Source organism: Zootoca vivipara, chromosome 3, assembly GCF_963506605.1.
Source record: "Zootoca vivipara chromosome 3, rZooViv1.1, whole genome shotgun sequence".
NCBI lineage: Eukaryota > Metazoa > Chordata > Lepidosauria > Squamata > Lacertidae > Zootoca > Zootoca vivipara.
In genome coordinates, this window is record NC_083278.1 from 96,825,175 (window position 1) to 97,113,532 (window position 288,358).

The 288,358-nt window shown below is 42.9% G+C and overlaps 4 protein-coding genes across 8 annotated transcripts; 2 read left to right on the forward strand and 2 right to left on the reverse strand.

Annotated features, from left to right (window-relative positions):
- The first annotated feature begins 11,141 nt into the window (after positions 1-11,141).
- On the forward strand, positions 11,142-72,251 carry UBR2 (ubiquitin protein ligase E3 component n-recognin 2). Of its 2 annotated transcripts, none has more exons than XM_060273037.1 (47): positions 11,142-11,433; positions 15,667-15,926; positions 17,247-17,325; positions 20,597-20,710; positions 21,502-21,632; positions 23,463-23,601; positions 26,024-26,086; positions 27,270-27,390; positions 27,976-28,080; positions 29,326-29,414; positions 30,798-30,896; positions 32,446-32,609; positions 32,697-32,796; positions 33,689-33,817; positions 35,720-35,903; positions 37,224-37,285; positions 38,556-38,666; positions 39,710-39,775; positions 40,505-40,627; positions 41,137-41,200; positions 42,313-42,437; positions 43,053-43,105; positions 44,084-44,186; positions 45,392-45,440; positions 46,125-46,279; positions 46,396-46,498; positions 48,479-48,588; positions 48,681-48,761; positions 52,600-52,781; positions 53,279-53,478; positions 53,966-54,059; positions 55,139-55,300; positions 57,846-57,943; positions 58,167-58,245; positions 59,182-59,330; positions 59,449-59,504; positions 59,797-59,893; positions 61,265-61,332; positions 61,707-61,842; positions 62,131-62,218; positions 63,190-63,320; positions 64,343-64,451; positions 65,161-65,217; positions 66,137-66,214; positions 66,940-67,110; positions 68,569-68,670; positions 69,959-72,251. In XM_060273037.1, the coding sequence occupies exons 1-47, from the start codon at positions 11,317-11,319 to the stop codon at positions 70,098-70,100; spliced, it is 5,298 nt and encodes a 1,765-aa protein (XP_060129020.1). In that variant the 5' UTR covers positions 11,142-11,316; the 3' UTR covers positions 70,101-72,251. The 2 variants fall into 2 exon arrangements, with proteins under 2 accessions (XP_060129020.1, XP_060129019.1); XM_060273036.1 differs by lacking the exon at positions 30,798-30,896 and adding an exon at positions 30,966-31,064 and having other exon boundaries at positions 11,143-11,433.
- Positions 72,252-81,053: 8,802 nt separating this feature from the next.
- On the reverse strand, positions 81,054-96,898 carry PRPH2 (peripherin 2). Its single transcript, XM_035110696.2, has 3 exons — positions 93,991-96,898; positions 86,827-87,073; positions 81,054-81,690 (listed from the first exon to the last, which is right to left on the reverse strand). Exons 1-3 carry the CDS (start codon positions 94,569-94,571, stop codon positions 81,457-81,459), a joined length of 1,062 nt encoding a protein of 353 aa, XP_034966587.1. The 5' UTR covers positions 94,572-96,898; the 3' UTR covers positions 81,054-81,456.
- Positions 96,899-97,657: 759 nt separating this feature from the next.
- TBCC (tubulin folding cofactor C) lies at positions 97,658-101,361 on the reverse strand. The gene has a single exon (XM_035111236.2). The coding sequence runs from the start codon at positions 101,311-101,313 to the stop codon at positions 100,309-100,311; it is 1,005 nt and encodes a 334-aa protein (XP_034967127.1). The 5' UTR covers positions 101,314-101,361; the 3' UTR covers positions 97,658-100,308.
- A 16,029-nt stretch (positions 101,362-117,390) lies between these two features.
- Positions 117,391-145,159, forward strand: BICRAL (BICRA like chromatin remodeling complex associated protein). Of its 4 annotated transcripts, none has more exons than XM_035111233.2 (12): positions 117,391-117,499; positions 128,379-128,427; positions 130,131-130,179; positions 130,268-130,336; positions 131,274-132,968; positions 134,502-134,592; positions 136,433-136,533; positions 137,426-137,487; positions 137,621-137,766; positions 137,925-138,019; positions 139,650-139,752; positions 141,182-145,159. In XM_035111233.2, exons 2-12 carry the CDS (start codon positions 128,384-128,386, stop codon positions 141,985-141,987), a joined length of 3,261 nt encoding a protein of 1,086 aa, XP_034967124.1. In that variant the 5' UTR covers positions 117,391-117,499; positions 128,379-128,383; the 3' UTR covers positions 141,988-145,159. The 4 variants fall into 4 exon arrangements, with proteins under 4 accessions (XP_034967124.1, XP_060129022.1, XP_034967126.1 ...); XM_060273039.1 differs by lacking the exon at positions 117,391-117,499 and adding an exon at positions 118,118-123,599; XM_035111235.2 differs by lacking the exon at positions 117,391-117,499 and adding an exon at positions 118,118-119,234.
- Positions 145,160-288,358: the final 143,199 nt, after the last annotated feature.

The window sequence follows — 288,358 nt, forward strand, 5'->3', positions numbered from 1 at the left end:
AGTGCCCAAAGTGGGCACATGTACCAATTCTGATGTAACTATTTGCAGTTAAAACCCACAAGGGAAGTGGTTGCATAAACAGGGTAAGGTATTTCTGGATGGCTGTGCGGTTCAGTGTTCTGTCTTGGAGGTTTGGTTTTCTAAAGTGAGTCTTTGTACTGTTAGTAGATTGACTCACAAAACCACCTCTTCTACATCTATCCAAGATAATATCGGCAAGCTTTGATGGCAATTTTGAATCATCAGTGTCCTAGCGGCCTCACAGGACTAAGAACTCACAAAGGCAACTGCAAGCTGGAAGAAAAATGGTCCAATGAGTCATCATTGAGTATGGCCAAATGGTCACAACGGTGTCTGATGCTCTTTGAGACTGGCAGGGCAGACAGCAGGAAGACCAAAAGTAGGTGGACCCAGAGCCAATGACAAGCAGAGCCAACGAATTCTAATTTTGTCCTCTCTGGTGACTTCCACAAGGAGCAACATTGAGAACATGGATGAGGATGCTAACAGGTAATGCTACCCTCTGGCTGCTCTCCCCGCCCCCCAAGTAGATGGGCATTGCCATTCAAATGATGTGGGTGTGCAGTGTCATGTGATCAATTATGTGGGGCGGGGCTTACCTCCTCCCCTATATATATTATTCGTCGTCGTCGTCCCCCCCCCCCCGCCTTGGAGATTTATGGACACAAAAATCACCACTGATTGTTGCCATATGCTGAAGTCACACCTCTTTACCTTGGTCTTTGACACTTGAGATATACATCTTAGGACCCACTCTAACAGTGACTGTAATTTGTTTTAAGCTGTTTTAAATACAGTCATACCTCGGTTTAAGTACGCCTCGGTTTGAGTATTTTCAGTTTAAGTACTCCGCGGACCCATCTGGAACGGATTAATCCACTTTCCATTACTTTCAGTGGGAAAGTTCGCTTCAGGTTAAGTACACTTCAGGTTAATTACAGACTTCCGGAACCAATTGTGTTTGTAAACCGAGGTACTGCAAGTTGTATTGCTGTAACCCTCCATGGGAACTTCTGGTGAAGGACGAGTAATGTTGTTGTTGTTGTTGTTGTTGTTGTTGTTGTTGTTGTTGTTGTTGACAATAATCTATTACAGGTATGTGCTTTTCAGTGACCAAAGCAGCAGTAAACCTATAAGGAATTTGTTGCAATTTATTTAGCTCAAGGTCAGTGGGACTATTGTCGACCTAAATCCGCTGAGAGAAAAGCTAAGTCCCTGACATCGGAACAAAACAACATAATAATCTTCCATCCCATTATTGGAATTCTTATCGGCTTTGCTGCTTATTGTCTTGTATTATGGCTGTTTTTACTGCAGTTTACTGTGATTTCTTTCAGTACTTGGTGGGCCTCGTAGTCTAAGGCAAACCATTATTGCTCAGCCATAAATGCCCATCTGCAATACAAAGGTGATAATATAAGTCTCTGCCATACAAGGCTATTATGACAAACTTTTATAGAAAAGAGCTACAAAATAGAGATAATAAATATGCTCACCCTACTCTGAACAGGAGAATTATAAAATTACAGTACTAAATGCTATCACTGTCCAGGATAATATGCAGCAGAGACGTTAGCAAACGTCGTTAGCATCTTAAATAACTGTGTTTTCTTGATTGGTATTATGGAACACCATTTCAGCTAAGCCTGCAATACAGTACTTTGGTTATTGTAGGGTTGCCGTATTTCAAACAGTAAAAATCCGGACAGAAAAGTTGTTGAGCTTTTTTTTGGCAAATCCACAATTAAAAAGAAAGGAAAAAACTACTATTTTGACTATTTTTAAGGAAAATCACAATTTTCGTCCAGACAGTGCTTCCGACAGCAGTATTCCAGATGTGTCCAGGAAATGGTATTATTATTATTATTATTATTATTATTATTATTATTATTATTATTATTATCATTGCCATTTCATGTAAGACAGACTACTTTCCATAGATTGCATTGCTTTCTAAGTTGCACATTCCACAAAAACCAGGTCTGGCATCCTTCCGTTGACACCTGCCCTGGGCTCCCTTTTAAAAACTCCATCACAGATCTCAGGAAGAAGAAGAAGAAGAGTTTGGATTTGATATCCCACTTTATCACTATCTGAAGGAGTCTCAAAGCGGCTAACAATCTCCTTTCCCCTCCTCCCCCACAACAGACACCCTGTGAGGTGGGTGGGGCTGAGAGACTTCAGAGAAGTGTGACTAGCCCAAGGTCACCCAGCAGCTGCATGTGGAGGAGCGGAGACACAAACCTGGTTCCCCAGATTACGAGTCTACTGCTCTTAACCACGCACCCAGCACCTGGATCTAGCCCCTATTTTAATTTCTGGCAATGCCCCTACATAATATTGATTGGGGCATTGTGGAAAATTAACATGGAAGTTACACCTATCCTCCTGGTGCTGTTCTGGAGAATTTCTGCTTCTGGTCATCTCCAGCAGGGCCAACCAATGGAAGAGAAAACTCAGCAGAACGCACTTTGCCCAGAACCCAGCCTTGCATGGAAACAGAAGTAGTTGCAGTGAAAACTGATTTTTAAAATGCTAGACGTAAGCATAAGTGCCATTGTGGTGGAGTGCTAGGCTTAGATACAGTAAGTCTAAGTTTAGGGGGCAATCCTCAGCCCACTTACTGTGTTTCTCCGAAAATAAGACACCGTGTTATATTTATTTTTCCTCAAAAAAAACAACACTAAGGCTTATTTTCAGGGGATGTCTTATTTTTTTCCTCCTCCTCCTGCCGCGGCCGGCATTGCTGCTGCGCCTATCACTATGTCTTATTTTCGGGGTATGGCTTATATTCCTTGAATGCTTAAAAATCCTGCTACATCTTATTTTATGCCTACGTCTTATTTTCGGAGAAACAGGGTACCTAGGAGTAAGCCCTATTGAATTCAAGAGGACTTACTTCAGAGTAGACATATTTAGGATTGCACGTTTTCCTATGAAGCTCACTGGGGTGGCTATGGGTGAGCTTCCTCAAACGTCGGTTGGGTTCCTAAAGTTTTGTGATGAAAAATAATGGTTGTCTCTGATCTAGGCAAGCACAATAGCAGGCATAGGGACTCTCTGGCCATTGGACTCCTCATCCCAGCTTCCAACAGCCCCAGCCAAAGGTCATTGGCGAGAGATGATGGGAGTTACAGTTTAGCAACATTTGGATGGTCAAAGCTCTGCGCTATAGGATGAAAATCCTAATTAAATTATTTTAACACTTGGGTAACTTTTGTTATTTATTGCTTATTCGTTTTAATTGATAGAAAGAAGTAATGGAACTGATGGGCAAGAACTTTTTGGAGCAGAGGGTTAATAAACATGATAATTCTGCACTTAGAGAAAGCCAGTCGAGTCCAGGTGTTGGACTCGAGTAGAAAGACCCAGAATCAAATCTCCGCTTGGCCATGAAGCTCAGTCGGTGAGCTTGACCTGGTAAGGTCAAGTATGTCCAAATTCAAATGGTTATGAGGCTATAGCAGGGCAGGAAGAGAGCCATATACAGGGCTGTGTATCTACAAGGAGGGATGGCATAAACATGTGAACTAAACAGAATTAGGAAATAAGTCTCATAAGAACAATGTGCTGCATGGCATGCCCAACTGCTCAGAAAGCAAACGGTTACATAGGTATCTTTAGCTGCGTTTCCCAACTGAAAGTAAGGCTTTGTGCACCCAATGAAGTGGGGAGTAGCTCATGAAAGTTTATGCCATAACAAATCTGTTACAGTGCGATCCTACACAGGTCTACGCAGAACAGGGTTGGGCTGGGATGTTTTGCTGTTTGAGGCAGAACACCCTGGCACCCTCTGAGGTGATTGCCTCACCTCACCTCACGTATGGGCTGGCCCTGACTTAGAAGTAAGTCCCTGGTAAGTGCGGTGCATATAGCAGGCATCCCCAAACTCGGCCCTCCGGATGTTTTGGGACTACAACTCCCATCATCCCTGGCTAACAGGACCAGTGGTCAGGGATGGTGGGAATTGTAGTCCCAAAACAGCTGGAGGGTTGAGTTTGGGGATGCCTGGCATATAGGATTTAAGCCCTAAGGACTCGGCTACGTTGGCAAAGGAAAAACGCTTTATATGAGTTGTTTATGCATTCTAACACTGTGACACCAGACGGCGCTGTGGAGTTCAGTTTTTGCTTACCCAATTTCTCATACAAAGTTTGTAACATGTTTAACTGAAACACATTTTTGATGTGTCTTTTTCCAGCCCTAGTCTGAATCGTGCCACAATGCACTGGCTTGTTGTTGTTGTTTTTGTTGAAGTAGTTGCTGATTAACACAGCAACCGCCTTGGAATTTGTGGCCATGAAATACAACCATGTTTTGTCTCCTTTAGATATATATATATATTGTTTTTTGTTTACCACAGTTTATACCACTGCCGGAACGAAAAAGCAGATAGGAAAGGGTAAAGCAGTTCTTTGATGGTATCAGTAAGCAGGAAAGAGACTAGATTTTTTTAGTTGCTGTTTACAGCAACTATTTTGACTGACATCTGGTATAATAAATCAGCTTCTATTTGCGCTTTATTTGGAAACCTAAAATAGATTATTGTGAGTGCATTCCTTACATTCATAACAATAATACATTTTGAATGCGTTATAAACATGCAACACCAGATGGCGCCAGAGAGGAAAAAGGAGTTTATAAGGATTTTTACACAGGCTTTATTTCTTGTACCGATTTCATTTCTGACTTATTTATAGCGTTTTTTACCTGTGTCTAGATTCACCCACAGACCGTTTGTATTCAAACTATTGACTGTCTAGATTTTGGAATCAATTCCAGTCTGAAGGCATTAAGTAAATGAGTCTTTTAAAAAAACAACCAACAACATGAGAACATCTCAGAATTATTAAATAATTTGAACTAAGTACAGTATGCCACAGATTAACATTGTTACAGTAAACATAGGGGATTGGCTCCAGAGTGCTCCAGCTAGCAGAATAAAGGGAGACAATTTTTACCACTTTCTCCCACAGTCCTTCGAGACCCTCTGAAAATCTGCTTTGGAGGGTTGGGGAACCTTCTGGAACAATGTGGGGTAGGATGTGACATGGCAGGATATAACTGGAGGAAAAGGGAATTGTCTGAAATCCTCTCTTTAATTGTGTTATCAAATTATGTTGAGTATTGGTTTAAGGTAAAAGGTAAAGGACCCCTGGACAGTTAAGTCCAGACATAGGCGACTATGGGGTTGTGGCGCTCATCTCGCTTTCAGGCTGAGGGAGCCGGTGTTTGTCCACAAACAGCTTTCCGGGTCATGTGACCAGCATGACTAAGCCGCTTCTGGCGCAACGGAAACCAGAGCGCACGGAAACGTCGTTTACCTTCCCACCGGAGTGGTACCTATTGATCTACTTGCATTTTGACGTGCTGTCTAATTGCTAGGTTGGCAGGAGCAGGGACCGAACAACGAGAGCTCACCCCGTCATGGGGATTCGAACTGCCGACCTTCTGATCGGCAGTGGTTTAGACCACAGTGCCACCCGCACACCCAATTGGTTTAAATAGTGGGTCACATTGTAGGTTGGTAGAATCACATCATTTGAAAAGCGAAGTACGCAGTATGCCTCTGAATGCTGGGAATTCTAGGAGGAGAGAATGACGCTCTGCTCAGATCCTATTTGAAGGCTTCCTATAGTTATCTGGTTGGCCATTATGAGAGCAGGATACTGCACTAGATGGGCCATTCACCCAAACCTCCAGGCTCTTCTTATATTCAATTCAGCGTCCTCCAGATATCTTGACATTTGTATCCAATCCACCTGTAATATGATTTGTAAACATGTGTTTTTTAAAAATTCTCCCCAACAGGATTTGACTTCTCAGAAATGTAGCATTGTCATACATGTATTTTCAAATTGGTATACTGATTACCTTAAAAATAAATAAATGGGGAAATTCATCTTATATAATCACCTATCTAGAAAACAAATAACCAGCAGCCTGAAGGGAACTGCAGCTGAGGTCCTTCGCTTGACTTTGCAGTTTACAAACTGAAATGTTTGGAGCGAATGAAGTCTTCCAGCTAGCATAATTGTTTTAGACCAGGCATTCCAAAACTGCGGCCCTCCAGATGTTTTGGCCTACAACTCCCATGATCCCTAGCTAATAGGACCAGTGGTCAGGGATCATGGGAATTGTAGTCCAAAACATCTGGAGGGCCGAAGTTTGGGGGTGCCTGTTTTAGACAAAGATTCTGACCCTTTTTCGTAATAACTGTGTGAGTTAGTTTACAATATTTCACTGCAGTCTCTGAAGGCACAGGGATGATGGAATGCATGTTTGCCGCTGGCCTTAAACGTGAAGGAAACGAGAGTCGTGTTCATACGACTCACAGGTCCGAATCCATGGTGCAGGGTCCTACCAGCCAGTGTGACTCTGCTGTGTCTGTGCTCAGCCAAAGATCCGAATGTGTCGATACATGCAATCAGCACAACCATCATAACTCTTGGTTAACTTGGGAACCCTGCAAAATGCATCATCCCAAATGCTTGGGCATGCATAGACCTTTTTCAGATCTTTGGCAAAATGTGCACAGGCCATAAGACAGGGCAAATGGGTGTGATCCCACTCTCTCCATGTAGTCATACCGGCAATTATGTTCTGGGAACAGCCCAGTTTCTTCTTCTCCTTCTTCTCACTTAATAATAAATAATGGTACAGTATTTATCATGATGTAGCAGTATGGTCAAAGGTGACTGATCATTACTTATATATAAAAAAGAAGCATGTGGGTTTGAATACAGATCATTTTTTATTTTTAAATTTGCTTTTGCCTTTCCAAATAATGATGAGTTTACCTTAAGTAGCTCTTTAATTACCTCTAATCACTTTGGATTAGAGGGTGGGATAATTACGGAATGTTTAAAGTCAATTTTACTTTAAAAAAAAATAGCAATCCATTGATAATGGTAACAAGGCAGGGTACAGAAGATAAATTAAATAAACCAAGCATATAATAAAATAAGCACTTATGTGCTATAACCCCTTCATGGATCAATGCCTTGTCGTGGCGAAGGGGCTTGAATAACTCGGAGAAGCTATGAGCTATGCCATGCAGGGCCACCCAAGATGGACAGGTCATAGTGGAGAGTTTTGACTAAACGTGATCCACCTGGAGAAGGAACTGGCAAGCCACTCCAGTATCCCTGCCAAGAAAACTCCATGGACAAAGACAACAGGCATATAAAAGTTATGACGCTGGAAGATGAGCCCCTCAGGTCGGAAGGCGTCCAACATGCTACTGATTCCTTGAGCCAGACATCTTGGAGAGTGAAGTCAAATGGGCCTTAGAAAGCACTGCTAATAACAAGGCCAGTGGAAGTGATGATATTCCAGCTGAACTATTTAAAATTTTAAAAGATGATGCTGTTAAGGTGCTACACCCAATATGCCAGCAAGTTTGGAAAACTCAGCAATGGCCAGAGGATTGGAGAAGATCAGTCTACATCCCAATTCCAAAGAAGGGCAGTGCCAAAGAATGCTCCAACTACCGCACAATTGCGCTCATTTCACACGCTAGCAAGGTTATGCTTAAAATTCTACAAGGCAGGCTTAGGCAGTATGTGGACCGAGAACTCCCAGAAGTGCAAGCTGGATTTCGAAAGGGCAGAGGAACCAGAGACCAAATAGCAAACATGCGCTGGATTATGGAGAAAGCTAGAGAGTTCCAGAAAAACGTCTACTTCTGCTTCATTGACTATGCAAAAGCCTTCGGCTGTGTCGACCACAGCAAACTATGGCAAGTTCTTAAAGAAATGGGAGTGCCTGATCACCTCATCTGTCTCCTGAGAAATCTCTATGTGGGACAAGAAGCTACAGTTAGAACTGGATATGGAACAACTGATTGGTTCAAAATTGGGAAAGGAGTACGACAAGGTTGTATATTGTCTCCCTGCTTATTTAACTTATATGCAGAATTCATCATGCGAAAGGCTGGACTAGATGAATCCCAAGCCGGAATTAAGATTGCCGGAAGAAATATCAACAACCTCAGATATGCAGATGACACAACCTTGATGGCAGAAAGCGAGGAGGAATTAAAGAACCTTTTAATGAGGGTGAAAGAGGAGAGCGCAAAATATGGTCTGAAGCTCAACATCAAAAAAACCAAGATCATGGCCACTGGTCCCATCACCTCCTGGCAAATAGAAGGGGAAGAAATGGAGGCAGTGAGAGATTTTACTTTCTTGGGCTCCTTGATCACTGCAGATGGTGACAGCAGTCACGAAATTAAAAGACGCCTGCTTCTTGGGAGAAAAGCAATGACAAACCTAGACAGCATCTTAAAAAGCAGAGACATCACTTTGCTGACAAAGGTCCGTATAGTTAAAGCTATGGTTTTCCCAGTAGTGATGTATGGAAGTGAGAGCTGGACCATCAAGAAGGCTGATCGCCGAAGAATTGATGCTTTTGAATTCTGGTGCTGGAGGAGACTCTTGAGAGTCCCATGGACTGCAAGAAGATCAAACCTATCCATTCTTAAGGAAATCAGCCCTGAGTGCTCCCTGGAAGGACAGATCGTGAAGCTGAGGCTCCAATACTTTGGCCACCTCATGAGAAGAGAAGAATCCTTGGAAAAGACCCTGATGTTGGGAAAGATGGAGGGCACTAGGAGAAGGGGACGACAGAGGACGAGATGGTTGGACAGTGTTCTCGAAGCTACGAACATGAGTTTGACCAAACTGCGGGAGGCAGTGCAAGACAGGAGTGCCTGGTGTGCTATGGTCCATGGGGTCACGAAGAGTCGGACACGACTAAACGACTAAACAACAACAATGTGCTATAAATAAATAATTAATATTAACCAAATGAGGCAGCTAAAAACAGCCGTCGATTAAACATAATACAGGAACTCAACACCATGAAACCATAAGATTCTGCCACAAAACAAAATCTCATCCAAGTTGTCCATTTGAAACTCTTTAAGTTGACACAGAACGAAATAAGACAATTGGGCTGTGTGGTTAAAACAGAGGCAGGAACAAATTTTTTAAAGGGCCATATTCTCCTGAATGAATGGCTAAAATACACAACTCCCAGATCCAGTGATATTTTGGGGGAGCTTTCAGTTTTCTAGTTAAGCAAAAGTCATGAGAAAGCACCTCTATATTGTTCAGCAGATACTGGAGATCACGTCTGTGCATGTCCAGATGCCGAAAATCGCTTCTGCGCAGGCACGGTTTTTGGCATCTGGGCACACGCAGAAGCAATTTGTTATGTTGCAAGTGCCACAGCAGCGTCTGGGAGCCCCAGAAGTCGAGTCAGAGGCCCCACAAGGCCTTGGATGCAACTTCTGGGGCTTTGCGAGGCCCCGGAAATTGTATTGGAGGCTCCACAATGCAAGTGCTGGGCACCCGCAACAATTTTTTGTGGGTGCCTGGGCCCTCAAGGCCCCCTATAGTTGGCACCAGTGGGCATATTCATTCTCTTCATTCTCTTCTAGAGAATAATTTCAAAGCCTGCCCTGCCCGCATTAGCCTCTGTAGTATACTTCCATACCACATAGATATTTGAAATCCCACAAGCACCTCTGCCCCGTCAGTTAAAATAAAACAATAATGCAACTCAGTTGATTTTGAGTGCCATAAGAGAAAGGTAAATTGCAGCAATTTACTGCCCTTTTGTGGCACTCAAAATCAGCTATCCAAGTTGGCTTTTTCACTCTGCCCAATGGTAGAGCTGGCCTGGGGTACAGAAAGTAATGTGTTATTCTCACTGATTTGTTTGGCTGTCTCCATTTGTTATTCTGCTAGCTGTGTGTGTGTTTCTTTACTGCTTATTTTTATTGGTTTTTTTTTAAGGTATATTGTTAGCCAACTTGAGGCCATTCAACAGAAAGGCAGGATAGAAATGTTTTAGTAAATCAATCAATAGACACCCCATTGATTTGGATGGAGTTGTTCCAACATTGTGCTTAGAAACAGACCTTTAGACGTTTCTGACAGAAATAAAAAATGTTTCAGACTGTCCCAGACATGTCTTTCCTTTCTTTACAAAAGACAGATAACTCTATCAGTCACTGCAAGTTTAAATTGCTTCCGGTATTGATATATTGTGCATGCATATGCATGCAGTTTCAGAGACAAAAAACTTTCAGTGTGGTGTGTATATGTAATAAAAAGGGTAAAGGGACCCCTGACCATTAGGTCCAGTCGTGACCGACTCTGGGGTTGCGCGCTCATCTCGCATTATTGGCCGAGGGAGCTGGCGTATAGCTTCCAGGTCATGTGGCCAGCATGACAAAGCCGCTTCTGGCAAACCAGAGCAGCACATGGAAACACCGTTTACCTTCCCGCTGTAGCGGTTCCTATTTATCTACTTGCATTTTGACGTGCTTTCGAACTGCTAGGTTGGCAGGAGCTGGGACCGAGCAACGGGAGCTCACCCCATCACAGGGATTCGAACCGCCGACCTTCTGATCAGCAAGCCCTAGGCTCAGTGGTTTAACCACAGCGCCACCTAAAAACATACATATTGGTACACTGCTGCTCCCTACAGGACAAAGTGTTAAACAAGCCTCTCCCGTCCTCATCCATTAAAGATTTTTATTTTATTTTATAATTACTAGAAATACCAAACTGGGTAAGCTTAAGGGTGTGATACAAGCTAAGTCTTGCAAAATGACTGGAGCTTCATTTATAGTTGTCTGTGTTCAATTCTAGCAGATAAATATTGGAAACAAGAACAAGTACGGTACTAACGCTGGATGAACGGATAGTTTTAATAATCCTATTTTTATCTAGACGAGCAAATTCCGCTGCGGTACCTTCCATGCACCGCGCTGAAATCCCAGCGATGTGCACGCTAAAGAGCGCTCAAACCCACTCTGTACATGCTCAAATATTTTCTACTATTCACGCTCGGGCTGAGCCACCAAAGCCCTTGGGGAGCGTAAACTTTGCACAAATTAAGCCAAATTAAGCCGCCTTCCTTGTTTATTGCCCAATAGCAAGCTGGGCAGCTGCGCCCACAACAAACAGGCTCGGTAGATCACAAGCGGTGGGGACGCTTCGCCTCTCCGAAAGGCTCCCCCCACCACACCTCTGCTTCAGAACTACAACTCCCAGGATGCCTCGCGAGACCCTGAAATGTAGTCTCTTCCGCCCGGGAAGGGAAGGCAGAACAGGGTCCGGGCCGCCTGGGGAGAGGCGGGGTTGGCTTCGGAACGGAAGCGGGTTCCCCTGGCTGGCTGCCAGGCAGGCAGGCAGGCAGGCAGGCAGGCACGCACTACAGGTCAGGCCGGCCGGCCGAGCCCGGTTCCGGGTGCCACTGACTTGGCGACGGAGGAGGCGGATGAGGAGGAGGAGGAGCAGCAGCGCGGGAGGAGAGAAGATGGCGGCGGACCGGGAGACGGAGGTCCCGGCTATTGACAGGAGCTTGCTGGAGTGCTCCGCCGAGGAGACTGCCCTGGTGAGAGGCCTCGCGGGGAAGGGACGCCGAGGGAGGGCAGACCGAGGCGTCTGGCCGGCCGGCCCGGGGGTGGGCGTCCGACCTGGGCATTATTAGGCCCGGCAAGGCTGTCAGGTGTGTGGGTTGGGACGAGGATAGGAGGAGGGAGGCTGTGAGGGGATGGATGCTCAGGGCTGCGGGCGGAGAAAGAGGCGAGGGGCCGGAGAGGGTGGGATAGGTTTTTTGGGGGTGGGTGGGTGGGTGGGGGTTTAGAGTTGGGCGGGTAGCCACTCGCTCCCCAGCGATGGGGTGGGTGGGTGTGGGAAGCCACGTCCAGCGAAGGGGAGGGTGCCGGCCTCTTGTTGACACGCAAAAAAAGAAGAAGGGAGTTGAGAAGACAAAGCTCGGTGAGACAAAAACAAAAAAAGAGGGGGGGGTGCGCGTGCCAAAAGGCATTATTGCCTAGCGGGGAAGGCGGGTGGGTCTTCGCTGCTTGGCGTCGGAGAAACGGGGAGGGGGGAGGGAAAGCAAGTTTCCTAAACAAATAAAAATGGTCTGCGAAGTTAGGCAAGGAGTTGTGCCGCAGTGCTACTGAGCACGAATCGAGAGAGCCCTGGGGTTGGTTTTTTTCCTTGATGCCTCTGTGCTGCTGCAGAGAGCAACGCTTCGAGGGGGGGGAGGGGTCGTGTGAAAGACCCTGACAGGTTGTCGCGGCGAAAGAAACGAGTCCGTGGTAAGTTCCGGACTTCATTCGAGGGAACACAAGTCAACGGGGTTAATTGAAATGCACTCCTTTTTCTTTCTTTCTTTTTTTTGGGGGGGGGGTGCTTTATCTTCTCCAAGGCTATTGGGAATGGATCTCTTCGACTTGTATTTAATTTGTAAACAGAGCTTCTGGTACCAGTCATAAATAGCTTTGGTGGTTGACATTAAAATACTGCATATTCGGTGGCTTCACACTTTCCCTTCTCCTCTCTAAGTTTAAAGTCATCTTGGGAAAATGGCAGGTGTTCTCGCATCTAAACCTCTTCGTCGAAGCTTCTGTGTCTGTAAGTCACTGCTAGTGAGCGTTGCTGAGGGTATAACTGAAGTCTTAAGGGCAGGTCACTTCTGTCTCTTTGGGAATATTCTTTCTAGTTACCCCTTAAACAGAACTCGTGTTTTTTTTAAAAAATACTGTAGTTCTGAAATTGTTCATCTGACCCATCTTTGAGTTCATATGAACAGCTCTGGGAAGCAGAGAACAATTCCTTCCAGTGAAATAAGTTGCCAGACTTTAAAACATTTAACACTCCAGTAATACATAAGCAGCCTGGTAAAAATTTGCAGTTCGCTGCAAGGTTGGAGAATGTATAGTTTGATGGAGTGTCATGGTGTAACTTTGCATAGATGGATATGGAGTTATGTTTTGACATCATTCTGTTCCTTTTGTGTGTTTTGTAAAATATAAGATGAATTAGATGTCATAAGTCAAAAATGTTCTAACAGCCTGTTCATTTTAGCACCTCATATAACCAGAATTCTCTTATAACATGTTAATATTTATAATTTTATAACTGAGCTCCTGACTTCTCTTACCAAGTAAAATACTTTCCCCCCAGGACTGAATTTTACCTTTTTTTGTTGAAGTCTTGATACTTTTTCATAGTATTCTCTTGATTCCCAGAAATGTATTATCATAATTGTATTTATGATGAATGTATTATCATATATATTTTTATTTTGTTTCGACTATGTCAGACCAACACGGCTACCTACCTGTAACTAGAACTATGGAAGGCATCATAATTGTTGTTACTTTATGTTTATATGTTAAGCTCAATAAATTCACAATTGATCTCAGTAGCATCCTGTGGTTAATTGATAATCTGTATATTTAGACATTTTGAATCTAGTGCTTGCAGATTTGGTTCTTCCCATACCCACAATCATTTGCAGGATTGGCACATAGAATTGTGGAATTGGAATCTGTTGCCCATTGTGGGGCTTTTAGCAATATGGAGTGTTTTATAGTCCTCATAGTAGCTATCAGTAACATGTTAAATGAAAGTTTTTAAATATTTAATAGATTGGTATAGAAAATTGAAAAATCTTGTTTGTATGTGAAGCTCTCTTTTTCTCCTGTGGAGATTTGAATTTTTGTAGGGAACTTGTGGTAACTTACAGTTGCCTTTTCATTTAATGTGAACAAACAGTATGTTCTTATCTTTTGTATCTTGCACCCTTTTGTCAAAACAAAGGAAAGTATATCTTGTACAGTAGAAGGCAAACTTGTAGCCGAGGCACTCCTGTGTAGTCACCAAAGATGTCTAATATTAAGTTGTGTTTAACTTTCCTAATGTTATCACAAACTATGCTTATGGAATTGTTAAAATTAAATGCTTTATATCTTTTAAAATATATATTTTATGTGACTAGTTTATTATGATTAAATGTTCTCTGAGTATACTGTACATACTCAGTATACTGTACATAGAATTAAAACCTAGAAAGAATATAATTAAAATGTGGCTTTAATTTTAATTTGAAATTATAAATGATTTGCACTTGAAAAATGCAAGTGTTTTATCTTTGTGTAAAAAGTAGCATATTTGAATCTGTAAGCATGGTTATAGGATTTTTGCAGGTACAGTATGTTTAAATATCATAGATATCAGGTTCTGCATTCTGAATAAGTTATCAAGTCAAAATATTTCCAGAAAATAACAAGTATTGGATGGAGCTGTGAAAACCCATGTTCTTTATTATTAATTATATTTGTTAGTTGCTTTATGCAAAAAAGTCTCAAAGCTAGATACAATACAAACAGATAAAATCAAATAGAAACCAGAATGTTTAAAATGACATACAATAAAAAATTCCTAAAATGCTCATCCAGCTTCACAGTAAAAAGGATGAGTCCGACACCCTTCCATTGCCAAAAATGAGCCCCAAAGAGGAAGCTAGTTTTGCTACCAGCATGTCCAAATATTAGGTTAAATTTTGGAAATTGCAAGGTTCACTCTGTATATGTTTGGTAATTCCAGGATGAAAGTAATAGGAATTGCTCATCACCTTCGTGCCCTGGGCTTGTGAAGTTTGATTTGAGAAGAATTTGGATGGTTTCTGTTAAGAAAGAGATGCTAGACTAGCTGGATCTTGTCTTGATCCAGCAAAGCAATTCTTACTCTCAGTGGTGGGTGTACCAAATTATTTCATTCCTTTACTGCTGAAAAATACCTGAGCTAATCAGGAAGAGCTTTCAGAATAACTTTCATGCATTTCTGTCATGAGACAGTTGGATCCTTCCTGCACTGGTATGGTTGCTTGTTGGGGAATACTCTCTTGAACCTCCTCCCCTATTTCAGGTTGAGCACAGTTGTGCGGTGCTATTTAACATTTTCTCTCTCTCATGCAGGCACAGCATAAATGTCAAGCGTGGCAAGTGAGGTTACTTCAGGCCAGGCATACTGAAGTTGAATCACTTTGTGTTCCTGGCATGCCTTGAAAACCCACTTGCTTATTCTGTGTTTTTTAATGACGATAGTTTTAAAAGAAAAGCAGTGATATAATGGGCTTTGAGGCCATGTCTTCTGATTAACACTTTTTAAAAAAAAAATCTTTCAAAGGCTTCCATTCCTTCACCTTGGCTCTCTCCCACCCCACCCCATACTAAATGTAACACTGTCAGCAGAATTCCATTGAATAAAACTTTAAAAGCAGTAAAACTTCATTGACGTCTTGTGGCTGTTGCCAAATGCAGGTGTTTATGGGTTTATTTGTATGTAGTTGCACCTTTCTTTAAAAGCTTTTTGAAACTACCAATTTTGAGGCAACAGCCACTTTTCAAAGGGTCCTCCAGCTAGTTGTGCAGTTTGACTTTAGACTTGTATTTATTGTACATCTCTGTGTACGCATTGCCACATGGTAAACTGCTTTGAAACTTGCAGCTTTTAAAAGGCAAGGAAAAAAGTTGACAAAGCTGATTGGTCATGGATATGCTCTTGGATATGCTCAGAGTATCTCTCTGGACTGTAGACATTAAAATTGACTAAATTTTATATTGATAGTTGTAGAGATGTTATACTGCCTAGGAAAGTTCTACCACCACTGTAGTATTTTCATAAAGAAATATGCTGGAAATATTTTTTAATTTGAGACGTTTGCTGGTGACCCGAATGGGTTGCATATTGTCTCTTGTCATGGGGCAGAAGCAGGAGAGCAAAGAACTCTGGGAGGCAGTGCTAATGTGTGTTAACTTTTTCCCCCTCAAAGAAATGGCTGCAAACATCTGATCTTCCGGAAGAAATATACAAGCACCTTGCCTACTATGTACCCAAAATTTACTGTAGGGGTCCTAATCCAGCCCCACAAAGCGAAGATTTGCTTGCGCAACAGGTTTTGCTGGGACCAATGGAATGGTACCTATGTGGTGAAGACCCTGCATTTGGCTTTCAGAAACTTGAGCAATCCAACAAACCTTCACATCTTTGTGGCCGGGTGTTTAAAGTTGGCGAACCTACATACTCTTGCAGGTAACTAGTCACTTCTTTTAAACTGTCAAGTCCCTTAACAGTTGAATTATTTGAGCTCTATTTATTGATTCAAAACATTTTTAATACCACCGCTCATTAAAAAAATTGAGGGCAGTTTACAATAAAAGCAATCCATTAAAATCCAGTGAATACAGTGAAAGCAAGTTCCCTGCCCAGGTATTGTTGTAGTTGGCATACCAGTTAAAGTTGAAGAAAGGCAGCTACATGCTGCAGATGGTTGGGCTGTGTGGAAGGTGGTGTGGAAGTTGTAACTGGATGCAGGATTTTGGCAAAAAATGCCTCCTCCCCTTTTTTCGTTAGGTCCCAACTAGATCAGGCTACATACTCATGAGGGCACAATTTGATTCCATTCTTATACCTGAGCTCTGGTTCCAAAGAACAGCAAAAACCCAACCTGTTTGGGTTATTTGTGGCTGCCATTTAGTACTTTTTAATTCTTTGCTTTCTGGGCAGGTAGTGGTTTTGAACTGCAGTTTTTGTTTCTCCGTAGTTTAGTCCTCATAGTTTCAAGTGTCACGAATCTTTGGAATTTCAGCAGCTTTCTCAAAATTGGGTGTCAGGATTGCAGAAGTTGTGGTGGGTTGTCCATACTTAAATGCTATTTCCCCTCTCTCCCTCTCACATAAATGTGTATGCTTGGGTCCCAACATACATACAGAACTTCCAGATTTAGCAACTTGTCAGCCACCCCAGAGAAATATAGGGTTGCATTCAACTAAATTTTACTGAAGAGTAGACTCATGTAAGTTAATGAACATGACTAAGTTGGGGCCATTAATTTGAATGGGTCTACTGTGGGGGGAATTCAACATAGCACTATGGGAGTTGTTCCATCAGTGCAAACATTTCAGTTTGTCAGAAGGAACAATCTCCCCTCTCCTCCCAATCACACACTTTTATAGCAGTTCTCCTCTAAGCCATCCATAATGAGCACCATTATAAAATTTAATCCTAATTTCTGTAGTTTTAAAAAAGCAATTGGAAAGAGACACCCACATGCAAAAACATGACTTTTTACCATGGGTATAGGGTGGTATATGAATTCAATAAATAACGATATTGATAACAACAATAACATATAATATTTCCATCTGGATAGAAGGTTCTAGGTTATGTCCAATATACATTACAGGCTTTTTCTCAAGCAGTTGGCAGTGCAATCCTATACAGATCTTCTCAGAAGTGTCGTATTGAATTCAGTGGAGCTTGTTTTTAGTTAAATATGTATAGAAGTTCATCCTAAATATTGTGTAGTTGGCCCTTTTATTACATGTTTTTCTACTCTCTCTTTTTTGTCAGAGATTGTGCAGTTGATCCAACTTGCGTGCTTTGCATGGAATGTTTCCTGGGAAGTGTTCACAGAGAGCATCGATACAGGGTTAGTAAGCCTATATGTGATTTTAGTGATGTCTCATTCAGTATCAAATTTGTGACTTGGTCAAATCAAATGAGTGTACATTTTATCACACTTCCCCCCCCCCTATTGCCTTTTCCTCTCCTCCCTCTCTCTTCCTCTGCTCCCCAATGCAAAAGTAGCATTACAAAAGCTATGAAATTCAGTATATAGGAAGTACTCCCACTTGCCCAGGCAGCCCTGATGTTTCACACAGATCAGTACTTTGAGTAACATTAAATGTTGTGGCTTTCGGAACCAAAAGTTTGACTTTGAAGTTCATTTCCTTAGATTAGGTGTAAGTGTAGGTAGATGGGCTTAATGACAATAAAATCACAGAAAATAAATGAATGTGTCAACAGTTATGACACAGCAGCTACCTTACGCTCACAAATAACTCAGCACTGTAATTTAAAAGATGAAAACAGCATCTCTAGTATATCCCTTTATCACTAAACATATGATGCACTAAAGGCTGAAATTAACAAATAAATAGGTATTTTGGCTGCAATCCTATGGTCCCAGACAGTGCATCCTAGGGACCATAGGGTGTTTCAGTTCCCCCTGTGAGGGTGGAGGCAGTGGTCCAAACTCATGGGAGATCTGACCCAGTTTGCCCCCCTCCAAGTTGTCACAGGAACCTCTGCAGCCCTATCTTACCAACTTTGAGCTCTGAAACCAGTAGATGCTACAGAGATGGGTCAGTGTTCCCACTCCCTTGACACCCCTTCCACACACACGTACCCCAAAAGCAGAGGGAATTAATATGACAACCCTGGAGCTGGATCGTGTTCCTTCCTATTGGAAACAATAGCATAGCTGCCAAGTATCCCGTATCTGCCGGGAAAACCCCTTTTTTCTTACCATTTCCCGGCGGTCTCCCGTTTAGGTTTAAATCCCGGTATTGTCCCTTAAATCGGCTTCGGCCCGGCGGCCATTTTTCTGGTGCCACTTTGCCCTTCTATGGGCACCAGAAAATGGCGGCGCCGGAAGTCGCTTCCGCGCATGACCGGAAGTTGCGTGACGCGACTTCCGGTTGCGCTCTGCCCTTCTATGTTTCCGGTCATGCACGGAAGCGACTTCCGGCGCTGGCGCCGCCATTTTCTGGTGCCCATAGAAGGGCGAAGCGCCACCGGAAGTTGCGTCACGCAACTTCCGGTCATGCGCGCGCTGCCAATCCCGGATCTTTACGTCCGGAACTTGGCAGCTATGCAATAGGAGAGAAATCATTTTTGAAAAAAAACAGAAAGGGGACAGGTAAAATGCTGCTTCTCCCTCTCAGCCTGAGGCCATGTGCCCAGTGGAGCTCTGGATTTGGTGGTCTGTTGATCTTCAGTCCTCCCACACCCTGGCCCAACTTTTGGATTTATTTCCCCTTTGCAGAAATTATCAGGGGTCTGCAAATGTTAATTCCTACTAATCAGCTGTGATAATCCAGTTTTGATGGCACAACAATGCAGATACGTTATGTATGTTATCATGTTTGTTTTTCTAAGGATGCTTTATGCTCTTTGCCCATGCCCCAGGGCAGCTTACAACAAAGTCAAATGAGGTAAAAAAAAAATCTATGAAACAACACAAGTCCTTAAAACACCACACCACTTATAGTCTGAAGTTATATAGCTCAGTCTTTGTATACTGTAGGTTGAATTATTATTATTTACTTTGAACCTGAGATTAACTCCATAGCTTTCATCAGGCATTTTACCCCTTTCAGATTTTGTTTCTCTATACTGCTACCCCATAATATGCTTCATACAAGTTGGCATATTAAACATAATAAATTGCAGACTTAAAAGGGAAAGGCTTCACTCTCCATTCCCCTGGCCTTATCTTTAAGTTGGATCTGTTTTTGCTCTGATTGCTTAACATAGATTATAGACTCATAGAATTAGCATTGGAAGGGATCCCAAGGGTCATCTAGTCCAACCCGCTGCAATGCAGGAATCCTGCCCACAGCCGACCCTGGGCGGGCTTGAACTACCAACCTTCTGGTTAACAGCCAGATGCACTGTCTCATTAGAATAGCTACTACGGTAACTGAAGAAGAATAAGATAAGATAGTCCTTATATTGTTATCACCTAATTCACTTGCTGTAGCAAGGAGAAACTTCCTGTAATTTCTTTGGGAAGTGCATTTCTTGAAGTATGCAAGTTGGCAGAACTAATAATCATAAGGCCAACCAGTCAGTATTTTCCATAATCTAACCTAAAATTGGAACTGGTATAAGTGAGTCATGCAATAAACTCAAGTGATTCTTGTTCTTTTATTCTATACAATAATTCCTATAATGTATGATTCCAAGATCATGTCTGCTAATTTGTCTGTATGACTTCATATTTTAGTACAATAGTAGGCATTTTATCGGGATGCGGGTGGCGCTGTGGGTTAAACCACAGAGCCTAGGGCTTGCCGATCAGAAGGTCGGCGGTTCAAATCCCCGCGACAGGGTGAGCTCCCGTTGCTCAGTCCCTGCTCCTGCCAACCTAGCAGTTCGAAAGCACGTCAAAGTGCAAGTAGATAAATAGGTACTGCTACAGCGGGAAGTTAAACGGCCTTTCTGTGTGCTGCTCTGGTTCGCCAGAAGCGGCTTTGTCATGCTGGCCATATGACCTGGAAGCCGTACGCCGGCTCCCTTGGCCAATAATGCGAGATGAGCGCTGCAACCCTAGAGTCGGTCATGACTGGACCTAATGGTCAGGGGTCCCTTTACCTTTACCTTTAGGCATTTTATCATGAGTAGAGGCTTGAGCTGGAACAGAATCTATTGAATCCTTGTTCATAAAATCCTTGTTCATAAAAAAGCAGGCAGGACAGACCTGGAGAATATGCCCTGCTTAGCTCTAAAAGCAAGGAGAATTCTGCTTGCTATAGCTCATATCGTTGATTTACCCTTAGTTTGAAAGGTAATAATGACTTTCCTTCCCCTCTGCCCTTTCATAAGACTTGCTGATCCTTTGGCACTGGGATCAGCCAGCTGTCAGGGCTATTACTGGAAGATGGAGCCTTATTCTGGTGGTGAGCCCAAAGGACATTCCTGTAGTCTCTGCTCCATTGAGTATAAGATTTGTTATACAAAACCTTAAAGCAGCCATTTAACGTAACATCACAAGGATCGAAAAGCCACCACAAATCTCTAAATTGTCACTCAAGTCTTCTTCACTGTTTCCCAGATTGCCAATCAGTTTTGGATAGAAAGTTTACCAGCCTGGGTTTTCATTTATGAAGCATACTTTCTTGTTCATAATGTTGTAGATGACAACATCTGGTGGAGGAGGTTTCTGTGACTGTGGCGATACTGAAGCTTGGAAAGAAGGTCCCTACTGCCAGAAGCATGAACATAACACTTCAGAAACAGAAGAAGAGGAGGTAAGGATACACAGGTTTTGAAAATTATTTTGTGCTGTTGTTCAGGTAACTCTGGTTTGGACAGAGAGCAAAATTTGAGAGCCCACTCTCTGGCCTAACTCTAGGCCCAGCCACGCTACCCACATGACATCTTTGCGTCCTCCTGTACAAAGCAGGAGGGAATACATCAAGATTGTTATTTCAGTCAGGTGTGCGTCGTTATGTTTTCTGTATTTAAGTGTCTTGTTCTTCACTTCAGGAGCTTTTTAACACTAAAATGACTTTTTCTAGTCTTTCTAGCAACCAGATCCCATAGACTAGGGCAGGCATAGGCAAACTCGGCCCTCCAGATGTTTTGAGACTACAATTCCTATCATCCCTGACCACTGGTCCTGTTAGCTAGGGGTGATGGGAGTTGTAGTCCCAAAACAACTGGAGGAACAAGTTTGCCTATGCCTGGACTAGGGTACAGTGGTACCTCGGATTATAGACGCTTCAGGTTACAGGCGCTTCAGGTAACAGACTCCGCTAACCCAGAAATAGTAGCTCGGGTTAAGAACTTTGCTTCAGGATGAGAACAGAAATTGTATGGTGGCAGCGGGAGGCCCCATTAGCTAAAGTGGTACCTCAGGTTAAGAACAGTTTCAGGTTAAGAACGGACCTCCAGAATGAATTACGTTCTTAACCCGATGTACCACTGTATAATAATTTTCAAATAATTAACTTTGGTGTGTTAAACTTTTTTTAGCTGTAGGGGAAACGTTAGAAATTATTATCTCGATGTTAACACTTCCCTCCTTTTTTCATTTTAGGATCCTCTTGTGCATTTGGCAGAAGATATGATAGCAAAAGCTTACAATATTTTTGCTATCGTGTTTCAGTATGCTGTAGATATTTTAACATGGGAAAAAGAAAATGATTTACCACCTGGTTTAGAGACAGTGTAAGTAAAATTACTGTTTGAACTTCCAAGACTGGCACAGTTTTTAATGGGAAAATGTTATCTGCATCTTAATTCATAAATGACATTGTGTGCAGCCTAAAAAGAGTTGCCAGTGCTTTTAGTCCCATTGAAATAAGTGTGACACACATTTACATCACATTTGTTTCAGCGGTTCTTCAATGTAATCAGTTTTCTCTGGATTGCACTCAGTGGATACATCTTACTTGAGAGTAAATGCTATTGCACTCAGTGGGACATAACTTTGACTAAACATACTTAAAATAGCTGTTCCTAGAGGCTAAAAGGGAAATGTTTTGCATACTCTTCTCTAAAGAATTATATTGACTTTTTCTTACTGAAAAGTCTGTTCTCTCTCCCTCTCGTCTTTTATTTACTGAAGAAATTAGGGGTTGTTGTTGTTGTTGTTGTAGAATAGAGCTTCTTGGCAAAAGTATCTAATGCAATTTGGCACTGCTACAGTAAGCTAATGTCATTGAAAATAGTAATAGGATCCAGCATATCCCGTAGGATAATGACCGTTCCCCACATCAAATGCCTTTTGCGTGTTGGCGCGCAGCCCCCTGGATCCCAGTGCGGCTTCTGGTGGTTTGGGCTGGCTTTATCCTCCCCAGGCTAGATACCTGGAGGTCTCCTCCTACCTCAGCCAATCACCCAATCCCGCCTGGGGAGGTGTTGCCAGGGGATCGGATAGGTAAGGGGAGGGACCACCCTGCCCACACAACAGAGGGTGAACCTTACCTGCGAAGCAGCAGTTGGCTGCTGAGCTTCTCCCACCCTGCCTTCCCTCAGTTAAGTCTTCTTTTGCAGGTTAACCTCCTCTCCACAGGTACACAGGCGCTGCTACGTCAGGGTCGCTGTTGAAGGGCCGGAAAGGAATTTCCCTGCATTGGCAGGTTTTGCCTTTCCCATAGCAAAACGTCACAACTTTGGCAGTTTCAGGCCTTGGGCGGAATCCTTTAGTCTATCTTCCTAAATGGGGGGGGGGGCGCTGAAGCGGTGACCCACGCCACCCTTGCGTCAGTGATCCCAGGGTTCCCCGTTAAAGGGGTCTTGAGGGGAGGCATTGGCCACACGCTGAGAGGTTGTCATTGCTCTCCCCTCCAACAGCGGCGAAACGGGGGGGCGGGCTCTCTGCTTGAACATATGTTCTCCAGAGCCAGCCCAATCCCCACACATTCTGGATAACCCTGATGTCTCCCAGATCCCCGGCTGGGGACTGGGAAGGATAAATGCCCAATATAAAGTTGTGGCCAATTTTAATCACATAGCACGTTGTCTTGAGTCATTATTCCATTCAGGGGTTGCCTGGGGTTGGGGGGACTCCGTCTGTCCACGCAACATAGTAACTTGGATCCAGAGAACATAAAACAGAACTCCACCTGTACAGTAGGATGTTCCTCACTACAATCCCCTCTGCCCCTCCCCAAGTTGCTCCTGAAGCTCTGTAGTCCCTGCGGGATGGTCCACAGAGGGTCAGTTGGATTGGGAAATTAGAGGAATTTGGCGAGGCTGTCGTGAACAAGCAGAAGTAGCTTTCCACTCATGCAAGGCACGGTAGTAAAATTAATTACAAGAGCCCCCCGTCTTCCTATTGTCATAGCTGCCAAGTTTTCCCTTTTCTTGCGAGGAAGCCTATTCAGCATAAGGGAAAATCCCTTTAAAAAAGGGATAACTTGGCAGCTATGTATTGTTGATTGAGTATGTTTCCTTAATAGAGATTCCAGTAAATAGAAGTATTGAAATGCCAGAGAAAATACCTTGATTGATTTAAATTAATTATATTCCTTATTCGTAATATTGTCTTTACAGTGAGAAGACGGATACTTACTTCTGCATGCTTTTTAATGATGAAGTTCACACATATGAACAGGTTATTTACACTCTTCAAAAGGCTGTCAATTGCACACAAAAGGAAGCCATTGGTTTTGCAACAACTGTAGACAGAGATGTAAGTAAGCTCTTTAGATTTCCATTGAAATATTGGATAAAAATGATTAAGCTTGGTCAGTTTAAGAGGATTTAGTCCTGTAGTTCCTTCCATTCTTCCTTCCTGCTAGCTGATCAACTATTTACCTTATTTGAAGGAATAGAAGGAACTAGGCAATTTCCAAAGCAACACTGGAGCATAGTTCATTAGTTCTTTCCTTGATTATACTTGCTCCACCACCTCCACTTCGCAAATCATGCTGTGAAAGTTGGGACACTTCCTTCCTGGATGCCTTCCCAGCCTGAGATTCTTTGGCAATGCTTTAGCAAGTTAACTTCACAGTGAGTCTCTGGGAAAGCACTTTTTAAAATTGGAAAAAACCTCCTCTCTTCTTACACCATCCACCAAGAAAATATATTTTAGCCAGTCTTTTCCAATGTAACATACAGTAGAGGCCAAACCTGTAAAAACGAAGTGAGGCTCTCTCCAATCTTTGCAGCACTGAATATTTTACAAGCAACATGCTCACTCTGAGGCTGAAAGTTAATTGTGGAGGGTGTGTGGCTGCTGCTGAAATCCGAAAAAAATAAAAATAAAAAAAGACTGGCCAGAGGGAAAGCACTAGCACAGGACACAAAAAAGAGCAAATCTCAAAATTATGCACAAGAATCAGTGAGTTTTTTGCTCAACAATGTGTTTTGAATCAATAAACTCTTAAGGGTTATTCAACCATTTCCGTCTCATGCAACAATCAGACTGCATGTAAGATGGCTTAATCAGTTTTTTGAAGGGTGGGGGGAAACACACCCTATGGTTATATCTGAATTATGTCCCTGCATTCACAGAGGCTCGGCTCCGATGAAAACCTCCTCTCTCCCCCTTCCAGTTATGGAAGCCTCTGCTGGAGTGTAATTTAGGATAAGTATTTAACACATGAAACTCAACTAAAACCAAAATGGGCCTCAGTCTAATTCAGGGGCAGGAAACTGAATTTGCCTGCCTATAGCCCTGGTTAGCCTTAACCACCCAGAGTGATGTGATATCATAGTGTGTATGTTTCTCTCTCTCTCTCTCTTTAAAAAAAAACCCTTTCATTTGTTTGTTTGTTTAAATAAATCCCAGCTCAAAAGGTATATATTTATCATAAGATTGTGGATCTTTCAGAATTGCTGAGGAATTTAATAGTTTTGTTTGCTTTTTCATATGTGATATTCGCTATATCAGTAATAAATGCAATTTACATGATAAACATATGTGAAGCATACACACCGTGTTTCCCCTATTTTAATACGTAGTCATAAAATAAGACGTAGCAGTATTTTTAAGGATTTGTGAAATATAAGACATACCCCGAAAATAAGAGATACCTCCGCGTCATGCAGAGCGAGACTGCCGAGTGTCCCAGCCAGCCAGCAGGTCCCAGCACACAAGCCGTGGCAGCAGGAGGAGGCGGCCTGCTGGGTCAGCGCATGGAGCGCCGGATCAAGGAGCCAGTCTGCAGAGTCAGCCCAGAGTCAGCGAGGCGTGGCGCTGCTGAATTGAGGAGGCGGTACTTCGTGCGGCGCTGTTGGGCACCGACACTGCAGGCCACTTCCTCGATCCGGTACTCCGCGCCATGCTGATTGGTGCCGACCTGGCAGGCCGCCAGATCGAGGAGGCAGCCTGCCAGGTCGGTGCTGATCAGCGCCATACGGAGCACTGGATCAAGGAAGCGGCCTGCAGGGTCGGCGCCCAGCAGCGCTGCGCTGGATTGAGGAGGCGGTGCACCGTGCGCCACTGCTGGCTGCTAACCCTTCAGACCGCTTCCTTGATCCGGTGCTCCGCGCGGCACTGATTGGCGCCGTTCCAGCAGGCTGGTCTGCAGAGTCAGCGCCCAGCAGTGCCGCATGGAGCACCGCCTCCTCCATCCAGCGTGGAGCTGCTGGGCGCTGACTGCAGACCGGCTCCTCCATCCAGCACTCCGCGTGGCGCTGATCAGCACCAACCTGGCAGGCTGCCTCAAACCGGTGTTCCGTGTGGCGCTGCTTGGCACCCACCCAGCAGGCCGCCTCCGGGATCCAGCAGCAGCAACGTGACAGCCAGCAACGCTGGCTGTGGTAAGGATGTACCGTACTTGCAGTAATAATAATAAAAAGACACCCCCCCCCGAAAATAAGCCAAGTAAAATAAATATAAGATGGTGTCTTAAAATATGGGAAACACGGTACATACTTAAACTGAACATATGACATTTTAACTTATGTTAAATATATTTAACACAAGCTTAATTGTGTTAATATGTGCTATTAGCAGAAGTCATTGTTGGTATAGGGTTGAATTAATTCAAGCAGTCTAATTCAAGGGTAAGAAACGTAGGTGACTTCAATGGGCAATCAAAACATATTATTTAAAGTTTTAGTTATATCTTTAATTAGCCGTTAATAGCCATGTAACTGTTTAACAGGGACGCAGGTCAGTTCGCTATGGAGACTTTCAGTACTGTGACCAAGCCAAATCGGTGATAGTGGTAAGTGACATTGCTTCATTTCCCTTAACTGAATGGTACGGTATATATCCTTAGTTCATTATAATCAATTCACTTATAGCATATCTGCCCATTAACATTTTAAAACTGTATGTGACATTTTAAGAATGTTAAGGAAATGTTAAATGTGTCTGATGGAAGTGGCAGCATGCCTTGTAAGTCACTTGCCTGATGCTTCTATCGTTCTTCAAAAACTAAAAATTGGCACATTCTACTTTAAAATTGTGGTAACCTCCAGATTAGATTACTGCAATGTATTGTACATGGAGTTGCCTTTGAAGACTGAAAACTAAATATAATTCAGAGTATAATTGCTGGACTGTTAAATGGGAATCGGGTATTGGGATGACAACTCACCAGTGCTTAAAGTGTTGAATTGGCTCGCAGTCTTATTTCCAGGCAAAGTTCAAAGGACTGGTGTTTTCCTTCAAATTGCTATAGTGTTTGTGAGTAAAGGTGCATAGGATTGGAATGGAAAATGTATACTGTATTTTCAGCTCAAGTCTTCCCTAAGATTCTAGGGGTCTAATGAAGAAACCCCCAGTCCAACATGTATGACTCATGCTAAGAAGCAAAGTTCAGCAGATACATCTACTGGATCAAATATTGTGTATTCAAAAGAGTGTAGCCATAATGTTTCTCTGCAGTCATCACTGAATTACATGCACAATGTCCAAAACTAGACTGTGACCTGCATTGTGGTGAATAGATTCTTTGCACTTTTGGCCTTGACTGTGTCATTTAATTGCATGATGGGATTGAAGACTGAAATCTTTTGTTGGGAAAGAAGCCTTGAACTCATGGCCCCCCATGCCTCTCAGACAAGTAATGTGCTCTCCATTGGAAGCCCTTTGCTGTAGTCATATCTGTCAGAGCCAGAAAGGGTAAGGGAAGTTGAACCTAAATGTGGTGATGGACTAATTTCAATTGTTCCTAAGGCTGTTCACCTTCAGTACAGTATTAGAAACAGAATTCAAGTTTTACAATTCTTGCATTATAAAGTGTAGACATATAGTACTAGATATTGGAAAACCATGAAAATACAGTTGCCTGGGATTGTTCTGTGTCTTAACTGTACAAACTTGAAAAGAAAAGTGCTGTGTTTGGGGCAAAACCTGTTAATGGCTTCTCTTTCCCCTGCTCTTTCCCCTTTCCTTTTCTTAAGAGAAGTACCAGTCGCCAGACTAAGCCGCTGAAGGTTCAAGTTATGCATTCATCTATTGTTGCCCATCAGAGTTTTGGTTTGAAGCTTCTAACTTGGCTTGGCAATATTATTGGATATTCAGGTACTGAAATTTGAAACAATTATGATATAGTTGAAAGAGAAAAGTCATGATTGAAAAGCAGAACATTCCCCTTTCTAGGGACAGAATGATAGACGGATAAGGTCTTGTGAACATGGTACAAACATAACAAAAATATGTGTTCAGGCTTATTGGTCCATTTTACTTAAAGCATGAGGACGAAGCTACTTGTGATGTGGAAAGTCCCTGAAAGAATCTTCCAACATTCTTTTCGTTTCCTAAAATCAGCCGCAAGGGCACCTGAAGTAGGGAGAGTTCTATATTTCTCCCATGCCATTTCCTGACTGCAAATCATCCCTATCCCTGAGCAATTTCAGGTCCCACCTGTCTGCTTTCTAAATATGATTCTCCTCTAATGACCTTACATCACTTAAGCTTTCTATGTTGGAGACAGCCTGTTCTGCAAGATCATGCATATCTGTAGTAAATACGAAATAAAGATGAATGCCTTCTATTTTAAGAATGTTCATGTTGGAGATTTAATTGTCTTACGTACAACTGAGTTTTATGCACAAAACGGATGATTAAAGCAAACCAGTTCATGTATTACTGTTTCTCCTTAATTAGATGGCCTTCGAAGGATATTGTGTCAAGTTGGCTTACAGGAGGTACCTGGAGAAAACTCTTCTCTTGTGGATGAACTTATGCTGTCCGATTCTAAACTCTGGAAAGGTAGGCTATTCCTTGTTTTAAGAATCTACCTGCACCACAGTTCGATTGCTGGAACTCATCTTCTTTCAGACAGCTAGAGCAGCCTAGATAAATCAGAGCAAAAAGCAGCTGTGATGAGAGCGATGGGTAGCGGCATAGCTAAGCTGCCTGGCTGCCCGGGGCGGCAAACTCGAAGGCACCCCGCCACGGGGCGGGGTGTTCATCGTGCGCATGCGTCGCGCATCACGACGCACAACGCATGCGCGCACAGGAGGGATATGACGCGCAGCGGTGGCGACACAGCAGGCAGCAGCGGGCGGCATCCGGCAGGCCACCCCCTCTCCCTCTGGCCCTCCCTCCGCCCGTCCTTACTGCGCTTGAGGCGGTTCTCCTCACAGCCAGTTTGCGCTGGCTCCACAGGGGCTAGTCCTGCTCGCCTGCTGCCTGGGTTTCTTCAGAGTCATCGTGGAGGCAGGCGAAGGCTGTGCTGCCGGCGGAGGGCGACTCCTCCGGCAGGGAGGAGACGTCGTGGAGGGGCCGGGCTCGGAAGCCGCCAGAGCTCTTTCCGCAACTCATCCTGGCAGCGGCGGCCGTTGGAGGTGATTACCCCTGTCCAGCCTGCTGCTCCCCGCCCCCCATTACTACGCCACTGGGGATGGGCACAGACTTCATATAGCTTAGTTTACTCCTGGTTTACTGCAGTCTTGGTGGAAGGCATCGTCAAGAGGAAAGTGCTGCTCAGGATATCATAAGAAGCAAGGCTGCCAAGCTCAGAACTAAGCCAAACAAGCATCTACACCTCTAAATTTCTGGAGAAGCAGAGCTATAGACTGTGGGTGGTTCTTAATGCTGTGCCACGTCTTGCTATGCTTCCTGTGCTATACTGTGCAAGGCTTACCCTTGACATCTGAAGGGAGGGCATTCCACAGGGCAGTTGCCACTACCGAGAAGGCCCTCTGCCTGGTTCCCTGTAACCTCACTTCTCACAGTGAGGGAACCACCAGAAGGCCCTCGGAGTTGCTTTTTTGGTAAAACAAGTCTTTTAAGGCTGCAATCCTAAACACACTTAATAGGGAGTGAGCCCCACTCAAGTTGTTAGGACACCTTATCTTCATGACAACTTAAAATGATTTTTTAACTATTTCAGTCTCTACATCAGCACATTGTCAAAACTTGATGATGGCTCTAAAGTTATTTGGATGATGCTGTCATATAATAATCCTCCACATTGATATGTATCTTTCTTTTTTTAAACAACAACAACAGGAGCTAGAAGTGTGTACCATCAGTTATTCATGAGCAGCCTACTTATGGATTTGAAGTACAAGAAGCTCTTTGCTATCCGATTTGCAAGGGTGAGTAACTTTCTTAATGAACAATACTTTAAAATGCAGTCTTATTATTTATACCCTGCCCACCTGGCTGGGTTTCCCAACAGCTCCCTACAGAAAATTAAAAGCACAATAACACGTCAAACATTAAAAACTTGCCTAAACAGGGCTGCCTTCAGATGTCTTCTAAAAGTCAGATAGTTGTTTATTTCCTTGACATCTGATGGGACGGCGTTCCACAGGGCAGGAGCCACTACCGAGAAGGCCCTCTGCCTGGTTCCCTGTAACTGCATTTCTTGCAGTGAGGGAACCGCCAGAAGACCCTCGTAGCTGGATCTCAGTGTCCGGGCTGAATGATGGGGGTGGAGACGCTCCTTCAGGTATACTGGGCTGAGGCTGTTTAGGGTTTTAAAGGTCAGCACCACATAGTGGAACACATAGATTGTTACACTAAATCAGGCATGGCCAAACTTGGCCCTCCAGGTGTTTTGGGACTACAACTTTCATCATTCCTAGCTAACAGGATCAGTGGTCAGGGGTGATGGGAACTGTAGTCCCAAAACAGCTGGGGGGGGGGGGAGTTTGGCCATGCCTGCACTAAATAGTAACAACCTGTTGCCTAAGGCTCCTTATACCTTTTGGAGTTCTGGGTTGTACATGGTATTCCTGCACGTAAAAGGACTGCCTGATGACTTGATGTTTGGGCAGATCTGCATGTACTGTTTAGATGCGTGCACAAAGCCGGCCTCAATATTAAAGTCAATGTGGAAGCTTTGGGTCAGAGCCTAAATGTGGAAATGTATATTCCTATGTGATTTGGATGGCACATGTTACCACTTTTGTTGGATGTGCCTAACAATCCAAATAAAAAAGCAGTTAACCAAGGTTAAACCAGGCGTAATGGTGAACTCTGGCTTAATACAAGCCAGAATCTTTGTGCTGAAACTGGCACATGGCTTGGGGAGGGGGGGGGGAGGAGCTCTCATTCCTAGCTAACTGTGGTTTACGAAGCCTGAAAGATCGTCTGAAGAGGGCTGTTGTGTTGTGGAATGAAGTCAGGCGTCATTTTCGAATAACTTGGAGTAGTCAACCATGTAATCTTAAAAAATAAAAAATTATTCTTATATATTGCCCTGCTTCCCAAATATGACCTCTAAATATTGGCTAAACCCAATAGCATTTCTTTATGGCAACTTCTAACTGACTTCCTTTTGCTTGACACAAGTAACTGTTGCTATAACTGTGCTTGTTAATGGTCTAGTGAATGGTGATGATGCTGCAAGTTTGTTTGCACTGTTTCTGCACAAATGCAGTTTTTAGTAGAAAATCATCCCATTGCCAGCTTTAAACTTAGTTAGACCATCTGGTCAGTGCAGATTAGAGGTGAATTTCCCCCTTGTTGTTTAGAATTATCGGCAGTTGCAGAGAGATTTTATGGAGGATGATCACGAGCGGCCAGTGTCGGTGACTGCTCTCTCTGTTCAGCTCTTCACTGTGCCTACTCTGGTGAGTAGTGGCTCCTTTTTTAAACTGATAGTTGGCACCCTTTGCCTTTTTTGCCTCCTTCTTTAATAGAATTATGAGCGATTGCAGAATGATTATGTGAAAGATGACCACGACAGAGAGTACTCAATTGCTGACCTTTCGGTACAGATATTCACAGTGCCTTCACTTGTAAGTACTTAAATGCTGACTGAAACTCTCTTTGCCTCAACTCCCGCTCAGATCTGACATTAATAATTTGTTATTGTTTTATACACAGGTAATCAGTGTTGCATAGTTTCATGGATAAAATAGAGATCTCTGCTCACAAGGAGATTACAGTCCAAAATAGGCAATGGCGGAAAGAACAGAGGGGAGGGGAAAGAGATTCCCTACTAGTACTTCTGTGATAGTATTAGACCACAAGACTCATTTATGTTAAATTAGTAGCTCGAGTATAATAGTTTCATAGATGAATTCCTGTCCCCAGAGGACCCGTGCTTTAAGGAATGAGCAAGACATTAGGTTGGTGCTTTAGTATACTTGTAATTCATACAAATATTTTCGGTTGAGAACTTCAGTGACAGGTATGGCTGCAACAGTTTCTCCTTTTAGTAATGTACCGAGCAATCAGAGATATTAACGTAATAATGAATATACATGAAACATGCTTGTGTTGGAGGCATTTGGCAATAATAGGGAATATGATCTGACACTCTTTGAGACATATGTTAATGTCCTTTTTATATTTCAACTCTGTATCTCAGTCCAGTGAGGAGGTGGAACTGAATGAGACAAAATTAGTCGTGCAAAGATCTCTGTATACCTGTAGGGCTCCAGTGCTATGCTTTTGAAATTGGATTAGGGTTACAGTGCCATAATAGAAATAACATAATTATGGGTGTAGCTATTTAAGGTGACTGCTTGAAAATTTCTAGTGAAGATTATAAAGTGCTGAACATAGTATGAAGAAAATGTACTCCTTTTAATGAGAAAAGTACCAAATTATGGCTGTTAACTGATTCAGATATGTTAGACTGAATAAATATGGGTAATGTTTTCACGTAAGGTTAAAGCCAACAGTTTATTTTCCCTCAGTTACTGAAACATTTTTTTTCTCAGGAAAGATCCTGTGTACATCTTGGTTGAGATGTAAATAGATTGTTATATTGCCCAAATTGGGTACCTTTTTATAGATCTGATTAAAACGAAGTGATGAAAAGTGGGTTATAGGGCTTTAGAACAAAAAAATCATGCCAATTAGTACTTTTATGACTCTTTTGTTTTCATATGAGCGATAGATAAAGCCCTGTCAGCCATTAAAAGTACAATTCCTAGCTATAGACATGGAGTTGTAACTTTTATTTTATCCTTCAAGGATCAGAGGATTCTCAGGTGATCTCCCACCTAGTAACTGGCTTTCCTGTCCAGACTGCTTTTGCTACAGAAATAGGGCTACCTTATATACACATAAAAACCATATACATGAGCCGCCTTCTGTTAGTTGAGTCTCTTATCTCTGTCATTAGCAGACATGATAGAAACAAACCTTTAAATATCTATTTTGACATAGGCTCGAATGTTAATAGTAGAGGAGAACCTCATGACTACTATCATCTCAACATTTATGGACCACTTAAGACATCGAGATATACAGGGCAGATTTCAGTTCGAACGGTACACCGCGCTACAGGCTTTCAAATTCAGACGAGTCCAAAGCCTGATTCTGGATTTAAAGTGAGTCTTTTATACCTAATCAGACAAAAATGTTTTTACATGGATAGCCCAAAATCAGATTGAAAACATTTTTCTGCTGTACTTCAGGTACGTTCTGATAAGCAAACCAGTTGAGTGGTCTGATGATCTGAGGCAAAAATTTCTAGATGGCTTTGACGTCTTCTTGGAGTTACTGAAGTGTATGCAGGTAGGTGATTTCTTCTTCTTCTTAAGCTACCTATATTTATCAAGGAGTAACAAATGAGATGGTATAGGTGACTCTTCATGTTACTGAGCCAGTGTGGTGTAGTTGTTAGGAGCAGCAGACTCGTAATCTGGTGAACCGGGTTCGCGTCCCTGCTGCTCCACATGTAGCTGCTGGGTGACCTTGGGCTAGTCACACTTCTTTCAAGTCTCTCAGCCTCACTCACCTCACAGTTACAGGTAGGTAGCCGTGTTGGTCTGAGTCGAAGCAAAATAAAAAAATTCCTTCAGTGGCACCTTAAAGACCAACTAAGTTTATATTTTGGTATGAGCTTTCGTGTGCATGCACACTTCTTCAGATACACTAGAAACAGAAGTGTCAGACCCTATATATATACAGAGGGTGGTGGGGGTGGGTGGGAATGGGTGATGGGCTGATGTTACCCACCCCCACCACCCTCTGTATATATATAGGGTCTGACACTTCTGTTTCTAGTGTATCTGAAGAAGTGTGCATGCACACGAAAGCTCATACCAAAATATAAACTTAGTTGGTCTTTAAGGTGCTACTGAAGGAATTTTTTTATTTTGCTTCACCTCACAGTGTTTGTTGTGGGGGAGGAAGGGAAAGGAGAATTTTACCCGCTTTGAGTCTCCTTCAGATAAAGCGGGATATCAAATCCAAACTCTTCTTCTACTACTACTACTGTTAAAATATTGCTAGGCTTTGGAAATCTATTTTTTACAGTTGCCCCAATTTCAGTAGAGCTAAATATTTCTACAGTTCCCTCTGTAGGCAATCACTAGGCAAGATTTGCTGAGTCTCAGCAGTGACCCTGCCCTGTTGCTTTGATGCTTCTCTTCTAAATGATTTGGCTTTTTTCCTATTTCTGTAGGGCATGGATCCAATAACCCGCCAAGTTGGGCAGCATATCGAAATGGAACCAGAGTGGGAAGCAGCGTTCACGTTGCAGATGAAATTGACCCATGTCATCTCAATGATGCAGGACTGGTGTGCTTTAGATGTAAGTTGTATCTACTTCAGATGTGTTCGGATTAATATGAATGAATAAAATAGCTACATTTTCTTAAGGTTCTTGTATATAAATAAACAATATGGTGTGCATCAGTGAAACCAAACTGCTTTAAAAATTGGGATCTCCAGCACTGTGCACATTTTTCAGGTAATGATTATTGGAATGGACTAGATTGTAGACTTCATGTTGCAAAAAGAACTAAGACTTGGACTAGTACTTTATATCTCAAGGGGCAGAAGGAAGGGGGAAGAGGGATATATATAAATGGGAGAAGAATTATCTGTTGCCTTCTTGGTTTGAACCATTTTTCCCTGTCCTTAATCTAAAAAGGGGGACCCAGGTGGCGCTGTGGGTTAAACCACAGAGTCTAGGGCTTGCTGATCAGAATGTCAGCGGTTCGAATCCCTGCAACAGGGTGAGCTCCCGTTGTTCGGTCCCAGCTCCTGCCCACCTAGCAGTTCGAAAGCACATCAAAGTGCAAGTAGATAAATAGGGACCGCTCCGGCGGGAAAGTAAACGGCATTTCCGTGCGCTGCTCTGGTTCGCCAGAAGCAGCTTTGTCATGCTGGCCACATGACCCGGAAGCTGTCTGTGGACAAACGCTGGCTCCCTCGGCCTATAGAGCGAGATGAGCGCCGCAACCCCAGAGTCGGACACGACTGGACCTGATGGTCAGGGGCCCCTTTACCTTTACCCTTTAATCTAAAAAGGAGGACTGATCATAACATGCCCATAATTTTGCAGCTTCTCCCGTGAATAAGAAATGATAAAATACTTTTAATCTAGTTGCCTATTTCTTTTTTAGCTGTTTGACAATGAAAGCTCACCTAGTTAAATTATATAGTTTAGTGATCCATGTAGCTGGCAAAGTTTTATTGATGCTTCATTAGCAGCGGGTTGATCAACAACCTTATTTATGGCCCACAATTACTGTTCTGAACCACAGGCCCAAAGGAGGGCCCATGGGAGTGGTTGGGTGCAGGGGTACCAAAGAAGGATGTCAAAAACATCAGGGTTATCCGTTCTAGTGCTTTATTAAAGAAGGTTGTAGACTTGCAGCAAAGCAGCCTGTCAGGTCTCCTAGCCTTTGCAGAAGTGGGATGGACATCACAGCAAGGATATGGCTTTTCTGCACCCAAGCAAATATTCATACATTCCTTATCACAAAGCAGCATACATCTCTTTGGCCAGGACTTTCCAGCACTCCACCTGACAAGATGAGGGCATAGATGGCAAATACCCATATCTTGCAGATAGTTCCCCTTTTGGGGCTCAGAGCCCAGCACTTCAAGGATAACATTAAAGCAAGCCAATTACATCAAAGCAAGTGAATATAAACGTATTCTGTCTTGGGTTGCCACCTTCCTTAGCTCCTGAGGGTAGGGAACATGAAGAAGGGCTTCTGAGGAGGATCTTAATATCAATTGCCCTAGTCCAAAGCCATTTAGGGTGCCTCTTAAATTGGTGGTATGGAAAGAAAAATGGACAGAATACAAGATTCTGCAAGCAAAACGCCTCTTTCACATGTGGAAAGGATGTTTTAAACTTAGTGGAAGAGCATTTTATGCATGAAATGAACTGAAATACACAGATATTTTTCTGCTTGCAATGGTTTACAAAATTTCTAGCTATACACCCCATGTTTGAAATGTAGTTCCATAATCCCTTTGCTTACTATTACACAGCTCCAGATACCTTTTCATGTAACGTCTTCACAGAATTATTCTGAGTAAACTCATTCCACTCATCATACTTTTTTGTATTCAACCAAATAAGCTGGGGCTAGCTTTTATCTTGGTACATCCTTAACGTGTTATTTTAATAATAGATAATGCTGTAACTTTATGTAGAGCCATGCTTTTCTTTGAATAAATTCGATCTTTTTTCTAGGAGAAAGTGCTTATTGAAGCATATAAGAAAAGTTTGACCACATTGATGCAATGCCACAGTGGTTTTACTGATGGAGAGCAACCAATTGACCTCAACATGTGTGGACACTCAGTTGAGACTATCAGATACTGTGTTTCTCAGGAAAAAGTTAGCATTCATCTCCCTGTTTCTCGTTTACTTGCTGGTAAGGAATACAGATTTGATGGGTTTTGTGCTGGATTGTTTTAAAGCAGTTTATACAAGCTCACTCGAAGATTAGATATTTTCCTAAACTTTTCTTTGTTTGGTGATTCCTGTCATCTTGATTTCTCCATAGTCATATGAACTCTAGACCCCTGCTTTATTTATTTTTTATATGCACTACAAGATTATGATATAAACCTGCAATCTGCATGAAACAATTTAATGATTGTGGATATTGTCAAACTCTGCTATCACTAATATCTGCACAAGGTTACTTTTCATTTGGTGCATATTATCTTTGGAAATGAACCAGATCATGACAAATAAGTTAACTTGCATTATACCATTGGATTTGTTTGTTTGTTTGTTTCATTAATTAACATGACTTATATACTGCTCAACAATCAAAGCCTTTAACAAGTTTATACAACATATAAAATATAGATTAAAGGTACTGATAAAACCAGGTGTTAGATATAAACTGACCTTAAAAATTCAATAATATAATGACACACAAATACAGTTACATATTAAAAGACATGTCAAATGAAAAATGTCAAAAGTTTTTAGCATAGGGTTGCCATTCATCTGAAATTTCCCAGACATAGCTGGAATACAGCAATTGGAAGCAGTGTCCGGGCGCAAATTGCTGAAATGCCCTGGGAAATCCGGACGTATGGCAACCCATCTCGAAAGTCTAGATTTTTGCAAATTTCCTTTACAATATCTCAAAAACATCATTTTTGTCTGCATTTCCGCTTTTTGGAATATGGCAACCCTATTTTAGCAGGTAGGAAAAACAGAACAATGAAGTTGTCTGTCATATCAATGGGGAGGAGGCTCCAGAATGTAGGTGCTGCCACACTGAGATTGATTTCTTTCATGTGTGGAATAAACATTATATGACACATGTAAGAGACTGTTAAGTTTATGCCCCAACAGGTTCTATTGGTCTCCAAAGGTGGACAATCCAAATGGGCTCACTAACAATAGCCTGACCATGACAAGGGGTTACCCCCGCATTAAATATTATTATCTAAAGTATAGCACAAAGACTTCCATTTGAGCAACAGTGCTTTCCCTCTCCCCCTTTTGGCTTTGTGGGGCTTCAGAGACCCTCCAAAACAACTTGTGGTAGGAAGAGGGTGGGGTGACCACTCCAGAGCGTGACTTTGAAGTCCCAGATGTCAGATTTAGAAACTGCATTTCCTAGTAAATCTCTAGTTCTTTTCAGCTTTGTTTGACAACCTCAATAGGTCCCAGAGTGGCAGAAATTGCAAAAATGTTCTTCCCTTTTTTTTTTTGTCTTTTGTCAATATAGGTTTGCATGTGCTTCTGAGCAAAAGTGAAGTGGCATACAAATTTCCAGAACAGCTTCCAATGGTGAGTAATATTTAGATAAATGTATCTCTAAGGTTCAGATTTTAAAAACAAATAAAATTGCTTTGAGTACAAAAAAGAAGTGTTGCTGCTAATGGTGGAGAAATGGAGCAGTGTTTGAGAAAAGGTGCTTTAGCTGTTGGTTAAATACTTACTTCCAGAACCACAACTGCCAGAATGCCTTTGGAGTAGCCTAGCATTCAGTGCACTGGTGGAGGGTTATATGGAGATCAGAATTGTTATTTGGGAGACTGGAGTGATCTACTGCAAACGGTAGGTAAGGCCTGGTGAAACGAGATAGTGTTAAAGCATGTTTTGTTGCCTTAAATCTGGTTAAGATCCCAAGGATACAGTGAATATATGGTGCTGAGTTCTGCCTCTGGAGCAGTTTATAGGGTGAAATAAAAAAATTCCTTCAGTAGGAATTCTTCAGTGTTCATGCACACGAAAGCTCATACCAAAATAAAAACTTAGTTGGTCTTTAAGGTGCTACTGAAGGAATTTTTTTATTTTACTTCGACCCAGACCAACACGGCTACCTACCTGTAACCAGTTTATAGGGTGGTTATCAGTGAGTGATAACCCTCCAGAGAGCTGGAGGGGATGACTATGACTGTGTTTGCACATAACACAAAACTAGGGGTAGTCAACATGGTTCTTTCCCAATGTTGCTGAATTCCTCTTCCTGTCAACTCTCATCATCGGCCATATTAGCTGTTGCTGAACAGCTTGTGGAAGTCCACAGGTTTAGTGCTATATGCCTGAGCTGGTATAAGCTCAAGCAAGGCTTGTACTCTCACACTCCCGCTTCCATTTGCATGACTGGGAGGATAAATTCTGCAGCGTTCAGTTTCTTCTAAGCTCTGCTTGTGATTGGGTGTGACCCAGAGATTGCAGTTCATAACCAACTTTGAATTTGGCTTGTTGGGAAAATAATTGGGAAAATAATTTGTCACAATATCTGGTTCACTTGAAATGACAAGCCATCCTTGCATGGGGGGGGGGGGGGAGAGAGAGTTGCACTAGATGAGCCTTGAGGTCCCTTCCAACTCCTCAATTCTATGATTCTAAGATTAGGGAGAAATGAAGCTAAATGCTGCAAATGGTGCCCTCCTGGCCATTAGTTTCGTACAAACTGGTTGAGAACGCCTGCAGTTTTTTCCAAGAGGTAGAATGGGCTTTCTTTCCATTTATAAATATATTTCAGTGCCCTCACCAAACATGACGAATGTCTAAAGCTTTTTCTCTTGTGTTTTATGTTCACTTAATGCAGAGTGAACTTAGTCCACCTATGCTAATAGAACATCCCCTGCGATGTCTCGTTCTGTGTGCTCAAGTACATGCTGGGATGTGGAGGCGGAATGGGTTCTCACTTGTTAACCAGGTAAGTATCGAACATTTATTTGCCCCTCTTTCTGTATATATCTGAGAGTCACAGGCAATCTGAGATACTACAGCATAAGGAGTTAATTGTCCTAGATCAGTAGCTCACAGCATAGCTGTGTGTTAGGCTTCCTAGAGAGATAAAGACATGGAGGGGACTATGTGCTCCCATTTTTTTTTCTGGGTCTTCAAATATTTCTGTCCTCATATGGTTGCTAAACATGTTTACCAAGAAGCAAGTCAAGTTGAACTCTAATTTCTTGTTCCACCCTGACAGTGAACAAGAAAGGTAAAGTTCTATGTTTCTGTAAACTATCATGCAAGATCTGTTTACGTATATAAACATTGTAAATAGATATAATCATTTTTCATCTAAAGGGATTTTTAAAAAAATAGTAGGAAAATACTAACTAAGCTGCAGCCAACTTATGCTACAACCCACAAGTTCCTGATCAATGAGTTGGGAATGCAGCAACCATTAGCTTTTCATTATATTAATTTTTATTCTCAGACTAGGTCAGAAGTACAAAACATTCCATGTTCCTGTCAATTTAGATTAGCGGATTAAGAATCCACCATTTAACAATGCTGATCTGCATGTAATGCCAAACCATGAATTAGGACTACATGCGCAAGCTAGAATGAGTCGAAGTGAGGTCTCAGGCTTGTGCATTCCTCCTCGGATGGTTGAGAGAAGGACTTTTGCTGTGCTTACTTTCAGTTTTCACAAGCCCTGTGTTGCCATTATGTACAAACCAGAGACAATGGCATTAAACAAGCTAGCTTCAACAATGGGTTATGAAAGTGGCTTGTTGAAAGTAGCAAGAGCTTGCTTTAAACCATGGCTTGTATGTAATTACAAGACGAGATTTACGAAAATCGAAAGTAAACCCAGCAGAAGTTGTTCTCCCAGCTGTGTGGCAGAAGGAGAGGGTAGGTGGGGTGAGCATGAAAGGCTTTATTCAGGATCATTCTGATCTGTATCTTGTATTTCATATGAATTACCTATTCAATTATGAAAAACTTATCTTTGTTCCCCCTCAGATATACTACTATCATAATGTGAAATGCAGAAGAGAGATGTTTGACAAAGATATAGTAATGCTTCAGGTAACATTAATGTCATTTTGATGTATGTGTTATCTTTCCTATTGCCTGAATATGGTTGTTTAAAGGACCCTGAGATGTTACTACTATGATTGCTTTGTTTAGAAAAGTGGTTTCTTGGGCTGCTTTCTCACATTTTCGTATTTGTTTTGAGATGTTTAGAAAATAATTTATTATTTAGGTTCTGTTTAGGAACCTAAACAGGTTCCAGTATCATAGTGTTTTATGCCTAGATGCATATTTTGCTTCTCTACTTGGTTTCAAACTCAGCGTGTCCTGAACCTGAGGCATGATGCTTCAGTAAAAATCCTCACATACCTGTATGTAAGAGGTGTATGGTTTTCTGTGACTTGTCTTCTTACATCTAAAATCCATGTGCACACTTTGGAGAAGTCTCTCATTGTATTTTCAGCTAAGGGAGCTGCCATGTTTGGGTTATGAACATGTTGTATATGAAAATTTTTGAAACAGAACCAGTAATAAGCAAAACTACAAACCTTTGAAAAGGCATCTGTCAGTGTTGCTACTTATTCTTAAAATGGACAAAAATTAAAAGGGCTGTTTTTTTTAAGTCCTGTGTTGCTTCCTAGGCAAAGTCTAATGAAGATTTGTGTTCATAAATTAAGAAATATTTCCATGTTTCCAAACAAGCAGGGAAAGCTTATTTTTAAAAGGCAGAGACATGTCTTATTTTCACCTAGTCTATAATAAATACATTTAAAATTTCTTTAGACAGGTGCATCCATGATGGATCCAAATCACTTCCTGATGATAATGCTGAGTCGCTTTGAACTTTATCAGATATTTAGTACTCCAGATTATGGCAAACGATTCAGTTCTGAAAATTCCAATAAGGTAAGCTATGAGTTGTTGAAAGTTGTGTATCATTTTTTTTAAAAAAAATGCTGCTAATGGATTACTGTACATTAGACTTATTTTATAATAAGAAATCTATAGCATATTTGTAAAAAAATTCCTCATACAATGGTTACATTCACACATAATGCTATACTGTGGTTTGTTAAACAAACCACAAGTTCTGCCATAGACAAGCAAACCAGCTGTGGCTGGTTTCTCCAGAGCTTGGTTTGTTTTCCATCTCTTCTTGCTTCGTGCCTCTATAGCTTGACACATGTCTGGAGTGGTATAACCAAGTGAAGTTTGGTTAAGCAAGACTGTTCCGTTCAGACATAGAGTCAAACCATAGTTCGTATGGTTTTGTGTCATGCTTACCAGAAAATGAACCATGGTTAGTCTGCTGGGCTGGGTTTGGATGTTCACACAAACCATACTTCGCCTATACAATCACGGCTGAATGTTCTGTGTAAACCAGGCCACTGAATATATATTTCCTTTTCTTTCAGGATGTGGTTCAACAAAATAATACACTTATTGAAGAAATGTTGTACCTAATTATAATTCTTGTTGGTAAGTTTGTAGTCTATTTCAGTTTATGTGTTATGGATTGGATGGGTTTGGAAACTAGGAGTGTGCACTGACCACAAAATAATGGTTTGGATCCCAATTCAGCACTTCAGAAATCAGTTTGCCTTGACCTGAAGCAATTTGTAGCTTGCCAATTCAGCCAAGTTCCACCTGAGACATGCTCCATTCCTCTGCTGTTCACTAGTTGGAAATGAAAAAATGGCTTTCACTTCTTTCTTTTTGACAGAACTAGGTGAAATATACAGGCCCCCTCCAGAGAACATGATACCCACTGAATTACAGAAAATTGGTTTAGGAGCTTTTGTGTTGGGTACTATAAAAAAATATATGAAAATGTCTTAACTGTTACTCGATGGAATTGAATGAAATTTGTTGGCACATCACCCATTTAGAAGGCAAATATTGTGCCAAACTTCAGAAGCTCAGCTGAAGAAGTTTTCTTGCAGGGGTAGCCATTACAGTTTTATGGTGTGCAAAAAAACAACAAAAAACCCACACCCCTAACTTAACCTTCCCTATTGGTTTGTGGGCAATTGCTCTAAAAATTGAATGTCAAATTGGAGACAATAAAAGTTGATTTGGCAATGGGAAGAACTAAAGGGATTTGCTTTCTGGGTAAATAATTCATTCTGATTACAAGCCTGACCTGTCAGTCACAATGGAGCACTCCCTTGGTGTTCTACACCACTCTGGTGTTTGCTCTCTCACCAGCCCACCCTGTCAGTATGGTAAGCTTAGATCAGGCATAGGCAACCTCGGCCTGCCAGATGTTTTGGGACTACAACTCCCATGATCCCTAGCTAACAGGACTAGTGGTCAGGGATGATGGGAATTGTAGTCCCAAAACATCTGGCAGGCTGAGGTTGCCTATGCCTGGCTTAGATACATTGCCTTTGCTTTCAACAAGCCCTTGTTTGCAGCATTTTTCAATGCCTGGATCGTCATGGCACACCAGCTGTGCTTTCTTTTCTTCTGTGCATAATCTGCATAGTGTCTTAATGTGTCTTTATCCAGCCAGGCAGAAAGCATAATATATGAATGGTTAATAAAAGGAATTGATCCCTGTTTGCTGTAATTATGGATTTATTTTGCAGGAGAGAGATTTATCCCTGGCGTTGGACAAGTCACTGCTACAGATGAAATCAAGAGGGAGATCATCCATCAACTGAGCATCAGACCCATGGCACACAGTGAATTAGTAAAAGCATTGCCTGAAGATGTGAGAATCACTAAAAAATACATTCAATGCAGTGGATGAAATAACTTTTCAAATTGTGATTGGCTTCTGTGGAGACGGGAGGAGAGGTTCAGTTTTCATGGCAGGCGTAGAGAAAATTGTTCTTATGGGACACAATGTCTTTCCAGCCAATAGGCTTCTGTGTTCTTCTTTGGCTCTTTCCTACAATTTAATGCTGCCTAGAAATCTGTCAATACCGTATGTTAAACATTTTTAGCAACTTGAAGTCATTTTGCTGTTGTAATGGATGTTTGGTGAGGGGTCTGTGCATAAACATGGATAGAGCTAGTCGTCAAATTGTTTTGTATCTGCATTGCTGCATCCTAACAGGATAATATATATAGCTGTGAGCTATGGCCGCTGTGGAAGGTCAAACAACAGAAAAGTGGGCAGGCAGAGCAGAAATTGTGGTACCCCACCACATTTGCAAGTTAGGGTAGAGAGCATGATCCTGAGATAGGACCAAAGTATCCTTTCAGATTGGTAAATTTTGATGGTGGTTATAGATATACCAGTGTTCTAGGGGAAATATTTGGGAAGTAGTTGCTAGTCATAAGCATATCCAGTGATTTTCTGTTCCTTTTTTAAATTATTCAGGAGAACAAGGAGACTGGAATGGAAAGTGTGATCGAAGCAGTTGCCTGTTTCAAGTAATGTCCTTTCTGCAATCGTCTTTCTAAATGTGCGAAATAACAACAAACTTCTTGTTGTTGTTTTTTTCAATTTCTTCATAATGAGTTACCAGGATGGGTTACACAATTTAAAGATACATCATCATGCAACAGAATGCTGTTCTTAACTGCATTCATAAGACAGTAAATGCTTTGAATGAACTGTTCTCAACATACATAATCACTGGCAAATCTGACAGATGTATAGGAACCTGTTAACAGACTTCATCAAAAGTCTTCTTTTTTGTGGGAACACTGTTTGCCAAAAGTAGTTGTTGACAAACAAACCCTTCTGGTTTTTAAAAAAATGTATACTGTATACAAATTTGTGAAAGAAGGGTGGCATCCAACATAGCCACAGATCCTATCTGCTCCCACCTCAGGGTTTCTCCTTCTGGCAGGTTTCCCTTGAACATATTTTGGGGGTGAATGAGGGCTGGGGAAGGGAGAGGAGAAACCAACTGCAGAAGCAGATTTTAATCATACAAGCAGGAATTATACAAGCCTTTTGCAGGAAAAAATAGATAAAAGCTAACCAATTAATTATGTTCTAAACTTTTGTGGATTAAAATCCATGTCATCAGATGCAATATTCTTCTGATGAAGTGGACCTCTAATCCTCAAAGGTTTTCGCCATAATAAGTTTGTTCATTTTTAAGATGCTACAGGATTCTTTGTTATATAGAAGGAAATCAAAAGCAAGAAGGAAGGAAGGAGTACTGTAAAGGGAAGCAATAGCTGTCTCTCTTCCTGCCTGCACACCTACCAGAAAGAAACTGTATATGAATCCCTTAAGAGAGTACTACTGGTGCTTCTAGTGCAGTAGTTAAAAGGCTAGTATCCCTCATTCTTGAGTTTTCAAAGGGCTTGCTATTTCCTATACTGTATATGGAACCTTTTTAGAAGCAATGTTCAGTTATTAAGGTGTGAATTCTAAGTGTTCTGTTTGTGTTTTAGGAAACCAGGACTAACAGGCAGAGGATTGTATGAGCTGAAACCAGAATGTGCTAAATACTTCAATTTATATTTCTATCATTTTTCAAGGGCAGAGCAATCCAAGGTAACAATGAAATATAAATAAATTGTAACATTCTCTGCCTGAGCTTTTCAACCAGCTGTATTGCCCTCTTTCTCATTCAGTTCCTCCTAGCGTGCCAAGAATTTCTGCCTTTACCTAACTCCTTAATGAAATCACCTGTACAACTCTTACTTTCCCTAAACTTTTGCTCAAACCCAGAGTGATCTTTCTTTGTCCTTCACGAAAGCTATAATATTGGGTTGCATTCTAGTGTTGCAATGGTCAACCTGAACTCAAGATGCTAACACTCTGTCCTAACTGCGCTGTTCGTACAGTAAAGGCAGTGTTCTCTGCAGCCACTCAGGAAGAAACACACTAAAATTCTGCAGAGACTTCTCTGCTGTTAAGTACAGCCTCATGTCCTTTCATTTTGCATTAAATTCCAAAAGATAAGTTTACAGCAATAAATCAAACTTAATGAAATTCCTAACTTGTAACACTCACTGGAAGGTCTCGTTTTCAGAACTAGAGATCTTCCGTCAAAGGTTTGAATGGGTTGCTCAAATCAATATGCAGAATTCAGCTTCGTTTCCCGCTTAAGTCTCTGGCCTCAAGCCTTTGAAGGTTCCTCATTTGTCTACCCGTTACTTGCCATCAGCACACAACAGTTCCTTTGCCTATGTGATGCTTTTGACCAGGCCTCCTTTGTTTTTCTTATTACCCCTTCTATCCCATTTCCTTCAGACTTCTGCATTTAACTGGAAAAGGGAATTGAAAAAATAAGGTGTGAGTTGGAAAACCTAGCCCATACAAGCACTTTTGGATTCCTGCTGATCCATCTGATATGACCAAATAATCTGATATTGTTTGATCTGCCAGTGGCCTGGCATTGGGTTTTAGCTGAACCACATTTCTATTATCAGGAAAGCCTCGAAAGTAATACTGGGAAATATCAAAAGATAAAGCTTCTTGCATTACCTACCACTACTTCTTGGAATTCGTGCTGGGCAACAAAATGTAAAAACCCATATGTAAACAAGCCTGCTACAAAAATAAAACTGCTAACAAATCAGTCTTTTATAACACTGAAGCCTGAGTCAGAGCTGCAGGATCATTGTAGCACTCAATGTAATGCTGAAAAATAGAAAAGGAAAGTAAATGGCAGTGTCTGTTAATTTTGCAGAAATAATATTGTTGCCTTCAGCATTTGGACAATTAAAAATATACATATTTCTTTTTTTTATAAGGCGGAGGAAGCCCAGAGGAAAATAAGGCGACAAAACCGGGAAGATACAGGTACTTGTCTTGCTAGTGTATGAGGGTATCCTCAGTTGTCTCTGCTTTTTAAAATGTCATCAAAAATCAAGTTGGCACTGAGCTTGATTCAAGATATAAGAAATTTGCAACAATGTGAGCATTCTTGCAAAATATGTTTGAAATTTTCTTCCTGCTTGTAGTGGATTATAGAAAATGAAGGCTATGTAAAGACTGCCTTTGAGATTTGCAAAAACAAATACTGCACATCAGAATGGTGTGGCTGTTCCTTCATACTTGGATCCTTTGCTGTCCAGTATTTTTTTGATAGTTGAAATCCCATGAAGTTCCTGTGTGTTAGTTCCACCAGCCCTTATAAGAAGTGGAGAGGTGACATGGAAACATTGCATATGATCTGTGCCACATGATTTCATTCATCGGCAGTTCCTAGGAACAGCATAGGATCCAGATATGGGGGTCTTATGGGGGCCCAACAGAACTGCTTTGATTCTCTAAGATCAGGAAATAGGCTACAGTCTTATACCCACATACCTGAGAGTAAACCCCACTAAACTCAGTTAGTAGATGTGCTTGAAAGAACAAAATCTCCCAATGTCTTTTGGTCATTTGAAAGGTTCCATGACATATTCTTAAATATTTCATATATATTTCAAAGTTTGCTGCAGCAGGGCTACACAATATTTCATTAATTTATTTCTGTTCCAGCTCTCCCACCTCCTGTTCTACCTCCATTCTGCCCTCTGTTTGAAAGCCTGATCAATATTCTGCAGTGTGACGTCATGTTGTGCATTATGAGGACGATACTGCAATGGGCAGTAGAGCATAATGGCTATGCCTGGTCAGAGTCCATGCTTCAAAGGGTGTGTTTCAGCTTTAAACTCCAGCTATTGTTAATTCACTTATAAATATTAGCAAATTGTATAGAAAACTTTTTCTAGAAATATAAACTCTATAAGCATGTTAATTTTTTGCTTAGGTTCTGCACTTGACTGGAATGGCCCTGCAAGAAGAAAAACAACACATTGAGAATGCTGATGAAGATAATGTAATAACATTTACTTTCAGTCAGAAGATCTCAAGTAGGTTGATATGCATTGCAAACTTTGATTTTTCCCATAGTACCTCTAAAATAATTCTAAACAATTCTAAAATATTTGCATCTGAAAAGCTATTTATTAAACATGATACTGGAACTAACTTTAATGCTGCAGTTCTTTAAGAAAATGCATACTTACTATTTCACTAGTACAAAAGTGTACAAGAATAATATGTCTGTTTTTCATGTGTTGTGACAGAAGCATTGGCTGTGTTTCTATGTAACAATAAGCCAGACCTTCTGGCTTATCATGGTTTTCTGTACATGAGCAGTGGGCTCCTGTGGACTGCTTCACTTGTTCCCTGATGTGAGCAGGGTAAACAAACCAGGGTTTTCCATTTCATCCAAACTGGGATGTAATGCTGCTCCCTAACAAGCCACCAGACAAACTTGAATCATGGTATGTTGGCGTGCTGATTGTAGTTTGCTAGGGAGCAACAAACCATTATTTCCTCTGGCATAATGGGAAGCCAGTGAGAGCTGGACCATAAAGAAGGCTGATCGCCGAAGAATTGATGCTTTTGAATTATGGTGCTGGAGGAGACTCTTGAGAGTCCCATGGACTGCTAGAAGATCAAACCTATCCATTCTTAAGGAAATCAGCCCTGAGTGCTCCCTGGAAGGACAGATCGTGAAGCTGAGGCTCCAATACTTTGGCCACCTCATGAGAAGAGAAGAATCCTTGGAAAAGACCCTGATGTTGGGAAAGATTGAGGGCACAAGGAGAAGGGGACGACAGAGGACGAGATGGTTGGATAGTGTTCTCGAAGCTACGAACATGAGTTTGACCAAACTGCGGGAGGCAGTGCAAGACTATGGTCCATGGGGTCACGAAGAGTCGGACATGACTAAACAACAACAACAACAATGGGAAGCCAAGGCTTCCGGGTTTGTTTATCTTGCTCTTATAGGAAGGAAATGAAGCAGGAATAATCAGGCCATAGGCACCAACAAGCTACTCATTGACAGCAAACCACAATATTATGCAAATAGGGCCCTTATGTTTATTAGCATCCTTAATTGCCCTTCTGACAGTTTGACATCAAAGGCAACTTGCAGGTACCAGACCTGTAAAACTAAAACACAAGAATAAAATTATACAAAGCACAGCATCTTATTGTATACAGTGGTACCTTGGTTTACGAACTTAATCCATTCCGGAAGTCCGTTTTTAAACCAAAACCGTTCTTAAACCGAGGCCCGCTTTCCCTAATGCGGCCTCCTGCCACCGGTGCCCTTCCACCGTTCAGATTCTGTTCTTAGACCAAGGTAAAGTTCTCAAACCAATACACTATTTCCGGTTTTGCAGAGTTTGTAAACCAAATCGTTCTTAAACTGGACTGTTCTTAAACCGAGGTACCACTGTATATGAATTCTTATTTCCTTTTGGATGAAATTTAGTGTAACGTGAGCAGAAAATCTGTTTCGGAGGGATCCCTATCCTTCCAGAACAAATTTTGAGGGCACATGTGAGGCGAAGGAAGGTGAAGTCCCATTGTGTAAGAGGAGAGGAAATCCATTCTGCTCACAGATGGAGAAATTTGGATACACCCCTTTGTCTTTTTGCCCAAGGGGTGCTTTACACACTGTTGATTTTTAATAAGGAAAACTATTTTTTGTTTGCTTGTGATAAATATGTCACAATATTTGACTCAGGCACATAAATCAGGGAACAGATTGTCTGTGGCTCCCTGTGTAAAAGGTACATTTGCCTCTGTGTAATGTTTGAAATGGTCTAATAATAATTTAAACTATTGATACATTTTGCAATTCAGTGGGGGGGGGAGCTTGAATGAAGGTGAAATGCACCACTTTCCTGGCATAGAATTTTAAAGCAACATGTATCTTGTAAGTAAATACAGTTCTGCTATACTGATTTTAAGCTAACACGATGGATCCAAACAAATAGAGCCAATGTGTATAGTAAGTTGTTGTTGTTTCCTCTTACCCTTGTTTGAAACAGGGCCTGGTGAGACACCCCGCAATTCGCCAAGTATATTAGCAATGCTAGAAACTTTGCAAAATGCACCACATCTGGAAGTCCACAAGGATATGATCAGATGGATACTAAAGGTAAATTGTGCTCCATTTTTTCTACATCTTTATGGTAGCAGAGGGATGTTACAGTATTTAAATAGCCAACAATATAAACTTCCTTGTTCCAGACTTTTAATGCTGTTAAGAAGCTCAGAGAGAGATCTTCTGCAAGTCCTGTATCGGAGACAGAGGGAAATATTATGGAAGAGGTAAAAACAAAACCATTGAGTACTTAACCTAGTAGTGAGCATTCATTATATACACTTATATCTTAATGGCAGATTTAGGGGATTTTTTTGGGGGGGGGGGAGTTTGTTACTCATGTTGATGGGGAACCTGTGCTCTAAGGGCCTAATTGGCAGTAGTAGTCAGTGGGGCCCCTTCATGGATCAATGCCTTGTCGTGGCGAAGGGGCTTGAATAACTCAGAGAAGCTATGAGCTATGCCATGCAGGGCCACCCAAGATGGACAGGTCATAGTGGAGAGTTTTGACTAAACGTGATCCATCTGGAGAAGGAACTGGCAAGCCACTCCAGTATCCCTGCCAAGAAAACTCCATGGACAAAGACAACAGGCATATAAAAGTTATGACGCTGGAAGATGAGCCCCTCAGGTCGGAAGGCGTCCAACATGCTACTGAGGAAGAGCGGAGGACAAGTACAAGTAGATTCAGAGCTGATGAAGCGGCTGGGCCAAAGCCGAAAGGACGCTCAGTTGCGGATATGCCTGGAAGCGAAAGGAAAGTCCGATGCTGTAAAGAAAAATATTGCATAGGAACCTGGAATGTAAGAACCATGAATGGAGGTAAGCTGGATGTGGTCAAAAATGAGATGACAAGAATAAATATCGACATCCTGGGCATCAGTGAACTAAAATGGAAGGGAATGGGCAAATTCAGTTCGGGTGACTATCATATCTACTACTGTGGGCAAGAATCCTGTAGTAGAAATGGAGTGGCCCTCATAGTCAACAAAAGAGTGGCAAAAGCTGTAATGGGATGCAGTCTCAAAAATGACAGAATGATCTCGATACGAATCCAAGGCAGACCTTTTAACATCACAGTAATCCAAGTTTATGCACCAACTACCGGAGCTGAAGAAAGTGAAATTGACCAATTCTATGAAGACCTACAACACCTTCTAGAAATGACACCAAAGAAGGATGTTCTTCTCATTACAGGGGATTGGAATGCTAAAGTAGGGAATCAAGAGATAAAAGGAACAACTGGCAAGTTTGGCCTTGGAGTTCAAAATGAAGCAGGGCAAAGGCTAATAGAGTTCTGTCAAGAGAACAAGCTGGTCATCACAAACACTCTCTTCCAACAACACAAGAGACGACTCTACACATGGATATCACCAAATGGGCAGCATCGAAATCAGATTGATTATATTCTCTGCAGCCAAAGATGGAGAAGCTCTATACAATCAGCAAAAACAAGACCTGGAGCTGACTGTAACTCAGATCATCAGCTTCTTATAGCAAAATTCCAGCTTAAACTGAAGAGAGTAGGAAAAACCACTGGGCCAGTAAGATACAATCTGAATCAAATCCCTTATGAATACACAGTGGAAGTGAGGAACAGGTTTAAGGATTTAGATTTGGTGGACAGAGTGCCTGAAGAACTATGGATGGAGGCTCGTAACATTATACAGGAGGCAGCAACGAAAACCATCCCAAGGAAAAGGAAATGCAAGAAAGCAAAATGGCTGTCCAACGAGGCCTTACAAATAGTGGAGGAGAGGAGGCAAGCAAAATGCAAGGGAGATAGGGAAAGATACAGGAAACTGAATGCAGATTTCCAAAAAACAGCAAGGAGAGACAAGAGGGTCTTCTTAAATGAGCAATGCAAAGAAATAGAGGAAAACAATAGAATGGGGAAAACCAGAGATCTGTTCAAGAAAATTGGAGATATGAAAGGAACATTTCGTACAAAGATTACCATAATCAAGGACAAAAGTGGTAAGGACCTAACAGAAGCAGAAGACATCAAGAAGAGGTGGCAAGAATACACAGAGGAATTATACCAGAAAGACATGGAGGTTTCGTACACCCCAGGTAGTGTGGTTGCTGACCTTGAGCCAGACATCTTGGAGAGTGAAGTCAAATGGGCCTTAGAAAGCACTGCTAATAACAAGGCCAGTGGAAGTGATGATATTCCAGCTGAACTATTTAAAATTTTAAAAGATGATGCTGTTAAGGTGCTACACCCAATATGCCAGCAAGTTTGGAAAACTCAGCAATGGCCAGAGGATTGGAGAAGATCAGTCTACATCCCAATTCCAAAGAAGGGCAGTGCCAAAGAATGCTCCAACTACCGCACAATTGCGCTCATTTCACACGCTAGCAAGGTTATGCTTAAAATTCTACAAGGCAGGCTTAGGCAGTATGTGGACCAAGAACTCCCAGAAGTGCAAGCTGGATTTCGAAAGGGCAGAGGAACCAGAGACCAAATAGCAAACATGCGCTGGATTATGGAGAAAGCTAGAGAGTTCCAGAAAAACGTCTACTTCTGCTTCATTGACTATGCAAAAGCCTTTGACTGTGTCGACCACAGCAAACTATGGCAAGTTCTTAAAGAAATGGGAGTGCCTGATCACCTCATCTGTCTCCTGAGAAATCTCTATGTGGGACAAGAAGCTACAGTTAGAACTGGATATGGAACAACTGAGTGGTTCAAAATTGGGAAAGGAGTACGACAAGGTTGTATATTGTCTCCCTGCTTATTTAACTTATATGCAGAATTCATCATGCGAAAGGCTGGACTAGATGAATCCCAAGCCGGAATTAAGATTGCCGGAAGAAATATCAACAACCTCAGATATGCAGATGACACAACCTTGATGGCAGAAAGCGAGGAGGAATTAAAGAACCTTTTAATGAGGGTGAAAGAGGAGAGCGCAAAATATGGTCTGAAGCTCAACATCAAAAAAACCAAGATCATGGCCACTGGTCCCATCACCTCCTGGCAAATAGAAGGGGAAGAAATGGAGGCAGTGAGAGATTTTACCTTCTTGGGCTCCTTGATCACTGCAGATGGTGACAGCAGTCACGAAATTAAAAGACGCCTGCTTCTTGGGAGAAAAGCAATGACAAACCTAGACAGCATCTTAAAAAGCAGAGACATCACCTTGCCGACAAAGGTCCGTATAGTTAAAGCTATGGTTTTCCCAGTAGTGATGTATGGAAGTGAGAGCTGGACCATAAAGAAGGCTGATCGCCGAAGAATTGATGCTTTTGAATTATGGTGCTGGAGGAGACTCTTGAGAGTCCCATGGACTGCAAGAAGATCAAACCTATCCATTCTTAAGGAAATCAGCCCTGAGTGCTCCCTGGAAGGACAGATCGTGAAGCTGAGGCTCCAATACTTTGGCCACCTCATGAGAAGAGAAGAATCCTTGGAAAAGACCCTGATGTTGGGAAAGATTGAGGGCACTAGGAGAAGGGGACGTCAGAGGACAAGATGGTTGGACAGTGTTCTCGAAGCTACCAACAGGAGTTTGACCAAACTGCGGGAGGCAGCGCAAGACAGGAGTGCCTGGCGTGCTATGGTCCATGGGGTCACGAAGAGTCGGACACGACTAAACGACTAAACAACAACAACAGTCAGTGGGGCAGCTGTTGCCTAGCAGAAGGGAAAGAGGGAGAGAAAGGTCAGCTTGGTGTATACGCACCAGTGGAGCCATTCCGATGCTCCTGGTGCATTAGCACCACACCAACCTTGCCACTGCCTTGGCCCTACACCTCCTGATAAGCAGAAGCAACACACGCAATGGGGTCAGATGAACACCACCACCCTGGCAACTGTAACTGCTAGTTAGGCCTGGCACAGATACATGTTTGGCTCATGGGGCCATTTCTCATAAACCACATCCACGTATCCCACAGCTGGCATAATATTTGACGTCAGGTGTGGGGCAAGTACAGAAAATTTGGTTTATTTTGTGTGGGGTTTTTTTTTTACGTCAAGACACTCGTAAATTGTGCAATCCATGCATAAACGAAGATCAGTTAAAATCAGCTGTGTTTGTTAACGCAACAACTTTGTAGAGCACACGAGATAAAGAAAAGGCTGAGAGAAAGAGAAAAGCTGAGATTGCCAGGCTGCGAAGAGAGAAGATCATGGCACAGATGTCTGAGATGCAGCGACACTTCATTGATGAGAACAAAGAGCTCTTCCAGCAGACTTTGGATGAACTTGAAACTTCTACCTCCAGAGTGCATGATAATAGGTAAGATGAAAGTGACAAGCAGTGTCTCTCCCTTTGTAATAGACACTTCACTTTACCATTGTGCAACGGCATTTTCACTCAAGCCTGTGTTTATAATTTCTTAAGCTTGGATCCTAAGAGTGTCATTGTGCAAACAGAAGAGTTTCCAATCCTGTGGAGGATGCTGCTGGGAGAAGGACAGGAGAGGAGGGAGCCCTTAAACATCCGCAATGACTTCTACCAAAATAATATGGGATGCGCTTGTGTATGCTTTGTGCTTTGAATTCTGGCACATCTAAACACTTTCAAAAGTGCTGCTTTTAACTGTGATGCTATGGGGAGCTCCTTAGATTTATTTATTTTAAAAATAGGACTCTTCTTAAAGTTTTCTTAAGGCATATGCTGCACCATATCCAAATTAAAATGTTTGCATTGGTAGCTGCATAAGATGAACTGAACTATTGCCTTAGTTTGGAAAACATTCCAGTGAAATACTTACTAATATCATTTGATTCTAGTCCTTCAGTTTCAGATACCAAGCTTACAGCTTTGGGTCCTGAGCAAACTAAAGTGACTGCACAGAGGCAAGTTGTTACCTGCATCTTATGCCAAGAAGAACAGGAGGTTAAGGTGGATAACAGAGCCATGGTGCTGGCAGCATTTGTTCAAAGATCGGCAGTCTTGTCTAAAAACAGAAGTAAAGTGATTCCAGATCCTGGTAAGTAGAGGCAATATGAATAGCCATCTTTGTCGTTGTGTGCGATTTCGGTAGGTCTCCTAGATTTGAATAATAACTAGGAAGATTCTGTTCCCCGTATGTATTTATATAGTTTTAATTCTATTAATGTTTAATTGTTTTTAATGGATGTTTTTTCTATGCTTTTAGTGATTCTTGCTTTTATCTGTAAGCCACCTTGAGCCACATCAGGGGAAAAGGCAGGGTGTAAATAAATATCACCATCATCAAATATTTAAAATTACCCTGGTTCTAGCTTAATACATAGGCCTTGGGCTACCAGGATTTTCCCAGTGGCTGAGACTAGTTCATGTATATTAGTCATGAGCTACATGGGAAGTAAATTGTAAATAATTATTTGATTTAAGATGTTAATTCCTTAATAATTTAAAAGTATTTTCAAAATCGATGTGAGTAAAATTTGCAGTTTTTCCTTCTAATGTTTTTCTTAAAATGTCTTTACACGCAGAAAAATATGATCCATTGTTCATGCACCCGGACCTGTCATGTGGAACATACACTGGTAGCTGTGGACACATTATGCATGCCCACTGCTGGCAAAGGTAACTTTCATTTAAACATTTAAGAGATGTCAATTTAGCACCCAGTTTTTCTCTGTGGTCTGATGCAGTTGGCTAAGTATTCATGTACAGCCACTCAAGTAATTCATTATGTCCCTGCCTGAGAAGTGATCCCCCTTTTGATCATCTTCCAGAGTCCGTGGCTGCATGTTACAGGCCTTGTAATGTTTTGGCTCTACATATAGTGCATATCTGCAGACTGATCAGAAGGTCAGGTGAAGATTAGGGTCACTTTGGGCAGCAGACTGCCTACCTGTTAATGGGGCAGAGAAGAATTTTGAGGCAGTGGTTTTACTTTGTAGCAAATCTCTAACAGGAACGAAGCTTAGGAGCAAGAATTGGATGAAGGGAAGAAAAGGACAGTGACTGGCCAATCCTAGAGCAAATAAAAGCATTTTACCTATAACCACCCCTACACCAGAAGAATGTTTAAACTTCCTTCTTACAAAACGTTTCTGTAATAAATTATATTTTGTCTCTTTCTGTATATTTTAACATTTTGAAGACAAATGTAAACTATGGCTGAGAGAACACTACATCTTTTTTTAAAAAAAATGCTGCAACATTAGCCCGAAATAAATTGAACTGCTGCAGTCTTGCCTAAGAAAAATTAAATTAGGTAAAGAACATTTGCACTCCGTGTCTCACTATTTCCTTTATTCCTCTAACCTTGGTGAAAGGAAACTCATGTGTTTTATCATCATTCTTCCCAAGTATGCATGCACGCCCCAAGCATATACTAATGTTAGGTTATGTATGCCCAGTTGTTTTTGACCTTGGCCATTGAGCTTATTTCTAAAGACGTGCCCAAATGGAAATGTTTCTTCACAGTGAATTCCCATTTTGAGACATGCTTACTGCAGGTGATACTATTCTTGTATTGAAGTGTCCCATAATTGAGAGGTTCTGTATGCTGCATTTGACTGGCCAGTACTGCAAACCTTTTAACAAGCACTTCACACACTGGAGAAGATGTCTTTTGTGTTGATGAAGGCAGCAAAGTTCAGTAGCATCTTGTGGAATTCATTCTGCAAAGCTTTAACTTATGCTGCTCTCCAAAGGTATTTTGACGCCGTACAAGCAAAAGAGCAAAGGCGACAACAAAGATTACGTGTGCACACAAGTTACGATGTAGAAAATGGTGAATTCCTTTGTCCCCTTTGTGAATGTTTAAGCAACACGGTCATCCCTCTACTTCCTCCCCCAAGGAGTTTATTTAACAGGTCAGTTACCCTTTCTTAGCTACACCGTTGGTTTGATGGGGGAAAAAACACTAGTACTTCTTTCCTGAAGGATGGGGGGGGCACCCAGAACTTATTTGGAGGATCGGTCCCAAGAGCTGCAGGAAACGGGGGGGGGCGCCGTAATAGAGGCAAAAATCACCTCTGTTAGTGGATGCTGCTTGTTTGTTCAAAAGATCTGGTGCAAGGGCACAAATTGGATGCAACTCCAGAGAGTGATAGATGCTGGGTGTGTGCTGTGTTCTCTTTAATGTTGGGAAAACGCCAGGTATTCTCAATTTGACATCACAGCCTATTAAAGATTTTTGTGTGGTTATGAAATGCTTAGTAGTCTTGAAATCATTCAGGGTGTCTTAACAATCCTAGGCCAATCATCCTGGCAATCTTACTCTCCTTTGAGGAGTATAGTTACAAGGGAATTTGCAGATAGGTATAGAAATGTATGTGTATTAATGTATATGCATATGTATACACAGGTATAAAGATACAGTAATATGTAAACAGCAAAGCCATTTGGTGTTGGTGCCTGTTTTATTATTTTTGTCTATGTTGTAGTAGCCTTGTATTTTTAACTTGTTGCCTTCTGGGCTGTGTTACATTTTAACATGTGTAGTGGGAGAAAACAGACTGCATTGATTGCAGACTAGATGGGTAGACTGAAGCCTGCTGACAAATTCCAGTTCAAGAGTTTTATGATGAAGTGCTGCTACAATTGTCAGAACTATTAAGCCATGAAGTTGTATCGGTGGTGCCAGCAGAATACTTCTGCTCCCACAACTGGACTTCCCCTTCCTTTCCTCTCCCCAGGATTCCCCACCCCATGCACTCCTAAAACCTGCCCCAGAGGGTTGGGGAAGGCTGTGAAGCAGATCCTGGCAACACACAGGGACTGCAGCAGGGAGGAGAGGGAGAAGTCCGATTGCATTAGCACAACTCCCTTCACACAGCATTGGGATACAACCATATATATTTAGAAGCCTATTTTATTTTAAAAGCATTTTATCTTCATGTTTTAAAAATGTTGTACATTAAGGGCAACATTAATGCTTCATGTTGTCACAGCTTACTGGGATATCTCTTAACATACGTAGTCCTAACGTATCACTGGTGCTCTGTTGTAAAAGTTGTGCTTTCAGCTTGTTTTGGTTTGCCCTAGCAACAGCTGGAAAAGATTGGCAAAGCAAAGTCGCACGTGGCAAAACCTTAGTGCTGATAGGTAAACATCAGTAATCATATGCTTAATAGGTCAGAGAGCTGCATTAAAAGATTTGCTGTGCCAGAGTAGAATCCGTCACACTCGAACCTCTAATCCTCGTGACATAGTTGTTTTTCTTCTTCTGTTGAATGCTGGCTTCTGCATTATGGCCACAGGAAATGTCAAATACTTTTGGAGAAATTGAGACTAAGTCTCCTGAGGAAACAGTTCTTAACATAATCCATTTGATTTCTGATAGTAATCCATTGTGTTTGCTGCCTCCAAGTCTGAGCTACAACCTGTTTAACAACTAGTAGTGGTGGTTCAGAGAAAAAACAAAATGGATTGGATTCAGACCTGCTGTGACTTGGATCTAGCAGATACACCCACTGGAGAAAGGAGAGAAGCATTCTATTTTATTTTTGCTATTCCCTTTCCTACACCACTTTCCATCTTGTTCCATAGTATGGGACACATCTGCAGGAAGCATGGGGGTCTTCAGGGCAAAGGGGGAATTGGCAAAAATCAACCTCTCTCTGTCTTCTGTCCATGGAAGCATCCATTTAGCAGAGTTCTGCTCCATGCGACTATAGATCCAACCCAAGATATTTATAAATGCTAGTATTAATTTATACTGGTATATGAAAGCCTTGAGTGTCTTTGGTCATTTCACAGAATCGTAGTTGGAAGGGACCCGAAGGGTCTTCTTGTCCAACCCTCTCCAATGCAGGAATGTCAGCTAAAGCACCCATGGCTGATGGCCAGCCAACCTGTGCTTAAAAACCTCCAAGGAAGGAAAGTCCACAACTTCCCGAGGGAGTCTGTTGCACTGCCAAGCAGCTCTTACCATCAGAAAGTTCTTCCTGATGTTTAGTCCGAATCTCATTTCTTGTAACTTAATTCCTCCACTGGCTCAGGTCCTACCCTCCGGAGCAAGAGAAAAGAAGCTTGCTCAATCTCTTCTCCAGGCTAAAAAAATACCCAATTCCATCAACTGTTCCTCATAGTGCTTGGTTTCAGACCATTGATTTCCTACCACTGGTTGCATTGCTGGGTCTTAGCATTCTGTCTCTTGTTCATCCTCTAGAAGAGTTATGCAAGAGCATGATAGAAAAACAATTCAGGAAACTGGCTTTGGGAAGCAATGGAATGGAAGTGCATTGCCTCTCCCTGTCCCAGAGTTCTTGAATTGGTGAAGAAATCACCCGTGGGAATGCTCTGCTCGTATAGGAATACTGCACAAGGCCTGCATTCCTGATGTCGAACTTGGGGGACTGTTGTATTGTTTATGTAAAAATATGACTTTAAAAATGTATATTTTGTTCTTGACAGGTTAGATTTTTCAAGTCAACAAAATCTTGCTCAGTGGATAAGAACAATATCTCAGCAAATCAAAGCATTGTGTATGCTTCGAGATCAGGAAAGTGCTAGTAAGTGAATTCTGCTTACACTATCACACTTCTCAGGAAAAGGTGGTGAGAAATAGTGTGTTTGCTGTTCAGATTCAGGGGATTTTTCCTTTTGGGTATCTAATTGGCAATGAGACTGTTCTGATGTTAAGAGTGCTTTTTTCTACAGTTTGTAGATTGCAGACATCATGAACAATAGTATTAACATGCCAGAAAAATAATGTATCATTTGCTTACCTTTCAGGTAAACCCTCTTGTAGTAGCTCAGAAAAAATGGATGAACTGCAACTACCTGAAGGGTTTAGACCAGAGTTCCAACCAAAGTATGTATCTGTTTATTAATAATGAACTTCAAATTGTCCTGCTACCAATTTAAATACAGTTTGTTCAGCACTTGCAGGCCAGGGGCATGTAATAACTCTCTTATAAACTACAAGACAAAATATACACATTTTGGCCTTTTTAATTATAAAATGCATGTGGTCATAACATTTACAGAAGCCAAATGGATATGATGTGAGTTTCTTGACTTGTCTTTTATTTCAGGATGAGCAACTGTGGTTAAAAAAAAGGCAAAACATCCAGACACTGGGTGATATCCAGTGTTAGTCATACTCGGAGTAGATTATTTTATTTTCAGTGGGTATATTCTGGGTATGACTGACATGGGATATCACCCAATGTTGTGTGTATGCAGAAGGAGACTCAGTTCAAAATCCTGATTCTTAGATTTGCAATAAATCTAAATATTGTGCAGTGGAGAGTGATAAAAGCACTCTAGAATACTTTGCAAAGGATTTCAGGTAGTTAGAAACCTAGGTCCAACAACTGAGGATAAGTTACCATTAAGGATGTTTAGTTTTACTTTACATAAATCAATAAAATTGCCACCTAACAACAAGAACCTAAATTAGCAAAAAGAGCATAGCCAAGATTACTCCAGATTATAAAGTAATTATCCTCATCCCTTTCGGCACAACAGTATCACCAAATCAATGGACTTTTGCAGTATTTACTCACAGAAGTGAATACAGTGAGCAAGAGGTGTTCTGAAAAATATGGTTTAAAACCTTCCTAAACTATGAAATCCAAATAAACAAGGATGGCAGATAATCTAAAGGGCACATTAGCTGGGACAGACTCTGTGTCTGGGGCATGCTTGGCCTTTTAGACTAGGAATGTATTCCAGCCAACGTGTAGCTTCTCAAAATCATGCTTTAAACCTGTAGTTAATAGTATGTGTTCTTCACTTATTTAAGGAATCCGTATTCTGAAAGCATCAAGGAAATGCTGAAAACATTTGGCACTGCAACATACAAAGTGGGCCTGAAGGTTCACCCCAATGAAGACGATCTACGTGTGCCTATAATGTGCTGGGGCAGTTGTGCATATACAATACAAACAATAGGTAACAAATTTACTATTTGCTAAAATGTAAAATGCTAAAATGTAAAATGCTCATGGGAGCAAGATCCAGTTAGGTGTTCTGCTACTCTCACTTAATTTACTATTTTTGCCCTCCACAGAACGGATTTTAGCAGATGAAGAGAAACCATTATTTGGACACTTATCTTGCAGACAGGTACGATGCCCCGACCAGCTAAGGCTGAAGCACTGAGGGATAAGTAGAGATAGTGAAGTGATAACTTTAACTCTTATTTTGGGTCCCCTGTACTTTTGGAAAAATAGCCATCTATTACAAAATAACCCCCTATTATAGATTATTAATAGGTTTCACCTCCACAAATTCAGCAAAGCAAGGAATTTTCCAAGGGGCTTAATTTTCATTAAACAGCATGAAGGAATGAGGTTTGCTTTTGTCTGCTCGTTTGTTTGCCGTACTTGCTTGCAACTGTGGTTATGTCCTCTTCCAGGATGACTGCCTTACTTCGTTGACTAGATTTGCAGCTGCACACTGGGCAGTTTCTTCACTCTCGGCAGTACAGGGTCACTTTGGCAGGCTTTTATCATGTAAGTTCAAGATCACGGTAATTCTTCTCAATTTCAGAATTATGACAGAACAACCAAACTTGAAGAAAAGCTTGTGCGTTCTTAAATAACATTTTGGATCCATAGTTATGTCATGAAATTCTACTCAATATTGATCCAGAGCAGATTCCAGTGTATAGTTAGCAGAGTAAAAACTTAAACTCGTTGCAAGAGTCCCCCAAAATAGACCAGAGGCAATTATATTTCATCCAGCAGAGCTTTACTGCTACTGAAGGCAAATGAGCTTAATGGTCACAAATCCAATACATTCAGGATTGGCACTGTCCATAAGAAGTCCAGTTGCAGCAGACTTAACTTAAACTTACAATAACTTATAAGAAGTCTAAAGCTTAACACTATACAGTGGTACCTCGACTTACGAAAGACTCGACAACCGAATTTTTCGACTTACGAATTTTTCAATTTACGAAGGTGCCTTTGGAACGGATTAAATTCGTAAGTTGAGGCACGACTGTATACAGAACGCCACACCAGAAGAGAGAGAGATAGAAAGAGAAAGTGAAACCCAGGCTCCTTTTGGCCCTACTTTTATAGTCAGCATGACCTTGATAGAAGAGATAACAAAATCAATTTAAGCCAGCTGTACTCGGCTTCTCTGAAGGAATAACCCAAACATCATGAACCTTCTGCTTATTTCTTTCACACAGAGAAGCTTCCAGAACCCTCTTGAATGAATTAGAATAGGAAAGATCTCTACACACCAGATCAATACAGTGGTACCTCTGTTTGCGACCACAATTGGTTCCGGGGAGCTGGCGCTCCCCGAGGCACGCTTCTGCGCGTGCGCGAAGCACCAATAGAGCGCTTCTGCCCATGCGCGTGCTGAACCCGGATGTAAACACTTCCGGGTCCGCTGTGGTCGGAAACCGAAGCAGTCACAAACCGAGGTATGACTGTACTTTCTGCACTAAGAAATGCAAACTGACAAGTTAGGCTTCCTCTCAATTAGCATGTTGCTGATTTAAATTGCATCAGACCGTCAGTCCACCTAGCCAAGTACAGTGTCTAACTCACCTGGCTGACAGTCTTCCAAGTAGAGGTGCTAAGTGTCTTCCTGAGACAAAGCACTATTGTCCATAGCCAAGTGTTTCTTTGTGGTAACCGTGGTCCATATTTTGAAAGTTTCATCCACCGAAGGTAATACTGGGGACTTGAGTAATAGCCATTGATTTCTGAGTATTATCACCCACTAAATCTACTTCAAACTCAGCGATACTACTCTGAAGCTCAGGTGCCATCAGATAGGTTAGCAAACAGTCTACAGTTTCAGAAATTAAATGTCAAATAATAAAATTCTGACATCAGTAACCATTTTGTATTTTCAATATCCAGCGCTGGTGCCTAATGAAAAAAGTGGGAATCTTGCTTGCATTCTTGATATCGACATGTTTCATTTATTGGTAAGTACCTTTATAAATTCTGCCGGTGCTGCAATCCCATATGCCATATATCATTAGCTTAACATTTGGAAAGAAAGTCCGGTGCACTGGAAATATGTCTAGCAAAATATTTTTTATGAACTATAGCAGAAAAGAAATGTTGCAGGTCAGAGTCTCGCAACAGGAAGTAAATACTTGACTTGTATGACTGACTTTTCCATTGGTTTACTGAAGTAGTGGGTCAGTAGTTAACATTCAAAGTCAGCCCTGTTTGTTGCTTTATGTAAGGATGCTGAAAAGATGGCTTTGCAGGATTGGGCTAAGCAGACGTAAATGGGAAATGGATGAGAAAATTCAATCGTTCTGTCTCTTATACATTTTCTCCTTTTCTACAGGTGTGCTTGGTGCTCTCTTTCCCTGCTGTACACAGTCAGGATTTTTCAGGAGTTAGTCTTGGTACTGGAGATATTCATATCTTCCACCTTGTTACTATGGCACATATTGTACAAATAATGCTTACCTCATCCACAGGTAATGTGTTCTGTTTAAAGTTATGCTGATTTGTGCATGAAGGGAAACTAAATAATTATGGCTTCTTGGACAAAATAATGGTTAACCGTGACGCAGGTGTATATTGTGATAGTTGCAGTCATGCTTTATGAAACGAAAAGCATTGCTCCAGTGCAACGTTTTGTTAATGCTACTATGTTCTCGGTATATAGATTTAGCAAGTTTTCAAATTGCACAAAGTTCTCTGGTGAAGCATCCACAACTGTGGTCACTACAATTAAGTTTAGACTTACTTTGTTCACTTTTCAGAAGAAAATGGCATGGACCAAGAAAATCCTACGGGTGAAGAAGAAGCAGTTCTTGCTTTGCATAAATGTCTTGGCCGGTATGCAGGAAGGTAAAATCATAGTTTTTGGTGCAGCCTTTCCACACATTGTTCTACAGTACTTGCCTTCTCCAAGCTTAATATATGTGGAAGCTCATTTCTTACTCTCCAGAGGTGGAGCCACATAGAGAAAACTCTCTGCTGACTATTTCAGATAAGCTCTGATGAGCAGGCAGTCTTTCAGGTGTTCTGGTTTAGGGCTTGAAAGAACCCAATGTGGAGCTCAAACCCACGACCCCGAGATTAAGAGTATCATGTTCTACCAAATGAGCTCAGGGCTAGCTCAGTGACATGATACTGCTTTACATGTAGATGGGGCCTTAGTTACTGTGGGGTTATTAAAGATGTGGGGTTAGCCCTGGGACTGAATAGGCAATAGTGTTTTGACTTTGAATCTACAGTCATACCTCGGTTTAAGTAAGCTTCGGTTTGAGTACTTTCAGTTTAAGTTCTCTGCGGACCCGTCTGGAATGGATTAATCCACTTTCCATTACTTTCAATGGGAAAGTTCGCTTCAGGTTAAGTACGCTTCAGGTTAAGTACAGACTTCTGGAACCAATTGTGAACTTAAACTGAGGTACCACTGTACTTTAAAAAACAATGAAGTCAAAAGATTTGGGGTGGAATCCAATTGGTGCCCTTGCACTCTTTTCACCCAGTGAAAGATTTCACTAATGGAAGATACAGGAAAATCAGCAAAATAATAATAATATTCCTTTATCGCCTCGACCCCACAGCACCCCTAAAACAGCTCCACAGAATTTGGAGACATTCCAGAACAGGGCCCTCCTCACCCATTAGCAAAGGCATCCGCTGGATAAATAGTCATTCTGTGAGCACAAGGGCACCAGTTGGATCACACCCTTTATTTCCCTGCCTGGGGACTTAATTGATGAAATACAAAATCAATTAAATGTTTGTGGCATTTTGTGTAACTTTTAAGATTGATTTCACAAAAGTACTATATCTGTTTTTATTCTTAGTGCCTTCAAAGAAATGTCCTCTGGATGGCATCTATGGAGAGGTATAAAATCTGGGATCATGCCTTTTCTGAGGTGCTCTGCTATGTTCTTCCACTATTTAAATGGTGTTCCAGTACCACCAGAATTGCAAGGTATTTAATTAGTTAGCCACATTGAAGCAATAATGTGAATGACTGGTGAAGTGTAATTTTAAACACTAAAGAATGAATTGCAGCTTTGTATATTCAATATTATAACTAATTTGTCTTGAAAATGAAAGTGAGGTGCAATGTGATTTTATAGAAAATGCAGTAGTGGATAATTAAATTTTGGATAGCTTACGCTTGTAAACAAAATATGCATTAAATAAGGAACAAAAATGAAAAACAATAACCTTGCAGAATTACCATACCATGTGTAAAGAGCTAAATATAAACTAAAGTGGCCCAAATCCAGAGAACATTAATTGTGCTTAAGTCCCATTAAAATAAATAGCTTGTCATGACTAATTTTATGTCCCATTAATTTCAAGGAGACTTTAGTTGGGCTTTGCATATGGGCCTATTAGTTTTCCCTTGGTCGTTGCTATATTTCACTAATTCGGTTAATCTTATTGGAAATATGGGTTCTTTCACCTGCACATCTTACAATGTGATACATATCCTCTACCAAGAATCCCCTTGCACATTCTGCGTAGGACAGACAGGTGAGCTTCTGCACAGAGACTCTACACAAATCACTGGAGGGAATTTTCAACACCACAGAATAGTCTCTAACCAATCTTAAGGTGATAATGCTGGAAAAGGGGAACTTCAAAAGGAAACTGCAATATGAAACCGCTGAATCACAACAATGTATATACCTGTGACTCAGGATGCCATTTAATGCATCTCTTTGAAGTCCCCCCCCCAAGCAGTATATAAGTTTTATGACATAAATAAATAAAAGCATCTAGCGAAGCAAACTAGTCCATGAAAGTTTATTCCCTCTTAAATGTTAGTGTATTGCAGCACAAAACATAACTATTTTTGTGGAACCTTAAAGACTGCAAAATGGCTACTTCTCTGGAAATTATACACATGCGTACATGTGTGTTTGGGGAGTTCCTTACAGGTGATTGATTCATCTAACCATCATCATGATATATCTTCCTTTTTTCTCTCTCTCGTTGCAGTCAGCGGGGCAAACCAGTTTGAACATTTATGTAGCTATCTCTCTTTGCCAAACAACCTCGTTTGCCTTTTTCAAGAAAACAGCAAAATTACAGATACGCTGGTTGAAAGGTAGGAACGATATTTATTATTTCAATTTAAATACTGGTAAATATACAGTGGAAAAACGCTTCCCTTTTTTTGTAGAGCGTTTATATCAGATGACAGAGAGAACTAGCAGTGTGTGCATTTGGAGACAACCTGATAGTTAAACATTATAAATCACTGTGCCAGCAGACACATGCTTATTTAAAATAGTGCAGGGCAGCAATTGCACCCATGCAGTACACATTTGCATTGTTCTGTGCTGTTACAGGCAAATATGAGTATTTTGTATCACACAGCTATAAGGATTAGTACTACCTCATTGCATTGGGGTATAGTTCCCAAATGCAAGATCCTGGAGTGGAGATAGCTATTATTCTAATGGTGGCATACAGCAAGATTTTGTGATGGGATTGCAATAGACAGCCTATACCACAGTAGATCCCCCCCCCAAAAAAAACCACATGTGAAATCTGCTGCTGCTGTTGGAATGCTGAAAGCTGTTTTTGAGAAATTTCACAGCATTGTTGTTGTTTAGTTGTTTAGTCGTGTTCAACTCTTCGTGACCCCATGGACCAGAGCACTCCAGCATTCACAGCATTAAGAGTATTTAAATTACAACGGGTTTGAACCAGAGATGCCCTTTTGCAAATGGAATTTCTGGATGCAGGATGCACTTCTCAGTTGGCTCCTACAAGAATGAACCCTAACCTTTCTCCCCACTTTCCATTAATAGCTGGTGTAATAATGATGAAGTAAAAAGATACCTGCAAGGTCAGAGACAAGCCATAAGGTAAGTAAGAGAAAACAAGCAGGAGGGAAAGATTCAGGCGCGTGTAAGACACGCTGCTCACCCCTGTTTTATCTGTGAATGGGGCAGACTTGCAAACGATGGCTCCATCACATCCCTTTTGGCCTTTAGTTGGAGTTTGTTCAGAGGCTGTGTGGATACCCCATCCCCCCCCTGCCCTGCTTCTTACATTGTAGGTCCATTTAGCCTAGTTAGCTGTTTTCTTAAAAGGGAGTGTATAAATCCATGATGGAGTTTCTCGTGCTAGAATAAGGGGATTGCATACAGTGATGCTGTCCTTGCAAGAACACTACCAATGTGGGAACATGGTCAGAAAAGTTCATCAGCTGAATGAGCAGACAAGTATAAATCCCATTGCTGCTTCCCTCTTCCTCATAGTTACCATACCTTCCTATTGCTCTTTTCTACTGCCTACCTCACCCCAGCCTGCATGCCTCTGTTTGCTATCTCATCAACATCTTTCCAGTGTTTTTGTTGCCTGTCCTGATGCAGGTAATGACAGATTTAAATTGAAGCCCGGTTGAAATAAGGCCAGGTCATTCATTTCTGCCAAGCATTTTTGAATGTGGGCAGCCACCACCTTCTCAAGCCCCTTGCCCAGGAAGGAGATTGTCTTATACCCTTGTTGTCTTATACCCTTGGGTCTAGGGAAGATAGTCTTCAGGCGTAGCTGTATCACTGCCCCCTCCCACATTAAAGCATTTACCACCCACCCACTAGACACAAGGGTCACCCAAACTGATCTCACTAAGCTTGTAGTTAAAGGTCTTTCTATAATTAAAAAAGTCAATATTACATTATAGCTTAACAGTGAATCCAAATGTTAATAGATCAAACTGTTTACATACTGAAGCAAAGTTTGAAATGTATTAATGTGTATTATTGGTTCGTTTCATTTTAGCTACCCGCGAGAATCTAACAAATTAATAGACCTTCCCGATGATTACAGTAGCCTCATCAATCAAGCTTCTAACTTTTCGTAAGTCTTATGCAATTCCTTATGACCACCTTGATTTTTATTGAAATAATTCTGAAAGCGGGCTGCAGCTCAGTAACCTTTGCAGTCCTTGGCATCTTCAGTTGAAGGGGATCTTAAAGTTTTGGAAAAAGTTGAAAGGTTTATTAAAATTTTCATGAATGCTTTGTTCAACTCCTCACTTTCTGTATCCTTAAAAATACTAAACACATTTTTAAAGTTTTTAAACTTTCAAAATATAGGCTTGGGCCCAAATGTGCTCTCTATCGGCAAAAGGGGTTTCTCGATTTGGTGTGAAAGAGGTATCAAATAGTGCTTTATCTTCTTCTCTTGCCCAGGAAAAGCAGGGTTTATGTGAGGTGCATTGCTGCTTAGCTTCTCCCCTCTCCATGAGCAGAAAGGCATTTCTGCTCACAAAAGGCATCTCCCTGTGCCCCAACTCCAGTCTTTTCCCATTCTCCCTCCCTGCTGCATCCTGTCCTGCTTCAGAGGCTCTTCCATACTCAAGGGTCAGCTTTGTGTGTGGGGGGGGGGGAGTGATTACAGCAGGAAGCAGGAGAAGGAAGTCAGAAACTCTCATTGCATGAGTGAAGTTCCACTCACCCTTCTTTGGATCCAAGACATAAACTAAATAGAGTATATTATAATAGCCACAGTGAAACTTACCCAAGTAGATACGATAACATGATATTAAATATAAATGTCACATCTTTTTGTTTCTTACAAAGGTGTCCAAAGTCAGGCGGTGATAAAAGTAGAGCACCAACGTTGTGCCTTGTATGTGGGACCATGCTGTGTTCTCAGAGCTACTGTTGTCAAACAGAGTTGGAAGGAGAAGACGTAGGAGCCTGTACTGCACATACGTTTATCTGTGGCTCTGGAGTAGGAATTTTTCTCAGGTAAGAGGGTGGTTGCACTTGAATAGTTCCAATGCACAGTCACACCTCTAAGTTGTAGGATTTGTTTTTAATAATAATAAGATAATATATTAATTATATCCCACCCATCTGCCTGGGTTTCCCCAGCCACTCTGGGTGGCTCCCAACAGAATATTACAATTAATAATAATAAAAGCATTGAAATATCAAACATTAAAAACTTCCCTAAATAGGGCTGCCTTCAGGTGTCTTCTAAAAGTCAGATAGTTGTTTATTTCCTTGACATCTGGTGGGAGGGCGTTCCACAGGGTGGGTGTCACTACCAAGAAGGCCCTCTGCCTGGTTCCCTGTAACTTGGCTTCTCACAGTGAGGGAACTGCCAGAAGGCCCTCTGCGCTGGACCTCAGTGTCCAGGCAGAACGATGGGGGTGGAGACACTCCTTCAGGTATACTTGGCCAAGGGCTTTAAAGGACAGCACCAACACTTTGAATTGTGCTCAGAAATGTACTGGGAGCCAATGTAGGTCTTTCAGGACCGGTGTAATAATAATAATAATAATAATATTAATACCAAATTTTTATTTGTATCCCGCTCTCCCCTGCCGAGGCCGGGCTCAGAGCAGCTAACATCATCAAGACAACACAATATGCATAAAAACAGACATCAGTTAATTAAAATACATCTTAAAATTAATTCAGACAAGTTAAAATCTAGGCATGTGGCAATTATCAGGTTGGAATTGAGAATGGTTGGCCCTGTGGAAACAGGGCCAACTGTTTCCACTGATCATACAAGGACCTGTGAGCAGGTTGGGGGCCTCCTTCGGGCTTGTTTTATACAAAGGAAAGTAAATCAAACTGTGTCCTGCCCAAAGGCCTGGCAGAGCAGCTCCGTCTTGCAGGCCCTGTGGAAAGATGTCAAGTCCCGCAGGGCCCTGGTCTCTTGGGGGAGAGCGTTCCACCGGGCTGGGGCTACGGCCGAAAAGGCCCTGGCTCTAGTCGAAGCTAGTCTAATTTCCCTGGGGCCAGGAATCTTCAAGGTGTTGTTGCTAGCAGTTGTTATGTGGTCTTGGTGGCCGCTCCCAGTCACCAGTCTAGCTGCCGCATTCTGGATTAGTTGCAGTTTCCATGTCACCTTGAAAGGTAGCCCCATGTAGATCGCATTGTAGTAGTCCAAGCAGGAGATAACCAGAGCATGCACCACTCTGGCGAGACAGTGCGCAGGCAGATAGGATCTCAGTTGGTATACAGATGGAGCTGGTAGGCAGCTGCCCTGGACACAGAATTGACCTGCGCCTTCACTCTGCACTCATCTCACGCAGTTGCCCATTGAGGAGGCACAGGCTGTGGTTCTGTGAAAATGGCTCAGTTCTTCTGCTTGTGATGAACTTTATCCTCTAATTGCTGGTGGGATTATTGATTTAAGAGACATTCGGAGTTCCATTAACCAGGACGTCATCTTTTGTGTGATCTTTTCAGAGTACGGGAGTGTCAAGTGCTATTCTTAGCTGGAAAAACAAAGGGCTGCTTCTATGCTCCTCCTTACCTTGATGACTATGGAGAAACGGATCAGGGACTCAGGTAGCTTTCCGTATTCTGTGTTGTATTTGTTTTGTTTGTTTGCAAAAAAAAAAGAAAACAAACAACCTATGTTGCCAGAACTAAGGAAAAACACCGTGATGGTGAACCGCATGAAACCATCAATAAAGTTATATTATTTTTCAAAGTTAATCGCAGTTCTGTGAAATAGACCCATTTCACAAAAATGGACTTCCATGAGGTCATTTAAATTGTTACTAGTTAATAAGGATGGACACTGTTGCCATGGCTTCTAGATGTCAGATGCATATGGAAATATAATTTATAGAGTTGAATCCGGTAGTGGGAAGTCATGGCAAGTTTTGAACAAAAAGTTAAGCATCCAGTCAGTGAATCCTGTTGCAGGATGCCCTTCAAACTGGAGCTTGAGGGCACTGCTTAATGTGCAGATGTTGTTAATATAATGTGGGAGCATCATGGAAACCCTACGCTGGCTAAACTCCATTATTATTATTATTATATGTACCAGAACCTTTTGTTTTATGGTACCAGCCTCATGGAAACTGGGCAAGTCTTATTTGGTGTTTGGCCCGCAAAATGTGTAGTTTGGGGAATAACGAAAGTCTGGGGAAGCATAGATTTCACCAAGGATTAAGTACCAGTTGCATATAGGAAGCTAATTGGAATCAGGAAAAAAGCATCCATCTCTGCCTGCCTCATCTAGTTAGGATAAAGAAGACTTAACATTCTATATACCACAACTCCGAGTATTCAGACTGCTTCACGTACATTATCTAATTAAGGTGTGGGCAGACTTTTGGCTTGTGGTATCTACTTTGGGGTTTGTTTGTTTTTTGCAACCCCAAGATCCACCAGCCAGAGCCAAGTGCAAAAGACATACACTTAAATATTTCTGGGCCCTTCTGATCACAGGGGTTTTGCTGACCCCTGAACTAAGTAATCTCTACAAACAGCCTTGTAAGGTCGAGCAATACTTCAAATGGGCATGGGCATATGAGGGAATAGACAATACCCCAAGGTGTCAGCGAGGTGATGTTTAATGGATGTGGATATTATGAGGAATGCCTCATAAAGTGCTGCTGCTGGTTTTCATTATTATTATTATTATTATTATTATTATTTTAAAAAATATGTTTATTTTTATTGGATTTATTGTTTGCCTAATTGTTTCAGCCCTGAGACCAGGGCATGCTTATAAATGTTGCAAACAAATGGTTTTATTTATTTATTTTTACATGCAAGATAGCATCTGGAACTTGGAATATTTCATGTTCTTACAGTTGCTTTTTCATGGACTTTTCTATCCTAGACGAGGGAATCCTTTACATCTGTGCAGAGAGCGATTTAAAAAGATCCAAAAACTCTGGCAGCAACACAGCATTACGGAGGAAATAGGACACGCACAAGAAGCAAATCAAACGTTAGTAGGCATCGACTGGCAACATTTATAACTAATTTCTTTCCGAAGACTGGAACTTCATGATCATCCTTTTATAATCCAGCAAAATATGTCAGCCGGAAGGAGGATTAGGAAACAAAGGATTGAAGTAATAAAGAGAAGAGTCTAGTTCTTTTATTGACTTTTCCATGTTTGTATATTTCCTGGTTTCCATAACCATGTAAACTTTTCTGTTTAGCAGATTTGATCAATAGTATTATTTGCACTGCTTCTTTCATACACAACCTGTTGATTTCTATAACTTGGACTATTGAATTTAACATTTCTAATACAAAAGTAGCCATCTCCTTGGGGTATGAAATGTTTTTGGATAAGAGGAGGAAATCTCTGCTGAAATGGCAACTTAGCACAATGTTGAAGTGGTGTGTTCACCCTTTTGTAGTAAATCTGAGCCATTTTGCATTTTAGTACTTAAAACTTGTAATGGAATGAAATAGAGGTGCAAAAAAAATATGTAGCAATGGGTTTATCTATAGGAGTGCAGAAGAACACTCATTGTATCTAAAACGACTTTGTAATCTGAAGCCTTGCAGGGCTATTTTGCCTTTGTCTTTCTTCTTATTAAAAGAAAACACTATAATAAGGAAAACTAACTTAAAGATCTTTTTTTTGAAATATTGCACTCTTTAGAATTATTGTGTGGATTGTGATATTGACATAGTGGGCAAAAACAGAATGCCCTTGTCCATGCTGTGATTGATAACCTTCTGTGTTTAGAAGGTTGACATTCTGCTTAGTTGATTTGAGATATTGAGTAACATCACCCATCAGAGAAGTCATGCGAAAATTAATTTGGTGTCAGATTGAAGAGGGAGAGAATAAGATTTTCATTTCATTTAAATTTGTTGATTAGCAGCCTTCAAGGTTCAGGATCCAGTCCCCTTTTGAAAGTTTCAAGATAAAAAGTGAGATAAAAAGGACACTTCCCCTACCACCACATTAATTTCCTTTAATTTGCACCGCCATCTACATCCATTTGTACTTGGCTGGCGTTCTGTAAAGAAGTTTGTCTATAGTATATTTTGTAAGTATATTGAAATAACTGCACAGATTTTGCACATGGGTGCCTGAAGGCAGTGAATTTTCTAAATATACATCGGGGCCTCCAATAAAACCACATGAAATAACATTATACTTTCCTTAGAGGTTTCATGCTCTCTGTCCCTTCCAAATAGCATCCTTTTAAAAATAAATAGCTATAATCTGTAATCTTAGTTAGTTCTGATAACTCTTGGGATTTTTCCTGGCTTTCACCTTCAGTTCAGAGATGCCATCCCACGAACAGCCAGTATACTTGCAATTAGTCTAAGTTTGGGGTTTTTTTCAGTGATCTAACACATCAAGTAGTGTTTACAGCAGTCTTCTATAGGCTCAGAATAGTTGCAGTGAATACATAAGACACAAATTCAAAGCTATACCAGTTCAGCTTCCTTTTCTTAGGGAGAATAACTTTTGATAGGACAGACTTGTCCATCTGATCAGTCTTCCTACATGTGTTTGCTAGTAGTTCCTGAGCCTCTCCTTCTTTGCTGAGTGTTGTGTAACTAGCAAGAAAATATTCAGTCTTCATTTTCCCTTTGATTAGGTTGTGTGTAAAGCTATTTGCTGTGCATGTTACACTTAATGTACTAGTTCTGCTCTAATACTGTTTCTTTGGGATTTTTTTGGGGGGAAACTTGCTTTAAGAGGCATTTAGTAACAATGCATTTAGATTCTCAGTCTCCTCTGCTCCTCTTTTTATGGGTGCATAAAACAGAAAAATAGGATCTGCTGCCATTTAACTGACAAGTTTCTATGTAAAGTAAATATTGAGAGAATAAGGTCTTTTCCCCTCAGGTACACTTGTCCAAGATGGCAGTCAAATGGGTTGATGGAATTATGACTATATGACATAGGAAAGTGTATAAATTTATCCTGGTTTTTTTGTAGGATTGCTCATTCTTCAACAACCCATTTTCTTCTCTGACTTTTTTTCCTTTTGCATGTATTTATGTTCATTGTAGAAATGTTTATATAACAAGCTTTCAGTATCGGGGAATTAATACCTGTAATAACTTTCATATCTGTGGACAACTTGTAAAAATTCAAATGTATCATATGTATAAAAAGTATAAAAATAAATGCTTTAGGTGTTGACATTCGATTGATGTGTGAACCTGTTGATTTATTTTTTTTTAAAGGAGAAAAGTGTGCCGAATGTTTTGTGCTACTACGGTAGCTTTTGTGTTTTTTAGAGTAATAGCCTGGATCAACATCTCTGTCTACATTCAGACATCTGAGTTCAAGCATCTTGTCAGCATTTTAGCAAATTAGTATTACACAGCAGAGCACAGAAGATTGATTTTCACATTGCAAAGGTAAAGGTTTAGAGCGGGGATGAGGAACCTGTGGTTGTCCTAGACCAGGCACCCCCAAACTTCGGCCCTCCAGATGTTTTGGACTACAATTCCCATCTTGCCCGACCACTGGTCCTGTTAGCTAGGGATCATGGGAGTTGTAGGCCAAAACATCTGGAGGGCCGCAGTTTGGGGATGCCTGTCCTAGACACTGTTTGGCTACCAGCAGCCCTCATTGGCTATACTGACTGGCCAGTTGGGAGTTAGAGTCCAGCAACATCTAACCAGGCGTAGCTTCCTCCCTTCTCCAGGTCAAATGCAGTGGTGGCCATTAGCAATTACCACATGCTGAACTGAGAAGCATTGCTTAAGGGCACCACTTTGCCCTACCTTCCAGAATTTGTCCTCAACTAAAGTATTACTCCCAAGTGCACACTACTGCCAGAGCCTCATGTGTTTCCCTGAAAGGGATGGTCACAACTTTCCCCTCCCTAGTTTACAGAGACATTTGATCCATTTTTGCTAACTTTGCGTGATGGTTTATGAGTCCATGAAAATAAATGAGGGGGTGGGTGGGAAGTATTGGTGATTACACATAAAATATTTATTTATTGTTAAATTGATATCCTGCCCTTTTCCCCAAAGGAGCACAGAATATCATTTAACAATTCATTTTTAAGTAGTTCTTGCAGGATGTGTACCTTCAGTTTGCTACATATTAAGGCAGAGGTTTTCAACTTTTTTGAGTCCACGATTCCCTTGACCAACTACATTCTTTCTGCAGCACCTCTGTGGGGCTCAGGAGCCCAGTTATGTCACCCCATGCCTGCGGAGCTGGCAGCCCCTCGCCCTTTTTCAAACACCCTCCCTTGGGGAGTGTTCCCTCAGCCTCCTCTCCTCTCCCCTCTCTGGGCATCTGCAGCTGCCGTCCCTGGTCTCTGAGTGCCCGCCCCCCCCCCGGCCCCAAAGAGAGGTGGCTCCTCACAGTGCCCCACAGGGGCCTGGGAAGAAGATGCCCCCAGCCTTAGTGGCCCAATGGAGGCTGGCCAAAGGTGAACGTGAGGCCAGCACCTTACCTTGAGAGGCAGCAGTGGCAACAGCAGGTGCTGCCAGGCCTGCATGGCGGAAAGGCTCCCCTTCAGTGCCAGGCACTCGGCTCCCAGACCGTCCTTGCACACAGCAAGCGCAAGAAAGACCAGCGCAGTGCCTGCCTGCCTGCCTGCCCTCCCACTTGTCTGTCCATTCCCAACAGCAAGTGGCTGGGCTCCCCACTTGCTTGCTTACTCCAGGGCCGCCTCAGCTCCTGGCAACCAGCAACCCCTGGCCAGCTCCAGAGGCACCATTTGCCTGCGGAGCTTGCAACCAGGGCTGCTGCAACAAACAGCTATGCAAGCCTTTGGGAGGCAGAGATGCAAGAGGGCATAGGAGGAGGGAGAGAAGGAAAGAGGGACAGAGGCCAGTATTGCCCGTGGCACCCCTGACCATCAGTCAAGGCAAGAAGAGCCCACAAGTCATGTTGGGTTAGTGCTGTTCGAGGTTCACACCACATTCTTTGTTTTCTGACTCCTTTTTTTATTGGGGTTTAGTCCCCATTCCCTCCCTCCTGCTGACCCCCTTTAGGTAGAGAAGGGGAGGTTCTTCCACTTTCGAAATGGAATCTATCATCTTCCTAGTGAGGGACCTGATTTCCCACTTTTTAAGGCACTGAGGGGGTTGCAGCAGCATGAGAAAGCCTCTGCACAATGCAAGACTACTTGGGAGAAGTGAAGACTCCTTTCCCAAGATCAAGCCTTATGAGGAATGCTTGAAGGAGCTGGGTATGTTTAACCTCGTTGCAAGCAGTGTTAAAAATTAGTCATGACTTAGTTCCCAGTTCAACAGGGCAAGTGCACATGAATGTGCATTGTTTTAAGTACATCCCATTGTTTTAAGTACATCTTGCTTATCACGCTGGGAAGGGGGTGGGGTTAGGAAAAGAAGCAAAAACAAAACAAAACCCCACAAGGTACGAAAAAGAGAATTTTATCCAAAGTCCTTCATGCTGGCAATTCAGATGTATAGAAGTTCATTATTGTTTTTTTTTTATCATCTTCTTAAAACAGGACTTGTTTCAACAAAACATTGAACTTCTACCTATCTACTTCTGTATATCTGAATTTCCCTGATGGAAGACTGCAGTTTTCCACAAAAATAAATTATTCGCTTTTCCCTACTCCTTTCACTCCTTTCCCCTCCTGCCTTATCACACACAATTATTTTTCTTCTTGAAAATGCAAACTCTAAAACCAACAAATAACAGTACAGTCAAAGCTGGAAGGATAACCTTGAGTTTGGACTTGAAAATAGATCTCTGCATCGCCTAACCTGTTGTGTTGCCTTTGCTGGAAACGAACTTATCCAGGTATTTATCTCTCAGTGGGGAGCTGTTACCATGTGACATTGTTCTATTTCTCTGGCCTTATCTCTTAATCAACTAACCTCTAATGCTCTTCTTTTTAAAGAGCATTTTAAAAATACCACATTGCCTTCTAAATTTATTTAGCTGAGGTCAGCGTTAGCTTTAACATAAGCAAAGTTAGCAATAATATTTTTTCCCTTTTTCTGAAATGCTTTAAAAGAAAATTCTACTCGCATCACTGTAAACTCTGCCAGTTACCAGTTCAGTGGAGGTTATCCTTAGCCTGAGGAGCCTGATATAGCTGTCTCCTGCTCCTACTAAGCGGCACATGCTCACTGAAGCCATCATTGTCCAGAATTACGTGTGCAGGATAGAGGAGTGCATGACGGTTAATCTTATAAAATGTATTAAGGTTACTTAGAAACGATTAGCTCTGAAGCAGCTGTGTGTATACTTTCCTCCCTCTTAGGATGTTTCGCCAAGTGTTCTGTGTCTTAGAGGAACAGGGGGATTTTAAAGTAACACATTTCTAAACTTGAGCAGAAAACACATTTCTAAACTTGAGCAGATGGGTTGTCGCTTCCACAGAACTTCCTTGTAAATTCAGTCGGGTGTATTAGGCATTTTTTAGAACACAGAAAGTAAATGCACACCAGCCCAACAGCTTTGCGTTGCTCCCATGAGAGCCACATGTCCGAACGAACATTTTTGTCTCTGGATTTTGGATATTCTTCACTTGATCTCAAATGAGCCAGCAACCTTGAGATGATTCTGCTGTAAATCAGTTATACAGTGCACTTTATTAGGCTGAGGATTAATGATTTCACACCTTCAGAGAAGCCCATATCTTGAATCAGTGTCTGAGGCAGTAATGGGCTGGATGGGGAACCAACAAATGGAAGCTGAATCCAAATAAAGCAGATGTGCTGTGGGAGGATGGTTCCTGGGTTCAGCAGTTAGTGAAATGGCCTGTACTGAACAGAACTGCACTTTCCTTAAAGGAGGAGAGGTGCACTTTGGTGATGAATGTGGTTCCAGTAGTATCCCCAACTCAGCAGCCAGCAGCAGCTATGCTTAGCTTTGGCTGATGCACTAACTTTCCTGGATAGGAGTAGCCTGGCCATAGTTTTCCATGCTGTAATGCACTCGACATGGAAGTCGTTTTTAAAGCAGTACAAAATATAGTGGTCCAAGTCTTATGGGAGCAGCAGGGAACTCACCTATTACTTCCTTTTTAAAACAGCTGTAAAGGTAAAGGTAAAGGGACCCCTGACCATTAGGGCCAGTCGTGACTGACTCTGGGGTTGCGCGCTCATCTCGCATTATTGGCTGAGGGAGCCGGCGTATAGCTTCCAGGTCATGTGGCCAGCATGGCAAAGCCGCTTCTGGCAAACCAGAGCAGCACATGAAAACGCCGTTTACCTTCCCGCTGTAGCGGTTCCTATTTATCTACTTGCATTTTGACGCGCTTTCGAACTGCTAGGTTGGCAGGAGCTGGGACCAAGCAACAGGAGTTCACCCTGTCACAGGGATTCGAACCGCCGACCTTCTGATCAGCAAGCCCTAGGCTCAGTGGTTTAACCACAGCGCCACCTGGGTCCCTGTACTGGTTACCAATTGTCTTCCCATTCCTGCCTAAGGTGCTTTTGGTGACATTTAAATGTTTGAACTCTCTGGGACCAAAATACCTTGTTGCATACCAACCGGCCCAATATTTAAGATCAGCCAATGAAACCCATGTGGTGGTCCTGACAAGAGAGGACATCAGCAATATGAAGACCATTTGGGCATCTCCAAGGCACTGGCACAATCTCTTTGCTGAGTTGCGCCTTGACATTATCCTTTATTTTATAAGGAAGGTACACCCTTGAACACCCTTAAAGGTGAACAGGTACTTCTTTTGCCAATGAAGAGGTGAAGTCGGTCCACAGTTAGTTTTGTAGTGTACACCTGTAGTTTTATTTTTGTTGCTCTTTTACTTCCTGTTGTGCTTGTTTTGTATTGATGTTGAAACTAGTTATAGAATATATAGTGATTTGTTGTTTAGTGCCCTGTGAATTTTTGCTGAAGGGTGGTATAGAAATATAGGACGGAATCCATCAGCACAAAGTTTTCTGTTTGTGTGCATGAGTAAATTCTCTTCACTCTTCCTTCTGCATCTCCCCTAAATCGGTTCTAGGGGTTCCCCCACCCTTCTGGGGCAGATTTGGGGAATGGGGGGGGAGCATGTGTGAGGGGAGTAGAGATGGGACAGTCCCACTGACCAAGTGGAAATTCTTCCACTGATGGAACTCATTAGTAGAATACCTCCCAAATGTTCTGTCCCATCTTCCTTCCATCAAGGAACACCAAGCAGTATTGCAGGACTCCCATTACAGCACTCACCAAACTCAGAAGTGCTTAGCTATTAGTTAGCTAGCTCCAGAAAGATTATTGCATCATGAGCTTCCAACCTGGTGCCCTCTAGCTGATGGTGGATTGCAATTTCCATAATTTCTGATTGGTTCTGGCAATGCTTGTTCTGGCTAATGCAAATTGTCATCCAAACCATCTGGAGGGTACCAAATGGGTGAAGGCTGATCATAAATTTGCCAATCCTCCCCCAGCCCCACTTGCCCTTCTGTCAAGTGTGCGGAGGAGCATGTTTTGTCACTACTTAATATGTCAAATGGCCCTTAGAGTCTTAAGCTGGAAGAAAGTGGAGCAAATGTTTCCTTTCTAGAGCGTTGGGAAGCTAATTACAAATCCTTACAGCAAAAAACTGTTTACAAGCAAACAAAATCCACACAATACCTTAATATATATATATAAGGTATACACTCTTAAAATATATATAATTTTAATATCTACATTCACATTTGCAAAAATAGCACCTACAAACATATGTTAAATGGCATTTACAATATCACAGAACCTCTTTTTTGATAGGATAAATATATATTACAAATTAATACAAAACAGTCATGTCAAAAGACCCAAATGAACTGGAATATCTTATCTTGCATGAAAGTGCATTTTTTGTTTGGTTTCTCAATCACCAATTCCTTCCTTCCTTCTTAATGAGTAACCTTCACCACTAGGTTGTGTTGCTGCCAAAGGGGTGTGGCAGCCAAGTCAGTTGGGTGTCAGTTCCAAATTTTTGCTTGTTCTATAGGAATCTGCTCAACCTAGTGGTGGAGATTATCCACCTTCAGTGAAAGAAGAAAAAATATTCATTCAGAAGAATGGATCCCTCCCATTTCTGTAAAAACAACAAAAATGTCTATGTCTCCTGTGTACTTACTAGGAATGGGTGAATCTTTCAGTGTTGGTTTCTCCCAGCATCTTATAAACACAGTCTCTTATTATTCCAATCTTAAGTTTGGTTCTCCACATTTCCACATCTGTTTGAAAATCCTTTTTTTTTTACTCCTCATGAATATTCACACACAATTTAAGTGCAAATTTTGTGTGCAATTTTGATGAATATATACATTCTTGCAGTGCATTTTTCTATAACATGCATTTTTGTAAGTTATTTTCACAAATACTGTATCTCTATTTACATGCCCAATTCCCCCTAAAACATGCATTTTTGAACACATTTCTTGGCTGAAGAACTTCACTGCAAAATTCAGATAAGTGCAAATTTTATAAAATGGTTGTGTTTCTGTTTGTGTATTGTTTCAGAAAGTATGAACTAGGTAGGTTCACTTTTAAATGTGACTTGAAATGAAATTGTTCCCCATCGCTAGTTCTTAAACAAAAACTGATGTTATAACCTAATATAATGAGGTAACTCTTGAGATCAGCTGTAAAATGTGGCGATTTTGAAAGTGAACCCATATATTCTGATATCACAGTAAATAATGTTTCAAATAAATAAAAAAACCCACAAATTATAGGGATATAACCCAACTCTGTATGAAGTCAAATACTTCTAGGGTTGCAATAAGCTTATGTGCAATACAATAAACTCTTTGGAACTTTTGATGACTACTACTCATATATCAGATACAGAGCACAGCAGACTAAAATCTCCCCAGAGATTTTTCATAATTGAACTCTTTTCCAGCTGCCTGTTCTTTGAAAAAATGTCTCATGTTGACCTAACGGGCACCATTATAGATCTATATACAACAGATTTTTAATGCTTTAGTAACTGTATTCCCTGATCTTCCGTTGTTTTGTTGCTTACTGGTTCTGCTGTCCACATTTCACTGTTTCAAAAATTGCGTTTCAAAAGCTGAAGTGCAGAATTCTTTTAAGAGGTTCGTACTAAGGTTTATGATAGTGTTCTAAACATTTGTCTGCAAATATCAAGAACGGATTTGGAAACGGGGAATATGCTGCATTTAAAAAGAGTAAAAACTGTACATGCGACCTCGGTGGTGATGAGCCTGTGTGCAACAATGGCATACCTACTAAAACCACACATACACACACAAGCCAATTTCCATGGAATTTCATGAAGGTTACCACTGAACCCTTCCTTTTGTCCTCTTCTGGAACCTAAGCAGTCATCAAACCCTTAATCATCACCAAGTTGTTCTTCTTCTTCTTCTTCTTCTTCTTCTTCTTCTTCTTCTTCTTCTTCTTCTTCTTCTTCTTCCATACCTGCTGCTAAAAACCATGGCTGTACTCCCGTCATGACTTAAGGATACTACTGTAACCTACTCCTTGTTGACATTTCCCCCTTGCTGTATCTCTCCCTTTACATTGGTCCTTTACATTGATCACATCGCTCCTGTGCTTCAGTTTCTACCCTGGCATCCTTTTTCACTCCATAACAGCTTCAGTCTCATGGTGCTTATTTCAGAGGTCTCCCCCTTCTGCGGCTTGTGGCCATACCTAGCAGAGGTCATCTTTTCTAATGGCCCCTTGCACTCTCTCTTGTCAAGTGTTCATGCACACAGAAGATCCCCATTGGTCCTCAACATCTCCAGTTAAAAGGAGCACAGATAACAAAAGCTGGGAAAGGCCTTTGAGAGCTGTCGCCAATGCACAGCACCAGCCTAGATGGACTGTTGGTCTGATTTGGGCTAAGGCAGCTTCATATGCTACCTATACATTCTTCTGCAAGTCCCTCCCAGGCTTCTATTTTTCCAGAACGACCTTCCTTGAACTACCTAACCCCACTTTTTTATTACCACAAGTCCACACACATGTACACTACTCAACATCTCTTCTCAATCACCCATCCCTTTCTTCTGTCACTTACTGAAGATGGTCAAGTCTTTTGGACAAAGTACCAGGTCTAACCACATTTGTTCACACCACCTAGGAATCTGCTGAAGCTAGCTAACTGCTTTTTGCTTTCACTCAGGAAAGGCTTGCCTGGCAAATATATGCATGTATGTACAAATAATTAAAGAAAAATGGAAACTTCATATAGAACAAAGATTTTAAAAAAATCTCTTTCCCATGCTTCATTCCAGCATCTAAAATTTAAAAAGTATTTGCTATCTGATCACCACCTTTAGAATAACAGTAAAAGTAATATACAGTCATGGATTCAAAATGCACTGAGCCAACAAGGTCGTTGAGCCAATGAGGTCTTCTATAAGCTGCAGAAAATCCAACTTTTTCTGCATTGCATCCAATTTGTTGAATAAAAATGTTGAACTTGCTTTGATTATTAGCTTGTGCCTATTAATAGGAGGGGAAAAGGCTCACACCCAAGTGCTGATTTGCGGCAATATTTTTCCTTTGACAACCAAATCACTACAAGTTGGTTGCCACGATTACTTCTCAGGAAACAGCAGAATTCTCATGTCCGGTTTATTGTAGTTGGTGTGTATGTTAAAACAAAGTGAGCCTAAAACTCTCAAGCAGTTGAAATACAGAAATACCTACCAAACAAATGAATGAATGACATATTGGTACCACAGCACCTGAGCAATCGCTGGCAGCTTGGGCTACAGCTTATCTGCTGTTCAAACCAGTGTGATCTTATTTTTATCAAACGACAAATTGGTGTTCAGTGCACAGAAATCCAGTACATTTTTACTCTCTGTTTTTGCGCATCATGTGAACATAGCAGAAGGTACTCCTTCAGTAGCAACTTCAAACAACACCAGCGTTTATCCCAAAAATTAGAGGCTATTATGAACTCATACCATTTTCTATGTCTTTCCATTACTTGGACAACTGAATAATCTTTTGCTCTAGCAAGAATACCCAGAGCAGTGCTTTGACTACCCCCCCCCCCCGAAAAGTATACTGGTTTTATTTATTTATTTACAAATGTATTTGTAAACTTAAGTACAAAAATAATTAGCTTTAAACTTCCCCATTTGGTTTCCGGTGATGGGACGCGAAACACAAGATAGTGTCGACCACTTATTCGCACCGAATTTCTTATGAAATATCACTTGCATCAAAAATAGAATTTACCCTAGAAAGTATCTGCTTTAAACTTCACGTTATAGCATTTCCCATAGAAGTGGTTTTGGCTGTCTACTGTAAGGATGCTTGCATTATCCCAAAGTGCCTTATACTGTTCTCTCTGTATGTAAAAAGTGTGTGTTTTGTGCATACATATATATATATATAGCTGCGACAGATTGTACCTCTTTAAAAACCGAATATTCACAAATCTCAGTCTTTGGTAACAGTCTTTTCGGCCAAGAAACTCAACTGACGGTTGAGACAGCCTGGGTCTTCGCGCCGTCGCCTTCTGCTCCTTCTGCGCCTGCATCCACTTGGTTCGACTTACCAATATTTTTCAAATTTTCCAGGGTGGATTTGAAAGTGTCTTTCAGGCTCTTCTCCAGCACCCAGCCTTCGCTCTCACATTCTGGGTCTTCTGGGTTGGCAATGCTCTCCAGGGAAGTATGCAACAGCCGCAACCCTATCATCACCAAGATCTGGTTGGGAAACAGAATTTAAAGGCCTTTATTTAAAGAATGCTTCCTATCCAAGTATGTCAAAGTGATACACAAAAGGCCATTCAGGCAACGAAGCAGTATAAAATGTGCCTTTCAAAACCTGGAAATCAGAAGAAGGTTTTCAAATTGGGGTTTAAGCTGGTGTAAGTAAAATGGGGGGGATTCTAGGACCACAGTGGGGGCAGGGTGGGGAAATGGGAGAAGGGCCTTCTTCTGGCGGTTCCCTCACTGCAAGAAGTGAGGTTACAGGGAACCAGGCAGGGGCCTTCTTGGTAGTGGCACCTGCCCTGTGGAACGCCCTCCCAGCAGATGTCAAGGGAATAAACAACTACCTGACTTTTAGAAGACATCTGAAGGCAGCCAAGTTTAGGGAAGCTTTTAATGTTTGATGTTTTGTTGCTGTTTAAAAAAATATTATTAATATTCTGTTGGGAGCCACCCAGAGTGGCTGTGGCTGGGTGTGTGTGTGTGTGTATTATTACTACATCTCTTTCAACTCAGTTACATAACCTGGCAGCCCAGCAGCAGGGTAAGTTAAACACTATTTAGAAACGCTTGTTTCCCCTCTGCAGTAGGCCTTCTCCTGAATGGATTTTGAAACAGGGGTAAGCTTATACAAGTTTAACTTAAGCTGGTGTAAACTCTGCAAGTTTCCTATATTTAGGATTACTCTGGACCTGTGACCATCCCAACTCCCATCAGCCCCAGTGAGACCCACCAACATCCACAGGTTCCCCATCCCTGATCTAAACCCTGGATCCAAAGAACCACAGGATGGACAGAGCAATCCTAAGTAGAGCAAGGTGGCAGAACTTACGCTGGCAAGTTCAATTGGCACATTCCCCATCCCTGCTTTTGATCCTGGAAAAAAGCGTGGCATATCTGGTGCTTGAATTGTTCAACCATATGCAGGGAAGAGACATGTTTTTGCCTTCAATAACTTCCAAGGCCTGCAGCGATAATTTTACTCTAGTAGATGTTTGTGGTTATAAACTTCCTCCGAACTGGCAGAGGAGATCTCAACAGTGATTTTCAGGTACGTTGAAAGCTCTTTGTGGGCAGGGTGGTGGTTAGTCTAGATAGCAGGGCCGGCCCAAGACATTTTGGCAGCTGAGCTGGACCGCCCGAAACAGCACCCCACGCCCCACCAGAAAAGAAGGTTTGAGGGGAGATCTACAGCACGAAGAAGAGGGGAACAAAGATTGGTGTTGGGATCAGCTGCCCCTGTGGACCATGATGCCTGAGGCGGTTGCCCCACCTTGCCTCACAGGTGGGCCAGTCCTGCTAGATGTCACCTGAGGAGTCTCCTACAGCCCTTCCATTGTAAAATCTCAGAATGCAAGTGGTAGAAGTTAAGTGAAAATGTTATACTTCTGCCCCTTGCATCAACCAGAACTCCTGGCATTTTACAATCAAGTGTCTGGTTATCTGGTCAAGGACAGGAGTGGGGGACATGTAGCATTATAACTCCCCTCAAGGGATGATGGGAGTTGGAGTTCCACGTCTAGAATACCCCCACTCTTCTCTCAGACCAACTAGATGGCAAAATATAAGCATTCACATTAAGTTATATTATGTTATGTTATATTATTTATTGAAGATTAAAATGTAATAGATGCTTGTTAGAGTTACTAGGTGGGGTGGGGCAGTTCTGTGGTTGGATTTGACCAATACGAAGCAAAATGCAAACATGAAACATTTAAAATAGCCACTCACCATCCAGAGTGGCCATTTTAAGAACACAGCCGGATTTGCTTTGCAAAGCCTGAGAGAAACCAGGCCCCTCTTCCACGTCCCGGCTGGCCTGCTTGTGTCTCCTGCAATTATGTCACCTGGCTGCAAAGCCCTCAACTTTGAATTTCACAAATAAGAAGTGGAACCCAAGAGAATGATGCCGCATGGCATTGCCACTCGGTAAGAGGAGCGCTTCTTGCAGTTCTATTTCGACTTCTCGTGTAGTTTTTACGTGTGTCTAGAGTGGGGAAAGAACGAAGAGCACTTTCTTCTTCTTCTTCTTCTTCACCCAATTCCAGTGCCTTCCCCTGCTGCGTTATACAGCTGCCAGCCATGAACACGAGCATTTTACAGCGGTGTGGTGAATGGATGAATGAGAAATAAAGTTCTGGAGAGTGTTCATTTCCCTTTTTATGCTAATAGCGCTGTCAGGGGTGGGGGGAGGTTAACCTCATAGCACTCATCCAAACCTAATCCCCTGCTGCAAGATACTTACTATATCCTGCCAAGGACTTAAGAAGGCCAATGTCCTTTCTCCTAGGGCCAACCCTGGGGTCAGGCAGAGCTGAGGGACCACTGACGGTTCTTTCTGAGTCCTGAACTGTTCCCCTCTGTCACTGTCGGCATCAATCCTCTGTAAATCCTAGAAGCTCACAGTTCCGGTCAGGGCACTTTGAGGTGTGGTGTTTGTTTGTTTTTTTTTAATGTCACTTCATGTGCATACCTAGAGACCTAGGTATATAGAAACCACTGCCTTATTTTTGGATGCCCTCATTTCTGTTCCAAACTGATAGGCACTCAGTCACCCAAGCTGACCATCAAGCTGCTTCAGAACAATAAGTGTCTGGGCAGTTAAGAGAGTTCTGAAAAGGCTTATTCTGTTAGACCAGGGTTTCCCAAACTTGGTCAGCCAGCCATATTTTTGGGGGGGACTACAGTTCCCATCATCCATGACTACTGGTCTGGCTAGCTAAGGATGATGGTGCTTGTAGTCCAAAAACAGCTGGAGACCCACATTTGGGAAACCCTGTTTTAATATGAAACTGACGCTAAAGAAATAAACTAACCTGAAATAAATTAACAGAGTGAGGAAATAATGTTGAGTTTGGTTCTGCTTTATGTTAGGCAGGTTATGGCCCCTGACCCCTATATGACAATATGGTCTCAATGCTTCTACTTACCGCCCCCCCCCCCCCGAGACGAGATCTGCAATGTTCCTAGCATCCACAGTCTTATCACAAATGTATCTACTGGTGGCAACACCATGCTCCCCCCCCCCAGTCTGGGATGCCCTCCTGCCATGATGGGCTGTGATCTTGAGGGGCCAGCCCACAGTGGAGAGCCTCTGTCATCTTCCACCCTGCACAATCACATGTAAAAGACTTGATCATGCCTGTTGTGTGTTAGCTGTGGGCCACATTCCCTTCTGGGCATGCCAGAGTGGGTGGAGCCAGAGGCAAAAATGTACAGCAGACTAGCTATCCTGAATTAAAGCAAGCGCCGTTATCTGAGGTCAAGGGCACAGTCCAGTTAGGAGAAACACTATTGAGGGTTTGGAAAGCAACAACCCTGCAGTGACCACCATCAGACCACCCTTTAGCACCATCTAGCGCCTGATGAGCACCTCTGGATTAACTTGAAAGCTTTTGCACTATTTCCTGACCTTTTCCTATTGCCCTAATATGGATTTTGAATAGTTTCTTATGGGTTGCTGCAGCCCATTTGCTTTCTGTGTTTTTCCTTGACTGCCCTTGAAATGGGTTTAAAGCAGCCTTTGCCAGCCTGGTGCACTCAAGATATTTTGGTCTACAGCCTCCGTAAGCCCAGGACAACACATCCAGGGTAGGGCTGATGGGAGTTGTAGTCCAAAATATCTAGAGGTCATCAGGTTAGCAAAGGTTGGCTTAAAGGGTTTCCTTTTCTTTTCCTGATCTAGTCCTGACAGGAAACTCTCCTTCCCTTAAACGAGTCCACAAGATCTGTCATCCTGCCTTCTCAACCAACGAGGAGGAACTCCCTAGAAACCCACTGCCGTTGACACAGTGAAATATTGAAGTTTAAGCTAAGAACATTGTCCTTTTTTATTTACAGTACATCATAAACTATTAAGTCAAAAGTTGAAGAAAGTTAAAAGTGAAGGCAAAGAGCATAGCCAGAATTTATGTTGCGGGGGCAAGGACTGAGGGTGGGGGCAGAACTGAGCTATCTGGGACGTTATTGGTCAGTTAAGTATTTTTATTTACTTACTTGATTTAGGGGGGCAGAAAGGAAAAGAAAAAATAGGATGCGATCATAGCATTAAAGGCCTCTCTCTCCCATTCTCAGGAAGAGCTCCTCCCTACTTGCAGAAGATAACAGTAAAACACTTAGGATGGGGCTAGCAGCAAGCCTGAAACCTGAGCTCTTTATTACTATTGGGAATGTTTTGTGTGGGGTCAGGGGAAGATTTCCTTGTCTCCCCTCCCCTGCAGGCCCTGAACAGCATCACAAGGCTCCTGTGGGAAGCAGCACGGAGCTCAGAATAGGAGGCCCTCCTTTTACAATGTACTGCAGACCCTCCAAGTGTCCCTATTTTCCAGGGACGTCCCTGATTTAAAGAAGCCTTCCCGGTTTCTGATTTGATCCTGGAATGTCCTGCTTTTTCCTTAGGATGTCCCTATTTACATTGGAGAAATGTAGGAGGCATAGCTGTTAAGTTCTCCCTTTTTTAAAAGGAAATTCCATTATGCTGAATAGGCTTCCTTGCGAGAAAAGGGAAAACTTGACAGCTATGGTTGGAGGGTATGGAATTATCCGACACCCCCCCCCAAGCTGTCTGAAGGCAATCCTGGGAATATTTTAATTTTTAGGGTAGGTTTTAAAAAAAATGTTTTCATAGATGTTGGAAGCCGCCTGGAGTGGCTGGGGAAACCCAGTAAGATATTTGGGGTATAAAGTAAAATTATCATTATGGAATAGGACAGGGGTCAGCAAACTTTTTCAGCAGGGGGCCGGTCCACTGTCCCTTAGACCTTGTGGGGGGCCGGACTATATTTTGAAAAAAAAGTATGAACAAATTCCTATGCCCCACAAATAACCCAGAGGTGCATTTTAAATAAAAGGACACATTCTACTCATGTACAAACAGGCTGATTCCCGGACCGTCCGCGGTCCGGATTTGGAAGGCGGTTGGGGGGCCGCATCCGGCCCCTAGTTTGCGGACCCCTGGAATAGGATGCCCCTATTTTCATCAGAGAAATGTTGGAGGGTTTGTGTACTGCGCCATTTTGTTGTGGGTCCTCCCACTTGATACCCTCACCTGTTCTTGCTCTTTTGTGTGGAGGGCTGGCCTTTCACTGTGGTTCTATGCAAGACACCGAAACTACTATGGCGATGTATTACCTCAAAGAGCCAGACAAAGAGGACAATGACTCCCATGGAGCTCATCATGTTGCTGTAGTATTTAAGCAGAGCCTCCCTGCAGCCGCGGTTCCATAGATTGAGCTCTTCCGTTTGAAAGTCATAGCTGTAGTGAGCCGAGTTGTTAGAGACCTGGTACTGGATGCAAGGTCGTGGCGAACTCGGGTTGCAGCAGCTGAAGGGGACGCCATCCACCAAGTATCTGCCGTCCACGTTGCTTTTAATGCGACTGTAAACAGGCAAAGCACAGCAAGTTACAAATGTAAAGGCATTTGGATCCAAACGCACTCCTACTGCTATTCAGCGCACTGTTTCTCAGCCACAGAGTGCTGCATCCAAACTCAGGGTGTGCCTCCTGCATGCAACTCCCCCCCCAAGAGTCCACATCATGTTGTTGGTATTGAAATGCCAGCCCTCACTCATTGAAATCTAGATTTACTAGAATCATAGAATCATAGAGTTGGAAGAGACCACAAGGGCCATCCAGTCCAACCCCCTGCCAAGCAGGAAACACCACCAAAGCATTCTTGACATATGCCTGTCAAGCCTCTGCTTAAAAACCTCCAAAGAAGGAGACTCCACCACACTCCTTGGTAGCAAATTCCACTGCCGAACAGCTCTTACTGTCAGGAAGTTCTTCCTAATGTTTAGGTGGAATCTTCTTTCTTGTAGTTTGAATCCATTGCTCCATGTCCGCTTCTCTGGAGCAGCAGAAAACAACCTTTCTCCCTCCTCTATATGACATCCTTTTATATATTTGAACATGGCTATCATATCACCCCTTAACCTTCTCTTCTCCAGGCTAAACATACCCAGCTCCCTAAGCTGTTCCTCATAAGGCATCGTTTCCTACTATTTCTGGGCAAAATCTGCTAAGTTAAACTCTTGTTTCCAAAGGCCCATATGTGCTCTTTGAGCGACCTGTGCGCCTGCTGACAGCATCCTTAGACAGGCTTAGACCATTGCAATCATTGGGTCAAGTTGGGCATTCTTAACTAATAATGCTCGTTGATTTCTCTGTGTTTAAACCTGGACCCAACTCTGCATGACCATCCTGCTTTCCCTTCCAAAATAATATCCACATCTGACAGCTCTTCATTACCTGAAATCAGCAGTGATGCCTGGAGTGGGATGAAACTGCAATGTTGGCCTCCCAACACTGGTGTCGCTGCTGCTTAATTGGATGGGACTGGGGTGGAGCAAACTGTGTAGCTGCACCACTAGTGGAACGTGACTGGCAGCAGTGCTCCCTGCTGGCGCAACCAGGCATCCCTGATCTATTTGCCGTCCTGCCCCAACCTCGCTCAGGTAAGCAGCAATGATGCTGGATGAGGGGGGAAGTGGACCCCACTGAGGTCCAGCGCCGAGGGCCTTCTGGCGGTTCCCTCATTGTGAGAAGCCAAGTTGCAGGGAACCAGGCAAAGGGCCTTCTCGGTAGTGGCACCCGCCCTGTGGAACACCCTCTCATCAGATGTCAAAGAGAAAAACAACTACCAGACTTTTAGAAGATATCTGAAGGCAGCCCTGTTTAGGGAAGCTTTAATGTTTAATAGATTATTGTATTTCAATATTCTGTTGGAAGCCGCCCAGAGTGGCTGGGAAATAAATAAATAATACTGTAATAATAATAATTATTGTATATATATATGACCTGCTCCTGCTCAGAACCTTACTCTGTTCCTTCAGATGATCAATCGAGAATAGCCCATTGTTTCCCACCCACTCACCAATTAGGGGGGAAATGCCACTCAAATTCCACAACGCTTAATCAGCTAGTTTGATAATTTAACAATTGGCCAGATGAATACTCCAATTTACTATAATCTGCGTAATTCTGTGTGTGTGTAATATCTGGGAAGCGCCATCTCAGAAGAGGCAGCCTCCCTTCTCTCATACATGGGAGGGAAAGCCGCTTCCTACGTCACATGCATGCATCATGGGAAGCAGGGATGGGAAACTCGTGGTCCTCCAGATACTGGTGGACTACAAAACCCATCATGCATGAACACTGAGCATGCTGTCTGGGTCACAGTTCCCTCAAACCTGATCTAAAACCAAAGTACTACATCCAGAACTATCGTTTTTACTCCTGCACAAATTTAACTGATTGTTTGCATAAAATCTGATGACTGGATCCTGAGAAGTGCTGGCAGAAGGGGGTCCCTAGAAGATGACACCCCCACCAATTTTTTGCCACAGCAGCCTCCTGAGCTCCCTGGAAATCATCCGATGGCCAAGGAACTTCCCAGAATTATAGTGCAGCAGGGGAGAGAGGGAATTGCTGGATATCCAGCAGAGGCACCATCCATGAGAGGGGAGAGAAATTGAGCCTGCGATACTAACCTCAATTACCTGGGAGCACACCTGACTGAATTCAATAGGAGTTAACCTCTGAACAGACATGATTAGATTTCTGCTGTAAGTGATTAAAAGAGAGAGAGAGAGAGATTGTGTGTGTGCATGCCTTTGTCTGCTAAAGGTGATAAGTGGAGAGTCCTTGATAATCTCAGTGACTCTATGAGGAGTTTAGGGTATGCATCATATTTCAGAGGGGTGGAGCTGAATGAAAGTAAATGACAAAAATATTGTCAGTGAATGTGTCCAGTGAATGAAAGAACCTGCCATTCACCACATGCAACAAACCCGGGACATGACTAATCAAATACCTTTATATTCTGAACAGTGCCCAAACTTTAGTAGATCCTTGTCAGATCCTTACCAGTAAATCCTGATGAACTCTGATGAAACTAATTGTTTTCTACTCAAGAAGAAAATGTACCTTCATCGTATTTTTGGTGATCCCTGTGCTCCTCAGCATGCACTGGGGCTTGGCCAACATAGCAGGACCTCCTTCCTTTTTTATTTGTTTTAAAGTAATTATCTAGCCCTCCTGGAAATAAAACTATGACGCAAAATGTGCTGGTGCCTTTCTAAGAAATTGATGTGAAATGAGATGGCCTGTTAGTGTTAGTGTTTTTAGCCTATGAGTGAAGTCAGAACAGTAATTGATAAGTTAGTTGTTTGGACACCAAGCTATAGGACTCCATGGGGTCTTAAAGTGCTGCTGTTTCCCCCTCCTCTTTTCCTGATATTGTCTTGTTTTTCTAGACCCCCGTGCTGCTCTGCTTGTTTTGCTGCCTGCCAGTCACATGAAGCAGCTGGCAGCCAGGTACAACAGAGGCTTTTTAGAAACAGAACCAATTAACAGAACCAAGCTACGTCCATTAACTTCAATGGGTCTGAGTAATACTACTGTATTATCACCTTCTCCTCATACACCCTTAATTTTGAGAAGCTTGCAGATGACGTTAAACCTCAACCATTACACTAGTCTACACCACTAGTTCAACTACTGTTCTGGTGAGTTTTTACTTTATTATCTGTGTATTTTCCTTGTTTTTTCTATTCTTTCCTATTTCATGAAGATAATGGGGGGGGGGAATACTTGTCGGTCAGCATTAAGTGTGTCTTTATTTATGATTATAGCTCAAGTTTTAATGGCTCAAGAAGCAGTGTAATCGTAAGCTATTCACAGCAGGCCCTACCATTAGGCAGAGTGAGGCAACCGCCTCTGGCAGCAGCTTTGGGGTATTGTGAAAGGGCAGCAAATAGCTAGTTATTAAATTTATTATTGTTGTATTTTTACTCCCAGGAAAAAGGTGCCATTAGGATTTTCTCCATCAGGTGCCGCCAAAATACCTGGGCCAGGCGTGGTACTTTGCAACTTGACCAGGTAGTGATGGGTGGGTACTACAGTATTTTAGCATTTCAACCAAAGGCAGCCTTGTGCCAGCCCTTAATCTGTTGCCAAGGGTTCCAAACATTCAAGCATAAGAATGTGCATTGGGAAATAGGGAGGAAATGGAGGAGTTCTTGGACATGAGTATATTGTACTCATGCTCTCATCTTTCCTGAATGGTACTGTGAGATGTTGAACCGATGGATTCCCATTGCGGTTGGTACAAAGCAACATAACACAAAGGTAGAGTGAGAGCCAGGTGCAGATTCAAATTTGGGAAGCACACTTTGTACAATCCTAAAGCCCCATACTAAAGAGTAAACCCTACTGAACATTGTGGAATCTGTTTCAAGCCAAAATTGACTTAGAATTACATTATCCTACTTATGTCCCTATTTACCAGGGCAATGTCTCTGCTTAATCACTGTCCTATTTTGTCCCTATTTTTGCCCTTTCCCCCTACCTGTTTAAAATTGTTAGTGCAACTTGCTGTGAGTATGGGCAACTTCAAGACCCCCCCCCCTACTCCCTGGTTCTCTATAAACCCAATTTGGACACTTCACATAGACAACTAAAGGACAGCTCCCCCTTAAGTAAAACACACAAACACCCTAGTTTTCATCTGTGAATTTTTGGAGAGTATTTATGTATTTATGTATTTATGTATTTATGTATTTATGTATTTATGTATTTATGTATTTATGTATGTATGTATGTATGTATTTATTTATTTATTTATTTATTTATTTATTTATACCCCGCCCATCTGGCTGGGTTTCCCCCGCCACTCTGGGCGGCTTCCAACAAATACAAAAATGCATTAAAATACCACAGATTAAAAACTTCCCTAAACAAGGCTGCCTTTAGGTGTTTTCTAAATGTCAGGTAGTTGTTTATCTCCTTGACCTACGAAGGGAGGGCATTCCACAGGGCGGGCGCCACTACCGAAAAGGCCCTCTGCCTGGTTCCCTGTAGCTTTGCTTCTCGCAGTGAGGGAACCACCAGAAGGCCCTCGGCGCTGGATCTCAGTGTCCGGGCTGAACGATGGGGGTGGAGACGCTCCTTCAGGTATACAGGACCGAGGCCATTTAGGGCTTTAAAGGTCAGCATCAACACTTTGAATTGTGCTCGGAAACGTACTGGGAGATATTGAGATATGGCTTGATTTCATCTGAAATAGCCCTGAATCCACTTACAGTCCCTGACATATTGCACACTTAACAGCCTAGTTGTAACCTCCACTCTCACATCACAAACAAAACAGCCATGGTTTTCTAGGCAGCTGATACGGTTTTAAAGGGCTCACTTCCAAACTTAAATGTGGGCCTCATTCATTTATTCTACAATTGCCAGACTCTTAGGGGTCTGAATGGAGCCTTCCGTGAACTCCCATGAGGATGGTGAGGAGCTTCTATGTCACCTAACTTCATCATTGGGATTGAGAGCCAAACCTGTGTCGAAGGAAGCCCAGCATTCAATATTTATCAGTACACCCACGTTTTCAAGCACAGCATAATCTTGTTTTCCCCCTCCCTGTGGGTGGATTAAAAGCAAGCTCACAAATCTTCAGCTAATGCTGGTAGGGTGAACATCTCATTAGGTTCTCTCAAGGAGTTATTTATATCAAAGGGTATTTCAACTTAAACTGTCCCCACACTTTTTCAACAAGTATAACTTTTGACATAGCATGCATCAAAGTTCAGAAAATGCTAATAACAGTATTATATAGCTAGTGGCTTAAAAATAATAAAATTCTGGTCATAACCATCACAGCCAAAGAAACAATTTTAAGAAACTCCAGGGCAACTTGCCAAAAACCAAGCAAAACAATCTCAGTATGCCATCTGAGTATAGTATTTTACATTTACTGTATATATATTTGTCATCATTTAAGACAAACAATTACAATTATTCAAATATACAATTACTTAAATGTAATTGCTTAGCCATTAGTATATAACTAATACGAACATATCCAATACTGTATGTAACATCTACCATTTTCACTTGTATTTAGGGACCAATTCAAAGAAAATTAGCCATGCTTAAATTCCACTGAAAGCAATGGGGTTAATTTAATTGCAATGGGCTTGTCCCATTGATTTCAGCATGATTTAGATCACAATTACCAAGGAGCAGGCTCCTTTGAAGCCAATGGGACTTACTTCCAAGTAGACATAGATTGAACTGTATTGTAACACATTACCTTTGCCTGGATTGGTACCTTAATACCTATCATATTTCAGGGCTCTTTTCATTGAAGGAATTCATGTGTGCTCACTGATTGCTTTGGGAAATACCTAATTGAGTTGGAAATGAATTCCTTCCTTACTGTCATCTTATAGTATTTAGTGGTGTTCCTGAGCAACGTGATACAGCATCCCAGAAAGATGCTTGTTTAATGAAAAGGTAACAATAATTGTGATAGCCATACAATTCGTATAAATTCTGTTTTAATTTGTGGTTGATTCGTTAAAATTTGGGAAATCAATTAAAATGATTTGTGTATTGTGGCAGCCATGGTTTACAAACTCTTGTTAGGCGTAATGCACAAGGAGTTTATTCTCTAGGACTTCCATTGAAATGAATGGAGCTTGTGTGCCTAGTGAGCTATGTCCAACAATGTTAGAAAAGAAACAGATTAATATTTGATTGTTAAATGGAAACAAAACTTTGATATAGGCACATAAAAGTTCACAGAAGAAAAGGGCTGTTAACTCTGGTCACTGCGGGTGAAAAAGAACCCAGCCCATTCTTTTTAAAGGGGCATTTCTGAGAAGCACCATAGCAAATGATGCCTTTTCACGGGGCATGCCCATTTTGCACAGCCCTACGATTCCACCTGTTCAATAAGCCAAGAAAGCCAATAATAGCTGCAGAGCGATTTAACAGAGGTCAAGATAAATGTTAGGGCTCAGTGCAAGCAGGAAGCTCTCCTGCACAGCCCCTGCTGAAATGAGCAAGAGCCATGTTAATCACTTCGTTTCAGTGGGGCTTGTGCTGGAGAACCTCCTTACTCCCTCTCCCGTTTAAGGGCAAAACTGGCACAATTACTTTATTATAGCACCAGGTCTGAAAGATATGTACTGAAACAAAGGAAGCTGCCTCATATTGAGTCAGACCCTTAATCCAGCTAGGTCCATATAGTCTACACACTGACTGGCGGCAGCTTTCTAGGGTTTTAGGCAGCGGCCTCTCCTAGCTGTACCTGGGGATGCCAGGTACTGAACCTGGGACCTTCTGCATGCAGAGCAGATGCCCTGCGACTGAGCTACAGTCCTTGCAAAGGAAGAAACACAAAAGACAAGAGACGCAAAACAGATTCAGATGACAATGAGTTGAGATTCCGATAGTAGAATTTGGAATGCAAACACGGGTTAAAGCATAAGTTATACTTAACTACTTACTCTTTCACTTCCTTAGAGCCAAAATCCAAGTATCTGTTGCTGATCCACTGAATCTCAAACCAGTCTCTAAAACCATTGTTTCCACAACATTTGAACTCAATCTGGAGCATGTCGATTGTCTTCTTCATGAAGCACCTTCCTGGTGTATCTGTATCTCGATAGAACTTCATGCCATTTTTTAGACCATGTTCTAATGTACTATCCAGAGAACCCCTCATCAGAAAGCAAATGAGAACCACGAAGAGAATGAAGACGTTAAAGAACACACACAACACTAGGTACACTTTCAAGATAGGCTTCCACTTTGCAAACTTAGCAGGATCCAGAGAATCGTAACAGATCTTGCCTGCAAGACCGTTGAACACACAGGCTAGGAGACCCACCAATATCAAGGAATTCGGCACAAAGTGGCTTTCAGAGTTGTCCATCACTTCACTTCGTTTCCTGAGCTCAATTTTCAGGAACAATCCCATAGAGAAAACAACGATCCCAGCAAACAAGGAGAACCAGTTCATGAGCCATAGTCCTTGTGCTAGTTTTACTCTTTTCTTCTGGTTGAACTTGACTTTCATCACAGCCATCTTTGCAGTGTTAGGCTCGCCACAAAACTTCACAAAAATTAATCCTGTTTTGGAAAGAGAACAACTTCAGGGAGATCTGCCACCCATTCAGGCCTTGAAGATTCCAAATGGCGTAGCTCTAACTGAGCCATGGTGTGGCCCCTCCATCTTGCCGAGCCTGAAGGAGGAGAAATGTGGGCAGGTTTTCCAAGGGGCAAGAATCAACAAATTTCACAATAAATAAATAAAAAGGATTATTGGCAAATAGCACATGCAACTATTTCTAGTGGTCCCTTCCATGCAAAGGAGAAACAGCTTCAAGGTTTCAAATGATTAAAGCTGGATCTACAATGCGTCATTCTAATACTAATCAGCGTGATCCAATTTGGAGAAATCTCTGCCAGCAGATGAGCAATGGAAATAATCCCTCCTTTTACTAGTTAGTGGATTTGTGCTTTCACATGATATGTTACAACACACTGCAGTTGAAAACCAATTTATTTCAAGGATGTCCCAGACCTAGGTTCTTTTTGGGAGAAAAGCCGAGACTCTCTGCATTCAAAACTGGATCAGAGACATTGCTATTTTTATAGATTACGCCAAGCCAGTAAGACCATGTTGCTGCTTATCCTGTCCTGCCACTCACCTTTAATGACATCCCTCTGGTTTACGTGTTTTTTTGGGTGGAATTAAGGTCACCTTTTAAGAGAACTAACATTTATGTTTGAGGAAGCTTGGATGACAAGTTATACCCATCCCCTAACTTTTCACAGCTGGAAGTGTTCAAAAGCATGGGAGAAACTGTCTCGATCCTCACCAAAAACAATTCCCAAAGATATTGTGAGCAGCTTATAGGCTAATCCTGCCGGGCCAACAGTGGAGTAGGACTTGAGACTTTAAGAAAGCCTTTTGTGCAGTGTGACACCAAGGATGTAGTTGCCCCATAGATTAAATAGGGAATCTCTGCTCCAACGTCACTGCTTAAGAAAGAAGACGGTCTTTTATGGACCTCGAGAATCTCAACAGGGTGTTCCGGTGGTGGAAATAGAACTCAGAATACAGTATGGCAGTAGCTGTAAAGACTCTCATTTGTGGATGAATATGATTATGAACTGTGCACCAGCTATAGGTAATTTCTTACTAGTGTACAAGGGAAGTCCTTATTTTCTTCCTAAGCGCTCAGTGCAAGAATTTGTAAGTCATGTTGACTCTCTCATCTTTGTCCTTGCATTCACCCTAGTACTGTATATAAGAAATACTTATCAGAAAGACGTCCCGGTACCAGTAGACCCTAACCCATGTTTTTGGGAATCTTTGCAATCCACCTAACTTACACAAAATGAAAATGATAGGAAAACGAAAATGTAACTTCTTAAACAGGAGGAGAAAGCATCAAATTCTGTACAGCAAACTATTGCAAGAAGAGCTATCCTTCTGACTGATCTCAGATCTTCATGGAAAGAGGGAGAAAATAGAAGATGTGAAACATGCCTCTGTATAATCTAGTGGCTAATAATGACATTACAAGAAACAGGACATCAGTAAGTTTTATGTGATCAACTAATGCTAAAAAAAATGTTGGCTACAAACTTTTAAGTTCTCTTAGTACAGATATTCAATAAAAAATGTGTTTCTAAATTACAGTATTTTCCCAGTTACTGCCACGTCTTCAGATTTTCAATTCCAAAATGGAATTATTGAGTTGGAACACCCGTTTGTACATTGTGTTCTAAGCACACACAGAGAAAGGGAATAGCTGGAGGAAGATGGTTCCGGCAGGAAAGGCAGGGTAGAAAGGTTCTCCCAGGGTGGGAGACTGGAAGAAGTAGGCTCCCAGGTGGGAGCTTGGAGGGTCTACCTTTCTTTGTGTGGATAAATGATGATATAAATGTGATAAAGGGCCCTTATAGTTATTCCCCCCCTCCTTTCTCTCTCTTCTCATTTCTTGATTTCTTACCATTTTTGTAATTTAATTAGTTTTATATAGAAAACTTTCAATAAAAATACTTTAAAAAATTACATTGTGCCCTAAGCTACATTGGTAGATTTCCAGTTATGTGTACTTTTAAAATTGTTGCCTTCATTATGACAGTGAGCAAGTGACACAGAAGTGCACCGAGCAATCTTGGTATAAAAACATACAGGAAGGAGCCAGGATAAAGGATGACAAAACCCACCACTATAGATGCCACAGTCCCTATGTATATGAACAATTATGGCTAACATTTATGGTTACTTTTAACCAATTTAACTATGTACTGTACAATGTATCCCTCTCGTGCACTGCTTAAAGGTACAGTATATAAATTATTAAAATAAGTAACATTTTGTATGTGATATGGCTTTAGGTGGGAGCTTCCTCTTAAGTGTTGTTGTTGTTGTTTAGTCGTTTAGTCGTGTCCGACTCTTCGTGACCCCATGGACCATAGCACGCCAGGCACTCCTGTCTTGCACTGCCTCCCGCAGTTTGGTCAAACTCATGTTTGTAGCTTCGAGAACACTGTCCAACCATCTTGTCCTCTGTCGTCCCCTTCTCCTAGTGCCCTCCATCTTTCCCAACATCAGGGTCTCTTCTCATGAGGTGGCCAAAGTATTGGAGCCTCAGCTTCACAATCTGTCCTTCCAGGGAGCACTCAGGGCTGATTTCCTTAAGAATGGATAGGTTTGATCATCTTGCAGTCCATGGGACTCTCAAGAGTCTCCTCCAGCACCATAATTCAAAGTGAGAGAATTATCTTACCTCTCTTAAGCGAGAGAGGTTTAATTAGAGACAACCACTTTAGCACTGGAGAGAAACATTACTATTTTCAGTGAAAAATCAACTTGCTTTAAAAAAAACGAAATGAAACACTTAAGAGGAAGCATTGTAGCCTATCATTCTGTAAGTGGTCATTCCAACCCCACTTATAAATCTCTTAATGGAGAGTCCTTTCCCCTTCCAAAGCCATCTGCTCAGTTACTGATCAGCTTGTTTCATCAGGAAGTACTTCCTGAAGTAAAATAAAAAAATTCCTTCAGTAGCACCTTAAAGACCAACTAAGTTTTTATTTTGGTATGAGCTTTCGTGTGCATGCACACTTCTTCAGATATCTACTTGTAACTATTCTGGTAATGTTAGTTCTGTGAGGGGGAATTGGGGGCTCCTGACTGTGCTATGCAGTTCCCAGGGTGTGTGTAGGGGGAGTAATGACTGTTCATGTTGTATAATAGTGCTTTAAATGTAGAGTGCAGATGGGACCTAATTTTTTTTAATCTCTACTTAAAAAGCTAGATGGAAAAGGAAGGTCTTCAACAGGTCTTTTAAATGTGTTCGTGGGGAGGGGGTTATTGTGTTGGTTTTTGTTATCATGTTATGCATTTTGTTTTCATTTTGTATTTTTGTGAAACTGCCCTGTGATCTTCAAATGAAGGGGGGTATACAAATTTAATAATTAATAGTTCTGATGTAGGAGGCAAGGACTGGACTGCTGCTGAGCTTGCCTTTGTCTAGCTACAGTGCCTTTCTAACCTAGAGGGATGGATCCAGGGATGAAAAAAAAAAAGCCTTCTACTTGCACAACAGAGCTTTCCCTGGTTTCTCCCCCATTCACACACTACAGCCCTCTTTGCCCCTCCTGAAAGCTGCTTCAAGAGTCAAGGGATCTCCTGGAATAGTATGTGATGGGTAATTTTGCAGCAGGATAAAGAAATTAGAATCATTTGGCAGGGCTGTCTTGTACACGCCCATTTCTGCTCACACAATATATTCCTGGATCCAAGCTGCACAACAGGGATCAACAACACTATCCCTTCTCACCTATAACGGCTTACTAGGGTGTGTGTGCTACTAGCAGCCATTCATCCAATTAATTCTTGGAATTCACACTGCTACCAGCAGTAAAGCAGGGATGTGGGTGGTGCTGTGGGTTAAACCACTGAGCCTAGGGCTTGCTGATCAGAAGGTCGGCAGTTTGAATCCCCGCGATGGGGTGAGCTCCCGTTGCTCGGTCCCAGCTCCTGCCCACCTAGCAGTTCGAAAGCACATCAAAGTGCAAGTAGATAAATAGGTACCACTACAGCGGGAAGGTCAACGGTGTTTCTGTGTGCTGCTCTGGTTCACCAGAAGCGGCTTAGTCATGCTGGCCACATGACCCGGAAGCTGTACACCGGCTCCCTCGGCCAGAAAAGCGAGATGAGCGCCGCAACCGGACCTAATGGCCAGGGGTCCCTTTACCTTTACCAGCAGTAAAGCACTCAAGATATGCCACCTCTAGTTTCTCTCCCTGCTTGTGGGAGAGTGAGACATGGCCTTCTCCCAGTGTCACAGAGATATTAAGAGGTAGAGTACCACTTGTAAAACAAAATTCACAAGAAACCAGTCACTTGCGACTTTTTAATCTGAGCATCCTGTAAACAGGGAAAAGCCATCAATATTTTATAAAAACCAGTAAGTTCTTAACTACTTTCATATTAATACTAAAATAAGATAAGGAACGGAAGATGACATTTGCTGAAATAACATGGACAGTACATCAAGACTTTGAAATGTGCAGACCATTTCATATATGTACAGAAACATGCAAAATGCTATATAAAGTTTCATCTGCTTACTGTGAAAACAGTTTTCTTGCATACAGCAAAATAAACGTGTGGGCACAATCTAGGCAGAGTTCAGCACTTTTAATTTCACAATAATTTTTGTGGGAGAATTAAGCATGTGCTTTAGTTGTTTAATGCATGTATACATTTTTGGCTAGTCACAGACCTTTCAAAAACTTGCAGGTACAGTGTTAATTGAAACCAAAACCAATTATATGCACTTGTTCGGGATTAGGTTCAAAGGTGAACTAAAGCTTACAAACACCGTAATTCAGCAACACGTTTTGGTGACATTTTGTAGGTGGTGCAGGTAATCCCGCAACGTCTTCTAGCAGACAAAAGTATATTCTATTAGGGACATTTGAAACTGAAGTGGAAGTCCATCCAAAGTTTGCTTCTGGAAATAGAGCATAATTTGAATTGTTTAAAAGGTTAGGCATCCAGTTGAAGGGATGGTTTGACACCCCTATTCTGACTTGTAGCACCTCTGTTATACATGTGCCACATTCCTGAATAAGCTTATTTGGCAGACATGTGGTATACGAATTGTTAATAACATTTTTTCAGCTTTAACTACAAGTATCAATAAGATAAGGTTATACTTTCCCCAACACTTGCACTGGTTCTAATGCAGGCATCCCCAAACTTCGGCCCTCCAGATGTTTTGAACTACAATTCCCATCTTCCCCAACCACTGGTCCTGTTAGCTAAGGACCATGGGAGTTGTAAGCCAAAACATCTGGAGGGACGTAGTTTGGGGATGCCTGTTCTAATGTGTTACAGAGCTGAAGCACTTCACCATCCAAAGCACTGTCTTTTTTTTAAACCTGCACAATGAGCAGATAACCAAGAGGACTTCAGTGGTATGGCACATCTTATCTTAAAAGCTGTGGCAGAAATGGGAAAGCACCACCATAACAGAGTTCGGAGAAATAGTAAGGTAGCCACAGCATAAGGGAACACAGAGTGCACACAACAGAAGGTATCAGCACCAGGGCAATTCATTAGTTAGCAAGGCTGTGTTTGGCCCCCGCTTATTACACTGCCTAAATCGATACCGGAAACAAGAAAGAGGCATCACTCTGGTATCTCCAACTGCATTCTTTGGTAAGCCGTTTCCAGAATGCAGCCGGCACTATCTAAACCCCTCTGCGGAGGCGGAGGGGCTACAACCACCGGTTCAATCCCAGTCCGTGATCCTCTCATTTTCGGGGATCACGCTCCAGTTGGGCGAGGGCTCGTTCCTAGCCAGCCAGTTGAAGTCGTCCACCTGGCTCCAGTTGTCCCTGCTCCTGTCGAGCCTAGAAGTCTCGAAGTCGGCGTCGATGCCCTCGTAAGTCCACGTGTAGGGCGCGAAGCGGACCTCGCTGCAGTCCTCCAGCATGGCCCGGCAGGTCACCTGCACGTAGAAACTGCTCCGGGTGGCCTGGTGCGTGCGGAGCTGCTGGCAGGCCAGGGCCACGACGCAGCCGTCGCAGCCGTCCACCATCACCGAAGTGGACACGGGCCCGCAAAGCACCGTGCAGTCCCGGCAGCCGCGCACCGACAGCGTGTTGGGGTTGCCCCGCAGCCGAACCCGGCAGCGGGTCAGCTGCGAAAGCGCCACGTCCCGCTGCAGCAGCTCGGCCGGCCCAAGCTCCAACTCCTTCCCTTCGGCCCGGCTGAAGCCGCACCCGGGTTCCTCCTCCTCCTCCCGGCTAGGCTGACCCTCCTGCGTCGAAAGCACCGGCGGCGGCGGCGGCGCCTCCTGGGCCAAGGCGGGCTCCTTCTTGAGGCCCTTCTTGAAGGCGAAGCGCTTCTTGGGCTGCAGCTGGAGGCGCCGCTCGGCCAGCGCGTCCTGGAGCCTCCCCAGCGCCGCCTGCGCCTGGCGCACCTCGTAGGGGGCCAGGAAGCGCACCGAGTCCGTCAGCAGCCGCTGCAGCTCCTGCAGCCGCCGCGCCGCCTCCAACACGGCCTCGGCATCTTGCTCCGGCCCCAGCAAGGCCTCGGCGGCTGCCCGCTCCCGAGAGAAGGCGGAGACGAAGTAGTCGCTCTGCTCCTCCCGCACCGCCAGCGACTCTTTCTCGCGGCGCCGCCGGCCGGCTTCCTCCTTGCGCTCCGCTTCCCGCTGCTGGAGCCTCTCAGGGACCTCGGGGGCGAAGCCGCCGGCGAGAGACACCCCGTTGCTCTCAGGAACAGCCTCCATCTTGCTTCCTTCCTCAGGGCGCGGCTGCGAGCGCCTCGCACTAAAGGCGGCGCCGATTGGCCTCGTGAGCCCGGCCTCGCTCGCGATTGGTTGGGGAGGCCTCAGAGGGTGGGCGTGGCCAGCCTCGTTTCTTAAAGGCGCCGCGCCGGCGGTGCTCGGAAAAGTAGGCAGAGGAGGATGGAGATTATTGAAGCCTCGGCCCCCGGCTCATCCATCTGCTCCTTCGGGAGGGTGGAAGGAGCGAAACAAAACACCGCTGGGTGTGGCTGGGACTGGAGGAAGTCGAACGATCTTCGGACGGAAGAAGAGAAAGGGATTTGGGGGGAAGGGTCTTGGATACTTCGGCTCCTGCATTTATAACGTGCAGTATTTGCTAGTCTTTAAGGGACTCTTAGGTGTTGCAATTGCAACCAAAGAAAATCGCATGCCTGCCCCACTGCAAAATATTGAGCCTGTCTTTAAGCTCCAGCGATTTATCAGGCGCTGCTGTGTTCAGAAATGCCGCAAAAGCATTTCTGTGTTCAGAAATGCCGCAAAAGGCAAAAGGCCCTCTGTGTAATAGACATACGGTACATGTTGTAGTTTGCTGTTTGGCCGGAAACAAAAGGTTGTGTTCCCTTACGCATTTAATTATCACGTCTGATTAAAGATGCAGAGGGTTGTGGAGGAATGCAATTCATTTTTTTGAAAAGAAGGAATAAGAAACAGCTGTTTTCCTTCAATATAATAAAAACACTATGTGAGATTTTGGTGCAAATAATTTACTAGATGTCCAAAGTCCATATCGGGGGCCTAATCCGGCCCGCCGGTTGAATTAATCCAGTCCCCGTGGCAGCATATGTCCTGGGGTAAAATCCTAAAAAGAGCTCAGCAACTTCAATCCTAAAAACAACTCATCAAACTTCATCAAATCTGGCCCTCTTTCACTGTATCTGAAGAAGTGTGCATGCACACGAAAGCTCATACCAAAATAAAAACTTAGTTGGTCTTTAAGGTGCTACTGAAGGAATTTTTTTATTTTCTTTGAAAAAAGTTTAGGCATGCCTGTAAATGATTGAAAGATGATATTGCCCTCATCCACTGCTTAGAGCATATGCTTTGATGCAGAAGGTCTCATGTTCCATTTTTGGCATTTCCAGGTCCAGTAGGGGAAATCCTTTTTCTGAAACCCTAGAGAACAGCTGCCAAACACTAGGCCAGCCTTGTCCAACTGCTGCCCGACACCAATAGTTACATCCTAATTTTCGTAAACACATTCATGTGGAAATTACTACTCATTCCTCACCATCTGTGCCTGCCATGGAAGGCATTGGAAATAGGTTTTCACTCATGTTTATGCTGAAAAAGGGGCTCTCAAAGCAGCTTACAAATGCAAACACCATTATAAGATAGTCCCTGTTTTTGGGTTTAGAAAAGGAAAAGGGATTTAGAGATGAGAAAAAAAACTACAGGCATCCCATGACTAGTTAGCATGCTAATACTGTAATAATAATAATAATAATAATAATAATAATAATAATAATAATAATAATAAATTTACTATTGATATGCCATCCATCTGACTGGATTGCCTCAGCCACTCTGGGCGTCTTCCAACAATTATAAAACCACAGTCTCATTCCTTATTGGAATTAACCAGATAAAGGACTCTACTAGCTAATAAGAACGGCCGTGTACCACCACCTGCTGTGCATAGCTGCCAAGTTTTCCCTTTTCTCGCGAGGAAGCCTATTCAGCATAAGGGAAAATCCCTTTAAAAAAGGGATAACTTGGTAGCTATGCTGCTGTGTTTGATTTCCTATAACTTGATTACAGTACTTCCTTAAGAATTCACTGCTGAATGTGTTAACTACACTGAAAAACAACTGGGTGTGAGGTGATTTGAAAGCTTCCTCTGTGCTGTTTAATCTATGATGCCTCGGTCAGACATGCAGGATCCTTTGTGTGATAAGTGTGCATGTGTGAAGCATGCTTTGCTGTTTGGAGACACATTCTAAGTCTGCTGCTTGAATAAAGCTCCAGCATTGCTTCTTATCTATGGGAGATACTGATGCAGAATGATGCCTAAGCAATCCTTTGGAAGAAGAAATGGTAGCACCTTAGAGACCAACTAAGTTTGTCATTGGTATGAGCAGACCATTTGCTATACCAGCTGCCTACAACTAATGAGATTTTGAGTCCAAAAACATATTGAGGGCCACATCCCTGCCACCAATAAGCCAGGGAACCTGTCAAAAAGGATAGCTGATCCAAAATCCAATTAAAAAACTTAATCAACCAACACAGTCCTATTCCTGTTTGTTTAGCAGTCCCAATATGCTCAATGGCTTTAATTCTTAGGTAAGTGTGCACAAGATTGCAGTGGGAGTAGCTTAATTTTTAGAATAAATAAATAGGCCAATATGCACTAGCTTAATGTTGAGTATAAACTAATCAATTAAAGCTTTTGGTTTTATTTCAGAATTTTAGATGCCACCCATGAATTTCAGGGTGTGATATACCCGGTGTGTGTGTGTGTGTGATGGGCTTTATGTTTCCCCCCCATCATATTTTTGGTCAGAAGTAAGTCACATTGAGTTCAATATACTCCCAGACAAGTGTGAATAGGATTGAAGCCTTAGCAGAAAAACACCAGTTTTCCTCCACTCTGCTATAATGCATCACATGCGTAGAAACGTGGCTACCCTTATACTCACAGTGAGGAGTGACTGTCTGAATTTGACTGAACTGTTGTAAGCTATAATCTTCTGTCTAGAGATAGTCTCTGTTTGGCTTTTATGTCAGATGTAAAATTACAGTATTAGACGTTAGGGAGTTTTCCAGCCCCACATGTAGTAATACCAACCTTTGGAAATCCTAAGAGGAAAGGATTGTAAAGGAGGGAAAGCTAGCAAGGAAATTGCGTTGTACCTGGACGGCTTGTTTTGCAATATTTCACCAGGGTTTAACTATCCTGGGGCCCGCAAGCAACAGGAGCTGTTGGACTAGTTAACTGCTATGAATGTTAAGCTGTACAAACTGACAAAGGCTTGTAAGTGCATTTTATTTTGCAAGAGATTTGCAGTCATCACGGAGCAAAAGTGATAGGCACACAATAACTAAAATGATTTCAATTTCCATCGTGTAATTGATTTCCAGCATATAAGAAGTAATAGCTTTTTTGGGGTGGGTGGGTTGTAGAAGGGCAATGTAGTGTTTAGTGTATTATATAGCACTTAGCCAGCTCAGTGCTCACAACTTAATGGGTTTGTGTCTCTGCCTTCAAAAGAACATGAAAAGATTGTGATTTTTATCAGCAGAGTTTCTTATGCCTGGGAAGCATGCTGAATCGTGAAAATGTGAAAGAAACATGGAGATTTGACTTTTTGTCAATGCATTTGAAAGAAAACTATTGCAAGACATTGCATGAGTGATATTTGATGCCTTGCAAATTGAAACCTATATATAACCTGTCTAATATAATTGCTGGAGGTGTGGTTACCTCCCTTGCAGATTGTCTGCACATGTATCGAGGAGATAAAAAGATTCAAGGTTTCTGGTGGCAAGTCTTAGAAAATTTTAAGCAAATTGGATACTTAATTCCAAGAAGTGCAGTAAATTGACATTTAAACTGCTTGGAAGGATATGTGGATAAATGTGAATGTGGAAATAGTTACCAATACCTGTACTTTGATGGGAGTGAAAATGTTGATTGCAATGTATTGGGGGGGGGGGGAGGAGGAGAGACTACTACCTCTGGTCAGAATATTTTTAAAATATTGGACGTGACAATAAATTAACATATTCCACCCAGGCAAGAGATAATGTATTGATTGGGCAATTTTAATTTCCTTTTGGAATGAAACTTTTGATGGTTATGTTGTAAGACGGTATTGTTTTCTTTTGTCTGAATATTAATGGTAATGTTTGCAATTACTCATCCTTTTCGTTTGTTATTTTAAGAACTAATAAAAATAAGCATGTAAAGTGTGAATATGTTCATTCATTCATTCATTCCATTTATATCTCTCCTTTTCTTCACAGAGCTCAAGGTGGCATCATAGTTCTTTCACTTCCCAATTTGTCCTCAACAGATTGCTGTGAGATAGCTGAGAGACAGAGACTGGCCCAAGGTCACCCAGTGAGCTTCATGGCTGATTTGGGATTTAATGCATATTTTATACACACTTGCAAGTTTTATTTGGAGTTAAGAGGTATACAAATTTTGTTGAAATAAAAATTGAACCTTGGTCTCCCAGGTTGGTCTCCAACACTGTAACCATCAAACCACACTGGCTCCTCCAGGGATAAACACATATTTGCAATGACATGTATCATTCAGGTAAAGGTAAAGGGACCCCTGACCATTAGGTCCAGTCATGACCGACTCTGGGGTTGCAGCGCTCATCTTGCATTATTGGCCAAGGGAGCTGGCGTACAGCTTCCAGGTCATGTGGCCAGCATGACTAAGCCGCTTCTGGCGAACCAGAGCAGTGCACGGAAATACAATTTACCTTCCCGCCGGAGCGGTACCTATTTATCTACTTGCACTTTGTGCTTTCGAACTGCTAGGTTGGCAGGAGCAGGGACAGAACAATGGGAGCTCACCCCGTCACGGGATTTGAACCGCCAACCTTCTGATCGGCAAGCCCTAGGCTCTGTGGTTTAACATACAGGTACCCCTCACAGAAGGATGTCCTGCATAATGTTGGCTGTGGCCCAAAAATTCAACATTTAGGTTTATACTGTCTTACCTTTAACTCGAAACAAAATAAAAAAATTCCTTCCAGTAGCACTTTAAAGACCAACTAAGTTTGTCATTGGTATAAGCTTTCATGTGCATGCTCACTTCTATTAACTATGAGTGAATAGTCTTCAACATCTGGAGATCTGGGATTTAGCACAACCTATTTTATTGGATCCACTTTAATTTATTTATTTTTAAAAATATTAGGTTTGTTTTTCTGCTTCTCTCTTTCCCTACCTAGTTTCCACTTATTACTCTCCATTAATCTTCCCACACATTGTTGCTTCATCCTCTTTTTCTCCCCATGACCCTTCCTATCTGCACATTCCTTTCAAAGTCATTTTACGCTTCTCCTGAATTCCCCCCCTCCCTTCTCCTTGCACATTTGTACAAATTATCTCTTATCTCCGCCCCCCCCCCCCAACTTTCTCATTCATTCTTCTTCCCCGGCCCCTTTACATTCACCTCTTCCTCCTGCAACAGCTTCCCTCTATTCTCACTTAGTTAATTAATTGGTTAGTATAAACTATTAACCTTTTATTTCTTATTTCTTTCAACACCACCTCCGGGCCTTTCTCCTCAGAGTGGGGAGACCTATCTTCCTGTCCCCCTGAACTTCTCTGTCCACCTCCTTTACTCATAGAATCTTAGAGTTGGAAGGTACCCAAGGGTCATCTACTCCAACCCCCTGCAATGCAGGAATCTCAGCTACAGCATCCATGACAGATGGTCATCTAACCTCTGCTTTAAAACCTCCAAGGAAGGAGAGTCCAGTCTGTTCCACTGCTGAACAGCTCTTACTGTCAGAAAGTTCCCCCCCTAATGTTTAGTCAGAATCTCTTTTTGTAACTTGAAGCCATTGGTTCGAGTCCTACCCTCCAGAACAGGATAAAACAAGTATGCTCCCTCCTCCATGTGACAGCCCTTAAGATACTGTATTTGAAGATGGCTATCATTTCTCCTCTCAGTCTCCTCTGATCCAGGCTAAACAAACCCAGCTCCTTCAACCGCTCCTCGTAAGGCTTACCGTAGTTTCCAGACCCTTGATCATCTTGGTTGCCCTCCTCTGCACACGTTCCAGCTTGTCAACATCCTTCTTAAATTGTGGTGCCCAGAATTGGACACAGTATTCCAAGTGTGGTCTGACTAAGGCAGAATAGAGCGGTACTATTACTTCCCTTGATCTGGACATTATACTTCTGGTGATGCAGCCTAGAATAGCATTAGCTTTTTTGCTGCTACATCACACTGTTTGCTGACTCATGTTAAGCAAACATGAGTCCACCAAGACCCCGAGATCTTTTTCACAAGTACTGCTAGTATGCCAGGTGTCCCCCATCCTATATTTGTGCATCTGGTTCTTCCTGCCTAAGTGCAGAACCTTACATTTGTCCCTATTGAAATTCATTTTGTTAGCTTGCGCCCAGTTCTCCACCACCTTTTGAATTGTGATTCTGTCTTCTGTGGAATCGGCTACCCCTCCCAGTTTGGTGTCATCTTCAAATTTCATGAGCATCCCCTCAGTTCCCTTATCTAAGTCATTTTTAATGTTGTCAAACAGCAACGAGCCCAGGACACAGAACCCTGCGACACCCCACTTGTCATGTTTTTCCAGGATGACAAGGAACTAGAATGAGTACTCTTTGGGTTTGGTCAGTCAACCAGCTACAAATACACCTAACAGTTATTCAACCCACATTTTACCAGCTTCCTTGTGAGAATACCATGGGGGACTTTGTCAAAAGCCTTACTCTTGTAAATAAGTTTCTGGTACTGGCATGGATCTAACCAAATGGTTAAAGCACAGCTAGGGCATAGGGCCAGCAAGTGGGGAAGACAGTGGGCAGACTGTAACACTGTTTGAGGCCCACTGGTTGGTCTGAGCCCACTGTTTGAGAAACTTTGGTGTATACAACGATGAAGTGGAAATCATGGTATCTAGAAAATTACCACTGTGTCCAGTATAGTTGGAAAGCATATTGAAAATAATGCTGCCACCGTAGTGTTCTGACCAATGGGTGGCTTTCAAGAAGTTGCTGTCTCTGAACTCAATTTTTTAAAATAATAACAATTATTTTTTTAAAGTAAGCTCTAGGAGTAGGGCTTGTTAAAATTTGTGTGTGATTAAGTACAAAAGGTCCCAACAAAGGAAGAATGGATATACAAATTAAATGAGTATTATTTGTTAATGGCAAAGTTAACGGCAGCAATAAGAAATCAATCAAATCAAAAATTAAAAAATGAATGGAAATGCTATGCGGAATATCTGGAGAAACAATGCTCAAAGAATGATGTGCTATCATGCTTAGATTAAGAGATATGAAGGAATGCAATATTAAAATTAGGAGAATAAGTAAAATTATTTATAGAATTAATAGAATTGTACACAATAACAGAATGCACAATATTGAAATAATACTTTATGATGGAAGTCGAAATAGTGACGGAGGGAAGTTGGAGGGGTGAAGGGTGGTGGGCGTTGATGGTGGGCTAAAAAGTGTAATGTACAGTATGAATGACAATGTAATGTAATGAATGTATGTATTGTTTATGTTTTAATCAATAAAAAACGAAAAAAAATGTGTGTGATTGTAAAAGGTAAACAAAGGGACCCCTGACCATTAGGTCCAGTCATGACCGACTCTGGGGTTGCGGCGCTCATCTTGCATTATTGGCCGAGGGAACCGGCGTACAGCTTCCAGGTCATGTGGCCAGCATGACTAAGCTGCTTCTGGCGGACCAGAGCAGCGCACGGAAACACCGTTTACCTTCCCACCTATTTATCTACTTGCACTTTGACGTGCTTTTGAAATGATGTAGCGATCAATCAGCTGCCTTTGTTAGTTACACAGTTGTGGACCTATTATTCATTGCAGAAACTTTCCTGACCTCTTCCCAGAGAAGGTTCCAAAGTTTTGTAACCGCTTCAGGAAGACTTAGCTGTAGCTAATGCCATCTAAACCTGTTATATAGGTCATATAGTCAGCAGGACTGACTGTCTAACTAGAGCACAGTTGGTGGGTGGGCTTACATGGGGAGAAGTGGCTATGTGACGGGAAAACAATTTGTAGCTAGCAGCAAGAGTTCTGATTCAGCTTCCTCTACTGAATGACTAATGCCAGATTCCACAGTGAAAAAGGCAAGTTTGGAGGCCCATGAATAGCTTCAAGTGAGCAACTACTCCAGCAAAGGTTGAGAGCAGACTATTGCTTTTTAAGCCCCTGTCTGCAGATTGCCCCCTCCAGTCTCCACCTCCCCACCTCCCATAGATAATTTCAGAGCCTTAAAAGGCCAACCATCTGGCCTGAAAACAGGCGCCATTCTTCTTCCATAGCTTCTACTTGGTGCACTCCTGGACTGGTGACGTGCGAAGAGACACATCTGGTTCTTCAGGCTCAGGGGGAAATGCCCGTGAGGGTCTGGGCGGTCGCTCTGTTGGCCCTAGAGGGCCAGAGGGAGGTTTCTCTGTCCAATGGCCTCAGGCACAATGGCCTTCAGTAGTCAGGTCTGAGCTCTGAACCGGTGTCCTGATCACTGTTAAATTCAGGAAACATTGTCTAAATGGCAATATAATCTCTGAGATCACATTTATTGGTCAGGGAGTCTAGCTAACACTTGGGGAATGGCAAGACACCTCAGTGCTGGCATCCTTTCCTAATCATTTATTTTATTTTATTTTTCAAATATATTTATTATTTTGTAACACACAAAGACAAAAAAATAGACAAAATACAAGAAATACAAAAATACAAAAAATACCAAATACAAAAAATACAAAAGACAAAAAGACAAAAAAACAAAAATTCCAAAACTTCAACTTATATCAATTCTAATGGCTGTGACTTCCTCAAGTTCCTTCCAACTGCGTTACATTGTAAATCCTCTGTAGTAATTTCTAAGTCTTATACTGTACCTTGTTTACCTTATAACTTTTCTTTTTCTAATCTTATCTTATATCATAACACAAAATCTCACACATACTGCTTATTTATAACTACACCTCTATATCAATATTTATTTAAACATATATTTTTTCTACAACCTCCCTGTACCTCCTAAACTTCTATTAATTCTTTTCAATAATATGTTTATTTCTTAAATACACTTTGAATTTTTTCCAATCTTCTTCCACCGCTTCTTCCCTCTGGTCTCGGAGTCTCCCGGTTAGCTCTGCCAGTTCCATAAATTCTATCATCTTCTTCTGCCTTTCATCTATCGTTGGTAATTCTTCGTTCTTCCAATTATTCGCTAATAATATTCTTGCTGCTGTTGTGGCATACAGAAAAAATGTAACATCTTTCTTCGGTATTTCCTCTCTGACTATCCCAAGTAAGAAGGCTTCTGGTTTCTTAACAAGGGTGTTTTTCAACACTTTTTTCAATTCATTATAAATCTTTTCCCAGAAGTCTCTTACTTGGGGGCAAGTCCACCACATATGGTAAAAGGTTCCTTCTTGTTTTTTACATTTCCAACATTTATTATCATGTTTATGATAAATCTTAGATAATTTTACCGATGTAAGATACCATCTATACATCATTTTCATCATATTTTCTCTTAGAGTATTACAAGCGGTAAATTTGATACTTTTCTTCCATAACCTTTCCCAGTCCTCCATCAAAATATTGTGTCCCACATCATTTTCCCATTTGATCATTACTGATTTCGTTTGTTCATCTTTCGTATGTCATTCCAACAAAAAATTATACATTTTTGAAAGATTTTTTGTTTTAGTTTCCAACAATTCCGTCTCCAATTTAGACTTTTTCATTTGAAAACCAACTTTTTAATCCATTTTATACACTTCATTGATTTGATGATATTGTAACCAATCATTTACATTGTTCTTCAACATTTCATAATATTTTAATTTAATATTGTCTCCTTCCTCCACCAGAATGTCTTTATATTTTAACCACTTAATTTCCATATTCAGTCTTTTCTGCATCTTAGCCTCTAGAGGTGAAATCCATCTGGGTGTTCGCGGTTCAAGCAAATCTTTATATCTATTCCATACATTATACAAGGATTTTCTAATAATATGACTTTTAAAACCTTTATGGACCTTGACTTTATCATACCATAAATATTCATGCCATCCAAAAACATTATCATGCCCTTCCAAATCTAATATATCAGCATTTTCTAATAGGAACCAATCTCTCATCCAGCAAAAGGCTGCATCATGTGGCCATTCACAGGTAACTGGTTGCAGCTGCTACCCTTAGTGCATTATTATCTGTATGTTGTCCGTATTTTTCCCCAGGCAACCAGTCAGCCATCGAGCATTCGAAGAGGCAAGAAAACTTTCTACCCTTTGTCATGCCAACCATAAGGGAAGCCTGCAGCAGCAATAGTGACGGATGAGTACCTCTGTTGGGTTGCCACTTTTGTCCTAGGGTTCCTAGGCTGTTCTAGAGTGCATGGAAGACAATCATGTAAAGAAGAGGGGCATCTGTGCAACATACAAGTTCATATCCAACTAAGTACTACTGTACTCACATTAGACTCATTGAGATTAATAGTCCTAAATTAGTCAGGTCCATTAATTTCAGTGGGTCTACTCTGAGTACATAGCTGTCAAGGTCTCCCTTTTTTTTAAGGGCAATTCCCTTATGCTGAATAGGCTTCCTCGTGAGAAAAGGGAAAACTTGACAGCTATGTGAGTAGGATGGCCCAGAGCCATAGCTGCCAAGTTTTCCCTTTTCTCTCGAGGAAGCCTATTCAGCATAATGGAATTTCCTTTTAAAAAAGGGAGAACTTGGCCACTATGCCCAGAGCCACCGTAACACCATGCTCCCAATTCCCATTCCAAAAATACAAGCCAGAAGAATACTATTATCACTGGTATGAAAAGCAGTGGAGACTTCCAGGAAAACCAACAGGATGGTTGATGAAGACAGGAGAGGAAACAATATAGACTAAACATGTTTGTTTGTAGCATTTAGTCTACTCTTTAAAAAAATTATTAGTCTTTATTAATTTTGTAATAGACAAGGCTTCAAATAATAATAAAAAACTCACATGGTAGAAACCCCCAGAATTTATAACAAAGGTAAGTAAAATTAAATGGGATACAAAACACAAGTCTGTATTTCATCTTATTATTCTGTCTCTCTTCACAGGCTCCTTAGTGGGCAGCAACAGAGGGATTTTATTCACTGTTACTCCTATTCAGATTAGACTCATTGAAAAGAATGAATATGACAAACTCTGGATCGGATTTAACTAAATGAAGCTCATCAGTGGAAGCCCTGCATAAAGACTCTGCTTGCATATTGGGATTTTTCCTCTCTCCCTCCTGTGTGGCTCCATGAAATGGACTGTGGGAAGAGTCAGGAGAACAGTGTGCTAGGGGAGAAGAGTGAGGGATCAGGGTAATTGTTCTGTCTTGCAAGCCAAAATGCTCATTCTGACCCGTGATGTTGAATCAACAGCCTTGGAATGTTGTTGAATTCTTCCTTCCAGTTTAGGGTTGCCAACTCCCAAAAGACTGCGATCTACTCACAGAGTTAAAAACTGGCAGTGATTTACCCCCTTTTTTGGGGTTCAGGTCAAAGTTGACCTTTTTTAAGGGAAGAGGGAAGCCCCAATTTTGGGGGGTGCAGGGCTAAAATGTTGAGCTTTTTTTGGGGCTGGGAACCAAAGTTGTTGAGCTTCTTTGAGGGAAGCCTACCAGTGATCTACCACAGATCTACCACGATCTACCTGTTGACCTACCTGCCATACAGTATTTCAAAAAGTGAAATACGCTCAAAGTTGTCCAACTTTTTAAACTGATTTCTGAAAATTCTGCCCGGATGCTATTTTCGGAGGACGAATCCCAGATATGTCCTGGAAATTTCAGATGTATGGGAGCCCTATTCCAGTTCATTAATTCAGTGGGTCTCCTCTGAGTATAACTTGGTTGGATACAACCCCAAGTTCCAAAGAAAGTAGTCATGCACCTCCAATGTAAAGTATTTATTGGTGTTAGGAGTACCACAAGCTCATATACCTTGCACCCTACCTTCAGCGGCTCTGCTCTCTCTATTGAAGAGATGTTGTTCACAGATGATGCAGCCTTGACAGCACACTCCAAGGAAACTCTAGAAGCTCATCAACCATTTTGCCCAAGCCTGAAGAGAGTTTGGCCATCAGCCTGATGAAGACGAATCTCCTGGTCAGGATGTTGCTAGCACTCCAAGCACCACTGGTGAGGTGGTAGACGATTTTGTCTACCTGGGTTTCATCAGCACTGAGCTGGACAAGCGTATTGGCAAGGCAGCCATGTCAAAGGCTCACCTCTCCAAATGGGTATGGGAGAGTGTAATGCTAATGGCCAAGATTAAGATGAAGGTCTACCAGGCGTGTGTGTTGAGCACACTACTTTATGACTCATGGGCAACACCTCACTTCAGAAGATTGCCACTTGAGGGCAATTCCACCACAGCTGGAAGTATGTGCCCTATTATTGCCCACATCCAGCATTTCTGAGAATTTGACTGGGAGATGCAGCATAATTTAACTAATGTCAGATGCCTGCAAAATATGATTTTAAGTACTGTTTCCTTTACTTGTGCTTACATCAAGCAAATTGATTTACTATTCCATGTTTTTTTCTTAAGCTGTATCACTCAACTTTGACTAGGTCTCAATCTCAACATATCTTGTAAGTTTTCCATGTCCAGAGTCATTAACAGATGGTAAATTTTGGAAATTTGCTTTTTAGAGTTCACATTTGCTACTAACATAATTCCTTCAAAGTTCTCATGGTCTGTGTTTTTATGTGTGGTAAAGGAACTTATTTGCTTAATATCGAGCCACTTGTTACCTAATATATCCAGTGCCTCCTGCAAAGTTCTTTCACTCCTGGGACCTACACTTGTATAGAACTCACATGGTCTGTACTGTTCCTTGCCTTTCCGGCCCTTAAACTGTTGCACTCCATGAAGGAATGAACTATTAGGTTGGTAAAGCAATGGCTGGGTTGGTGCCAAGCCTTTCATCCAAACCTTAAGTGTTACTCTGAAATATGGATTGGAGACCCATGCCAGAATTTTTGGACATTTGCCTAAACAGGGGAACTGCATTTACTCTTCAGCACAAGAGGTTTCTGGAGTGTCTTACAAAAATCCGTAATGGGACACTCCCTGCCCTCAGTTTTGCAGACACAACTTGAGAAGAAAAGAGATTGTGGGGAGGGAAAAAAATCAAGACACTAGTTCTTAGTTACAAAGTTCTTACAGACCAATGGAAATACGGTAGGTCAAGGAAAAGAAAAGCCAAAAGTTGCAGATCTCTTAGCTGCTTCTCACCATAACCAAAACAAGGAAGAGATAGCACTGGATGCAAGAAAAGAAAAGAAAAGAGAAAAGAGAAAAAAGAAAAGAAAGGAGATGGTTTTCCAAAGTGCCCTAAAATGTGTATTATAGTTGTTCATTCCCAATGCATTTAGGAAAAAGTTTTGATTCTGCAGGGAAATCTAAAACACATAAAAAAGAATACATTAGGTATATTTTAAAAACAAACAAACAAACCTGGAACATCTTGAAAACTTTTTAACACATCTTAAAAGAGTCAGTGTGGTGTAGTGGTTAAAAGTGGTAGACTCGTAATCTGGTGCACCAGGTTCGTGTCTCCGCTCCTCCACATGCAGCTGCTGGGTGACCTTGGGCTAGTCACACTTCTCTGAAGTCTCTCATCCCCACTCACCTCACAGAGTGTTTGTTGTGGGGGAGGAAGGGAAAAGGAGATTGTTAGCCGCTTTGAGACTGTAGTGATAAAGCGGGATATCAAATCCAAACTCCTCCTCCTCCTCTTCTTCTTAACAAAGAAATGCACTTCAGAATAACCAATTGAATATTATACCTCTCAAACTCACATATGTAAACAGAAAACCAGTGCTAGTATAAACCAAACCTATTAACTTAAAATACAAAGTCATACTGAAGTCATACTGAACCCACTTGTACCAAGAACAACAAATACGCTTTATACAAATTTAGTTGGCATGAACAAGTATTCACTGACAGCAGGCTATCTTAGGGGCCACAGGCACATACAGACCACTACACCCTCCACTGTTTTGCTGTCATCCCTCAGCATCTGCTGCCTTAAGTGGTTGCCTCACTCTGTCCAGTGGCTGGACCAGCACTGTTCGCATCTCTCCCTGTCCTGCAGCCTGATGGAATGGTGGCTGCCAGGTGACAGTTGATGGAGCGAGGAACCTGACAGAGTGGGCTTCTCAGCACAGCAAAGGTACAAGAAGGATGAGATGACAAATCTACCTTCCTATATATCCATCAATTGATTTAAGTGCATTCAGACACTGAATGTCTTTCATGCTTGCACACCAACAGTAGGAGAAAGGTTCCACTCTTAGGCAGAGTAACCCATGGGTGCAGAAGCCATGGTATCCATTGTCCTGCCATTTCACTATGGCCAGGATGGGAAGGTAGGGGGTCCCTTCCTCTTCCCCCTCCCCCATTGATGGCAGTGGGATGCAATTAACACTGATTCCACTGATTGTGAGGGCATGTCAGAATTAGGTGGTTTTAGATTTGATGGATCCATGCTTACACCCAACACACTTGATTTTCCTCTGCATCCACTACAGGAAAAGCTATGCTGCCAGAACTTTTGGCTCACTCTCTACTGGCTGAGTGGGACCTCCTAAGGCTTGTTTACAAATCTATTGTACTACCAACCTTACTATATGCTTGTGAAACATTGACCACTTATAAACGCCATCTCCAACTCCTCAAAAGATTCCATCAACTGTGTCTCTGAAATTTTTTACACATACTTGGGAAGACAGGAAAACTAATATCAGTGTACTGGAAGAAGCAAAGATCACCTGTGTTGAAGCAATGATTCTTCAACATCAACTTCATTGGACTGGTCATGTTGTGCAGATGCCTGATGATTGTCTTCCAAAGCAACTACTCTATTCCGAACTTAAAAATGGAAAGCGTAATGCTGGTGGTCAACAAAAGAGGTTTAAAGACTCTCTCAAGGCAAATCTAAAAAAATGTAGTATAAGCACTGGCAACTGGGAAACACTGGCCTGCGAGCGCTCCAGTTGGAGAACAGCCTTTACCAAAGGTGTCATGGGCTTTGAAGACACTCAAACTCAGGACGCAAGGGAGAAACGTGCTAAGAGGACGGCACGCTTGGCAAATCCACACCGTGATCAATTTCCACCCGGAAACCAATGTCCCCACTGTGGAAGGACGTGTGGATCCAGAATTGGCCTCCACAATCACTTACCGTGTTAAAACCGTGTTTATGGAAGACAATCTTACTCGGCTACGAGTGATCGACTATTGAAACATACATGAAGAACAAGATACATGAGTTTGTCCATTGTAATGTACTCTACTGTATCTATCTATATCCCAATGAGAAATAATCTGTAACCCATTTTTTCCTCACCAGAAAAGGTTTTGTGCGTGTTTTCAAAGGCAGTTAACAAAAGGTTTCGTAATGTTAAAACAAGGTGGGATGGTTATGTTTCTCAACAGGAAATCAACTTCTTAATTATTTGAAAAGTTTTTAGCATGTTTTTTTTTAAAGATGTTGAAAGGTGGGCATTGCTGAACGATAGCATTTTTTGCACAAATAGAACAGTGAATATGGATAGCGTTAAGAATTCTGGTCTATTTTAAATGAACTTTTAAATAATATCCCCCCTCCCAGAACAGAACCATTACAAAGTGACAATACTCAGGTCAATCCCTAAGAAAGTTAGGTACTGTGTACGGACAGAATTTTTTTAAAAATAAAAAGCTTAACATTCAGTTCCTTTGAAATATTTCAAACCTCAGTTTCCTTTGTGTGTGTCATTTTGGGTGTGCATGTAAAAAAAATAAATGAATGAAAAAGCGGCGTTTTGCTTTTTCAAAAACGCGCAACTGTGTCACACACTGAACTGGTTGGGCGGACTGCAAAACCTTCTATTAGACCGGTCGACTTAGTCACTCACTGCACCATTAACTAAGAGCAAACTTAAGTTTTTCAAAGGGTCAGCAGATGACAGCTCGGGAGCGAGCTGATTATTCCAAGGGGCTTTGATTTTTCTTTGCGACCAAGAAATAAACAAACAAGCAAGCGAGCAAGCAAGCGAGCGAGCGAGATCTTTTAAAGGGGACCCTCCTTTCGCGCCGCGCTTTGCAAAAGGCAGCTCGCTCAAGTTCGCCGAAGCGCCGTTCCTTAATAATGCTCTGTGAATGCGGCTCGAGCTGCGGTGTTTCATTTTCTTCCCCCAGCCTGGTGCGCCGATCGCCTCTCCTTGTGGCTGGCTGGGTACTCCCGCACTGTGTGCTTGTTGTACTCTCTCTCTCTCTCTCTTCCTTTCTCTCTCTCTCTCTCTCTCTCTCTCTCCCCTCCCTTTCTCTCTCTCTCTCTCTCTCTTACACTGCCAGCCCCTGATGTGATGGCGAAGAAACCCCGTTGACAAGGCACTGCTTTTTCATGACGGTGAGTTTCCCTTTGAGTGTATTATAATTTTGTGATAAAAATTTCAAGGAAGAAAAAAAAACACACAACCTCCTTCCTCCCTTCCTTCGGGGAGGGAAAAGAGAGAGAGAGAGAGCGAGAGCGGGGGTGGTGGTGGTGGTGGAGGGGGGGGGAAGATGAAGAGAAAGAGAGAGAGAGAAATCTATCTCCAGACCAGACAGAAAAGAAAAAAAGAGGAGCAAATTAACAACCAGGAGTTGCCAAAACCAGGATATTAGGTTTCAGCCCAGAGAGCTATTGGCTCCGGGGCTATGTATATAAATATATATCTAGAAAGAGAGAGGGGGGAGCGAGAGGGGGGACGCGGGGAGGAAGATGAAGGAGGAGAAGGCGATTTGGCGCGGGTGGGCAGGCTGCTAATTCGCAGGGAAATGAAATATTTATTTCTTTTTTGCAGCGAGAGGCCGCGGCGGCGGCGGCTACTGAGGGCACTTCCAAAAAAATGTTGTTTCTTAAAAGGGGGAGAGACAGGCAAGGAGGGAGAGAGAGAGAGAGAGAGGAAGAGGGAGAGGACAGATAAGGTTTCAGGTCTAGGCTGATAACTGAGAGAGAGAGAGAGAGAGACACGGGGGGGGGGGGCTGGGAGAGAGAGAGAGAGAGAGAGAGAGGACTGGGGTGGGTTTTTCTCTCTCTCTTCCCCCCCTTCTCTCTCTCGCTGATGCCATGCAAATTTAGGAGAGGAGGGAGAGATGGGAAGGCGAAAGAAGAAGGAGGAAAACAAACAAACCTCGTTTTAATGACTCATTGATTGAGCCGGTTTTAAATTAGTTGTTGTTGTGTTTGGGGTGGGTTTTGTGTGTTTTTTCCTGGCCGCCCCCTTGGTGGCCATCAAGAGGGAGAGGAAGAGTGGGGTGTGTGTGTGTCTCTGTGTGTGTCTGTCTCTCTCTCTCTCTCTGAGTGTGTGGGGTGTGTGTGTATGTGAGGAAGAGGGGGATCGAGTGTGTGTGTGAGAGAGGGAGAAAGAAAAATAATCTTTTCAAATCTCCTCCCTCTTTTCTTCCCCCCTCGTTTCTTTGCTTTTCTCTAAAGCTCTCTGGTCTGTGAAGCACTTTTTCCCTTTCCTCCTCCTCGGGAAAATGGAGACGCTCCGTCTCCTCTCTCTCCTGGGCGTCAGGCTGTCAAGGATTTCTCTTTTTCTTTTGCGTTCCTCGTTGGATTTGCTCTCATCGACCACCTCTTATCATCTTGTCATAATTTTCCGCTATATTATTTTTAGCATGAGTTGTGGTTTTTTTTGGTGTTTTCTTTTTACGGGGATTCCCAATTTGTTTCGTTTATATGGTTTCCACCTCCTTTTGTTACTCGGTGTTTTTCTTTTTCTTGTCTCCTCCGGTATCGCGTTTAAAGGAATGAAAATGGTGATTGTTTCGGTGTATGTGATTCTAAGTCGGTAGGATTAAAGAGGGTGGGGAGGGGAAGAAAAAAAGAAACCTTAATAGTCGTCTGTAATGTACGTTTTTTTTTTTTAAATGGCAAGAATAATAAATATTCTACATCTGTAATAACGCCTTCGTTTTTGTCTTTCGATGAACGTGAATTTGTTAACTGCTGCCGGATTAGTCTTTCAACAAAGTACTTTTTGTGGTTAATTGATTTTCAGTTATGGTTACAGTATAATGGGGGGGGAAGGGGAAAGAGAAAGCCTTAGGTAAAAGACTGGCTTGAAAATTCTCTGAAATGTTGGATCATTTTTGAGGTGGGTCGCCGATTTTCTTTCTTCCCTCCCTCCCTTTAAAACCGAAACGGGTTTCCCGAGGTTTGGGGCTTCGTTAAAACAGATTGTTACATATATCTTGTTCTGAGAGCGGAAACAGGTTTAGCATTCGTAAAAATAAATAATTCAGCTATTGCTGGGAGAAGGAAGGACAATGAGGCCTTTACTTTTCCCGGGGTGAGGATGTTTTTTATTTTTTTATTTTTTTGAATATCTTAAGCACTGATCGTGCCTTTCCAAAGCTCGGTCGAGGAGGCTGTTTTTTCTCTCTCCGTATCTGCGTTTACATGGCGGGGTTCGGTCTGGTTTGTGCCCCGCTTCGGAGGGACCAGGAGGAGAGAAGATGGCGCTGCCTGGCTGCCGGCCAGGATTTGTGGCGCAGTTTCTCTCCGTTCTCTCTCGCTCTCTCGTCCCCTTCAAGCCGCCATTTTGATAGACTCCTGACATTTCTTCCCGGGCCGGGGCGTTGCCCTTCGTTGCTTCCCGCGGTCTGGTTTCCTTACCTCAGAACAGATTCAAAAATGCTCCCTCACGAGCAAAATAATAACTCATTCCCCCGCGCACTTAGGAAATATACTTTTTATTTTTATTATTATTTCCTAGAGTAATCGATTTCCTAACACCCCACCTCAAAATTTATGTGGAATGTGTGAGAGAGTGTATACTTTTTTTTAAAATGGCTACTCTATTTTAAATTATCCAGTCCTAAGCACACAGTTTACCCATTCAGTGTAATGGGTAGCTGTTAAAACGCTGCTGCTCCCTTTTGCCAGGTTCTCCTACCTACACTATAGTATAGTGGATATGTAAATCACTTAATCCCATGTTATGTCTGCCAAACAACAAAGGGGCTGCTGGAAAATAAGCGATTTATAAAATTTAAAAATGGAGGAGCAGCGGTCTCTGAATTGGCCTCCTAGATTTCAATCGTCACTGTAGGTGGGCATTTTTGCACTGTACCAAGGAGGCAGTGTGCTAAAAAATGGAGTAAGTTAGCAAAATACGCCTTCTTGGGCACAGGCATCCGTGTTGCTAAAGTAATAAGGGAAAGTTGCTAAAGTAATAACGGAAAGTAAGTATGTGGAAAGCAATAGTCTGTGTTGATTGAATTAACTAAAAATGCTTCCAAAGTTTAGGAATGGTTTGGTTTATAAAGCCCAGTAATGTGGCTTTAAGGCAACACATCAAACCATTGTGCTTTCCTGCGAGAATGATTTAAACACTGGGCGTTTAAATATCATTTTTTGCCAGTCATCTCTTGCCAGCGACAGACTGTTATAAGGCATATGTTTCTGTAAGCATTTTGGAATTAATCAAAACCTTTTTTAGGGGGGGGATTAGGTTTGAGATTCCCCACTCTCCCCTCCCCCAAATATACTCCCCTTGATGAGATACAAATTCATGTTTCACTGCTTACTGCAGTAATTTTTATCTCATTATTTTAAAAAATGGCCTGGATGTTGTTTATTTTAGTTTCTAATGAGTAGATAAAATATACAGGAAAAAAAGATGGAAGAACGTTGCTTTATAGCGGAATATCAAGGTCTCACATGAACTGTTATATGGACTTTTCTGCAGTTTAAGCTAAACTGAACTCTTGCAGCCACTGGGGTTGCCCTATTTCAAAAAGTAAAAACCAGGACACCCCAAAAATTGTTAACAAAACCCAAAAGCTTTTTAGATGAACCCCCAAAGTTGTTGAGCCAAAAAAGCATGATTTTTCAATTGACTTGCCTAAGATCTAGAACAAAGCGCCGCCTTTTGGACACCCCCCCCCCCCAAAAGTTAATTCTGCATTTGGAATTCCAGTAATGTCTGGGAAAATCCGGACCCCCAAAGTTGTTGAGCCAAAAAAGCATGATTTTTCAATTTTTTTCAATTGACTTGCCTAAGATCTAGAACAAAGCGCAGCCTTTTGGACACCCCCCCCCAATGTCAATTCTGCATTTGAAATTCCAGTAATGTCTGGGAAAATCCGGACATATGGCAGCCCTACCATTAACACTAAGGCAACTGTTCCTGATCACATAAGCAAAGTCATTTTCTTAATGTTTCTAGTGTATAGTACTCCAGGACCAAGGATGTAGCTTATAGAACAGTTTCTGATAAATAATACTCTTTGGGGAATGGCATAGTTAGAATGACATACTATTAATTACTTAATAGGATTATAGTGTTCCTTTCAATACATACGTAGGCAAAAATTAATTTAAAACAATTCCATTATAGCATAGTGAAATAAATAAAATTGCTGTCTTCACCTCGTTCTCATGAGAGAGAAAAAGCAGAAAGTTCACTGGGAACAGGATTGAGTGGATCCAAAACAAGTCAGGTTTCAAACCCATTCCTCTCCACCCACCCAAATTGAAATGTCAGGCTGCTGAATGTGTTCATTCCCCCCGCCCCTCCCAGAGACAGGAATGGGTTCTATGTAAATTTAAGGCGCATAGAGATAACCTAAAATACTAACTAGGTTGTACCTCAGATACATGGAACAGGGCAGATGTTCTAGAAAACATTGCTCTGTGGTATATAATATATGCGAAAACGAGGATAGAAATCTAGCTGGTAGATTAATTGGAGGGACACTCAGATTTTTTGGCCAAAAAAATGAAAAATAAAATCTAGCAAATATTTTCCAAGTTAAGAAGAAAACATGATAGGGTTTGCCTTTGTACTTAAGCTCTTACAGTGGTGCCTTGCTTTACGAATGCCTCGCACAATGAAAAACTCGCGAGACGAAAGAGTTTTGCATTGCGCGAGGCATTCGTAAGACGACAAAATTTTCTATGACCGCCGCTTCGTCTTACGAAGCGCGGCCATAGAAGGCGGCAAAGGAAGATCAGCTGTCAGCGCGGGAAGCTGACAGCTAATCTTCCTTTGCCAGGGGAGGCGGAGCCGAAATGCAGCGGTGCGGTGGCTGCCCCTGCCTGTCTTCCCCTTGAAGCCACCGTACCGCCGCGCACCACCGGGGAAGACAGGCGGGAGGCGGTGGGGGGAGAAGCGCTTCTCTCCCCCGCCGCCTCGCCGTGCACCAGCGGCATGAGACGGCGCTTCGGAGACCTTCAGAGACCTTCTCATGCCGGAGAAGGCAGGCGGGAGGCGGCGCCGGGAGAAGCTTCCCCCGCCGCCGCTTCTCGCAGCGCAAAGCCGGCATGGGGTGCAGTTTCGGAGGCTTCCGAAGCTGCACCCCACACTGGAGAAGGCAGGCGGGAGGCAGGAGAAGCTTCCCCTGCCGCCGCCTCTCGCCGCGTACAGCCGACATGGAGCGCAACTTCGGAGGTCTCCGAAGCTGTGCTCCATGTCGGGGAAGTTAGGCAAGGCGGTGGCTGGGAGAAGAGAGCCTCTCCCCCAGCTGCCTCGCACACAGCCGGCATTGGACGGGGCTTCGGAGACCTTCTCCGAAGCCCCGTCGCATGCCGCCGCCAGTCCCCCAGAGCCTATAGGAACGCATTAATTAAGTTTCAATGCATTCCTATGGGAAACTGGGACTCGCTAGACGAAAAATTCGTTACACAAATTGACCCGTGGAACGAATTAATTTCGTCTAGCGAGGCACCACTGTACTTGTGAGGGTACACATACAGGCCAAATTTTGCTGATCTTGGAGGTGTGTCCTTGATTACTTTATTTTTCCATCTATAAGACGCCCCCATGTATAAGACACCCCCTATTTTGGGGGGATTCTGATTTAAGAAAATGGGGGGGGGGAGATACTATCCGTGTATAAGACGAGCCCTGATTTTGAACATTATTTTAGAGTAAAAAAACATAGTCGTATACACGGAAAAGTACGGTAATTACAAGTATTGCTTGCACTTTCAACCATATACTCTTTATCATGCTGTGATTCATATAAGCACTCTTAGGCTATAAAGTCAATTCCATATTTTTCTGCCATTTTTCTAGAATTGAAACAAGGCAGAAGAAAAGAGCCATTCATAGTGATTGAGACAGATTCTAATTTCAGGTTTATTCAGATCTTTGCTTTAACAGAGTACACATTACCTATTTTTGTTGAACTAAACATTTGCATCCAGGAATAGTTTATACATAGCAGCTGACTTGTAGCAATGTGCTAACTGCCCCCAAATTAAACAAATTTGCAGATCAGATTTGCTAGGATTTTAAATAGGCCAAATTGCAAGGCTGTGTATACACTGCTGTGATGTCATGATTTCCTGCACACCCATTTTAGGTATTTAACTGGAATTATTGAAAACATAATTCCTTTCTTAACTTGAACTTTGTGGTTCCGGACAGGCTTTCATTAATTCCATTACTGTGACTTTTCAGATGCGTGCTAGAGGAAAGTGCTGTGTAGCGGGCGGTTGCCAGTCTACACTGGTATGCAGATAAGTAGGAAACATGAACTGACCTTGAAATCATCATTTGATGCCCTTTGTGTGCCTCTTCTACAGGAAGTTTGCAGGGTGACAACAAAATGGGACTTCTTCTGTGGTGGCCCCTGGCTTGTACAATGCTCTCCCAAGGAAGGCCTGCCTGGTGCCATCTTTATTTTTAGGATTCAGGCAAAGACGTGCCTTTTTATCTAGGATTATTAGCCCTGAATCGAAGGGTGGCATCTAGCCAGGATGGGAACTTTTAAGTCCTGTCTTTTATCAGTATGGCTCTATAACTTTTATCTGTATTTTTAGAATTTTATTGAATATTCTCAATTGGTTTTAATATAAGCTGCTTTGGGTCACTCTGAGAAAAGTGACTAAGGAATATAATTAATAGCAACAATAACAAAAACAAATCAAAAGGATTTAAACAGCATTTTAAGTATATAAAGGGTGTGATCCTTTCCTACATGGACAGAGTGTCAATGTATGGAGGCACCCTGCATTTGGTCAAGGAATGTGAATTCAGAGCTCTGTCGGGGGGACCACAGACTTTCATTCCCCATAATGTGCTGACTGCATATGTACCTATTTGCACGGACACTGTATACCCAGATTGTCATGGATAGGACCCAAAGTTTTGTAATGCTTCTTCCTTCCCACAATACCACTATGTAGTAGGTACTGATTTGCCTATAGCTACCTGGAGGTTCCAAGTATAATATGTTCTTGAACGGCTTTTGGTGTAATTTTGTAAAAATATTATATTTGAAACTGATCATTTTACTTTATATACCGGTAAAATAATAACCTTGTGAAATGGTATCCATTATATGAAAATATGACAGAAGACAGATAAGACAGATACATTATATGGCCTGTGTGGAAGAGACACACAGAAAGAGAACTTCACTTCTTGCTACGTATGTGCAGAAAACCCTCACATAGGCCTATGGACAATGCAATTTTATATTGAAAGGATTGCACACGGTGAAAACAAGTGCTGGAGTCCAGCAAAGGATTCTGACTGGAAGCCATATGGAATGAGGAAATCAGAGTCAAAACAAGAATGTGAGGCATGGTGTTCAAGAAAGGGTGACTGCAGGGTGGGAGAATAGACCTTCCTCCTTGGGGCAAACTTCATACAGAGATAGAGTTTCCATGTTTTTTTGTTTCTTGACAGGATTATTTACTTTTAAAGGTTGCTTGATGAGAAAACAACATCAGCAACAAAAAAACAGCAGTTACAGGTAGGGAGCCGTGTTGGTCTGAGTCGAAACAAAATAAAAAAATTCCTTCAAGTAGCACCTTAAAGACCAACTAAGTTTTTATTTTGGTATGAGCTTTCGTGTGCATGCACACTTCTTCAGATACAGCAGGTGCAGATTTCCCTAAAATTACATTTGGGGAAAAACTGCAACAGTTAAGTTCCTACCAGTCATGCAGCTTTTAAAGGCATAGAAGCGGTTCCTGAACAAGATGTCAGTCCTCTTAGTATCTTCTTTATCTGGCTATCCTCAATATGGCATACAAAAGCAAGCAGGCAAAGTGTGGGAAAAGCTTCATCTGCTTATACTGTATTCTTCATATTAAAAGCAGATTAATGCTGCTAGGAAAATGAGGTGCCAGATTTACAGATGAGATCTGTGGAAATTGTAGGATGTCAAGGGTGTGTAAGTTATACCAAAATCTCATGGCTGTAGATCGTTTGTAGAGCATCGGTTCAGCATGTAGACAGTCACAGGTTCAATCACTGGCATCTCTAGGTTGGGCGAAAAAATACCCCTACCTGAAATCCTAGAAAGCTGCTGCCGGTTAGTGATGCTAAGCTAGAAGGACCAGTTGTGTGACTTCCTTCCTTTGTTCCTAAGGCTTTTGTACTGTTAAGAGATGGATCTTTGGGTGAGCTCCCATAGGTGTAGCTGTCGCCATTACTGCAACTCTATGATGAGAAAAGTGTTCCCTGGTGAAATTCTTGATTCTGTGCTAATCCAAGTACAGGACACTATTGTTTAGAAATCTTAATGACATGGGGCCCAAGAAGCAATAAAAATAGGAATTTCATAAACTGGTACGAATTAACTAGCCATTTGTACTTGTGCCAGACCAGGCCTGGGTCAGTTTCTCAATCAGGGATAGATAGGGCAGGTATTTAAGCAACTACCCAGGATGTCAGGTTTGGGGATGCCTGCCTTGGACTGTCTTCTCAGCTATTAATGGTTGAAACAAATAGTACAAATCGTTCATCTTCACATGAAAAGCTGGCAGTGTTGCCCTATATGGCTAAATAATGCAATATGAAGTTGTGAACTGGACTGGAAATGCAATAAAAAACAAAGTATTCCAAAGCCGAGCAAATGAAAAGGAGTGCCAAAAACTCCATGCCTGAGTATTAATTGGTCTGGGAGTACATCTGCAGGGTGCTGGGCTGCAGTATGTTAAAGACCCACACTGTACTTTGGCTGCCTCCCTTTGTCCATTGCAGGAACTGTGTCACCCATTGCTGAGGGACATGGCAATGTAGGCAGGAACCTTGGCCCAGTCTGATCCCAGCCTTGCTTTACCCGCTTCTCCCTTCTAAGCTACAGTCTAGAGTGGGTTACTAGTTTTCTGTGATAATGTATGCATATAGTTGTAGATCATTTATATATTTAACAGATTTCTATACTGCTTCCCCCAAAATATATCAAAGCACTGTGTAGCATTTTAAAACAAATTGTTTTCAACTACATAAGAAATATACATGTCATACAGCTGATCTAGAATAAATAGCAAAACATAACTGAGGGGGTCTATAAATGGTTTGGCAAGAAATAATGTTTCCAGTTGCTTGTGGAAACACATCATGGAAGGTGTCTACCAGATCTCTTAGGGGAGACTTCCCTAATGAGGGAAACAGACTTCAACTTGACAGCCTTCTCCTACTTGACAGCTGTTGCTGCTCTAAGACACTGAACAAGCGGGTTCACATGGGAAAAGGTATTTTCTCAGATATCCATTTCTCAAGTTGTAAGTAAATAGTAAAACGTTAAAAAAAGGTAAAGGGACCCCTGACTCTTAGGGCCAGTCGCGGACGACTGGGGTTGCGGTACTCATCTTGCTTTACTAGCCGAGAGAGCTGACGTACAGCTTCCGGGTCATGTGGCCAGCATGACTAAGCCGCTTCTGGCGAACCAAAGCAGTGCACGGAAATGCCATTTTACCTTCCCGCCGGAGCGGTACTTATTTATCTACTTGCACTTTGATGTGCTTTCGAACTGCTAGGTTGGCAGGAGCAGGCACCAAGCAACGGTAGCTCACCCCATTGTGGGGATTCGAACCGCCGACCTTCTGATTGGCAAGCCCTAGGCTCTGTGGCTTAACCCACAGCACCACCTGTGTCCTTAAAACCTTAAAACTGGGGTCCTTTAGGATAGGTGTTATATGCATGCAGTAGAGAGCAGCAGTGAGCAGCTTAGCTGCAGCATTCTGTACTTTTTACAGCTTTTGATCCCCACATAGAGGGTGTTGTTGTTGTTTAGTCATTTAGTCGTGTCCAACTCTTTGTGACCCCGTGGACCAGAGCACGCCAGGCACTTCTGTCTTCCACTGCCTCCTGCAGTTTGGTCAGACTCAGGTTGGTAGGTTCGAGAACACTGTCCAACCATCTCGTCCTCTATTGTCCCCTTCTCCTTGTGCCCTCCATCTTTCCCAACATCAGGGTCTTTTCCAGGGAGTCTTCTCATGAGGTGGCCAAAGTATTGGAGCCTCAGCTTCAGGATCTGTCCTTCCAGTGAGCACACAGGGCTGATTTCCTTCAGAATGGATAGGTTTGATCTTCTTTCCAGTCTGTTCCTGAAAGAGAAGTTGCTGAATTGGAACTCATTACCAAGCTTAAAACCATGGAGCCACCTGAGATGAATAAAGACATCGGATTCTTATCTCATTATGCATGATCAAGCTTTCTTTAGCGCCTCAGCCGTTGCTCCCCCCCCCCAGGACCAATTGCAGTCATCAGCAGTCGTTAACAGCCATCTACAGGTTTACCACTCCCATCAGCCCATCACCCATTCCCATCACCCCCACCCTCTGAATATACATAAGGGTTTGGTGGATTCTGTTTCAGTGTATCTGACGAAGTGTGCATGCACACGAAAGCTCATACCAAAATAAAAACTTAGTTGGTCTTTAAGGTGCTACTGAAGGAATTTTTTTATTTTGCTTCGACTCAGACCAACACGGCTACCTACCTGTAACTGAATCCTTAGTGAGGGAAAATCCAAGTGCGGAAGGATAATACTCAGCTGTCACTGGTTAGAACACTCGGCTGATCAAAAGTTACTGTAAATAGAGGGAAAACGGTGCTGAGTATGAAATGCTGATTTAGAAGACTTTTATAGAAGCAATATTGGTAGGCATAATTTTTAACCCACTTATTTCAGTTATGCCACTGGGTTTTCCAAATCACATATCATCAAAGTCATATCATGTTCCCTCTGTTTTCCAGGAACCTCATATGTACTTTGCAGAAATGAGCACAGATATGTAACACAAGTATATACGATGCCTCAAAGTACCATTTTACTCCTATATTCAAAGCAGCTTGCAATAACGTGTGCCATGTTGTAAAAATATGCTGTTGCTAGTCTACATAATTTGCAGGTTAGTGAACAATGGGAACATTTTATAAGTAAACAATACATGTTAGGAAGAAACATGTTGAAAAGCATCCTCTATTTTTAAATGTCTTGTTCTGGAAAGAAATAGGAAATCTTTATGATACAATATTATTTTTCCTTAGTTGTCATGGATGATGATGATGATGAATCCTGTCTCTTTGATCTTATTGGGTAAGATTTTTTTAAAAAAGAAATTATGCAGAGAAATAATATAAAGTTCACTTTGTAAAAAGAAAATTTGCACAAATAGTCTATTTATGTCTGTTAGAAAAGGGGCATAACCGTCCTAATCCGCAGATCTGTTGGCTGGAGAAGGTTAGAATTACATGAAGGTTCCTCCCTGCTGGTGGAGAAGGCGTCCTACTCTGTGTATGGGGCAGGCATCTCTTCCGTGAAGTCCCTCACTTTGCCCATGGAAAGTGCTGCATGTTTAGTTCTACCACTGGTAGTGCAGCTGCTTACAGTAGCAAATGTTAGGCCACAAAATGGGGTGGGATGGATACAAAGCACCTTCATTCTCAAAGAGGCTCCAGGTTTGGGCCTCCTATTTGTGCTAACATGTAGCTGGCATAAATAACTCACCTTCTTGAAACCATTGGGAAGATTTTGTTTTAAAAGTGCAGAATTTAAACACTGGGTAAGACCATCTCTCTATCCCCCCTGCCTGGTTGGCAGAACCCAGTCCCTATTAGGATAGCACTCTAGGGCTGAAATCAGGTGCACACTTACTTAGGAGTAAATCCCATTAATCTCAGTGGAGCAATTCTCAATGAAGTTTTATTGAGTTCTTTTTTTGACAAAAGGTGGGGGGTGTAAGTTTTTTCAAAAAACCAAATATGCTTTGGATGCATGTTATGATATGTTTGAGTTCTACTGTAAATGAAAGAAATGCTTATCATTTATTTACAGTTATTTATTCACAAGTATATAAGGCACCTTTGTAAACCACTTTGACCTAGGTTGTTGTTTTTAAGAAGCAATGTATTTATATATTTAATGAAATTAATAAATAATCCAATAAAAATGATCCCAAAGGCACACAAGATATTTAAATTTTACAGTAAAAGAAGTAATGACAAATATTACATATAATAAGGGACACTTGGACAAACTTGAATTTTCTCATAGGAGGAGGGTTTGTGAAAGCAGCGAGCGGGATTGAATGTAGTTCTCTGATGCTCTATTTGGCACCTCCAGCACCAGCCTTTTTACTTAAAAGGTCAATTTTGGTGCGGCTAACAGAAGTCCCAGAGAGTGGCACTCCTTTCTTCCCACTAGCTTGATCACTACTGCCTTCTTAGCCTTGGTCATTTCCCCCAGGTGGGATAGGGACTTAACAGTGGTAAGCAGCAGGAGAGGAGTGGGAAATGGCAGCAGTAAATGGCATGAACAATGGTGACAGTGGTTCGGGAGTTAGTGACAAAGTATGTAGATAGCAGAAAGTGCATCCACTGTAGGTAGGTCTCTTGCCAAAGGCCCCAACATTTGGAGCTGGTCCTTCACAAAATGACACACAATGATGTACAGTAGAATAAACAGAGTTATAGCCAGCTAAGTCAGTGGACAAGTTAGTCGTTAATTTCAGTGGTTCACCTCTGAGTATGCCTTATTTGGTTCAGTCCATAGCCGAGAGCTATTTTAAAAACAATGTAACAGTTAAATATATTGCTTTATAAATATACAGTATATTTACACTATTGATAGGGTTTGTTGCAAACAAGCCAGGGTTGTCGCTTTGAGATGCATGCTCTAAAATAGTTGGGGAGCACAGCCTCAGTATTCAGATGGTGTGCTTGTGCCATTTTAGTATATTTTAAACAAATGAAAGATTCTCAGACTGATCCACCTTACTTTCCTTGTTTGTATTTTTAAAGAGATGCACAGGCACTGAATTATTTCCTCCATGGAGCAGGCAGTAAACCTGTAAGTATCATATATTCTGGTATGTTAAATATACATCTAATTTTACAAATTGTGCTGCTCTTATTGTAATGCTTTTTCTGTATTACAGAACAGTGAAGACTTGACTAATGCAGGATATTCTGCAGCCAACTCAAATTCCATATTCGCCAATATCAGTGTAAGTTTATATGAAAAAATGTAATTTTAGTGCATGATAGTGTGTGCCTAAGTTCTCCAGTCTTATAATACTCCTACCTGGGTGAAGTAAAAGCCTAAAAATAACACGCAGACAACTGCTATTTAAACCAAAGGATTGAATATGGGTGAAGAAGGAGGAGAATTTTGAGCCTGTGCACTCGTGCACTAAACTTTGCCACCATTTTTTGCCTTTTGCATTGCTAGTATCTTGTTGCTTCCCCATTGGCCAGTAGGATTATTGATAAGGAGAATTGTTGAGTTGGGTTTTAGTGCTGCTTGTCTGTTGAGCTCTGGGCTTCCCTCCTACATTAAGTAACCTTTAATAGGGCCTCCGTGGGGAGGATGTGGGCCAAGAGGGCTCCTTTACACCTGGTTCTAACTTATTGCTCAGTCTCATTTCGGATTAATGCAGCATGCCACTCATGGTCATTAATCTAATGATACCTGACGTAGTAGTATTCTTGAGAGATGTTCTGAAAGAGAGAGGGGGGGAGAAACCTATAATGAGCAACACTGTACTACTATTAATAATTTGTTTTAAAATAGTATTTTATTGTTGGTCTTATGACATTTACACCCTACCTTTCCTCCAAAGAACCATATGGTTCTCCCCCTTTCCATTTTAGCCTCACAATACTTTTGTGAGGTAGCTTAGGCTGATGATGATGATGATGATGATGATGATGATAATAATAATAATAATAATAATAATAATAATTTATTTATACCCCGCCCATCTGGCTCGGTTTCCCCAGCCACTCTGGGCGGCTTACAACAGAAAAATGAAATAAAATAATCTATTAAACATTAAAAGCCTCCCTAAACAGGCTGAGAGACAATGACAGGCTCACCCATTGAACTTCATGGCTGAGTGAGGATTTGAACCCTGATGGTGTGTATTATGATTTTTCTTTCAGAGTTCTGATCCTAAGTCATCAATCAAAGGTGTCAGTAGTCAGCTTGGAGAAGGGCCTAGTGATGGACTACAGTTGCCAAGTAGCCTTCAGTTTCTTGATGATGAACTTGAATCTTCTTCATTACCTGATCTTAGTGAAGATCAGCCTTTTGATATCCTCCAGAAATCTTTGCAGGAAGCTAATATTACTGAACAGACTTTGGCAGAAGAGGCTTACCTGGATGCCAACATAGGCCCCAACCAACAGTTTGCACAAGCCCAGCTTCATCCTTCCTCATCAGCATCTTTTACTCAGGCTTCTAATGTTTCTAGTTACTCAGGTCAGACGCTGCAACCTATAGGAGTTACTCAAGTGGTACAGCAACCAGTTGGAGCATCTTTTGCAAGCAATACAGTTGGTGTGCAACATGGCTTTATGCAACATGTGGGGATCAGTGTTCCTAGCCAGCATTTGTCAAACAGTAGTCAAATTGGTGGTTCTGGACAGATACAATTAATTGGTTCATTTAGTAATCAACCTTCTATGATGACCATCAATAATCTTGAAGGGTCTCATATTATTTTGAAGGGTAGTGGGCAGCAAGCACCTGGAAACATGAGTGGTGGACTCTTGGTTCATAGACAAACACCTAATGGCAACTCATTGTTTGGCAACTCAAATTCCAGTCCAGTAGCACAACCTGTAACTGTTCCATTTAATAGTACAAATTTTCAGACATCTTTGCCTGTGCATAACATCATTATACAGAGAGGTCTTGCTCCAAATTCTAACAAGGTTCCCATCAATATCCAGCCAAAGCCTATTCAGATGGGCCAGCAAACTACCTACAATGTGAATAGCTTGGGAATACAGCAGCATCATGTACAACAAGGGATTCCTTTTGCTTCATCAAACTCCCCTCAGAATTCAGTAGTTGGTCCACATATGTCTGTTAACATTGTTAGTCATCAGAATGCAAGAAAAGCAGTTACCTCTCAAGCCGTAAGTAATACCAGTGGTAGTATTGTGATCCACTCTCCTATGGGACAGTCTCATGCACCTCAGAATCAGTTTCTTATACCCACAAGTCTGTCAGTAAATCCTAATTCGGTTCACCATGTCCAGACCTTAAATGGACAACTTCTTCAAAATCAGCCTTCCCAACTTGTTTCTGGCCAAGTATCCACTGAGCATGTTATGCTAAACAGGAATTCTACGAACATGCTTAGAACTAACCAGTCATATTCAGGACAGATGCTGAATAATCAGAATGCTGCTGTACAGCTAGTTTCTGGTCAGACATTTGCAGCTCCTGGAAGCCAAGTTATAGTGAACCACGGGACTTCTCAAATTGTTAGTGGCCAGGTTCCACTACAACAGGGATCGTCTGCTGTGTTGCATTTATCCCCCAGCCAAGGAAACATTTCCCAAGGTAGAACAGGCTTTACCACAATGTCTCCTGGACAGTCAACAGGTTCGAGTATCTCATCAAGCAACCGGTTTACAGTTGTAAGTTCTTCTGCTACAGTGCATCCCAACATTGGTTCATCAGCTCAGACTGTTGCTTCAGGAGGAAATTTTGCTGGAGATCAACTTACACAGCAAAACAGAACGCAATTGTCAGTCACTGTCTCGCATCGTCTTCCAGTTTCTTCCAAATCAGTCAATACCTTTAGTCACACATCTGCAACCCAGCCCCAGTTCTCCTTTGGCCAGGTATGGATTGATGCAAGTTCAAAATCTTTAGCAATTTAATTCTTAGAAAAACTGAAATCTCTTTATAATGCTGGGTTGGGAATAATGCAGCCAGCCTTTGCAGCTTCTAAATGTACACACAATAATTTTATTGTTTTACAGCAAACTATGCAAACAAATAACACCCCAACAACCTTTAGAATCTGTGTCAACGGATCAATACTTCTTGGTTGGAACTATTGGGTTGTATTCATTGTAGTGCATGGAGAAGATGGCTCTTTCGCTTCCCCTGTAGCCTCCTGAACCCTCTGAAAAGCATCTTTGAAGGGGAGGCCGTGGGCTGTGTCATACGGGGCAGCAGCAAGAGGCTGAAGGATTGCTGAAATTGGGCAGAGGAATCTTGTTTTAGTAGAGTTAAATTCTTGACATTAGAAGACCTGCCCCCTGACTGCACCATCATGTGACAGAACCCACACATAGGAAACTGCTTTATGCTGAATCCAGCTAGCTCAGTATTGTGCACACTGACAGGCAGTGGCTCTCCAGGGTTTCAGACTGGCAACATTCCCAGTCCTAACTGGAGATGCAAGGGATTAAAGCTGCGACCTTCTGCATGCAGAACAGGTGATCTGTTACTGAGCTACATCCTTTTTCTCCAGGAAGACACCTGGAGAAGCTTTTGGTGTAGGGGGAAAACAGGAAGGGAAAGATCCATTGTTTGAACTTGCCTTCTACTTGTGCAATGTTTAGTACAACCCATTATTTCTGTTCTTTCAATAAGACTTGTTTAGTTGCTAAAAGTGAGGTTTTCAGAATTCTCAGTAGTGATTTAAATATTCATTTAAAAGTATTGAAGTCACATTGTAGCTGATTCCTGAACATTATTTATTGTAATTTGCACGTTGAGACTGCATGAGAGATGGGAAGGAGAGCTTTTGAGGTTGTCGGACCATTCTCAAGTGAGTGAGAAATGATTCCATTTAATATATATTTGTACTACTTGTTCTCTGTATCTTTAAAGATCTGGAACAATTTAGAATTTCATGATGGAAGGTATTGGTCCAGCAATGGAAAACCATGGCTCAACAAATTTCAGTTACAATCCAACAAGGCTCAACAAATTTGGAAAGTCTTTAATTCTGGCGTGCAAGCAAAAGGTGGAAGGAAGGTAGATCCTTTTGGCATAGTGCTTCTTGGTCTAATAAACCAGAGATGTTATATCTGAACTGGACAAGATGCCACAGATGTTTGTATTGATTGTTAAGATTATACAAGCCCTTCTGGATCAGGCCAAAAGCTATATCTACCCCAGCATCCTGTTTTGCACAATGACCAACCATTGAAAAAAGGGCAATGATTTTGTGTGCCAACCTTTCAGATAAACAAATTCAAATATTGGAGCTCATTTTATTTGTAGTGCAAGGTAATAAAACTGGAACTGCAGATAGAGTTTATATGTTTTCTTTTGTATATAGGATATTGGCTTTTCCTTATCTTTTACCTTTAATAATCTGCATGGTATTTATGGTATTTATGTGTGGTATCTTTTTTCAGACTCAAAAAAAAGTTACGAATTTGGTGTCTTCAGTTTCAACATCAAAGTCACAGGATAATCTAAGACCACCTCAGCTAACAAGTCTTTTAGGTAATAAATTGCGAAGTCAGATAAAGTTTTTGTTTTTTAAATACATTTATTCACCTCCTTAGCTATGAAGTGTGTTTTTAACCACAGCAAAGTTTTATCTTGAATATTACTTGAAAATTTGAACTTTCAGGTTGATGTTACCGGTAATAATAATAATAATAATACCTTTAATGTCAATGTACAACCTGTGTGCAATGAAAGTAGCTTACAATTAATGCAAAAAGAGCTTTTAAAATCAATCTCTAGAAAACATTTAGCTTAAAAGGGCAGCATACAACAATTTCCAGTCAGACCGGTTGTCAGGGTTGTTGCAGCTACTCTCGAGTAAAGATGCTCCAGTCCACACTGTCTTTAAGGATTTTATTGTGCATACTATTTACAGTGCAGAGATAACAGAAAACATGACTGCCTAATCCGATTCAGAACCCGGCAATGGCTGCCTCCTGCTTTTTGGCCAGCATAAAAGCCTGGGCACCCCAAAATGCCGCCCCTTCACTCTACATGTGGGCGCGCACCTCAATTTGGGCACCGGAAGGAGAGGTTTCCCCTCTTGCTGGCTGGGGCGGCGCCTGGGCTCCGACGTCTCGCTGAGTCCCTCATCCGCTGACCCTCTACCAGAGCGGTGCTAGGGCTCTGACACGTCTCTGAGTCCCTCCTGCACTCTCTGTTCTCCATAGCGTTGCCAGGGCTCAGACACCTCACTTAGCCCTCTCTCCAAACCGCTCCATTCCCCATTCCCTCCTCCCGACTCGCTGCTTGTGGTGTCACTGGGCGAAGTGCTGGTCAGGATGACGGGGGGAGGCTCGTTGTAAGGAGTCCCCCTGACACCGGTAAAAAGTTATATTATACTTTAAAACATTGAAAATCCAACAATTTATGGAAATACTTGAAAATGTAATATTAAAAGGATGTTTTTATTGGCTGCAAAGAGAAGTTTCCTGAAGTTAGCTCTGCACTAATTTCGCAATGCATGTATGGCCTTCTAGTATTGTCATTGTGGCATCTTAGAACGTGGGTGAACTTCTGGGACGGTGCCTGTGGCCTAAGGCATTTAGTAGTATGTTAGTACAGTAGTAAACATGAACTTGGGAGCTGTGATTGGAGTACACATTTATTGTGGAACACACGTTCCCTTCTGATGCTACAACAAAAGTGTAGCTGACTTGTAGTGGAAATGAAGGAAGCTATCTTTTGTTTTGACCTTGAAGTGACCCTAAGATTTGAGACAAGCTGCATTAAGGTTGCCTGAGTAATTGAGCACATTAGTTCTTTGGGAACCAAAGAGAGAAAACTCACGTACTCATTGGAACTTGTTCTTGAAAATGTGTACTTGGGAGCACAGCTTAAAGAAGTCTCTACAAATAACAGCAGAAGATATTTCAAACAGAATATATATGTCAATATAGTAAAAAAAAAAGAACATGATTATTTGATTAAGTTGCCTGATTGAAACAAGAGACCGAAGTGTGGGGGTGGAGGTTGGGGGGACTGGACAGTACTTTATTTGCTAGTATGTGTGCTATTTACATTATGAAGACAGGGATTAGCTGGGCTCCCCATGCCTTTTTCATTGATGCCTGTATACAGCTTTGGCATTCTGAAGTTCCATGAGTAAGTGGTTAGATGCTGGCTTAAACCTCACGGGCTCATGAGATAGTTTTAATAAATATTTGTGTTTTGTATGGGCCTGTAGTAGTTTTGTAAAAGCATTGCTATTTAAATACGCATGCCTACATGCAAATTAATTTTAAATCATTCAGTGACATAACTAGACAGAAGATTCAAAATATTGTATAGGCCGGGGATTGTTAAGGAATCTTCATAATATATATTCTTATAGGACAAGATACCGGGGGCAAAATCATACAGCAGCCTATAGGCACAGCACTGACACACCAGGAAAAAGCAGTGGGATCATCTTCTGCCCAAACAAATGTACAGGTAGGAGGCAATTTCCCCTTTCCCACCCTCCGCCCTTGAATGTTACTGAAAAGGCTAATCATTTCTTGTTTGTACTATTTTCTACATAGAATATAATAACCTTTTCATTGGTCATTTGTGAGAGGAAATTCATGATAGTATATATTAAACATCCCATCACTTTTAAATATTAAATGAATATGTGCTGGCTAAGCTTGATGGTAGCTGGAGTCCAAATAAGCTGGAGGGCACAAGGTTGGAGAAGGCTGTGTTAGCATATCTGTTGGCACTGTAAGCTCTAGTCATGTGCTGTCTTTGGATCAGGCTGCAAGATATGCAGTCCAATCCTGTTCTTATTTACGGTACTTGGAGATAAATGCTTCTGAGTTTAATGGGGCTTATTCATGAAAGTGTGCATTGGATTATTGCTTTTGTATCTGTCAGATGCATTTACAGTGGTACCTCGGGTTACAAACGCTTCAGGTTACAGACTCCGCTAACCCAGAAATAAAACCTTGGGTTAAGAACTTTGCTTCAGGATGAGAACAGAAATCGTGCTCTGGTGGCGTGGCGGCAGCAGGAGGCCCCATTAGCTAAAGTGATGCCTCCGGAACGAATTAAGTTCTTAACCAGAGGTACCACTGTGTTCAGGAGTATATAGCATGCTGTTGATTTATTGTCTTAGTATCTCAAAAGATTAAAAAATGCCTTTTTGAAAATCCAAAAATCTGGTCATATTGGTAATGCAGTCTATAGAAAATGCCTTTTTTTAAAAAAAAACCCTCCCCATAATTTTATTATCTTAAAGAGATTTTGAGGCCATTTTTATTTCTGTTGGATGGTATGCACAACTGTATAATTGATTTTTATAAAAGAAAGTTAGCCAGTGATTTGATGCGCATTTTGAATCTAGGTCGATGGCCATACAATTGGACAAAAGAGGCCTGCTGCTAAACAACTAACAAAAGGAGCCTTGTAAGTTGTTTCCTTTTATGCATCCTTTTACTTTAGACATTTCTTCCTCTCTTTCCCTCCCTCAAATTTTGTCAAGTTGTTACACACATGTGGTGCTATTGTAAACAACTGACAATAGCAATCTTCCCATTAGTATTCTACAGCAGCTACAGAAGGACCAGGCACATGCTGTGACTCCTGATAAAACTCAGTTCAGATCTTTAAATGATGCAGTCCAGAGACTCCTCTCATATCATGTGTGCCAGGGATCGCTGCCAACAGAAGAGGATTTGAGAAAAGGTACTTTTTTGCTCTCCAAATGGTTATGAAAATGCTATGTTTCTGGGGTTTTATACCAGCTAAATGTTATATATTGTACTAGGCAAAAAAAATGCTTTAAATGACTATTTTAGTTGTTAAGAACTACTATTCTAAATGTATTTTCTTCACGTTTCCAGTGGATAATGAATTTGAATCTGTAGCCACACAGCTCTTGAAAAGAACACAGGCTATGTTAAATAAATACAGATGTCTGCTCTTGGAAGATGCTATGGTAAGACTAATAAAAAAATTATATGTGTGCATGTATGTATATTATGCATTTGTGCATCTTATCCCACATGGGCTAATTTATTGTAACACAGCAATGTGCAGCTTTCATCTACAGTAACTCCATGGCCTGTATCTCTCAGCATGTGGTACTTAGGAATGTTTAGCACTAACAATAGATTTCACTAAACAGATCATGTTATCATGTTATTATCACGTGTTGACAAGTTCACTGGGTGAGACCTTTTTGACTTCTACCATGTTCCCCCCTCCCCAGAACTCTTAATGAATTTCAAAAAATGTGAGTGGGGGTTGGGGTCGGTCTCGCTTCACAAGGTATGCTTGCTCAGAAGAACTCTCCTAGCCTATCAGGGATAAATGTACAAGAACAGAAAGGTCTGAGCAGGCATATTTGCACAATAATTTAGTCCTTTCAACTATTTGTTGATAATAGCCTGGCCACAATGATTCATGCATCGGTAAACTCAATATTCTATTATTGCAATACATTCTATGTGAGGTGGCAAGTGGGTCTGCTCCAGAAGCATTAGCTTCTGCAAAATGCTGCAGCTAGACAGTTGGTAGGGACAAACTATTGCCTTAAAAGTTGTATTGTGAGCTCATACACTACTGAGCCAAGTTCAAGATTCTGGTATTAATTTACAATGACTGTAACAACTTGGATCTAGGGTACTTAAAGGACTACTTGATGCCTTTTAGTGCTGCTTGATCACCGATGTCTTTGGGGGAGTCACTGTTACTGACGCATACAGTGCCCATGTAAACAGAGAGTTGCTTGTACGAATTACATATACGGATGCTGCTGCTGCTATCTCATCACAACAGGGAACATGAATCAGTACCAGGAAAAATACACAATTTGGCCACACTACACTCACTTGCATTTCACAGAAATTGCTTAGAAAGTACCTGCACATATGCCCCATAACTTCAATTCTAGGAGGGGTAGAGAAGTTCTTCTTTTTTAAAATGAAAGTTATGAGTCTGGGGGACCTTTCCAGAGGCAGCAGTGAAAGCCTTTATGGGGCACCATGGTGCCCATGGGTGCTGGGTTGGTAATCCCTAATTTAGTATTACTTGTGTACCAGCCCACAGTCTTCATTTTTTATAGAGGCCTCTTAAAAACACCACCACCACCTCATGGCTTTTGCATTCACCTGTTTTACAAAATATGCACACTCTTTCAGATCTGGCCTATTTAAGCAAAGTTATTACCTGCAAAGTTAGGGCTGCAATCCTGTGTGCACTTTGGAGTAAAGCCCCATTGAATTCAGAATAGACTCACTTCCAATTCAAAATACATAGAGCTGTGCTGCACAAACACTTTGATGTGGAACAATAATATTATAAAAATAGTTTTTTTCCTATGTTAACTGACTTTTCCTAACAAATCAATTTTCCAAAACAAATGTGTGTATTCATAATATACAAAACACCAGTTTTTCTTTAAAAATAACCCCCATAATGAACTTGCAACCTCAGTTTCCCTGTTGAACTTAGCATTCTGTTTTATAGTATTGTTAAGGAAACTTCATGCTGTTGCTTGCAAGTAAAAGCTAAAGTTAAGCTAAAGTTGTTAATTATAGAAATTATTTTGTTTGTTTCTTTTCCAGAGAATAAATCCTTCTGCAGAAATGGTCATGATTGACAGGATGTTTAACCAGGAAGAAAGGCAAACTCTTTCCCGGGATAAACGCCTTGCAATAGTAGATCCTGGTAGGTAACGTAACCATTTTAAATGAAAGCATCTTCGGCTGCAGTCCTATACAAATAAACCTGGGCATAAGTTCTATTGAACTCATTAGGTCTTACTTCTGAGTAGACATGTATAGACTAGCACTGTACCATACAGAGAAATGATTTTAATATTTATAACAGTGGTTTTTTTGCCATAAGTAAAATTAGAATGCAGGAAGGTTTTATATTTGTGAGTCAGACATAGAGATGCAACATCTGTAGAAACTTGGGTGCTGCAGGAAAAATACAGCTTTGTTTGGATCTGGGGAGGGGAAACCCAATCATTTTGACATCCTTGTCAAACCTAAATTTTATTTATTTATTTATTTATTTATTGCTTTAAGAACTTTAAATACATTCTGCATGATTAAAGCTGCAATGTTATACCAACCTATCTGGCAGTAAGCCCAATTAAACTCAATAGGACTTGCTTCTCTAAGTAGATATGGATAGGACTGCACTGTTAACAGTTAATATACAAAACAGTATTACATGTATAAAGTGAACATGTACCGTATATTCCGGCATATAAGACGACTGGGCGTATAAGACGACCCCCAACTTTTCCAGTTAAAATATAGTTTGGGATATACTTGCTGTATAAGAAATATGACCCAGCGTATAAGACGACCCTCGACTTTTGAGAAGATTTTCCTGGGTTAAAAAGGAGTCTTATACGCAGGAATATACAGTATATTTTAATTCATTTGCATTCACATGAGCAATTCTGTCTAGAGCAGGCATCCCCAAACTGCGGCCCTCCAGATGTTTTGGCCTACAACTCCCATGATCCCTAGCTATAAGGAACAGTGGTCAGGGATGATGGGAATTGTAGTACAAAACATCTGGAGGGCCAAAGTTTGGGGATGCCTGGTCTAGAGAGATGGAACTCCAGTCTGTTACACTTTAAGTTGACTCGACATACTTTTTTGCCAGTTTGCAAACAGAAATAAGTAAAGTTGAAAACAGAGCTAATCAACAGTGGGTTGGTGCACATCCTGGTTACCTGTAACCCCATGTGACATATCAGTAGTCAGTGCATGCTTCCTCTCTCTGGAGCAAATTCCCCTTTTCTGGTCTTAATTGTAGTTAAGGGAAACAGTGGCCTAGACCTTAACCATGGTTAACACTAACCTGAATTCCCCTTAGCTCAGGAACTGAAACCCACTAAAACCATATTTTAGTACACATGCTTTAGTTATTCTATTCAATAGTCTTCAGCTAATGGGCCTGGGACCACTGCTGGGTCCCAACAGCAATACCATACAGCTATATGGTATCAAAATTCAGAAGTTTCTGAAAGTGTGTGGGTCCTAATTCCGAAAAGATTGAAAGGTACTCCATTCCTTGTTTTTCTGTCCATGATATGTCACAATTCTTTACTAAAAAACTTGCTTTCAAATTTCAGATGGTTTTCTAGCAGACTTTTGTTGTCCATCCACACAAATTGACAAGATCGCTGATGAAACACAGTCGGCTGAAAGTGATCATCAATCTAACAAATCTTCAACGTCTCAAAACCAGACTGCTAATACCCAAATCAAAGACAGATCAAGTTCAAGCACAGCAGAGTCTTTAAATCACAACAAACTTCAAGTAGTGCCTAACAATATTATGAGTTCACAACAAGGAAACAGTTCTATTAAAAAATCAGAAAGCCTTGCAAAAGCTTTAAAATTTGAGAAAACAAGCTCCTCTCCTGAAAGCCAACATATGGCTGATTCAGAACAAAAAGTCGCTGGCAAAAATCTAGGAAAGTCAAATGAAAACTCTTTAAGTTCTGAAGATCATTCATCAAAAATCTTATCAAGTGTAGATCATGGTACGCATAATAAAACATGTCGGAACACAGTTGATTCTCACTCAGAGACAACCTATAATCATTCCCTCCAAGACAAAACTCCTCGGAGTTCTCCAAAGAATGAGGATTTGCATCCAGACAATTTGAAAGGTTCTGGGGAACCCCAAAAGGATTTGCTGCTCAATAAGAGTTTAGAGACTACATTCAAAAACATATTGGAACTGAAAAAGACTGGGAGGCAGCCACAGAGCGAAGCAACCGGCAGTGGCTCCCTAGAATTAGAATATCCAAACTTTTCGCTTATTTCTTCACAAGAAAACTGCCTGGAGAAATTTATTCCAGACCACAGCGAAGGTGTTGTAGAAACAGACTCTCTTTTAGAAGCTGCTGTAAATAGTATCTTAGAGTGTTAATAGTTACAGTACCATGGACATATTTCTCTTAGAAGTAAATGTGAATGACACCACAAGAACAGCCGGACAAATGTCAAAGGTTACCCTTTCTAAAGTAGATTCTGTTTTGTGTTTGAAAGCAATACTCATTGTGGTTACAGTGAGGTGTCCAGTAATAAACCCTTGAGAGAAAGCTGTCTGGTAGGGCCTACACATTATGATACAGCTTTGCTGATCGTTTTAACATTGCAGTTTAATGAAACTGCAGTTCACTAGGCCCTAAGTTAACAAGGTAATAATACTGACAATCACAGTCTAGTACAGTAACAGGTTTCTTAAATAAAATGTTAAGAATGTTGCATTTAATAGGAAAAGATCCATTGCCTCCGCCCACTATCACTTGATTTTGAGATTTCATATTTGGGGCTGAAAAAATGCCTATCTCTTGAGGTTTGGCACACAGAGAGAGAGGAATAGGAAGGAGAGAAAATGGCATCAGTGTTTACAGGGCTTTATACTTTTAAGTGCTTTTCTATGCTCAATGAGCAGAAACAAATATCTTACATAGGAATTTGCTGTATTGAATTACACTGTACAGTTTTTGTCACTTTCAGCACTGCGTAAAATGATACATGCTAGTCTAAGAAGCTAGTAGATGGAAAATTTTATACAAAGAGGCTATAATATAGCCATAAAATTCTGTATAGACACACACACAAATGTATATATATAAACACAGACACACACACGACACACTAGTTTCATCAAGAAGAGCTTTTGCATTTTCTAATTGGATATAGTCAAACTTAATCTGATGTGGTATAATTTTTTTCTAGACCAAGTGTCAAAAGCACTTTTATTTGGAAATCATTGTAGTAGTTTATACTTTAAGGAGATAATAGCCTTAATCTGAACAATTTAAAGGCCAGTGTTTGCTATTTGCTTATTTCTGCTTCTTGCTGTTCAAGAATGTCATCTGTAGCAGCAGTTATAGTTACCAAAATATGTACAAACCAAAGTTAATTTTCTATCCCATTAAAAAATTATAGGTTGAATTTAGAATTTGCCGTCCACAAATTTGGACTTTGCCTTCTGTTCACGGAAGGCTTTTCGTCCGGTGGAGGACCCTGATGGCGGAGGAGGCTGCAACTTTTGCAGATTCTTCCTTCCTCCGACAGTGCTCAGTACCATTTCCCAAATTGTTCCAAAGGGTTTCCTAACCCGCATCCGGAGTGGATTTTCATAGGGCTGCAGGGGAAGGGATAATCAGGAAATGTCACCTCTTCCGCATCAACCAACGGGAGAGACCGTGAATCTAAGCCTATCTCTAAAGGCATTTAATACATAATCTAGAGCCAAAGGAACCCCTTGCATGTTTGCATTTGGCTAGTTGTCATCATGACAATATAATTATTTATTCTTTAAACTCATGGCATTTCCCCATTCTTCCTGTGTGTTTGAGAAATTATTCTACCACCATCACCAGTGCTGCTAGGTACATTGTTTTGTGCCATTAGTAAGAGGGATGTGGCATGTATGCCTGCTAAAAACAAAACCCCAAGAGGTGTGTTTTTTTGTAAAGCAATCTCTCTGCAGCCTCCCCTTACAACCATATTCAAAAACTTCCTTATGGATATCGCCATAGCCTTAGAGCCCTGAGGTGCAGCAGCCTGGATCCAGTGATAACTGTGTGCATACAGAGGTTTGGAATGTAAGCATTCCCAGTGCTGCTTTTGGGGAGCTTTCTCTTCCATGCTTGTGTGGAGCTCCATGGATCTGTGTGACACAGCAAGAGTAACAAACTGTGGTTGTCAGTTGGATTGCCAGGGCGGAATTTTGCTTTCTTCGCTCCGATTTTATTGTAGCGTTAGAGCCATATTCTGCTGTTTAAGTAAACACAAAACACTACCACCAACCTTGTGTTGAAACAGAATAACTATAGAATAATAAAAGATAAATTCAGCAAAATAGTAATGCAACTTAATGTTCTGTTCACTGTAAGAAAAACGGGGGGGGGGCTTAATTTTTTTTGTTTTTATTACCACTTTTTTGAAATGCCAGTTTTAAAATTACATATTTGTGAAAGCCCACATTCCACGAAGACAGCACAGCATTGCCATTCTGGTTCATTTTTGTAGGCATATGTCCTGTACTTGCTTTCCTATCAATGATAGTGCAGCAGTTTCCTTTCCATCAAGAGGCTGCAAAGAATAAATTCATTGAACTGTAACCATAATGAGATGTCTAAGAAAGCAGGGTGCATGTTGCACCAGTCACAGAAATCAATTGAACTAGAATCTGATGGGAAGAATGATAAATTTGACACATATTTGTAAATTTGTCTTCTTTTGGTTTTATCTCACAAAATAAAGTTTCTATCAGCTGTACAGAATATTCTGAACCTAAATACCAAAACAAAGCTTACACATTTTGAATATTTCGTGAGAGTTTACTTTTAGATAAAGGTTTAGCTGAGACATCTGAAATGCACTTCCATCATAATGTGGATTAAATTCCACCTATATTGATTCCAACATTTATGCTGGGTACCCACTGAACAAAGTTCAGCTAAATTAACCTATGGTAGCTAATGTATTTTATTTATTGAACTTGGTTTTAGAGCTCTCAATATTTTAATTGGTAATGCAGTAAAAATATTTTTGTTGTAAAAAAAAAAGGTGTGAATTTGTTACGCAGCACATGGTCCTGAATCCAGTGAAGACCATTTATTTGTGCATAACTGCTTTGTAGGATTGGTCTCTTTACTTCCTGGATGTCTTTCCATGTTGTCTAAGGTTAAAAGAAAATTTTAGTTGGCAACTATGAAAAAAAATACTGATTCAACAATGTCAGCATAAATGAACTGTTAGATTTGGGAGGCCTTACAGACTGACTTTACTGAAAGAGGATGTGTCACTTGTTGTCAGTGTGGTATGGATTTTATTTGCTTAAATACTTTCATTTGTATAGTATGTCTCACTTGAAATTGCTTTGTATACATTTTGTAAAAATATTTATAAAATGTTTTGTAAAAAAAGTATAACAAATTGCAGTTTATTTTGTTATGTTGGATAAATACTGTTAAAAGACAACACGTTGGTAAAATATATTGTTAACCCATGGATAGGAAATGTTTAGCTGGAGACTACAAATTGAAACAACCATTGCAATACAGCCAAAGATTTGGGAAAAATGTGTTATCTGTGATTGTCTTGATTTACCCAAGAGTAATAACTAGGCTATGGAAAGGGTTTCTTTTTTAGTTTCAAGTACCACAGTGGCAGTATATTTTTTATTACATTTATATCCTGGTTTTCTTCCAAAATGGTATTAAAAACGAATATATACGGGTTTCTAAGTGGATTCTCATCTAGACACTGTTCAGACCAAGCCTGTGTAACTTAATTCATAGGCTTTAGTTATTCTCCAACAGAGCTGGAAAAGGTTCAGAAATTGATCCCAGGGCTGGAGCAGCTCACCTGTGAGGAAAGGTTACAACATTTTGTACTTCAGGAAAAAGAAGAGATTAGGTGGAAACAAGACAGGTCTATAAGATTATATACAAGGTACAGAGAAAGAAAGGTTCTCTTACTGTCTGTTAATGCAAGCCATCCGATGAAACTGAATGTTGAAAGATTCAAGACAGAAAAAAAGTATCTTTTCATGCTGCATAAATGGTTGAATTTGTGGAAGATTGCAGTGATGACCACCACCTTGGATGACATTAAAAGAGGATTAGACAGATTCATGGAATAAGGATATGTTTTGCTTCTAATGTTGGGGGCATGGTATACTGAAGTATAGCAGTGGGACTCGTAAGTAGGAACCTAAGAACACAACCAGAGTTTTGTGTCAGGCTAAAGGCCCATCTAGTCCAATGTCCTGCTTTCATGGTGCCAACCCAAGGAGGGCAGAGTGCTGTTTCACTTGGTTCCTGCTTGTGGGCTTCTCATTGGCAAGTGGTTAGCCAATGCGATGACAGGATGCTGGACTAGAAAGGCCTTTGGCCGCCAGATCCAGTAGGGCTCTTTAGTCTTAGCACTTCTCATAAGCGTTGGGGAAACTCTTAAGAGTGGCTGGGGAAACCCAGTCAGATGGGCGGGATATAAATATGATGATGATAATGATGATGATGACCCATTCCTATTCTAATGCCAAGGATTTCTGCCCACGTTCCATCATTACATGCTGCTGAATACATGCTTTCTGATCTGCTATATGCCGTATTTATTTATTCTACAGCAGTCATCCCTTCACTGGTCTCAAAAGGTGAGGCAATTTGTTCTTTAGACCAAAGCACTACTTGTCTGACAACATTTCATCAACTATTTAAAAATTAACCTCATCAGCTGGGGTATGTGGAATGGCAGGTTGTGCAGTGCTCAAGGCCTTGTTGTCCACCCATCATCACCCTGGTCTTCTTAATTTTAATATTATTAATTTATTTCTTAGCCGTCCTTCGCCAAGAAGCTGCAGGGCTGCAAAATATTGTGTACAAAAACACAGTATTTAAAAACCTGAAGCAAATGGCAGTCACTGCGAAGGACCACGAGGGGCAGAATGGGGGCAGAGTGCTGTTGCGATCAGGTCCTCCTTGCAGGCTTCCCACAGGTACGTACAGGGCAGTCTTAAGCATATCCGGTGCCGTGGTGCAAAGCTCCCTCGTTTCCCAGAGTTTTCTTTAGGGAGGACGGCACTGCCGGTGGGGCTGGAGGAAGCGGGCAGCAGCTGGAGGACGGCTCCTCCGGTGGGGAAGATGCGGAGGCTGAACGCGGCGCCTCCTGGCTCAGCTGGCCACTTCATGCAGAAGTGGCCACGGCAGACGGAGGCTTCAGGTGCGGCACTGCTTCGGCGTGGCATGGCGAAGGCGGGCGAGGGCGACGAGCTGATGCCGGGAGGCGCCACGTCCAGCCTCCACCTCTTCCCTGCTGCCCTCCAGAACTTGGAGCCCTGGCGCCCTGCGCCACTAGCCTCTATGGGTAAGACGCCCCTGGGTGTGTGATTGGTCACTGTTAGAACAGGATGCTGGACTGGATCCGGCAGGCTCCTCTTACATTATATCAACAGGAGTTGTTGACAGGCAAGACAGGCAGCTTCTCCCTGTGGAGCAGCTGGAAAAGGCAGATAATAAACAGCTGGGAAGAAACACGGCTATTAGACTTGAAATTTCACAACTCCTTATAATTTGGGAGGGAAGGAGGAGAGGGGTTGGCTGGCATACTGTTGGAGCAACAAGAAAGCAGGGAGAAAATGCCTGGGGGAGGCTGGAGCTCCCTGCTGGATGTGGGGAGAGGTGTCATGCTGCAGGCTATCCTTCACTACTGGGAAGCTGACTGGAAGGAGGGCAGAGGAACTTGGGGGCCTAGTGAGCTACAGGCCAGACCTGAAGAAGTTGGCCCTCCTCAATCCATGAAGCAGGAAAGCTAGACTTTCGGAATTTCCTGTACATATCCAGAATATTGCAGTCGGAAGCAGTGTCCGGGCAGAAATCGCTAAAATGTCAGGGAAAATCTGGACATGTGGCAACCCATGTCGGCAGTGTCGTTTGGGGCAATTTCCCTTAAAAATAGATGGAAAACGTCTTTTTGAAGATGCTCACCTAATATCAATAGGCAGGGAGTTCCAGAAAATAAGTCCTGCCACACTAAAAAAATTATTGCAAGGCAGAATGAACCTCCTGTGGGGCATGAAACCATTAAAGCTCCAGGGGCCGTCTCCTCTGTTGCAATCCAGTATAAACCCACTTTACACAAATATTTCGCTGTGTGATTGTGGAGCTGCAGTTACATGGGTATAATAAAGGAATCTTATTATGGGACTCTCTGCCAAGATTTGAACTGGTATCTAGATCGTGTGCTACCGCATCTTTGGGAAGACCAGTGAACTGCATCTACTGACTAATCAGTATCCTACTTGCAGCAAATTAAGTACAGTAGTCAAGGATACAGCCATTCATATGAGGAAGCCACAGAAAAATCAACTGCTTTATAGGAAGAGGTTGGGGAAGGAAATTCTGTAGAGGACCTGCAGTTAATGGAGCGTTCGCAGTGAATTCAGGATTACGCTATTGCCACCTGCTGGCAAGTGGCAGGTTGAACATCGTTCATTCTCTTTAAGAACGTTAAGTCACTTTCCAGACTGTTAATATTTTGCCGAAGGATTTCAGCACACTTTTTATGTTTGCACAATTCAAGTGGATCAAAGCGCCGTGTTGCCTGCTGCAATCAAGCCACATTAAAAACAAAAAACTGACTTTTGTGGTTTGAAATGTGATGAGGAAGTGTGGGATGAACAAAGGACTAATGGTAAGGTGTGAACAGCACACAATCAAATAAGGATGAATGCTACTTATATAAGCAGTAAATCCTTGGAAATTTCACTTCCTCAATTTTTGCAATACAGTTCTCCAGCCAAATAATGTGTGCAAGACTGTATATGCTGAGGTAAAATGTGCCTATAAGTATGTATATTAGTGAAAATACCATACAGTACAAAAATGGATTGAATTAGGGGAAATTGCTTTGCATAAAAGCACATATCAGCAAAATTGCATACAAACTAATGTATATGAGGAGAAATCTGACTAAAATTCTTATTAATTTTTTAGCAGGAATATTTTTTAAAAAAAACATTGCTAACTGATGTGGAACTGTGGAGAACTGAACTTAAATTTGGAAAAATGAGAAATGGAGAGAAAGTGAAAAGATAAATGCTATAGGTGGCCAGTTGGATTACTGGTAAATGCTGGTTGTTTATTTGCACTCTGATGCCTTTCTGAACTAAAAATCAGGAAACAATTTGCTGTAAATCTTTACAGATTTTTGTCTGTTGAGCAAAGAGAAGATTATCTATCCATCCACAATTGATGCAGGTTTATTTGAGTTTTCAATCTTGCCACTAGAGGGAGAAACTATATTACCTTTTGACATGCTGCATACCGTAGATATAAAAATGTTGTTTCTACCAATCTTTGCCTGTTTTGAATTTTTAGAACAAGTCATTTAATATGCATTACATGTATCTGTTGTTCACTACAAAAAGTGTTGCATTCAGTACCTAATTAAAATACATCAAAAGATATATATATATATATTAACTGAACGTGCTCAGTCTGCAATAGCATAAAAAGGGCACACCCGACCTCACTCAACTCAAAGATGAACACCAATTAAGAGCAAAAATAAGAATGTTTTCACCTGGCACTAAAGTGATGGCTCCTTGATCACTGCAGACGGTGACAGCAGTCACGAAATTAAAAGACGCCTGCTTCTTGGGAGAAAAGCAATGACAAACCTAGACAGCACTTAAAAAGCAGAGACATCACCTTGCCGACAAAGGTCCGTATAGTTAAAGCTATGGTTTTCCCAGTAGTGATGTACGGAAGTGAGAGCTGGACCATAAAGAAGGCTGATCACCGAAGAATTGGTGCTGGAGGAGACTCTTGAAAGTCCCATGGATTGCAAGAAGATCAAACCTATCCATTCTGAAGGAAATCAGCCCTGAGTGCTCACTGGAAGGACAGATCGTGAAGCTGAGGCTCCAATACTTTGGCCACCTCATGAGAAGAGAAGACTCCCTTGAAAAGACCCTGATGTTGGAAAAGATGGAGGGCACAAGGAGAAGGGGACAGTGTTCTCTAAGCTACGAACATCAGTTTGACCAAACTGCAGGAGGCAGTGGAAGACAGGAGTGCCTGGCGTGCTATGGTCCATGGGGTCACGAAGAGTCGGACACGACTAAACGACTAAACAACAACAACAACAAAGTGATGGTACCAGATGCATCTCTCTGAGAAGAGCATTTCACAGTTGGGGAGCCACCACTGAAAAGGCCCAATCCTGTGTTGCTAGCTTTCGCATCTCTCTCCAAGGGAGCACACAAAGAGGGGCCTCAGATGATGAATGCAGGGTCCAGGTATTGGAGTCCTGATATAAGGCTGCAAGGTTTTATAGGAGAGCCCCACTGCCTTTTCCCACAGCTCCATGCCAGCTGCTGCCACCTCCACCTCGTCCTCCCCATCCCAACTGCCATCTTCCAGCCCCCGCGGCGGCTTCTGTCTTCGTTTCACTCCCTCCCCAAAAGCGCCCTCCGCCCCAGGCTAAATTTTGGGAAGGGAGGGGGCGCCGGAGGGACCTTTGCACCACGGCACTGGATGTGGTTAAGACAGGCCTCATGAGTACCAGTTCTGAATGAAACCAACAATTTTCACATGATTTCCTAGAATGGAATGCGGGACTTTGGTCATATATTTGGAAGCTAGTGCAGAAAGCAATGAATCCAAGTTGCATTTGGAGTGGTTTTGTGAACAAGCTGGGTCAGCCCATTCTTCCTTTCTGTCATAGATACAACAAAGTTTTCTTGCTCTCAAAAAACTGTTTGTCCATCCATGTTTTGAAAAATAATGATCAAGTGGCTGGTTTTTGTTTTTGTTTTAAACTGGCACACATTGTTTCTAAATACCTCACCAGCTATGATGGTTCCAAACTTAAATTTGCTAGCATCTCGCCACATTTCACACACTGAAGTATTTTTTCTGTGCAAGTGAACCAATTTCCCACGTATTTTACATAATTTATATTTTTATTAAGAATAACATGAAAGAATACAAAGAGCAATAATAGCTACAGCCATGGTGGTGGTGGTGATGATGATGATAATAATAATAATAATAATTTATTATTTATACCCCGCCACTCTGGGCGGCTTCCAACAGAAAAATAAAACACAACAATCTATTTAACATTAAAAGCCTCCCTGAACAGGGCTGCCTTCAGATGTCTTCTAAAAGTCTGGTAGTTGTTTTCCTCTTTGACATCTGTTGGGAGGGCGTTCCACAGGGCAGGCGCCACCACCGAGAAGGCCCTCTGCCTAGTTCCCTGCAACTTGGCTTCTCGCAATGCGGGAACCGCCAGAAGCATGCACCACTCTTGCTAGACAGTCTGCAGGCAGGTAGGGTCTGAGCCTGCATACCAGATGGAGCTAATAGACAGCTGCCCTGGACACAGAATTGACCTGCGCCTCCATGGACAGATGTGAATCCAGAATGACTCCCAGGCTGCGCACCTGGTCCTTCAGGGGCACAGTTACCCCATTCAGAACCAGGGAATCCTCCACACCTGCCCGCCTCCTGTCCCCCACGAACAGTACTTCTGTCTTGTCAGGATTCAACCTCAATCTGTTAGCCACCATTTATAAGGCTGAAAATAACAGCAGCATGTTACATTACATAACCAAGCCAAAAAAACGTGTGAGATACTGGGGGTTGAGGTTCCTTCAGGTGACAGTTAATAAAAGAAATAAACATAAACCAACCAGCAGTGAAAGTATCTTATTTTATTTTTCCATGCATCACTCTACAGTGTTGTGTAAGTTTATCAGCCAGAGCCAAGTACCATAGCCTATCAAACAGCTGAATCTTACCCAAGCACTTGTTGTGCCCATCACTGCAACTGAGGGCAGCAGACCAGTTTTGGCGTGCGGGCACAGGCCAGGTCACGTGGCACACAGAATCATGTCCCCCAGTACTCCCAATACCTCCCCACTGCTCACCAGCAGATGGCTCACTGTCTAATGGCTGGTCCGGCTGGGAGATCTGTGATTTTCCTCTCAACTTAGTTTGAAAGCTAAATGCAGTTTATGCTACAAAGAGAGGCCACTAATGTGACTGGGGGAGTTGGGGGTGGGGATTGGGAGAATTTAACCCTTTCCCCCTGCATGCTTCCTCAGTCTAAATTGCCCGGCTGAAGTGATTTGCTCCACGGGGGGGGGGGGGGGGGATGCAAGCATCTATACCAGGCACCCCCAAACTGCGGCCCTCCAGATGTTTTGGCCTACAACTCCCATGATCCCTAGCTAACAGGATCAGTGGTCAGGGAAAATGGGAATTGTAGTCCAAAACATCTGGAGGGCCGAAGTTTGGGGATGCCTGATCTATACCATGCCTGCATTTTCACCCTACAGAGAATATGGTTTGTGTGTGTGTGAGAGAGGGGAGGGAGGTTAAATCAGGAAAATGGTGTCCCTGTGACCGTATTTAGTAAACAAACAAAAAACCACCCTGGAAAATCATTCCTAGCTCTTCCATCATAAGATGTAGTTTGCACAAGGAGAATGGGAAAGATTGAGGGCACAAGGAGAAGGGGACGGCAGAGGATGAGATGGTTGGGCAGTGTTCTCGAAGCTACGAACATGAGTCTGAGCAAACTGCGGGAGGCAGTGGAAGACAGGAGTGCCTGGCGTGCTCTGGTCCATGGGGTCATGAAGAGTCAGACACGACTAAACAACAACAAACAACAAATGGAAGGAGGACCAATGACTCAGTTTCATCTGCTTTCAGCGTGCTCATTTTCGCTCTACGTCTGTATCCAAGTGGCTCGTCAGTAACAGCAAATGTGCAAATAAACAGTAGACTTCAATTATCTGTTGCTAATTATCACTCAAATCTGATTTGCACACACTTCAAAAGAGCCCATGTCGTTCCATTTAGTTATTTGCTTCAGTCTGATGGGTCTGTAATTCAAACCAAACGTGGGTCAATCGCCAGCCGGCAATGAAAGGAATGTGTTTATCCATAACCGTATGTTTTGAACGTGTATCTGTGGTTCATGAAGTCACTGGGGAGGCAAATTTACGTCGTTCCTCAAATTGACATTGCTTGCTTGGGTCACTTGTTAAAATGGTTTAAGCAACTTTGCAGAGTGGAAGCTTTTTTTTTTTTTGAGAGGCACCAGGAGAAGCAGTGGAATGTAAAACAAGCAACTGGAGTACAAACAGATCAGTCATGGGCTTCCCCACGATAGGACTCGGAAGAGGACAAGGGCTAGAGAGGGGTGTGTGTGGCTGGTTCCAGTTGGGGTGTGCACAGTGATTTCTGGAATGATCAGAGGACTTTCTGCGCAGATCTGGATTCCTTCCAGAAACAGCACATGAACTGCATTTTGTTATGAAGTTTAGGGGGAGGCAGACTCCCCATAATCCTAAATTTAGTAAAGGGTAGAATTAGGAACGCGGGTGGCACTGTGGGTTAAACCACAAAGCCTAGGGCTTGCCGATCAGAAGGTAGGCAGTTCAAATACCCGCGACGGGGTGAGCTCCAGTCGCTCGGTTCCTGCTCCTGCCAACCTAGCAGTTCGAAAGCCCATCAAAGTGCAAGTAGATAAATAGGTACCGCTACAGCGGGAAGGTAAACGGCGTTTCTGTGTGCTGCTCTGGTTCACCAGAAGCGGCTTAGTCATGCTGCCCACATGACCCGGAAGCTGTATGGTGGCTCCTTCAGCCAGTAAAGCGAGATGAGCGCCACAACCCCAGAGTTGTCCACGACTGGACCTAACAGTCAGGGGTCCCTTTACCTTTACCTAGAATTTAGCTAATACAGTGGTACCTCGTTTTCCAACGTCTCCGTTGACGAACATTTCAATTTTCGAATGCTGTAAACCCAGAAGTAAATGCTTCACTTTTCAAACATGCCTCAGAAGTCGAACATATTTTGCAGCTTCCGCTGAGTGTAAGATCCTGAGGCCTAGCTGTCAGCTATTGAGTTTTTGGTTTTCGAACATTTCAGAACTCGAATGGTCTTCCAGAATGGATTACGTTCGAAAACCGAGGTACCACTGTATTTGGAGTATGGAGGGAAGATATTTATGATGCTCTAAAAAAAAGCAACAGTCTCGGAGTTGAATCTACTCTGACCTTGGAGCAGAGAACAGCAGGCTACAAACTGCTTGTAGAAAATACACTCTTCCCCAGTTCTCTGGGAAGGAGGAGATGGCAAACCGCTAAAATGCTGATGAACCTCAAGCAAATCATTTGCAAAATGCAGAATGTTCATTGCAACCTCGGTCTTTTAACATCAGAAAAGTATCCAATAGCTAACATACGCTATAATTTGTGGCCATGAATACCATTCCTTAGGAATATTCCTCTCATTTTTGGGTCACTGCCTGATAGCCAACTGGACTGTTTCTAAAGTCTAGCGTATTATTGTGCACACACACTAACCAGCAATGTAGCTCATGCCACCCCTTGAATTCTAGTCTGTTGTCAGTGGAATGAGTCGCAAGGGGCCAGAAATAAGGATAGCAGACAAATATGTCAGTTTTCTCAGTTTCTCATTTTTCCTGTGTTAATTACAGTTCCCCACATTCCCACATCAGTCTGCATTTTTTAAAAATTAAGTAAAAAATGCCTCATGAGGATTCATCGGCATTTTAGTGTGAATTTCTCCTAATATACATAAATCTGTATGCGATTTTGCCTAATACTCATGTTTATACAAAGCAATTTCCCTTCATATTGTTGCATGCCAACCCAATCTCTGAGCAGTGTGAGATTCCAGGGATTCCAGGCACTTACCCAGAGTTTGGTTTCCTTAGAATGAGGAACAACGGAGACTGTGGTGTCTTTATGATATATGGTTTATTTACACATATATCAAACTGGAGCCTACAATGGAGGGGCCTCCAGTATTAACACTCCAAGAAAGTCTTACTTAGTCACAACCTTGGATTCCAGCAGAAATCAGGCATGACTCTGCCTCTCCCAGCTGCCCAGCCTGCAGCTTCTAGCTTCTAACTCACATAACTCAACTCTCAACCCTGGCCTTTGTCTTTCTGTCTACCAGTGTTGAGGGAGGGAGGCCCACCCATTTTCTGTCTGGCACAGAGCCACTTTCTTTGTTACCTTAATGACACATACTTAGACAGCCATTATCTCACCAGGAAGCTAGCCTGGCTATTCCGGGAATTTAATCCATGTTGGGTTCAGGAATTAGTAGGGAAGTCAGGCATACAGTCTACCCCCCCAACTCATAACAGTTAAATGCATTTTTGTGTGTGTATTAGTCGCATTAATATATGCATTTATATTCATGCTTTATCCTAGTGTCTACATTTCTCTGCACATGACTTGGCTGAAGAAGTGCACCACAAATTTCAGAGAAAGGTGAATTTCCAAGGATGGCCATGCTTTAGGTTGCAAAACATAATGTGTGTACTTTATACCCTACCCATCTGCCTGGGTTGCCCCAGCCACTCTGGGTGGCTTCCAACAATATATATACATAATAAAACATTAAATATTAAAGAAACCTTCCCTATACAGGGCTGCCTTCAGATGTCTCCAAGGTTGTAATTTACTTATCTCCTTGGCTCTGTGTGTGTGTGTATGTTTGGATAACTCTATACCCTCCAACATTTCTCCAATGAAAATTGGGACATCCTAAGGAAAAGTGGGACATTCCAGGATCACATCAGAAACTGGGACGGCATCTGTAAATCCAGGACTGTCCCTGGGAAATAGGGAAACTTGGAGGGTCTGGTACTGTAGGTCATATGGCTACCCTAAGAGACACAAGGAGGAAGGGGGAAAGAGCCATGAGATTTACCTTCCTCTCTCCCATTCAAGTGAAATAGGTTCTTAATTATAAACAGTGAGGCCCCAAGCAAGGGACTGAAATGAAGGGCAACTGCAGTGACCTGCAGGCAGAACCAATCAATGTGGACAGATTTAACAACATAAGCACCAAGGGCGACATGCTAGTCTTCTCCTAGACGAAGAGCAGGGATGGTGGCAGGAGAAGCTGTTATGTACATCTTGGAACACACGATGCATTTAGAATGAAAACATTTGCTTATCAGTGGAGGCACTGTAATGTCAAACATACGGTGGCCGCTTGATATTTTAACCTTACCTCCGAGCGCCTAGAAAATTAGATAGCTGGTTTTATTTAGGGCCTTCAGAGTCTGTGAACATGAAAGGTTGGGCTTAGTTAAAGTGGGACATAAGCTGCCCGACAAAGCTGAGGGGGCTGGAGAAACATGTCAGTGTTCTCTGGCTCTCTCGCTATTTATTTAGAGGAGCACCATTGGTGTAATACGGTGTTTCCCAAATTTGGGACTTGGACTACAGTTCCCATCATCCCTGGTCATGGTGCATTAGGGATGATGGGAGTTGGAGACCCAAGTTTAGGAAACCCTGGAACATTTTGTAGTGGTTTTTAAAATATCCAAGGTTAAACACAGAAGAAGGGGACAGGAAGAACGACAATGCTTCTTGCTTGCCTGGACAAAGGACAGAGAGGGATGTGTGAGGGTGAAGAAACTGCCCAAATGTACAAAGGTAAAATTCACATTTATTGGTTTGCTCACTTTGGACTCACCCACCAATGGAGTTTGGCCTTGGAACGTTACCTAGAAGGGAATGTGGGCCTCAGGCTTGAAAAGGTTCCCTACACTTGAGATAGAAGATAGATTCAGACGTAACACCAAAGCATGATTTGGCACTACACCAACAAACCCTGTCCCGGTGCAGTCCCAATCCAACCTTGGATTCCAATCCTGGATTACAGAGTTTGTACAAACCATAGTTTACCATTTCTGGTAAACTATGTATTTCAAACCAGGAAACCTGAAAGCTGATTGCTGAAGAAAAGCTAACAAACGTTGATGAGTGTCCAAGCTGGGATAAATTATTGCTCAGGGATGAAGGTGAAGATGACCATGGTTATGTAAATGGGAGAGGAGAAGAACTAAGGAACGCGGAAGTAAAGGGAGACATGATAAAATGCACAGAAGCCAAAGACCATGGCGGAGGGATCCTGCACCCCCCCATATGGAGCTCGAGCGCCGTCCGTCCAGCACACGCGCACACGCCCCCAGGCGGTTTGCTGACGGCGCTGCTTGAGCGTCGTACGGGTGGTGGCAGAGGGTGCAGCCCCGAGCGGAGGATCCTCTGCACGCAGATGGGGGGGAGTGATGGTGGCGGGGTGAGCCCCCCCCCATGGGGTGCCTTCTTGTCACCCCCTCAAAGATGGCACCCAGGGCGTTCCGCTCCCCCTTCCTCTGCCCTGGCCAAAGAGTTGCAGGTAAAATGCACATGCCAGAGACATTGAGAGAGAGAGAAACCACATAAAGGTGCTTGTGGCCAATGCTAGAAGCCTCCAGGCCAAGGTTGGAGTCTTAAAGGACAGCAAAGCTATCCTAGAGACACTGATTGGAAAATAGGAATTGTTCCCTGCAAATAGGGGCAATTGGAGAATATGACAGTCATAATATGATCCTAAACAAAGGTGAAATTTAAAAGAGGTATCCCATGATAAAGACCAAGTATATCAGTATAACTGTGTTAGGAGAAAGGCTTGAATGATGCTTAGGAATTTGTGCCTTTGCCATCCACTTCTATAGAAAAGGATCCAGGCTATGCACTACTCTAGCCATGGCACTAGTATCTATTGCTTAATACTCATAATAGAAAATGAATGCTGGAAAACTCCATGTAACAAGCTCTAGCGTTACTAAGCCCTTTCTTAAGCTGAAATTCCTCCTGCCTAGGGATGAACTATTGAACTCTTCTAACATTTCTGGAAACCTGGATTTAGAAAAACTCGGGCTTTCTCCCAAGATGTTTATACCTGCATGCAGATAGGCACGTTAAGATGCTACAGGGTGCCTATATTCGGAGGATAAGTTCAATGACAGCTGCTTTTTTTTTGGCATTACCATAGCTGCCAAGTTCTCCCTTTTTTTTTAAGGGAAATTCCCTTATGCTGAATAGGCTTCCTCGCGAGAAAAGGGAAAACTTGGCAGCTATGTGCATTACGGAGAAACAAGCAGTTCCCCAACTGACGCTTCATACTATCAAAAAACATTTTTTCCTTGTTACCACTTCCATAGAGATCAAATGAGAACCATGTTGCTTTGCGGTAGGCACCAGGGATGAGTGATTTCTCCAGCAGGATCCCTTGCTGAAATAAAGGGAGTAAAACAGGGGTGGAGAGCCTCTGGTTTGTTGGGTGCGATAAGCAGAGACTTGCTAGATCCTGTTCTCACAGTGGCCAACCAGATGCCAACAGGAAAACTAGAGAACTTGCTTCACTTGCGATTCCCAGCAACTGGTATTCAGAGGCTTATTAGGGCTGATGAAAATTCTAATTCCCATCAAACCCAGCCAGCACGGGATAATGGGCATTGTAGTCCAACAACAACGGAAGGCCTCCAACACCGAGTGAAGATTTGATTTGATTGATTATATATTTCTGTGCCGCTTTTCATTTGAACGAATCTCAACGCAGCTTGCAAATAATAAATAACAGTATCCAACCTATCCATTCTTAAGGAAATCAGCCCTGAGTGCTCACTGGAAGGACAGATCGTGAAGCTGAGGCTCCAATACTTTGGCCACCTCATGAGAAGAGAAGACTCCCTGGAAAAGACCCTGATGTTGGGGAAGATGGAGGGCACAAGGAGAAGGGGACGACAGAGGACGAGATGGTTGGACAGTGTTCTCAAAGCTACGAACATGAGTTTGACCAAACTGTGGGAGGCAGTGGAAGACAGGAGTGCCTGGCGTGCTCTGGTCCATGGGGTCACGAAGAGTCGGACACGACTAAATGACTAAACAACAACAACAATATAACAAAACATGGTAAAGGTAAAGGACCCCAGTCAAAGGCGACTATGGGGTTGTGGGGCTCAGGTTGCTTTCAGGCAGAGGGAGCCGGTGTTTGTCCACAGACAGCTTTCCGGGTCATGTGGCTAGCATGACTAAACCGCTTCTGGTGCAACAGAACTCCGTGACAGAAACCAGAGCGCACGGAAACACCATTTACCTTCCTGTCGCAGCGGTACCTATTTATCTACTTGCACTGGTGTGCTTTCGAACTGCTAGGTTGGTGGGAGCTGGGACAGAGCAACCGAAGCTCACTCCGTTGTGGGGATTCAAACCGCTGAGCTTCCGATTGTCAAGTCCAAGAGGCTCAGTGGTTTAGACCACAGTGCCACCCGCTTAAAAACTTGACATCACAAGTACAGCAAAGATCGTATAAAATAATTGACAAATCACCAACAAAACAATAATAATCTATTAATCTGACACTGTTCAGAAAACAGCAACTAAAAATTAAGATAAACATCATAATTGCAGCAAAAGTCACAATATATAATAAATCAATATACCATTTATAATCTATAATAATAATAATAATAATAATAATAATAATAATAATAATATATTTGTACCCCCACCCGTCTGGCTGGGTCTCCCCAGTCACTCTGGGGGGGGTTCCAACAAAAATTTAAAATACATTAAAATGTCACACATTAAAAACTTCCCTTCAGATGTCTTCTAAATGTCAGGTAGTTATTTATCTCTTTGACATCCAATGGGAGGGCATTCCACAGGGCGGGTGCCACTACCGAGAAGGCCCTCTGCCTGGTTCCCTGTTAGCTTTGCTTCTCGCAGCGAGGGAACCTCCAGAAGGCCCTCAGCACTGGACCTCAGTGTCCGGGCAGAGTGACGGAGGTGGAGAGGCTCCTTCAGGTATACTGGACCGAGGCCGTTTAGGGCTTTAAAGGTCAGCACCAACACTTTGAATTGTGCTCGGAAACGTACTGGGAGCCAATGCAAGTCTTTCAAGACTGGTGTTATGTGGTCTTGGCGGCTGCTCCCAATCACCAGTCTAGCTGCCACATTCTGGATTAGTTGTAGTTTCTGAGTCACCTTCAAGGGTAGCCCCACGTAGAGCGCATTGCAGTAGTCCAAGCGGGAGATAACTAGAGCATGCACCACTCTTGCTAGACAGTCTGCAGGCAGGTAGGGTCTCAGCCTGCATACCAGATGGAGCTGATAGACAGCTGCCCTGGACACAGAATTGACCTGCACCTCCATGGATAGCTGTGAGTCCAAAAGGACTCCCAGGCTGTGCACCTGGTCCTTCAGGGGCACAGTTACCCCATTCAGGACCAGGGAGTCCCCCACACCTGCCCGCCTCCTGTCCCCCACAAACAGTACTTCTGTCTTGTCAGGATTCAACCTCAATCCCAAAGAAAGATTGTACATTCTTTTTGTATGCCACAACAGCAGCCAGATTACTAATAGCCAAATTTTGGAAACTGCAAGGGATGCCTACTATAAATGACTGGCAGACGAAAATGTTGGACTACATGGAACTCGCTGAGATGACTGGAAGGATCCGCGGCCAGAAGGAGGAGAAAGTGGAAGAAGATTGGCAGAAATTTAGAGAGTATCTGAAGAAACATTGTAATATTTAACTCAGTGTTTCTCAACCAGTGTGCCTCCAGATGTTTTGGGACTACAACTCCCATCATCCCTAGCTAGCAAGACCAGTGGTCAGGAATGATGGGAGTTGTAGTCCCAAAACATCTGGAGGCACACTGGTTGAGAAACACTGATTTAACTTACCTTTAAGGAAGTATAGTTAGGTTTTCGGTAAAGCATAAGATTTAATTTCTGGTAGAATGGTGTTAGATCTTCTTTTTATTTTAGTTCAAGACTTTAGAAGAGGAACCTGCTAAGTGTGATAAATGGACAATGTAGCTCAGAGGGGGGGGGGGGGACTGAGGGAAGTCCCAATATAATGAAAGTAACAATGTGATGAATTGTGAAATTTTTTATGTTTTGTTTGTGTGTTGAGTTTTGTTTGTCTTTATTCTATAAAATTTAATAAAAATCATTAAAAAATAATAATAAATGAGCTCGCAGCCAGTTGACTTGTCTTGGCGTCCAGGCTGCTGCTCGTTGAAGTCTTGAAGCAGAGGGCATCGGTTGGTGGGGCGTGGAGGATAAGATGCAAGAAGCAAAAACATCCCTGCGTTCCTGGACAGCTCCCTGTATTTTCAGAGATTTATCATACAAGAAAAGTTGTTAGTGGATTTTTGCCCCCAAATCTCTGATTTCCTCCCCGCAAAGGTGATGCCTTGTTAAAAGGCCAGGGCTTATTGATTTCAAAGCCAGAAGGTAGAGTTGAATGAATAATGAACAGCAGCTGCTGGAAACACTTTGTGGCAGCCTTGGGACTGTCTTTCCCTATGTTGCAATTACACTTTGACTGACCTCCAAGAATAACGAACAAGAGTGCCCAACTGGATCATAAGCTCCGTGTCTGTGTTGTCCAGAGTAGGTGTAATGTTTCACATCCACGGGGTCCTCTGTGTCAGTCGAACATTATACCACGGTACACCCGCCAGGCTTGCAAAGCTAACTCTCAATCCTTTATTTTTATGTTCTGATTCAGCATTGCTTTGCAAGCTGCGCTGAAAGTGCAGATAAGATTTTCCATCTCCGAAGAAGAATGCTCTCTCTTATTCTCTGAAGGCAACAGCGTGTGTGTTAGTTGTTTATGGCCTGACTAAGAGCAGGTGCTTTCTAGTTTACAGCAAGCAGGGAAATCACGTTACTTGGGGATTGCGAGGAGATTGTGGATGGCGGTGGTGGGAAATCTCTGCTTTATATATTATTGTCGTGGAGTGCCAAAGTAAGCTCAAGCCCTCAGGATTTCATCCATAACTCCTGTCGATCTGAATGGCAATTTGATCTGTCTGTTTTTAATGGGGCGTGAAATGCTATGTCAGCTCCGTTCTCCAGGTTTATACATGAAGCTGAAGCAAACCTAACAACTTAGACAACCACTGGTTTGGTGTTTACATTCCCTCTATCTCTCCCACTTATGTATATTTGTGCATATCTGATGAATGGGCTCCAATCTAGCAAAGCTTAAAAAAAGAAAAAAGGTAAAGGACCCCTGACAGTTAAGTCCAGTCGCAGACGACTCTGGGGTTGCGGTGCTCATCTCGCTTTACAGGTCGAGGGAGCCAACATTTTTCCAGGTCATGTGGCCAGCATGACTAAGCCGCTTCTGGCGCAATGGAACACCGAAACCAGAGCAGCGCACCGAAACGCCGTGCCACAAAGCTTACGCCACAAGAAATCTATGAGTTCACGGTGATGCGAAGCTGCTTTTTTTGTCTGGTGCTGGGAAAGCCCATGACTCGGGGGCCCCCGGTCATGAGACTTCCCCAGGGGTCAGTTGTAAGCTGGAACCAGACCTCTTCTACACCTTCCCCTTTTAAAGGGAGGAACTACATAGGAATTAAATCCAGAATGCACCTGCCAGACTGGTGACTGGGAGTGGCTGCCGGGACCATGTAACACTGGTTTCAAATGAACTACTGTCATAGGCTCCCAGTACGTTTTCATGCACAATCCAAAGTGTTGGTGTTAAAGCCCTAAACGGCTCCAGCCCTGTATACCTGAACTGTGGGATGGAACACTGGGGCAGACAAGTCACAACAGTTCCTAGAGTGTCCACTAACAGGAACTTACCTGGAGGGACACCTGATTAAGTTCCTGTTCCTAAAGACATGCAAATGAGATGGACTAGCTGGGACAAAAGCCTCTAGCCAGCAGCCATTCTCTCTCTTAGCCTTCTCTCCTTCGATGGGAACACATCTCCAGAGAATCTCCAGTTAGGATGGTTCTCCATCTTGGCCTGCAGCCAAGACAGAGACCAAATGGAGCCTTACTTTACCAAGTAGTCTCCACATGTATATATCTGTAACTTTTCTAAGCAAGCCTGCTTTTCTGAGATTATGCTGTTAACTCAGGATGAAACTGTAAGTAAACTCTATCCTATTTTATAAACACTGTTGTGTATTTCTTTTAAGAGGGACAAAGGGGACTTTGCCGGGAAGTATAATATTGTACAGGTTTTAGCAAACCTGAGCGCACACGCTTTGCTGCGAACAAAAGGGGAATGTCACTCTGCTGATATTGGAAGCTTGCTAACACAAGCTTGGATAGGATCTATCTAATAATATATCCTAATCCACATCCCTAACATTCCCACACGAAGGAGCGTCTCTACCCCCATCGTTCAGCCCAGACCCTGAGGCCCAACTCTGAGGGCCTTCCGGTGGTTGCCTCACTGTGAGAAGTTACAGGATATGAGGCTCCCAAGTTTTCCTGAGGGAAGCCATGGCAGCTCCACTGGGATCAAATAGATAAAACTGTACGGCACAGAAACCTGCATGGTTTGGAAACATTTCCAGATATTGACTCTGATCTTGGAGCTAATCACTCAACAAAGGCTTTGCAGTGAGTGACCGCCTTGAGTGGTTGCAGGACTGCAGCGAGAGGGTCTTAAGCGCTGGTATCGGCAAAGAGGAATGAACGACACACCTCATTTCTGCCGTTGCAGCACTTTAAACAGCAAGAGGCAATTTCTCAAATAAGCAGATTTCAAGTCCTTCAGGGCCTTATAAGTTATGGCCAAGTAACAACACAGAGCATTCCATCCAGAAACCTATTGGCAGTCGCAGCAGATCCCCGGGTACTTTTGCAAAATATTCTTTGCACACAAGTCAGTTTAATGAGCGGGAGGCTGCCTTTTTTCTTTTTGGCACCAGATCCAATTTCTTCAAGGTTTCGGTACCTAGCTTCTTGCACAGGCCATTGCTTTAATCCAGCTGCAAGGTGCCAAAGGCATGGTTAGCTGAAGCTACGCTTCTCCACCAGGGAAGGAAAGACCTTAATTGCAGATTTCTGGAGCAGCCTGCCTTCCCCTTGAGGCCTTGGAGCTCATTCTTAAAGCCATTCCAGCCTATAGCAGTTGTAGTTGTTCTTCAGTTCATGCTAATGTCCTGCTATTGCAAGGGTGGGCAACATTTTTCAGGCCAAAGGCCACATTCCCACCAGGGCATCCTTCTAGGGACCATGTGCCAGGGTAGGTGGGGCCAGAGGCAAAAGTGGGCAGGGCAATGCATGCAAATTTAACTTAGGCCTACACAAACTCCCACACCTCTTTTCATAGGTGGCAAGTCCCTGGGGCCCTGGGGCCCCAAGCACCCACAAAATTCTCCATGAAGAGGCCGGGCATCCACAAATTCCGGTGCTAGGAATGGCACACTGCATGGCACCCGCAGTCTCAGTTGCAGGTGGACATGACATGACTCTAATTTTTGGTTTGGTTTTTGGCAGAATTTAGGCCACAATTTTATTGATTACAAATCAAGTGAGTGGTTGCATAGGCTCTGGTTCAAAAGCTACCTACGGTAGCGCTGACTCTGGGCAGCAACCGTGAGTCAGCCTGGGGCGGGAGCCTTCAGATGACTGAGCCCGGGTCCACCCAGATGTGCTCTGAACTCTGGGTCAGGGCACAACCTCGATTGGGGAAGACCAACCATGAGTCCTAGGATTCCTTTTACAGGAATACCCATGCATAGGGATGGCTAGGAATCCTGCCACCCCTATCAACTGGAACCAGAGCCTATTCACCAACCTTACAAGTTGTGGCGATTTGCTACGTGGCAGGCGAAACCCAAGTAGCACCAGCCAATCAGCCAAATGGGGAAAATTCCTGCCGTGCCCCTGTCCCAACGACAGGCAACACACGACGGCATAGCAAGGTCAAGCGCAAGCCCTGAAATTAGGGAGAGGTGGGCGGGTGTTCCGATGCACTGTGACCCGAAAAGAGGATCTCGAGGGTCACGTGCAGCAGTTAAATAGTGGTCCCTCTGACTCTTATGACTGGCATGCCCTTCGCCCAGTTGCTCACTGTCAGAGGGACCACCAATAGGGTGTTGTGGCTGCTCCAATTGTCCCCGCCCCAACACCTAGGCCTGATTGCCGGGTGCCCCCCCTGTCTCCAGGGAAGCAGACAGTTATTCAAGGTCATTCAAGGTTACATTGCAGCAAGGCAACTAGGCATAGCTGTCAACCCTCCCCCCCTTTTTTGCGGGAAACTCCCTTATTCCAAGCCACAGCTGTCAGCCTTCCCTTTTTTTTTGGCTGGAAATTCCCTTATTCCAGCGCCGTTTCCCGCTGCTATCCTGGATTGTTAGATATACCATAGACTGTCCCTGGGACAGTTGAGGCTGCTGCTGATCCCTTATTTTCAAATCTCAAAGTTGACAGCTGTGCAACTAGGAATCACAGAATCATAGAGTTGGAAGAGACCACAAGGTCCAACCCCCTGCCAAGCAGGAAACACCATCAAAGCATTCTTGACATATGCCTGTCAAGCCTCTGCTTAAAGACCTCCAAAGAAGGAGACTCCACCACACTCCTTGGTAGCAAATTCCACTGCCGAACAGCTCTTACTGTCAGGAAGTTCTTCCTAATGTTTAGGTGGAATCTTCTTTCTTGTAGTTTGAATCCATTGCTCCGTGTCCGCTTCTCTGGAGCAGCAGAAAACAACCTTTCTCCCTCCTCTATATGACATCCTTTTATATATTTGAACATGGCTATCACATCACCCCTTAACCTTCTCTTCTCCAGGCTAAACATACCCAGCTCCCTAAGCCATTCCTCATAAGGCAAGTAAGGAAGGTACTTAGTATGGTATATTCACAAACATATGCATTTTAAATGCCCCACTTTCTGATAATGTACACATTTTGGGTTCGAGAACCACATAACAAAAATAAAAAAGCATGAATTTTGGTGAAAAGCTAGATTTCAGTCCTTGCGCTTTTTCGAGAAGTGCGATCGACACAGCTTCATGTTAAATGTGATCCGAACTGAATTCTTCTTCTTCTTCTTCTTCTTCTTCTTCTTCTTCTTCTTCTTCTTCTTCTTCTTCTTCTTCTTCTTCTTCTTCTTCTTCTTCTTCTTCCTCTTCCTCTTCCTCTTCCTCTTCCTACAGAATGCTATCTGTCTTGGTTGCTGCCTGCCTATTTTAGTGTGAATCATGCCTATTTTATTTCAAACTACACCCAAAGCTATGCTTAAAGAACCCACATTAATTTCCTCTAGAGCCTTATGAAAAAAATATATATCAAGGGTGAGGCAGAGTTGTGGTGACAGACCTTTTCAACATGTTGGGAGAAAAAACTTCTGGTCACACATGGCAGGCAGATCCTACGTGTACACACGGGATATACAGAGCCGAGCTTGTTCATTAACTTTCCCTTTGCGAATGTGCTGGCCAGATAACTTTGCTGGTCACACTTAATGTACCATCACATGCCAGGTGGGGAGTGGGGGGTCAAATACTAGCAACATCCAGCTGCAGTTCAGGCTGGATTTCAATAAGGCTTCAAACCTGACCATGAAATCCTAATATTTTGGGGCGTTATAAATCTCTGCTGTCTCGCATGCCGCATGAAGCACTCATAAAATGGGAAAGCTGATTCTGTTGACTGGTGCACGACACGGCTAGGAGTTTTGGAGATCATTCCCACCTTCTCAGCGTTAGCCTTAATAATGCAATCCTAAAGCAACTGTTTGAGACAAAAACAACCAAGCCATTGTATGTCAGGGATTGATAAGATAAGCTCCTTGCTCAGCAAGATCTAAGAGAATGCAGATAGCCAGGGAAAGTCTAGAAAACAGCTCTCAGCTTGAGATGATTATGGAATCATGCAAGTGCATGTAAATGAAAATGTAAATGAAAGTTTCCCTAGGTCAACAGATGGTTCGAGAATATTGTTGTTGTTGTTTAGTAATTTAGTCGTGTCCGACTCTTCGTGACCCCATGGACCAGAGCATGCCAGGCATTCCTGTCTTCCACTGCCTCCCGCAGTTTGGTCAGCTTTGAGAACACTGTCCAACCATCTTGTCCTCTGTCGTCCCCTTCTCCTTGTGCCCTCAATCTTTCCCAACATCAGGGTCTTTTCCAGGGAGTCTTCTCTTCTCATGAGGTGGCCAAAGTATTGGAGCCTCAGCTCGAGAATATTAGATGCTTGAAATGTTAGGAGCCTAGTTTATCGAGGTTAGTAGATGATTTGAGAATATTGGGTACAAGAAACTGATGAAAAATGAGTGGCACACACTATGCTATCCCAGAGGGATAGTATTATAGGGCTCTCTCATGCTACCCAAGGGGGGTAATAAACAAGAAAGCACCGAGCTCCGTCTATGAAGCTCTCATGCCTTTGTGTCCTCATATTCAATTGAAAACAGTAGCTGTTTTCAGATATTCTTATGAATACCTGAAGAGAGCAGCTTGTGGGTATAGATAATAGGGCTGGTTCCAAGTTGCTGTCTCCCCCTAAAGTGCTCTGTGGGAGATTCCTCCTATGTCATTGGGTTCCCCCATTCACACTAGGGCCCCCCTTCCATTCATTTGCTTACACATCTGCCCTGGGACAATGTGCTCACTTAAAACAGCGGACAGCTGACAGAGGCTGGGTCTGAGAAACCACCCACCATTTAAAGTGCCCATAATGCCCTGGTGCTATACTGTACATTGGTCACGCTCTGGGAAATTCAAAATGGCGACAGATTAGCTGCCACAGCGAGGGAACAAATCAAGTAGGTCTCCCAGGGTATGTGGACCCTGAAGGATGCTCTATGATGCAAAATATTGCTGCTGGCCCAGAATGTTGGTTGTTATTATCATTCTTACTTATTAAATTTGTATACCACCCTTCATCTGTGGATCTCAGGGCAGTTCATAACATAAAAATACAAGATAAAAACGTGAAGTATGTCATGAGAGCAAAAAAAACCACAAACCCACTCGCTTCCACAAACACATTTAAAAGAAAATAAAAAAATTCCTTCAGTAGCACCAACTAAGTTTTTATTTTGGTATGAGCTTTCGTGTGCATGCACACTTCGTCAGATACACTGAAACAGTCTGTTTCTGTATCTGACGAAGTGTATCTGACGAAGTGTGCATGCAGACGAAAGTGTGCATGCAGACCAAAATAAAAACTTAGTTGGTCTTTAACGTGCTACTGAAGGAATTTTTTTTTATTTTGTTTCGACTCAGACCAACACGGCTACTTACCTGTAACTACATTTAAAAGAGTATAGGGTGTTATTCAGTCAAAGGCCTGATTGAAGAGGGACATTTTCACCTGGGGCCTAAAGGCGTATAATGAAGGTGCCAACTGAACGTCCCTGGGGAGAGCATTCCACAAACAAGGAGCCACTGCAGAAAAGGCCCGTTCTCATGTTGTCACCCTCCGGACATCTTGTGGAGGAGGCACAGGAAGATGTGTGAAGAAAGCCTTTCTTGCACACAGTTGTACATACATATAAGCAGAGCCCTGAGGGATCAGGGCAACCACCCATCAAGCCCACCATCCTGTTCTCCCATTGGCTAACTGGATGCCTATGGGAAGCCAGCAAGCAGGAACCAAGCACAACAACACTGTCTTGAGATTCTCAGTAGCTGGTATTTAGAGACATACAGCTTCTGACTGTGGAAGCAGAAGCAGGGGGTCTCTTTACATATTAATAGTAAACACAGCTAGGTTGAGGGTAGAGACTAACTTCTGCAATGTTCTCCTGCATTGTCCATTATCCTCAGTGAATAGGGTTAGGGCAATAGATGGTATTTAACACCAGTAAAACTTGCTAAGATTTACCATAATCAAAACAATAAGTGTTGGAAATGTAAAAAGGCGGAAGGAACATTCTATCACATGTGGTGGACTTGCCCACTAGTTAAGGATTTCTGGGAAAAGATTTATAATGAGTTGAAAAAGGTGCTGAAAAACACTTTTATTAAGAAACCAGAATCCTTTCTATTGGGCATAGTAGGAAAAGAATTGCCTATGAAAGATGTAAATTTGTTCTTATATGCCACAACTGCAGCCAGAATATTGTTAGCAAAGTATTGGAAGACACAGAAGATACCTACAGTGGAAGAATGGCAAATAAAGATGCTGGATTATATGGAACTTGCTGACCTGACCGGAAGACTACGTGACCGGGGAGAGGAGAAGGTGGAAGAGGAATGGAAGAATTTTCGAATCTATTATTAAAAATATTGTAGAATTGATGTATGAGGAGAATTATAAGCAATTGTGAAGTTGCAGGTTAAGAAATTAAGCGAGATATAATTGAAAATAGGTTAGAATAGTACAATGAGTGGTAAAATTGAGAAAAGGGTGTTATATTTAGATTTGGATAATAAGATATCGAATTTGCCAAGAATGTTATGCAATGAACCGTTAGAAGGGGGACTCGGGGAAGTCCCTTACTAAAATGAGGAAAAATGAAATGTATATGTGGTTGTTTTTTATTTTTATTTTTTCATTTTTGTATTTTTGAATATCGATGTTATAACAATGTATAATTATATGGATGTTAGTTTTTTCTTTTTATAAAATTTAATAAAAATTATCTTAAAAAAAAGAATAGGGTTAGGGCAAAGCAAGAAGAGGAAAGTTTGGGTTGATCCAGGGATGTGTCGGTTTTGTGTGACAAAATTAAAAAATCGCTCTCAGATTATTTAGCAGCTTTAAAACTAGGCATGCTCAGTCCACCCAACGTGCTAGTTAGCATAACGATCCTGTTCTTGGAAGCACTGAGAAATTATAACAGGCCAAACTCCACTGCTCTCTAAACGTTTTAGAAGATTACATCTGTCTTTGCTGCCAGCTGAAAGACGGATTCGGTTTTCAGCCAATTAGAAGAATGGATCGGTTGACCAATTAAATCATTAACTTTATTTTGTAGTAATAATCATTCCCATTTGAGATAACTGAAATGTGTAGAGGAAAATTGGATTAAAAGGGTCAAATGGCAAGCTGCCATCAGCCAGTTCTTTCCCCTCGGATGCGTAGATATTCCCAGCCTTGAATTTAGGACAAAACATGATGTCTTTTTATTACTTTCCTCTGCTTTACAGATAAAACTTCAAAACAGAAAACAACAAAAGAAAGCGGGAATATCACATATCGGTAGGTTATGCTTTTCTTCTTCTTCCTGTGACTGTAAGCAGCTGTCTTGACTCTACGCACACTGCTTTTGGCAACTGAAAGTCTTATTACAAATTCATTAGCAGCAATAATAAATGAATTAACCGTATATTGGTGTGCTTTTAAAGTTTTCTGCAGGTTATATGCCACTGAGAGGTGCTAATAAATCAAACTGGGAGGGAAGGAACAAAGCAGTTACGTGCAAGTGTGCTCTCAATCGAAACCGTGGTTGTTTTTACTCTCCCCCGGCAATCTTGCTGCTGTAGGAACCAGAACAAGGCCATGGTTTGTCTTAGTGCCACATCTGAACTTGGGTTGTCCATTTTCCTCCCCCAGACAAACTGCCACAAATGGTAAATCAAGAACAAAACCATGAGCTTGAGTTTGGACATAATGAGCCTAACCATGGCTTACGCCTGGGTTGAGTGGGAGTACCTGGACCTGGGGAGCAGTGAAGTAGCTGCTGCACTCATCCACATTCATGCTTGGCCATCTTTTGGCTTAGTGTTATGTGTGAACTGGGCTACTGTAGAGGAAAATCGCAAATGCCCACCGCTGGCCAACAAATGAAAGCTTATTCTCCTTGCCTAACATGGAGGGGTGCACTGGAGCTGGTTCATTTCGGTGAATGGAACAATGGCCACCAACCTCAGTCTGCCCTCGTTAAGGTTATAAGTTTAATGTACATAAAATCTCAAGATTTCTCAGTACATTCAAATATATTTCAAAAAGGCTGCTATTGCTTGGTCTCCTGACTCAACTTGTGAGTTTGAAACATGAGAAGATGTTTGTGTATAATCAAGGGAAATTATAGCAGCTAGTTATGCCTGCCTGCTTGGTCTCTTTGTCTTAAAACTGCAGGCTTTTACATAATCCTGCCAATGTCTCAGTCTGTTTACAGTTTGTTTGTAAATACTCAATAAACCATTTCCATTCCTTTCTAATAAGTTTATTGTCTTGATTTCTTATTCTTCCAGGAAGTTTTGCCATTTCTGCATACTCCATTAGCTTCTGTATCCATTATTCTTTTGTCGGGACCTCCTCATCCTTCCACTTTGGGGCAAATAACATTATTGCAGCTGTAGTGGCATACATAAATAAATTTCTATACTGTTTAGGTAGTTCTAATCCCATAATTCCCAAGAGATAAGCTTCTGGGTTTTTTAAATGAATGTTTTCTTAAACATCTTTTTCATTTCATTATATATCATTTCCCAGTTAGCTTTAACCTTATTGTAAGACCACCACATGTGAAAAAGGTGCCTTCTTTCTCTTTACAACACTCATTTGACTTTGATTTATACATTTTTGCCAAACTGCTAGGTGTTTACAGTAGGTACCATCTATCTAGCATTTTCATATAATTTTCTCTTAAACCATAACATGCTGTAATTTTTATATCCGTATTCCATAATTGTTCCCATGCTTCCAATTCAATATTATGACCAGTATCAATTGCCCATTGTATCCTTGAAGATTTCACTTGTTCATCTTTTGACTCCCATTCCAATAACATCTTGTACATCTTGGACCAGGGGTCAGCAACCTTTTCCAGCTGTGGGCTGGTCCACTGTCCCTCAGACCATGTGGTGGGCTGGATTATATTTTTTTGGGGGAAAAATGAACGGATTCCTATGCCCCACAAATAACCCACAGATCCATTTTAAATAAAAGCACACTTTGTAAACACACACTGATTCCTGGACCATCCGCGGGCCGGATTGAGAAGGTGATTGGGCCGCATCCGGCCCCTGGGCCTTAGGTTGCCTTCCCCTGCTTTAGACATTACTTTAACATTACAATTTAACAGGTTTCGCTCTAATTGTGATCGTTGTTCCCCAAACCCCCGCTTCCTTTCCTTTTTAAATATTTCATTCAAATGATATTGTAACCATGTTGTTAACATTCCTGGTAAATACTTAAACTCTTTTAACTTAAATTCTCCACCCTCCTTTCTTAGCAAATTTCTGTAAGTCACCCAACTTTCTGTCAATTTTTTCTTTTTCACCGCTATGGCTTCTAAAGGTGAAAGCCAAAGAGGTGTTTTAATTTCCAATAAATTTTTATATTTGTCGCATAATCTATACATTTCCCCCCTAATTATATGGTTTGTGAAACCTTTATGTACTTTCACCTTTACATACCACAAATAAGCATGCCAACCAAAAATATTATCATGACCTTCCAAATCTAAAATATACAGATTCTTCAATAGCAACCATTCCTTCAACCAGCACAGACAACATGCTTCATAATATAATCTAATACCGGCAGGGAGAAGCAACCTATCTCTTTCATGTCTATCAGTATTTTACATTTTATTCTTGGTTTCCCCCCTTGCCAGATATATAGAAGGAGGAGAGATTCAACATAGGTTCAGTGCTGGGAGTCCTCTCCAGCCTGAATGCATTTCAATGATACGCAAACAATAAGACAAAACCACTGTGACAACTCCCTGAAATGAGATGTATTGTGAAGACAACTTAAAACTAATGACTATTCAAAAATATATATAAGTCTCCCGAACTTATGTAGATAAGAAGGAAATTAAACTTTTTCTAAGTGACCTATAAATCAAATAACCTGACGAGATGCCGGCTATATACTCTTGTTTCACTGGAAATATCTTCCTCAGAAGGAAAAGGCTTTTTAGTTTGGTTTTTAATATCTTAATGTTTAAACTTACTCAGACTAGAGTAATGAACTCTACAAAAACTCTACAAAAGGTTGAACTAAACAGAGCAGTCGGGGAAATTTTCCCAAAGAAAGCTAAAATTGTTTTAATGTAAGGTTAGATAACCTCCAAAGATTATTAATCAACAAAAAACATTTTCTTGCAAGATTAAACTAATGGCTGTGCAAGTTTACTAAAGCTAAGGTGTTCTAGTGGACATATCTCAAAGTTTAAACCACAAGCTGCATCAGCCTTCTAAAGTAAAGGTGTTCAAACAAAATGTTTGCGTATCATTTGTTCCCGTGATTGTCTGAATGCATTTCAAAGCATTTCACAGAGCAACAGAAGGAAGCTTATAAAGTCAGCATAATATATTGCAGAATCACCAAACCCCTGTGCGCAACAAACCTTCATAGACATTTGTTTCAACGGTAGTTTTAAAATCCTAAGTAGATCGAAAAAGCTGTATAAATAATGTTAATCTATTTCCACTCCTAGCTCTTGCTTAAGCATTTTATAGGAGCTGGATAATTTTTTACTTTTTATTTATTTTTGGCATGGAAAAGCACCAACCTTTCCCACCCCTCCCCCCAAAAAAGTGGGATCCAGACCTTGGCGGTTTTCTGTTTCTGTGTGTGCTCCGTGCCTCGGAACGACATCTGCTAGCAGTTAATTTGCAAAACGGGGAGAATGTCACCGCAAAACGTAGGCTTTGTTTTAAAATAAACACTAGAAAAATATTACTTGGGCAAAGAATAAATGTGCATCAGAGAAAGAAGGTGGGTGGCGGCTGCCCACAAACCGGATGGTCTTCATAACAGTTCAAAGCAATTGGCGTATATTGGTGGAGACCGCCGCTCTGGCCCTTGTGGAGGAAAGGGGCTGCCGGAGCCGGCAGCCTCTAAACCAGGAGTTGTTCTCTCCGCACCATCAGCTTTCTTTTAAGAATGTCCTGATCACCTGACTGTTTCCCTGGGCAGAAATGCTGAAGGAAAAACATACCACAGTGCCAATCCCCGTCTCACCCCAAGTGCTCGTCAGCAGGAAAAGCAGGCCCCCACTTTGCTAATGGTCGCAGAAACATGGCCGGCACAGCGTGCCAGTAATAGAGAGAGTGAAGGGAGAAGTCCGCAAACAGGTCTTGTCTTCCTGCTATGGGTTGGCTGGATTCGCCAGCAGAAAGGGAAGAGTGGATAAAATGGCTGGCTGTTTTGGTGGGTGTTTGGCACTCTCATCCGACATCCCTGTGGGTAGATTAGTTTATTTTATTTATAACACCTCTATCCCACTTTTCCTGCAAGGAGCGCAAGTTTACTAAGGTTCCCTCAGAGTAGACCCATTGAAATTAATGCATCTAGCTTAGGGTTGACTTGAGTGCAACTGAGTTGAATATTGCCCCATGGTTAGGAATGCTGATGCCCTGACCCAGGAAATGTTTACATAGGACTCCTAGCCAAACAAAGGCCTACAGCATGCATCCCCAAACTGTGGCCCTCCAGATGTTTTGGCCTACAACTCCCATGATCCCTAGCTAAGAGGACCAGTGGTCAGGGATGATGGGAATTGTAGTCCAAAGCATCTGGAGGGCCTGGCCTACAGGATAGGGAATTCCACATATTGTCAAGTCTTCCAGTTAACTGGCTAAAGGTCTTGGCAAATGATCAAGCTTCTGGTCCTGTTGATGCCAGCACCTATTCCATTGCATACTAGTTAATCAACTCCTTCCTTTTGTCTGATTTTTTCTTTTTACAAAAGGAAAGGAATGAAGGAGAAATCTGGTGTTTTTGTACAAGGCCACCCATTTTGCATCGCTCTCAATGCCACATTTTTAAGCTACTTGTCTTGACCACATTAATATTATAAAATATGATCTAATATATTGTATAACTTAACTGCCAATGTGTCTCCACGGCAGATAAATAGAACTATTCTGGCTTCTTTGGGTGGGTGGGTGGGGGGAAATGCAACAAATAACTAGTAAAATTTGAAGGTAACATTCTTGCTCAAACCTTAAGAGGATTTGGCAGAAGCAGAAATCCAAAGAAATGCATCTCTCTGTTGGAAACCAGTGGGAATTTTGCCACTGACCCCAAAGGAGCCAGGATTTCATTCCAAGAATACATGTATAAAAATTCTATTTCCAGATTCTCAGGGGCCTCAAGAGGCTTTATGATAATTCTTGTGGTTCAAATCAAGTGAGATCCTCAAACACTGATGAAAGGGGATTTGACAAATGCTTGCTAAGCTTGCTTAATATCAATGTGATAATCCCTTTGGTCCTGTTTTGGAGGAAAACAAACTCTTGTTTCCCACAATCGCACAACATCACTATGTGTGGGGGGAAATGCCACAACACCGAGCAAACTTAGAAAGGGTTTTGCTTAGAATCCATAAGGAAATAAGAAACACATGACTGGATTTGACCAAAGGCCCACCTTATCCAGCCCTTTGACTACAACTCCCATCAGCCAAAGCCAACCTATTGCCTGGAAGTGATGGGAATGGGAGGCTATGCAACACATTCCTGCTTAAAATTCAGCTAGGCCATCGATCTTCTCAGTTAAAGGCAAAGCTGTTTTAGGAAAGAAAGTAATCAAAACACAGTGTATGACAGGATAGGCGCTGATGGTGGCTTATGCTGTGTTTACACAAAAACACATTACAGTGGTCCCTCAACTTACAAATTACTCGACATCCGTAGGTTTTGACTTACGAATGGGACAAATGGCCGCACGGTTATGAATTTTTCTACATCCGAACGGAAACGGTTGGTGGCTTTAAATGCGGTATTTTCGACTTACAAATTTTTACATGCGGTTTTTTCGACTTACAAATTTTCTGAATATTTTTTCCCTCTAGGAAGCCGCGTTTCGACTTACGTACTTTTCGACCTACGAATGTGCATTCGGAACGGATTAAGTTTGTAAGTCGAGGGACCACTGTGTATTAATTTTGCAAATGATTTGCAATATTGCAGTTTTCAACAACAAAACAATTATTGCATTTTACGCGTTGTCAATTCTTTTGATCATCTTGTCATTGTTATTGCGACTTCCACTGGCCTCTTATTTCTCGGTCTGATACGATAAAGTCGCTATAAGGCAATTTTATCACATCTCTTTTGCATGGCAGACATTTTGCTTGAAATGTCCTGCAAAAGATGGCTCAGACACAGAACGAAAGATCATCAGCCCCTCTCCTCTCTCTTTCCTTGCAGTGTCTATGACAACAGTGTTTCATACCAAATGTAAAACAGACTGTGAAAAAGACTTCGTTTATTTTTGTAACACAGAAAAATATTCAGTAGAAGTTAGAAGGTACAGTGTGCACACAGTTTTATACTGTGTCAGGCATATCTTTCTCGTTTTCTGCCACGTGATCCTCTAAACTGGAGCTTTCAGAGACTGAACCTAAGCCCTTCCACATAGAAAGCACCTGCTGTACAATTGAGCTATCCCTTCAGCTGAGTTTCTGATGCTGTAGTTAAAATCAAAAAGGCTCCTGAACTGACTATCATATTCCCCAGGGTTTTTTCCCCAGCAGGATCACACTGGAACTTACTTCAGACACCTCTCAGTTGGGCACCATGGCCATTCTAAGAGAAGAAGGGAGGTGTTCATGGTGAGTTCCAGCACCTCTTTTTCTAGAAAAATAGCACTGATGTTTCCCATGATTCCGATCTCCCTGCAGTAATCTAATCTGCTATATTTACCGTTCTTCCTCTGCAGAATTCAAGAGTGATTTACCTATGGTTTCTGGGCTGTCTGCAAGCTGTTTACAAAACAGAACTAATTCAGTTGGAAAGAACAACAGAAGTTCATCCAAAAACACATCCCCCCCCGTGTTTATAGAATAAAGATATTACCTTTTTAAAACGTTGCTTCGGAATTCCTAAACAATTATTTGCCTGCTATAACTGAAATAGTCACTAGATGGCACTGTCAACACACGGAAATATAATTCCCCAGGCCTGGAGGGTCAAAGCAGGATTAAATGCGCAATTTCATTTTAGGTTATTCATTTTTCTCTTCTATGGGCCCAACTAGATAATGTGATGTTCAGTGTCCCCCCCCCAATGAATTTAATGTGCAGATAGAACTAGCCATTGAGGGATAGTGGAGAGAAATCTAGACAAAGTCAGGTGTGGAGAGGGGAGTTTAGCCGCCGGTCCTCCGACAATCCCAATGAAAATCACGCCTCACTGATGTTGAGAGGAAGGCTTCCATCTGTGCCAGGATGGTGAGGCTTAGCCAGAAGGCCAGGGAAAATATGCCCCAACCATATGAGGCAAAAGAGGGAATTCCTGGATTATGGTAAAGATCAACAACTGGAGTCTGCCCCACCGTTAGGCAGAGTGAGGCTGCTGCCTCAGGCAACAGATGTTGAGAGGCAGACAGTGGAAAGTGTTGTGTGAGCCATGCAGCCTACCTGGAGGGCTCTGTCCATTGCTAGTGTTGAAGCAAGAGTCAGCTGCCAGTTGGACTGGTTTTTGCACGTGGAATGGGGGAAGTGCCATCTGGGAAGAGAGCCAGTGTGGTTAAGAGCGGTAGTCTTGTAATCTGGTGAACTGGGTTTGCGTCCCCGCTCCTCCACATGTAGCTGCTGGGTGACCTTGGACTAGTCACACTTCTCAGCCCCACTCACCTCACAGAGTGTTTGTTGTGGGGGAGGAAGGGAAAGGAGAATGTTAGCCACTTTGAGACTCCTTCGGGTAGTGATAAAGTGGGATATCAAATCCAAACTCTTCTTCTTCATCATCTTGTTCTTTGCCTTGGGCAGCAAAGTACCTTGGCTGGGCCCTGTCAGGAACCGGGAAATCACAGCACACAAACATGTCAAGAGTACTGTATTTTTCAGTGTATAACACCCCCCCATGTATCAGACGACCCCTATTTTTTGGGACCGGAACAAATTTTTTTTGGGGGGAAATTGCCCAGAGCTGTTGAGCTTTTTTGGGGGGGGGGGGCGGGGGGCGGGGTCCCCACCGCCAATTGATCTACAGCCTGCATGCCACTGCAAATTGCACAGATCGCCGCGGCCACAAATTGTCTGCACGCTCATCGCAAAAAGCCCACTTGACTGCTTGACGGAACCACAGGCGATTGCACGCCTCGTCACTGCCGTAAATCAATGTCCAATTGCTGAAGCCACAGCCAGTTGTCACCAGGCCTTGACGCAGCAACCAACCACACGCCCAATCTCCTGCTGGCTGCCGCAGCTAATCACCCGTCCCCCCTCTGCTATCAGTGTATAAGACGACCCACAATTTATGCCAATTATTTCTAAGGAAAAAAATCGTCTTATACACGGAAAAATACGGCACTTGTTCTCTAGGAACAAGTTGCTAAAGAGGGAATGCTTGCCAAAAGGGAGGATGTCGTTTGCAGGTTGTTTTTTTTTAATTGCAGGCCACCACTAGGGATAAAGGAGAAATTTGATAATAATAGAATTATTATTCTCCTTGTGGAACGCCCTTGGAAGTCAAGGAGATAAATAACTATACAGCTTTTAGAAGACATCCGAAAGCAGCTCTGTATTGGAAAGTTGTCAATGTTTGATCTTTATTATGTTTTTATACGTGTTCTAAGCTGCCCAGAGTGGATGGGGCAACCCAGTCAGGTGGGCAGGGTACAAATAAAATAATAATAACAATACAGTTTGCATTTAAAGGCAAATTTACCTGATTCTTTCCCAAACAGTGCATGGGCTGAAACATAAACTTGCACCTCTCCAAATTTAGCCATGCACTTCTCCATATTACGTCGACAAAAATGCAGAAATATATAGATGCATATATTTGTGAAAGAACATGCAAAACTGTATTTTCTTAGAGGAAATTGCTTTGCAGAAAAGGTGTACATTATGAAAGAAATGCAGTAAAATGCTGATGGGTTTTATTGAAGACTTTTAAAAAAAGTGAAACTGATATGGAAATTTGAAGCAATTCAGTAAAGGAAACAGACAGATTTGCCCATCCTTAGATATGCCCCTTGCAAGATAATAAAGAAAAGTGGTTGTAAAGAAAAGTGTCCCTCTGAAATCTGAGTGCTTCCACTCTTTAGGATACAACACAGAAATGGCTTTTCTGTAGGACGCTTCAAATTGCACGGAGCAACCCTGTTTAACCTTGATCTCCTTACAGACCATATTGACTGATTTCCATAGCGTTTATATATCACACTTTTCTCCCATCAGGGAGCTTAGTGCAGAAGGCACAGGATTCCTCAGCAGCCGTCCGTCTAAGCACTGATCAGACACAGCCCTCTTTCCTCAAATTTCTACATACACTTAGCTATATTTATTCATTTGGAAGGTTTTTTATCCTGCCTTTCCTCAAACAGAGTTCAAGGCAGCTGGCAAACTGATAACGAAAGCCTCCCTGATACCGTATTAGAATAAAAGATGCAAAGCAACAAAACTAGAGCAGAAGACATAAAGATGACACGAAAAGAAATCCCTTTAAAATAAAAGCCAGCAGAGCCTAAAACACACAAGACCCCAAACTGTTTTTTTTTAAAGGGAAGGTTTTCACCGTGTGCTGAAATATCAGTACTTGGGGGTGGGTACAAGGTGGGCCTTGAGACATAAAATTGAGAGAGGCAGAGAACCCATGCAGCAGCTAAAAAAGCCAATGCAATTCTGGGCTGCATCAATAGGAGTATAAGCGTCTAGATCAAGGGAAGTAATAGTACCACTGTATTCTGCTCTGGTCAGACCTCACCTGGAGTACTGTGTCCAGTTCTGGGCACCACAGTTCAAGAAGGATACTGACAAGCTGGAACGTGTCCAGAAGAGGGCAACCAAAATGGTCAAAGGCCTGGAAACAATGCCTTATGAGGAACGGCTTATGGAGCTGGGTATGTTTAGCCTGGAGAAGAGAAGGTTGAGTGGTGATATGATAGCCATATTCAAATATATAAAAGGATGTCATATAGAGGAGGGGAAAAGGTTGTTTTCTGCTGCTTCAGAGAAGCAGACACGGAGCAATGGATTCAAACTACAAGAAAGAAGATTTCACCTAAACATTAGGAAGAACTTCCTGACAGTAAGAGCTATTCGGCAGTGGAATTTGCTACCAAGGAGTGTGGTGGAGTCTCCTTCTTTGGAGGCCTTTAAGCAGAGGCTTGACAGCCATATGTCAAGAATGCTTTGATGGTGTTTCCTGCTCGGCAGGGGGTTGGACTGGATGGCCCTTGTAGTCTCTTCCAACTCTAGGATTCTATGATCACTTCTCAGGGATGTCTGTTCTACCACTAAAAAGCTCTAAGCACCAGGTACTTTATATCCAAATGCTTTTTTTAGCAAGCTACAGCAAAGTTTTCTCAACGTGGACCCCCCCCCCCGCCCAGACCATGGGCTCTTCCAGGTGGCAGTTTACTTTGGACGCGGTACTGATCACACGTGCAATTTTTGCACAGTCTCCATACAGCACCATCCTTATCAAAATGCCATCCCATAAGAAGAGCCCTCCTGGATCAGGCCCAAGGCTTCTCTTGCCCTGCAGAAATGGTAAAACTGCATTAAATTGGTACTGGGGTGGGGGGTATGTGACCGCATTTTGTTGAGGATGACACCACGTGGATGCTGAGAAAGACTTGCATGTGTGAGTAGCACCCAATCCACAACAAACAGCTGTATAGAAGTTGAAACTGGTGTGCAAAAGAAAGCCCAAACGCCTTTCAAAGCCAGCATTTCAGATGGAGCAGAAGCTTACCTTCCAAGTCCCGGACTGCAGAATCCGGGACCGGCAGCCGTGTGACACCGGAAGTTGCGTCAACGTAACTTCCGGCGTCGCTTTGCCCTTCTATGGGCACCAAAAATGGCCGCCGCCGGCTTCGAAAGTCGCTTGTACGGATGTCAGGAAGTGCGCCGACGCAACTTCCGGTGTCGCTCCGCCCATCTATGGGCACCAAAAATGGCCGCCGCCGACACCGGAAGTCGCGTCTATGCACTTCCGGACATGCGTAGATGCGACTTTTGAAGCCGCTGGCGGCCATTTTTGGTGCCCATAGAAGGGCAAATCAGAAAGAAAAAAAAAGGCCACCGGCAGGAGAAAATAAGGGAGAAAAACGGGAGACGAAGTGATACAGGGGACCACCGGGAAAAGGTAAGTAAAAACGGGGGTTTCCCGGGGAAAACAGGGTACTTGGCAGCTATGAGCAGAAGCTTAATAGTGGAATGACCTTTTTTGGTTCTATTAATGAAGAAACATTTGGTTTCTTTCTTTCTGTAGTCTGTCGAACCCATTGAGGTTAATGTTCGCTGGGCTGTTGTTTTGTCGTTGATGTCAAACACATTTGGCTCATTGCTTGGTGCTGCAGCACTAGCGACAGGGTGGAAAATTGGATTCTCACCGAAACGCAAATCTACCTAATCAGCAATTTCTGAAACAATACACGAACCTTCGAAAGCCACCATTCTCTGAATTTTGCAATGGGGTTCTCCAGTCAAGTAATATGTCCAAAAATGCATATAACCTGGTCAAGCGTGCATAGAAATGCATATGATAGTGAAAATAATATGTCAAAGTGCATTATAGTAGGGGAGCATCGCCTGGTAAAAAAAAAAAGGTGTACATTATACAAGCATGTGTATATTAGGAGAAATTCACAAAACGATTTGGAAATGTGGCGAACTGAACTTAATGCTGGAGAAAGGAGAAACTGAGCAAAACCAAAACTGACAAATTTGTCCTTCCTGACACAACACCCATGCTTTTCAAAGGCAATTAGGAATATTTAAGCCATGTTTTCTGTTGGAAAGTAAATTTTATGTTGAGGGTGGGTGGGTGGGAAAGAGAGTGTACATTGATTCCCGGGGAAAAGCATAGCAGGTTAAAGAAAGGGACAGTTGTTTCTTTATAAGGTAGACTCAGGGGCTGCCTCACTCTAGCATGTTAACATATGATCAAAATCTAATGCTGACAGTTTTAAACACCTGCAATTGGCCTATGGTTGACCTCCCTCCCCCCATTTGTTTAATCATTTGCCTTGTCTCCAGGACAGCCTGTCGAAATGGAAGATTGGGACTTTTCACTGAAAGGCTCCTGTCATTAGCTGCTAAGACTTATGCGTGACAGTCTGCCCATCACATAATATGCAGGCGGATGACAGCCACTTAGCTCTTTTATGTCACGAGAGAAGCCCAAAATTGCCCATAAATGAGGAAGAAAGCCATTATTTAATCAATCAAAATTGTGTCAATTGGCTGAAATTTGTCTCCAGTATAAACAAATGGAATGTTTCTTTTCTTTTCTTTCCTTTCTTTCTTTCTTTCTTTCTTTCTTTCTTTCTTTCTTTCTTTCTTTCCCCTTTTACTTTTTGGCACTCTGGGAAAACACAGCTAAATTACTTGCAGATCGAGCCGTCCGAAAACAACGTAGGAAGTGAACCGGGAGTCCGAGCCATTAAAAATAATTGCGGAGATTATGCTGAATCACTCCTTTGTACAGTGTGTGCATGCACCTTCTCTCTCCATAGAGGGAGAAATATCAATAGCTACTCTTCTTGAATTTGGCACTTGCTGAGTATGAACATGTGTTGGCTGGGAACAGGGGTGGCACCATGATGCCTGACCATGGGTCAAGACAAAGGCCTGTGGAGGCCAACCAGTCTTATGATCCACGCTGGCGAACCAGATGTCAGTGGGAAGCCCACACTAACAGGAAATGAACACAACAGTCCTCACCTGCTTAAGCAACAACACTCATAGCCTGAACATGGGAAATAGAAGGAAGCAGTGCTGTTTTTCTAGGGAAAGGGGTGCTGGGGCTCACCAGGAACATCTCCCTTCTTCTCTTTGTAGTCAGAGGGCTGACTGGGGCGGGCCCTTGGTCAAATCCAGCTATGTTTCCAACCAACCTGACTGGACAAGAGTCGTCAAGCTCATGCAAAGACATTTCAAAGAGGAGAAGGCAGAAATTCTGCTGGCCTGGGGTGGCCCAATGTCAGCAGGGTGTTCTCTTATAATGGCAATGGAACCCACCTGAAAGGTGCCAGAATTGAGGTCTGGAGCCCTGGAAGGAAAGGTATGTGAAGAGTCAGCTGAGTGCTAAAGAGGTTAACAGTTAAGAGTGATACTTTTTTTGTTACTCCAGAATGGATGGAACTGAAAGCAGCAGTGTCAACAGGGCCGTCTTAAGCATATCTGGCGCCGTGGTGCGAAGATCCCTCCGGCGCCCCCCCCGTTTCCCAGCGCGGCTGTCTGGCGGGCGCAGCACGGCGCCCCCTGGTGCCCTGGCGCCTTGCGCCACCCAGCCTTGCCTTAGGGGCGGCCCTGCATGTCAAGTATTCTTGAAGGACTTGCTTAATTACACAGCTTTTACAGGGCTCCCAGATAATTGCAGCATTCATTTCATTATTGCCAAATTCAGTTATAGCAGCTGAACTCTTTTCAGTTTGCTCTGCAGCAGCACAGTGTGTTTAGTCCCCAGAGTACGTTTTCTGGAATATTTTTAATATACATATTTTGGCCGGCCCTGCTAGACTGTCTGTAAACACAGTTGGGATTACAGCTGAACTGAAGCCTTGGCTAGGAAATATGATAAATTTCAGCTGATGATTCAGTAAGGAATTGCTCATGAAAACAATCCTCGGCCGTGTATATTGCTTCAAGGAAGAAAGCTAGTGCATCAAAGCCTCTCTTGGTGCTTTGATAGGTTTGAATATCATACTGGAGTGAAAAATTGATCATTCCAGAGTGAAAAATTGATCACTGGAGATGTAGGGGAGAGATTCAGCAGAGATTAAGGTTGGGTTCAGCCAATGTAATGAATGAATCCCAGGAATAAAGTCTCTCATCAATCACAGGAAGCTAGGATTTATTCGTAGAAGCACAGTTCCTAATATTTCCAATGGCTTGGGAATCTTTCTCAGTGGGAACCTGTTTGCCGACAAACTTTGACAAATAAACTGAGTGAAATGCACAAGAGGGAGAGCCAACTCTGTTTGTGTAGCTTGTAGCCCCCCCCCCCCGTCGACGATGTTGCTATGCTGGGGGAGAAAAGTGAAATGAAACAGTAGACTTGTCATTTAAGGATTTGGCTAGAGCTGTTGACAACCTCCTCTCCTTGAAGACAATGTGGCCCTGTGCCTGAGTCACATGCTATAAAAGCTTCCCACTGAGGTCCTAACATGCTAAATGCATTGCTGTCAATCATGTCAGAGTTTTTGCTTTTTGCTTATTTAATACAAGCACCCTCCATTTGGGGTTGGGGTTGGGAACCACAGCACAAAGAGAAAGCAGGTGAATGAAGAAGCCCTTCTTGAACTGGGCTACTTCAGAAATCAGCCAGGCAGTGGGGGCTGGTGCCCACTGGGATTGGCAGGACCGAAGGCAGGGAACCCAAATAGAGAGTGGAGCCAGAGCCAATGACAGTCAGAGCTACTTAACTCTGGTCCCCATCCCCTGCGTCCTTCTCCTTGCTAAGCGTAGGAATGGATTTAGATACCAGGAGAGGATACAATTATACCTCTAGATACGAATGCTGCGGGTTGCCTACAACACGGGTTACGTACATGCCGAACCCGGAAGTAATGGAACGGGTTACTTCTGGGTCCGGCAATTGGTGCATGCACAGACGCACCGAATGATGTCACTTGCATGCACAGAAGCGCTGAATCGTGTGGGGAGCATGTGCAGATTCGGTGCTTCAGGTTAAGTACTGCTCACTGGAAGGACAGATCCTGAAGCTGAGGCTCCAAGACTTTGGCCACCTCATGAGAAGAGAAGACTCCCTGGAAAAGACCCTGATATTGGGAAAGATGGAGGGCACAAGGAGAAGGGGACGACAGAGGACGAGATGGTTGGACAGTGTTCTCGAAGTTACCAACATGAGTCTGACCAAACTGCGGGAGGCAGTGGAAGACAGGAATGCCTGGTGTGCTCTGGTCCATGGGGTCATGAAGAGTTGGACACGACTAAATGGCACAACAACAACAACAACAACAACAACAACAACAACAACAACAACTGCTCTGGATGCGGACAGATCCCGTTCGCATCCAGAGGTACCATGGTATATTGTTTAGTTATTATCCTCATTTTTTCACATTTGTGAGACCAACAGAGTACCATCCTTTGCAGCTTAAACCTGGGAGCAAAAACAAGATTGATTTAATCTTCTGCAAACAACAATCCAGGAAGCTTTAAGGCAGACTGGGTTTTCCTGGTAACGCCCCTTTTCTACCCCTTAAAAACAATAATGACATAGATTTTTAAATGAAGAAATAAACATAGCGTTTATTTGTGTAATCTAGGTCTTGAAGCATTAGTTACAGTAGCAAAAGGAAGGCAAATTTCAAACTATTATTTAAGTTACAAAAGTAAGTTCAAAAATGGTCAGACATGCATGTGTCGTCAGCTTGGAAGCATGATGAAGAACAGAAAGGCTGCCCAAGCAGGGAAGAAGTCTGAAGTGTTACGGCTTCCGGCCAAGGCAGACAAAGGAAGTGATCTCACCGAGTTCTCTCTAGCAAATCAACAGGAAAGCTCTGTGAGCCTCAGACCCTTCATGTGCCTATCTGGCAAAACATGAATTGTTGGGTTGACTGCAATAATGCCCCACACTAAGTTCAACAAGGGAAACATGGAGACCAAAGAGGCAACATGGAGACTGCTCACAGAGGGCCACTTCCTGAACTGGTTGTAAGTAAGAAGGCAGGCAGGTGAGGGCTGGCTGAGGACAGTCTGAGGTTGGTGGGGCAGTGCCCCATTTGCCCTAGCGGACTAGCCTCCGTTGCCGACAGGGCTTTGCAGGCCCGGCTTGCCAATTGACTCTAGTGGCGCATTGCGCCAGGGCGCCTGGGCGATCAGGGGGCGCTGAGGGGCGCCCTAGCAAGTGAGGGAGCTGTGCGCCGGCCTCCCTTTTCCCTCCACCAGCCGCGCCGGGAGATCAGGGAGGTAAGCGAGCGGAACAGGGGCACTAGGACCGAGGGATCCCTGCACCAGGGCGCCCAATGACCTTAAGACGGCTCTGGGGCTTTGCACACTTAAATTTTCCACCATGTAGAAATGACCACAAACTATTCGCTGGTCACAGACAAAACCAACATGCCAGAGGAGACTAGTCTACATCCTTTTCTTGGGCATTCTAGCTAGGTAGGAAATCCTTCTGCCGGTGGGGGTGTTCAATCATGCAATCAGTCACCTACGTTCCACAGTGGCACAGCCCAAGGTGAGCTGTGCCAATTTAGTCTTCTGGGTGTGTAGATGAGCTCCTAGACTGGCTTTCTAATTTTTAGAGCTCTGGCAATTGAAGAAAAGAGCACATACCCTTCTAACGCTTCATGTGTTTCCAGTTCTTAAAACACTTGCATTTCAAAACTTCCATGCGGTTTGAGAAAACACACAAGTGGGATGTGAAATGAATGGAACGAAAGGGTGGCAAGATGAAAAAAGCCACTGACAGGCAAGACAAGAGAATTTCAGTTTTCACTTTTGGAAGAACACCTGCAAATTTAATGAATAGCCCCACTCCTTAATTTTTTTTTAAAAAAAGATCTGGGAATAAGAAACGTGCAAATCTGCCTGGTGAAAAGTTCACAAGGGAGGGTGTAGTTGGCAGCTGCAAGGGAATGTTAATGCATTCTCCCCCCTCCCAGGGGGAAGTAAGGAGGAGGTCTGCCAAATCCATGATGGATCCTTTAGATCTCTCCACACAGCAAGGCTTCCCCCAATTTAAGGCAGCCCACCCTTGAGGCATCACGTCAGAGTCAGCATATTTCTGGATATAAAAAACTGGACAGGACTCCCTTCTGAGCCTGTCAGCACCTCTCCTGCATTCGCTCCACAGGGATGCAGTTGAATGACACGAAGCTCTCTGCTCGCCTCCAAAGGTTTGGTCCATTGACTTCCTGTCTCATTCATCCCTTGCCCGACATGAGGCGTTTGAAGCCAAAATTCAGACGTTCTCACAGTGCCAAAGAACGGTTCTTCCCAAGCCGTTCCTTTTTATATTTCGGTGGCGCTGTGGGTTAAACCACAGAGTCTAGGGCAGGCATCCCCAAACTGCGGCCCTCCAGATGTTTTGGCCTACAACTCCCATGATCCCTAGCTAAGAGGACCAGTGGTCAGGTATGATGGGAATTGTAGTCCAAAACATCTGGAGGGCTGAAGTTTGGGGATGCCTGGTCTAGGGCTTGCTGATCAGAAGATCGGCAGTTAGAATCCCTGCAATGGGGTGAGCTCCCGTTGCTTGGTCCCAGCTCCTGCCCACCTAGCAGTTCGAAAGCACATCAAAGTGCAAGTAGATAAATAGATAAAGCTCCGGCGGGAAGGTAAACGGCGTTTCCGTGCGCTGCTCTGGTTCGCCAGAAGCAGCTTTGTCATGCTGGCCACATGACCCGGAAGCTGTCTGCGGACAAACGGCGGCTCCCTCGGCCTATAGAGCGAGATGAGCGCCACAACCCCAGAGTCGGACACGACTGGACCTGATGGTCAGGGGCCCTTTTACCCTTTGGATTATATGATACTGGTTTTTATTATTACTGTTTTTATTGTTTTGACTTTGTGTTTCCGTATACCGCTTTTCCATTTTTTCTTTAAAAAATAAGTAGCTTAGAATTGCTTCTAAAAAAAAAATCAATGAATTTACTTCTTAATCAAATTCTGATGTTATAATGAGCTTCCTGTTGGACCAGCAACCTAGGACAGCCTGATGCTCTCCAGATCTTGTTGGACTGCAACTTCTGTTCCTCTAGACTACTCTAGATGATGGGAGTTGGAGTCCCAACAATGTCTGAAGGGTACCAGGTTGAAGAAGGCTGGTTTAAGATATCTCAGGGGTTGCCACTTCATCTTTGAGCCTGCCTGGGTGCTTCTGCCTTGGGGCCCACAGCTCTGACAGAATCAGGGTTGGCAGTCCCAGAGGGACCAGGAGGAAAACGAAGAAGCAGCAGATGTGGAGACGGGGGGTTGGAAGGCTGGAACCCAGTGTTGGAGGACAGAGGTCCTCCCCTTGTGCCTATGATGTCAATGAGGGAGAAGGAGCAGAGGCAGATTTAGGGCAAGGTGCCTCAGGGGGGCGCTGCAACTGTGATGTAGAATGGAAAGTGAGAGGTGGGGGCACGCCAGATTTTGGTGTTGCATAGGGTGCTGTTGAATTTTTTTTTTAATTTTTTTTTAATTAATAATCTTTATTAACAACACAAAAAAAATCATCAACTCAGAAAATAGTACAAATCGTTAAAACCCATGAGCAAAAATTATAACCCATTGAGATATCATTTTTGCTTTGCCCCCTCCCTCCCTCCCACTTCCCCCCACTCCCCGCCCCCCGCACTTTCCATCCTGTTTGGAGCTTATCCTTATATTCCATATATTATTTACATACCTTAATTTATTTAACTATTAACAAAAAGAAAGGAAAAAAAGGAAAAAAAAATAAGATAAAAAACACAGCAAAATACATATAATTACTTATTTTCTAAATCAAATATTCATGACAAAATCGTTAAGCATCTGAGATTACATTTGGGTTTTCCAATTGGCTCTTAATATAATTAATAAATGATTTCCAATTTTTAACGGTCTCCTCTGAATCCATTCCTTTAATTTCTTCATAATTTTTTGCTAAATTGTAGTAATTGAATAATTTTATCTGCCATTCTTCTTTACTTGGGTTTACCGAGGTTTTCCAATTTTTTGCAACTAATAACCTAGCAGCTGCTACCGCATAACTGACTACGCATCTGTCCTTGGGATGGATGTCCTCAGATATCATTCCTAGAAGGAACATTTCCGGGGTTTTCTTGAAAGAGTATTTTAATATTTTCTTTAATTCATTGTAAAGCATTTCCCAAAATTCTCTAATTATACTACAATTCCACCATATGTGGATGAAGGAGCCAACCTCCTTTTTACACCTCCAGCATAAATTGCTGGTTCCTGGGTAGATTTTGGATATTTTAAGTGGGGTCAGGTACCATCTGTTCTGCATCTTCGAAATGTTTTCCTTTAGATCGTAGTTGGGTGTAAATTCTGAGTCTTTTTTCCATAACTTCTCCCACTTCTCCACTGGGATGGGTTTCCCCAGGTCCTGACCCCACTTAATCATGAATTCTTTGGTCAGCTCTTCTTCTGTTCTCCATTTTAGAATTATCTGGTATAATTTTTTAATATATTTGCTCTTATTTACTAATAAAATCTCCTCCAATTTTGACATTTCCCTGTCGAAGCCCAATTTTTTATCGACTTGCAGCCTCTGATTTATTTCAAAGTACTGCAACCAGGTGGTCAAGAGATGTTTTATTTCAGAGTAATCTTTTAATTTTAATGTTCCCTCTTTTTCTTCCAATAGGTTCCTATAGGTGGGCCAATTACCACCCATATTAGTTCTTTTGACCGCCACTAATTCAAGTGGGGAGACCCACCATGGGGTCTTTGGTTCAAAGAACCTTTTATATTTCTGCCAAACCAGGTACAGAGATTTTCTAATTATGTTGAACATAAAAATGTTCTTTTTTTCAATTTTTTCTTTCATTAGATAGCGGTGCCAGCCAAAAGCTAAACCTTGGCCCTCCAAATCTAAAAGATCCGTATTTTGAAGCTCCATCCACTCTTTAATCCAGGCGATTGCAGCTGCGTCGTGGTATATTTCGAGATCTGGGAGCCCAAAGCCTCCCCTATTTCTATGATCTATCATGATTGTGTATTTGATCCTCGGTCTCTTCCCTTTCCAAATAAATTTCATAATATCCTTTTTCCATTCACCAAAAAATTTTTCTTTCCCCAAAATTGGTAAGTTTTGAAATAAATAATTCATTTTCGAGACTACACACATCTTAATTAATGAAATTCGGCCCATTATTGATAGTTTTAATTTACTCCATTCCTCCATGTTTGCCTTTATCTTTTTCCAGGTTTCCCTATAGTTTTCTTGTACCAGATCTATCCCTTTTATTGTTGTTTTTATACCCAAATACTTCATTTTTTTGTCAATTTTTAAACCTGTTTTTTCTTGGAGCTCCTGTTTTTCTTTGATTTCTAAATTTTTTACCAACATTTTGGTTTTCTCATAATTTATTTTGAGTCCTGCCAATTTACCATATTCATTTAGCTTCGTAATCACTGAGGGGATACTTTGTATTGGGTCTTCAGTAGTTATAATTATATCGTCTGCATAAGCCTTAACTTTATATTTTTTACTGCCAATTACTATACCCTTAATACTGTCCTCTTCTCTTATATTTTTTAGTAGAATTTCCAATGTTAATATAAAGAGGATAGGGGATAAGGGACAGCCTTGCCTAGTACCTCTTCCAATATTTATGTTATCTGTTAATCTTCCATTTATTAGTATCCTGGCTTTTTGAGTTTTATATATGGCTTTTATTGCTTTCTCCATTCTGTCTCCCAGGTTCATTTTTTCAACTATCTTTATCAAAAATACCCAGGAGACTCTGTCGAAAGCCTTCTCTGCGTCAATGGCTAGGAGGGCTGCCTGCTTGTCCCTTCTATTTTCAAGGCATTCTAAAATATTTACAATATTTCTAATATTGTCCTTTACGGACCTACCCTTTACAAAGCCAACTTGATCTTTGTGTATTAATTCTTGCAAAATTTTGTTTAATCTTTCTGCCAGAATTTTGGTAAAAATTTTATAATCAGAATTTAGGAGAGAGATCGGTCTGTAATTAGATGGTGAATCTAAATCTGTTTGGGCTTTGGGTATTAAAACAATTTGTGCTTCTGTCCAAGATTTGGGAACCTTGCCTTCCGTTAATATTTTGTTCATTAAATCTTTAAGTGGACTAGATATTATTTCCTGGAATTCCTTATAGAACTCTATGGGAAGCCCATCAGGGCCTGGGGTCTTCCCTCTTTTCATAGCATTTATCGCTTCTATTATTTCTTCTGAGGTAATTTCTTTATTTAAAAGTAACATTTTTTCAGCTGATATTTGGGGTAGCTGATATTTTTTAAGGAATTCATCAATTTCCTGGTCGCTTACCTCCTCCCTTTGATATAAAGATTCATAAAATTTTTGAAATATTTTCATAATTTCCTCAGTCTTATCAAGAATTTTCCCCTCTGATCTAATTCTTGTTATTATTTTCTCACTTTTCCTCTTATTGATCTGCCACATCAATAATTTGCTCGGTTTATTTGCCCATTCAAAGTATTTGTATTTCCAAAATTTTAGTTTTCGTTCCATTTCTTGGTCAATCGTCTTTTCAAATTCTGCTCTTAATAGTCTTAATTCTTGTTCTACCTTCTTGTCATGGTTTTTGTAGAGAGATTTTTCTTTTCTTTTTATTTCTTGTAATAATTTTTCTTTTTCTTTTTCTTCCGCTTTCCTGATTCTCGCTGATTGTTCTATGAAGACCCCACGCATGAAAGCCTTTCCCGCATCCCATACTGTATTTGAATCTACCTCACCATTGTTATTTATTCTAAAATATTCTTTCAATTTTTTAATAACCTCTTGCTTTACATTGGTTTTTTTCAACATAAAGACATTTAATCTCCAATTTTTCTCTTTTTGGCCTTCCTTTAATATCAAACTTATAGCACTGTGATCTGAAAGGGTTCTGGGGTTGATTTCTATTTTTTGGATTCTTAACAATAATTCTTTTGAAATCCAAATCATGTCTATTCTACTTGCAGTTTGATGTCTGGCTGAAACATGTGTGAATTCTTTTTTAATTGGATTTTTGTGTCTCCAGGCATCCGATAAATTCAAATTTTTGGTCAGATTCAAAAAATTCCTAGGCAGCTTCATTTTATGATTCTTTATATTCTTTCCGCTTTTGTCAAATTCTGGGTCAATTATTCCATTTGTGTCCCCCATTAATATGATCTTATTTTGAGCATACTTCATTACCTGGGATTCTAATTTTTCTAGGAAGGCTGTTTTACTCCCATTTGGGGCATAAATGCCCACCCAGATCCATTGCTCGCCCTCAATAGTCGTTTTTATCATTACTATTCTGCCTTCATTATCTGTCCATAATAATTCTGGTTCCCATTTCTTTTTAACATACAATACCACGCCCCTTTTCTTTTTTGCATCTGCCGTAACGAATTCCATTCCTAGTTTTTCATTTTTTAATACCCTCAGGTGGAACCTCATGAAGGGCAGGGGGCAGACTGCCACCAGTTGTAGGGAGGGACTGAGCAGGAGATGGTGGCAACAGAACTTGAATCAGAGAAACAAGGCATAGCCTTGCTACTGAGAACCAGGAGCTTCCTTTGATCAGACACACTAGTCCCAACAATGTGTATGTGTGTGTAGCAGATTCGTAGGGCGAGAGACTCCTGTGAGTTACCTCGTCTTGTTCCATCTTCAGAAGCTTGACGGCAGGGACGTGTCAACTGTTGGTACATCTTCGTAGCTTCTATTCAGTTATAAACATCTTGCCTTGCTCTTGTGCCTTGGAATCTTGACTTCTAGACCCTGTGCTTGCTGCTGAGCCTGAACCATTATTGGCCTGAATAAAGAGATCTTCCTTATTTAGAAATGAGTCAATGTTCTGGTGTTCTGGGACAGGAGCCTGACAGCTCCACTCAACAACTCAAGCCATCTGAAGCGAGGTGGCTGGGGATGTAGGGCAGGGCTTTTTCAGCAGAGGCCCCTATCTTGCACATCTCACAGTTTTCCTTTAGATGAATAGCTAAAACATTTTTGCTTACTGTAGTTGTTGTTGCACACTGGTTCCCGGCTGTTTCATGTTTTCCCCTACCTCTTTTCATTTTTGTTTTATGTCGCAGGTTTTAACACAGTTGCCTCAAGCCTTTCTCAACAGAATGGATGTGCAATATATATTGTTTTTCAACCCAAATCTCTCTCTCTCTCTCTCTCTCTCTCTCTCTCTCTCTCTCTCTCTCTCACACACACACACGTCCTATAGCTATAGCAGTAAATCTATATATTATTGATGTCTGGCCCTGCTATTTCGAACATTAGATTATGCTCTAATGTGCTGTCACATGAGATGAATTTATTAAGCTGCAGTGCTGTGGGGCCAGTTGTTTACAAATTGCACATGTTTTTGGTATTGCTTAGATTAGGCACCGGCAATGAAGTCAGCTAACAGGGTCTTGATCAAGATTTTCCATGGTTTTCTCCAAGCAAATGTCAATTGGAGGAGTGAAAAATTAGTTTCACTCTACTGAGATTTATTGAACCATAGAATTTCAAGAATATGAACGGATAAGCCAAATATCTGACATCCATAAGTAGCGCCAGAGGGAGCAGTGAGGTTGGGACACGCACCCCCCCTCCGAACAAGTAATTTGCCTTCCTACTCTCTGCAATATTTTTTCTTTATTTCAGAAATAACTAATAATAACTAGCAAGCACTGAATGTTAGCTGTGTCTAACTAACTAAAGTAGTTCTGAGGCTCTTTCCTGCTATGCATAAGGGGGAGAGAAGTAGGTATACCATTCGCCACATGAAAAATGGCAGGTGGTGTATCACTTTTAGGATTGCTCTCACCTTTAAGATTCACCTCATGCAAGAGTCCGGGTACAGTCCTTGGTTTCTCCAGGTAGGCCAGGGAAGGACTCCTCTCTGAAATTCTGGGGGGCAGTTGCCAGTTCGTTTAGACAACACTTGATCGGCTGATGGTCTCATGCCAAGCTCTGGTAAATTGAAGCACCAGGAGAATTGAAAAGAGATTTGCCTGTCACCAGAAAGACATCATGATCAGGCAAGCTCCCCTGAGGGAGAATGCTCCAAAGTCAGGGCATTGCCTGTATGTTTTCCTTAAGGGTGCACACAGCAACTGGAAAAGGCCAATTTGGATGAGGAAAATGGTGTGGGAAGAAATGGATAGACCCTTCCCTCCCTCAGCATCACAACCGCAATCACAATTTCTGTTTTTCTCCCTAGCTCCTTTGGAAAGACATTAAAAGAAACGGGATACCCAATCACAGGCTCTTCAAAGTCTTGCGTAGTCTGGCCCTCACTGTGGTTTTTAAACTAAGAGGGTAAGCGAAGGGAAAGTGATGGAAGTCACTACACCACCTTGAGCTCCTTTTAGGGTAGATGAAATATAAATCTAGTAGTATTAGTAGTAATAATAAAGGTAAAGGTAAAGGGGCCCCTGACCATCAGGTCCAGTCGTGTCCGACTCTGGGGTTGCGGCGCTCATCTTGCTCTATAGGCCGAGGGAGCCAGCGTTTGTCCACAGACAGCTTCCGGGTCATGTGGCCAGCATGACAAAGCTGCTTCTGGCGAACCAAAGCAGCGCATGGAAATGCCGTTTACCTTCCCGCCGGAGCGGTCCCTATTTATCTACTTGCACTTTGATGTGCTTTCGAACTGCTAGGTGGGCAGGAGCTGGGACCGAGCAACGGGAGCTCACCCAATTGCAGGGATTTGAACCGCCGACCTTCTGATCAGCAAGCCCTAGACTCTGTGGTTTAACCCACAGTGAGATATTAGCTTCGGGGAACCTAGGGAAATGAAGGATTTGTCCCGGGGCTTTCTGCCTGGGTTTGAGAACTTGGGACAAGACATTTCTGTTTGAGGGGAAACATTAGTTCTGTTCATTACAAATCTACAAAGCATAGGCTTGGAGAGATGCCCCACCCCACCCCACCCCTTGTGGTGATAGCCTCTAGCACTCATTGGTTCAGCTACTTGCCTGGGTTACTGCTGATTGCCATTGGCTGAATTCCATTAATCCAAAGGGTCTGTGCCTGCTATTGGTTGAACTACCTTGGCCCTAGAATAGGCTGGGCAAGAAAAAGGCTAGGACAGAATGGGCAGAGCAAAACTAGCACCTCAGGAAAGGAAGGTTGTAGTGGCCAAGAATCTACCCCATACATTTAAATCATATGGCTCCCCCCCCCATAAAGAACATTGGGATATACCAGGGGTCAGCAACCTTTTTCAGCCGTGGGCTGATCCACCGTCCCTCAGACCATGTGGTGGGCAGGACTATATTTTTTTTTTTTGGGGGGGGAATGAATGAATTCCTATGCCCGACAAATAACCCAGAGATGTATCCTATATAATAATGTGCAAGTGTCTCTGCATCCAGATTCCCTGTGTCCCTGTGTCCACGCTACTGAGCATGTGCCCCAGGGACACAGGGATTGGACGCAGAGACTGCACGCACACACACACACGTTCTCCCCACCCCACCCCCCCCACCCCTCTGCCCTGCACTGGCTCAAAAAGCAGTTAAAATAGAGGCCACCAGGTGGAAGGCAGGAGCAGGCAGCAAGGCTCCTAAGCAGGGCAGGCCCTCTCTCAACGTGCCCAAGGGCCTGAGGAGGAAGCCGGGATGACCAAAAAATTGAGGCCCCAGCTTCTCCTCACTAACAGGCCCGAAATTGAGGCCCAAACAGCGCAAGCAACCGGGAGACCCCCGCTGGGCCGGAACGGCCAGGAAAGGCGCGGGGAGGCCACCGAATGCTCAGCGCCAACCGTGGGACCCTCAGAAAGTGCTGGGGCGGGCGCAAGCCCCCCGGATGGCAAAGCTCCCTCCCGGACGCAGCAGGCGACTGAAAAACAGCAGCGGAGGCCAACAAAAGTAGTGGGAGCCACCCCCACCCCCCCGAAAACTGGGCGTACACCCCGGAGCAGCCGCCCGGGCCGTCCAGGAGCCAGAATTCGGCCACTGGGCCCTGGCAGCAGCAGCGCTATTGACGGGGGGAAATTAGGAACCAAATGGCAGGTGCAAAAAGCGCCTGAAAACAGGGTGGGGAGGGATCCGCACTCCAAACACAAGCTTCGGAGGGGGTAAAGGAAGAAATACCCCCCGCACCCCCCAACCGAGCCCGGGCAGGTAAAGGTAAAAAAGGGGGGGACTTTGGCTTGGGGTTTGGGAACGGGGGGGGGGAGAAAATTAGGGATAAATTAAGGATCAAAGGGACGGGGGAGGAAAAATCAATTAGACAAGGAATAAAAGCCCCCCACGCGCCGCTGCCACTGAAAAAGGCCGAATGTTCTAGCGCCCGTTTATTAAACGGGCTGAATGGCACTAGTTTTACATAAAAGGACACATTCTACTCATGTAAAAACACTAGGCAGGCCCCACAAATAACCCAGAGATGCATTTTCAATAAAAGGACATATTCTACTCATGTAAAAACACGTTGATTCCCAGACCGTCCGTGGGCCGGATTGAGAAGGCGATTGGGCCGCATCTGGCCCATGGGCCTTAGGTTGCCTACCCCTGGGATATACACATTGAACAGGAGTAGGTTCCACTGAGCTCACTGTGACTTACTTCTAATGTGGTCAGTCGAGGCTGACCTGATTGGGCACGAGCAAGCTGGATTTAGATTAAACCGATCCACAACAGATCAGGCAATTATTCTTTATCACTTAGCCTGAAAATACTCGACACCTCGACAGGGCCAACTTTGCGCAGCTTTCATAGATTTGAAAGCTGCGTTTGATAGTATTCCGAGGAAATTACTATGGGATAAACTTGCCTGTTGGGGAATAGATAGAAGGCTTCTGTGACTTATCTCCCAACTATATGCCGGGTCCGTGGCCAGGGTGAGATTAACCCCTGCTGGAGACCTAAATAACCCAATGCCAGTAAATAAGGGAGTACGCCAGGGTTGTATTTTAGCGCCACTTATTTTAAACTTATTTATCAGTGATATGAGGAAACCATTAGCCGACTCACAAAAATTTACCCACGCCCCTCGTATAGCAGATTATCGTCGTCCTTTACTTCTCTACGCAGATGATGCGGTGCTACTTCTAAGTAGCTGTGCCTAAGAACTGGGCTGCCACTGTCCTGAATTCAGTGCTAAAATGTCTTTTGTATCTTCTGTCTGCTTCCAGTTTTTATCTTTGGAGCTGAATGACTGACAGTTTGCACAGGGCTTTTCTATCCTAGGTTGAAGTTTGCAAAAAGGCCTCTAGAGATTTTCCTTGGGAATCTGATTATTTTTGTTGGTGGAACTGGCTATCAAATGTTACTGAAATTAATTTAAAAGGGGGAGAAGCACTGCCCTGTATGTAAGAAGCCAATATTAACAAAAAAAGGAAGGGTGGGTGCTGGGGGAAGAAAAGCATAATAAACTTAGAGAGGAAAAGGAGCTTAGGATGACCTCTCTTGACCTTTACCATCAGGACAAGGGGAATGAGCTTCTTAAAGTCCAAGTTTTGTTAAATTTAATCCGTGCAATGTCTGCTTTATTCTCTCGTGGGGATTTGAGGTCTGACTTGCATGTTATGTTCTCACATTTAAAATGTTCCGTCAGCATCACTGGGGGCTATGGGGAATATTAGGTCGGCGGGTTCTGCGGCCTTTCGAGCTTAATGAAGGGGCCAAAGTTCATCAGCTTCATTAATTTATTTGGGAAGAAAGTAAACTAAAAGTAAACCACGTATTTGCTTTCATTGAGTTGCCATTGGTTGGTCCCCCCCCCCGCCCCAGTTCCTGCACCTCACCTCTGAGTCCTTTCCCACTACTAGAAATAAAAGGACAAAAATTGTGGTGACCACAATTCGTAAAGTAGAGGGCTGCCACATCCCAAGTCTATAAAACACTTAGATTTACCAGCATGGTGATCAGAATAATGTGTGCAATGAAAAAAGTCGCTTCTGGTGGATTTCTTCTAAAACTAAGATTTTTCAGGATCTTCACTCCATTTCAAACTTTTGCAAATAAAGACAATTGGTAAAACTCCAGTGCTACTTTTTGCTCGTGGAATTGCTTTTGATCAGCAAAGGCATTCTTGCAACGAACACTTGTAAAATCTGAGCGCATAGGCACATTCTGACTTCTATGAGTAAAATCTGAGCGCATAGGTACATTCTGACTTCTATGAGTTGGCTACCGTAATAAAATATGGACATTTGGAAACATTCTGAGCATGATGAAACTGGTTAACACAGAAGCTTTACATTTGAAGAATGCTTTGAAAGCAACAACCTATCTACGCTGGTATCACCATGAACATATTTTCTTAGCCTTGATCCCAGCCCTTTTCAAACTTTCTTCAGGCAATCTTTTGCGTATCATCTTATCTGCCTGAAGAACTGCAGGTGGGGAGAGTGCTGTTATTGATGTCAGGTCCTGCTTGCAGGCATCTAGTGGGTCATGGTGAGAAGAGGATGCTGGACTCAATAGGCCTTTGGCCTGATTCAGCAGAACTCTTTTTTATGTTCAACCAAACATTTTAGAAGCAGTTTCACTGCCGCAGCTTGATGAACGGCCATAAGGCAGCAAAGCTTATTATTTGAAACTACGTTTTTTGTTTGCTTTGCTTGTTTGCACGAATAAGACTTTTTGGTTGTCACACAGTTGGGTTCCTTCTATTTCGTGCCACGTGAAAGAGCTGAGACACGGAGGTCACAAGCTGGATCCAAAAAGAAAACAAAAGCATTGTGATGGATGAGCCAACAATTCTCCCCCTAAGCCATTTGATTTATTGAAAACCTGAAACCTTCTCATCTCCCCTGCCGCTTGGCCTGGAACCCATGTCAAAGTTTCCAAGGAAACTGGTCATATCAAGTTTACCAGAAGATGGCTCCCCCACAAGCATTGCGTGGGAGGAGAGTATCCTTTCACTTATTTTAGTAGGCATTTCCCATGCAGGTGTCTGCTCATGTGACCCGTCAATGTTCTCATCCCAGCTGATGAGAATTTCCCTTCTTTCTCTCTTACACGCTTGGCCAGGATTATATTGCAACAAATGCTAGGGAATTTCAATCCCCTCAGTGGGGCCTTCAGGGCAGAATATTGTGTGAGAAGCTCGGGATCCCACTTAGCAGAATGAGCAGCCCCCACCCTCCCGCCTCAAACACAGCAAGGCTGGCTTCCCACATTTTTATGTAAGGGAAGCAATGCACCGGGGATGAGGAATCTGGGCTCTCCAGATCGTGTTGGACTTCAACCCCCATCAACATTGGCTATCATGGTCAATGGTCAGGGAAGGATGGGAATTGCAGTTCAGCAACATCTAGAGTACTTTGGCCACCTCATGAGAAGAGAAGACTCCCTGGAAAAGACCCTGATGTTGGGAAAGATGGAGGGCACAAGGAGAAGGGGATGACAGAGGACAAGATGGTTGGACAGTGTTCTTGAACCTACCAACATGAGTCTGACCAAACTGCAGGAGGCAGTGGAAGACAGGAGTGCCTGGCCTGCTCTGGTCTACGGGTCACGAAGAGTTGGACACGACTAAACAACTAAACAACAACAACAACAACATCTAGAGGTCTGTGGGTACCACACCTCTGCAGCACACATTGACATCTAAAGCAGCAGTTTGGCCCTTGGGGCTATTTTGGCCACCTGCCCTACCCCTGATTTCATATCTGATGTCAAACATAGGGTAGGTGAAGTGTGGCTCCCATAGGGCTTGCACTTTGCAGGTACCATCAATGAGCTGATCACCAGCATTTGCTGGTGCTACCCCATTGCAAGTGCCACCCTGATTGTAAACTTTTTTTTAATAAAAGAATGGAAATGGTTTCTTGAATATTTACAGATAAATTGCAAACAGATAAAGACATTAGCAGGATTATTGTAATAGCCTGCAGTTTCATAAGAGTATATATTTAAAGTAGATAATTAAATGAGCAAATTAAATGAGTTTGGATATGCAGAAGATATTAAAAAATAAATTTAAGGAACTGCAGAAGGATGGGGAAGGAAGTCAAACTTCCTTCTAATGAAATGTATAAACTTGAAAAGTATAAATAAAAACTTTTTAAAGAAAAGATTTGCAGGTGCCATCCTGATTGTCATTGCTTGCCAAAGCACAACACTTTGTGTGTGCTTTCAATCGACAGATTGGTAGTGCTTGCAAAGTACTGTGCGATTAGATTTAGATTAGATTAATTCAGATTAGATTAGATTAGCCTGTCCGATTAGATTTCAAGATGTGTGGGCAAAAGAAAACAGGTCACCTGACCTCATCATGACATCAGGTGACTGACAGATCACAATGGCAGGTCAGGTCAAAATTGGCCCATGGGGTGGGTCTTGAGAATTCCATTCCTCCCGTGCTGCAGATGTGTGTGGAATTGTTACATGTCACATGTCTGTTTACATTCTAGCACTGATTGTTGGAGTCTTGTGAGAGGAAATTGAGATACGCTGTTTCCGCTCCGTATAGATATTGCTTTTGCAGCTCTCTCTCCGAGGAAGAAAGACAGAGAGAGGAACCATGTTTTCTTTGCTCTGTTACGTTTGATTTAATTTGCAATAAATTAGGCTTAGTTGCTACTCCTCAAGGCTGAGCTTCTGTTTTGAACTCTGCTTGTCATGTGCTTATGTCCCTGGATATGGGCCACATCAGTGTGATGGGAGATGTGAGGAATGAATCCCTAGCTCAGCTGTGTTGCGGGGAGGCACCAGGCCTTGGCATTATCACCCAACAGTGGGAGGTGGTTTATGGAAGATAAGGCAAGGGTCCACTGATCTGACTGAATCTTCTGCTTGACCCCAAGTCACCAGCCTTGACAAATCCATCCTTTCTCACACATTTGTTACCCATTCCCCTTGATGCTCAACATACCCTTGGTGTCATTTTGCCTCTAATCTATTGAGCGATAAAGCAAGGGAGGAGGGCAGAGGCCACAACCTTGTGCCACAGCGAGGTCCCTAAATCTTCCTGTTCATGTCTAGCAGTGCCACACGACTCCTTGCTGCTGCTTACGGCATCAATCAATCCCAATGGCCACCTGCCTTTCTACTTCATCTATGTCAGTGGAATCCCAGGGAGTGACTTGCCATTGCTTGGCCATGAGTCAGATGGAGTCTTTGAAAGTTTCCTTCAGGCAATCATGTACTCTGCAGTTGTGTGTTCCAGCTCTTGGTTCTAAAAATGCTTTCCAATATGTCACGACAGGAATTACCACTGTTAAAAAATAATAATGCCCTGGAGCTTGGCCGCATAAATATTCCTCATTGTGCTTCTGCAAACATATTCATGGTGTTACAACAACTGTCAGAAAGTGGTCACACATATGTGGCCTCAATGGAATCTAATAAAGGCACAATACTTGGGTTAAAGGGATACAGCTGACGTAATGTCAGGATCTTAGAGTGTCAAGTATTTGGCCTGGTTCAGCCAAAGGACTTAAATTCTTGATTTTTTTTAAAAAAGATTTCTTCTCCAACTCAGCCAAAGATCAATTTACACTAAAGCTGTGTCAAAAACTGCTTTTACAGTTTGGGTTTAGGGCTTTTTCAGACTGTTAAAGCCTGTGCACTTAACCGTGCGGCCTTCACATAGAGAGTTTCTCCTAGCACTAATCCCTTGCCAATGATAGGATATGCTGTCATATAAGAAATACCCATTCCATGGCCATGTGTCCTGCTTTACAGAGCACAGTCCTCTGTTTGAACGACTGTCAACCTTCTTTTCAAAGGCACCCTCTGTTTGGAGGCTGACTAGCCAAATCCTGCTTAAAGAGAAAATAATGTAAAGAAGAGAGAGCAGACAGGGGCCTTGAATTGTACTCTTGGATGAAACAGTCTATCTTGACCCATTCAAACTGAGTTCAAGCCTGGCAATGGGATGGAATTGACGTTGGTCACCCTGATGGATGATAATTATCAGAAGAAGGATGGGGAACGCAACCTTGTTATTTTTTTCTTGTTTTTTTTTTAAATAAATGAAATACCAAAGATAGAAAAACGCAAGGATGGCTTAACCTTGCTGGTGTCTACCATTTTAAACAGACAGATGTAAATATTTTTATATTCTAAACCTCCCTGTGATCCTTGGATGAAGGGTGGTATAGGAATTTAATGAATAAATAAAAATAAATGAACAAGATCTGCAATAAACCATTCCCACTTTTTTAGGCAATCTCCCCCTTCAAACCTGGGTCCTATAGGAACTAGGAATATTAAGGCAAATTCATTATTTGGATTGAGCTGCGCAGCAAGCCTAAAATATGCCACTTCTCTCTCTCAAATATCAATAGAGGGGGAAGAACAGAACTGGATGATAACTCTAGTATGCAGAAAACTCTGAGGCCCAGAGCAGCTCAAAACATGAGAACAGGGATATGAAATCGAGGCTCTTGATTCTTCACAGACTGGGTAAGCATTTTCTTCTTCTTCCAGAACCTCACATTTAGGTTCACTTTACGATCCTAAAATATCCACGTACACTTCTGAGTGGAAAGTTTGCACCAGGCTACCGCAGCCAAATGGAAGGAGCCGTTGGCCTGCCTTGAAACAAATGAGAAATGTTTATAAAGAGCAATGAAAGTGTGAGTGCTCCTCCTCCCCTCCTCAAAAAGAAAAGTGTAAGGTTTTTCAGCTTTGCGGGGAGAGCAGTGTTGGTTCGTCATGGTGACCTACATGCATTCTAAAAAGTAGTTTGTTTTCATTACTCAGTATAATTCCTTTTGACTTGAACTTGGCCTCAGCGCTGCATTTTAGAAGTTCTCAGGATATGGCAACTGCCATCCAGTTATTTTCCAGTAGTTGTCATTCAATTACATCTTGGCTTTTGTGCTGTTACTTAGAGGCCAGCTGTGGTTTTCCTCAGTCTGAGCCTATGATGGGATGTTTTATAACGATTTGTTGGCAACTTTCTTTCTTACACATTCAAGTCACTTCAGCATCACTTTGTATCTGGGATCCTAAAGCCTGGACCCGCAGCTAGGCCCAAGAGTGACCGTGTGACATGGAGTGAGGCTGCATTCATGCCACATGTTTAGAGCACTAATATAGCATTTGAAAAGTTGCGGCTTCCCACAGAGGATCCTGAGAACAAATATTCATTTCTTTTTTTTTTGCTGTGCTTTATAGTCGCTGGACATTGCCACATGGCCTACAATATACTCTCTTAGAAGAGAACTAAATTCGATATGAATGAGATTGAAGGCCCTTTGCTCTCTCCTCACCTGTGCAATAAACATCTCAGAGGAATTAAGCATTGTGTTCTCCTGATATTTCTATCAGTGCAAGGATTTTTAGCTTGTCATAGGAAACAACCCCCCCTCTCCTCCCCTGTGTGCTTATCCAGGGGTTCTCCTGACCCCCTGAGTCAACTTTGGTGTGTGTGTGGGGGGGGGGACACAGGGCATGGGGTGAGGAGAGCAGGGACCCCTGTGGCACAACCAGAAGACCTTGGGCAGGGTTTCTGCTGGTGGGACTCATTACTTCAATCCCGTCCCCTGTTTCCACAGCCCCAACAGACTGTGCTGTCCAGTTGGTTGAGGCTGAAGGTCTGAAGCAGGGAGCCTTCTGAGCCTAAATCTGCTCCCTGCATGATTTAGAACCCCGGTTTTGCAAGGTGGCCAAACATTATGTTCAAAGAAGCCACTGACGATGTGGGGGCACAGGGTCATGCATGACGCCCACACCAAACATCCCTGGGCACGTCAGCCCCACCTGCTCTATTCCAGACCTTCCCATGCTGACCAGGGAAGGTCTGGAGGTAATATTCTACCCACATTCATGTGGATGTTAACAAAAGCCTTTAGGGATTCCTGTGTTTCAGAGAGCTTCCTTCACACCTTCCCTACTCAAACATGGGAAGGTATGAGACTGGATGAATGTGGACATGGATGGTGTGTGTGTGTGTGTGTGTGTGTGTGTGTGTGGCTTTGTGCCCCTACTACACACTGATAGTTCCTTCTCAGGTATAATGCTTGAACAGAGCTCTTTTTGAATGAGGAGCCTACACCACTTCTGGCTGCCCCAGACAGCTTACTTAGCACTTCAGATATTCCCAACCAAACACATGGAACATAAGAACGTAAGAGGCTTGCTGGATCAGCCCAAAGGCCCATCTAGTCCAGCATCCTGTTCTCATAATAGCTAGCCTGATGCCCGCCAGAAGGACCTGAGTGCAACAGAGTTCTTCCCACTGACAGAGGTAGAACATACTGATTGCGGCCACACATTGGATTGAGTTGACAGGACACAGCGGATGGTATTTATATGAGCTGCTAATGCTCAAATGGGGCTTTATTCATGCAATTTAAGGCTACAATTACATGGCTGAAAATTAACTTTGCCAGACACATAGGAATATAATTTAGTAGTATTGTACTGCTATATTATAGAGCAGACAAGAGACAGACAGACAGATGGAGAAAAACATCTTAAGGGGTAAAAAATGGTAGGTGCAGAAATCTTATTAAAGAATGCATCTGTTTCTTATTCATTTTAGGGGGGGAATTCTCCATGTGTTTTTATTTTAAATTTGTATGTGTGTTGTTATCCTTGTGTCAAGTATTAGGTAAATAGAAGCACTGAGAATCCATTTTCCAGTGAAGTTTGGTTAGGAATATTTGTATACATTGTGTGGGAGATAATTTGACAGCTAATTGGATCTTTGAAAAGAGTCAACTCCCTGCAGAACTTCTAATTCAAAATACCTGCTTCTTGTGTACAGCTCTTTACCATACACCAGTATTTGTTTTGGATATGAAGTTACATTACCCTTCAAAGTGCATTTCTGACATGCTTCGCCACAGCTTTGTTTAACGCAAAACAGTGTCGTATAATGGGCTCCAGGATAACAAACACGACTAGAACAAGGACTTAACGTTAAACCAAAACCAAATGTGTTTTCTCTTATCTTCTATATCCTATTTCCGAACTGTGTGTGGACATGATGTTAAGGCATCTACTGTGGGGTTCCACAGACTTGGCTTGGGGCTTAAATGAATTCACACTGTAGATCCGCAAGGAAATCAGTATTGTGTCAAAACCTGGCATCACCATTCCATAGCTGCCAAGTTCTCCCTTTTTTAAAGGGAAATTCCCTTATGTTGAATAGGCTTCCTCGCGAGAAAAGGGAAAACTTGGCAGCTATGCAGCATTATCTGCTATGAGCACAGAAACCTAACTTATGGTCAGGGCCGGTGCTAGGGTTTTTTTTGCACCCTAGGCGAGATCACCTTCTGGCCCCACCCCTCCGGCCAATCATATTTCAAACACAGATGTATTATAGGAAGAATGAAAAGCACAGAATTTGAAATTGTTAATTTATTTTTTAAAAATTGTGAAAACAAGTCATGAAACAATTTCTGATTTATTTTCTCAAACAGAACACAGTTTTAGCACAGAAATCACTTTGAAAAATGTTAAATGTGATGCTGAAATTTAAGTCTCTTTAATGTTTCAATTTCAAGCAAATCAAAATCTTATTTTATGTGCCTTTTCCTTTGCAAATTTTGTTAACAGTTCCTTCAGGTCAAGTGCTGATGCTTCAGCATGTTCGATTGATATAGTTGCCAGACCAACTAGTCTCTTTTGGAGCATAGTTGGGCGTATGTGTGGTTCTCCCTCCACCTATTATAGCCTTACAATGTTGTACTGTCATGGCTGTATAGGAATTGGTGGAGGCAGTGTTTTCTGTTGCTTCACTTTACTTCAGTGGGAATGTAAACACACTACCTCTTTTGCCAGCATAACATTATGACATTGTTGGGGTCCTGACAAAGTTCTGTGGAAGTTTAGGATTCTTAGTTCTGCTCCTTCCCTGACATTCTCCAATGCTGCCTGCTTTTGGGTTCTTTTTTTTCTTCCACTGGGGGAGTTATGATACACCTGAGCATTTTCAAGCTCCATCAGCACTGATTTTGTCACTCTCCCAGGCTTGGCTGCCAAGTCTCCCGTATTCCCCGGGAAAACCCAGTTTTTCCAGCTGCTCCTAGTTGAAAAAACGGATTTTTTTGTTTCCCCCCCAGTTTATTCTGGCGTGGCGGCCATTTTGGAACTGGGCGGAGCATGCTCAGAAGCGACTTTTGATGCTGCTCTGCCCAGTTCCAAAATGGCTGCAGTGCGACTTCTGGCGTGGCGGCCATTTTGGAACTGGGCAAAGCAGCATCAAAAGTCACTTCTGAGCATGCTCCGCCCAGTTCCAAAATGGCGGCAATGCTACTTCCAGTCTGCTACTTATTCCGGTCCCTTATTTCTCCGACAGCAACTTGGCAGGTATGCTCCCAGGGTTCCCAGCTGTCATAAGATGACCATAGGTCTCTCTGGTCAATCATGCTGCTGATGTTCATCAACACTTTCAGAACTGAGTTACTCTTTGCCACACCATTCATGAATAACAATGCGCCTTACGAGCATTTCCTTAAAAGCTTTGTGGAAGATGAAGGGGTACAGAGGTGTCTAACAATTATGTATTTCAAGATCACAAAATAAAGGATTGAAACTACTTTCAGCTGCACGAGGGATGTGAAAATCCAAAAAGAAATTTGGGTTCAATTATGTTTTCAGAAAACAAGTAGTAATTATCATTGAAAAGCCACCTGCCCTTTTGAATTATGGCAGGTTCTGATGTGTGCCCCCTTTGCTACAAAATGATTGATTTCTTACTTACATGGAAGATGCTGGATGTTTTTTGTCATGCATAGTACAGTCACACTGCATCATGGGTTTTTCAGTTTAAAGGATACATGAACAGGTGGTTTTGCACAGGCTAATTTTGATCTCAAGATATCGGTAAAGAAGTGCAGTGAGGTGCCCCAACGACAGGTTCCCTCATTAAGACCAGAGCCGTGGGGAGGGAAACCACACCTGGTCAGCTTTCTCGCACAATGACCCAACACTGCCAGCTGGCTGCTGCTGCACTCCTGGGTCAGGCCTGACAGGGGGGTGGCCACAAGTTCGGCGGAGAGCGGGTTCGGCGTTCCCGCCCGCCGCGACGTGCCCTCCAGCTTTCCATTGCGCCCTCTAGCTGCCCACCACGCTTGGCCTTGCCAGAGGGCGCGGTGGGGAGCTGGACACGCGTGTCTAGGGGGAGAGTTGGTCCTCAACACACCTGGACTTGGACGTGAGTCCTGGTGAATCCGACGGCGCCTCCTTCCAAGGCAGCGTGTGTGTGTGTCCTTAGGATCTCGGCTGTGCTCGTTTTTCATGAGCACTAGTCAAACAAGAGTCTGAACTACATCCTTGCAAATATTGACAGTGGCCCGTCGAGTTAATTTCCCTGGTTACTTGGACGTTTTCGGCCAAGGAAAAGCGGCTGGGCACTGGCTGCTTGGCGGATAAAGTGGTACTTTCTCTCTCAGGGTGGGGGTGAGGGTGGGGGAAGAGACGCTGAGAGGCTGGGAGCAGCCCAAGGAAGAAAAGGGCCCCGATCTTGTTTTTAAAACCACGTGGAAGGCGGACCCCCCTCCTGCCACTGCTCGTGCTGCAGCTGGTGGCTCGGATCACGCTGGGCTGCGAGGTGGAAAGAAAACCCTCAGCCGAGAGGGAAAGGTAGACGCCGGGGCCAGAGGTGGGCGGCGGGCGGCAGCATCCTGCTCAAGAATCAGACAGCGTGTGGCGTGGATTGTGCCTGGACACAATGGTCTAGGTGTGTCAAGGTGCTATGGACGCCGGCTTGAGACGGGAATGGAGAGGCGAGCCAGCGCCCCCTCCATTTTTGCGCTCTAGGCAACTGCCTAGCTTGCCTTAATTGACGCGCCGGCCCTGCTTATGGTGACTTGTTCTACCGTATCTGCTCTGGCCAACTCCTTTAAACTGTATAAACACTGTCCTGAGTGTTTTTTGTCTATATTTGCCTATATTTGCCACGTAATATCCTATGGTAGGCCTCATGGGGAGTTTCTGGCTATGGTGTCCTATTATAGGAGATGTTCCTCCAGCTCCCAACAACGTTATTAGCAATTTGTGAAGGTTTCATCTTGTTCAAACATATAAGCAGCCATGACCAGTTTACATGCTGCATGACGACATGAAAATGAGTTTCCTCCCAAGTATCCAAAGGAGCACATGTGGATCTAGTTAGGTACACGTGGATATAATAGATGCTTTGTTTTGGCCTCCTGTGCTAATATCTGCCTCTCTTCAAAGAGCAATATTAGTGGCGCAGAGCTGGAATGTCTAAGGGCATTTTTGTAACTCCAACAGCACTTGCATGAGGCTGTTTCAGGGCAAATTTCATGTTCTGAGAATCCAACAGCTCAGTGGTGATCAGGTGGCAGATGGGCCTGGGTGATAGTTTGACTTTTCAATTTTCAAAGTTGTTCACACACTCATAATTCTCACTCAGTTTGGCACGTTTATAAGTTGAAACAGATAGGAAAAGCATTCTGCTTACACTTGCATTAGTGATGTAAAATAGTTTGCCATACAAATGGGATCTTCTGCTCTGTGTTGAGTATTACTAAGTGGAAAAATCAGTATCTGATTTTCTGGGCCAAAGATGTACAATAGGTCAAAAACCAAATGGTTCCCCTGATATGTCAGTTGAAGATGATATTGTCTCAGCAAAGGCTGAGTCCTCTGAAGGAGGACTATCATGGCTTGACCATCCAGAGACTCGATTTCTGTGGGAGAGCGGTTTGCAATATTTAAAGGCCCTGTATGCCAGGCATCCCCAAACTTCGGCCCTCCAGATGTTTTGGACTACACTTCCCATCTTCCCCAACCACTGGTCCTGTTAGCTAGGGATCATGGGAGTTGTAGGCCCAAACATCTGGAGGGCCACAGTTTGGGGATGCCTGCTGTACGCCTATTCAGCAGTTGCATGCTCCTGTGTGATTCTAGAGTTGCTGGACAAGTGTCCTCAGACTCTGAGAATAACGGAAGAGCTACTAGGGCACTGCAGAATGGAGTCCTGGGGGTTCCCCCTCAAGCGGGGCAACTGGTGTCTTATCTGGATCAAAAACCTCCTCAGGCTAGCACTGAGACCCTAAGGCAGGTGGCCTGACAATGAGTACCCTGTTTGAAGGTATCTTCTATTTGAAGTCCAAGTCAGGCTTAAAGATAAAGAACCATTTGCAGGAGGGACCCTGAAGTTGCCCATCAACAGTTAGAACCTAGACAGCAGGTTGAGGAGGCATACAGATCACCTGGCTGCAGTCTTCCCCACTAGGGTGAGACAGATTTCTGGTTAAATTAAATTAAATTGGTTCTCATTTGCCCTGGTACTCAAACAACTTGGAACCCAAATACTCCAAACCCGGAAGTAAGTGTTCCGGTTTGCGAACTTTTTTTGGAAGCCAAACGTGCTCTGTTTTGATTTGAGTGCCACACTTCCGTTTTGAGTGCCACGCTGAGGTCTGTCTGTTTTTGTATTTATTTTGTATTTTTCTTTTTGCGGCTTTTTTGTTTTGTCTTTGTGACTGTGTGGAACCCAGTTCAGCTACTGATTGATTGATTGTGTGACTGCAGTACATTGAGTATTGCTTTCATTTTCTGGATCAATGCGTTAGATAGTAAAATTCATGTTTAATTGCTGTTTTAGGGGTTGTTTTTAGAAGTCTGGAACGGATTAATCCATTTTGCATTACTTTCTATGGGAAAGTGCGCCTTGGTTTTGGAACGGACTTCCGGAACAGATTAAGTTTGAGAACCAAGGTACCACTGTAATGGTTTCTAAATATGCATATGAAAATATTGTTTTCTTTTCTGGTGATGCAATTTTCTCTTGTTTGGCAAGCTGTAAGTGGCCACCCCAAACAATGGCAAGAAGAACTGGGCAGTGCATTGTGGGACATGTAGTCCAGTAGAGGTGAAGGCCCATTGAGAAGAACAGTCCCAGAAGAATTAGGAGCGAGCTCATGAGACATATTGCGGTGCCGTATAAAAGCTTCTCATTTTGCCACTGTACTACAAACAGCTAAATAAAACAAAAATGACAGAGCGGGCTAAAATGTTTAGCCCTGATTGAAGACATTGGCACAACATGTCTGAGTAGAAACATTTTGTTCCATGAAATGACTTCATTTGGAATTTCCTGTGGGATAGAAAAGTTGCATTTTTGAGTAGCTTTCTTATTTAGGGAGAGAATACCAATATGGTAAAACTATTACTATTACATTTTTTGCAAGCGTAGTCAGATTTGGAATCCGCTGGAAAATCAGAGACTGCTGTAGGCAAAAAAGAAAAGAAAAAAGAGAGAGAATAATCTTCAGACAATATATATCTTAGGACATTTCATCCCATTATTTTATGCACAGACCAGATGTCACAATTTTTATGATTGGATCCAGCAATGGGCACTGCTGCCTGAACTTCTTGTAGCAGAAAACAGCATAAGTAGCAGCGGCAAAGCCTGGCCTATTCTTCCTTTCTTAGAAATTTGCTGTATTGACCTTCTCGATTTCTGGCGCACAGAGCCCTGAGTATTTTTATTTATCTGGTGCGTCACACGTTCTGATCTGCACGGCCTGCCTCACGCAGCAGAAACCACCTTTGCTGTGGCGACGAATAACTCCTGCAGAGGGCAGGGCAGACAGGGGTTCCGAGAACCAGCACGTCACTGTCCAGCTTATAAAGCTCTCATTCTTTTTCTTTTTCTTTTGCCTGGCCATCTGTGAGTGGAAAAGGACCGTTATTACTCAGCAGGAGTCATGTTGAGCTTGGCCTTCGTTTCTTCTTCTTCCCTTCTTCCTGATGTTGCCCAGGAATGAGGGAGGCGGCCGAGGGATTGGTGAAACCCCAGTAAGAATTTTGCTGGGAAGCGGAGGTGGTGGCAGCAGCAGCAGCAGCAGCAGCAGCAGCAGCGGTGGCTGGATTCTTAAACCTATAAAAAATAAAAAAAATGACTGACTGGTGGGAAGAGTACAGTAAAGCCAGTGAATAATTTTACTGTCCTGTTTGAGTGTCTTGGGAACATGCCATGCAAAACAACAATATCTTCCAAGCAAGCAGGAGATGGGCGGGGGGAGGAGATGGAGATGCAAGGGAAAAACCAGGGTCTGGGGTGGAGGAGGAAAGAAAGCGGTTGGATCTCTGCCTCTAGTTCCTGCTAGATTTGGATAGACCACTGTTTTTTTTTTTGTTTTTTTTTTGTGTGTGTGTAACAGCTTTGCTTAACTTTTCATTAACTATTGGACAGGGAGTTCAAGCACAGAACATAAAAATCAGTATCGATCTCTTCCGCGAGCTTTGACAAACTACATTTGTGACCAGCCTTGCAAGCTCTATACACCCATCTGTTAAATGGTTAACCTGTTTTGCAGCCGCGGAGGCCACATCTATATAAAATTGTATCAGGCATGTTGGAAGGCAGCAGGAAGAGTTAACCTCACAGGAAAACAGCAAAGCAAACTCCTCCATTCTTTAGGACAGAATGAAAAGGCAATAGGAGAGATGAGATTACCAGTTCATTCAAATAGGTAGTGCAAATGGGAATTGCGGAATTGACATCTAGATTGAGACAGCAGGGTAGCAAGCTGTATGAGAAAGAATGGGGAAAAGTTAAAATATATATGGATAAGGCAATTGAGCAATGAAAATACTGACAAATAAAGACACCTCATAGTTGGAAAGGAAAACTCTTTATTGGTTCAATTTCACGAAAAGATAAATTACAATGTGTATACAATAAAGAAAATGGGTGACACCCCCCCCCTACGGTAACATAAGAGACAGTAAACAGAAACCCGAAGCCGTAAACAGAAGATTTCAACTTAAAAGGATTCCTCAAAGGCATCAAAGAGAATCTCCCCTAAATGCAGGGTAAAAGGGGAGAGAGACTGTGGTTGTGATTGCCCTGCAGAAAGAAGTTAAGACTAAGAAAGACCTTTCTGTTCCTCGGGAGCCGGCAGCCCAGACAATCCAGTGAGTTGATCAGGATTTATAGTTAAATTCTATTTCTATCTTTATCTCTGGACTTTTTGGAAATTCTTTTTTGGTTTATATACTTTTGAAATGTGAGTTCGAACTTTATTTTTAAGAATGCAGCCAGCTTGTTAAAATGGAGTCGAGAAAATAGACTGCGATTATATTCCACCCCATGTGACAAGTTTTGACCTTGACAGGACTGAACTATGTCAACAAAAAGGTACCCGCCTGAGTTTCAGCGGACTGTTTTGACCTTAATGTGGGAAGCAAGAATAGAACTATGTCAAGAGGAGACACAACGGCAAGTGTTACAGCAACAATTCCAGATGATGATGGCAGAATATGATTTCTTAGAAGATGAAGCTTTTGAAACTGAAGAAGACGAATGTGAGAATGACAATGATGAGGACTGGGATGACTTAACACAAAATGAAGCCCATCACGAAAAAAATGATGATTTTACTCTACAAAAAGTTGGATGGAGTGCCTCCCCTTCGAGGGGGGCACGATTGGACTTACTGGAACTCCAGAATGACCACAGGGAAGAAGGAAAAATTAAGCAGAGAAGAGAAGAAGCTCAGGGGTCTGATATGGAGGCCTGGATGGCAAAAGACTGTAAACAGGGGGTGGGGTGAAGGGAAAGTGAAGTTGTGATTGTAAGGATGGGTTAATAGGACTATAACTGGACTGCTGACTATGGAACTTGCTGGATTGGTGGGGTGGAGCCAGTACTCGGGGGGGTGTAAGGTTAGTTTGGGAATAATTATAGGTTTAAAAAGTGAATTGATTCTGGAAAAAGGTGAAAATATGGAGGCCTATAGAGGGGTAAAAATTAGGCACGGGAAGAAAAAATGGGAGTTTGATTTCTCAGTGATTGGACAATAGGCGAAAATGATAATAGTTAGTTTAAAAGTGGTACAAGATATAAAGGTGTATGTTATAAAATATGAACTATGAAACTGTTGAAGATGATAAATAAGGGAGGAAAACCGGGGAAGGGGGGAGGGTGGGGAAGCCCACAAAATATGGTTTAACAATTATGAATTTAACAATTATGATGAATTTTTTTTTGTCTTTTTTCCTTTTTGTCTTTTTTTTTCTTCTCTTTTTTCTCTTTTTCTCTTTTTGTATTTTCTTTTTTTTTGGTATGACAATAGATGGTTGGATGGATGAACTCCTGCGTACTGCCCTGGTTCACTGGAGCTCCCTGGTGGCAGGGGGGGGCTTCGGGGGCAGGGGAGGGGGAGGAGGACAGAAACCCAATCATAAAATGGACCACTTCTGACTGTTCACCTGCGTGGGATACTTCTGTGGCAGGGGAGGACCCATGGAGGGGGGTGGGAAGAAGGTGGAAAAGGTGTATATGTATGTACCATCTTTTGTAATTTGTAAAATCAATAAAAATTATGTTTAAAAAAAGAAAAGAAAATGGGTGACAAATGAATGTATCATTACAAAATAGAAAATAATAAATAAAATACGCAGGAAAGTAATCTAACAATAAAGAGTAAAAAAACTGCAGGAAAAAACCATTTTTCTTAAAAAAACAACAGCAAAAGGTAGTGTGGAAGTCCTCTTTTTTCCTCTTCTTTTTTAAAATAAATTATATTTTTCTCTCTCTCTTTTTTCTCTTTCTTTTTTTTCTTCTATGTGAAAAAGCGATACAATCTCATGTAAAAAATGATATAATCTTGGTGAAACTGTAAAAATGGTTATTTATATGTTATGTGAAAACGAATAAAAATTACTGTTAAAAATAGGTAGGTCTCATATTATTATTATTATTATTATTTAAAAAAATAATTGGCAGAAAAAAACATGGAACTGTTTTTTTCTAACCTTCCCCCCAAAGAAATCTCACTGAAACTGGGGTTGGGGGATGCTCCTGGTGTGTGTCCCCTGACTCCAATTTCCACCCCTTCCAGGATTTTGTTGCACTATCACTGACCACTCCCTTATGACATTAAGGATGAAGTTAAAAACCTTCCTGATTGCCCAGGCCAGAGGTTTTCAACCTTTTTGGGTCCACGGCAAATGACATTCTTTCTGTGGCACCGCTACTTTCAATGTTTTGCACAGACGGGGGCCTTAGAAGGGGGGGGTCTGGTGCAAATGCAATAAATCGGGTCCTCCCTCAAAGAGGGCACGTGGTGCAGTGAGACCTGGAAACTGACACCCTGTGTTGTGGGTGGGTAAAATTGAACAGCCACAACACCTGATTGGTAGATCCCTCGATGTTGGGTTCCAGGGCCGGCCCTACGGCCAGGCTGGGTGGCGCAGGGCGCCATGGCGCCGGCCCGCCAGGGGGGCGCATCGCCCGTCGCGCAGCAGCGCCCTTGGTAGCCGCACTGCGCCTGCCCACCTGCTCGCTGCGCTGGGAAACGGGGCGGGGGGGCGGGCGCCGGGTGATCCATCGCACCACGGCGCCAGGGCGCTAGAGGTCCTTAAGATGGCCCTTTTGAGTTCAATCTGGCCAATGGGGCACAGTCCAAACGGATTGAGGGACCTATATATGCCCAGGAATGTGACCCAGAGCTTTCTCTCTTGGTCAGTGCATCGGAACACCCACCCACCTCTCACTACTTTTAGGGCTTGTTGTGCATGACCTTGCTATGCCGTTGTGTGTCGTCTGTCGTTGGGACAGGGGCACGGAAGGAATTTCCCCCACTTGGCTGATTGGCTGGTGCCATTTGGGTTTCGCCTGCCACGTAGCAAATTGTCACAACTTGTAAGGTTGCGGATAGGCACTGGTTCAGGTGATAGGGATGGGAGAACCCTCTTGCCATCCCTTTGTGAAGGTTAAAGGAATCCAGGGACTCAAATGGTTTGGCCAACCATGTGTGGGGGGGTTGTGCCCGTGCCTGAGCCCAGGGGGACATCTGGGTGGCGGACATAGTTTGTTCCTGGCTTTCCGCCTATCCAGGTGTTCACCCTTGGCTGACCTATGTTGGTGCCCTGGGTCAGCGCTACCTGCAAGGGTGCAGGGAACTAGTCGAACCAGAGCCTATGCAACCACTAACCTTCTGTAATCAATAAAGTTGCGGCCTAAATTCTGCCAAAAACCAAACCAAAATTTGAGTCTTGTGTGAATTTATTTAGGGGGGAGGTCTCTGGGTCTGAACACGCAAATACGGTACATGGAAAGCTTTATTATGAAGATTTCCAGAGTATCTGATACTGTAGTTTGATACGCCAAATGCATTTATGAATGTTTATATGAACTGAATCTGAACTCTGAACCTTTGGAGGTTCGCCCATCTCCATTAGGGTCCAGTTCAGCATTAGCAGAAGACAACAACAAAGACTTCCCATCGATTCTTGCTAGAGAAAAACAAGCTGGTCTAGGAAACATGCAGACATTTCATTTTTGTTTCTCTCTGGTAGAGCATGATTTCATCACCAAGAAAATCTGTACATAGCGCTGAGTATTAAACAATTATATTGCGGCCTGAAAATAAACCAAACGGGCTCAGCTGTGCAGTGGGAGTGCCAATACTGTTGAAGAAACTGAAGTTCATTCTTGTCGCCTTTCCTCTCTCTATCGCTGCTTCTGTTCCAGGCAATTTTACATCTGGAACGGAAGACAAAAGGGCTATCAGGAAAATGCCATTGAGGCAAGCATTTTGGGAAGGAAAACGTTTCATGGAAAACCAAATCTGTGAAATGTGAAATGTGTGTGTGTTTCTGTATTGTAGATGAATGCAAAAAAAAAATCTCTTTTATTATTCAATTTTCAAGGGGTTACTTTGCGGGGGGTGGGGTTATTTCCCAAAGATTTTCATTTCAGCTTTGGAAGGTTTACATGTTCACCGCTGAATTTCCCTTGACCCTGGATCTCCACATTGCACTTCATGGCTTTGGAATGGATGTGTTGGAGAATCACTATGAGCAGTAATGAGGGGCCTATCTAAGAAGGATGCACTGCATTTTGTGCTTTTAGTAGGGCTTCGATGAAAGTGACATTGCCTTCAAGCACGAACGCTGCTTTATCTCTTGTGGACTGATGAACTTTGGGTGGCAGGAAACCTGGGATTATCGGCAGACATGAGAACACTAAGCACAAACCTTTTAAAAAAAAAAAAGAAAAAGAAAAGAAAAATGAGAACATGCAGTCTCACATTTCACCAGAAAAGGAATTTTCAGCTGGAAGTGCTTTTGTAGCCATGGGAACATTTGTGTTCGCAATGGCAGGAGGGGATCCAGGTCTTGAACCCTGAAGATGCACAAATCTAAATCTTAGCCTTGATCAATCATCAGGGATGTTGTTGCTCATGTCCCAGTTTTCTGAGTGGTGCAAACGCCGGGTTCTGTTTCCTCTGAATGATGGAACTGGAGGCTTACATGTATTTTGTAAATACAGTGGTACCTCTACTTACGAATAACTCTACTTACGAATGTTTCTACTTACGAATGGAGCTCCGTCCGCCATCTTGGATGCGGTTTAGGTAGGGTTCTTTCTACTTACGAATTTTTAGGTAGGGTTGCTTCTACTTACGAATTTTTTTCTCCCAATGCATTCCTATGGGATTCGACTTACAATTATTTTTTACTTACGAATGTGCGTTCGGAACGCATTAAGTTCATAAGTAGAGGTACCACTGTAGTCGCATTTAGTCACAATTATACAGGTTGAGCACAAATGGAGACTCATAGCATTACACCCCCTCCAGCAAATACAGTGCTCGGGAACCTTTTTTTGCCCAACGGGGGGGGGGGGGAATCCCTAAACCCCACAGACCACTATGGAAACCACCCCTCTTCAGTCAAGGCATTGACTTTGACAAAGATTTGCTCTCACGGTGGCCTACAAGATGCCTGTGAGAATCCTGAAAGCAGGACCTGAGCACAAGAGCACCTGTCCTCGCTTGTGATTTTACCTTGTTGGGTAAAATCTCTCGTGCCTGTCTCGAGAGACAATGGAGTGCGCCTCTGGGGGTGAAGTCAAACCATAGCTGCCAAGTACCCCGTTTTCCCCGGGAAACCCCCCGTTTTTACTTACCTTTCCCCGGTGGTCCCCCGTATCACTTCGTCTCCCGTTTTTCTCCGTTATTTTCTTCTGCCGGCGGCCATTTTTTTCTTTCCGATTTGCCCTTCAATGGGCACAAAAAATGGCCGCCGCCGGCTTCAAAAGTCGCATCTACACATGTCCGGAAGTGCATAGACGCGACTTCCGGTGTCGGCGGCGGCCATTTTGGGTGCCCATAGATGGGCGGAGCGACACCGGAAGTTGCGTCGACGCACTTCCAGACATGCGTACAAGTGACTTTCGAAGCCGCCGCCGGCCATTTTGGGTGCCCATAGAAGGGCAAAGCGACACTGGAAGTTACGTCGATGCAACTTCCGGTGTCACGCGGCTGCCGGTCCCAGATTCTGCAGTCCGGGACTTGTAAGGTAAGAGTCAAACTGCTCCATTAGTAGCTGTCAGGGGACCACCAGGGGTCATAGTCCAGGAAGTTGGGACCAGGGCTCTCCGAGTGAGAAGCAGCCCGAGATGCTAGCGTCTCGCAACATCCTTCGGAAGGTGGTGCTGAGGCTCAGGAAGTGGTGCAGAGCCTTGGGGATGCTGAGAGTGCAAGGTTCCCAGAGTGAAGGTTTGAAGGGTCGGACCAGAGTGCTCAGGAGGGGGAGGCTCCAGAGGAGACAGCACCAGCTCCTCAGCTGAGCAGTTTGGGTAGAGAGGGCACTCCACCAGCCCCAACAGCGGAGGGGGCAAAAGAGGCGCGAGGAGAGGAGGAGATTCAAGGCGACAAGGGTGTTTTGTCCCGACGGGCGGTGCTTCCGGATTCTGATTTGGACTAGGACAGTCATGGATTTCGATGCTCTGTTTTGTACATATGTATATAACAAAACTCTGTAAAAACCAGTTGCAGAGTTTGGAGCGCTTTACTCGTGAGAAGGCAACCAGCATCATTACAGTAGCACTGAAGTGACCACTCTGGGGCACAAGTAATGGCAGTGTGCATGGAGACCCTGGGCTGCCCAGATGACAAGACTCCCTTTCTTGGCCTCGCTGATGTGGTCCAAAGGAAAACAGAGTAATGTGTTTGGCACCAGCTTGGCTGCAGGTGTTGCTGGAAGGAGGCACAATCCAGCTGCCTTAGGAAATCCGTTCTAGAATTGCGTAGGGTTTACTCTTCAGCCTTTTCTTCTCCTGAAGATATCCTGTAAGGGAGCAGAGGTTTAAGACCAGAGTTTTCCTTCTCCTAGATGAAGATTTCAAGCACCTGGCATTCAGGGTCATACAGCTTTTGACCACGGTGATGGAACACAGCCATCATGGCTTGTAGAACCTCTTGCAAACTTCATTGCTGAGTAGAGGCTTGATCCCTGGTCTCATCAGTCTAAGTCTAACATTTTAACTCAGAGCTTTCCAAACTGTGTGTTGCGACACGTTTGTGCAAACTTGGCCCTGCAGCTGTTTTGGGACTACAACTCCCATCATCCCTAGCTAACAGGACCAGTGGTCAGGGATGATGGGAATTGTAGTCCCAAAGCAGCTGGAGGGCCAAGTTTGGCCACCACTGCATTAATGTGTTGGCTGCAGTTTATAGGTGTGTCATGCAAATGATCCCCACACTCCTCCCGGGGCTGGTAAGGGGTTAGTTTAACCTCTGGTGTGATAGTAAAACTGAATTACTGTGTCGTGAAATTATGCATGTCTAAAAAATGTGTCACCAGCATGAAAAGTTTGGAAAGCTCTACTCTAACCCTTGTATCACAGAGGCTGTAAAGGAAGAAGACTGCTGGAATACTTACTGTCATGCTGGGTGTAGTGACAGTTCCTTCCAGACCATGTTTGGAGGTCAAGGCACAGCAGGCAGAAGAATCAGGTATGAGTCAACAAGGGAGGGAGAGAATCACTAGTTAAAGACTAGCTTTGGATTCTAAGAGACCAGATGTGCTCACAACAGAGGGCTTCCTTAGATGCACCAGCTTTCTTGCCTGCCTTGACCTAGAACTCTGTTGTTTTTTATCCCAGCTCGTGCTGCCTCACCTTGCCCATTCCTTTTACCTTCTACAAACAGGCTCCCATTACTGATTCCCAGCCTGCATGCCTGAGAGTATGGTGCCCACACAACTGACCCAGCTTTTTGCCTTGCAGTTCTGTAGCTGTGGATGGAGCGAAAGCAGCACTTGTCCTTGGTGCAGCCTAGATGGATGCAAATGGGCATTTAAAGTAATAATATATATACCGGTAGATTGCCTTTTTCAAGGGGAAAAGCCATCTTGTAACTTACAAGGTGAAGAGTCGAAGCAAGCAAGCAAACCAATAAATAACCAACAGCCATTAAATGTAAACCCTTCTCTTCAGCAAGATATGGTTCATCAAGGTGGTAGATCAAAGAGGTTTAGAAAGGGCAGCTGGCCTAGGAAAGTGGCACTCTCAAAACCAGGGGTCAGCAACCTTTTTCAGCCGTGGGCCGGTCCACCGTCCCTCAGACCATGTGGTGGGCCAGACTATATTTTGAAGAAAAAAAATGAACAAATTCCTATGGCCCAAAAATAACCCAGAGATGCATTTTAAATAAAAGCACACATTCTACTCATGAAAAAAAAACATCAGGCAGGCCCCACCAACAACCTAGAGATGCATTTTAAATAAAAGGGCACATTCTACTCATGTAAAAACACGCTGATTCCTGGACCGTCCGTGGGCCGGATTGAGAAGGCTATTGGGCCACATCCGGCCCACGGGCCTTAGGTTGCCTACCCCTGCTCATAACTATTCATTGGCTCTCTGGACTAAGATGGTAATGCCCACTTTGGGGAAGAGCCATGACTCAGTTGGTAGAACACTTGCTTTGCGTGATGATGACCTTGGGTCCAATCCCTGTCGTCACCAACAAGGGCTGGGAGAGAATGCTGTTTGAAATCCCAGAGAGCAGCTGCCAGCCAGTGCAGACCACACTGAGCTAAATTGACCGATTGTCTGTCTCAGTATCATTCAGCTTCCCATGTAAGGAACATTGTTGGGGAAAGGGGAGAACCAGGAAAATGGGGCTGTTTTGTTTATCTTACCCAAGACTGTTCCTTTGATCCATTCCTTAGGAGGATGTGGAATTGGGAACCTGCCACAAACATAGAAATGATCAGTAACATCACTGCTTGAGCTCACACCTGGAAGAAGCTGCTGGCTATTGGCCAACGTCGTGACAATTGCAATAAACAGCCTAACTACACCAAGGCCATTGTGAATTTTGGCACTTTGCTAACATTTATGTGTCTGCTGTGAAATTAGCATCTACATAAATAGTTGTCTCATTTGGGAAAAAAATTAAAATAATTTTAAAATCTACTAATATGCGCCAGAGTTTCACATGTGTAATTGCATGCAGAATTAGACTATTATCTGTGGTATGCTTTTCTTGTCTGTACAGTGGGGCAGAACGGTTCTTGACTGTAACATTCCATAACGTTTATATTTTCTGAACTCTCCCCCCCCCCCACGGTCGAAAGCAATCTGGAATGAATGAGGACAGTGAGGATGTCTGGATGAAACTATCCCATGGAGACATATTAAAGTCAGTACAGAGGTGAACTATGATCTTTCAGACCTCAATCCATGTATCCTAGGCTATATTTCTACAGCTGAATCATTTGAAATATGAACGTTGTGTGCCTGGCCTCTATTTAAGCTGTCATGGGGAATAGCTACCAGAAGGATGGAGGAATCTCAGGAGTCATTCTTAGGTGTGAGTCAAAATGTAAGACTTCTCCCCCACCCCAATCCTGTGGGTTGCAAGATGAGTTTCATCTGAGCAACCCTTACTGAAAGCCACAACTTTTCAGTGTGTCTTCATTGTGTTGCATGTTCACATAATCTGCCTCAGTTTCAGGTGGATAATTTAGGACCAGCCTACGCTATATAGAGTGACATCCATCATGATAAATATGCCCAGTAGTTTATAACAGATTACCAAGAGCCCATAATGGAAAAAATGATTCAGGGCCTGTTCCAACAAAATGGACCTGTACTTCCTCCTCTTCCAGAGAATATATATATGCTTGTACATCCTAATAAGTTTATCATGTCCCCAGACACATCTCAAGAACTGAAACAAAATTAAACGTTGGGTATTCTTCCACGCAGTGACGGGACGCGGGTGGCGCTGTGGGTTAAACCACTGAGCCTAGGGCTTGCCGATCAGAAGGTTCGAATCCCCGTGATGGGGTGAGCTCCTGTTGTTGGTCCCAGCTCCTGCCAACCTAGCAGTTCGAAAGCACGTCAAAGTGCAAGTAGATAAATAGGTACTGCTACAGCGGGAAGGTAAATGGCATTTCCATGTGCTGCTCTGGTTCACCAGAAGCGGTTTTGTCATGCTGGCCACATGACCTGGAAGCTGTACGCCGGCTCCCTCAGCCAATAACGCGAGATGAGCGCGCAACCCCAGAGTCAGTCACGACTGGACCTAATGGTCAGGGGTCCCTTTACCTTTTATTCTTCCACTGTTCTTCAGCTTTCATGATTTTTCACATATGCTATGAATGTGGGCATCTATATCTGACACCCAATGTGATTTGATTTCAGTCTTGATATCTGCCAAAAAATATTTGACAGGTGACAGGATGGCATTTAGGCATTTCACAAAATTGACCCTTGACATGCAGTGTGCACAGCATAGTGATTTTCATACTTCTGAGCTTCAGGAAACACTTTTTGCACGCATCAGAAAGCCCTAAACCAGGCTTCCTCAAACTCAGCCCTCCAGATGTTTTGAGACTACAATACCCATCATCCCTGACCACTGTCCTGCTAGCTAGGGAAGATGGAAGTTGTAGTCCCAAAACATCTGGAGGGCTGAGCTTGAGGAAGCCTGCCCTAAACATTTTGTGAATCTTTGTACTTTTGTCCATTTACTTTATTTCTTTTCCCCGATTTGAACGATAAAATGGTGATTTTCTTAAGTAAAAATGAGAGTATTTCTAATTTTTGTAAAGAGAAAGAGCACTGATTCTATTTATGCAAATCTATCTAATTCACACTTCTAGATTCCACACACGAACTGAAATGCAGCACACAAACTTTGGAATTCCCAATTCTCCAAATTTTGCAGCAAAAAAAGCACAATAAGTGTACTTTAAGGAAAAGGGCACACAAAAACGCTTATATTTAGTGAAAAAGTACAAAAATGTATTATGTAGGGAAAAGCTTGAAAAACTGTTTTGTTTTTCTTACTAATGACCCAAAGGTCCATTCGCAGGGTATCACATCACATCATACCATATACAAAGCAAACAAACAATACATATTAACAGGAAAAAGTGGTAACACCAACAAAAATGAAGGCATCCATGTTTCCTGAGATGGCGTGGATGGTGAAAGTTGGGCATCTAAGTGCAAATGATAAAAAACAAAATCCTATAAAATGACCATTCTAGATCCTCCAGATCTAGAAGGCATGTAGATTCTTCTTCAGGAAGACCTGGAGATGGTGAAGACAGGAACCTTTTGTGCCACTGAACCACTAACCCAATATTGGTTTCTCCCAACTTAGAATCATAGAATCATAGAGTTGGAAGAGACCACAAGGGCCACCCAGTCCAACCCCCTGCCAAGCAGGAAACACCATCAAAGCATTCTTGACATATGCCTGTCAAGCCTCTGCTTAAAGACCTCCAAAGAAGGAGACTCCACCACACTCCTTGGTAGCAAATTCCACTGCCGAACAGCTCTTACTGTCAGGAAGTTCTTCCTAATGTTTAGGTGGAATCTTCTTTCTTGTAGTTTGAATCCATTGCTCCGTGTCCGCTTCTCTGGAGCAGCAGAAAACAACCTTTCTCCCTCCTCTATATGACATCCATTTATATATTTGAACATGGCTATCATATCACCCCTTAACCTTCTCTTCTCCAGGCTAAACATACCCAGCTCCCTAAGCCGTTCCTCATAAGGCATCGTTTCCAGGCCTTTGACCATTTTCGTTGCCCTCTTCTGGACACGTTTAAGCTTGTCAGTATCCTTCTTGAACTGTGGTGCCCAGAACTGGACACAGTATTCCAGGTGAGGTCTGACCAGAGCAGAATACAGTGGTACTATTACTATTACTTCCCTTGGTGCCCTGCAGATGTTTTAGCTTACAACTTCCATCATCCCTGATCATTGGCCCTCCTAGCTGAGACTGATCTCAATTTTAATACAAAATTCATGGAGGGCTGTTCTATATATTTGATAATTTTCTCTTTAATAATGCTTTTTAATCAATTCCCATAGAGCAGACAAGCTAATCAGTCTGTAATTTCCCAGATCCAAAAGTTCAGTCTGTTATTTATTATCTCTCTTGTTGATTGATTATGCATAACGTTCTCTTCCCAGAACAATTTTTATATAGGAGTTTTTTCTTGTGGCACTTGATTGGGGAAGAAATGGCAATGGAAGTGCCCAGAGTCCATCCATTTACCTGGCTGCCCTGTCAATTGGTACATATAACGGAGGTCCTTTGGTATTACTGAAATGCACCCTTTCTTTGTTTTCCCTATGCACATCTTTCTTTGAGAGATCATCTGGAAGACATAATGTCTCTTGTTTCATTCATTGCATTAGTCTCCTGGCAAGACCTGCTCCTTTGTGTTGCGAGTGCTGGATGCTGCCAATGAAGGCATTAGTTCATGTCTTTGGTGCAAGACATTTTGTGTAAAATATAGACTCTAATGTGCAGAATTTGCAGGTCACTGAAGTGTTACAGTCTACTGAGATGGGTCTGGAATCAATAAGGTTACAGATCAAACTCAATTTCATTTAATTTTCATTATTACCTAGAGTAAAGCCCCACATGGTTTTACATGAAAAGGAATAAAGCATTAAACCTCATTCAAGCTCTAGAATCAATATTTTATATGACCTACAAATAGAATCAAATAACTTTGCTAAGTACATCATGTTATTGCCTTCTCCCACTTTCCCCCTGTAGTCCCAGAGGGTTTTGCAGGCAGACCAGACAAGATACAAAACTACTATAAAAATCAAGAGTAACCAGCCAGTTCTGACCATATTTTAGTTCTGTGTTTACCTTCAACTTGGGTTGTTAAAACATCTGTGGGAAAGAAAGAAAACAGGCCGCATAAAGGAGGTGTTTTTTTGAGCTGAGTTTGATTTTGTAAACCTTCACATCAAAGCTGTATTTATTGATATGGTTATTACAGTGCAGTACAATCTAAGTTCTGTTTCCACTAGAGCCTTTTAGAGCTGCTTTTCTATAATTAGCTGAAAGTGGAATTAAAATGGAGGTTCCCACACAGCAATTCACATATTGCTGTATTATTCCTTTTGAAGATCCTTCAGCAATATTGACTCACAAGTAAGTGTCATTCAGTAAATATCCTTTCTGAGATTAGTTAGAAGCTTCCTGTTTGCAGGTCCTGCCTCTTTCATTGCTTCCTGTTGATCGTGGCTGGGATTAGTGATGATTTCCCCTTGATAATGTCAGTTTCTGTTCTGAGGTGGGGCGGCGGCTATAATGTTTTCTTTTCAATGTTTGCAACAATGCTGATTCACTGAAAAAATTGCTTCTCTCCCCCCGCCCCGGCTCTCCATCTTTGCTCCAGCCATCCCTCCTGATTCCATCAGTCCGAATTTCCTTTCCTGAAGATTGTTCAGTCAAAATCGTGCATCTTTTTTTGGGGGGGGGGGATGCAGTCTGCAGGAGTTTCTGGAACCCCTTGAATTCTGTAGTTTTGTGGCAGACCCTCTAAGTGTCCCTATTTTCCAGACATGTCCCTGATTTAGAGAAGCCATCCCAGCTTCTGATTTGATTCTGGCATCTCCCACTTTTCCTTAGGATTTCCCTATTTCCATTGGATAAATGTTGGAGGGTATGGAATTATCCAACCCCCGAGCCGTCAGAAGGCAAACGGTACAGGGAAGTTTTTAAAGACGTTTTATTATGTTTTTATAGGGTTGCCATATTTCAAACAGTGAAAAGGAAGAATGGATACAAAAACTTTTGGAATGTGCAGAAATGGCGAAACTTACCAGAAGAATAAGAAATCAAGATAACCAACTCTTTATAAAAGAATGGAAATGGTTTATTGAATATTTACAGATAAATTTGTAAACAGATAAGAACATTGGCAGGATTATTGTAATAACCTGCAGTTTTATAAGAGTATATATTTAACGTAGACAAATAAATGAGCAAATGAGGTTAATTTGGATATGCAGAAAATATAAAAAATAAATTTAAGGAACCGCAGAAAGAGGGGGAAGGAAGTCAAGTTTTGAAATGTTAAAGGGATTGTAAAATTAGTGAAATGTATAAACCTGTAAACATAAATAAAAATTTAAAAACAAACAAACAAACAAACAAACAAACAGTGAAAATCCAGACAGGAAAGTTGTTGAGCTATTTTCATTGGAGAAATGTTGGAGGGTATGTTCTCCTATAATGGCAATGGCACACATCTGAGAGCTGTCAGAACTGAGTTCCAGTGAGTTCTGGCTGGAAAAAAAAGCTCTGGCTGTGTGTATGTTGATGTTATGGGGGGTATATCCCTGTCGCTGAGCAGTATTGACCCGTTCTGCTGTGGTTGCTATGTGGGACACCTTTGCATACCTGCCAAGTTGCTGTCGGAGAAATAAGGGACCAGGCGAAAGTAGCAGACCGGAAGTAGCGCTGCCGCCATTTTGGAACTGGTCGGAGCATGCTCAGAAGTGACTTTTGATGCTGCTTTGCCCAGTTCCAAAATGGCCGCCATGCCAGAAGTCACACTGCAGCCATTTTGGAACTGGGCAGAGCAGCATCAAAAGTCGCTTCTGAGCATGCTCCGACCAGTTCCAAAATGGCCGCCGTGCCAGAATAAACCGGGGGGAAACAAAAAAAATCCGTTTTTTCAGCTAGGAACAGCTGGGAAAACGGGGATTTCCCGGGGAATACAGGAGACTTGGCAGCTATGCATCTTTGTCATGTCTCTTTGTGGAGGACAGTGTTGCTGCCATTATCACTGTGAGAGTGAGTGCTGGAGTTGCTATGTCCTGTGTTGTTTGGAATGCTGCCATTTTCCCTTTACTTTTTATGCTTGGAATACATGCATGTCTGACACCTTAAGCTGGCTGCAGTGGACAATGGATTGCTCTGCCCGAGATACAGCATAATTATTTGCCAAAATGCATTTTAATCATTTCCTGCTAAAATAAATAATTGCAAATCTGTAATCACTAGATTCTGGTCCAAGTAAGGAAATCTGACATCACTCCTAGGCTTTGCCCAGAGTTCAGATATTGGTGAACCTCAAGAGGCTGAGTTCACTGGAAATTCATTTCAAGAAGGCAGAATTTCCAGAAGGCCCTCCCAGCATTCAACAAGTTGATATGGAAAAAAACCTTCAGGTAAATGAAGAAATGAACAGGGCCATCTTTACCCGGGGGTACAAGGGGTGCGGGGCACCCGGGCACCAAATTCTGGGGGGCGCCAGGCGCCTGCCGCTGAAGCCGCCTAGGCTCTTAACTATCTACAGTACCTGTTATAAAATAATAAATAATTTTGATCAAGCTAGAAAAACAAAATACATATATACCTAGGTATCACCAAAATGTATACCTACTATTTCACTAAAGGACTTTTGACTTTGTGCACTCATTTACCAAAGATCCGCCGTGCCAGCTGTGGCGCTTGTCATTCACAATGGCGGCGCTTGACTCAACGATGGCGCTTGTCATTCTCAATGGCGCCGTGCACACAAAATTAACTCTTCCATCATAAAAGTTAATTTGGGGGCGCTGGGCGGATCTTTGCACCCCAGTGGCACATATGCTAAATACTGCACTGGAAATGAGCATGGCTATGATGACTTAGGTCACCAACAAAAACCTCTGTTCTCTCAGTTCCTTTAATTTTCAAGCCAATTCTTGGTCCAAAAACTGTCTAGAAATCCCACCTCATGCCCTTCAGATCTGGTGTGTGGTTGCAGTTATTTAGTGGAGATCGAAAATCTGCACATGCTCTGGAATGCTCTTCTCCTAGTGTGTTTATGCCGCGTGCTTTTGGCAGTGAAAATAGGTTCTGTAAATGAGGCCTGGCAGGACCTATATCTAGTTTAGTCCATCTTTAAACATTCGCTCTGCACTACCCCCCTTCCTACTTTCCTGGAAAGGTTTTGAAAAGACACAGTCAAAATATAATAGAAATCAGGTGGATTGCTGATGAGTTATGGGTCAATGGTGAAGCGCTGAAAGGTTTTAGTTTTCTGTAAATATATATCTATATATGCATAATACACATGGACCGGAACGCTTCCAAGCCAGCCTAAGATAATAGGAGTAGCCTTTTGTGAGCACATAAAACGATGACATTCATTGTGGTAAATAAAACATTTGATTACTTTTTCCATAGCTTAAAAGAACTGGTACTTTCCTTTGCAGACTGTCTTCCAGCTCCATATTTGTATTCAGAAACCTTTCCAAGACAATTTGCCGTGGAGTGGGGGAAAGAAACTGGGAGATCTTAGATGTGTTGAACACACATTTCAGGCGGAGCGGGGAAGAAGATGAATAAAATTATATGTTATGTACAAGGCAACCGGATTGTCAAAGAAGAGTTTCTATAAATAAAACTTTATTTAGGAGCTCCGTGGGAGCTTTTTCCAATTAGAGTTGAAGGCTTATTCCTCTCTTGTCTCCTCCATCCCGCAGAACCTATTGTTCTCCAGATGGCATTAGACTACAACTCCCATCAGCCCCAGCCAGCATGGCCCTTCCTCAGGGTCGATGGGAGTTAAAAAGGTAAAGGGACCCCTTACCATTAGGTCCAGTCGTGACCGACTCTGGGGTTGCGGCACTCATCTTGTGTTATTGGCCAAGGGAGCCTGCGTACAGCTTCCAGGTCATGTGGCCAGTGTTGTGACATGGGGTTCGTGATTTCAGCTCTCTTGACATAAAATGTTGGAGACAGTTCTCTAGTAACACTTCTTTATTAAAGCAAACAAGACTGAGCCCTGAGGAGAGGAAAGCTACATTTATAGGGACGGGGGACTAGCTAGAAAGGGATACATTTTGGAGGGAACAATATCAGGCAATCACAGTGCTGCCTTTTGGAGGAAACCAAGAAGACAGAGGATCCAAATACAGCAGCTTAAATGAACCAATAGTAGCTGTACCTTCTGGAACCAAAAGACAGTAAATGCCGTTTACCTTCCCACTGTAGCAGTACCTATTTATCTACTTGCACTTTGAGGTGCTTTCAAACTGCTAGGTTGGCAGGAGCTGAGACCGAGCAACGGGAGCTCACCCTGTTGTGGGGATTCGAACCTCCAACCTTCTGATCGGCAAGCCCTAGGCTATGTGGTTTAACCCACAGAGCCTATCTGTGAACAATATCTGGAGATCCACAGGGCCTCCATCCCTATTGGTCGCAATTTCTACGAAAAGGTAAGACAGTTGAGAAGCTGTTCCAGCAGTTCCTATTTTTTTGCTTTTTTGGAATGCCTTGCTAAAAAATTGTTAGTGTGGGAATGATAACTTATTTATAACTTATTTATTATTCATTTACTATATTTATAGATCACTTTTCTCCCAAGCTGGGATTCAAGGTGGGCTACATTTTAAAACGTCATTGTAAAATACAAAGTAATAAACATACATGCAAACACTGCAGATGATCACAGCCTGGAGACAGACAGGCAGGTCGTGTTATTCATAGCAGTGACCAGAGGAGGAACGACTGCTGGGAATAGCACCGAGAAAAGAAACACCATGGTACAACTGCAACAGCACAACTGGAAGCCTTCTGCCCCAGGTGCAACAAAACATGTCTCTCCTGTATCGGTCTCTACAGCCACAGCAGACGATACAACCTTCCAACAGTTTGACTTCGCCCCCCAAAGGAACACCCTTCCATTGTCTCCCAATACCAACAGATGTCCACAAAATCCTTGCTCAAACATGTAAAAGTACATAATTTCAAGCATAACAAAAGTAGTCATAAAGAACAAATAAAACATCAAAAAGTACACAATCAAACTGAACCATTTTCACATGAACCATAATAAGATACTGTAAGAGACTAGCCCACTCTGCTTACTTCCATCAGATGGGAGAGCAGCAGCAAGAGCATCAAGGCAGGAAGGAGGTTCCAGGGCTCTAGCAGCATACTGGAGCCTCAACTGCAGTTGGGAAGCAGAGAAGAAGGGGTGGAGCCAGCTGTATCAGAGGGTGGAAAGGAGAGGGAAGAATCAGCGGCAGCTGAGGAGAAAGGTTTGACACAATGGGGATCCCGTAGGGCCAGTAGGAGGGGCATTTTGGGGACCAGTCTTAAAGGCTGGGTCAGAGCCCGCCAGAGGCTATTGCGGGCTTCTGCCCCATGCAGAGCAGACATGATTTGAGACATCTCACCACTGTATATAGCATGCACAATAAAACGCTGAAAATCCAGAGGAGGTGTGGAGTGCTTACTCGGGAGTAGCCAACACCCACCTGTGACAGATACAAAATAAATATACAAAAATTAATATCAATAACAGCAACAACACCCCAACAAAACCCCTTAAGCAATACCCCAACAATTAAAAAAACAAACAAACTTCAACCTGCCCCAATCAGCTGTCCGGCCACAGCATTCTCGACCATTTTCAAAGGCAGCCCCTTGGAGAGAATGTTGCAGTAGTCCAATCGGGATGTAACTAAGCCGGCATGCGTCACCATAGCCAAATATTGTTGCCCCCCCCCAATTATTCATTATCTGTTCATAAAAGGTGAATGAAAAGCAGATGTCAGAAACAGATCTCTAAACCTTTCTGTTCTACAAAGAAGATATCGTGAGGGAAATCAGAATCAACCTCAAGGAGCGATAAAGGAAATTAAAAATGTCAGAAGACTGTGGGAAACCTTTTCATGCCCACAGTAACTTTTGAATCAGAAACACAGAATATTGCAAAACGTTGTTTATTTTAAAAACTTGCACCCAGCCTAATTTTCAGCTTACAATAAAAGCAACAACATTTTTTTTAAAAAAACAACAACAGCTCAGGCAAATAATAAACCAAACTGTTACCTTAAACGCTTACATTGCAGAACAGCTATATATATATATAAATAATCAAATATCTGGCATCAAAATGGCCCACAATTTTGTTTAGTTTCTGCAGTTGAAGCAGTGAAAGCTCTAGTGTTTATATATGTCCATATATATGGAGATCTCTCTCTCTCTCTCTCTCTGGGGCTGAGTCGTTTCCTTAGCTCTGCTTAGCTCTTAGCTTCCCTTCCCTTCATTAGACAAATATGTGTGTGACCAAGAAGCCATTTTTCAGGGTTCATTTGTCCATGCAGAGCCGCCCCTACTATTAGGCAGAGTGACCACCCCAAACAGCTGATTTTAAGTGTCATGAAAGGGCAGCAAATTGTCACTCACTAATTATTGTTGTTTTCACTGCCTGTAACAGAGAAGAACCATTTGTAGGTTTTTCTACTCCAGGTGTCCAAATAATTTGATTGGCTTTGCATCTTGACTTGGGGGGGGCATTCGCTGCTCTGCTTCAGGGAACAAAATGTTTTGGACTGGGCCCAAACATTTGTACCTATGAGGCAAACAGTTGCCAATCTTAAAAGGAGAACTTCAGTGACAGGTGAGAAACTGGGACAAAAAAAAAGCACAAGATCACAAAAGCAGAGGTTCACCTGAAGTTACCATGTCACCTTCCTATGCGAGTCAACGAGGAATTAGACCATGTGGGAGGTAGCTGAGAGTTAGTCACTTGGCTGAGAGAGCAGTGAGGTCAGGCTTATCCTCGAACCAGGAAATAAGCGAGTTTTGGGGCATTATTTTTCCTTCTGATCTTTGTTATAAAAACCTTCGGCCAAGCTCACTCCAGGGATGAACTGAATTGAAATTAGCCCATTGTGTTTATGGCTGGGAAAAGCCAGAGGAAAAGATTTATTTTCCTTTTTCATTTCAGAGAAACATGAAGCTCTGGTGGACCCGGGAGCAACGAAACCCCCTTAGGAAACATCCACCTTGTGGATTTTGCTGGGTTGAGTGTTTATTTTGCTCTAGACTTGAAGAAGGCATAACTCTACACCGTTAGCTGGAATGAAATAAATCCTGCCGATTGCAGTCACACTTTGTAGCTTGTGTAAAACCTGGAATGAAAGACACTTTGCCTGCTCTGTGGATAGCTTGCTTGTTCCTCTGTTGTATGTGTCTGCTATTTTGCCTTCCCTGGGCTCTCTCTCTCTCTCTCTCTCTCTCTCTCTCTCTCTCTCTCTCTCTCTCTCTCTCTCTCTCTCTCTCTCTCATATTTGATTTTAGGAGAGAGGTTCCTCTTACTCCTAAAGCCACACGGCCAGCTCTCCATCCTTCCTCTTGAAATTGATTATAAAGATGAACTTTCTTTTTTGAGGCGGGTAACCTGGAACATTTATTTACATTCTGGGATTCAGCTGAGTCCCTGACCTGACCTTAAGAGGAGGCCCATTACCTGTAAGTTTGGCTGGATTCCGTTCTCTCCATGCTTGAGGAATACATTCTAGGTGGCTTCCTGTGTGGTCTTTGATAATTGTAAAACTTAGAGGGGGAAACTGTTTGAGGTGTGTGCGTGTGTGCGTGTGCGTGCTTTATTTATGTATTTCAAGTTATGCACAGTCTAAAACGTCATTCCAAATAAATAAAAAAACACACATCCATAGGCAGTTTTGTATAAATAAAATAAAACCCTCTCCTGTGCAACTTCCCTTGCCGCCGTTCACCGGCATTAGTTTCAAGGACCACACAGGGAGTGACAAGAGTAGCTCTGAAACAGAAGATGGAGGTAAAAAGTCTGAAGGGAACTGGAATCTGGATTCGAGAACTGCATTCACTTTGGTTTTCTGCAGCTTCTATCAACTGTCCACTTAGACCAGTGTCTTCCCAGTGGAAGCGGGAAGTGGGGAGTGGGTGGTGTTGTGGTCTAAACCACTGAGCCTCTTGGGCTTGCCGATCAGAAGGTCGGTGGTAGATAAATAGGTACCGCTCCGGCGGGAAGGTAAACGGTGTTTCCGTGCACTCTGGTTTGTCATGGTGTTCTGTGCACCAGAAGTGGTTTAGTCCTGCTGGATTGCTGTTTGTGGACAAGCGCCGGCTTCCTCGGCCTGAAGCAAGATGAGCACCACACCCCATAGTCGCCTTTGACTGGACTTAACCGTCCAGGGGTCCTTTACCTTACCTTTTACCTTCCCAGTGAAATCTATGAGGCAGGACTCTAGGCTCTACTTAAAAGTGCAAGAGTACTAGAGGAGACCTGCTGGATCAGGCCAGGGGCACATCTGTTCCAGTGTCCTGTTCTCACAGTGGCCAACTAGATGCCCACGAAAAGCTTGTAAGCAGAACCAGAGTCCAACGCTGCTCTCCCCATCTGCAGTTCCCAGAAACTGGAACATATGCTTGTTAAATCACGTTAGCCCTATGCAACATATCATTGCTCAAAACCCCCGATACTGATGGTATAGTACTGATTCCCCCCGCGCACCGAAATTTGGCACGGCACAAATATTTGCAGTTTTCTCAAAGATTCTCGAAAGAGCTTCAGTGTAGAGTTTTGGACAAATTTATATGTTTGAATTGATTTTGAAAGAACTTCTCAAGGACGTGCTCTACAGGGAGCTGGCATCAGGCATCAAGCCCGTTGGCAGACCAACTCTTTGTTACAAAGATGCCTGCAAACATGACATGAAAGCTGGCAACATAAACCCTCTTGTGTGGGAACCCCTTGCAGACAACCGCAGTGCCTGGAGGCAGGCGGTCAGGACGTATATCTATAGCAATGGCCAGAGGAGGAATGGCTGCTGGGAGAGAAGAAATGCCGTGGTGCTTCTGCAGCAGCACAGCCGGACCCCTTCATCTGCCTCAGCTGCAGCAAAACATGTCTCTCCCATATCAGTCTCTATAGCCACAGCAGGCGTTGCAACCTCTCAACAGGTTGACTTCACCCCAAAGGCACACTCCTCCACTGTCTCCCGAGACAGACGAATGCTAGCAACTCTGATTCCCCTAAAAAAAAAATTGGCACGGCACTATTTTGCAGCTTTCTCAAATATCTTCAGTGTAGATTTTTGGGCAAATACATATTTGAAATGATTTTGGAAAAAATTTTGTACAGGCTTTTGCTTTAAAAATTGTTCTAATAATACACTTGTGACATGGGGGCATTCTTGCAATAAACAGCCTTTTTGTGGTTATTGCTTTGGAATTTAACCGGCCATAAAAGCCGTTTATTGCTTTGTACACTGCCCTGACATGAACAATATCACTATGCTCTGAGTTACTACAGCAAAGAGAGATTTAAGTTAAGCCAGAGAGAGAGAGAGAGGAGGTGATTGTACCCTACATGACTGAATGATTGATGTGACATGAACCATTTTCTTTTCTATGCCTGGTGAGTATGGCAAAACAGATATTCTTTCCAAAGGTATCTCTGCGAGAGGAATCCAGAGGAAGGAAACTCTGCAAAAAGCCATCATGAAAACCCTGCTCATGGGATTTTTTGTGGGGACAGAGGGGGCTCTCATCTCTAGCTTTCAAGGGTCTTGGAGGTGATGTTGAGAGAGGCTACCATACTAGCACTGGAAGCTGCCTTATATCAGGTCAAACTATTTTTTTCAAATATTGTTTATTGTGACTGATGGTTCTGAGGCAAAGATCTTTCTGACCCTTCTCTGGAAAGATGCCACAATCTAGATCTATTGCCTATTTTTTGCCGTGGAAAAGCGCTTCTTGGGGAACTGGTTTCATTCTGAAAAGAAAAGCTCGTTGCAATTTGATTCTGCCTTACTCTGCAGTGCGTTCACTTGGAAACAGATATAGGTGCTCCTGGCAGTGGGGTGGGGTGTACCCCCACCAGCCCAATGTCATTGTGGGTGGATGCATACCAAGATCACATCAACCAATTCCTTCTTCATTCACCTGGGGCATGTGCAGAAAGGAAAAGGCATGGATAATTTAATCAAGGGGAGACTTTCAAAAAGTATATCAAGTAATCGTTGCTAGAATGACACACACTCTGGTGGATCTCAGGATCTAGAAGCAATCCAGTTTGAAAGCAGCTTGCTGAGGATGAGCATGAATGAATCCAGTGCTACAAACAGGTTAGAGTGTATGCAGCCCATGTCTCATTGTCAGTGCTGAAGTAAGAGCCAACTGCATGTCTGGTCGGCTTTTGTACGCTGAATGAGAGGAGGTATCATTGTGTCCTCTGCAGGCGGCAAAATGTATTGGGCTAGCCCTGGAAATCTGTTGTTGTTGTTGCTATTGTTGTTGTTGTTGTTGCTGCTGCTGTTGCTGCTCTTCTTCTTCTTCTTCTTCTTCTTCTTCTTCTTCTTCTTCTTCTTCTTCTTCTTCTCCTCCTCCTCCTCCTCCTCCTCCTCCTCCTCCTCCTCCTCCTCCTCCTCCCCCCATATTTCTTAAAAATGCAGATAGATTCTTTAAAAAAACGAAACTTCCAGCTCTAAGTTTAAAAGTTTAAAATGAAATCTGAATCTAACACTAACATTACAGCTGAACTCACGACCCTCTTATAAACTTAAGAAAGGATTGCTTTTCTTTATAGATCAAAGAATGAAAAAGGTAAAAAGGTAAAGGACCCCTAGATGGTTAATTCCAGTCAATGGTGACTATAGGGTTGTGATGGTCATCTCACTTTCAGGCCGAGGGAGCTGGCGTTTGTCCGCAGACAGCTCTCCAGGTCATGTGGCCAGCATGGCTAAATTGCTTCTGGTGCAACGGAACATCATGACAGAAACCAGAGCGCACGGAAACACCATTTACCTTCCTGCCGCAGTGGTACCTATTTATCTACAGTGGAACCTCGGTTTACACCTACCTCTGTTTATGAACGCCTCCGTTTATGAACGCCGCGGAACCGGAAGTGTTTACATCCGGGTTCCGCAGCATCGGATGCGCAGATCGCTTCTGCGCAGCGTGTGCGTGCTCAGAAGTGCTCTATTGGTGCTTCGCACACATGCAGAAGCATGCCTTCAGGGAGCGAATGCCTCTGTTTACAAACGCCTCCGTGGAACAGATTGTGTTTGTAAACCAAGGTTCTACTGTATTTGCACTGGCGTGCTTTTGAACTGCTTGGTTGGCAGGAGTTGGGACAGAGCAACGGGAGCTCACTCTGTCACAGGGATTCGAACAGCCGACCTTCTGATCAGCAAGCCCAAGAGGCTCAGTGGTTTAGACCACACATACATATATACTGTAGATAGATATGGCGGTGGTGGTGGGTGGGTTGTAGTATAGATCAGGTTTCTTAAAATGGACTTCTTCTTTTAGTTGATGGATGAACATCTTTAGCTGATCCATTCACTGATCCTAGCCAGGATTGTGGAGGATACTGGGTAATTGTCATTTTCTATTCCCAGTCTTACACTGATTGAACTCATAATGGGGATATCTGAGTTGAGTACATGTTTGAAAAATGAGACATTAAAATTATCTGGTCCGTGTAAGTGTTTGAAAGACTCATGGCTTTCTGTAATTTTCTGCTTCCCAGCGCATTGGAACTCAACAGTACCCTTCCATTCAGTTGGTTATTTGGGGTAGATTAATATCTCCTCCATAATGATATCAGAGCAATATGCACTGTGAAGTTTATTGAATGCTAGCACAAGACCCCGCATGTTCTCCTAATGCTACATTGGCTATACTTTGTGAGCTGTTGGCCACCTCTTGCAATCTGCTCTGGCAAAGGATATATGCAGTCAGTGATATTTGTCGTGTTCATTGTGATGCTGCAATCCTTCATAGCCCTTCCCTGACTTATCCTCATCCCTGGAAGTCTGGCAACAGCCTAATTTGGAGACACTCCCAACAACCCGCTAGAAATTCCCGACCCACTGCTGCTTGTCGGAACAGGGATGATCGGGTTCCAGCAAGCCACATAATAATTTCTGCTGTTGATCAGTTGTAATTCATTTTGTCAGGTCCAGCACTTTTGGCTGAATTATAGGACATTCTTGCTTAACATGCAGCAATGTCTGGCATAGGACAGATCCTTCCTTGGAGCAGTAATATAAGCCATTCTGCTGGTCTCGCTGGTGTAACTGAGAAAGGGACCTTGGCCAGCGAAATTTAACTATGCTATCATATAAAATAAAATAAAATATTTCTTTATACACTTTTCTGCTTGGAGTTGATATGACCCGATGGTGTCCTTTTAGCTAAACATAGATTCACACTTTGGCTGCAATCCTGTGCAGACTTATTTTCACATTCTTTATTAAGGTCCAAAGACCTGCAAAGAAAATGTTGAAAGCAAAACACAGCAGAAATACAGGAAAACATTGCTAGGCAGTCACTGTGTTTTATCCAGAGCATGTTGATTTCTAATTCTTATTACCTCTAAGATAAATTTTCACCATGACCAGGGTTATATCGTTTATCTTATCTTTAAGGAGATACTTGAGATAGAGGGTATCAGAATTTCCAGGTAAATTTACCAATAAGGGTTTAATTAATTGGTTCTTGGCTTGTTTATACAGCTGACAGTGTAGTAAGGTATGTTTCATACAATCAACAGCCTGAGACTTACCTAGGAGTAAGTCCCAGTGAACTAAAGGAGGCTTATTTCTGACTAGATATGCACAGTGATTATGCTGTCCATAAGTTAATGATACTGTTCACAGCACTGGGTAAATAATATATATTTTCCAGATGGTAAAAAAATCTAAAAGTCCCTTTTTGAAAGAAAGAAAGAAAGGTAAATAAACATTAAAATACTCCCCCCCCCCGCATAACTATTCATTTTAATGGCACTCTAAGAGTTCATCCAGGGGTCTCCTGCTCACGTGGGAGCAGTACCATACACTTTGGCTCAATGTTCTTTGACTTGCTACAAAGAGCTAATTCTTCCAATTATTGAAACGAATGCTGCTGATGTATATGGATTGACAAATTATTTTCAAAGGCTAATTTATTTAAGCAGATGGCAAAGCCTGATATGATGCTTTTCAAGAGGTGAGAGATTGTGTGTGTGTGTGTGGAAGGAGAACTAACTCCTGGCACAACTGGGATATTCATGACTGTTCCTTTTGAGCCTAGAGATGAGATGGTTTCTTTATTGTGTCTGGTTCACTTTGCCCTGCATGGCACCGCTCCAGTTGAACTCTTCTGGAATTGGACCATGCAAGTAGGGACGCTGGAGGATTCTGATGGAAAGAAAGATGGGAGCGGAAATGGTTGGTGTTCCCTTATTTGTCCCATGTCCAGAATGTAGGTCAGCCCAAGCAGTATGGTTGTTATTCACTGTTATCGTTGCTTTCAGCCTGCAAATGAGACCCAATTGAGTACACCCCCCCCCCCCGGTTTGAATTTCCTCCACGTGGAAATAAATGGGGTGAGAGAACATGGTGAGAATGAGAACTTACATGATTTTAGTAATAAGTTTCACAAGTTACGTAATTCCACCACGGTGGACAGCGCGGCGGATAACATTATTGGTAGAAGATGCAAGAGAAACTGAGCTGCATGCGAATACAGGGCAGAATGGAAAATGATGGCCTCTTACAGCTCTACATACAAACAGCTTTCAGTTCATTTGCACTCCTTTTGTACGTTGCTGGTGCCCATTGATAAAACACTGCCAAAATGCTATCTTGATGTGATTATATGAAGGGCCAGCACTGAAGCTTGACACAGTTGGGCATCTACCAAGGACCCACACCCCAGCAGGAGCCCCGTTTACAAGAGCCTCCTGATTATGATTTTTTAACTCCAGTGTCATGAACTGGGAGAAACAACATTACTAGTATAGGAAAGTTAACCTAGCGATAGAATTTTTTATTTAGGTCATCAGATAATGCGTCTTGATTGGTGATAAGCATCTGCACATTCAGGCTGCTGTGGGACCTAGCTTAGGAGTTTCAAGGAGTGTTTTGCAAGAGGACAAGTTTTGTTTCATACAGCGACAGGGTCAGAATGGCATGGCAGCAGCACGCATTTGTCGTTTGCTGTACGAACCCAAATATTCAAAGGAGATGTTATTTGTCTTGTGCCAAGAATGATTGGCCAATGTTTTCTCATAACTTGGGTGATGCTTGCATGACTCACTGGAAAGGTGCCCTGGCTTTCTGCTGAGTCTTCTGCATTTACCCCTCTGAGAATTTAAGGGAAGGGCAGCATGTTAACAAGCCAAACAGGAAGCAAAGCTCAGCATGTCATCTGCACCGTACAAGCCTTATCACTATGACTGAAGGTGTTTCCTCATGTTCTTGCCTTGAAGTCTCTCTGAGGGATATTCAGAAGTAATTTAAGAGCATTTCCCTTCCTAGTAACAGCACTACTGCTATTTCCAAGGCTCTTTCTTAGGGTTCTTATTCGTTAAGCCAAACGTGGACCAGAAAGCCCTTAAAACAGAAGACCCCTTCAAATGGATGGTGGTCAACAGACTGAGGCTGTATACTGACAGAAAGACTGTTTCTGGGGGACGTGGGGGGTGGGCTGGTATGGGGGATTCCCTGATCCTGAATGGGGTATCAAATCAAATCAAATCAAATCCCTTTATTGCCATCACAGTATCAAACATTTCAGGTCACTGGGATAATTATAAGGACAAGGGTGAAGCTGTCAAGGGTCATAAGGTCACACTGTGATTGTGCCTGAATGGGGTAAATGTGCCCCTAAAGGACCAGGTACGCATCCTGGGAGTCAGTTTGGACTCACAGCTGTCCACTTCATTCATCATTAATACAAATGTGTTGTTGTTGTTGTTGTTGTTGTTGTTGTTTGTTATTATTATTATTATTATTATTATTATTATTATCAACATTATTAAAACAAATGTATATAATAAGAGATCGTGTAAAATAAATAAGATGACCGGTCAAGTCCAGACTCTAAAGTACCATGAAAGTTAGAAGCAGTAGATACAACGAATTTCACAGCTTGCTGATGGATTTAGCAAACTATGGCTTGTAACAGGCTAGACCAGGCATCCCCAAACTGCGGCCCTCCAGATGTTTTGGCCTACAACTCCCATGATCCCTAGCTAACAGGCCCAGTGGCCGGGGAAGATGGGAATTGTAGTCCAAAACATCTGGAGGGCCGAAGTTTGGGGGGTGCCTGGGCTGGATCTCTGATACTTAATTAGAAAACCATTTCCTGTTCAATTGCCAAAGAAGCTATCAATTGGTGCCGTGCTATTTTCTTTTAAAGCAATTATATGGCACCATGCAGAAATCTGAGCAGCCGAAAACTAGATTTATAGAGAGTTTGGGTGTCAGCTTGGGGGCCTGAATCAACTGTAGTCTTCTAAAATGAAAATATCCAGGGAATCCAACTCTGGAATAGTAATGTCCTTTGCATTAAGAGCCCTGAAGCATAGCTTCAGCACAGCAGGTTTGTACAGTTCTGCAAATATTGTTGTTGTTTAGTCGTTTAGTCGTGTCCGACTCTTCGTTACCCCATGGACCAGAGCACGCCAGGCACTCCTGTCTTCCACTGCCTCCCACAGTTTGGTCAAACTCATGTTTGTAGCTTCGAGAACACTGTCCAAATATACTAGGCCATATATAGGACCAGCGGCAGAGCAAGCTGATTGGGTGCCTGGGGCGGTGTGCATGCCCTGCGCCCAGGGCCAGCCGCCCGCAAGGCTGGGGCCAGCCGGGGCAGGACATTCCATGGGGGCTCCAAGGAGTCTGTCTGCCTCCTCCCACTCAGCCACCCTACAACTGAGAGGGAGGCAGTGGGCAGACCGTTTGGGGCAGGAGAGACGCGTGGCTCGAGCGCGCTGCAGGCCCCGCGCTGAGTGCCGCCCAGCATTTTGTCACCCCCCTCAGTGGTGACGCCCAGGGGCGCCCTGCCCCCACAGCACCCTCCCTTCCTCCGTCCCTGTATAGGACATGAGATTTTATTTATTTATTTGGAAATCAATGGTGCATCTGTTATGTTTCTCAGGGGGACGCTGTGGTTGCTCTTTGAAGAAGGATGGTGAGATAGTTGGTCTGACCCAGGCATCCCCAAACTTCGGCCCTCCAGATGTTTTGGACTACAATTCCCATCTTCCCCGACCACTGGTCCTGTTAGCTAGGGATCATGGGAGTTGTAGGCCGAAACATCTGGAGGGCCGAAGTTTGGGGGTGCCTGGTCTGACCTATCAGGACTCTACGTATTCTGTTCCCACTGATAGTAAGAACAGAAGTAGATACATGTTAACTAATTGGTTGGTTATTAAAACAGATCTGCTTGCAAATTTCCCAGTCTTTCCATTTAGCATGGGCATGGGTGGTCTTGTTCAAAGAAGAAACTATAAGTCTCGTGAGGCATGATACAAGGTCTCGGGCACTGCTAAACCAGCTCATTGACTCCCAGCTGAAGTCAGGGCCAAACTAGATGTGATAATATTCATGTAGCTAGCTAGTCCCTGGCTGGTTTTCTTATAAATAGCTATCACAACAGTGATGGAGGCAGTGCTGAACTGGGATATGTTATAGGGAGTATGGTGTGGAGAGTGGCTTTAACTCTTTGCCCCAATCTGGGGTCCTGACCAAAATTTGGATTGGGTTTCTGCAGTGCACCAGCCATTTGCAATGGGAGCTTTCTTCCTAATAAAGGAGAAAACACATCACTAAAAAAGAGGCCAAATGAGGACACCAATTTACATATGCTAATGTCTATGTCTAGATTTAATTTATGAATCTAGAAATACATTTCACCTTCTATTTGCCTGCTCAGTCTGCTGCCTGTGTGTGTATTAACTGCTGATGGAAATCTTCAAGGATTCCGGTCTCCCTTTCTTCATTTTTAAATTGGACTTGAACTGAACAGTCTTTCAAATAGAGAACTCCTTCAAACAGAAGACTGCAAAGTAGGTCACCCAAAGCACATATCTTGTATCTCAGACTCAGTTACTAAATTCTTTCTGCAAAATATGAGGATCAGACCAAAGGTATTATATCCCCCAAGAATTCCTGCAAGTGTTATTTATCAATCATAAGATAAAGAATGAAAGACTTCCTTTCCATTATCCTATAGCCTGCTCCTTTTATTACTTATTCCTTGATGAACAAAAGCCCTATTATTAATTTCAGTGCAAGTAATGAAATACCAAAGGACTTTATGGAGCCTGCATACAGACAACCATTCAAGAACACTGTCATTTTTTATTTTATTTTTTGTAAAATGGTTTTTCTGTTAAATGAGTCCTTTATTTTATTTTTTAAAAAGACCAACAACACAGGAGCTTAATTAAATCTCCATAATCTCTCAGGAGGAAAAATGGCAATAACTTGCCAGTCATGCAGCCATGATCATTCCAAACACCACTGCTGTTATTAGCTTCATCAAGATTGGACGGAATGCTTGATCAAAGGAATGTTGCTTAAGTAGATTTCAGTGTATAATAGGGATAAATCAAAGCTCTTTTGGGTGCATTTGCATAGACACTAGGCAGGATTCTTCCCTGTGCTATATATGCCCGTGTGGTTCCATTTACACTACACGTCCCGCAGGGAAATAGACACTGCAGGAGCATCTTATATATCTACAGCACATTTGCACAGATCCCTTTTCATATTGCTTTCAAACAGCTCTGTAGTTCTCCCCACCTCAAAATCAGCTTTAAAGATGCCTAGTACAAAAGCCAGGAGTATTGTCTCTTTGGTTATTTAACTTATATGCAGAATTTATCATGCAAATCCCAAACCCGAATTAAGATTGCTGGAAGAAATATCAACAACCTCAGATATGCAGATGACACAACTTTGATGGCAGAAAGTGAGGAGGAATTAAAGAACCTCTTAATGAGGGTGAAAGAGGAGAGTGCAAAATATGGTCTGAAGCTCAACATCAAAAAAAGATCATGGCCACTGGTCCCATCACCTCCTGGCAAATAGAAGGGGAAGAAATGGAGGCAGTGAGAGATTTTACTTTCTTGGGCTCCTTGATCACTGCAGATGGTGACAGCAGTCACGAAATTAAAAGACGCCTGCCTCTTGGAAGAAAAGCCACGACAAACCCAAACAGCATCTTAAAAAGCAGAGACATCACCTTGCTGACAAAGGTCCGTATAGTTAAAGCTACGGTTTTCCCAGTAGCGATGTATGGAAGTGAGAGATGGACCACAAAGAAGACTGATCACCGAAGAATTGATGCTTTTGAATTATGGTGCTGGATGGAGGAGACTCTTGAGAGTCCCATGGACTGCAAGAAGATCAAACCGGTCCATTCTGAAGGAAATCAGCCCTGAGTGCTCACTGGAAGGACAGATCCTGAAGCTGAGGCTCCAATACTTTGGCCACCTCATGAGAAGAGAAGACTCCCTGGAAAAGACCCTGATGTTGGGAAAGATTGAGGGCACAAGGAGAAGGGGACGACAGAGGACGAGATGGTTGGACAGTGTTCTCGAAGCTACCAACATGAGTCTGACCAAACTGCGGGAGGCAGTGGAAGATAGGAGTGCCTGGCGCGCTCTGGTCCATGGGGTCACGAAGAGTCAGACACAACTAAAAAACTAAACAACAACAACAACAACAACAACAGTACAAAAGCCACTGGACCTATTTCTCTGAAAATTGGCAGCAGTCTCACCCAAGGACACCTCTCACATGTCGGAAATTTCCAGAGCAATTGCCCACAAAACACCAGGGGAGATTAAATGGTTCCTTCTTCTCCAACCCCAAAACTGCAACTGCGGTCATTGCAGAAAAACCACTGCAGTCATTCTTCTGAAATTTGGTAGGGTTCATGATGTCAGAAGGGATGACCTCACTAGCAAATTTCATCTGCTTCTGCCATCATCATCATCATCATCATCACCACCACCACCACCACCATCTATCAGCAGATTCATTTTGACACCCCACTTCCCATTTTAGAGGTGTCAACAAATATCTCTGGATCCATCCATTTGCCTTTAACCACACTGGACAGGCTAAAATTCGTGCAAATTTCATCCCCTTCTGCCAAAAGAGGGAAATCCCCACTGAGACATGGATCCTACTGGGTAACTTCATGCCGGTCACTATTTCCTACCCTCACCTACCCTCACAGGTTTGTTGTGAGGGTAAAGAGGGGAGGAAGAGGACCTTGAGCTCTTTGGAGAAAAGCGGGCTATAAATGCAATTAAAAAGAAAGAAAGAAAGAATAGGAAATATAAATAAATAATCTCAGTCCAAGATGCCCTGATTGCTAGGGAAATCTGGAAAAGGTAAATGCTAAAATGTCAGGAGAGGAGGTTGACTTCATTACAGAGGGCAGAGGAAGCCGAAACACACTTATGAGAAGCAGTGATGAGCAATAGAAACTCTGCTTCTTCTTCGCATGCTAGAATCGGTATGTCAGGATTTCCCAGTTACAGCCAGCTTGCATCGTGACCAGTTTCTCATTCCCCCCCCCAGATCAGATCAGACCCGATCCTCGTTATTTGGTTTGTGTTATGATGCCGAGGTTATATCGGCTGTGGACTTTGGATTTCATTTCAAGTTTTTGCTTTTGCTGTCAGCTTTTCAGCTGGAGCAGGATCAGATCCATATGTCAAATATTAAAGCCATGGTAGCTGGAACCCACTGATCTTTATTGGAATGCAATTACTTTTAAGTGCTGGCTGTTACCATGAAAAATCTGGGCTGGAATGCAATTACTGTGAGAGCATGTGGCATACCTTTTCATTGATTAGACTGTCCTTTTTGATTAAGCCCCTCTGAGTTTCTAATTTTCGAGGTCTAATTGTGGCCTTACATCTTTTCTCGGGATGCTTTTATTGTAATGCATCTGCTTTCAGGTTCACTTTAAAAAAAAAAAACATGGACTTTTGTGTGTGTGGATACTTTCTGTTCCCTATGAAACATATCCTGCCATTATGTGCTTTAAGAACTACTTCTATTAAAGAATTTCTTCATTGGGAGATTTCAAAGAGCCAGTTTAGCGTAGTCTTGTGGTTAGAGTGTTGGACTAAGATTGGGAAGACACAAATTCAAATCCCAACTCTGCCACGGACAAAGCTGTCAATTTTGGCTCACTAAATTTCTCGTTTTTCCCAATCTTAAATTCTGCAGCAATTTACGATTTAAAAAAACCCCCAATTCTCATGAAAATTCCTCAGCATTTTAGCGCAACCATAGAATCATAGAACTGGGGAAACCCAGACAGATGGGCAGGGAATAATAATAATAATAATAATAATAATAATAATAATAATAATAATAATATATTTATACCCCGCCCATTTGGCTGGGTTTCCCCAGCCACTCTGGGCAGCTTCCAACAGAAAAATAAAATAAAATAATTGATTAAACATTAAAAGCCTCCCTAAACAGGGCTGCTTTCAGGTGTCTTCTAAAAATCTGGTAGCTGTTTTTCTCTTTGACCGAGGGTAATAATAATAATAATAATAATAATAATAATAATAACTGTAGAGTTGGAAGGGACCACAGGGATCATCTAGTCCAGCCCCCTGCAATGCAGGAATCTTTTTCCAATGTGGGGCTCAAACCCATGACCCTGAGATTAAGAATCTTATGTTCTACCAGCTGAGTTGTCCTAACAAGTACATTTTTGTATGCTGACCAACATACTCCTCTAATATAAAGTTTTTTTGTATGTTGTATATGTATTTTTGCACCGATCCCCCTAAAATATGCCTTTTTGCACATATTTTTTGGCTGGAGAAATGCATCACAAAATCTGGAGAACTGTGAATTTAGAAGGTTATCTGTGTTTTGGTTTGCACATTTGTTTGAGAGGTGAGAATTAAGTAGCTTCTCATTAAAATGCAAGCAAAATCAAATGTCTCTTCCTTGCTTACATGAAGTTCGCTAGGGGATCCTGGGTCAGTTACAGTCTCTCAGGCTGATGTACCTCACAGGGTTGTTGTGAAGAAAGGGATGGGGCAATGTATTTTGTCTGGAGTTTCTTGAAGAAAGGCAGGATAGAAATGCAAGAAATGAAGGACCAAATACATCAATACCAGGCATGTCCAACAGGTTGATCATGGTCGACCGCAGGGTGTCCATGGTTGATCCTGGTCTCTTGCGTTATCCTGATCAATTGACCAGAAAACAAAAAACAAAAAAAGCTCCGCAACTTTGGTCAATCCAATGGGTAGATCACTGCCAATTTTTTAATAATAATAATGATAATGATGATGATGATGATGATGATGATGATAATGATAATAATAATAATAATAATAATAATAATAATAATAATAATAATAATAATAATTTATTATTTATACCCCGCCCATCTGGCTGGGTTTACCCAGCCACTCTGGACGGCTTCCAACAGAACATTAAAATACAATAATCTATTAAACATTAAAAGTTTCCCTGCACAGGGCTGCCTTCAGATGTCTTCTGAAAGTCTGGTAGTTGTTTTTCTCTTTGACATCTGGTGAGAGGGCATTCCCTTGGGCGGGTGCCACTACCGAGAAGGCCCTTTATAACAAAATAAAAAAAATCCTCCCAGTAGCACTTTAGAGACCAACTAAGTTTGTCATTGGTATGAGCTTTCATGTGCATGCACACTCCTTCAGATAGTGTGAGTAGATCGCAGTCTCTTGGAAGTTGGACGTGCCTGATCTATACAAGTGGACAGAGTACAGTAAGCATTTTTCTTCCTTTTAGGCAAAAAGTACTCCACTGGCAGTGTATCAGTAAAGAGTTTGAGTGACATCATATTAATCTCCCTCATTTTCCCTCAAGGAGCTCAGACAGGTGCACATCATTTTTCCTCCACAACAACCCTGTGAAATAGGTCAGGCTAAGAGAAAGTGACTGGCCCAAGGTCACCTAGTCAGCTTCGTGGATGGATTGTCACAGCACTCTGGGAACTGTCGTTTAAAGCCCTAACGGCCTCGGTCCTATATACCTGAAGGAGCGTCTCCACCCCCATCGTTCAGCCCGGACACTGAGATCCAGCGCCGAGGGCCTTCTGGCGGTTCCCTCACTGCGAGAAGCAAAGCTACAGGGAACCAGGCAGAAGGCCTTTTTGGTAGTGGCACCTGCCCTGTGGAATACCCTTCCATCAGAGGTCAAGGAGATAAACAACTACCTGACATTTAGAAAACGCCTAAAGGCAGCTTTGTTTAGGGAAGTTTTTAATCTGTGATATTTTAATGTATTTTGGTATTTGTTGGAAGCCGCCCAGAGTGGCCGGGAAAACCCAGCCAGATGGGTGGGGTATAATAAATAAATAAATAAATAAATACACTGTAAATAAAAGTTCTGGGAGGGGAATAGGGAGTCTCCTAATGACTCTCGGCATCCTTAACTAACTACAGTTCCCAGGATTCCTTGGGGGGAAGTACAGTGGTATTGTTGGCATCTGTCTGTCTTGAGAGACAATGGAGTATGCCTCCAGGGGCAAAGTCAAACTGCTGGAGAATCACAGTGCCTGCTGTGGCTGCAGAGATTGTGCATCACCACCACCACCACCACCACCACCATATTTTTATTACTGTCCAGCCCCACCCATCTGACTGGGTTGCCCCAGCCACTCTGGGTGGCTTCCCCCATATATAAAACATACTAACACATTAAACATTAAAAACTTTCCTATACAGGGCTGCCTTCTAAAAGTTGTCTTCTAAAGGTTGTATAGTTATGTATCTACATTAATTTATCTCCTTGGCATCTGATGGGAAAGCGTTCCACAGGGTGGGAACCACTACCAAGAAGGCCCTCTGCCTGCTTCCCTGTAACCTGACTTGTCACAGGGAGGGAGCTGCCAGAAGGTCCTCAGAGCTTTAGGAATTATATCTCTCTGCATCAGCTTCAATGAAGGGGACACTAAGTGCTTCAGGCACGTTAGCAAGAGAGACAGACAATGGTTCCCACATGGCCTTGCCTATTACTCTCTTCAGCAGAGAGCCCTCTTTGAAATGCAATGAGTTCATGTGTGTGTGTGTGTGTGTGTGTGTGTGTGTGTGTGTGTGTGTGTGTAGCCAAGCAGCCAGCAGGAAGCTTGGCATCTGCCTGAGAACGAGGGGAGCATCTCATTGAGTGACAGTCCAAGCTCCTGTTCTTATTACAGAGTGATTTCCGCTTGTTTATTTACAGTGAAATTAAGACTCTCGAAGTTTTGCACGGTGGGTGGGGAAGAAGCTGGGCCACGTTCGGAGACCACTGAAGTTAATTAATTTCAAAAGGAATGGCCCTTTGTGTGGGGGGTCGGGGGTGGGGGTGGGAGGCAACTGGCTGGGAGCCCTGCAAAGGGCTGCATTTATCGCAATTCAGCCAAGGGAGCTTTTCTCAGAAGGTCTTTGAATTACAAGGGTTTAAGGCCAACGAAGTTCTGTTTTAACAAGGTTCTTCTAAATCAAGAACTGGAGACTCTGTTTTCAGGAGTGGGTGTTGCTGTGGCTCCATCATAACAGCCCAAGAGCCTGTGAGGATTCCATTAGAAATCCATAGTTAGGTGCACGCTTAAAGGTGAAACTAGACAAAATGTTTCCAATGTGACGGGGTCTCCTGCTGGGTTCACAGCACTTGAGGAGGGTAAAATCATAGAACTGGAGACTTAGATGGGACCCCAAGGGCCGTCTAGTCCAGGCATAGGCAAAGTCGGCCCTCCAGTTGTTTTAGGACTACAACTCCCATCATCCCTGACCACTGGTCCTGTTAGCTAGGGATGATGGGAGTTGTAGTCCCAAAACAACTGGAGGGCCGAGTTTGCCTATCTAGTCCAACCCCCTGCAATGCAGGATCAATGGCAGATGGCTATCCAACCTGTGCTTAAAATTCTCCAAGGAATGAGGGAGATTGTTCCACTGTCAAACAGCTCTTACTGTCAGAAAGTTCTTCCTGATGTTTTGTTGGAATCTTCTTTCTTGTAATTTGAAAAGACCCAAACCAATGAGTCCTACCCTCTAGAACAGGAGACATAAGCTTGCTCCATCTTCCATGTGACAGCCCTTGAAATATTTGAAGATGGCTATCACATCACCTCTCAGTATTCTCTTATCCAGGATAAGCAGGCCCAACTCCCTCAACTGTTGGTTTCCAGACCCTTCATCATCTTGATCCTCTTCACACGTTCCAGCTTGTCACTATCTTTCTTAAACCATGGTGCCCAGGAGAGGACACAGTACTCCAGGTGGGGTCTGACCAAGTCCCTTAATACAGTGGTGCCTTGCAAGACGAATTTAATTCGTTCCACGAGTCAATTCGTTTTGCGAAAAAATCCGTCTTGCGAATCGCGGTTTCCCATAGGAATGCATTGAAATTTCTTTTTTTGCCCATAGGAATTAAATTTCAATGCATTCCTATGGGAAACCGCGATTCGCAAGATGAATTTTTCGCAGAAAAATTGGTCTTGCAGGGCATTCATCTTGCGAGGTACCACTGTACTCTGTTGATGTAGAATCCACTTATTTTTTCTGAATGGTACAAATACTAGCTTTGGATGGATTTATTTTGAGAATATCATAGAATCATAGAATCATAGAGTTGGAAGAGACCACAAGGGCCATCCAGTCCAACCCCCTGCCAAGCAGGAAACACCATCAAAGCATTCTTGACATATGCCTGTCAAGCCTCTGCTTAAAGACCTCCAAAGAAGGAGACTCCACCACACTCCTTGGTAGCAAATTCCACTGCCAAACAGCTCTTACTGTCAGGAAGTTCTTCCTAATGTTTAGGTGGAATCTTCTTTCTTGTAGTTTGAATCCATTGCTCCGTGTCTGCTTCTCTGGAGCAGCAGAAAACAACCTTTCCCCCTCCTCTATATGACATCCTTTTATATATTTGAACATGGCTATCATATCACCCCTTAACCTTCTCTTCTCCAGGCTAAACATACCCAGCTCCCTAAGCCGTTCCTCATCAGGCATCGTTTCCAGGCCTTTGAGCATTTTGGTTGCTCTCCTCTGGACACGTTCCAGCTTTTCAATATCCTTCTTGAACTGTGGTGCCCAGAACTGGACACAGTACTCCAGGTGAGGTCTGACCAGAGCAGAATACAGTGGTACTATGACTTCCCTAGATCTAGATGCTATACTCCTATTGATACAGCCCAGAATTGCATTGACTTTTTTAGCTGCTGCATCACACTGTTGACTCATGTCAAGTTTGTGGTCTACCAAGACTCCTAGATCCTTTTCACATGTACTGCTCTCAAGCCAGGTGTCACCCATCCTGTATTTGTGCCTTTCATTTTTTTTGCCCAAGTGTAGTACTTTACATTTCTCCTTGTTAAAATTCATCTGATATGATGAGAGGTTAAGCTTCTTCCCCAATCCCAATCTAAATACTGCTCGTTGCACAGGGTGGGCATGGGTTCTACTTTACATCAGATGGTCAACTATTTGATAGGCTGTCAGAGGACAGGCTTCTGTATGAAGGTGCACTCTCTTCAAAGTGTTGTCCAGTCCTAGTCTCATTTCAAGATAAAGAAGCATAAGAAGGGAGACTCAGATCAGACACCTTGAAGTTGCCCATCAGGAGTTAGCCCTTGGATGGCAAAGTGAGCAGGCACATAGGTTCCAGTCTTGCCTATCTGTTGGAAGGGACACGGGTGGCGCTGTGATCTAAACCGCTGAGCCTCTTGGCCTTGCTGGTTGTACGGTCGGCTGTTCGAATCCGCACGATGTGGTGAGCTTCCATTTCTCTGTCCCAGCTCCTGCCAACCTAGCAGTTTGAAAGCATACCAGTGTGAGTAGACAAATAGGTACCACTGTGGCAGGAAAGTAAATGGTGTTTCCGTGCGCTCTGGTTTCCATCATGGTGTTCCGTTGCACCAGAAGTGGTTTAGTCATGCTGGCCACATGACCCGGACGGAAAGCTGTCTGTGGAAAAATGCCAGCTCCCTCAGCCTGAAAAGCAAGATGAGCGCCATACCCCACCGTCAAATTCAACTGGACTTGACCATTCAGGGGACCCTTACCTTTACCTTTTACCTATCTATTGGAATGCTGGAAGGAGGACATATTGCTGGAAAGACCTGTTATTATTTTGCCATAGGCTATCTGTTGGGACGGACTAAGGTAGGATTACTGCATGTAACTGCTAATTTGAGGAACTGCATCATACTTTGGACTACCTGTCAGTAAACTAACCCTACCCCAACCGTCTGGTGTTTTTCTCTGACAGCCACATCCTGGTTTATGTTTCCCACTTGCACAATATGTTGGCATGTTGATGGGCACTCTGCACATGCCCCAAGAACTTGCCATTTTGCCCTTCCCCTTCCATATTTTGGTAAGCAGCGGTAATGCAACTGACTGCAAGTCAGGTGACCATACACTACTTCACTCTTCCATCTGCTACAAGAAAAACAGCGGGCTAGAAATTTTCTTATAACTAAAATAAAAGCAAATGTTTTCTTACATTCTTGCCAACAATATGCAATATCCAATGGGGTAGATATAATAATGCATAATAAGTTAGTTTAAAAAAAAAGAGAGGGAGAAAATGTTCAGTTCTGCCCGTCTTTATTAGTCCAGGCCTCCGATCCAGGAGCAGAAGGCAAGAGTAGAAAAGGAAGCCTGATTTGGTATTAGTCCACTATTCACATTAGAAAAAGTAAATGCTGTTTTGTGGTTTTCCCTACAGAGGTGTCTTTATTCATCTGACATGCCTTTAATAACTAATTCTAGTTGTCTGGTTGCCAAGATAGATTTCCTACAGGCAGACTTAAAAGTGATTTTGTCCTTTTTGCATGCATGGCTTCAAATGATCCCAGAACAGCAAACATTAAACTTCCCTTCCAAGCCTGGGATTTTCTGAAGTGTTGTAATAACATAAACGGATAAGAATACTGCTTTGGGGTGGGGAAAAAAATCCCCACCAAGGCATGAATTAAACATGCCCAGATGATATGAGTGTCACAAAATTACTCTTGCTCCAATCCAGGTTAGGGTGATCTGCAGACAAATGTAAGCTTTCATGCATATATAGTACATCGACTTGTGCATTTGATTGGGAATGACATTTCAATGGAATGTGCAGGGTCCTCACCCAGCTGCCAGTGCACTTGCTCACACAGTCTTATTAAAACATTACTAGCATTGGATCAGAAGCACCACCATTTCCCAACTTGGCTTACATCCCATTTCTAACTATTGCTAGAGTTGGGTACCTGTGTTAGTCTGTTGCAGCAAACACCTTAAACATCTTGAAGACTAACACCATCCCATTAGCACAAGGACTTCTGCTTGTACAATGGAGCTTTCCCTCCCTCTCTTCTCCCTGTACCCCCCCCCCCCAATGTGTGGGACAGCCAGCTTCAGATAACCAACATGTTTAAGTTTTAATTAATGCACAAAGGGGTTAAGACTATAGAGTAAGCTGTCCTGCCAGGCTTGGCTCACCTTGGGAGGGACTAGGTAATCAAGCCTATTGTTCCCCTAGTCCAGGCATCCCCAAACTGAGGCCCTCCAGATGTTTTGGCATACAACTCCCATGATCCCTAGCTAACAGGACTAGTGGTCAGGGATGATGGGAATTGTAGTCCAAAACATCTGGAGGGCCAAAGTTTGGGGATGCCTGCCCTAGTCCGACAGAGCAGATGAGCACGTGAAGAGCCATTCTTGTGTTCCTATACCAATAATTAGGAACTGTCACCACTGTAACTGAGCCAAGATTTACTGCCTGTGCAACTTTCTGAACTGGAACTGGAACGTATAAACCAAGTTGCTGTGGCAAAGAACCCGAGGAAAATCCTGGCCTTATATATTCCTCTTGAACTCGCTTCCAGGTGCTGCACATCTCCTGATCTGGCCACACCTGCCAGGCTGCACCTGACTCCCCCAAGACAAACACAGCAAGGGCCTGGTTCTGCAACTCCTCATTGTGCTCTGGGCCTGGCCCCTGCAAATACTCATGGTACTCCTGACACTTTAGTTGAGATTCCTGCATTGCAGAAGGTTGGATTCGGGGAATGTTCCAACTCTACAATTCTATTATTCTCTATGCAGGAGCATTAAAACATGACAGGCTTGACTTGCCAGCCTAGGAACAAGCATCAGATGGAGACTTTAATAATGAGAGATGTCATGAGGACTGGAATCTGCAAACAGGGTTTGAATTTTTACCAGTGAGCGCACTGCAGTTTACACCTTGAAGACTAAGCCTTGGGGGAATAGGGTGAGTTACAAAGAAGAAAGCCAAATTAAAAAATGAATACACCGAGGCATTTATTCTCGTATTGAAATGTATAGACCACTTGAATGTAAGGAACCTCAAAGCGGTTTACAAAGCATCTTACTGTTTCTCTCCGAGTGCCAAAATCTGAAGGCTGCCTGTAGATTTTGTGAAAACTGCTCTCCGCAAAACGGCGAATTTCCTTCTTGACGACTAGCAAAACTGCATGTTATTTATGCGAGTCATTTTCCTGCCACACGGTGAATGATTTTTATTGCAGGGAAACTGTCAATGATTGCAGTTGAAACAGTCTCTAATTCATACCATAACTTTGCTGGGGTTGAAGAACAAAAAAGAAAGAAAGAAAGAAAGAAAGAAAGAAAGAAAGAAAGAAAGAAAGAAAGAAAGAAAGAAAAGCAATTAATAAGAGAGAGTATGGTTTAACATATTTGGTGCAAATTCATTTAATGAAACTTTAAAAGTTGGAGAACAGCTTTACAATGTAATTAAGCATTTTAGGGGAAGGGTTGTGGGAGAAGAGTCCACCACAAACAAACAAACAAACAAACAAACAAACAAACAAACAAGGTTTATTTCATAGTGACCTGAATCACACACTATGAAATTTATACCCATTTAATTTTCTACTTCAGCTGGGGTCCGGACTCTGCCAAAGAGCACTGCTGAAATATATTTGGTTGTTATGGAGCCATAAACATTACATCGTTCACTCGCGGCATCATATGCAGTGCATATGTCTGAGCTTAACCTTTAAAAGTTGGGATATTTGAGCTCGGCCCCAATCAAACGCTGAATTATAAAGCAGGGTGTTGCTCTGAAGGCCTCCCTGCACAGGAAACAGAACCTGCGTTCTCTTATATCAACTGCTGGAACTTACTATCCTGTTTAACGGAGTCATAATTAAATCAGGTGACATGTGCTAGAGGCCACATTTTAAATGGCGGTTGTCACAACAACTCAGACCCACTTGGCTTTTGCTGAGTTTCTCACACAGGGAGCATTATAAATGAGCACAGCTGTAATGGCATTTTCTTGGCAAAAGCAGCGTCCAAATTGCCACATGAATGGACAAATGCGCACATGCAGAGCGAGTGGGGTGTGTGCTAGATAGTAGCAGGGAAACAGAAATATATATATATATATATACATCTAAAAACCTTTCCATCACCCCTGCTATGTGCAAAACAGACTGGGAGCAGTGTGCTAGATTTTTGATCCAGAAATGGGGGTAAAATTAGAAAACGTCATTTTGAATCCTGGTATTAGGAGATCTGCAGCAGATGGGGCTTGCGGGCATGGGGGAACTTGTGGCCCTCTGGATATTCTTGGTCTACAACTCCCATCACCCCTGGCCATTGGCTGATGGGAGTTGTAGTCCAGCAACATCTTGAGGGCTGCCAGTTCCCAACCCCAGTGCTGGTGTGTCCTAGAAGTGTCTAGAAATCTGTGCAGCTGAAATAAGATTGGTGGACGATAATATCCCAAGCTGAATCTTGCGTGATACCTGATGCACAGTGTCTTTGATATCAGTACCAGCTTTCTCCATCCAAGCACTTGGCATTCTTAAGTTGCTTCTCATATCAAGCTGCCTCTGAATAATGAGGACTAGACCAAGATTTCCAGGGTGTCACGAATCATGTGTATGTAGCTATCTTCTAGGCGAATATGCCACCTGTCTTCCAAGGAGACCTGGGTGGCATACTTGGTACCTCCTTTGATCCTGATAACAACCTTGTGAAAGAATTGAAAGCTGGAAGGGACCCCAAGAGCCTTCTAGTCCAACCTTTTGCTGTGCAGGACTGGCCAAAAGTTTCAATTAAGCATTGTGGGATTTGAACTCAAGTTTCCCTGGTCTTAGGAGCAAAACAGGGACTACAATAATCCACTACAACAGTGGAAAGGACTCCCTTGGGAGGTGGTGGACTATCCGGCCTTGGAGGTTTTAAAGCAGAGGTTGGGTGGCTATCTGTCATGGATGCTTTAGTTGAGATTCTTCCTGCATTGCAGGAAGGTTGGGCTAGATGACCCTTAGGGTATCTTCCAACTCTACAGTTCTAGGATTCTATGAGTCCATGTAACTAGCATATGAGTAAATAGGTGCCATGCCAATAGGGATCAGAAATGTGGTGGATGGGGAGGGGGGGAAAGACACTAATGAGAGAACAGAAGTCAGGAAGTGTGTGTGTGTGTGTGTGTGTGTGATGACCTGCAGTCTGGGTACTGTGCACTGTGCGATAGAGAAGAAGAAGAAGAAGAAGAAGAAGAAGAAGAAGAAGAAGAAGAAGAAGAAGAAGAAGAGTTTGGATTTGATATCCTGCTTTATCACTAGACTTCAGAGAAGTGTGACTAGCCTAAGGTCACCCAGCAGCTGCATGTGGAGGAGCGGAGACACGAACCCGGTTCCCCAGATTACGAGTCTACCGCTCTTAACCACTACACCACACTGGCTCTCAGAGGAGAACTCGGAGGAGGATAATGTTCCAGATTTTTCCTAGGAGGAAGAACTGCCAGGACTTTCTTCAGACCCTCCTGGTGAATAGTTACAGCCCTGCCACCGCAGTCTCCCATAGTGCCCATTTCTCCCCAAGTCCTGCAGGGGTCTCTGAAATATGATGAGGACCCTCAAACAGCAAGCCAGCTCCTCTGAGGAGGAGGGGCTTGTTGCAGCACAGATCCAGTTAACATATATTAGGTTTCAGTTGGCTCTAGGTGCTGGGAGAGACAGCAACTTGAATACGTAGTTGTTTCTATAGGACACTGGGAGCTCTCCATGGTCCTGCGTGTGCTCTGGGTGCCTTGAATTCCTGATTCAGACTATTGAATTGGCCTCTTGATGGGACACTGTTGGGCTTCACCTGTGAGCCTTGAGCTCTCCAAGAACAGGACGGGGAGGCACGATCTAGATTGAGACCATGATAGGGAAAAGGATTAAGTTGCTTCCAATACTCATCTGCTATTTACTTAAAACAATTTCACCAGTGCTAGTGGTGCAAACATCTAGATCTGCTTTATGCCCAACACTCTAGCTACTAAACTACTCCAGCCTCACCCGTAGCTAGTAGGAAGTCAGGCACCTGCGCAGAGAAATTAGTCTTGAATGTCCTGTTTGTGATCGAAGACACACTTGGCCAAATGGGAGGGCACATCCTGCATATGGACAGTGAACTCAGTTCTCCAAGCGTTGTCCCTTATCTAGGCAAAATGCACAATCCCCACCCCCAAGAATAGGGACTCAGGTGGCGTTGTGAGAATGGTAAGGTTTGCAGAAGTACGGGGGGGGGGGATAGAATGCCCGCCCCTAACAACCCAGTGAGGACTGAGCATGCTCATAGAATCATAGAATTGAGAGTCATATAGCCTAACTCCCTACAATGCAGGAATCTCAACTAAAGCATCCATGGCAGATGGTCATCCAACCTCTGCTTCAAGACCTCCAGTGAAGGAGAGCCCACCACAATTCTGAGGGAGTCCACTCCACTGTCAAACAGCTCTTACTCTCAGAAAGTTATTGATGTTTAGTGGGCGAGGAATGCTGGTTGTTGTTTGCAAGGGGTGGAAGATGGAGAGATTGGAACATTGAACTGGGGTATTTTCACACTGCATCGTTTTGCTGTGTGTCCCACTTGTATCCACTGGCTACCAATTAGAATCCGGGCCCAATTCAAAGTGCTGGTTTTGACCCATAAAGCCTTAAACAGCTCATTATACACCTTTGGGTGCCGTGGCAAAAATGTTCCTCTTTAACCAGGCCTTTGGATGACTGACATTCAAGGCCCTTTTAAAATACGTTTTTTGGTTTTTTTTGGGTTGTTCTTGTTTCTATTTTGATTATGTATTTTGGGTTTTTATATAGTGTTTTTATCCTGTGAACCACCCTGAGACCTGCAGTATTGTATGGGGCAGTATATTATTATTATTAATAATAATAATAATAATAATAATAGTGTTGAATACTCCTAGCATATTCAAAAGATTCAAAGGATCCCAAAAGGTGCTTTGAACTTCTGCCTCTGCTATCTTTCCCTGGGAAATAATTCTTGGTTGTGTCCATGTGAGAGCAGGATTTTGAGGTCTGAGCAGCAATGCTCTTGCGCAATCTTCACCCCAGATCAAAGACTCCCAGATCTTGGATCTCACATGAACCACTGTTGCTCTGCTGTAATCCTGTGGGATGGAACTGAGTCTGTGGTTGAGATTAGGGGGAAACAAATGGAGAGCAGTGATGGAAAGGTTGCTTGGTTTCCTGCCTACCTATCTGAAATGTTTAATTTCCATTAATTGTGCTCGTGATAGTGAAACCGGCAGCCGTTTTCAAGCTTTACAAATGATCTGTTTTGCAGGTCTTTCTGCTTCACTTTGCGGGACGTGTAAGTGATGGCGTGTCATGAGAAAATGTACGCAACACTGATAAATTCTTAAAGCATTTGACCTTTAATCAATTGTAATATTTTCAATCCGCAGAACCCTTTCTAAATGGCTGAAGTCCTGGCCCTTTCCCTCCCATTTATCACAATTACTGCTAGGCCTGTCTGATGCAATGCATAAAGTGCTGTGCATCGACATCCAATATTTTATCATTAATTTTTGAAAAAGAAACATTCCGAGCCCCAACACGCCCCACCTCCCCGGTGTTCTTTGCAGCTCTGATATTTTCCAGCGCAGGACCCAGGAGAATTCACAGGACAGTTTTGATTTATGCTAGCATTGGCAGATACTGTTAATTAGCATTCACGGTTAGTGGAAAGCAGGAATGGCTAATTTTCCCAGCAATATGCCTGGTTACCCAAGCAAGCAGTAGCAACTCTTAATTATTTTTTTAACCTTGGTAACAATGGGAACCATAGAAATGAGACTTTTGCAGAGCATGGGTACCTGAACTATTTTAAATAGTAAGAGTTAGCACCAGTGCTCAAAACTTCCCTGTCTGATGATAGGAGCTGTGATGGCAGTAGCAGTCTGTTCATGGGGCATTGGCCAATCACAGGGCCTTCAACGTGGTCCATTTCAGAGGCTAGGCCTGATGTTTGTAGTTGCAGTTTGTGATTTGTGTTCATTTTCGATCCCCCGCCCCACTTTATGCAGATTGTGTCCTAAGTTATACTGCAAAGGAATTTTTTACAATTGTATGTACCATATGCAAAATTATCTCTTCAAAATGCAACACTGAAGGCATTAGTTTAATCATTTATTTTTACTGCTCGACTGCGAGTTTACAAAGAGAATAAAACAATAAAAGTATCACTAAGAGTCATTAAAGCAACTATTTAAAACATTCAAAAGATACAATCAGCAATAAACTGAAAACAGATTAAAACTTTGTCTCTTTTATGGGTATTGTAGATGTAATATTCAAATAATTTTGCAGATGATTAGTTGGGCTCAACCATGCAAGAGCAGCTCAGATATAAGTGGGTGCTTAGACAGAAGCAGGAGCTCGATGCAGAAGGATGTTATCAGCAATTACTCTGAAGTATATCCATGCAAAGAAATCATTGGAGGTTTTCAAGCAGAGGTCAGATGGCCATCTGCCAGGGATGCTTTAGCTGAGACTCCTGCATTGCAGTGGGTTGGACTAGATGACCCTCGGGGTCCCTTCCAATGCTACAATTCTTTGATTCATCCTGATTGTGCTTTCAAAGAATTAAAGGGAGTCAAGGAGTTGGGTTTTCCTCCTCCAGTGGGATTTGCTGCTAAAGCCATGATATTGATGGAAGGAGGTCAGTGGGAATGCCACTGATGGAGTGTCCTGGAGCCTCAACTTTCTCCTCAATTCCTGCACTTGTTCCCCATTCTTCTCCAGCCTTGACCTTCCTACTACCTTTCCACTGCTACCTCACACAGAGAATGGCACAAGACAGCCGTACTTATACAAGCACGGAAACTTGTTTATCTTGGTGGAGCGAATTTCATCTACTCTGCTTAATTCTTTTTATCTTAAGTCTCCTGGGGCGAGTCCTTGTTTTCCTGAACATCTGGATTCATTTCCTTGACTATTGATGCCTAATAATAACTCAGTATTAATCCAGCTGTTGAGTTCGTCCACAGGTTCCCCCCTCTCTCTTTCCCAAATGAAATGCCACAGAGGGCGTCTCTGTTAGGATGTTTTCCCCTTTTCATAAAGAATATGGCAGGCAAAGCACCCTACAAACTTATCATCAAAATATACCGTTCAGCAGATTGAGAATGATTTCAGAAGTGATGCTGTTTCCACCACCATCCTGCCACTCAGAAGGAAGTGCAAGGCCCTTATAGACTGAACAGGAAGCATAAAATCCCTAGTGCTTCCAGTTCCCGCAAATGCTCTCTTGCACAGAATATAAGATCCAGAAGCTGCTTGGTGAAGGGGATACCAAAATTCAATTTTATAGGAGACAGAGAAACAGGAGGTGCAAGGCAATTGTGTTTCTTGCTCCCTCCACAACACTGTCAAGCTCATTTCACTCTGAATGACAGGTTAGCACAGAGGCGAACAATCTTTGGGCACATTTAGGTATTTGAGCAAGTGCCACATGGACACTGTCTCCTCTGGTCAACTCTCTCCTTGCTCTCCCCAGATCAGCATCCTCACCCCTTGAGTCAACAGAAAAAGCACACACAGAGAGGCTTTCACTTTCTAAAAAATAAATTGTATTAGAGTTTGGAAAAAGGAACACAAAGATTATTATCTATTATCTTTTTTAAAATCAAAGCTAAAACACAAATCTAAATAAAAACAGAAATCAAGAAGCGAAAGAAAAGAGAGAGAGAAATGAAGAAGGAAAGAGAGACAGAGAAGGGATAAAGGGAAGAAAAGGGAAAAGAGAGTAAATAACAACAATATAAAAATTACAGCTATGGTGCCCATGAATGTCACACTGTCCATAGTGAGGGAGTTCCAGTCAGGTTCAAGCAGAAATATAGACAAACAAAAGCCAAGACAAGGCAGAAAGAAGGTAGCAGCAGGGCTGCCTAAGAGACAGTCATTGGAAGCTGCTGTTGTAGCAAAACATCAGGCAGACTGAGGTGCTTTGTGGAAGAACAGCCAAAACCTTCCCTTTCCAAGGAACAACCAGATCTCTGGTTTGGAAGTCTCTTTTCAGTCAGGTGTGTGTTCACCTGCTGATTCTGTATCTCTCGCTTGGGTTAACTTTGTCTTTGCTACGTTTGTGTGTGTGCAGGGCCATCTTAAGCCCATCCAGCGCCCTGGCGCTAAGGTCCCTCCAGCGCCCCCCTCCAGAGCCTCTCCAAGGGCCCGGGAGTGCCAAGCGGACCACGGCAGCAGCGGGAGGCCACCTCCGAGGACTCCGCGCTACACCTCCTTCTCGTTTCCCCAGCGCTGGGTCCCGCTCAGTCAAGCTTCGCCACCAGCGCGCGCACCGCGGGACCAGCAAGAGCTGCTTGGGCGCTGTGCGCGCACTGGTGGCGAAGTTCGACTGAGCGGAACCCAGCGCTGGGGAAACGAGAAGGAGGTGCAGCGCAGAGTCCTCGAAGGAGAGAGACGTGGCGCAGCCTCTCAGCTAGTAGAGCGCAGTCCTGGCCAGATCGCCGGAACCCTGCACTCACTTGGCACCCTTCCAGCGCCCTCCAGCTCCCGGCACCATGGTTCTCCGCGCCACTAGCCTCTATGGCTAGGACGGGCCTGTGTGTGTGTGTGTGTGTGTGTGTGTGTGTGTAGGACAGAGGAAAAGAGTCCACAATGGCAATGTGGTGTAGAGGCTCGTCCATGGCTGCAGCCTGATAGAAAGGGTATGCTGGGCTGCTTCTGAGCCTCAGTCTTGGATGAGGTTCCCTCAGCGTCTAAGCCACACTGGGCTCCCGGCAAGTACTTGACCACCTTGAAAGGATGATTCCGACAAGAAAATTCACCATGCACGCCTGAGGCCCTACAGCAAAGGTGCAAACCATGTGGGAATGTTGGCTTGAACTTAACAGTGTTGCTATATGTTGGTGAGAGAACACTGGTTTCTCAACTGGGAAAGTAGGACGTATCACGAAAGTGGGAAAATAGTTTTCAATGAGGTTAATCAAAGGTGAAGTCAAAGCAAATGCTAATAGGTCTCCTTTAGATCTGGTTGGGAGGGAGAAGGCGGACAGATTTCACATTGGCATCCATCTACATATGACAGGCTCTTTTATTGAGGCACCTGGGACCTAGTCATGCTAGGAAAAATGAAATCATACTAAAATAAATATCCCTACATTCCAGTTCTCTAACTCTGTCCAGCTGTTGCTTGGACTGTGGATTACCCAGTTCTTCACATGTATGATGGTGGGGTGGGCGGGTCAGGAATGGGCAGGCCCAAGGCCAAATCCAGCCTCTTGTGGGGATCTGTTACCCAACTAGCTGCCAGCTGTGAGGAATGCAAGGAAGGAAGGAAGGATGGTAGCAGGAAAAGTGAGAAAATGTATTTCTCCGCTTGTCTTCCTTTCCCTTCTTCTTTACTCTTCTCTCTGGTAAATAATGGGTATCTAGGAGCCTGGGGCCTAGAACTTGGCAACCCTTATCTTAAAATCTTCTTGAATACAGTTTAGGAAGTCACATGTTTTAGGGGAAGATGCCTGACCCTGAAGAATCTTGACAAACTATAGTTTGTTAAGAGTGCTGGGAATTGCCACTTTGTGAGAATGAACTACAGTTCCCAGGATTCTTTGGGGGGAAAGCCATGTGCATTAAATGTGCTTTAAATGTATGGCATGGATATGACCCTTCTCTTGAAACAAGTTTAGTTCAATAGCATTTGAATAACAGACCATTATAGATCTTACTATTCCCACTCTCCTCCCACCTTCACAGCTATAATGATGAAGTTTTGTGTTATTTCAGTCTGTCTTCCGAGCTATTATGATGTGTGGAAAACTGACTTTAGGCTAAAATCTTAACCCCATTTCCCTGGGAGAAAGCTCCATTGAATTCACTTTTATGTAAACGTGCTCTGTAACTGGGATGGAGTATACACAAAGGGGAAATATACATTTGTTGAAAATTCTAGAAAGTTACGGTATTTCCATTCATTTGATGAATATATATTTTTCTCAAGTTTCCTGAATTACCAGGGAGACGGCAACACTTTCCAGATCTACACAATTTTACCGAAATATATGAAAGACAAATACCAGAAGTCAAAGCTAACATATTCTTCTTAGGGGTCCTGTAAAAATACAAGTACAACCCCCTTATATTTTGAAAAGGTTCACAGCAGGATTTTTATAATTACATAGATGATTCATGCCCAATAGGTGAGCTGGCTAACACACTGAAGTCAAACTTTCCCCCCTTCTCTCCTCTCTCACTTCATTTCTCATGCAGCGAACACTCTTTTTGAGGAGAGTCTGTAGGAAACAGGAAGTGCAAAGGGATGTTATGGCGACGGATCCTGATTGGCATGGGATCTCACCTTGCTCTATGGCTGCATTCAGATGATAGCACTTTATTCTGTTTCCCTGATGTTTCCTTACCGGGTGATTTCTACATTTTATGTGCTCTTTCACTTGAGCACATAAAATGCAGGAAGCCTCTTCTGGAAATCTAGCGGAGTCTAGCAGAAGCAGGGCTGGCTTGCCATGAGGTGAGAAAAGGCAATCGCCTCAGGCAGCGGAAGCCCCCAAGGCAGGGGCACCAGTCTCTGGCAGGATCTCACCAAAATCTTACAAGATCTCATGGGCTCCACGAAATCTTGTGAGAGCTCACAGCTGCCACAGCTTCACGAGCAACACTATGCAGTCCAGGAAAGGGAGGCTTCGGCAGTGGGGTGACACTTTCCTATTTTGCCTCAGGCGGCAAAATGGGATGCGCTGTCCCTGAGTGGAAGTTTAGTGGCATGTTAATTGCTTCTAGAAAAAAAACCCATTTGCCACCCCATTAACTCAGAAAACCAGCAGAGATTTGCATTATAATGTCATGTGATTAAATTTAGGGCAGTATCCTGGCATATAGTCCTTAAAGGTAAAGGGACCCCGGACCATTAGGTCCAGTCGTGGCCGACTCTGGGGTTGCGCGCTCATCTCGCATTATTGGCCGAGGGAGCTGGCATACAGCTTCCAGGTCATGTGGCCAGCATGACAAAGCTGCTTCTGGCAAACCAGAGCAGCACATGGAAACGCCGTTTACCTTCCCGCTGTAGCGGTTCCTATTTATCTACTTGCATTTTGACGTGCTTTCGAACTGCTAGGTTGGCAGGAGCTGGGACCAAGCAACGGGAGCTCACCTCGTCACAGGGATTCGAACCGCCGACCTTCTGATCAGCAAGCCCTAGGCTCAGTGGTTTAACCACAGCACCACCTGGGTCCCATATAGTCCTTATCCACCATTTAAAATTTAGTGCGGTATGTTGATAAAAAGGCCACAGTTCCATAACACAACAGTGTATCTGAAGAAGTGTGCATGTACACGAAAGCTCATACCAAAATAAAAACTTAGTTGGTCTTTAAGGTGCTACTGAAGGATTTTTTTCCTATTTTGCTTCAACTGAGACCAACAAGGCTACCTACCTGTAAATAACACAACAGGTACAACTGTGTGAAAGGAATGTTAGAAATCGGGACAGAAGTGCTAGCATTATAGCCATTAAAACTAACACTATAAAACCCATGCAGAATGCAATTTATGTGTGTATGCTAGCAATTCTTAGGTTTGGATGTATGTGTGTGGAGCTGGCATATATGGCCCTGTGGTCCCCTCTCAGGCTTTAAACACATGAGGAGGTTCATCAGAGCTGCCTTCAATGTACTTGCTTTTCCTGTTCCCAACATGTCACATTTTGGTAATTGTTATGTACATAAATGCACATGATACCTTATGGAGCAATATGAGTTTTAAAAGCCTTTCTTTGGTATCTGAGAATGTCTGAAACCCCCTTTCAGCTCGTGCCATACATCCTAGGATGCATATGTAAACATGTAATGCTAGCTCGATGGCTTTTTAAAACTGGAAAAAGCTGCTTTGGGGAGGGATAACCAGGTGCAGAAAAGTAGCAAGGTAACGGTGCGCTTAACCCTTTGCCACTTCCTGCTTCCCCCCTCCAAATCACCCTCAGTGTATGTGTGTTTTTCCTCACACTCGCGGATGTTTCAAAGCCTTGCCGGGAGAACACACATTTGGAGCCCTGTGTGTGTGCACAGGGCAACCGGAGAGCAATTTGGAGTAGGAAACAGTGTGAAGGGAAGAGCTTAAGCCGCCATCCCTCTTGAACTGGTTCTGTGTTCCCATTTATTAAGGTTACCAGACATCCCTGTTTCCCAGGGACAATCCCCAGATTTAAAAATCAGTGCCCTGACAAAATCCTATCATTCAGACTCATTTCGATGAAGTGTCCCCGGATTCATTGAAAAAAATCTGGTAACCTTACACTTATCCCCTCCCAAAGTGGCCTTTCCTGCTTAAAGTTGTCCATTTTGTGTAAGGCGCATGACCTTTGCATGTCACATAATTTGGGCCCTTATTCCTGGGTCCCAAAATGTGATTGTGACTGCCCAACACATCAGATACAATGTTAACTTAATTCAATTCAATTTTAATTTGTGATCTTATCAGGATTGTTATTAAAATTATTATCCAAACAAAGCTGGGTGCTTTGTTTTTGTTTTTCTTTGGTGTTTTTTTTTACCCCACTACCTTTTCCCTCTTTCTTTGGGTTGGAAGGAATAATTTTGCCCTTGTTAAAATGCAACACTTTTTGCTGTTTTCTTTGTGTCCCTAAAGCTAAGCTGGGCCACTATAGGTCTGGAAAAATACAGCTTTGACAGGCTAAATACACAACCAGGTTTTTCAGTCCTCCCTGGTAACAAGACCTGAGCCCTCTACTTCCCTCTCCCCTCTCTTGCCCCCCCACCCCCAATGCTTACATCAATTTCAAATGCTTGAAAAAACAACAACCCAATAACAACCACCACTGAATAGTGGGACTGTTTTTGTCTATTAATTATGGTAATTGTTTCCTGTGTGGAAGCCACATCTAGAAGCAGTGAAAGATGGGTATATGTCAGAGTGAGAAGAATACCTCATGTGTGTGTGTGTGTGTGTGTGTGTGTGAGAGAGAGAGAGAGAGAGAGAGAGAGAGAGAGAGAGAGAAGGAGAGAGTTAATCTTTGAAGGTTTTTAAACCCCTGGAGGGAGGGCCTTATAATAAGCAGCATCATTTATGCTTCGGGCCTGATGCTTTTTTTGCTGCCCCCACCTCGTCCTCGCCTTTCCTTTCACGTGGAGATTAAAGCCAGCGGTTGAAGCTTCTCCTCCTTCTCCCATGTGGCTGATATAAATTCTACATCAAATAGAACGGAGGAAAGGAAGGTTTGGGCTGTCAGCAGAAAATGAAGGGAGATGGCTGACAGTTGCAGAGAGTGCAGAGAGCGCGGGCCTCATTAATCCAGAGGGTGCTTGGGAAAACGAAACGGAGCAAAAAGTGTGGGGATGGGGGATGTCTCCTTCGCTGGAAAAGTTTTATGAGTAGCAATGCGAGGGCAGCATTAATAAGCATGCGGGCAAAAGCTTCCCAGCAAAATCGCTTGCAGATTGAGGCGACGGGGAGGGGAGGCCTGCGCAGCAGTGATGGCTCTAAGGAGATCCAAAATGTTGCCTATCTGACGTATTGGGAAAACACATAAATGGCTCTATGGATTAAAATGGTAACGTGCTTTCTATTAAAACTCTTTTGCTGTTGTTGAACGACCCTGATTTCTCTCCCCTCCCACTCTAAGCTCCCCACAATTTCTCCCCTGTCAACTTTCTCACGAATTCTTCCTTCTGCTTGATAATTTCACGAGGGCAGGGGAATGCTCAAAAGGGGTTTATCTGGAAAAATTCAAAGTTAATTGCACAGAGAATTTCTGAAGCATGAACCTCCAAGGAGGCTAGTTTCACCGTGGTTTTCTTATTTTTCTCACTCAAAGAACCCACATATAATGCTATATGTGTAAGCCTGGCTATTGTCTTGGTGGTGCTGTTTCGATTACTGCCGGACCAAAATCTGCCCTCTGGTTTCTTGAAAGTTTTCTTCCTCTGCAAAAGAGGCTTCTGTTTTGCTGCCTCGTTCATCCTGGATATAAGGAGGCAGCAATTTCCACCCTATTCTGTGTTGGTCACAGTCAGCACTTCTTCCATCTGCTACAGGATGACATTCATTAGAAGCTACATTATATCTGTGGTGGCCAAAGTTGACATAATTAAGTATGTAATTAATTTTGATTCATTTCAGTGGGGGAGGATGTTATAGATTGGCTGGATGCTGAGGAGTGGTGGGAGGCCCCAACTAGGGAACCCCCAGAGGAAGAAGGCTCAGAGCTAGGGGATTGGTGGTGAGACAACAATGAGTGTCAGAGGGAGAAGAGGGATCAGACTGGGAGGAGGAGGTGTTGGAAGCTGAAGAAACAACAGGGTCTAGTGAGCAGGAAGAGGCTGCGACAGAGAGCAGTCCAGATTCAGAGGCAGGAGAGGAGGGGGTCCAGGAGACAGAGATGAGGCAAGCTGCTGAAGAATCAAGGGAGTCTCCCCTTCCTGCTGTGACCAGCTCTCCCCTTGGGTCTCCCAGAACACACAGAGAAATGAAGAGGTTGGAGGAAAGAGGGACAAAACAATGGAGCTTTAGGCTGCTGGGAAAGGAACCGGGGAGGAGGCCTAGAGAGTGGTGGAAGGTGGGAAGCTTCAGTCCCAACAACTGCCTCATTGGGGGCAAGACCTACTGGGAAGAGTTGCTATGATCACTAGGGCTGCACTATTTTGGTTTCTTTGAATAAAGAGTTCTATTCTGGTTACTGACTGTGGGGGAAGCACTGTGAAAAGAGTAGCTAAGGGAACATCATGAGAGGTGGGCACTCCACCGAGACATTCAAGCAGTGCCAAAGACTTTATCCAACTGAACCGGGTGCAATTAGCATCTGAGTAAATTTTCATAGTGTTGTGATGTGAGTTTTATTTCCAAATAGAACATCTTCTGGTGCAATCTTTATACCAGCTTTGATAACATACACCAAAGAGATTATGCTTCGTGGTTTGCCTCAAGAGGACCATGGGCAAATGCTGCCCTGAAAAATAAACACAACTGTTTTTTACTGCATACCAGACAATGTGTAGGATTTTAGCCTGAAATATAACTTTCACAATTGTCTTATGTTTTAAAATTGCATTTTGGGATTTTAGAGAGAAAGACCAGTTTTCTTCAAGAGAACCAGATCACTCATTGTAGCGATAGATAGGCACCTGTTAGTTATTTCCTCAATTGGGGGGAACTCAGCTTTGAGTTCTTTTGAAAATTCCCCTTTGGGCTGCAGCATTTCTTCAGGAGATGAGATTACTCTGAATTTGAAAATGGTGACTATCTGCTTAAAACCAGCACAGCCTTCAATGAGTGGCTATGCATTAAGAATTTGGGTGGCTCCAAAATTGGTGAAGAAATGCATACAACATTTTTAATTGGCAGTCACCCATCTGCATACAGGCAAGATATCTCAGACAGGAAGTAATTAAAGTAATAATACTCACTAGCAGTTACCACTAGTTCACTAGCTTTCACAGTGAACATGAGTTTGACCAAACTGTGGGAGGCAGTGCAAGACAGGTGTGCCTGGCGTGCTATGGTCCATGGGGTCACGAAGAGTCGGACACGACTAAACGACTAAACAACAACAAAGCAGTTATATAGCATGTTTTAAGTGTGCACAGGGATTCCTATGCATTACCTGTGTGATCTGTTCAATGTTTTTAAGGTGGGACAGTGTTATTAGAGATGGGTTGGGGCTGAGAGAACAATGGTTCTGCCGTAAGCTACTCAGCAAGTTGTGGTCAAGGTAAGCTGGGACACTTTTGGACAACTCAGACTCTTAGCTACTACTTTACTCAGAATAGCTTGCTTTCACAGTGAAAGCTGCCTTATACAAGCAGAGCTCATTTTAAAAAGGAACTAGTTCAAGTTCAAGATGTCCAAAAAGGAACACATTCCAGTTCCCATCTGCCCCTTTGCAAAAGGAGGGAAAGATTTCTGTTGATTGAATACTCAGGAGAGCACGTAGTTAGGAGGCGCTGTGGTCTAAACCAGTGGTCCTCAACCCCCGGGCCACGGACCGGTAGCGGTCCGTGGATCAATTGGTACCGGGCCACCTAAGGATAATTAAATACAATTAAATTAAAATTATTAAATCAAAACAATCTAAATAAAATATAAACAATAAATGTCCCCCCCCTCAGCGGACTGCAGTAAAATTATCAAACGTTGACTGGTCCGCGGCGATAAAAAGGTTGGGGAGCACTGGTCTAAACCACTGAGCTGCTTGGGCTTGCTGATCAGAAAGTTGGCAGTTCAAATCTGCTTGACAGCGGTGAGTTCCCGTTGCTCTGTCCCAACTGCTGCCAACCTAGCAGTTCTAAAGCATGCCAGTGCAAGTAGATAAATGGGTACCACTGCAGTTCGAAGGTAAATGGTGTTTCTGTGTGCTCTGGTGCTCATCACGCTGTTCCATTGCACCAGAAGCAGTTTAGTCATGCTGGCCACGTGACCTGGAAAGTTGTCTGCAGACAAACACCGGTCCCCTCAGCCTGAAAGCAGAGATGAGCGCCGCACCCAATAGACAAATTTGACTGGACTTAACCATCCAGGGGTCCTTTACCTTTTTAATCTTTACCTTTACCTACCTGGTAAGCGTGCTCATTCCATTCTTAACCTATCCTCGGTTAACCTATACTGGACGGCCTCGGTCCAGTATACCTGAAGGAGTGTCTCCACCCCCATTGTTCTGCCCGGACACTGAGGTCCAGCACCGAGGGTCTTCTGGCGGTTCCCTCGCTACGAGGACCCAGGTGGCGCTGTGGTTAAACCACTGAGCCTAGGGCTTGCTGATCAGAAGGTCGGCGGTTCGAATCCCTGTGACGGGGTGAGCTCCCGTTGCTTGGTCCCAGCTCCTGCCAACCTAGCAGTTCGAAAGCACGTCAAAATGCAAGTAGATAAATAGGAACCGCTACAGCGGGAAGGTAAACGGCGTTTCCATGTGCTGCTCTGGTTTGCCAGAAGCAGCTTTGTCATGCTGGCCACATGACCTGGAAGCTATACGCCGGCTCCCTCGGCCAATAATGCGAGATGAGCGCGCAACCCCAGAGTCGGTCACGACTGGACCTCATGGTCAGGGGTCCCTTTACCTTTACCTGGTAAGCATGCTCATTCCATTCTTAACCTATCCTTGGTTAACCTATACTGGACGGCCTCGGTCCAGTATACCTGAAGGAGTGTCTCCACCCCCATCGTTCTGCCCGGACACTGAGGTCCAGCGCCGAGGGTCTTCTGGCGGTTCCCTCGCTACGAGAAGCCAGGTTACAGGGAACCGGGCAGAGGGCCTTCTTGGTAGTGGCGCCCACCCTGTGGAATGCCCTCCCACCAGAGGTCAAAGAGAACAACAATTACCAGACCTTTTTAGAAGGCATCTCAAGGCAGCCCTGTTTAGGGAAGCTTTTAATGTTTGATTTCTGTATTTTAATGTTTTGTTGGAAGCTGCCCAGAGTGGCTGGGGGAACCCGGCCAGATGGGCGGGGTATAAATAATATATTATTATTATTATTATTATTATTATTATTATTATTATTATTATTATTATTACTACCGGTATCCATTCTGATGGAAATCAGCCCTGAGTGCTCACTGGAAGGACAGATCCTGGAGCTGAGGTTCCAATACTTTGGCCACCTCATGAGAAGAGAAGACTCCCTGGAAAAGACCCTGATGTTGGGAAAGACTGAGGGCACAAGGAGAAGGGGACGACAGAGGACAAGATGGTTAGACAGTGTTCTCAAAGCTACTAACATGAGTCTGACCAAACTGCAGGAGGCAGTGGAAGACAGGAGTGCCTGGCATGCTCTGGTCCATGGGGTAACGAAGAGTCAGACATGACTAAATGACTAAACAACAAAGCATGCTCAGGATTGCAGCCTCAATTTCATCCAGATCTCTCATGAAATTTGATCAGATTGTCTGAGGTCCAAGGGTTATTAGGACTGCTGCTATTTCTATTGGTGATTGTTGTTGTTATTTTAAGAAATTTTGGCTCTTTGGTTCAGAAGAATGCTCTAATAAGAGTCAATTCAGTGGGTTTTATTCCTAAGTAAATAGGAATAGGATTGCAGCTGTATTACATAGTACTCCAAGCTGACCATTTAAAGGGAACATTCACAGCAGTTAGCATTGGTCGATGCCTGTTGTCTTCATGTGGTGCTTATAATTATAGTTTGTTAAGGGTACATACCATCAAATCAAATCTTTATTATTATGTTCAAAGACCAGCATTAAGAAACTGGGATACGAAGCACATAGGACACATTATGCAGATACGTATAATTTTTTTTTAAAAAAAGTAAAATAAACAAAGTAACAAATAATAAAAAGGCATAAAATTAAGTCAATAAAAGTGGCATAAAATAAAGTACAATGGGCATATCATAAATATGGTATCTCCCGCAATATGTGTTAAATAATGAACGTATTTGTTTCTTTTTAAAAAATTCTAAAGTGCCTTAGGAAGGAACCAATGCGTTTAGAAGCTCCAGCAATCACATATGACAAAAACTGGAACAAATATCTTTTGTAAGAAGGAGAAAGATTAGCGTTTGCCAGCCAGAGCTGTAAAAAGTCATATTGTGATGTTGATAAAAGTGAGCTGCTAAAAGGGAATAAAGGGGGTTATTGTGATCTTGATATAGGTGGATTTATCACTTGACATGTATGAGAGTCACGAGGACAACTTCTTAGGAAACCAGAGGAGAATCTTGTGTGTTATATGTTCCTTTGGTCTATAGGGCAAACGGTTGTGATTCTGGGAGACTTCTGGAAGCTGTTCTCAAAGTTCAGGGAAAGGTAAGCAAAATTACATCAAGGTATAATGAACACAGATGGGCTGATGCACCTGTGTTTGTGATATGAGAAACAGATGTAGAGCCATTGATTTACTAGGAGACTCACTGGGGGCTGTCAACTTAGTGCAAATAGCTTTGATAACTGGGAAAATGGCAAAGGCCTGTCTTTCAGAGAGGCACTCAAAGGGAAGGGCCTGTTGAAAAGGTCTTCTTATTTATTTTTCCACAGAGTGAACCTCTTTTCAGGGATGTGTGGCAATCCATTTACGCTCAAATTGCACCATGATTTAGGAGTGTAATGACAGTCCAGGCAAAGGTAACAGAGCATCCTTGCACTGCAAACCTCCCTCCCAGATCTGCCAAACTTGGCTGTCTGGACATGTCAGATCCCAGCCCCGTACCTCCAGCCCATGTATGGTTTCTGCCCGTTGTGCTGGCATGTGATGTCACCCAGATGCAATGCAAATGGACCTGGACCAGTAATTTACAAGGCAGCACTCGCAAGACCATCCATAATATGGTCCCTGAGTATAGATACTCACATTTTGGGTGCAGGGCTTTTTTAATGGGTTTATGTTTATATGTCCAATGCGGTTGTCCAGGCAGTCTATTGAAATCCAGTAGGCTGAGGGTCATGTGGGGCTTGCTGGCACAATGCCACATACGTTGTACACACGGTGATCGTATAAAAGGTTCTTTTCAAAGATTCATAGGGTTGGATGTTACAAGTCAGACTCTACAGCTCTGCCCTCCCTGCGCTGGCCACTACTAAGTTATTGCATCCTCAACGCAGCTCATTCATTTTTGCATGCAAATCGGTGACTCTGAGTGCCCATGTTCCACTCATGGACATCCAACGATGTTGCAAGATTCGGGACGGATTAAAGAAAGTACAACTTTACACAGGGGATAGTTAAACCATGGAACTTGCTACCACAGAGACTGTGATGGCCACCAACTTGGGTAGTTTTAAATGAAAGTTAGGCTAATTCATGGAGAAGAGGGCTATCTATCGATGGCTATGTTCCACCTCCACAGTCGGAGGCAGGACTGCTTCCGAGTGTCAGTTCCTGGGAACCACAGAAGGTTGTCCTGTGCCCTTATTCTCATGTACTGCTTGCTGGTTTCCCACAGGCATCTGTTTGGGCCTGATTCAGCCAGCTCTTATGTTCTTACTCGAGCAACCATTCTTGGTCATTCTTTGGCTTAGCGAGAACTATTGTGATTAAGTCAATCTGGCTCGCATCCCATCAAGTCAGCAGTGCTATTTGCCTTCAATTAATCAGGCTTCATTTTTCACAGAAACATTTCTGACCAGGAGCCAAATGTATGCTAGTCACAAACTCCATGTGAAGGAAAGCAGAAGAGAATGGCTTAAGAGGCAGCTCTTCACAGGACGAACGTTGTGAGCAGGAATCCAGCGTCCAAATCCTGGCGTATGTTTGGGGCCAAAACAGGGTCTACAAAGGATTTCATTATATGGGAATTAACCCTAGTTCATCCACTTAGACCAATATAAAATTAATTACTGAACATATATTTTGAAGTGCTGGAGCCAGAAAAAGCACAATGCTGCCAAACAATATTTAATAATTTTATCCAAAATGTACAAAAGGAACCCTTGGGGCTCTTGGAGATCATTGAAGCCAACTGCTCATTTAGCGAAGAATGTGGCCTTTCAGATTGAATTACAGCGGCTTTGCGTTCTCAAGGGACCCTGCAGACATAGCATTTATTATCTTTAGTGGGTGCAAAATAAAAGGCCTTAGCTCAGCAATCAGGAGCTACGAAGGCCTTTGGAGAATACAGGGGAAATTAACGATCTCTTGTGGGTTCTTACCCACCCTATTCTTCTACATGGAGTCTTCTGCGTCCTGCCAAAGGGCCAAGCTACACATTTTTGCTTAATTTGTAGTGTGCAGCTAAATCTTGCTTTTTCGTTGACTAAACTCACAGGACTAGGGAGGGGTGGTGATTCCTACCGTTAATGCAGCGTGCAACGAGGAGAGGCTGACCATGTCACTCTCCAGCCATGATTGGAACAAACTCTGGAATTCACTCTAATGAGAGGCAGTGATGGCCACCAACTTGGGTGGCTTTCGAAGAGGATTGGACAAATTCGCAGAGGATAAGACTTACCAATGGCTTCTAGCCATGATGCCTGTGCTCTGCCTCCCTGGTGGGAGGCAGCAATGCTTCTGAATAGCTGTTGCAGGAAACCACAGGAGGGGTGAGAGCTCTTGAGCTCAGGTCCTGCTTGTGGTTCTCCCACAAGGCATCTGGTTGGCCACTGTGAGAACAGGATGCTGCACAAGATAGGCCATTGGCCTGATCAAGCAGGCTTTTCTTATGGTCGAAATGGAAATCGCGTCCTGCAGTGGTGGTGGGGTTAAGGGAAAAAAACCTGTATCCAATAGTGACAAAGTCCAGCTCACATCTTGAAGACAATAGCCCTGTTCACACATGTCCTCAAATACACATGTTCTAGCTTCCACCAATTCATCTCAGTAGTAGGTATTCAACTAAGTTTTACTCCAGGGTAGTTCCATTGAAATTACTGGGCTTAACATAGTCATGTTCATTAATTTCAATATGTCTACTCTGAGTAAAACTCGGTTGCATACTGCCCAATGTCATAGAGCCTCTTTATGTACAACAGAACTTTGCATGCCTTTTGTGCAAGTCTCCTAATATATTCATTTTAATGCCATTTTGTCAAATAGACACATTTTTTTGCAAGCGATGCCCCCTAATATTTTCCATTTTTTTAAAAAACAAAAAACCCCGTGTCCTCCCTAAAAGAGGGCATGTGTTGTGGTGAGACCTGGAGAATAATCTGCGGTGTTGTGGGTGGGTAAGATTGGTCAGCTACAACACCCGATTGGTAGATCCCTCGATGTTGGGTTCAATCTGGCCAATGGGGCGCAGTCCAAACGGATCGAGGGACCTATATATGCCCATGCATGTGACCGAGAGCTTCCTCTTTCGGCGCATACATTCGGAACACCCGCCCACCTCTCCCTACTTTTAAGGCTTTTGCGCTTGACCTTGCTATGCAGTCATGTGTCATCTGTCGTTGGGACAGGGGCACGGCAAGAATTTTCCCCACTTGGCTGATTGGCTGTTGCCATTTGGGTTTCGCCTGCCACGTAGCAAATTGTCACAACTTGTAAGGTTGCGGATAGGCACTGGTTCAGGTGATAGGGATGGGAGAACGCTCTCACCATCCCTATGTGAAGGGTATTCTGTTAAAGGAATCCAGGGGCTCAAATGGTTTGGTCAACTCCTATGAGGGGGCTGTGCCTGAGTCCAGGGGGACATCTTGGTGGTGGACATAGTCTGTTCCCGGCCTTCCGCCTATCCAGGTGTTCACCCTAGGCTGACCTATGCTGGTGCCCTGGGTCAGCGCTACCTGCAAGGGTGCAGGGAGCTAGTCAAACCAGAGCCTATGCAACCACTCACTTTCTGTAATCAATAAAGTTGTGGCCTAAATTCTGCCAGAAACCAAACAAAAATTTGAGTCAAGCGTGAATTGATTTTTTTGGGGGGGGGGGTCTCTGGGTCTGAACATGCAAAAATATTTTGTGTGTGCACTCCTCTCTAGTATGCACATTTTTGTGTGCAATGTCTCGCAGCTGAAGGGCTCCACTGCAAAATTCAGAGGTGTGTGAATTTCAAAGGGTGTTTTTGGCTCCCGTATTGTTTCAGAAACTTCAGGCTTGAAATGCTTACATTTAAAAATGGAATCCAAAGTAGTTCCCCACATTCCTTGTGGAGAGAGGTTGCTTAATGTTTTCCCCTCTGGGCCACTTCCAGCTCAGAATCCCCCACCCAAGTGGCCTTCATATACAATGTGTGTATTTCGTGCAGAGGAGAGAAGCCACAGCTCAGTGGTACAGCAGTTCCTTGCATGTAGACGGCCTCAGGTTCAATTCCTGGAATCTCCAGACAGCAGCTGGAAATGTTCCCTGCCTGAAGCTCTGAAGAGCAGCTGCCAATCGGTGTTGAGAATACTGAGCTAGAGAGCCAATAGCCTGACTTGCAATAGGGCAATTTATTTTTGTGTTTGTGTAAGATTGTGTATATTGTCTCCCTGCTTATTTAACTTATTTAATTTATATGCAGAATTCATCATGCGAAAGGCTGGACTAGATGAATCCCAAGCCGGAATTAAGATTGCCGGAAGAAATATCAACAACCTCAGATATGCAGATGACACAACCTTGATGGCAGAAAGTGAGGAGGAATTAAAGAACCTTTTAATGAGGGTGAAAGAGGAGAGCGCAAAATATGGTCTGAAGCTCAACATCAAAAAAACCAAGATCATGGCCACTGGTCCCATCACCTCCTGGCAAATAGAAGGGGAAGAAATGGAGGCAGTGAGAGATTTCACCTTCTTGGGTTCCATGATCACTGCAGATGGTGACAGCAGTCACGAAATTAAAAGACGCCTGATTCTTGGGAGAAAAGCAATGACAAACAGAGGCCGAGATGGTTGGATAGTGTTCTCGAAGCTACCAACATGAGTCTGACCAAACTGCGAGAGACAGTGGAAGACAGGAGTGCCTGGCGTGCTATGGTCCATGGGGTCACGAAGAGTCGGACACGACTAAACAACTAAACAACTAAACACAACAAGAGAGAGACATAGTTCTGCTTCAGATGTTCCTGCAGCCTTCAGAAGCAGCTTTCAAGGCTCTAGGAAACGGAAGTGGGAAGGGTATATGGGAGTACTACTTTATACCAAGACAGACCATTGGTCTACATAGCTCACTGGCTGGCAATAGCTGTCCAACATTTCCAAGTGGCTTTTCCTGAGCCCAGCATAAAGTTGCCAGGGATTGAACATGCGCATGTGAACATGTGCTCTGCTGCATATTTACTCAGTGAGAAAATCCTATGTGCATTTGGCTCCTTGGGTGCACGTCAAAATGCACGTTTAATCCAGGCAGGCAGAAGATGTCAGCCTGAAAAGCAATTGTATGAAACAGCTTTTGGGCAGGCTCCAGAAAGCTTCGAGCATAAACCTTTGCTGGAGGAAGCATGAACCATAGCTTCGTAAGAGATGCATCTGTCTGTATGTTATAACCAATTATTTATTACTCTTCATCCATTAAGCACTTCCATTTAATTACTAGGTATCAATCAGTGCAAGTTGAAATGTAATGTTTCTTTAAAAAATGATTTTAACATCAATAAAATAGCCATAAAGGGAAAATAACACTACCCTGCTGGAATCTCGTCTTTGAACACATTCTCAGAGATATAATTAAAAACACCAAGTGCTTATTTCAAAGCCATAAGTGATGGGTCTGGCATCATGCCTACTGCAGGAAGGCTAATTACACCATAAATTAAACAGATTATTATTATTTTATTTTTTTAAAAAAACCTCCGAACATTATGACCTTTAATAAAATTGTTTTTACAACCAGCTGTCAATAAATCACCCGAGAAAGCTAGTGAGAAGTGGGCACTTTTCTTCTGTGAATTTCATTAGCTTCAGTTTATTTGCTTTTTTGGCGAACTATGATGTTTTTTAAATCTTAAATTAAAAGCTCCAGCCTATAAAAACGTTAGCATTTCAGTCCCTGAAAACGAGCCTCTCTAATTGCAGGAATTATTCAAGATTGTATACTGATCAGAGGCTATTAAAAAGAAATAGTCCATGGAAGGGTCAGACTTAGCTACAGTAGTTCCAGGAAAGGCCTTTCGGATATATAGCTTAATGAGTGCAAAATGTTTCAGGGGAGGCTAGTTTACCGTGGAAATAAAACATGCATCTCAATGCAGAATCTGTTTTAGACCTTCACTTTACTCCTCCTTTTTTCTTATTTTACAGACTGGTGTCGGAGGCTCTACGCCTCCGAATACCAGTGTCTGAGAATCACAAGCTGTTGTGCTCATTTCTAAGCTTCCCATTGGGCATCTGAGAACAACCCTCATACGTTCCTGTGTTGTCGGGGTTTTCCACTGCTCATTCAGTTTGCTGGTTTACTTGCCTTGGACTGAGCTTTACTTACGTCTTCATGGACGTAATAAGAAAGCCACACAAGGCATATGCTGAGAAGAGAAGTGGCGCCCATCTCTTGCTGACGAGGGATGATGGCGAAGGGTGGGATGCTTTGAGGTGCAGAAGAAAGCTGAGGTATTGCCAGTGCTTCTCTTATAAGCCTTGGGTGGTAAGCCTGCCATACATGATTGGTGGAGCTGTAGAAAGACTCGGTCATTTTGGTTGACTGGAGAATAAATCATGTGTGGTATTTTTAAGCTATATATAGTTTTGACACCTAGAGCAGCTTTACTAAACGATGTGCAAAGGTCTGTGAGATGAGAAGCCTTTAAACATAAGGGAGCCCTGTTTAGGGAGGCTTTTAATGTTTAATAGATTATTTTATTTCATTTTTCTGTTGGAAGCCGCCCAGAGTGGCTGGGGAAACCCAGCCAGATGGGCAGGGTATAAATAATAAATTATTATTATTATTATTATTATTATTATTATTATTATTATTCGGCAGCTGCAATGCTAATGGAGAAATACTATGAGGTCCCGAAAGCTCCATCTATGGGGGAATGGTACTGAAAGGTTTGTTGTGAAAATGAATACAGTTTGGGCTAGGATTTATTTCTGTAAATGTACTTCAACCATAAATTAAAGCAGGGGTGAGGAACCTCATGCCTGGGGTCTGGTTGCGGCCCTGTGAGGCTCTCTGTCTGGCCCTTGGGAGTCTTCCCAGCCACACCTCCTGTCCCTAGGCCACACCTCTCACTAGCTGTGACACACACATACAGTACAGTATTTTTACCTTGCTGGAATATGTCCTTGAACCTGGACAATGCCTCTTATTCGCCTGGAGGGAGGATTCACTCCATCTGAGTGAAAACTGGGCTACTGTACAAAACATAGCTGCCAAGTCTCCCGCATTCCCTGGGAAACCCCCGTTTTCCCAACTGTTCCCAGCGGGAAAAACGGATTTTTTTTGTTTTCCCCCGGTTTATTCTGGCGCGGCGGCCATTTTGGAACTGGGCGGAGCATGCTCAGAAGCGACTTTTGATGCTGCTTTGCCCAGTTCCAAAATGGCTGCAGTGCGACTTCTGGCGCGGTGGCCATTTTGGAACTGGGCAGAGCAGCATCAAAAGTCTCTTCTGAGCATGCTCCGCCCAGTTCCAAAATGGCGGCAGCACTACTTCCGGTCTGCTACTTCCAGTCCGATCACTTATTTCTCTGATAGGAACTTGGCAGGTATGGTACAAAAGTATTATTCCTTCATCCACCAACCCTCTGCCCTCTCCAGGCATGTGGCCTCTGGAAGTTTTCCAAGAAGGGAATGTGGCCCTTGTGATGGATAAGGTTCACCACAGAATAGAATCATAGAATTGTAGAGTTGGAAGGGATCCCCAAGCACCATCTAGTCCAACCCCCTGAATCTCAACATGCGGTGCCCATCCAATTTGAAACCATACCAGACCCTGCTTAACTTTGTAAATGTGCTATCAGTTTTTTTGTTGTACCATGAGGAAAATTCCCAAGAAATCATTTACAAGATACTGGGAGACTAGAACCCCTTAGTAAACAACCTTTACTATGATTATAACTAATGGGGTTGAACTCACTGGGAAACATACGATGGAAACCTAAGTCAAGCAAATATCAAGGGAAAGGGAAGGTTCTTAAATTCTGAACCACAAACTCCCAATACACCCCTCCTTCCTCACAGGGGAACTTTTGCTCTTTTCAGATGTATCTTTGAGAAACAGGGATGCTAGAGACATTTTTATATGTTCTCCCTTATTTCCTTTCGAGAGTATTCCTCCCCACCCCACCCCGGTTATTACATTGGCCTCAGTATCAGACCGACTCCTATATGAGCTGTACTCATATGTCATAATGACATAATGCACAGTAAAAGCCCGATATTAAAACAAAACCTCTTAACGTTTATATGGTGGCTGAAATAAATCAACCTTAAATTATTCCTAAATGTCGAGAAGGGGGCAATGCAACTTTGAATGTAACTATTGATAGAAAAGGAGGAAGGGGAAGAAAGTCAGAACAAATTCATTTGGGCTACTTAGCCCTTATGAAGAAATATATATAAATCTTGATTTTGTTCCCGGACTTAAAATAATTCCCTTCAGCTTCTCAGACCTGGCTAATGCAGTCTATTTAAAAATATAGGAAATAATAATAATAAAGTGAGAAGGACCTTAGAGGTTCAAATAGTCCAAGATCTTGCTCAGCGCAGGATCTGCAATGCGGGATCTGCAACGCAAGATGCAACCGCAGCATCTGTGACAGGTAGTTGCCCAGTCTCTGCTCCGAAGCACCCAGCAAAGGAGACTTCCACTTCCCAAGGTAGTCTCTTCTACAGATGAACAACTCAAGCCGTTTGGAAAGTTCTCCTGATGTTTGATCCAAATCTGCTTCCTTAGAATTTCCATCCCTTAGATCCAAGGACCTGCCCTCCAATCCAACAGACTTGCTCCATCTTCCATGTGACAGCCCTTCAGACATTGGAGGGCAATTCTCGTGTCTTCCCTTAATATTCTCTACTCCAGGTCAAAGAACTGAAGAATGTAAGAAAAGCCCTGCTGGATCGGAACACAAGTCCATCTTGTCTGGCATCCAGTTCTCACAATGGCCAAACTATTATAGGAACCTTACAAGCAGGACCTGAGCGGAGCTGGCTCTCCACTTCTTCCTCTGCTTCATGCCTTCATGCTACCTTCCGGTCCTCTCTTCCGGTCCACCCAGTCTCACTCTCTCTTTCCCACCCTCTTCTTCCTTTCTACCTTCACACACTCACTCTCTTTCCCTCTCCTTCAAGGAAGATAGTTCAGTTATGGAATTCGCTCCCATGGGAGGCAATGAGGGCGACCAACATGGAAGGCATTAAAAGAGTATTACCGTAGGTGCAGAGAGGCAGAATGCAGGTATACTTGCCATACCAAACTCCTCTTTCCCTCTGAACTTGAGGATGCTGGGCATATCCTGCTGCAAATCCACGAAAGCCATAAAATATGATGAGTCAAAAGCCACTTGCTTTTGCCAGGGTAACTGGGTGTGGCGTGACAGGAAAAGAGAGTTTTGAGCAAGGTGTGCTGGGAAGAAGAAAGGGAGATGAAAGACTAGGATCCACCTTGGGTAGGCCGGCTGAAGGCTAGCTGGGAGAGATGTCTTTGACTCCAGTGCATACCTGCCAAGTTGCTGTCCGAGAAATAAGGGACCGGGCCGGAAGTAGCAGACCGGAAGTAGCGCTGCCGCCATTTTGGAACTGGGCGGAGCATGCTCAGAAGTGACTTTTGATGCTGCTTTGCCCAGTTCCAAAATGGCCGCCACGCCAGAAGTTGCACTGCAGCCATTTGGGAACTGGGCAGAGCAGCATCAAAAGTCACTTCTGAGCATGCTCTGCCCAGTTCCAAAATGGCCGCTGCGCCAGAATAAACCGGGAAAAAACAAAAAAAAATCCGTTTTTTCAGCTAGGAACAGCTGGAAAAACAGGGGTTTCCCGGGGAATACGGGAGACTTGGCAGCTATGCTCCAGTGATACACTGAAATGACCATGCTGTACGATCTGGACTCCCTCCATGCAGACTGAAGGTGTAAATAGGTGAATAAACAGTATTTCTTAAGGCTCCGGCAGACTCTGCCACATCTACAGTTCTCCAAAGGAGCCCAAACTGTAGGTGAGCACCTGGAAGCCCCTGGAATTTTGCAGAGAGTGGGGTGGCACCCAGATTTTGTAACAATATAAACTTGTCCCCCCAGGCTCTTGGCAAAGCAAGGTCAGAATGATAATGGTGGAATAGGCAGGTCAGAATTCAGACAAACACTCATTGTGTGTGAAGTATCACATTTCTCCAGGTACAAAAATGATACCCCTGCAGTATGTGTGATGCTGCAAGGTGGCCAAACATGACACAGTCAACAGAAAACCTTGCACAAAAACTGATGCTATGTCTGTGTTCTCAGACAGTTAATCCAAGTTCAAGGTGATGGTTAAAACATTCACAGCATAGCTGTGTTCGTTACTATCATATAACAGTGAAAGGTCGTGATGTGGGTGGCTGAGATTTGTTTTCTTCCCCTCCTCCCCATTCTTTTTCCTTTTGTGTTGTGCCATTTCGATTGCCATCCTGAAGGCAAGAACTGTTTTATCACTGGCACTTTTGGGCTGTTGGGACTGAAATCTTCTAAACAAACTAATCTTGGAAGGAAAGTTCAGGGTTCCATGGAAGAAAAGTTCTGTGAATAGAAGCTATTCCACAGCCTTAAGAACATCTGAAAGGCCTGGTTGTTGGCAGTGCTTAAGTTGGTGAATCATTGCAATTACTGCCCTCCTTTTTGGTTTTATTGGTCAGACAAAATGAAAGACCATTAATCTTTGCCTTTAAAATAATAGTTGTGACAATAAATAATAACGACAAAATTACAATTTTGTGAGTAACGCAATCTATACTGGTAGTGTGTCACCCTTCACTGCAATATATATTTACTAAGATGTATGAAATACCATGAGGTTTACAACTAGCTTTATGTAAGCATCTTGGCATGCATGTATACTGTATTCAAATATTTTATGTCAACAGATAACCCACATTTGGTGGTCTTTTCTGAAACAGGCTTTGATCAGTTCCATCCTATTCAATTTTCTGCTCCGATCAGAAAGCTAGTTAGTCTCCTTGGCATCAAAAACCATAAAATACTGAGGAGGACGGGAAGTAGAGTGACTTTTATTGCTTGGAAGGAAAAACATAAATATTAGCATTTTCAGGGTTTAGTTAAGTAACTCTTTTGATTTACAATTCTTTTAAAATAATACCTTTTAAAAATATGCACAATCTCTAAAAGATGAATTAAGTGAGTGTTTGATTTAGCATTTGCAGGGGGCTCTCTGGTTTACCCAAAATGAAAAACCTCAAATTCTTCTTTGTCTACTCTTGAAACCACTTCTTCTGCCTCTGAGAGGCTGCGCTGTCATCGGCTTCCAAGATTTTGCGGTAACACCGTCTATAATTTCTTTGTTATTCCTTACTAATATACATAAATCATTACAAACTCATTTGCTATTAAGGTGGGTGTCATAACGGTATTCCATCACTTAATAAAAAACACAGAGAGGACGGTCTAAAATTAAACCAACGGCAACACCGCCGAGAGAAGAAATTCTTAGCCTTTCCAGACAAGGGTCTTTTCCTGTGGGGGTTTAAATTAAAAATACAGTTATAGTAAAATATGAATGTGTCCTGTGGTGTTTTCTTTTTGGTGAGAAATTGTTGCTCATATTAACTTTGTTTTGGGAAAATCCCTGATATTTGCAGGTGTTCTCACACTTTAAAATTATATTCTGTGTCCAGGGCAGCTGTCTATCAGCTCCATCTGGTACGCAGGCTGAGACCCTACCTGCCCGCAGACTGTCTCGCCAGAGTGGTGCATGCTCTAGTTATCTCCCGCTTGGACTACTGCAATGCACTCTACATGGGGCTACCTTTGAAGGTGTCCCGGAAACTACAACTAATCCGGAATGCGGCAGCTAGACTGGTGACTGGGAGCGGCCGCCGAGACCACATAACACTGGTCTTGAAAGATCTACATTGGCTCCCAGTACGTTTCTGAGCACAGTTCAAAGTGTTGGTGCTGACCTTTAAAGCCCTAAATGGCCTCAGTCCAGTATACCTGAAGGAGCATCTCCACCCCCATCGTTCTGCCTGGACACTGTGGTCCAGCACCGAGGGCCTTCTGGCGGTTCCCTCGTTGCGAGAAGCCAAGTTGCAGGGAACCAGGCAGAGGGCCTTCTCAGTGGTGGCGCCCGCCCTGTGGAATGCCCTCCCATCAGATGTCAAAGAGAAAAACAGCTACCAGATTTTTAGAAGACATCTGCTTAGACTCCCTGTTTAGGGAGGCTTTTAATGTTTAATAGATTATTTTATTTCATTTTTCTGTTGTAAGCCGCCCAGAGTGGCTGGGGAAACCCAGCCCGATGGGCGGGGTATAAATAATAAATTATTATTATTATTATTATTATTATTATTATTATTATTATTATTATTATTATTATTATATTCCTGTGATGTGGAGACTATGTCAGCCCTTATAGTTGCAAAGATACTTCATTCTCGGATGAAGAAATTTAATAAATAAAAGAACAAGTAGTAGTAGTAGTAGTAGTAGTCATCGTCATTGTAATAATAATAATAATATGTCACACACTGAATTCAGAATCCTGAACCCTGGCCAACCAATTTACCATTTAAACATCAAAACAGTGGAGCAAGTTTCAGCCTAAGGCTGCTTATCCTTTCCACTGCCCCAACTTCTATTTTGTGGCTGTAACATGCATCTATTTTGATTTCCCCTTTTGCCCAGCAGAAGTATAAAATGTCTCTAGTAATCTCCTCAAATTAAAGGAACATGTGAATGTTTGAATTAATCTTAAAATGGGACAGATGATTATTTCATTTCAGTCATTTAAATCAATTATGCCCTATTAGAACAGGAACAGAAGAATAGATTAGAAGGCCATGTGCAGCGATCTGTTTGCATTTAACTGTGGTTGAATTCCCCCCACCCCAACAGCTTCTTCTAATATCTCTCCTTTGTGATGTTTTAATGGATGCCAATTGGCTCTGCTGGGATGGAAATATACCACAATAGTTTGTTCATTGCATTAAAATCTTGGGGATATTGTTTCCTTCTCTGTACCCAACGCTGCACGATTTAATGTGAAATTGGTTCGGTGCACACCGTAACTAATCAGATTTGTCTGGAGACAATCACCACATCTTGTACAAATGTTTACAATAAATATATATGAGTTGACTGATGCTATCTTGCTATCCATCTCCAGAGACTTGTGAACTGATTCAAAATCAGCCCATTTATTTGTTTTGTTTTTAAGGAAGGGGTCTTTTTTTATGCTGTTTCTAATAACTTGATGGAATAAAATCTTTGCTACTTAATTTCATGATTCTGTGCAACACTTTGGAGGCAGCCTATGGGGACTTCTGTAAAACTGAAATCTGTTTTTATGGGGATAGTATTGGTGCATGGATTGTGCCTATGAAGACTGGCTTAAATCTCAGCCAACACAGGAATCCTCTTTAGGGCAGTAGTCAAATTAGCCTCAGCTCCCCTTCTGTAAATATAGAAATAGTATACCAGATTTAAGACATAATGGCTATGCTCTGTCTCCATGGTTGGAACCAGAAGTCATAGAATCAAAGAATTGTAGAGTTGGAAGGGACCCCAAAAGTCATCTAGTCCAACCCCCTTCAATGCAGGAATCCCGGCTAAAGCATCCATGACAGTTGGCCATCCTATGCTTTAAAATCTCCAGGGGAGGAGAGCCCACAACCTCCCAAGGGAGTTCATTCCACTGTCAAACAGCGCTTACTGTCAGAACGTTCTTCCTGATGTTTAGCCAGAATCACCTTTCTTGTAACTTGAATCCATTGGTTCTGAGTCCTACCCTCCAGAACAGGCATCCCCAAACTTCGGCCCTCCAGATGTTTTGGACTACAATTCCCATCCTCCTCGACCACTGGTCCTGTTAGCTAGGGATCATGGGAGTTGTAGGCCAAAACATCTGGAGGGCCGCAGTTTGGGGATGCCTTCTCCAGAGCCTGATAAAACAAGCTTGCTCCATCTTCCACATGGCAGCCCTTCTGATTTGCAGTTCCTGGAAACTGCAGGAGGGGAAAGTGTTCTTGTGCTTAGGCCCTGCTTGAGGATTTCCTACAGGCATCTGGCTGGCCACTGTGAGAACAGGATGCTCGACTAAATGAACCCCTGGCCTGATCCAACAGACTCCTGGGAAACCCAGCCATATGGGCGGGGTATAAATAAAAAATTATTATTAATTATTATTATTACTCCTCTTGTCTTCTTTGGCGATCACTCATAGCTGAGTAAGATTGCCTTCCATAAACATGGTTTTAACAGTGACTCTGTAAGTGACTGTGGAGGCCAATTCCGGATCCACACGTCCTTCCACAGTGGGGACATAGGTTTCCCGGTGGGAGTTGATCACAGTGAGAATTTACCAACCGTGTCTTCTTCTTTGCACATTTCTCCCTTTTGTCCTGCGTATTCAAAGCCTATGACACCTTTGATAAAGGCTGTTCTCCAGTTGTAGCACTCTCAGGCCAGTGTTTCCCAGTTGTCGGTGTTTATACTACATTTTTAAAGATTTGCCTTGAGAGAGTCTTTAAACTTATTTGTTGACTACCAGCAATGTGCTTTCCATTTTAAAGTTCGGAATAGAGTACAGTGGTACCTCGGTTTAAGAAGAGTCCAGTTGAAGAACAATTCAGTTTACGAACTCCGTAAAACCGGAAGTAGTGTCCCAGTTTGCAAACTTTACCTCAGTCTAAGAATGGAATCCGAATGGTGGAAGGGGCCACCAGTGCCGGGAGGCCTCATTAGGGAAAGCGTGCCTCGGTTTAAGAAGGGTTTTGGTTTAAGAACAGACTTCTGGAACAGATTAAGTTCGTAAACTGAGGTACCACTGTTGTTGCTTTGGAAGATGATAATCGGGCATCTGATCAACCTGACCAGTCCAATGAAATTGATGTTGAAGAATCATTGGTTTGACACTGGTGATCTTTGCTTCTTCCAATACACTGGAATTAGTTTGCCTCTCTTCCCAAGTGATATGTATTTTTTTTTTTGAGACACTGTACTGTATATGGAATCTTTTGAGGAGTTGGAGATGGTGTTTATAAGTGGTTCATGCTTCACAAGCATACAGTAGGTAGCCGTGTTGGTCTGAGTCGAAGCAAAATAAAAAAATTCCTTCAGTAGCACCTTAAAGACCAACTAAGTTTTTATTTTGGTATGAGCTTTCGTGTGCATGCACACTTCTTCAGATACAGTATACAGCATACAGTATACAGTAACGTATGTATTCTTATGTCATGGTATGAAGGCACAAAGCCAGTGTCAACTGTTGGGGCCCAGTGCTGCTACAGCAGGGGTCAGCAAACTTTTTCAGCAGGGGGCCGGTCCACTGTCCCTCAGACCTTGTGGGGGGCCAGACTATATTTTGAAAAAAAAATGAACGAATTCCTATGCCCCACAAATAACCCAGAGATGCATTTTAAATAAAAGGACACATTCTACTCATGTAAAACCATGCTGATTTCTGGACCGTCCGCGGGCCGGATTTAGAAGGTGATTGGGCCACATCCGGCCCCCGGGCCTTAGTTTGGGGACCCCTGTGCTACAGCCTCTGTGGCACCGATATGTTTGCTAGGCTTACCACACTTTTCTATCATGTTATTGTTATTTATTGTTCGTAAGCTGCTTTGGGATTCATTTGGATGAAAAGTGGCATAGAAATATAATGAATCAAATCACAGAATGTCTGGGATTGCAAGCTGCAATTTTAGGTTTCCCACATTGATGGTGCCATCATGTCACTCCCAGGCACTATGGGGAACTATGAACTGGAAGCTTGTAGGTGATGACTGTAGACGTGGGCCAATCGATCTAGGAGCTGGCACCAGAGGACCATTTGTCAAGGACCCTTCAACCTTAGAGCCACCCCTCTGAAGGCCGATGATCGAGCAAAATCATTGGAAGTCTAGGTTTGATGATGGGCGGTTTGGTAGGGAGAAAGTTACCCCAAAAGAGAAAATGCATTGCTAAAAGGATACTGATTTGCGCAACTGTTGCATATGCTCATTCATATGTCTAGATACAAATTTAGGAAGAGTTACTATCAACGTACTGTAAATGCAATACATCTCACCATAGTGGGGAAGACTGTGACCAGGTGGCCTGTGGACCTGCTCAGTTGGGTGTCTGGGTATGGTCTTAATGGGTGACTTAAAGGCCTTCCCTGCTCTTTCCCTTCCTTTGATTCTTTATCTTTAAACTGGATTTCCACAGTCCTTCAAACAGAGGAGTCCTTCAGACGGAGGACAGTAAAGCAGGACACATAGAGGTTGCCTTGCAATCCTGTACGTCCTCTCTGCCTTGAGTTCCATAATAGAAAAGAGGCAGGATACAATGTAAGAAACAAACATTGGCCTCCTTTACAGCTGTGTTGAGCAATGTGGGGAGGAAAAAAACCCTATCTAATACAAAGTGCTTTGAATGTATCCCAAGATCCTGTTAGCAACTCAGCATTGTCAAATCCCCCTCAGCTGCTCTGGAAATGATTAGGAGAAAATGAATTAATATCCCTGCTGTGTTCCGGATGTACAGAAATTAAACCAGACTCCCGATTAATAAATCCAGTTTTGGATCAGGCGCCAGGGAGACCATGTGGCAGCCTTTAGGATGCTAATGGGGCCATACTTGACACTTTGTGTTGCTTACCAGAAATAGTAGTGGTGGCAAAGAGGACTTTATTGGTGGCCTGGAGGCTGCAGCAAGGTCCTGGGCAAGGCCCTCAATGCAATTGAGGAAGCTGGGAAACATGGATGCTGAATCTTCAATGCCTCTGAGGAAGCTGGGAAACATGGATGCTGAATCTTCCATGGTCCTAAGCTTCCACAGATGCACCACAACCACGCACAAACCACAGCCCAAGGCAATGTTGCTGTCTTCCAGCTGCGAATGGACCCCTCCTTGCTGTGTCTGGGAAGTAACACCAAGTGTGGACTGTCAGTTTGCATTTCTTAGTGGAGAAAGCATAGATCTGATGTACAGAGAGCTTTCCTATTATGATTCTAGAAGCTACTAGAAGCTTCTCTGTGTGAGAGAAGCAGGCAGAAGGGTCATGATTATTTGGGTTATACCTTCTGGGAAGCTGGTTTGAACTAGTTCTCTTATATCTTCCAGTTAAGGTTATGCTGACTATAAATATAGGCCAAAAGAAGCCTGGGTTTTACTTTCTCATTCTCTTTCTCACTTCCTTCTGGTATGGTGTTCTGTGCATAGTATGCTTAGTGCTAAAGTTTAGTCTTGTTATAAGTTTATAAGTTTTGTAAGTGCTGCAACTGGATTTTTTTTATGGACTGCACCAATCCTGAATGTATTGGATTTGTGACCATTAAGCTACATTTGCCTTCAGCACAAGAAAAGGTCTGCTGGATGAAATACAGTGGTACCTTGGGATACAGACGCTTCAGGTTACAGACGCTTCAGGTTACAGACTCCGCTAACCCAGAAATAGTACCTCGGGTTAAGAAGTTTGCTTCAGGATGAGAACAGAAATTGTGCTCGGGCGGCCCGGCGGCAGCGGGAGGCCCCATTAGCTAAAGTGGTACCTCAGGTTAAGAACAGTTTCAGGTTAAGAACTGACCTCCAGAATGAATTAAGTTCTTAACCTGAGGTATCACTGTACAGTTGCCTCTGGTCAATTTTTGGAAACTCTGCTGTTGTTGTTGTTTAGTCATTTAGTCGTGTCCGACTCTTCGTGACCCCATGGACCATAGCACGCCAGGCACTCCTGTCTTCCACTGCCTCCCGCAGTTTTTTTCAAACTCATGTTCGTAGCTTCGAGAACACTGTCCAACCATCTTGTCCTCTGTCGTCCCCTTCTCCTAGTGCCCTCAATCTTTCCCAACATCAGGGTCTTTTCCAAGGATTCTTCTCTTCTCATGAGGTGGCCAAAGTATTGGAGCCTCAGCTTCACGATCTGTCCTTCCAGGGAGCACTCAGGGCTGATTTCCTTAAGAATGGATAGGTTTGATCTTCTAGCAGTCCATGGGACTCTCAAGAGTCTCCTCCAGCACCATAATTCAAAAGCATCAATTCATCGGCGATCAGCCTTCTATATGGTCCAGCTCTCACTTCCATACATCACTACTGGGAAAACCATAGCTTTAACTATACGGACCTTTGTCGGCAAGGTGATGTCTCTGCTTTTTAAGATGCTGTCTAGGTTTGTCATTGCTTTTCTCCCAAGAAGCAGGCGTCTTTTAATTTCGTGACTGCTGTCACCATCTGCAGTGATCAAGGAGCCCAAGAAAGTAAAATCTCTCACTGCCTCCATTTCTTCCCCTTCTATTTGCCAGGAGGTGATGGGACCGGTGGCCATGATCTTGGTTTTTTTGATGTTGAGCTTCAGACCATATTTTGCGCTCTCCTCTTTCACCCTCATTAAAAGGTTCTTTAATTCCTCCTCGCTTTCTGCCATCAAGGTTGTGTCATCTGCATATCTGAAACTCTGGAAACTCTGCTACTACGTGTTTAATTTTTTTCCTCCACACGTATGACATGGACCACAGAGGAAAGTCTCCAACTTGTGATCTTGAGAATGCTATTAGGAGATTCCTGGGCTTGGAAGCCAAAAGGAAGATCATCAGTATCCATTTCAGGATGGACGTGGCGCTAAACATTGAAGTAGGGGGCAATGCATGGAATTGATGTCAAAAATTGTTCCTATGTATATATTGATACAGTGGTACCTCCAGTTATGAACTTGATTCGTTCCGGAGGTCCGTTTTTAACCCGAAACTATTCTTAACCTGAGGCACGCTTTTGCTAATGGGGCCTCCTGCTGCCGCTGCGTGACTCCTGATTGCATCCCAGGGCAAAGTTCGCTACCAGGAGCATCTACTTCTAGTTTAGCGGAGCTTGCTACCCGAAGCGTTCGTAAGGAGGACAGTACATAACCCGAGGTTCCACTGTAATGAACTCCATCCTGTGAACATGGCTTGTTACCAGGCCCGGCTCTAGGTGCACTCCCGGTGGCGCGGGGTGCCAGGGCGCTGGGCCGACGGGGGGGGGGGGGCGCTGCGCGGCAAAGCCGTGTTGTGCGCTGCGAGGGCAGGGGCGCCGGAGCGATCTCCGCGCCTCAGCGCCCGGGCGCCCGACCTGCTCGAGACGGCCCTGCTTGTTACATAGCCAAAGCCGATTGGTGGGGATAGGTCAAGGTTTGTAGATGTACAAAAAATATTCAGAAGACAAACTGTAGGAAAATTTCAAAGCCATATGAGGACTGAACAGGCTCACTGGCCATGGAAGGCTGACCAACTGTTGGAAGTGAAAAAGAAAAACTGGGAGAGTGGGGGACATGTAAGGGAATATCCTGGAAGAGGGCACAGCACTCTGTACCATAACATTTTGTTGCAGGCAGGCCCAATTTGTTGCATGATAAAGCTGATCTGTTGTCAACCTCAATTCAATCTCAATTCAATGCAACCTGTAGCTAACCTTAGCTCAGTGGAAAAACAGCAATTTGATAGGAATCTAGGAATCCTGAATTTAGAAATCTGGGAGTCAGTAGGTCTGTACATATTGCTGAAAGTTTGCCCCGGGTAAACAGGTGGTGTTATCAGTTTATGATCTATGGATCAAAAGACAATGACACATTTTATGGCCCATGAAAGCCCATCACTTGAAAAGCTGACTGGGGTGATGTTTGTAATATCTTGGTGTGTGGGCTTGATATCATTTCTGTTCTCAGTATGGAAAGAGATATGGAAATTTCTTAATAAATAAAATAAGCTCTGTTCTTATAGTGTGGAGGGAACAGGGTTTGTCTCTTCTCTTTCCCCTAGAAACGGGTGTCAATTTGGATTCTCCCTGTTTCTCTCTATCTTTTTTTTTCTTGGAAGGTTGCCTATGAGGCAATGCAGGGCTTGGTTTGAAAAATGCCCCCCCCCCTTTTTAAGGGAAGCAGAAATAAAAATTAGCATAGGACAAAAGTGCACCATTAGCAAAGGTCAAAAGTTCCCCAACATTTGTTTAATTCTATCTGCGTTTACTTGTGATTTTTACATAGCATAAGATTCAAAGCAGACGGTTTTACTCATTCTTGTATCTATAGATTATTTCTCCATTGTGAGTGGTTTCTAGGTCTTGTAAATAGCTTTACACACACACACACACACACACACACACACACACACACACGGATACTCTGATTTGCTTGTAAAAGTATGAACATCATTAAATCAGGTATAAATAAAAAGATATGTTATTGGAAAAATGAAAGGGCATCTACAAAGGCAGAAAGTAACCGCTCCGAATGTTGTTTTTTAGATCAGATCCAACCAAAATGCAATATATTTTAATGAACATACATATTTTGTAATCATCCACAAGTTAAAAGCAGGAATACGGCAATAAAAGTCTTTAAACAATCCCCCACA

Bases quoted from the DNA above. Each gene is read 5' to 3' on its own strand.
- UBR2 (XM_060273037.1), top strand. From the start codon at position 11,317: ATGAGGAGGAGGAGGAGCAGCAGCGCGGGAGGAGAGAAGATGGCGGCG. The intron at 43,106-44,083 runs GTAATGTCCTTT...TTTGTGTTTTAG, and splicing joins GAAGCAGTTGCCTGTTTCAA to GAAACCAGGACTAACAGGCA. The intron at 65,218-66,136 runs GTAAGTAAGAGA...GTTTCATTTTAG, and splicing joins GGTCAGAGACAAGCCATAAG to CTACCCGCGAGAATCTAACA.
- TBCC (XM_035111236.2), bottom strand. From the start codon at position 101,313: ATGGAGGCTGTTCCTGAGAGCAACGGGGTGTCTCTCGCCGGCGGCTTC.
- BICRAL (XM_060273038.1), top strand. From the start codon at position 128,354: ATGATACAATATTATTTTTCCTTAGTTGTCATGGATGATGATGATGAT. The intron at 128,428-130,130 runs GTAAGATTTTTT...GTATTTTTAAAG, and splicing joins TGTCTCTTTGATCTTATTGG to AGATGCACAGGCACTGAATT. The intron at 130,180-130,267 runs GTAAGTATCATA...TCTGTATTACAG, and splicing joins ATGGAGCAGGCAGTAAACCT to AACAGTGAAGACTTGACTAA.
- PRPH2 (XM_035110696.2), bottom strand. From the start codon at position 94,571: ATGGCTGTGATGAAAGTCAAGTTCAACCAGAAGAAAAGAGTAAAACTA. The intron at 87,074-93,990 runs GTAAGTAGTTAA...GCCTGTTTACAG, and splicing joins GGCTCTAAGGAAGTGAAAGA to TCGCATTAAAAGCAACGTGG. The intron at 81,691-86,826 runs GTAATACATCGC...TTTCCCAACCAG, and splicing joins TCTTTGTCTGGCTCTTTGAG to ATCTTGGTGATGATAGGGTT.